Below are 288,358 nucleotides of genomic sequence, written 5' to 3' on the forward strand. Positions count from 1 at the left end.
GCCTGGCATTCAAAACACTCACAACAGTCACTCAGAATAAACACTCCTATCTCTTAGGGTAGCTGCACACTTGTTTCCTGGTTGTTACATCACTTCCTGCCACTCCAATATGGACATTGTGGGACATCCTGGCATCCAGGAAGTTACAAGGCATTCTAGTGTTTGGGCGTGCCTGCCTATAAAAGCCACGCCTGAAGAGCAGCTCGTGCTTCGTGTGCTTCCTGTAAGCTCGAGAGCACATGCTGCCTGGTTCCCAGTCTTCAGCCTTCCCGATTCGATTCTTTCCGACGACCGGAGTCAGCGCTCGCTTCATTAACCCTGCAACAAGAAGAAGGAGAGAAATAAAACAGTTAGCTCACAGTGAGTTACACGTGCCTGCAGATCGCTGCGCAGCATGCTCTAAAGCAGAACGTTTACACTTACCGCGAACATTGCTTGCAGCAGAAACCGCTGTTCTTCATTTCGCGCATTTACTGCCCGCCTCGGGTATCCTGCAAAGAAAGAGAAAAGACATTTGTATTCCTTCGCCATCTCCGCTACCCGTGTTGCTGCAGTCCAGTGCTGTGAACTGGCACATAGCACCACGTCAGATCGGAAACATCAGATTTGCCCAGTGAGGTAACTGGGCAGTTACGAACATTGACACTCTACTTACCTGAACTTACCTGGGAACTTACCTGAACTGATGTCCCAGTGCAGTAACTGGGTAACACAAACCCTTTGAGCTAAAGCAGTGAACTTGACAGAAACTCCAGAGCAACTCCCAAGAAATAGCGCCCCTGCATGAGCAGGATGGAGGGCGCACCAAATTAAACACACAGGTGAGACACGCATTAAGGTGCTTAGATATCTAGGTGGGTAGATAGGGAGAAGGAGGGTTGCTATCCCTTTCAGTTCACCCCTAACAATTCACTCTTTTGGCAGGTCATACTTCCCACTAACTGAAGGGTGGTGTAGAACCAGAGAAGGAACCAGAGGACTCCATTACTCCTGCAGAGACTTAGGTAAGCATGAAAAAAACAAGTAGTAGAGCCTCCAACCTCACAGTGGCCAGTAAAGTTTCTGTTGGGTTTGATCTTTGCAGTAGCCGGTCAGAAACCATCCCCCCAAAAGAAAGACGTCTCATCCCTACTGATCTTGTCCTTATTCCACCTCCCGGAACCTACATCAGGTTGGCACCCAAATCAGGACTTGCTTTGAAGTTTGACATCCATGCCCTGGCAGGGTTAATCGACCCTGATTTATTTTAGAGGGAATGTGAAAGTATTACTCCATAATCACTGGGAAGAGGACTTTCAGATCCAGGCAGGAGATACAATAGCACAGGGGATACTTGAAAGGATGATACTACCTGTCCTCAAAAAAGAGGCTGAGAAGGATACCACTGAGAGAGGTACTGTAGGCTTTGGGGAAGCTGTTGTCCACCTAGATCTATCCAACCTCCACCCATCAGTGACGAACGTTCTGACATACTTCCCGATTTGGCCTTTGCTCAGCTAAACAATCCCTTACTCACTGAAGCCCTCTTGCAAGTTGTACCTAAGTCTGTGGGTCGGAAGGGAGGGAGGCCATTTTTCTTTTTAAAGAGAGGACTCCTGTCAAGAGAGTCATGCTTCGGGGCACGGGGGCGGGAAGCCTGGGGGTGCTGGACGTCGCCAGATACTGTCTTGCAGCACAACTCTCACAGGCCTTCGCATGGCAGGCAACCACTAACCAGCCCTGTTGGAAGCAAATAGAGGAAGCATGGAGACCAGCTCCGCTTACAACTCTACCACATATCGCAATGCCTCGGGGGACCCCAGACACTGGCCTGTTAAAAACATCCACCAAAAACAGGGTTAAGTGCTGGAGTAGGGCGGCTCATAAATGGGGCAATAGAGGCTCACTGGGACTCCTGACCCCGATATTGAACAACCCTGATTTCACCCCCGGGACCAACCCAGTGGGTTTTAATAAATGGAGGGAGGGGGACTAAATCAAATCATGGATTTCTTCCTTAATAATAATAATAATTTTGCATTTGTATAGCGCTACGAACCCTCAGGTATGAGCGCTGCTTATTATTACCCACTGTGTGTGGCGCTCATTTATCGACCTCAGAAGGATGAAAGGCTGAGTTTGGCCCTGCCGGTATTCGAACCTGCGTTAGCAGGATCTGCACTGATGTCAAAGCGAGCGCTCTACTCGCTGTACCACTTGACCGGCTAACAGGACCCTTAACGGGCCCCATTTACATTTGTGGAATGCAAGGCAAAATTCCAGCTCCCAGAATCTGAAAGATTACGATATGCGCTGCTAAGGCACTGGATGTTACAAATCAAAACAAAAATACACGGAGGCAGGGATCTCAGTATGCTAGAGCGCACCCTAACATCAGCGGCCACAAAACCGATCCTACCAAGAAGGAAAACTACATGCTTAAAAGGGAAAGGGACCTGGGACGAGAACTAGGGCTGGAAGACTGGGGTCGCATCTGGTCCCGGATGCATAAGAGCTCTAAGTGTATTATAAATAAGGAGGGGTGGTGAAGGTATGTTATAGGTGGTACATTACCCCAGAAATCCTAAACAAAAGTAACCCAGCAATACCGCCACAATGTTGGAGGGGCTGTCAAACAACGTGCTCAATACAACATCTCTTATGGACATTCCCGAAGTCAACCCGATTCTGGAGAGAGATTCTTGAACAGATCCGACTAATCACAGGACTGACAATACCATGGGACCTGAGAATCGTACTGCTGGGAGACACGGGCGATGGGGCGTTCCCAATGACAGGGCACTTGGCAGACCTAATCACTCACTTGCTCACAGCAGCCAAAATCATCATAGCCTGTCCATGGAAGCAATCTGAGAGTCCGGTGCTCTCTATGTAGTGGATGAAATGCCGGGACACAGCAGTCGCAGATAAAATAACTGCCACTCGCTTGGGAAACATGGGGAGATTCTACAGTACTTGGTCACCCTTCCTGGACTATGCTGATCAATTCCCAGGAATGGCCAGCCAACCACCTGCTCTCCGGTGGAGCACGAATACTGATCCGACCCCCCAGAACGCCCCTCTAGCCCCCCTAATCCCTTCCCCGCCACTACTACCCCCCTCCAGAGGCAATGACCGCGTGAGTCACAACCATGCCACAAACCCCAGACCCACGAATAGGCCTCTACTCCCGCTGTCACACCAAGCCCAGAAATGGTCACTAAAACTCGTCAACAACAGATCACCATCGATACCTGCCAATGAAATGATATAACAAATGTACTGGGCACAACGCTGTCTCTACTCTAATTACTGTTTCAATGTCTGCTGCTATGCCTCACTGAAATGGCCCTCTTTGTTTTGTTTTGTTATAATTGTTGGGCTTAATCTTGCTGTAAAAACTCAATAAAATGATATTTTGAAGAAAAAAAAAGGACTTCTGTATACTGTATAGAGGGGAGGTTACTTGGAACGGATACCAAAAACACAGCTAGAGGTACCCCAAAGTCACAAACAGATGGTGCTCAAGATCACACATTACAGGAGGACATCTGGGCCAGGCCAAAACTCAGGCTCACCTAGCCAGCAAATTCTACTGGCCAATGAACATGTTGACATGGAAAATGTCATCCAGACTTGTGAAATACGTCAGCGTACCAGCACTCACCACCACCAGCCCCTTTAAATCCCTTACCCATCATCGAAGTACCATTCTGGAGGATTGGGATGGACATTATTGGGCCCCTTGAAAAATCTAAGTTAGGGTACAAATACATGCTACTAATACTTGACAATGCCAACCGATACCTGGAGGCATTTCCCCAGCGCAATAATACCACCCAGCAGATACTAAAACATTTACTTCCCTTCTTCTCTCGAGTGGGCTTCCCTAAAGAAATTCTAACGGACCAGGGTACCACCTTCATGAGTAAACTCATGGGGGAGGTAAAAGAGCTACTTCATATAACCACCCTGAGGACGTCCGTTTACCAAGGAAATTTATTGATATGGATGGAACCAACTGGGATCAGATGATTCAGTGGGCCTTGTTTTCCATAAGAAAAACACTTCAAGCATCCACTGGTTTGTCACCCTTCGAATTACTGTATGGGTGAGAAGCCAGCAATGCTTTAGACATGCTTCGAGAAACACAGGAAGAAAGGAAAGGAGCTCCAATACCACTCTCCCAGACAGCCTCTCAGTTAAAAGAACATAAAACGGCTGTTCGATCCCTGGTACAAGACCACCTAGGTAGAGCCCAAAGCCAACAAAACACGTCTTATGACAAGAAATCTCCCTTAGGCCATGCTCCATCGGGCAAAATGTCCCTGTACTTCTCCCTGCCCCAGATAACAAGCTTATTTCTAAATGGCATGGCCATATGAGGTATTGGACAAGACAGGACCGTATAATTATATCATCGCCCAATCAGACTGTCGCCAGAAGACGCAGCTCTACCATGTAAACTTGTTGAGAGAGTGGGAGGAGAACATCTCTGAGTCTAATGCCACAGTGTTCTCTTGTTTGATACTGGAAGAGGTGAATAATAACACTCTAATTCCCTCTGATATTACGAACACTCAACAACAAGATCTCCTTGACTTGCTAGAACAATTCCAAGATGTTTCCGTGAAGAGCCTGTCAGTGTGAAAGCAATATACCATCATATCTGCACCCCTGCAGGAAAGGTAGTACATCTTAAACCATATCGACTACCTGAGGCTCGTAGAAATATTGTCATCAAAGAGTTAGAGCAAATGCTTCAGGCCAACATAATTGAACTATATACCAGTCCCTGGTCCTCTCCGATTGGAAAAACCAGACACAAGTTGGAGGTTGAAAGGTGAACAACATCTCAGCCTTCGACGCCTACCCAATGCCTCGCATTGAGTATCTTATTGATAAATTGGGTAGTGCCGTCTATTTGTCCACCCTAGACTTAACCAAGGTATATTGGCAAGTCCCACTACACGGATCAGATAAATAATAGACCGCCTTTGCCACCCCAATAGGTCTATCTGTTTTGGCCCCAGCAACTTTCCAAAGGTTGATGGATAAGATTTTCCCGCCTTATTCGGAAGTTTGCGTGGCATACATTGACGACATTGTAATCCACAGTCCAACCTGGGAAGACCATTTGTACCATCTATACACTGTAGTAAGAGCCTTAAGAAAGGCAGGATTAACAGCCAACCCAAGAAAATGCAAGTTGGCCCAACCTGTCGTTAAATACCTAGGGTTTTTTGTTAGAAATGGCAGCGTTCAACCTCATGAGGAAAAGGTGGAGCTGTCTTAGAATCCCCTACTCCCAAAACTAAAAAGGATTTAAGATCTTGCCTAGGGTTAATTGGGTATTATCGGAGATTCATACCTAACTTTTCCAGTAAAACTGCCAGACTGACCGACAAACTACGAAACGCAGAACCCCAGAAACTTAAATGGGATGAAGAGGATGAAGTATACTGTCTGGACCTCAAACGAACACTACGTCAAAGCCCTATTCTCAAGGTAGCAAACTTTTCTAAAGACTTCATATTACAGACTGACGCTTCTTTAACTGGTTTAGGTGCCTTATTATCTCAGAACCATGATTGGCTAGAACTTCCCATTCTATATGCTAGTCGAAAACAGTTTCCCAGGGAAAATAACTATCCAGTGATCAAATTAGAAGCTTTAGGGATCAAGTGGGCCATTATACATCTCCAATATTACTTATTAGGCCGAAAGTTTAGATTGCTCACCGACCACTCCCCCCTAATATGGATCAGTCAAAGGAAAGTGTCTAACCCAAGGGTTATGCAGTGGTTCTTGGACTTGCAACCCTATTGCTTCTCAGTGGAACATCGAAAGGGCCAAGAACAAGGAAATGTAGATTTCCTTTCGAGGTTCCCCTGTGAAGCAATTCAGTCCAAACTGCATAGGCGAAGGGTCTGTCTTCTTGACGGTACTCTCCCACCTACTCCCCTGGGATCTTACATTCAGAGGCCAGGGAAGGCCATCACTTTTGCATCCCAACCCTGGGGGTGGACAAGCGAGGAAAGATCAACTGAGTGGAGGGTCACGGAGCATTCGGAGGAGAATATCCAAGGGTGAGACATGGTATTCCCTCTTTCACAATTATACACCAACCTACTCTCCCTCAGCCTTAATGGGGTATTTCCAATCAAACCTCATCTCCCCCTCCCCATTCCCAATAAGGGACGAGGAAGAGGCGGTTGGGAGCAATGAGGATTGCCCATAGAAACAACATAGGGATACAAAGTGAGGCCTACCATCTAACACCTTTGAATTGTCCCACTAATAGAGTGAGGCAAGGTCAGGCACGTTTCCCCAACTGTGCACACCTGACTCCAATTGACTCTCGCCTGCAGGATAAAAAGGGTGACTCTGCCAGAATCAGGGAGCGAGCTAGGGTTGCTGACTGGACCAGAGGAGCCAAGGAGCAGGGAGCTGCAGGAAGAGAAGCCTGGAGGGTCTGAAGGAGCACAGCATGCCGAGACGCTGGCCCGGTGTTAGTGAGGGGCTGCAGTGTGGCTAGGGAGCCGTGTCTCCAGGCACCCGGAGCGAGGCAGCCTGTATCCTGCCAGTGGTGTTTAGGGAAATGCTTGTTCCCTTGGGACGTGTGCCATCCCAAGGTTGTCTGAGGGGCAGGTGATAAGACTCTGACCTCGACCCAAACCCATTTGTATTGCTCACCGGTGCTGCGCTACTATGGGTGAGTTTCATGAGACAGAGAGAGACTCAGTAGCGTGCCGGTGGCTGGAGCAGGAGCGTTGTTGAAAGAAGAGCCCGGTGAGCGAAAGTGGAAAAAAAGAAAGCAAAGCAAAGAAATCGAAAGCTGGAAAGCGGTGAAAGAAAGCAAAGGGGAATGACAGAAGAGGTGCGCTAGAGGGGCAGACGTAATAAAAGACAGCAAAGTGCGCTGGCGATACGGAAACAGCCAAGAGTGGGTGCAAGAGACCGGAAAGTAAGGAGAGGGGTTCAAGCATCCCGAAACCGAGAGAGACAGCAAAGAGACCGTGAGAAGGAAAATGGACAGTCAGGAGAGGGTGCAAGCAACCCGAAAGTGAGAAAGAGGGTGCAAGTGACCCGAAAGAAATACAGAGAGTGCAAGAGGCACATTAAAGGGCACATGAAGCAGAAGGAGAGCATGGTGAGAAAATGAAGGTGCAAGAGAGCACAGTGAAAAGTAAGGAGACATGTGCCAGAGGCACAGAAAGGTGGAAAGAAGGTGCACGTGTGCATGATAGAAAAAGAAGGTGTGCAGGAAGCGCAGTAAAGTGGAAAAGGACAGAGTGAAAGCGGCACAGAAGAGGAAATGGTGCCAGAGAATAAGGAGAGGGGATAGAGGTCAGAGTGGCCTGGGAGGAGCAAAGAACCCAGCGTTCTCAAAAGTCTCTGATAACTACCCCATTAAAGAACTGTACAGTGAAAGGTACATCCTGACAAGAGGAACTTTTTGTATCCTGACAAGATTAACTTTTTGTTTGTTTGTTGAACTTCGTAAAGAGGGGCCTCGATTTGGGGGAAGAGAACCCTAAGAGGCCCACTAAAGACATTGTTGAACTTTGTAAAGAGAGGCTTAGAATTGTGGAAGGGAACCCTGAGAGGCCTTACAGGAACTGTGTATTTTTGTTTGGAACTTGAAGGATCAAAGCTTGGGGAAGGGAACCCCAAGAGACCCAGAAACATTGTGAACTCTATTGACTTACAGCAAGAGCCCTGTGTGGAAGGTTCCAAGAGCAACCCTTTTGAGTTTAACTATTTCGAACTACACCTATTGGTACGACACCTGAAAACAGCTGTGGTTTACAGCTCCTTTTTTTTGTGTGACCATTTTTCCTTTAAGAGAATCCCTATCACATTTGGTCTAAGAGTGAGGGCAAGCATAGGTTTGGGCACAGACAAACTTTGGTTTTGGATTTATGGACATCAGCGGCCCTTAGAAGCATCCGTTAAGGGAGCAATCCCCTTAGAGTTAGGGCCAGGTAGGCATTACACCAACCCCACAATGTTTGATAATAAAGGTTTTCAAACTGTGACTTTTGAGTCTGTGTCTCTCTTGATACCATGCCTGTCTCTCAATACTTTTGTTGTTCTTAACACTGCTGCTGCTTTTCTAAATATTGCCGTTTAGACTGCCCGTAAGCATGTATCACACTACTTGCTCAGTGTACTTATACTCAAGCATAACCTCATTTCTGAGGCTTCTGGATCTGCTTAGAATCACATGCTATGCATTGTCCGACGTCTAGTGGTAGTAGCAGAGTATTGCATGACTTATTTTAAAAAGTTCCAAAAAGGATGTCGACTGGGGGTGTTTGTAATACTATCCCTTGTGTGACATGTATTGTACCCATGGTGTTTCAAGGGTTGAGGCCCCTCAGATTGTTTTTTCCACCATTGTAGTCAGTCGCTATTTGCGAAGTTTCCTGGCTAACGCCATTTGTAATAAACAATTATATAATTATATTAGCCGTTTTACGCCTTCGCTTGCTTATCGTTTCAACGACCATTTTTTAGCGGCTTTCGGCGAACGGCTCCAGTTCTCAACCTTCGGCGGGAGATCATCGCCTAGCGATAACCGTTGGCTTCGGCCTACACCAAGCCCCGGCCTGTTACAGTAGGGAGAGTGGAGGTGATCCTCTACTCTTGCACACAGAGATTGTGTTTTAGTTTTTCTCCATTTTCCATTTATCGTCGCGCTGCCTTTTACATTAATAATGGAAAACACACCATTTCTATGTTGCCCGTCCTGCAACAGTAAATACCCCTGGAAGGTCACGCACTGTGTGCAATCATTGCCTTCCTAGAGATCACCCCGAGAAACACTGCAAATTGTGTAAACTCTGTAAATTCAAAACATTGAAGGACCAGCGTACTAAACGTTGGGCAACACACCACGCCATGCAGGGCAAAGCATCCATTGATGTGCCAACAGCCTTTGAAGAGTCCGAAGACGAACAAGGCAGCTACAGCGCGCATAGTGATGCCGAAGATGATATGGGTTCATCAAAATCCCAAGTGCCAGTCCCTGCTTCTGATAAGCAGGCCAGCGGTCCTTTGATGGAGACCATACTCAGCGACAGTGGCACACATGCCCATCACACTAAACACACAACCCTTAGCCATTCGTCGACTAAATAGTCAGACAAACAGCCAAGTGGTGTGAAAAGTAAGCGAGAAAGCCCTTTCTATCTCGAAGCGTCCTTTGTCCTCTGGGTCCTCGCCTTTGCGATCGCCGCATGACACATTATCTAAACAGATGCCGAGCAAAGCAACAACAGACACTGCGCCTAAAAAATCGTTGCTTTGGAGTGCCGCAAAACAAGCGCTAAAACATACACTCGGTGGATGTCCATGGTACGTTGAAACTTAAACAAATGTACGTTTTAAAACACGTGTCGAAAACATTTTTAAAACCAACTCCAATAAAATCAATGGATCTTTCCACGCCCATTGATATCGCGTGGAAAGATGCACATTACACTCCTTCATCTTCTACCTTGACAGAAGCTCTACACTCTCAGGGCAAGGATCCCACAGATCCTTTTCAGTTTCAAGATGTCCCCAGCTCTAGTTAGTGAACATGGGAAATGTTTGAAAGGACCATGAAACAAATGTCATACTTTGTAGACTTTATGGACATGCCAATTTACAGACCCACAGGTGGGAGGAGAACCTCCTGCTAGAACACAAAGGTCACACTCATTACACCCCCCTGACACATCTTCGACTCAGACTGCCCCTACACATGGCCAGGACACATTAGATGATTTATACATCATTGATAACCAAGATCAGGGAGACCAATATTCTCAAGATGACCAATTCACACAGGATCAATATTATGAAGATGATGGCCCGGGCATTTATGTCTTACCTTCACCAGAAGACCAAGACCCACCCATTGCTGATTCCCCGATAGATAATCAGCTACAATATAATGAGCTGCTTATTAAAGCAGCCGAACATTTTAAGATGGACACTCAAGAAGCACTACAGGGCACTCAGACTTTGTGGATGACATTTTATGGGATAGAAAGTCAGTCACACAGTTTATCCCTTTACTTCAATCGGTACAAAGACATATTCAACCGCCTTTGCTGTCTCCATCATTAACCAGAGCCCTTAACCCTAGACTCGAAAACACATTAAAGCCTACTCCTACAGCTCCCCTCTACATTAGAGCACAACTCAAACCTGAGTCCTTGGTTGTGACAACCACAAGAAAAAGAGCAGGTACCCCACTAGCATACGCAGAGGCACCCCTGGAAAAGGCAGTAAAAAATGACACACATTAGGCAGGAAAGTGGCTACATCGGCAGCGTACCAGACGCACATTGCCAACAGTATCACCTTATTGGCAAGCTATACCTGCCACCTATGGGACACTGTGCAACAACAACTGGATACAGTTCCTGAGCCCCCGAAATCCCAGATTTTAAAATCAGTGTCTGAGGGCAAGCAAGTTGCTAACTGCATTCTCAAGAACAACTTAGATGCAGCAGGCAATGCTGGCTGCATTATTGCAAAAGGTGCACTTTTAAAGAATCATTCTTGGCTACACCAATCAGGGTTCAAACTAGAAACACAAGCTACCTTGTTAAATATGCCCATTAAACCCAATGTTCTCTTTTCGGCAAAGCTGTTGATGTTGCACTTAAAAGTGCAAAGGAAGAATGTGAAACTCTAAAATCATTAGGTCAAATAACGAACAATGTACAACAAAGGGGTGTTTAACCCACAGCGTTCCTATCCTGGCCTCTAAGCAATGACATTCCCGTCCAGGTTCCCCCCCATGCCTCTCCAGTAGGAGGCCGCATTTCTCAATTCACCGTCGCATGGGAGGGAATTGCATCAGATCAGTGGGTGTTATCTAAAGTGGCGTGGGGATGGTTGCTCAATCGTGTTTCTGGAGAAGCCCCAGCCTTATCCACCAAGACACAGGAAGATGTCTCCACAGCATGAAAATATCCTACAAGAAGAAATCAAGTCTCTTCTTCATAAGGCGCAATAGAGCTAGTTCCAGCTCACGAGGTAAATAAGGGCATCTATTCAGTGTACTTCCTAGTGCCATCTATTCAGTGTACTTCCTAGTGCCAAAGAAAGATCCAGCTCACGAGGTAAACAAGGGCATCTATTCAGTGTACTTCCTAGTGCCAAAGAAAGATCCAGCTCACGAGGTAAACAAGGACATCTATTCAGTGTACTTCCTAGTGCCAAAGAAAGATCCAGCTCACGAGGTAAACAAGGGTATGTATTCAGTGTACTTCCAAGTGCCAAAGAAAGATCCAGTTCACGAGGTAACCAAGGGCATCTATTCAGTGTACTTCCTGGTGTCAAAGGATCCAGCTCACGAGGTAAACAAGGGCATCTATTCAGTGTACTTCCTAGTGCCAAAGAAAGATCCAGTTCACGAGGTAAGCAAGGGCATCTATTCAGTGTACTTCCTAGTGCCAAAGAAAGATCTAACTATGTGCCCTGTGTTAGACCTGCGTCCAGCAAACACATATGTGAACCCACAAAAGTTTCACATGACAACACTGCAAGAAGTAATTCCCCTCTCAGGACAGGGGGATTACATGACAACATTGGACATGAAAGATGCATACTTTCATATTTCAATGCTGCCAGCACACCGAAAGTACTTGCTTCAGTTCAAGGTGCCCCCCTTTGGCATTTCATCAGCGCCAAGGGTGTTCACCAAAGTACTAGCAGTGGTAGCAGCACACATGCCAAGGCAATCCATCCCAGTGTAGCCTTATCTAGACGAATGGCTCATAACAGGAGAAACACCACAAATATGTCAAAAGAACACTCCTTGGGGCGGGCTCATTATGTGGCCGGTCATCAGATATCCATGCGCAAGGCAATGCGCCTGCTCGGGATGATGGCTTCTTGCATATATCTAGTCCCACGCGCGCGTCTGTGCATGCACCCGTTGCAAGATTGGCTAGCGAAACAATGGTCTCAGGCAAGCGGTTAGTGGGACGATCCAGTGTTTTGCAAACCTTGGTACAGGCTCTACTCTGGTGGTCAAAAGAGAATTTGTGAAAAGGGAAACCCTTTCGCAACCCACCAGACAAGGCCACTCTCACAACAGACGCCTCACTCTCAGGGTGGGGAACACATTACCTTCATCACACTGCAAACGGCATGTGGACACAGTTAAACAGAAAAAAATCACATCAACCCATTAGAATTGCTAGCAGTCTTCAAAGCCATTCAAGCTTTTCAACAATACTTAGCAGGGCACACCGTTCTAGTCCTCACAGATAGTACCACTGCCATGTTCTATCTACACAAACAGGGTGGAACACACTCCCCTAAGTCTGTCCAGGTTAGCCCAGAAGATTTGGAAATGGTCTCTCAAACGCAACATGTTCCTAGTTTCACAACATGTTCCAGGGGAACACAATTCACCAGCAGACACTTTAAGCAGAATTCTGCAGCGCCCTGCAGAACACGAGTGTCAAATTCACACACATATTTTACACAATATCGTTGCACAACGGGGGCATCCATAGCTAGACCTATTTGCAACACAGCATAATGCACAATGCCCAGACTTAGCATCCAGGTTTCCCCAACCAAAGTCCAAGGGGAACGACGTGTGGATGAGCTGGTCACGGAAATGTGCTTATGCTTTTCCACCGACTCCTCTCCTCAACAAGATAGTGCACAAGATGCACCAGGAACAAGTCACTCTAATCCTAATAGCTCCAATGTGGGCTCGACAACCATGGTTTCCACACCTATTCAAACTAGCGTTGTGCAAAAGAATCAAACTTCCATGCCCATACAACATGCTGTCCCAGCACAAGGGGACAACAGTCCATCTATACCCTCAAACTCTGACTTTGGAAGCCTTGTTCCAGAAGTCAAAGAGTTTGGACATTTAAACCTGCCACAAAGGTGTATGGACATCCTTAAAGAGGCACGCAAACCTAACACATGACACTGCTATTTTAACAAATGGAAGAGGGTTGTCATTTGGTCCAGATCATGCAACATCAATCCAATTAACTCTTCCCCTTCGCATATAGTACACAATATGCTTTACCTTCTAGACTCTGGTCTATTCCCTCAAAGTGCATCTAGCAGCACTCTCTGCTTACACATCACAAAACAAAGTGTCATGGTGGAAAGTTCCATTAATCAAAGATTTCATGGAAGGAGTTAAAAGACTTTACCCTCCAGTTTCAAATCCACCTCCTGGGTGAGACCTTAATGTTGTACTCGCAAAACTCATGGGTCCACCTTTTGAACCAATGCACAAAGCTAGTCTTAAACATCTAAATTATAAAACTGCTTTTCTTGTGGCAATCACATCAATAAGAAGGGTCAGTGAGTGTTAGGCAGAATCATCTGCAGTACTCTTAGGGAACACTACAGGTGATTAAGTCTACAAGTGGCAGTACAATTTCACCTTTGGTACAAGCCTGTACTACACAGCTATGGTGGTAGCAGTAGCGGAGCAGCCAGACTTATCTCAAGAGCAAATGAGCAGTAATAGGAATTACACAAAGGACTACAATTACTGTGACTCAAGCAAACACTGACTCAAGGTTTCTGGCTAAAAAATATAAGTACATTTATTTTTAAACCATCTGTTCACAAAACACTTAACTTCTATTAAACAAAACCACACTTGTAAATATACTACACACAGCCAATTCCTTTGGTTTAGGGCAATTCAAGGTAAGTACCTTAGGATTTGACAGACCAGTGTTGTGAAATAAAAGACGTTAACGGGAGTTAAGAAACGCTCACTTTTTGACAGTAATGACAGTTCGGTCTTATGAAAGAAAAGCGTACCCGCGGGAAGAAATGCAACCGTAGTAAAACACACTTAGCACATTGAATAAAAACCAAGGAAAAGGGGATAAAAATCATAGGCAATACTTTTGTCAAGGCACTAGAACCAGAGGACGTGTTCAAAAATACAGATAAAGTCAATAGGCCTGCGCCAGAGTCAAATGGAGCAGGGCTCTGTTGTCGAGGATCACACAATTAGAACAGTTCGAGATTATCGATGCCAGGAGTACTTGGATATTGTCAAAGGGAGGCAAAAGTTATAAGAGGGAAGGAAGAAAGGACAAGCCTTCGGTAAGAAAAAAGGGTTCACCCTGATTCCTCAATTATGGACATAGCAAACGACCAAATGTGCACAGTGGTTTATGGTCATAATACCGAATTTCGAAATCTCGAAGAAAAAAAATGTAGAAAAAAAATGTAGAAAAAAAATGTCGAATTTCTTTTTTATAACGTTTTTTTTTCGAAATAGGGGGGTTCCCCCCAACCCTCCTTTTTTTTTATTTTACCCCTTTTTTTTACTTACCTGACCTCAAAAACACATATAAATAAATAAACAAATAATTCGATATTTTTTTTTTCGTGATTTTTTTTTCGAGATTTTTGTAATTCGATATTTTTGTTTTCGCCCTTTTGACTGACCACCGTGCACAGTACCTTATTCGAATGAAGAAAGCTGGTGCCACGGCAGTTGTTCCTGGTAGTTCCTGCAGACTCACGGTTCCTGAAGCTTCAGTCGTGGGGACAAGAAGGAGGACGCCTGGAGCGATCTGCACTACCCAGGGATGAGGCCAGCAGCAGCAAAAGGAACGGTGGATAAAAGGTGCGCTCCTTTAAAACAGGAGAGGGCTCTTCTGATGGCTCTCCGGACCACTACAGCTTTGTGCAGCGATTTCGACCCAGAAGAGGATTCTCTGGCTGTAGAAAGGTGAGCTGGTTGATCCCACCAGGCTCAAGGGAAGAAGACTCCTGACTGGATCTTCTCTGTCGTTGAAGGGTAGATAGCTCAGGACTGCAGCAGGGCTTCACCTTGACTCGGGAGTTGCAGCAGCCGTCTTCTTCTCCGCTTCTCTTGGGTTCTTGTAGTTCCAGTGGCGACTCTGACTTCCAGCCCAAGAATCTTGTCTCTTATGAGAAAATCCCCCATTCACACAGCCTGGCTGTCAATTACACAGCAGGGGGGTTGTCCAGCCCGGACAACCACTCCAGCCAATGGACACAAAGTGCGACATTGGTCTCCAGGGAGACCCTGTGCAGGGGGTTACTAAAGCCCTCCCTCACATTCAGCCCACCTAGACACCCAGACGCCAAAGGAGGGCTTCTGGACAGAAGCCCGCCAAAGGTCAGCGAACAAAGAAGGCAAACCTGGTTTGCTACGCAAAGTAAAACACAAGAAGGATATTAACACAAAGAAATGGCGACTAAACCCGACCGGAGCGAAAAGAAAGAGTATTTGGTCAAGCGGGTTAATGTTCGAGGCTAATATAATAGCCTAAAACAGTACCACGTTTATATAGTATAATCACGGTAGAAAAGAAAGTTTAGATACCACTGCCACCAGCCAAGTCTTAGGGCCTCATTACACGGATGGCGGTAAGGATTTACCGGTACCGGTAAAATACCGGTACCGGTAAATCCTTACCGCCTTACTACGAGGTCCCTTTGCGGGTTGGGGAATTTAACGCCTGCTTTTTGCAGGCGTTAAAAACCAACCCGCAAAGGGACCCAGGGAGCTAATTACGGTACCGCAATTTGCAGTACCGTAATTAGCGCCTTCCCCATTGAGCCCTATGGGCCAAAAATGGGATTGGGAAGGGCAATGGTGGAAGGGGGAATTACCGCCCCGCCAACCTTGGAATGGGGCGGTAATTCCCCTTTCCGCCAAGGCGGTGCCGGTATTTTACCGGCATGAACCATGGCGCTAATAGCGCCATGGTTCTCTGCCATCCGTGTAATGAGGCCCTTAGTGTTAAAGGAGCAAAACAAAGCTCCAAGAGGCGCAGACAAGGAGTAGGAATTAACCCTTTCCAATACTCCATGTAAAATGGGGTGTATTGGGTCTGCAGTTTAAATGACTACATACAGTAAATGGCAACTTTACCTGTTTCTGGGGGACAGAAGTCAGCCCCAGAAAAATGGAGTCAGTGGGAAGTCTTAGCGACAACCCTGTGTCACTGCACTGAAGGTGCTGTGTAACACACACAAAAAGTTGGGCTCATGGAGTGGTGTGGCTCCAGAGCCCAAGATCACACAAATAGTAGAAATACACATGGCAAAACACATGTAAGAGTGGGAAAAAGGTTCACACTCTTACCAGGTGGAAAAAATAAACCCCAGAAATCCAGCAAAGCTGCTGAGGGACTCACTGTTAGGCAGAAACCTGTGCAGTTCCCTCTGGGACCACTGCAAAAGATTTAAGACTACAGGTGTTTGGCAGTAAACCCACTTGGTAGCAGTCTGTACCAAACAGATTCACTTGGTAGCTGTGGCTGAGCAGTCAGACTTCCCTCAAGAAAAGTTAGGCCGTATTTGGAGTATACAAGATAGGGCAATTTACACAGTAGAACAAGCAGACACTGATCAGAGCTTGCGTGTAAAGATATATAATTATTTATTTAAAAACACATCTATGGAAAACACACTGGCACTAATACGGCAAACAACTTCAATCACAATTACTATAAGTATATATCAATCCCATAACAATATTTCGACAAGTCTAGGTTCAACGGCACCACTTATTTGCAGACAGAGGTGAATGCTTTAACCTAGATGGCACTCTAGTATTCGTTAGGACGGGAGAGAAAAAGGCGGGGTATGAAACCAACTCAGTACCAACACTTTTACGAAACAAACGCAAGGCGAGCAAGGCAGGGTCGACTGTAAATCACAAAGTTCAGAGGCCAGGCCCACTCAGAGAGAAGCAAGGCTGTATGTCCCAAAAAGTATCACAGTGGAAATGCACTTCAAGTCTTTGTAGCAAAATGTGACACAAAGGTTGGACCAGTTTAGAACAAACATTTAAGAAGGTCTGGAGGTGACCCAATGGAAAGGTAAGGATTTAAGACACCTCACGCTAACCGTTTCAAGGGAAGCCAGGCGGACACAGTACCTTGTAAGTGAAGAGCCAGCTCCAGCGGGGGCAGTTGTTCCTGGTGGTGGATGCAAGTCGGGGCTTTGCCAGAAGAAGAGAGGATCTCGTCGTCGAGGAAAGTTGAAGATCGTTGCACCACCAGGGAAGAGACCAGCCGCGGAGTGCTCAGTCACAAGGCACCACCTTTTGGTCGCGGTACAGTGGTCAGTGGCTATCCGGTTGCCGGGGTGCTCAGCACGGGCAATTCGACCACTGGACGTCCTGGAAGCGAAGAAAAAGCAAGGAACTGGTTGTTCCCACCAGTCAGGGGAAGAAGACTCTCCAGCAGGGAGATCTCCTCTGTCGTTGGGAAGTGGTGAGTCGGTTCAGCAGGGCTCCACCGGAGGTGTCGTCGTTGCAAGTCGGCTCAGCTTTACCCTTGTCGGATTCTTAGGTCCTGTGGCGACTTCTGACGATCCAGTCCCAAAAGCCCTGCTTTTATGCAGAAAACCCCCATTCATTCAGCCTAGCTGTCAATCAAACATGCTAAGTGGCGAGCGGGGCGGCTCACCACTTGGGCCAATCACACAAGAGTGCGACTTGAGTTGGCAAGGCAACTCAGTCCAGGGTGCCTAAACCCCCTCCCACACCCCCTGTGGTACCCAGACAGAATGGCACCACTCTGGAGGCCTTCTGTGCAGAAGCCCGCCAAAAGTGGAACAAAGGGCTCAACCTTTGGTTTCGGAGTTACAGAGGCGAACACATATGCCATTTTAAAAACCGAGTTCTGGCAGAAAATACCAACCGGTGGATTTATTTAAGACAAATAAACCAGTGGTATGTTAGAGACTAATGTGAAAAAGTATTAGCCTCCAACAATGGGAAGAATCCCATAGGAATATATTCGCGGTCGAATATAAAAAGTAGTATCCACTGCCACCAGCCAAAACTCGACGAGGGGGACGGGACAGTGCCCCCTCGAACAACAGACCCAGGGGTAATCGAATTACCCCTACCAGTACGCCCACAATAGGATGGTTTGTACTAGTTCTGTTAGTAAATTTAGGTCTAGTAAAGCCAATGGTGACTTTACATGCCCTGGGAGACAGTAGTCAGTCCCAGGGTATGGAGTCTATGGTGGGGATCCTCTAGGACACCCCAGTGTTACGGCACGGAGGGTGCGGTGTAACACACATAGCAAAACACATGATGCCCTATGGAGTAAAAGACCCCATAGCCCATAGAACACATTGACATTCAAAGAAATCAACCACATTCATGTCCAAGAGTGGGAGGAAAAGAGTCTCACTCTTGGCAGGATGAAAAAAACAAACTCCAGAAATCCAGCAAAGCTGCTGGGGGACTCACTTGGTTAGGAAATTCAGCCTAAACAGAGAATTCTCCCTAACACTCACTAGGTAAGGGAAATTAGCCATAAATGAGAATTCTCCCTAACAAGCCCTCTCAGTTCAAGATCCCTTCATCACTATTCAAAAGGACAGGTGGATCTCAGGACCCATCCTTATGTTTCAACAAAATTCATCTCTAAGTTCCATGTTAACCAATCCATTGAACTTCCAGCTTTTTTTCAAAACCCAACTAATTAAGTGGAAAGAAGTCTCCATACCCTAGATGTAGGGAGAGCAGTCATGTACTACCTAAACAAAACAAAACCTCTAAGATCAGCTCTTTGTTTCCATAGCAGATGCCAGTTCATGTCTCTAAGTCCGCTATCTTAAAATGGATAGTCAAATGCATACAGGTTTGCTACTGTGAGGATGACATGGAATCAAGAATAGACAGACACAAGTGATCACAGTTCAAGGGTGTTTATTAAACTGTTTATGCAGGTTGGAAAAACGCCTAATCTGAACCTAAATCTAAGATGGGAGCAAGCTAGGATCATCAAATAATAATAATTCAGTCCCAGTGGCGTTGTGTCAAATAAAAAGGCCTATACTAAGAAAAACCTATTGCCAATGCTTACATTAAAATACAGAAGAGTGTGAGAAAGGGTCCCCAAGAAAGAAGTGTTCACAAATGATATGTCAGGATGTGTTAGCCCGGCGTCTCCCTTCCCCATGTTTTGAGCACAGGACGTGGCGGGACTCCTGAGCACAGCACACTCTCAAGCTTTCCCAGCACGAGACAGCAGTTCCACTTCACGTATCAGGACCTTCAGTGGTTAAGTCTCTTTTCTACAAAAAGTCTCTTACCCCCAAGGACCTGATGGCTTCCAAAAATAACAAACAAAAGAAGTTCTGTTCCAATTGTACATTGGGTGATGGTTTCACCCCTGGGTCCCCCTCTTCCGGGCACAGACACCTCAAACAGTCCTTATCAGTATCAGGATCTTCGGAGGTTGTCTCTCCTGCTTCTGAGGATCTGATAAATTCAAATAACAAACAAGTAAAAGTTCTTTCGGATTCCACTTGAGGTGATGATTCTTCACTCCTGGGTCCCCCTCTTCCGGTCGCAGGCCCCTCTCGAATATCATCCTCCCGTCGGGTTCACTCAGGGCATTTCTAAAGATTTCTTATTCTTGTCTTCGTATATTGGTGGGATGATTGTTTTGCACCCCATGGATCCTCCTCTGCCGGGCTCAGATCCTTCTCGAATATTGGCCTCCCTCCGTCTGGTTCACTCGGGCTCTCATTCGCAGACTTTCTTCTTTTGCTTTCACAGTTCTTTCGGTGACAGTTTTTCACCCTTGGTGTCACGCGCCCATGCTGGCGCTTATGGAAGAGGTGGGGGGTGGTTCTGCCATTAACAGGCCACTACGTTCCGTCCTTACAGCTCGTAGCAGTCTAGCCTCTTCCTCTTTCACACACAGGCACCGGAAACTATTAGTCCTCCCTTTCCGGCAGCCTGTTGCGTTGCAACCCAATTAGCCTTTGTTTGGTTTGCGCTTCGCTAGTTTTCCTGCCTACCCGTTCGGCTTTCCGAACGCCTTCCTGCCTTTCTCGTGCCTTCTGCCGGGTCTCTCCTTCGCTCCCCGCTTTCAGCCTGACTCTCTCACAGAGCGGCCCTCCTGCTTCGTTTCTGTCTCTGTTCTCAGCCTTTTTTCCCCGGACTCCCTTCTGCGGTTTCCGCTGGGCTCTCTCCTGCTCTCTCCCGCTCTCCTCCTTCGGGAGATTCACTCGTCTCTGATTCTGGTTCTCTTATCGGTTCTCTCTGGAATCTGCCTCTCTGCCTTCCGTACACTTCCCTTGCTTTTTTTTGGCATTACTCACATCCTCCGCACACCCAGTTTGTGTCCTTGTCCATCAGAGCACTTTCTACTGGTACTTACATGGAAGACAGCATCAGAACTTCACTCCTACCAGACTTACGTGTCTCTGCCCACTATCAAGAGGAGCACGGACACTTGCCATTCTACTGTTGTTTTTTTTTATGCCAAGCCTGTCTTTTTCCCCTTGTTTGGCTGCTCCGGTCAGGAAGCCACTTGCCTTGCGTTCTTATCTCAGGCATAGTGGCTTATCTCCGTGGCAGGCCCTATTTCTATAAAAGGGATATCACAAAAAAGGACGATGAAAGGAACCTGGTAACAGCAACAGTTCTTCAGGTGAGGAGGAGGCTTTTGCATCAGAATTGGAGGAAGAGCTTGAAGTGGCTGACACTTGGGTCTCCCTCTTCTGGGCGTGTACCCTTTTAAAACGTTTGCTTCCCTCCATCGTGTTCACTCTGGCTTTTGCAAAGATATTTTCTCCTTGGCGTTCGCAAACTCTTAATGTCTTTTTAAACAGTTGTCCGTGGACACCCCTCTCCCGAGTTCACTTTTGTCAACACACTGTTTCTTGGGACTTTAGACTTCACCCCTCTTTATTGGCATCCCTCCACCAGGTTCACTCTTGCCATTTCACAATTCCCTTTACTTTCTTCTGATGCGGGATTCACTTACTTTGCGTTCTCGATTGTCGGTCAAAGACTTTCGGTTGTACAGGGATTTTGCAAGACCCCTGTAAGACCACTTTGACCTAACTTTGCGGCTCCTCTAGGGCCTTCTGGTATGAGTAGTTTCTTTCAAACACGGGATCAACCAGAGTCTCTCGAGACAACACCCCTGGTGCCGGACCCCTATGCAGCTGGTCTTCCCTTAACAATGTACAGTTCTTTCAACTTTTCTCAATGTACCACTTTGTGACTTTCATTCAACACAGTTCGGTTTCTTTATCGGTTCCCCTGTGACTCACTGGCTGTGATGACCCAACCACTTGGCTTTTCACTCTATCTGGAGTCAAGGCCAGTACCACGGTAGCAGGCGTCTCCCTCTGTCCTGCTTATCAGCGTAGGCACAATCTGTGTACCATTGACATCTGCTGCAACACACCTGGGCTATTGTTCGCAGTCTTATGTTTCCTTTTCCGGAGAATTCACGGGTCTGGGTCGGAAAGGGGAAGGTCGCTCCTCTCCTTGTCGTCCCTTCGATATTCACCGGCTTTCTCCTCCTCTTGAACTGCCGTGCTTGGATAGCTCTCTCGCGCGTGCGGCCTGCCTTCCTCGTACTGTGCTCTCGTGCTCCACCTTTTATCTCTGAGGTGTAAGGAACTCATGGTGACAACAAGTAAGACAGACACAAATGATCACTGTTCAAGGGTGTTTATTTAACAATGAAAGGTGTATGCAGGTTGGAAAAATGCTGAATCTAAACCTAAATCTAAGATGGGAGCAAGCGTCGACCACCAAATGAAAAGAAGTCAGTCCTAGTGGTGTTGTGTCAAACAAAAAGGCCTATACTAAGAAAACATATTGTCAATTCCTTACACTAGATACAAAAGGGTGTGGGATAAGTTTTAAGAAAGAAAGAAGTGTTGTTCTCAAATGATAAGTCAGGATACAGTGGCTTGGGTCTCCCTTCCCCGCGTTTTTGGCACCGTCGATGGCCAAGTCTCGTTTCATTTGAAAGTCTCTTGCTTTCAGCCTGAGGTTTTCAAACAACAAAACAAAAGTCCCTTTAACGTAATGAAAGTTCTCTAGGGCGATGACGATTCACCCCTTGGGTCCCCCTCTTCTGGGCTGACCCTTTTCAATTTTAATCCACAGTTCAGATAGGGTGATGGCTGCACCCCTGGGTCCCCCGCTTCTGGGCTGACCCAAGACGTAGCTCAGCTCTTTTTCTTATTTAAAGTTTGGATGATAGCTTCACCCCCTGGATTTCCCTCGGCCGGTTTCGGACCCCTCTTGACAGCTAGTACTTGGGTGAGAGCTTAATCTCTGGCATCCCTCCTTTGGGTTCACTCTTGCCTCTTCTTTTATGTCGGGGGTAACAACCTTTCGCCCTTAGATCCCCCTCTGCCGGGCTCCGACACTTTTCGATTCGTAGCCTCTCCTCACTGTATATTCTGTGGCTCTCGAGCAGGTTCACCCCTTTCGATTCGTAGCCTCTCCTCACTGTATATTCTGTGGCTCTCGAGCAGGTTCACCCCTTTTTACTTGTACTCTTTACTTTCTACACATTTCAATGGTTGCGGGATTCACTTCCCTTGCTTTCACAGTACTCTTGGATCAAAGTCTTTCGTTTGTACAGGTATTTTGCTCTGCCCTCACGTATGACAACTCTGATTCCCTTAGTGGCCGTCCTACGGCCTTGTTTTCACTCGGATGGGGATCTCGACCAGAGTCTCTTGAGTTCAGCACCTACGTGGTGCCAGTCTCCCTCAGTAGCTGCTGTTCCCTTTACATACATGCCAACATTCTGTGACCAAAAATCTGTAGGAATCTTAAAGTTTCAAAAATAGTCAGGCGAGGAGGTTAGGATAGGGATAGGGCGTGTCAGCAGCCCATTGTCATTGAATGAGCCCGCCGCCGTGGCTGCATTCAATGACAATGAGGCGCCTGCCACGCCTTCTGCCACCACGCCAGCTCGGGGGAGCCCTTGAAAGACTCCCCCGAATTGGCGTGGTGGGGGGCTAATGGCGCCTTTTGTGAAAGGCACCTGCGGCGGAGGGGCGCCCTTAGCCCACCGCCGTGGGCGCCTTTAACATCAAAAGCCTGCATGCTGTGCCTTCTCCCACTACACCAGCTCGGGGGAGCCCTTGAAAGACTCCCCCGAGCTGGCGTGGTGGGGTGCTAATGGCACCTTTTGTCAAAGGCACCCACGGCGGAGAGGTGCATTTAGCCCACCGCCATGGGCGCCTTTTACATCAAAAGCCTGCATGCTGCGCCTTCTCCTGCTACGCCAGCTCGGGGAACCCTTTGAAAGACTCCCCCGAGCTGGCGTGGTGGGGGCCTAATGGCGCCTTTTGTCAAAGGCACCCGCAGCGGAGGGGCGCATTTAGCCCACCGCCGTGGGCGCCTTTAACATCAAAAGCATGCATGCCGTGCCTTCTCCCACTACGCCAGCTTGGGGGAGCCCTTGAAAGACTCCCCCGAGCTGGCGTGGTGGGGTGCTAATGGCGCCTTTTGTCAAAGGCACCCACGGCGGAGGGGCGCATTTAGCCCACCGCCATGGGTGCCTTTTACATCAAAAGCCTGCATGCTGCGCCTTCTCCCGCTACGCCAGCTCAGGGAAGTCCTTGAAAGACTCCCCCGAGCTGGCGTGGTGGGGGGCTAATGGCGCCTTTTGTCAAAGGCACCCATGGCGGAGGGGCACATTTAGCCCACCGCCATGGGCGCCTTTTACATCAAAAGCCTTGATGCAGTGCCTTCTCCCGCTACGCCAGCTCGGGGAAGCCCTTGAAAGACTCCCCCGAGCTGGCGTGGTGGGGGGCTAATGGTGCCTTTAGTCAAAGGCACCCGTGGCGTAGGGGCGCATTTAGCCCACCGCCGTGGGTTCCTTTGACACCAAAAGCCTGCATGCTGCGCCTTCTCCCGCTAAGCCAGCCTGGGGAACTCTTGAAAGACTCCCCCGAGCTGGCGTGGGCAAAAAAATAAAAAATGTAAAAAGAAAATAAAAAATTGTTTTTTTTTAACAAAAAAAATCGGTATTTGGTGCCAATAAATCGGTAGGCGGTAGGACTGCTTAAAAAGCGGTATCCTACCGCCTAAATCGGTAGGGTTGGCAAGTATGCCTTTAACACCTTACAGTTCACTCTAAATCCGTCTGCTTTGATTCAGAAACTTGCCACTTTGTGATTCTCTCTCACCACAGACCGGCTCTTATCGGTCCTCCCCTCAACTCACCAGCTGTGATGAACCGCTTGGCTTTTGGCTTCTTTGGAGTCAAGGCCGGTACCGCGGGCGCAGGAGCTTCCCTTGCTCCTGCTTATCGACATTAGCTTACCCCCTGTACCGCTCACATCTGTTGCAGGACACTTGTGCTATTGTTCGTGGTCTTAGGGTCTCTTCCACAAAGGTTCTGTGGGTATGGGACGAAAAAAGGGCAAGGTCACTTTCGGCCTTGCCACCCTCTCACTTCCTGCCACCTTTCTCCGTCTCTTGAACTGCTGCTTGGTAGCCGTCTCGTTGTGATGTCTGCTATGCTCGCCTTTCTCGTACTGCACTCTCCTGCTCCACCTTTTATGCCTGCGGGAAAAAGAAAGGGCCATCAGATGTGTGTGATTTGACTCAATTGCCTGACTTGGCCTGACCCTCGGGTTGGGACATGTCGGGTATACAGATTTAACCTTAGTCCATTGTCTGTCCCAATGTGAGGAAGTGTTTAGGGTGGAAAGGGAGGGTGGTAGAGTTCCTGAGTGTCCTACATAGTAGGATGGAAAAAAAGTATCGTCATATTGTCCTACGGGATATGATGGGAAAGGTTTGCAAAATGGACGAGAGTAACCGGGATGTAGCACAGAACATAGAGGATTGTGGGAATGGTAGTACTCTGTCCCCATAGATTGAGATCTCGGAAAATGAGAATCGGGGGAATGGGATTGTGGGGATGAACGCATAGGATTCTAGGATCGGTAGTGTTTCGCCAAGATAAGCTGAATGTTCAGAAAAGAATAATCAGAAGGATGGGGAGAAGAAGGGTTGAAAGTTGTCGGATCAAAAGCAGCGGGAAAGCAAGGTTTCTGGGAGATGGGGTTTTCCGATCTGATAGGGTTTTGTATTGTGTTGCTATGTGATTCATCAGATGTTTTTTTTTGGTAGATTGTGGTACAAGAGACTTTATAGGAGAAAGGGGGCCAGATGTGACATAGCCTACAAAGATCTCAGGGATGTCACCCGCCTCGCCTTCTTCCACCGTAACATACTGCGCCTCCCATTGGGCACTCCCCCTAGCATAACCTCGGGTCCCTTATCCAGGTGATCCTCCCCCACTAGTCCACCCCCAGGAACTGGATCCAACAGCGATGGCTGTGTCCTGGCCACCTGAATAAGGGATTCTCGAGGTATCACTGGGAGAATGCCCTCAGGTTTCTCACAGTGGGGAAAGGAAAGGGTCATCAGGTGTGTGTGATTCTGGTCAATTGCCTGACTCTGCCTGACCCTTGTCTCGGGACATGTCAGGAAAACAGCTCTAGAGTCAGTCTGCTGTCTTCCACTGGGTAAGAAAGTGTTTGTGTCAAGCGGGGGGTTTGTCATGAGAAATTATATTCTTCGTCCTAGGGGGGTTGGTAATTTCAGACGAGTGAGATTGGTAAAGTCTGTGAAGTAAACGGGAATGACCAGGATTACTATCTTGAAATAAACAAGGTGGATTGTGGGAACGGTAGTGTTTTGTCAGAATAGACTGGGTGTTTGGAAAAGAATAATCCTAGGGACGTGGAGAAGAATGGTTGGAAGTATTCGGGTTGGGACCAGGAAAATGGGGATTCTGGGCGATGTAGTTTATGAATGCAACAAGGTTTGAGAACCAAGGGGATTTGGTGTAGATGGATGGGTTGTTGGATTTAGGCAAGGGAGATTCCATGTGAGAAAGGGAGGCAGATGTGGTACAGCCTACAAAGGCCTCAGGGACTCTTTCCTCCTCACTTTCTTTGCCGGTATAATATTGCGTCTCACCTGGGGCATTTTCCCGAGCAAAACCCTGGGCTCCCCTACCAAGGTGATCCTCCCTCGCTCGTCCACCTCCTGGCCACCTGAATAAGGGATTCTCGAGGTCTACTTGGGAGAATATCCACGGGTTTCTCACACTACTCACTATCTAAAAATCCTTACCTTTCACACCGAGAGCCCACTCTACTCTAGGAACAGGGGCTATTCTAGCTTTCATTGCATATGTTCCATTAGATGCAATTTGCAAGCTGCTACTTGGAGTTCCAAATAACACATTCACACAACACTACTGCTTAGACACAAACTCTAAAGCAGATTCACAGCTGGCTCAAGCGGTATTAAGACATCTATTTGCCGCTGTACCTTCACACAACCTACCTCCTTCTCCATGTACTGCTTGCCAATCTATGCATAGTATGTGATTCTAAGCAGTTCCACATGCCTCAGAAGGCCTACATTACTTACCAAAATCGTATTTCCGATGTTTTTTTAAAAATTATATTTGTTTTATTGATTTTTTAGAGATGCAGAAGTACAAATATTACACAACATATTCATATTCAATAACACATTATAAAATGTCCTAACCTCTGCCCCAACACCCCCCAACCTATTCCCTCCACCCCCGCCTCCCAATCTTGCCTGCCTCGCAACTATATTATGAACGCACTACCTCCCAAACAGTTTGGAGCACCTTGTGCTCTTATTAGGGTCAACCCACCTCCTCCTCAGCGGTTGTTTTGGTGTACAGGGTTTGTAGCAAGACCTCCCATTCCATGATTCCTGCCATGGCCTCCTCTTGATTACCCTGTGCCGCCCCTTTGCATGCCGCAGTTTCTGCCACCGCCCACCTATACAGGTGCCGCCACCAGTCCTCCACTTCAGGGCCTTTGACCGACTTTCATGCCATAGCAATTCTGTGTTTGGCTAGGATACACGCCAGATCCTTCATCTTAATAACATGTTTCAGGCCTTTTGGGCATGAAAAATGGCACAGCAGGCATCCCCGGGGAGAGCGCATCTAATTTCACCCCCCCTCCCTTTTTGTAGTCTGTTCGCCACCTCCTGCCAGTATAACCCCACCACTGCACAGGCCCAGAACATATTATATGAAGCATCCCAAGGTCTGTCGCCTTGCACTTGGGGCATCCCTGTGCTGCTGCACCTGGAAACCTTGAAATCTTCAGAGGCGGCATATACGCCCTGTACGTCACTAGTAGTTGTCTAAGCTGCAGTTGCACATTTTGTGACACCTTCTTGTGTTATCCCAGTATCCCTGCCATTGTGCTTCTGTAAAAGTTACCCCTAGATCCTCTTCCCACTTGCCCCTTACCACCAGAGGGGCAGCCGACCCATTGGACAGTAGGAGGTCAAATATTTGCGATATGGTATGCCCACCTTCCACTATGTCGTATAGGACATCCACTAGCGAATGTTTCTCCATTAATTCGCTAAATGCAGGCCACCTACATATGATCTCTCTCTTTATAGTACTATGTAGTAAATATTGGCCTGTGTGTATGCCCGTCTGGTTTGCCAGCTCTAAGAAGGGTATAAAAGCAGTATTTTGCAATAAATCCCTTATGGTCGCCACCCCACAGGCTTCCCCGCCTGAGTCGAAGACGACACTATCGAGACCAAAGGAATCTGTGCCGAAATTTGATCTGTTGGCCCTATCACTGCCAGGGGCCCTGTCCCATACTTTCACCCCAAGGGACACTAGATACTACCATTGGCCTCCCCAAGGCTTCCTGAACCACAATAGTTCCTTTAGGTAATAACACAGCCCAGTGGGTTGCAACATCAGTGTGTCCAGGGTAGGGTCGTCTGCAAACCAATCTACTACGAATTGCAGCTGCGGGACCCTGATGCCACCTTCTGCGTACGGCCTGTGTAGCGATAATGCTATCCTATTCCGCCCATTCTGCCACAGAAAGCTTCTACAGATGCCATCCAGGCTCTTAAAAAAGGTCTAGATATGTAAAATGCAACATTGACAAAGAAGAGTAGCAGTCTGGGCCATTCCACCTTCTTTAGCAAGGCCGCCCTCCCCATTAGTGAGAGGGGCAGTTTAGTCCAGAACTTCATAGAGCCCTTAATGCCCTCTAGGGCACTTAGCGTGTTGTGAATGTATTCTTCCTCTGAGTCGTGATACACATTAACCCACAAATAACTGAAAGTGTGCACTTTCCACTGTAAGGCCAGCACAGGCAGTGCTCCTCGCTCTATCTTGCGCAGTCCCGCTATTGGGAACAATGCTGATTTATCCAGGCTAATTGTGATCCCTGACAATTTCACAAAGTGCCATAGCTTCCAATAGCAGCTCCAGATTATCCTCCGGGTTCTGAAGATATAATAGCGTATTGTCAGCTTATAGAGATAGCATATTTGTATCCCCATCTATTTCGATGCCTGCCTCCATGTATTCCGCCCTGAGGTACTGGTCAATTGGTTCAATGGAAAAGATATAAAGCAGCGGGGACAGTGGGCAGCCTTGCCTTGTTCCCTTTTCCAATTCCCATGCCTCCAAAATGCTTCTACCCGTTTTAACCCTTGCCATCATTCTAGTGTACACTAGTTGTATCGACTTGATATACGTCTGCCCAAAACCAAATCTGCCCAGAGTGATATAGAGCCAGTCCCATCTCACTGAATCAAAAGCTTTTACTGTGTCTAGTGTGGCTATGGCACACAGCGTTTCCCAAGATGCTGTCCTATCTATCACATGATGTAATCTCCTCAAGTTCCAGGTCATACTACGGCCTGGCACATAGCTCGTCTGGTTCGACTGCACTAACTTGTGTATCACTTTTTTCATTCTAATTCCTAATAGGGACGTCAGTATCTTATTATCTTGATTTAGCATTGAGAGGGGCCTATAAAATGAGTTTTATGGAGTTTAAGGAGTGGTATAATCATGGATTCTCTCAAGCTAAGAGGGAAGACCCCTGCCTCATAAGGGTCATTGAAGGCAATGAGCAAATGGGGGGCCAATTTGTGTGCGTATTCCTAATAGAATTCCCTAGTATCCCATCTGAACCTGGTGTCTTCCCTGTCGGCAAACTCCGAATTGTGTATTGTATGTCTTCCAAGGTGATTGGCACCTCGAGGCTATCCTTCTCCTGATGGCTCAGTTCTCGTAGCTCAATCCCCCCTAACACTTCTGCAAGGTGGGTGCTAGGAATCGGGGGTCCCTCACGGTGCAGATGTTGATAGAAATCTTGAAACGCATCATTAACACCACTTTGGGTGTGGCATAAGTCCTCTTGTTTGGTATTTATCGAGTGTATGGGGCCCTGTTTCGCCTCATTCTTATATAACCATGCCAGCAATTGACTAGGCTTATTCCCCTCTATATGCTGCCTCTCCGTGTATTTAGCAAAACTATGTTTGCCCAGCCTCTCCCAGCAATCCATGCATTTCTTTTTGAGTTCCCTAACCTTTGCTCTTTTGTCTGAATGTTGCTCTCGAGACTGCTCCAGCATCCTTAATCGGTCCTCAGCAGAGCACAATTCCATATTAATGTTTGCTTGGACACTGCTGGACCCTGCTATGGTGGCCCCCCTGACCACCACTTTCAATGCCTCCCAGAAGGTTCCAGCACTGGATACGCTGGCCAGATTATGTGAGACGTATTCGGTGATGCTGTCTTTAATGCAGTCGCGAAATGGGGGATCTTTCATCGATTCGCTCCGAAGCCTCCACGTGGGTATCAGGGCGCTGGGATGCGCATACTGCCATTGTAGACTTAGCGGGCCGTGATATGATAAGACCCTACCTTTGTACTGTGCATGCATGATGTGATGTACCAGTACGCGCCCCACAAAATAATAATCTATCCTTGGATGTTCTGCATGTGGCGCTGAGAAGTGTGAATAGTGCCTGGTTTCCGGGTGGCGGGCTCGCCAGGCATCTTCCAAAACAAAAGAATCCAGGAGCGTCTGTAATGTCCTGGCAGGCAGAGCTAGTTTAGTGTATTTGGCGTCTGATCTATCCAGGATTGGGTTTAGTGTGCAATTAAAGTCCCCTCCCCATGTCATGTTACTATCCCTATAGGGGCCTAACCGGGTATAGATTCTGAAAGAAATTAGCAGCACTGTGATTGGGAGCATACGTATTGACCAGAAATGTATCCACTTGTTCAAGGAGGCCTTGCACCAGCACCATTCTGCCTTCATTGTCCGTTTTAACGCGGGTAACGCTAAAGGGCACTGAGGGCGGAACACGTGGAACCAAACGTCTGCCCTCTCCATTTACCTGCTATTAATGTTTGTTTTTCAGCCGTGAGATGTGTTTCCTGTAGCATTGCAATGTCTACTTTACATCTCTTGAGGTACGAGTATACTCTATTTCTCTTTACATAAGAATTCAAACCCCTTACATTCCAAGTAAGCACGTGTACAGTTCTAGCCATTTGCATCTTTCTTCTACTGATCGTCTGACTGCCTCTGACACAGCGGCTGGCTTCCCCCTCCCCACGTGCGGTGATCCAAACCGGAATGCTGTGCTACTATTCTCCATAAACATACATGCAAGCAAACCCTTCCCCATCAAACATTCCCCAATTATAAACAACTGCCAAGCTTTGTTACCCTTGCTCAGGCATGTCCGCTTCCTGCAATCGCCCCAGACGGTCCTATCTGAGGCTGGTGCACAGCGGATGGGCACAAAAACAAGTGCCCTTGAAAAATAGAACTTGGGGGGGTGGCGGTTTCAGCCGTAAGGATGGTCTCCTCTTCGTTGTTGTAAAGCATTGACCAGTAATGAGCCCCGCCATGTTAATTAGGGTCTTATTTTTGTATATGACTTTTAGTCGTGCTGAATAGATCAGCATGTATTTAAGTCCGCCTGACTGGAACCTGGCCTAGGCTGCTGAAAATTGTGCCCGACTCTTCTGCACTTGGAACGTATAATCAGAGTAGACAGCCAAATCTCTCTTCAGTTCCCATCCTTGCCTGGAAAAGGCCAATATACTCTACCTGTCTTTATAGTTCAGGACTTTAGCAATAATCGGTCTCGGGGGCGCCCCTGGGGGGGGCACTTAGTTAGCGCCAGTATGCCCTCCCAATTGTAAAACCCTGTGTGAGGTTTCCGGGCCCAATTTCCTGGAGAAGAATGTTTTCTATATACGTTGTCGGGTCTGCACCTTCTTCTTCCTCAGGCAGGCCTACTATGCGAATATTATTTCTCTGGGCCCGTCCTTCTGCCTCCTCCACTCTGTTCTCCAGGAAGCTGACCTTCTGCTGCAGGACGTGGACATCCGCATGCGTGTCCCAGAGCGCTCCTGAATTCTCCTTCACTTGTGTCTCCAGCATAGTGGTGCGCAATGCCAAGTTGCGCACATCTTGGCACAACAATCCAACATCCATTTGCACCGCTAGGATATGTGTCCCCAAAGAGGCCTTTATGTCCGCTACTGCTAGCATCACTTGGTTGTGCAGTTCCATGGCACCACCTTCCTTCTCCTGCGCAGGTTCCATGCCTCCTCCGAGTGCCTGCTGCTTGGTCCTGGCAAAGCTGTCCAGAGTTGGTTGGTTTGCCTTAGTTTTGGCCAACTTGGGAGACATTCAGTCAGTTTACCCTCTCTCTGGTTGACCTCAATTGCTTTCTGCCAGATTAACGCTTCTATGAGAGCCCACAATTATATATCATTCAAGGCGCTGCCCATGTGAGTTCAGGCAATGTTATAAGGGACCCGGTTGTGGCTGTCCCAACAGGTGTGAGTTCCCGCAAGGGGGGCAGTCCTAGGCCTCGGGCCCCTGAGACTTCCCAGTACCTAGTGCTTTTGTGCTCTCAAACTGCACACCCTACTTGTATGTCACCGGGCCTTATTTCTCGGATCTTTGCCAGGTGTGTTAATGTTAATGATAAAGATATTGTATATTTTTGTGGCCACCTTCAGCGTGAAGCTTGTCCCAAATTACTCTGGACCACTCGTACTGAGTGCAGCAGAGGCCTTTCCTTCACATACCTCACTTCATCCGAGGTTCCCGTATTTACCCCACTTCTCCAGCATGGGGTCTGGCATGGATTCACATGCTCATGAATATTCCCTGTTGTCAGGCCGAGAATCCTCAGTAAAAGAAAAAAAAGTTATACTTTTACTTATAAAGTGTCTTTCTCCTATAAACCAATCACTGAGCTCTGGGTCATACTGCCCCCAGCCAATGACTGCCCTCTTCCGAAGCCCCTCCTCTGGCAGCCATCTTCAGATTTTTACTGCACGTCCAAGTGTTGGGAGTCCTCCTGTTTCGCTCTTAGGGCTTTCTATGTTTTTCACGCTTCTTTTCTAGAAAATTCCTATTTTTGGTCGATCGAGCCCGTGTGCTCTATCGTTTCTACATTCGACTAACGGGGGGTCTGTTTGTTGGCATCTTTCATCGTTCCTCAAGGGCAGAATCATCAAGTGTTTTTTCTTTGAAGATTCCAGAAGGCCATCGGGCCTACACCGCACACCGGACCATGTTGGAGGAGAAGAAGGACAGGGGTTCCCTCTTCAAGCTCTGCACCAGCTGCGGTCTGAGGAAACACGACTAGCGGTGTGGCTCAAAGCCAAGGCCTCTATCCCGTGTGGTTCACAGGGGCATGCCTCACCCGAATCCAGCCAGTCGGAGCGGGCTTCTAAGTCCATTGAGGGCGCTCTATCCGTGGGGGTCCAAGACAAGGCCAAGCACTGCAAGTCCGTTTCCGTCGGGGTCGGCGCGCAAGCGGGTCCCGCGACGAGCAGGGCGTACTCATCTTCTCCATTGGCCTCAGTGTCCAGTCACCGCTCCAGTTCTTCATTGAAGAGGAAGTCCGCTACCCAGGGGAATCTGCGGGAGAGACCGGAGAAGGCCAAGCCCCAGGATAAGGTGGCCGACCTGCCCGTGAAGGCCAGGTGGTCCAGGCTAAATCGTCATCTACTATCGCGTTGGTTGCCGCCGCCCTTTCAGAGGAGAAAGGGACTGACCCGGCCCAGGGTGCCCCGACAGCAGCCAGAGTGGCTCTTCCTCCCAGGCGGGTTGCTTCGGCCAAGCCAGTGAAAAAGACCCCAGAAAAGAGGAAGCCCGAGACCGATCTCTCAGGACACAAAAAAGGGGGCGGAGGGGTGTGGAGGTTCTCCAGGGCATGGATGTTGCTTCTTCTGACGAGGAGGACATGGTTTCTGTCCACACGGTCCAGGAAGATGTTGGTGACGACGAGGACGTGAATGTCGAGAAGGTGGTTGCTGCCGCAGGGGGCGACAACAACGACGCCGGCTGGGACGACGACGTAGGAGCTTGGCCCAGCTGACCTAATCCCCCGACACCACCCAGAGACTTGTTACAAGACATTGTTTCGACTCTCCACACGCTGGTGTCAGAGATACAGAATAGGATGCTGACGGCACCACCGGCACCGGCCCCTTTGACACCGTGTCCAACACCGCCGAACAAGAGGAAGCGGCACCCTACACCGCCTTTCCAGCCACCGCATACGCACCGTCAGCCCCTAGGGATACTGGGATGGATACGGCGATGACAGACACCGACGACGGCGACATCTGTCCGCCTCCAAGGGCTTCGCCGCCGGATGAAGCGGGCTCATTCCACTCCATGGTCGCCCGCGCATCGGAACTCATCCAGGTCAATGCCGGTAGGCAAAAAAGGAAGGCCATTCTGGCGGTGCCTCTCCTGGACGGCGTCTGGGATGAGGGCCTGGCACTGCTGAAAAACCCTGCCCCCGCGAAAAGAGATCGGCTGAATCGGCAAATACTGGGTGCTCGAAGTCTGCACCCAAGTGTCTGCGGTCACAGCACAGCCATCACCGGACTCAGGGGTCTCGGCGGCGACACAGAAGAAGTCATCCAACCTGTCGTCCTCAGCCTCCGTTCCTCTGGACAGCCAGGGGAAGAAGTTGGACGCCATTGGTAGAAAGGTCATCTACTCTGCTGCTGCGACGTTAAAGGCGGCAAACGCTTTAGCGATCCTGGCCAGGTACGAATGGGAGTTATGGTACAAGATGGCCCCGCTACTGGATTTCCTCCTCAAGGACAAATGGGTCGCGGCGATGGAGATCCTTCAGGAGGTTGAGGTGGCGTCAGAACACACCATCACCGTTGCCCTGGACATTGCGGACATTGGTTTCCGCCAGATGGGAAACGGGGTCTGCCTCAGTCGTTGTGGCTGGGTGAAGGCCACTAACTTTAGGCAGGAAGTTCAGACGAGCGCCCTGGACATGTGTTCGACAGTGACAGTCTATTTGGAAAGGACATCGATGAGTCTCTTCAGGCCATCAAGACCACCACACAGACGGCTCGTGCCCTGGGCACGGTGCAACAGCACCATCCGTCCTTTCGTTCCTCAGGAGGAAAGTCGGGCAGATCATCGAAAGGTTTTCGGCACAGGATCTTCCTCTTACCGCCAACCCTCCCATTCCACGACCCAGGAAGCTTAAAGGGGTAATTCCAAGACCTTCAGGGGTGGCCGCCTTCGTCATCAAGGCTCCCAAGGCAGCGCGCCGGCCTCCAAGCAGGACTGAACCGGCCACGACGTCGGGCCTCCACCCGTGCACCCTGGGTTCCCACAGGGGCGTCGATCGGACCCGGACAGCTGCGGTCTCCACCAACGTGATGCGTAGTGAAGAGATGACAGTCTGGACTGGCCCACCTAATCTTGTCTGCTGGACTCATAGAAGTATTCTCCTGCAAGTGGAGAAAGGGATTTAGCCACCCGTGGACTTTAGTGATGGCCCCCCTCAACTGTTCTCGTTCTCCCCACTAATCACTGCCGATACCCCCTCTTGGTAACCTCACCTTATGTTTTTAAATTATGAGCTCTCCATCCTGCATGGCAAGCAGGGCGCGTAGATACCAGTTACTTCACTGGTTTGAAGGTACTGGAGGAGTTCCGGAGGAATATTGACTCCAGTGTCTATAAAGTTCAAAGAGTTCAATATGTCCGATGTTCACTCTTGTTCCATTCCCTCGTTAGGTTGCAGCTGGGTCCAAAAGAATATTGCCTGGAGGCAGCTGATGGCGTTCAGGTAAGAGTCTTTATTACCAAACACTGTCCGGTAAAAGTTGCATGAGTTTAACTTGCTGTTTTCTCTCCCTTTATAGGTGCGGCATAGAAAGATGCAGCGAATTAAAGGATAATACCTCCGGTGGTAAAGCAGGTAAGCCTATGGTGACAAAGAGATTGTCTTTGTCGGTTTTCTCGGCTCACCTTGTTATTCCTTTTGTTTTCCCCCCAGGTGCTGGGTTTCGACGAAGAAAATGATGGAGGCAGCGCCGTGTTGAAAGATGCGGTGGACTGGTGAGTATACCGCGGCGCTGCTGCTGGCGAAGCTACGCGTGCTGAAATAATGTCCTTTCCAGGCTCGGAGATGTGCTGGGTCCGAAATCAGGTAAGGAATCAAATAATGACCGTGATCTAACCTCTTCTCCTTTCTTTTCCTTTTGTCTAGGAGCTCCGGATTCAAGGCGGGCGTGGCAGAAGACTGGATGCTGACTTGCAGACACAGTGAGCGTTATGCTGCTGGATGCAGAATAACACGAAGCATGAGCTGCTGTTCGGGCGTGGTTTAAATAGCCTGCAAAGTAGTCCCAGGTAAGAAGTTACCCAGAACCACACCCGAGTAAAAAATAGTCCCTGTAATAAAATAGTCCCATCCAGGCCTCACGTTGGCTTGGACTCATTTTCAGAATGGGCTGCATAAGGTAAGTAAAGTCTATGAGCCTGGCGCCAGGACTGAATCCAAACAGCCCCCAGCCCGGGCTGTTGGGGATTTAATGAGTATCTGGATGCCTGCTCCCGAGGCTGATGGACTCGATCCGGATGCCCGGGGGTAGGCATCATGACAGCACTCCCCCCCCCAAGGCCCCTCCTAAAATTGTTCTTCCCCTTGGCCCTGGCTTGTCTGGGAAGTCCCGATGGAATTTTTTCACCAATCGAGGAGCATGAACGTGGTCACTAGGTTCCCATGACCTTTCTTCTGGTCCGTAACCCTTCCAGTCGATTAAATAAAAAAGTCTTGATTTAACCATTTTAGAGTCCAGGATGTTTTTTACCTCGAATTCAGGTTCTCCATCTATTAGGATGGGGTCAGGTGGTTTGGTTAATCTTGTCCCGGGTTGAACTGGTTTTAGAAGTGAAACATGAAAGACAGGATGAATCCGCATATTAGAGGGTAATTCTAATTTGACGGCCACCGGGTTGATAATGGCCTTAATGGTGTAAGGTCCCAAATATTTAGGATTAAAAGTCTGAGTTCCTTTCAGAGGTATATGTCTTGTAGCCAGCCAAACTTGGTCTCCGATTCGATATGGTGGGGTCTCACTTCTATGTTGATCAGCATTTTTCTTGTATTTCTCTTTTGCTTGTTTCAAATGTTTTGTTGCCTCTATAAAACCTTGTGTAATAGTAGAATGCAGATGAGTTACTGCCGGCATTTCTAAATGCTGGGGCGAATCGAGTTCTGAGGTTCGAGGATGATGTCCATATATGGTATAAAAGGGGCTTTGTCCGGTTCCTGAATGTACAGAGATATTGTATGCGTTTTCAGAAATCCATAAAATGTCCTTCCAATTAATTTCGGGTTGGTGGAGCATACAACGTAGGTATTATTCAAGAGTCTGGTTGGTTCTCTCTGTCTGACCATCGGTTTGGGGATGGTGACTGGTTGATAACCTTACGTCGATTTGTGCCAATTGACAACACTTCTGCCAAAATTGCTAAATTAACTGACTACCTCGGTCAGAGATCAATACGGAAAGAAATCCATGTATTCGAATAATATTTTCGAGAAATTCCTTGGCCAAGATTGAAGCAGAAGGTAATCCTTTTAAAGGAATAAAGTGGGCCATCTTGGAAAAAAGATCCACAATAACTAGAATGGTGTTGAATCCATTACATGGCGGTAGATCTGTAATAAAGTCTAAAGACAAAGTGTGCCATGGTGTGGGTGGAATATCTAAAGGTTGTAAAAGACCAGCTGGTTTCTTCTTTTGACTTTTGTTCTGGGCGCAGATGCCACAAGACAGTACAAATGACTTTACATCTTTTTGCCAGGTGGGCCACCAGAATTGTCTTTTAATTTTAGCTTCAGTTGTTGCAATACCTGGGTGCCCTTCCATCAGAGCTTCATGGTAATTGGAGATGACTTGTTCTTGTAGTTCCTTGTGTGGTAGAAATAGACGCCCTTGATAGTAAGGTAGGTCATTGACAACTGAATAATCTGGGCCCTTTTTAACCCAGTCCTGCAGGGCTGCTGAATCGAAAAGTTGTTGGATCTTTAAATGAATATCTTCTAAAGTCTGTAGATTAGTTATCCCAATAATTCTTTGTTCAGGAATTATAGGCACCGGTTCCGGGTTCGAATGTGCTTCTCCCATCCCAATTCGGGATAAAGCTTCTGCCTTACCATTCTTACAACCTGGTCGATAAGTGATCACGAAATCGAATTCGGCAAGGAATAAGGCCCATCGAAGTTGACGTGATGATTGGGCCTTGGCTGTTTTTAAATACTGCAAGTTCCTGTGATCGGTGATTACAGTAATGGTATGCCTGGCACCGAGAAGATAATGCCGCCAAGCCTTGAAGGCGGATTTGATGGCTAACAACTCTTTATCGGTAACCGCATAGTTTAATTCGGGGGCCGAGAATTTTGTGGACAAAATGCTACTGGATGAAGTTGACCGGTTTCCGGATCCTTCTGGGACAGGACAGCCCCCATGGCTAAACTGGATGCATCGGTTTCAACTATGTATGGGAGCTCGGGCGTGGATGCTTTAAGACAGGTGCCGACGTGAATTTCAATTTCAGTTCTTGGAAGGCTTTTTCAGCCTCTTCGGTCCACAAGAAGCGTTTGTTTTTTCGCAAAAGTGCTGTGATGGGGTGTACAACATATGAGAAGTCAGGAATAAATCTGCGGTAGAAATTAGCAAATCCAAGCATGCTTTGCACCCCTTTAACTGAAATGGGTGATGGCCACTTGAGAATTGCGTCCACCTTTCGAGAGTCCATTCAGACTCCTTTTGGAGTCAGGATAAATCCAAGGAATTAAACTTCTGTAGCATGAAAAAAAACATTTTTCCAATTTTGCATATAACTTGTGGTGGCGTAGTTTCTCAAGGACTGCACGAACGTGCTTAACATGGTCTGATTCTGAGGAGGAGTACACTAGAATATCGTCTATGTATACAACAACACAGACGTCAATGAGTTCACGAAGGACATCATTCATAAAATACTGGAAGGCTGCTGGTGCATTGCACAACCCGAAGGGCATCACCTGATATTCGAATAATCCGTACTTGGTGCGAAAAGCGGTCTTCCAATTGTCGCCCTTCTTCACACGTACCAGATGATATGCCCCTCAGAGATCTAATTTAGTGTAGATGCAAGCATCCTTTACTTGGTCTAGTAGTTCGGGGATCAGAGGCAATGGATATCGGTTCTTCACCATGATCTGGTTTAATGCGCGGTAGTCTATGCACGTTCTGAGGTCACCTTCCTTTTTTGGGCACGAAGAATAAAGCTGAAGATGCGGGGGACTTAGATGGACGAATGAAGCCATTAGCAAGGTATTGGTCCAAGTATTGTCGTAGGTGACCATTTTCGGGTTCCGTAAGGGCGTAGATCCTACTGCATGGAGGTTGGGCACCGGGTATGAGGTCGATTTGACAATCGTATGATCTATGAGGTGGTAAGGTGTTTGTCTGTTCTTTTTGGAAAACATCCTGGAATTCTTGATATACCTGAGGTAACTGCATGACTGGATTAGTGACTGTGGCCAGGCTGTTGTTCAAGGTTTTTTCCGGGTAACGGGTGTGTGCACACTCCGGGAAGGTTACTTTCTTCTCTCGCCAATCAATACAAGGATTATGTGTTTCCAACCCAGTATTATGTGGAACTGCGGGGCTTTGATTAAGTCAAACACAATAGTCTCTCGATGCCCATCTGTGATGGTTTAGGTGCCTGATTTCCCTTTTCTCCCCCTTCTGTCCAGCTCTCCTCACCTGAACTGCCGGAATTACTGCTGGGATCCTGTAGCCGCCGTCGAGTAAGATAGTCCTTCTCCTTTTTTCGATGTGCCTGCTTGTCACGGAGGGAGGCCACCTTGACTGCTGCTGGGAACAGCTGGCCGGGGACCTCCCTTCCGGGACTAAGCCGAAAATAGGGGAAAAAACCCCGGATGGGGAAAAAACCCTGGGACTCCTCAGGTTGTCAGCAAGGTAGTATTGTACGTGGCCGTGCAGGTGAGCAGGAGAAAGCAATAAGCAGGATCCGCGTTGGTTGCAGGAACAGCAAAGCAGCAGGGGGGTCCTACTGAGTGGAAGAATCCCCGAAACCCCTGCCAGCCAAGCAACTAGCGGGGCGAGGACCAGGAATGGGAGGAGGTCAGGAAAAAAGCACCGGCAAGGCACCGGCAAGGCAGTCCAGAGAGAAAGCAGAGGAACGAAGGAAAAAGGGGCGGAGCCTATCCGCAAGGACGGAACCGCAGAGAACTGAAACAAAAGTCGCCGAGGCACGGCGACTACAGGGAAAACTGGAGGAGAGAGAGGTAAGAGAAAAAACGTACGCCGTGAAGGGGCGCGAGAGCAGAGCAGAGCAGAGCAGAGCAGAGCAGACGGAAGCTGAACGGGGTAGGAGCGAAGAACCAGGAAGCAACGAGGGCTTCCACTGGACAGTTGCAACGCAGGGACCGCTGGGCCGGGAAGGTAATTATACTCCCAGCGGCCCCGCGTCGTGAGGAAGAAGCGTGATGGACACAAAGGAGGGACTAGTGCCTTGCATACCTGTGTCCTAATTTCCAACGCGGGAGAAGCCGCCAAGCGGAACGCCTGCGGGTGACAGTATGCCCCCTTCCAGACCGTATCACCCCCGGCTTCCCTGGGTGCAGGCGGTGAAATCTAGCGAGCAAGCGAGGCGCATGCACCTGAGAAGCAGGTTCCCAAGAGTCCTCCGACTCCGGATAACCCTTCCAGGACAAAAGGTATTCCAACCTGCCTTGATAGAACCTAGAGTCCCTAATGTTGGAGACTTCATATTCTGCTTGAGTGGGGGTCTGTGATGGAGCAAGTCTGGGCACTGGTCTGTGATGGGAATCGAAATAGAAGTCTTTAAGGAGAGAGGAATGAAAGACTGGGTGAATGCGACTTAGAGAAGGCGGCAGCCGAAGACGGTAAGCCACAGGATTGATTTTGAGAAGAATGGGAAAAGGACCCAGATAACGAGGGGACAGTTTAGAGGGTCTTGTCCATTTGGGTAGAAACCGGGTGGACAGCCACACCTTGTCGCCTGGCTTCCAGTCCGGACATTCTTTGCGATGTTTATCCACTCCCATCTTAGATCGTCTCCTGCTGTTCTCCAAACTCTGTAATGCTGTGTCATGGGCATCCTTGATCTGATCTAACACCTCTTCGGCCGTCGGGGAATTGGTGAAACTGGGAACTTCAGGGAGAAAGGACTTAGGGTGAACCCCATAAGTACAAAAGAAAGGTGAAAGACCTATGGCAGAGTGTTTGGTATTGTTATACGAGAATTCTGCAGTAGGGAGTAGGGAAACCCAATTCTCCTGGTGTTGAGTGACGTAACATCTCAGATATAGTTCGAGAGTGGCATTAAGTCGTTCCGTCATCCCGTTGGACTGGGGATGAAAACCCGAAGAGAGTGCTCTCTCAATTCCTAAACGGGTACACAGGGCTGTCCAGAATCTCGAAGTGTACTGGCTTCCCCGGTCCGAGATGATCTTGTCGGGTAGACCGTGTAGCCTGAAAATGTCTCGTGCAAACACTTCAGCCATCTTGGTGGCTGTGGGAACCCCAGAAAGAGGGGAGAAGTGTGCCATCTTGGAGAATGCATCTACCGTGACCATGATGCAGGTACATGATCCAGATTCCGGGAGGTCTACAATGAAATCCGTAGAAACCAACCCCCAAGGGCGAGTAGGCATTTCAACATGGGTAAGTAATCCCAACGGTTTCCCCGTCGGATATCTTGTCGGACTCAGGGGTCTCGGCGGCGACACAGAAGAAGTCATCCAACCTGTCGTCCTCAGCCTCCGTTCCTCTGGACAGCCAGGGGAAGAAGTTGGACGCCATTGGTAGAAAGGTCATCTACTCTGCTGCTGCGACGTTAAAGGCGGCAAACGCTTTAGCGATCCTGGCCAGGTACGAATGGGAGTTATGGTACAAGATGGCCCCGCTACTGGATTTCCTCCTCAAGGACAAATGGGTCGCGGCGATGGAGATCCTTCAGGAGGTTGAGGTGGCGTCAGAACACACCATCACCGTTGCCCTGGGCATTGCGGACATTGGTTTCCGCCAGATGGGAAACGGGGTCTGCCTCAGTCGTTGTGGCTGGGTGAAGGCCACTAACTTTAGGCAGGAAGTTCAGACGAGCGCCCTGGACATGTGTTCGACAGTGACAGTCTATTTGGAAAGGACATCGATGAGTCTCTTCAGGCCATCAAGACCACCACACAGACGGCTCGTGCCCTGGGCACGGTGCAACAGCACCATCCGTCCTTTCGTTCCTCAGGAGGAAAGTCGGGCAGATCATCGAAAGGTTTTCGGCACAGGATCTTCCTCTTACCGCCAACCCTCCCATTCCACGACCCAGGAAGCTTAAAGGGGTAATTCCAAGACCTTCAGGGGTGGCCGCCTTCGTCATCAAGGCTCCCAAGGCAGCGCGCCGGCCTCCAAGCAGGACTGAACCGGCCACGACGTCGGGCCTCCACCCGTGCACCCTGGGTTCCCACAGGGGCGTCGATCGGACCCGGACAGCTGCGGTCTCCACCAACGTGATGCGTAGTGAAGAGATGACAGTCTGGACTGGCCCACCTAATCTTGTCTGCTGGACTCATAGAAGTATTCTCCTGCAAGTGGAGAAAGGGATTTAGCCACCCGTGGACTTTAGTGATGGCCCCCCTCAACTGTTCTCGTTCTCCCCACTAATCACTGCCGATACCCCCTCTTGGTAACCTCACCTTATGTTTTTAAATTATGAGCTCTCCATCCTGCATGGCAAGCAGGGCGCGTAGATACCAGTTACTTCACTGGTTTGAAGGTACTGGAGGAGTTCCGGAGGAATATTGACTCCAGTGTCTATAAAGTTCAAAGAGTTCAATATGTCCGATGTTCACTCTTGTTCCATTCCCTCGTTAGGTTGCAGCTGGGTCCAAAAGAATATTGCCTGGAGGCAGCTGATGGCGTTCAGGTAAGAGTCTTTATTACCAAACACTGTCCGGTAAAAGTTGCATGAGTTTAACTTGCTGTTTTCTCTCCCTTTATAGGTGCGGCATAGAAAGATGCAGCGAATTAAAGGATAATACCTCCGGTGGTAAAGCAGGTAAGCCTATGGTGACAAAGAGATTGTCTTTGTCGGTTTTCTCGGCTCACCTTGTTATTCCTTTTGTTTTCCCCCCAGGTGCTGGGTTTCGACGAAGAAAATGATGGAGGCAGCGCCGTGTTGAAAGATGCGGTGGACTGGTGAGTATACCGCGGCGCTGCTGCTGGCGAAGCTACGCGTGCTGAAATAATGTCCTTTCCAGGCTCGGAGATGTGCTGGGTCCGAAATCAGGTAAGGAATCAAATAATGACCGTGATCTAACCTCTTCTCCTTTCTTTTCCTTTTGTCTAGGAGCTCCGGATTCAAGGCGGGCGTGGCAGAAGACTGGATGCTGACTTGCAGACACAGTGAGCGTTATGCTGCTGGATGCAGAATAACACGAAGCATGAGCTGCTGTTCGGGCGTGGTTTAAATAGCCTGCAAAGTAGTCCCAGGTAAGAAGTTACCCAGAACCACACCCGAGTAAAAAATAGTCCCTGTAATAAAATAGTCCCATCCAGGCCTCACGTTGGCTTGGACTCATTTTCAGAATGGGCTGCATAAGGTAAGTAAAGTCTATGAGCCTGGCGCCAGGACTGAATCCAAACAGCCCCCAGCCGGGGCTGTTGGGGATTTAATGAGTATCTGGATGCCTGCTCCCGAGGCTGATGGACTCGATCCGGATGCCCGGGGGTAGGCATCATGACAGCACTCCCCCCCCCAAGGCCCCTCCTAAAATTGTTCTTCCCCTTGGCCCTGGCTTGTCTGGGAAGTCCCGATGGAATTTTTTCACCAATCGAGGAGCATGAACGTGGTCACTAGGTTCCCATGACCTTTCTTCTGGTCCGTAACCCTTCCAGTCGATTAAATAAAAAAGTCTTGATTTAACCATTTTAGAGTCCAGGATGTTTTTTACCTCGAATTCAGGTTCTCCATCTATTAGGATGGGGTCAGGTGGTTTGGTTAATCTTGTCCCGGGTTGAACTGGTTTTAGAAGTGAAACATGAAAGACAGGATGAATCCGCATATTAGAGGGTAATTCTAATTTGACGGCCACCGGGTTGATAATGGCCTTAATGGTGTAAGGTCCCAAATATTTAGGATTAAAAGTCTGAGTTCCTTTCAGAGGTATATGTCTTGTAGCCAGCCAAACTTGGTCTCCGATTCGATATGGTGGGGTCTCACTTCTATGTTGATCAGCATTTTTCTTGTATTTCTCTTTTGCTTGTTTCAAATGTTTTGTTGCCTCTATAAAACCTTGTGTAATAGTAGAATGCAGATGAGTTACTGCCGGCATTTCTAAATGCTGGGGCGAATCGAGTTCTGAGGTTCGAGGATGATGTCCATATATGGTATAAAAGGGGCTTTGTCCGGTTCCTGAATGTACAGAGATATTGTATGCGTTTTCAGAAATCCATAAAATGTCCTTCCAATTAATTTCGGGTTGGTGGAGCATACAACGTAGGTATTATTCAAGAGTCTGGTTGGTTCTCTCTGTCTGACCATCGGTTTGGGGATGGTGACTGGTTGATAACCTTACGTCGATTTGTGCCAATTGACAACACTTCTGCCAAAATTGCTAAATTAACTGACTACCTCGGTCAGAGATCAATACGGAAAGAAATCCATGTATTCGAATAATATTTTCGAGAAATTCCTTGGCCAAGATTGAAGCAGAAGGTAATCCTTTTAAAGGAATAAAGTGGGCCATCTTGGAAAAAAGATCCACAATAACTAGAATGGTGTTGAATCCATTACATGGCGGTAGATCTGTAATAAAGTCTAAAGACAAAGTGTGCCATGGTGTGGGTGGAATATCTAAAGGTTGTAAAAGACCAGCTGGTTTCTTCTTTTGACTTTTGTTCTGGGCGCAGATGCCACAAGACAGTACAAATGACTTTACATCTTTTTGCCAGGTGGGCCACCAGAATTGTCTTTTAATTTTAGCTTCAGTTGTTGCAATACCTGGGTGCCCTTCCATCAGAGCTTCATGGTAATTGGAGATGACTTGTTCTTGTAGTTCCTTGTGTGGTAGAAATAGACGCCCTTGATAGTAAGGTAGGTCATTGACAACTGAATAATCTGGGCCCTTTTTAACCCAGTCCTGCAGGGCTGCTGAATCGAAAAGTTGTTGGATCTTTAAATGAATATCTTCTAAAGTCTGTAGATTAGTTATCCCAATAATTCTTTGTTCAGGAATTATAGGCACCGGTTCCGGGTTCGAATGTGCTTCTCCCATCCCAATTCGGGATAAAGCTTCTGCCTTACCATTCTTACAACCTGGTCGATAAGTGATCACGAAATCGAATTCGGCAAGGAATAAGGCCCATCGAAGTTGACGTGATGATTGGGCCTTGGCTGTTTTTAAATACTGCAAGTTCCTGTGATCGGTGATTACAGTAATGGTATGCCTGGCACCGAGAAGATAATGCCGCCAAGCCTTGAAGGCGGATTTGATGGCTAACAACTCTTTATCGGTAACCGCATAGTTTAATTCGGGGGCCGAGAATTTTGTGGACAAAATGCTACTGGATGAAGTTGACCGGTTTCCGGATCCTTCTGGGACAGGACAGCCCCCATGGCTAAACTGGATGCATCGGTTTCAACTATGTATGGGAGCTCGGGCGTGGATGCTTTAAGACAGGTGCCGACGTGAATTTCAATTTCAGTTCTTGGAAGGCTTTTTCAGCCTCTTCGGTCCACAAGAAGCGTTTGTTTTTTCGCAAAAGTGCTGTGATGGGGTGTACAACATATGAGAAGTCAGGAATAAATCTGCGGTAGAAATTAGCAAATCCAAGCATGCTTTGCACCCCTTTAACTGAAATGGGTGATGGCCACTTGAGAATTGCGTCCACCTTTCGAGAGTCCATTCAGACTCCTTTTGGAGTCAGGATAAATCCAAGGAATTAAACTTCTGTAGCATGAAAAAAAACATTTTTCCAATTTTGCATATAACTTGTGGTGGCGTAGTTTCTCAAGGACTGCACGAACGTGCTTAACATGGTCTGATTCTGAGGAGGAGTACACTAGAATATCGTCTATGTATACAACAACACAGACGTCAATGAGTTCACGAAGGACATCATTCATAAAATACTGGAAGGCTGCTGGTGCATTGCACAACCCGAAGGGCATCACCTGATATTCGAATAATCCGTACTTGGTGCGAAAAGCGGTCTTCCAATTGTCGCCCTTCTTCACACGTACCAGATGATATGCCCCTCAGAGATCTAATTTAGTGTAGATGCAAGCATCCTTTACTTGGTCTAGTAGTTCGGGGATCAGAGGCAATGGATATCGGTTCTTCACCATGATCTGGTTTAATGCGCGGTAGTCTATGCACGTTCTGAGGTCACCTTCCTTTTTTGGGCACGAAGAATAAAGCTGAAGATGCGGGGGACTTAGATGGACGAATGAAGCCATTAGCAAGGTATTGGTCCAAGTATTGTCGTAGGTGACCGTTTTCGGGTTCCGTAAGGGCGTAGATCCTACTGCATGGAGGTTGGGCACCGGGTATGAGGTCGATTTGACAATCGTATGATCTATGAGGTGGTAAGGTGTTTGTCTGTTCTTTTTGGAAAACATCCTGGAATTCTTGATATACCTGAGGTAACTGCATGACTGGATTAGTGACTGTGGCCAGGCTGTTGTTCAAGGTTTTTTCCGGGTAACGGGTGTGTGCACACTCCGGGAAGGTTACTTTCTTCTCTCGCCAATCAATACAAGGATTATGTGTTTCCAACCCAGTATTATGTGGAACTGCGGGGCTTTGATTAAGTCAAACACAATAGTCTCTCGATGCCCATCTGTGATGGTTTAGGTGCCTGATTTCCCTTTTCTCCCCCTTCTGTCCAGCTCTCCTCACCTGAACTGCCGGAATTACTGCTGGGATCCTGTAGCCGCCGTCGAGTAAGATAGTCCTTCTCCTTTTTTCGATGTGCCTGCTTGTCACGGAGGGAGGCCACCTTGACTGCTGCTGGGAACAGCTGGCCGGGGACCTCCCTTCCGGGACTAAGCCGAAAATAGGGGAAAAAACCCCGGATGGGGAAAAAACCCTGGGACTCCTCAGGTTGTCAGCAAGGTAGTATTGTACGTGGCCGTGCAGGTGAGCAGGAGAAAGCAATAAGCAGGATCCGCGTTGGTTGCAGGAACAGCAAAGCAGCAGGGGGGTCCTACTGAGTGGAAGAATCCCCGAAACCCCTGCCAGCCAAGCAACTAGCGGGGCGAGGACCAGGAATGGGAGGAGGTCAGGAAAAAAGCACCGGCAAGGCACCGGCAAGGCAGTCCAGAGAGAAAGCAGAGGAACGAAGGAAAAAGGGGCGGAGCCTATCCGCGAGGACGGAACCGCAGAGAACTGAAACAAAAGTCGCCGAGGCACGGCGACTACAGGGAAAACTGGAGGAGAGAGAGGTAAGAGAAAAAACGTACGCCGTGAAGGGGCGCGAGAGCAGAGCAGAGCAGAGCAGAGCAGAGCAGAGCAGACGGAAGCTGAACGGGGTAGGAGCGAAGAACCAGGAAGCAACGAGGGCTTCCACTGGACAGTTGCAACGCAGGGACCGCTGGGCCGGGAAGGTAATTATACTCCCAGCGGCCCCGCGTCGTGAGGAAGAAGCGTGATGGACACAAAGGAGGGACTAGTGCCTTGCATACCTGTGTCCTAATTTCCAACGCGGGAGAAGCCGCCAAGCGGAACGCCTGCGGGTGACAGTATGCCCCCTTCCAGACCGTATCACCCCCGGCTTCCCTGGGTGCAGGCGGTGAAATCTAGCGAGCAAGCGAGGCGCATGCACCTGAGAAGCAGGTTCCCAAGAGTCCTCCGACTCCGGATAACCCTTCCAGGACAAAAGGTATTCCAACCTGCCTCGATAGAACCTAGAGTCCCTAATGTTGGAGACTTCATATTCTGCTTGAGTGGGGGTCTGTGATGGAGCAAGTCTGGGCACTGGTCTGTGATGGGAATCGAAATAGAAGTCTTTAAGGAGAGAGGAATGAAAGACTGGGTGAATGCGACTTAGAGAAGGCGGCAGCCGAAGACGGTAAGCCACAGGATTGATTTTGAGAAGAATGGGAAAAGGACCCAGATAACGAGGGGACAGTTTAGAGGGTCTTGTCCATTTGGGTAGAAACCGGGTGGACAGCCACACCTTGTCGCCTGGCTTCCAGTCCGGACATTCTTTGCGATGTTTATCCACTCCCATCTTAGATCGTCTCCTGCTGTTCTCCAAACTCTGTAATGCTGTGTCATGGGCATCCTTGATCTGATCTAACACCTCTTCGGCCGTCGGGGAATTGGTGAAACTGGGAACTTCAGGGAGAAAGGACTTAGGGTGAACCCCATAAGTACAAAAGAAAGGTGAAAGACCTATGGCAGAGTGTTTGGTATTGTTATACGAGAATTCTGCAGTAGGGAGTAGGGAAACCCAATTCTCCTGGTGTTGAGTGACGTAACATCTCAGATATAGTTCGAGAGTGGCATTAAGTCGTTCCGTCATCCCGTTGGACTGGGGATGAAAACCCGAAGAGAGTGCTCTCTCAATTCCTAAACGGGTACACAGGGCTGTCCAGAATCTCGAAGTGTACTGGCTTCCCCGGTCCGAGATGATCTTGTCGGGTAGACCGTGTAGCCTGAAAATGTCTCGTGCAAACACTTCAGCCATCTTGGTGGCTGTGGGAACCCCAGAAAGAGGGGAGAAGTGTGCCATCTTGGAGAATGCATCTACCGTGACCATGATGCAGGTACATGATCCAGATTCCGGGAGGTCTACAATGAAATCCGTAGAAACCAACCCCCAAGGGCGAGTAGGCATTTCAACTTGGGTAAGTAATCCCAACGGTTTCCCCGTCGGATATTTTGATCGGGCACAAATAGGACAGGTCTTCACAAAGTCTAGGGTGTCTCTCCTCACGGTGGGCCAGGAAAAGGTTCTCGAGATGAGCTCCAGAGTGTTGATTCCCCCGCGATGACCCGCAAGGCGGGATGTGTGACACCAATCCAGAATCTTCTTCCGCAGCGGGCCTTCCGGAATGTATAGACGTTTCTTGAAGAACAGCCAGCCGTCTTTCTCTTGATAAGGAGAAGTGGGGTGCAACGCAATTCGAGGAAGCTCTTGACTCACGGCGGTCTTAACCCCTTGTAGGAAAGTACTGACCTGGGCCAATATCCGATTGTGATGAGACATGGGTTCAGTGTCTAGTGAAGCCCTTTCCTTGCTGGAGTCTTTGCGAGATAGAGCGTCTGCCAGACGGTTAAGCGAACCGGGAATGTAAGAGATCTGAAAATCATATTGTGAGAAAAGATAGGCCCAACGAGCTTGCCTGGAATTTGAGCACTCCATTTCTTGGAGGGCTTTCAGGTTTTTGTGGTCAGTCCTGATGAGGAATGGATGCCTGGCCCCCATGAGTAAATGGCGCCATTCGTCACAAGCCAATTTCATAGCCAACAACTCCTTTTCTAGGACAGAATAATTCAATTGGCTAGGTGAGAGAGTCTTGGATAAGTAGGCTACTGGATGCTCCACACCGTTGACAGTCTGAAGTAGAACCGCTCCAATCGCGATTGCAGAAGCGTCAGTCTCCAGGATGAAGGGCAAAGTCTGATCTGGGTGGTGGAGGATCGGAGCCGAGCAGAAAAGATGTTTGAGTAGTCTGAAACTGTTTTCGGTATCGGGCGACCAGTAGAACGGAGAGGCCTCTTTCTTGAGTAGGCGAGTGATGGGATATACTACTTCAGAGAAGTTGGGGATGAATCTTCTGTAATAATTGGAAAGTCCCAGAAACCTTTGCACCTCCCGGACAGATGTGGGTGCGGGCTATTCGAGGATGGCCTGAACCTTCCTCTGATCCATATCTATACCCTCTTCGGACAGCTGATAGCCCAGATACTGCACGGAAGGGACCGCGAATTTACACTTCTCAGCCTTCACTAACAGCTCGTTCTTTTGTAGACGTTCCAGGACTTGAGTGACATGCCCGATATGTTCTTGTAGGTTGGGGGAGTAGATAAGGATATCATCCAAATAGATGATGACGGAAGTAGAGAGCATGTCAGAAAACATTCTGTCCATAAATCTTTGGAACACAGCCGGGGCGTTAACTAGCCCGAATGGCATCACCTTATACTCATATAGGCCGAATGGAGTGCGGAATGCCGTCTTCCATTCGTCACCCTGGGAGATTCTGAGCAGATGATAAGCGTTTCTGAGGTCAAGTTTTGTAAATATTCTGGCCCCTTGTACCGCCTCGATGATGTCGGAGATAAGTGGCATAGGATAACGATCACGGATCGTCACCTTGTTGAGACCTCTGTAATCGATACAGGGTCTCAGATCAGTAGAGTCTCTTTTTTTTATGAAAAACAGAGGAGCCCCTGCTGGGGATTTTGAAGGCTGAATCAACCCGTTCTTCATATTAGTGTCCAGATAGTGTCGTAACACAAGTTTCTCGGCCAGAGTAAGGGAGAACATTCTGCCAAAGGGAACTAGGGCATTGGGTACCAGATCTATGGTACAGTCTTCGGGCCGATGAGGTGGCAGTATGGAGTGAAGGTTCTCCCGGAACACCTCAGAGTATTTTGAACAATAGTTGGGCAACGCAAACACTCTCACACAGTCCGAGGTATAGGCCGTAACGGATTCAGGGCCCTTCTGGCTCTTCGGAGGAAGACAATGTTCGGTGCAGTATGAAGAACCAAAGCTCAGCTGGTTCTTAGTCCAATCGATCTGGGGATTGTGTTTGCGAAGCCATGTGATTCCCAGTATGATTGGGAAATGAGCAGCCCGGATAATGTCGAATCTTACCACTTCTGAATGATGAAAAACTGTTAAGGACAGATCTTCAGTGGTATGGGTGATGAGTCCGGATGATAAGGGAGAGCCGTCGACTCCTTCTATCTTCTGTCCTTCCTTCCGGGGTATCCTGCGTAGACCGACCTGGTCTGCCCACAGGGTATCAACAAAGTTTCCGGCTGCTCCGCAGTCCAGTAACGCGAGAGTCTCCACCTTCTCGCCTTTTACCGTAAGAGTGGCAGTAACTACCATGAGTCTGGTATCTTCCTTGGGTTCAGAAGAAGAAACTGTAAGCGAAACATAGGGACGAGTAGAGAGAACTGGAAACCCCCGGACACTAGTCCCTATTGATGCCGAGGGTGCTCGTTTCCCTGCCTCTTGCTAGGCAATTCAGAACAATCCTTAAGAAGGTGTTGGTCTGACCCACAATAGGCACAAAGTCCCTTTTCCCTTCTTCGCCGTCTTTCGGCAGCAGTCAAAGGTGCTCTTGTGGCGCCTATCTGCATGGGTTCTTCTGACGCGGCAGTGGAAGAGCGACGAGGAGGAGAGCATGCCCGAACATCCAGGGGGAATCCTGAGCCTCGTTGTCTGCGTCTTTCTGTCTTCCTTTCTTGTAGACGATACTCGATATGCAGTGCAGCCGTTAGTAGGTCCGAAAAAGTAGGCGAGCGAGTAGACCTGGCTAACTCGTCCTTAATTTCCTCTTTGAGACCCCTCCTGAAAATGGCATACTGTGCAGGTTCTGGCCAGCCGGCGCCAGAAGCTACTGTCTTAAAGGCCGAAATATAGGACAGGACATCCAAGGAACCCTGCTTGACATCCAACAATTCTTCAGAAGCAGTGAATGATAATTCTGGGCGTTCGAATGTCTGTCTCAGAGAATTCTGAAATGCTGAGTAGTCTTGAAGTATGGCATTGTTGCTTATGACTAGGGGAGTAGCCCAAGTCAAAGCATTGCCGGTCATATTCGAGATTAGGAAGCCGACTTTAGCTTGATCCGTAGAGAAAGTGCGGGGTCGGAAAGTAAAGTAGACAGTACATGCCTCTAGGAATTCCTTCACCTTCTTGGGGGCACCGTCAAACTTTCCCGAGGATAGTATCGTAGGCGGTAGTTCTGGAGGAGGGGGTTCCCTGGCGGAAACCATTTGTCTAAGGAGGGCGTTCTCCGCCTTGACTCCCTGGAGTTCTTGAGACATAGCTTGGATCGCCTTCCAAAGCTCTTGCACTTGTCCCTCAGCGGACATCGTGTCTTTACTTGGCGTTGCAATCTGTGATGGTTTAGGTGCCTGATTTCCCTTTTCTCCCCCTTCTGTCCAGCTCTCCTCACCTGAACTGCCGGAATTACTGCTGGGATCCTGTAGCCGCCGTCGAGTAAGATAGTCCTTCTCCTTTTTTCGATGTGCCTGCTTGTCACGGAGGGAGGCCACCTTGACTGCTGCTGGGAACAGCTGGCCGGGGACCTCCCTTCCGGGACTAAGCCGAAAATAGGGGAAAAAACCCCGGATGGGGAAAAAACCCTGGGACTCCTCAGGTTGTCAGCAAGGTAGTATTGTACGTGGACGTGCAGGTGAGCAGGAGAAAGCAATAAGCAGGATCCGCGTTGGTTGCAGGAACAGCAAAGCAGCAGGGGGGTCCTACTGAGTGGAAGAATCCCCGAAACCCCTGCCAGCCAAGCAACTAGCGGGGCGAGGACCAGGAATGGGAGGAGGTCAGGAAAAAAGCACCGGCAAGGCACCGGCAAGGCAGTCCAGAGAGAAAGCAGAGGAACGAAGGAAAAAGGGGCGGAGCCTATCCGCGAGGACGGAACCGCAGAGAACTGAAACAAAAGTCGCCGAGGCACGGCGACTACAGGGAAAACTGGAGGAGAGAGAGGTAAGAGAAAAAACGTACGCCGTGAAGGGGCGCGAGAGCAGAGCAGAGCAGAGCAGAGCAGAGCAGACGGAAGCTGAACGGGGTAGGAGCGAAGAACCAGGAAGCAACGAGGGCTTCCACTGGACAGTTGCAACGCAGGGACCGCTGGGCCGGGAAGGTAATTATACTCCCAGCGGCCCCGCGTCGTGAGGAAGAAGCGTGATGGACACAAAGGAGGGACTAGTGCCTTGCATACCTGTGTCCTAATTTCCAACGCGGGAGAAGCCGCCAAGCGGAACGCCTGCGGGTGACACCATCTTGACCCAACAGTGTCATCTCTGTGGTGGAATGAGCTACAGGCCCAGAGGCAATTTCAGTTCCATCGACTGTGGTGATAACATCCGAAGTGGTCTTTTTGCAGAGAGGTAGATTCATCCTAGAAGCCAATTCGTGGTCCACATAGTTTCCTACGGCCCCGCTATCAATGTATGTCCTAACTGCGTGCATACGTGATGGCTGCCTTGGATCAATAAGGACGATTGGTATGATTAGGTGCAAGGTCTGAGTGTCCTTCTTCAAGCTCGGCAAGCGGACCTCTACGCTTGTCGGGCGTGGTCGTTTCCCAAATCAGGCTCTCTTTGATTTCTATCAGTAACTCCGACTACTTTCTTGGATGGTTTTATAGGGCAATCCCGTAGAAAATGTCCTGAGGCCCCACAGTACCGACACAACTGCATCTGTCGTCTCCTTTCTCTTTCTTTTTGAGTTAAGGGTCCCTTAACCCCCCGATCTGCATTGGTTCTGATGCATCTGTTCCTTTGGGAGTAACATTGGGTTTAACGAATACCCGATTCTCGAACTTAGCTCGATCAGCTTTTCTATTCTGAAGTCAGTGGTCTAGCTGGACCACTAAGTCTATATATTCTGCGCAATCCTGAGGTGAGTTCACAACTTGGGCCAAAACATCTTTGAGTTCACCCCGAAGTCCACGATGAAATAATGTAATTCGCTTTACCTCTAGCCATCCGGTTTCCACCACCAACCTATTGAAGGTTGCAATATAAGTTAGCAGGTCCTGGTTTCCTTGTCGTAAGGATAGAAGTTTGTTATCCAGGGCCTGTCCCTGTGAATGTCTGGCGAATAATCTTTCCATGCTCAATTGAAAACCCTGAAAATCCAGAAGAAGAGGGTCATCCTGGTTGACTAATGGAATTGACCAATACGCTGCGCTGCCACTAAGGTATGACAGTACAAAGGCTACTTTGGCTTGGGTTTGGAAAAGCTCCTGGTCTGCATAAAAAGTGCAAGCGGCATTGGTTCATGAACACGGCGAACCTTTTCGGGTCCCCAGCAAAGCGTTCGGGTGGAGCTAAAGGAATGCTCGCTGGTAGAACCACTTGCACAGGGCTGCTCGATGAAACGGGGGTTGAATTCCCCCCAAGTCCAGGTAGTGGTGTTTGCCCGGCTTGGTTTTGCAGCAGTTGTCTGGCAAGATCATCAGTGTGCTCCTTTGACACAATCAGTTCTCTCCTGAGGGCATTAGTTTCTTGGCGCGCGGAGTGCACTTCTGCCCTATGTTCTCCTAACAATTGGGCTAGTTGGTCGGTTTCTGAGGTCTCCATTACGCCCGGGTGGGGATTTGTAGATAGGCTTCGTGTTCTGTTACGCTCACCTGGTTCCCACAGGGGCGTCGATCAGACCTGGACAGCTGCGGTCTCCACCAACGTGATGCGTAGTGAAGAGATGACAGTCTGGACTGGCCCGCCTAATCTTCTCTGCTGGACTCGTAGAAGTATTCTCCTGCAAGTGGAGAAAGGGATTTAGCCACCCGTGGACTTTAGTGATGGCCCCCCTCAACTGTTCTTGTTCTCCCCACTAATCACCTCCGATATCCCCTCTTGGTAACCTCACCTTATGTTTTTAAATGATGACCTCTCCATCCTGCATGGCAAGCAGGAGCGCGTTGATACCAGTCACTTCACTGGTTTGAAGGTACTGGAGGAGTTCCGGAGGAATATTGACTCCAGTGTCTATAAAGTTCAAAGAGTTCAATATGTCCGATGTTCACTCTTGTTCCATTCCCTCGTTAGGTTGCAGCTGGGTCCAAAAGAATATTGCCTGGAGGCAGCTGATGGCATTCAGGTAAGAGTCTGTATTACCAAACACTGTCCGGTAAAAGTTGCATGAGTTTAACTTGCTGTTTTCTCTCCCTTTATAGGTGCAGCATAGAAAGATCCAGCAAATTAAAGGATAATACCTCCGGTGGTAAAGCAGGTAAGCCTATGGTGGCAAAGAGATTGTCTTTGTCGGTTTTCTCGGCTCACCTTGTTATTCCTTTTGTTTTCCCCCAGGTGCTGGGTTTCGACGAAGAAAATGATGGAGGCAGCGCCGAGTTGAAAGATGCGGTGGACTGGTGAGTATAACGCGGCGCTGCTGCTGGCGAAGCGACGCGTGCTGAAATAATGTCCTTTCCAGGCTCGGAGATGTGCTGGGTCCGGAATCAGGTAAGGAATCAAATAATGTCCGTGATCTAACCTCTTCTCCTTTCTTTTCCTTTTGTCTAGGAGCTCCGGATTCGAGGCGGGCGTGGCAGAAGACTTGATGCTGACTTGCAGACACGGTGAGCGTTACGCTGATGGATGCAGAATAACACGAAGCATGAGCTGCTATTCGGGCGTGGTTTAAATTGCCTGCAAAGTAGTCCTAGGTAAGAAGTTCCCCAGAGCCACACCCGAGTAAAAAATAGTCCCTGTAATAAAATAGTCCCACTGCAGAAAAAGGGGTTGGACTCTGGCTGCCTCTTCCTCTGAGACACTAACAGGTGTCGCGCTAGCATACATGAGACCAAGTCTACACTGGTAAGACTTGTAATTAAGCATGCGCGGTGCACGTTCAGCGACACAGCTCACTTCGGGAGCTCTTCCCAGTACGAGAAGTAGATGCCTCTTCTGCAACTCAAGAGAACAATCTCTACTTGGTCTGGCACACTCGGATTCGCCATTCCCCACGCATCATCCTGCCCTGAGACAAAATACTGTTGAAGACAGTTTGTTCTGAGCAACACACGAAAGACTACCCGATTTTACAGTCCTGAGGAAAGCTATAGAACAACCCACCATCAACACCGGCGTTGTTACATAGCTGGAAACACATTTGAGTGTCGACTCCCTTTCAGTGCATGAGCAATAATAATGCACTTGATAATCTTGTTGTATTAACAATCATGTGTTGTTGACATTATATGCCGATACAATATAATGAAAATGCAATTTGTGACAATGGACTTTTAGTTTGTCTATATATTTAAAAAAAAACATTTTTTTGGGGTGTGTGGTAAATAAAGAAGTTTTAGCACCCGTGAAAAATTGCTGTTTGGTTCTACTACAAAAAATTACAAGTCTTACCAGTGTAGACTTGGTCTCATGTATGCTAGCGCGACACCTGTTAGTGTCTCAGAGGAAGAGCCAGCCAGAGTCCAACCCCTTTTTCTGCAGTGCAAATTCGTCCTCCAGACTCAGGCCCCTCTATAAAACACAAAGAGGATCTCCCCTTTCCCTTTCTTATAAACCATAAAATAGTCCCATCCAGGCCTCACGTTGGCTTGGACTCATTTTCAGAATGGGAGCCAGGACTGATTTCTATGATGAATCTGGCGCCTAAGGCACCAGGACTGAATCCAAACAGCCCCCAGCCGCGGCTGTTGGGGTTTTAATGAGTATCTGGATGCCTGCTCCCGGGGCTGATGGACTCGATCCGGATGCCCGGGGGTAGGCATCATGACAGCGACCGGGGGCTGGAGGCCCATTCTCGATCTACAGCGACTCAACAAGTACATCAAGTCCCAAAAATTTAGGATGGTCACGTTGCAGCACGTGCTCGAACAACTGGAGGAGGGAGACTTCCTGTCGTCGGTGAATCTAGAGGATGCGTATTTCCACGTCCCCATTCACAAAAAACATCGCAAGTTCCTGCACTTCGTCGTACAGGGGGAACACTACCAGTTCAGCGCTCTCCCCTCGGACTGAAGTCGGCGCCCAGAGTCTTTACGAAGTGCCTGGCTCCAGTGGCGGCCCATCTGCGCCTACAGGGAATTTATGTGTACCCATACCTCGATGACTGGCTCATCCGGGCCAAGTCAAGGGACATTGCTGTAAATCACACGGAGAGGACCGTCCGGCTGCTGGCAGATCTGGGGTTCTCAGTGATCTATCAAAAGTCCTGCTTGATTCCATGGCAGGATGCGCTGTTCCTGGGGTCCAGGCTCAACACGGTTTCCTGCCTGGCGGCCCCCTCAGAAGAGAGAATAGCAGCCATTTTGGGCAAGGTGCAACGGCTGTTAGCACTGAAGATCGCCATGGTGAGGACCATCATGTCGCTGCTCGGCATGATGTCACCGTGTATCTACCTGATCAGGCTCTGCAGGTTGCGGATGCGACCGTTCCAGGAATTCCTGGACGCCCACTGGATCCAGGTGTCCAGAAGCTTCAAGGACAGGATTGTGCTTGACGAGGAGTTCTATCGGGCAATAAGGGGGTGGGGCGTGCGCTCCAAAATCGGCTGGGGCACAGACGTCCAGAGCCCCCGTACCAGGAGATGGTCACCACGGATGCTTCCCTGGATGGCTGGGGGGCCCACAAGAGACGTCTCCATGGCAGAGGCCTGTGGCTGCCGGATGAGAAGGAGCTACACATCAACATCCTGGAGCTGTGAGCAATGTTTTGGGCCATCAAGTCATTCCTTCCGTCCCTCAAGTGCAATGTGGTGAGGGTCTTCATGGACAATACCACCACAATGTTTTACATCAGGAGGCAGGGGGCACCAGATCCCGGCACTCTCCAGAGAGGCGCAGAAGTTGTGGCACTGGGCCGTCGCCCAGGGGATGTTTGTCATTCCGTTTCACCTGGCAGGAGTCAAAAACACTGTTGCTGACTCACACAGCAGGGAGCTGCGCTCTTGCGACGAGTGGGAACTTCGGCAGGATCAAGTCGACAACCAGTTCCTCAGGTGGGGCAGACCCCAGATCGATCTATTTCCGACAGCGGTGAACACCAAGTGCCAGAGATTCGCCAGCAGGTTCCAGCAGCCGGGGAGAATGGGGAACGCGTTCTTCTTCACGTGGGAAGGTCGGTTCCTGTACGTGTTCCCACCGTTGCCTCTGCTACTACGTGTAATCAGTCAACTCAAACGGTGCCGGTGCAAGATGATCCTTGTCGCCCAGGCATGGCCGAGGCAGATTTGGTACCCAGACCTTCTCAGCCTGTCGATGTCACCTCCAATCAATCTACCAGTGGTCGCGGATCTGCTCTCCAGAGAAGGAGGCGCAATCCTGCAACACGACCCAGGATCGCTGAACCTGAAGGCCTGGCTCCTGCAGCCTTAGTTTAGTTTAGTTTATTACTTATATAGCGCACCTAAACCCGGGGTAACTGGGTGCTTGTACTTGAATACATAGTAGGTTACATGATAGAATACAATTGGTAATGATATTTACAGTTACAGAGTTTCAGTGTCACACCACAATGGATAGAGTATTTACATATAGGTAAAGTCAGGCAGGTTCTGTCTGACTCTAGCAGAAGAGTATTTACAGATAAGTTAAGTCAGGCAGGTTCTGATTGACTTTAGCAAGAGAGATTGCAGATAACCCAGGTACTTGTAGGAAAGCGGTAGCTGGGGTACATAATCATAAACACGATTTTCCGTTTGTGTGCAGTATATACAGTATACAGTGTGGGAGCTAGTCTAGTGTGCTAGTTAGTTTGGGAAAGAGCCAGGATTTGGTCTTGGCTCTGAAGGTCCAGAATGACGTTTCAGATCTAATGGCTGGCGGGAGTGAGCTCCAGCACCTGGCAGCGAGCACTAGGAAGCTGGATCCTCCAGCTGTTTTTAGTTTGTAGTGAGGGATGGTGAGTTGGTTCAGGTACCTGAATCTAGTGGGTCTGACAGACTGGGTTCTAGAGAATTTGTCCGTAAGTTATTTCGATGCTGTGTTCGAGTTCGAGAGGCATTTGTGTGTGATGACTAGAGATCGTAATGTAATTCTGTCACGTACGGGTAGCCAGAGTGCATCCTTCCTAAAGGAGGAGATGTGGCTGGAGCGTGGAATGTTTAGAGCTGATCTTAAGCCGTTATTCTGCAGGACTTGGAGTTTGTTTAAGTTCCGTGTGGAGGAGCCGAGGAATAAGGTGTTACAATAGTCCAGCTTCGAGAGGATCAGTGCTCTGGCTAGTGTTAAGCGGCTATTGGTGGATAAGTAATGTTTACAGGCATTTATAAGTTTGTTGGTGTAGGCTGTAGTGGAAGCTGTGTAGTTCACTTGTTTTTTAAGGGATAAGGTGGAGTCCAAGTAAACCCCAAGCGTTTTTACTTCACTGGATACTTTTATAGTGTTTCCGTCAATGATGAAGGCAGAGTAACGTTTGTCTAGTTGGTTAAGTCGGGCTTGGGAGCCGATGATTAGGAGTTCAGTCTTGCCATCGTTTAAACAGAGACTGTGGGTGGCCATCCATGCTTGGATCTCTAAGTAGATGTTGATCATTTTAGTGTCATTTATATAGCAACCTGTGAGCGTGATGAGGATCTGGGTATCGTCCGCATAATTAGTGTAGGTTACACCCAGATTGTCAAGACGAACAAAGAGATGCTTGGTAAATATATTGTAGAGTGTGGGGGAGTCGCAGGATCTTTGCGGAACTCCACAGTTGATGGGCTCTGGTGGAGCAGATGCTAAGGGTGAGAAGACCCTAGAGGTTCTGTTTGAAAGGAAGGATTGTATCCAGCCAGCAGCGTTTGGTGAGAAGGCTGCTGCTGAGGTTAGGTGCTTAGTCAGGATTTTATGGTCCACAAGGTCGAAGGCAGCTGAGAGATCCAAGAGTAAGAGGATGGCTAGTTTGCCCTTGTCCTTAGATTCATCCATCTGTATCTTTAGATCTAAGAGAGCTGTCTCAATGCCGTGTCTCGGTCTGAAGCCAGACTGACGTAGTCCTAATAAATCATTATCTTCCAAGTGTTTCTGAATTTGGAGATATGCTGCACAGTCTGAAATGTTTAGAGTTCGGTGGGTACGTGCTGCTGGCGGGCTGCAGGGAAGTCCTTGCCAGGGCCAGAGCGTCATCGACTCTTAAGGGCTACGGGCACAAGTGGAAACGGTTTGCGACTTGGTGCCAGTCGCAGAAGATCAACCCGCTGAGGGCCACAGCCCCTCAGATCCTTTTGTACTTGTTGTCTTGAGTCAAGGCAGGACTGGCGCACGCCTCCTTCAAAGTGCATCTGGCGGCTATCTCCCGCTACACCAGGTCTCCGGGACAGTCGTCTCTTTGGTCACACCGTCTAGTCAAGGAGTTCCTTAAAGGACTATTTCGATCGTTCCCGCCGGTGAAGGCGCCCGCCCCGGCGTGGGAACTCAATGTGGTTCTGACAAGGCTCATGGGGGGCCCCCTTCGGGCCTATGCATCAAGCCCCTCTCAAATACCTTTTGTGAAAGAAGGCTTTACTCGTGGCTATCACCTCTGCCAGGAGAGTAGGTGAGATCCAGGCCCTGTCCTGCAAGCAGCCTTATCTGACTTTCCACAATACGAGGGTGGTTCTGCAAAAGCACCCCTCCTTCATGCCGAAGGTTCTGTCGGAACTCCATCTCAATTAACCTTTGGTGTTGCCTGTGTTTTTTCTGATGCCTTTGTTGCCGGCTGAAAGGACTCTGCACTCGCTGGATGTGGCGCGTGCTCCGAAGTTCTATGTGGCCCGCACAAAGAGTTTCCGGAAGACATCTCAGCTTTTTGTGAACTTTGGTCTTGTGAACCCTGGGAAGGTCTTGTCCAAGGCTTCCATCACCAGGTAGCTCTTCGGCTGCATCTCTCATTGTCACCGGTTGGCAAACCAACTGCTGCCTGGCCATCCGAGAGCCCATTCGACTAGAGCGATGCTGCAACGATGGCGTTCCTGTCTGGTGTGCCCATGCTGGACATCTGACGGGCTGCTACGTGGAGGTCTACGCACACCTTCACGAAATTCTACTGCGTTGACAGGGATTCCAGAGAGGAGTCCAGAGTCGGCGAAGCAGTGCTGCGCAAACCTGTTTGCTTGAAAGTGAGCCTGGTGAGGAGGTAAGAGTAATTGCTTCTATTGCGTCTTGCCACTTCTTGTGGTTGTGTATGTATATGCTGCTATGTATTCTTACTCCGCCTGGGTTCTTCGGGCTGTCGCAGGCCTCCCAGCCTTTTGCCTACACCGCAGTGTTCCTCACTGTGTGAGCGCTATCTTTGATCCAGGCACCGCCGGTGGACCCTTTGTCCCTCACTCCATTTCTCGCCGACAGCCAAGCCTCCACACCCCGCCTTCAGCCTAGGCACTCCAGAGAGGTTCACCTGTGTTCTTACTCCTTCCATGGCTGTATTTCCTCCTTGAAACTTGCAATTTTATCGGATCTTCCAGGACAGGCAAGAGTGGTTTCTGAAGCTCCATTGGCTGCAAACCACGCCTCTGTATTTCTGATGCTTGTATCTGCTTAGATTCACAAGCGCCCACTCTTCCTTCCCTCCTGGAGTGGGAGGTGCATAGATGTATTTCACCTTGATCTTTTTTACTTTTACTTTCTTATACTTATGCAAACACTTCAGGCTCCCTAATTTTAGAAACAAAACAATCCGAGGGATCTCGATGTGTGAAGGATCATGGGTACAGTACATGTCGCACAAGGGATAGTATTACAAACACACCCAGTCGACATCCCTTTTTGAATTTAAAAAAACAATTCATGCACACTGGCTACCTGTTAAAGAGCGCATTACATTCAAAATACTTACCACCGCACACAAATGTATTAACCTGTCTGCACCTTCATACCTGTCCGACACGCTAGTCAGATCTCACTCCAATAGACCAATGAGACAATGCCACACCAACCAACTTAGGGTCCCACGCATCAAGCGAGCTAAAGCAGGTGGAATAAGCTTCCCCTACATCGCACCTAAACTATGGAACGCATTACCTAGCACGCTCAGAGCAGAAACCTCTCTCACTGCCTTCCGAAAAAAACTGAAAACCACCTTGTTCAACTAACTCCTCCAACTTTTGTCTTCTGACCCTCTCCTCTCTTCTCCTCCTCTCCTATAGCTACTACTTTTCTCTTGCAACTAAGTTATGACTTTTCTGTATGTATAACAAGTCATGTTCATATCTGTAACGAGCGCCACGATGCCCTATGGGCTGCCTGTGTGCTTAACAAATGCGAATAAATAAATAAATAAATAAATAAATAAATAAATGCAATACTATGCGACTACCACTAGAAGTCTAAAATCTAAGCAGATACAAGCATCAGAAATACGATTACGGTAAGTAATGTATGCCACATTCTTACAGGATACAATATAAGAACATCACTTGCTTATCCCCTTGAAGGCACTATATTTTACTTGCACTTTGAAAGCTAATGCGTGTTCTACTATTATGAAGGGATATTCTGAAATGAGAGTGTGTCTTACCTGTTGCTCCTGCCCCGCAGGGCAGAATGGGGTGAAATACCATGGCACCTTCACTCAATTGACAAATATCCGCCTGCAACTCTGTCTTTTAAATGAGAAAAATGCCATGGGCAGCTCTTACCAAGTACAGGCGGCCAGGCTGTGAACTCAAGCTGATTTCTGGCCTTCCACGATAAACTGAAAATATTCTCTCCTCCTCAAACCGGGGGTCAGGTTAGCAAGTACTTTGAGCCTGAGTGTAGCTGTTAGCGCTCTACAAATCACACACATAACATAATCCATCAAGAAAGAGAGGGGGAGAGAAAGAGGGACAAGGGAAAGAGAGAGGGGGCAGAGAGAAAGGGGGAATAGAGGTAGAGGGACAGAGGGGGACGAGGTCAGATGGGGAAGGACCGAGGTAAAGGGGGATGGAGGGAGTGTTAGGGAGGGACATAAATGGACTGGTAGAGAAGGATGCAGGGAGTGGAAGTGACAGGGAAGCAGACGGATGGAGGGACACAGAGACAGAAGGAGAGAGAGAGAACTAGACCGCAATGACACTGAGAGAGTGCAAACCAGACTACACTAGTGCTATCTTGCAGGTTCTGTTCTCTAACCGAGGGATAAACCACACTGACAGAGAGAACCAGAGTGAGCACACCACACTGTCCAGACAGAGAGAACCAAGAGAGTGCACTTTACAATACACCTCAGAGAGAGAGGGAGAGGATGAAAGACCGCAATCGCCCACTGGCACACCACCCTGCAGAGATCGGGCACACCCACAGAGCTGGACAGGGAAAGAGAAAGAGAGAGAGCACCACACCCACAGAGCTGGCAATGGACAGAGAGCAAGATACGGCAATAGGGCCAGGAGAGAAAGAGAGAGGGAATGATAGGAGGAGGCAGAGAGAGACACACAGAGCAAGGGAGAGCGATGTGGAATGGGGTGAGAGAAAAACAGACTGCACTGATGGAGAGAGAGAGCAAGAGAGGGAGAGAGAAAACCTGTACCATACAAGAGATCTAGAGAGAAATTGTGGGAGAGACAGCGCACAGAGAGATATCGCTAGGTCGCTGAATGCTGCACTGTGACAGCTAGTCTACTCCAAATGCCCAGTAATGCCCTCTGATGCTGAGTGCAGTATGTGCAGTCTCACATTTGTGCAGTTGTTGCCATCATATGTAAAGTGCAGCTTCAAACTCCTCTAATGCCAGTTAGTGCCTGGCATGCCTGTAAAGTCACTGTATGTCATGTTCATTCCCATGTGTGTAGGTGCTGCAGATGCAAAGTACCACCTCAGCACCTCTCAGTAATGCCATCTAATCGCAGTTAATGCCTTGTATGTATGACAAAGTCACTACATGCAAGTGCAACCTCAAATACCCCAGTAATGTCAGGCTCTGGGCCGCTTGTCCGAGCCAGATGCCCCCCCCCCCACCCCCACCCCCACCTTTCATTCACAGTGGCTCTAGTTCCCAGCACAAACAATGCAGCTATGCAGCTATGGCTCTGGCACCAACAATGTGATCGCCAGGTATGGATGCCGCGCTTTCGTTGAAGGGTACTACTCTGCTTCCCAGACACCATGTTGGCGACATCAAGGTGATATATGTCTTGGGCCTTGTGTCTTCTCTAGAACTTCAGCAACCATTAGAAACAGGGACAAACAGCATGACTCCTTGTGCATCTCTATGACCTACACACACACACCCACACGCAAACACACACACGCACGCATTGAGCATCTACCTTCCTAAACATGCACACTTGCGAACCTGCAATGCACACTACACTGAGTACAGGCAACCATGCCCAAGCTGGCAAAGTGTGTCAACAAAACCAGCAGCTCAGAAGAAACTGTTAAGAAACCCCAGGATATGGCTTTAAAGCGAGAGGACTGTAGGTCACCTTCAAGGTGTTGGGTGACGTTTTGCTGCCATTACTCAGAAACACTGGATAGGGGGTGGGTCAGTGTCTGTTTTTGTGACATGCAACTTGGCATTGTCTGACCAGAAACTTTCCAGAAGGCTCAACTGATTCCTAGACTAGATAATGCAGCAACCTAACTCTTTCCTTCACTCACAGCTCTGGGTCTCTGTAAAATCGAAATCAACGTTTAGAACAATGTGGGATGACTATTTATCTTGTCCTCTTTCTCTTTCTCTCTCTAGGATGTGAAGAGTGTCTTGAGCAGGTATGTATCCTCTTGCCTTGATGTGCCCTCAATGTGGACTCACTTTTATCCCGGTGGATGTCCTCTGTTCCTCACATTTATTACACACTACAGACCCCGGCTCCATCTTAACTCCTGGGAGATTTAGCATTTCTATATGTGATTTAAAAATAGAGACTCTGGGTTTTACATTACCCTTTGCAAGCCTCTCACTCTCTCTCACAGTGCAGGGCCCCTCCTTCTGCATAACCCTATATACCCCATTTAGACTCTGTACTATTACCCCTTACAAGCCTGGCAACCCTCTCTCAAACTCACAGTGCAGGGCCCTTCCTTCAGTTTAACCCTATATACCCCATATAGACTCTGTACTATTCCCCCTTGCAAGCCTCTCACTCTTCTCTCTAAGCTCACAGTGCAGGGCCCTTCCTTCAGTTTAACCCTATATACCCCATATAGACTCTGTACTATTCCCCCTTGCAAGCCTCTCACTCTTCTCTCTAAGCTCACAGTGCAGGGCCCTTCCTTCAGTTTAACCCTATATACCCCATATAGACTCTGTACTATTCCCCCTTGCAAGCCTCTCACTCTTCTCTCTAAGCTCACAGTGCAGGGCCCTTCCTTCAGGCTAACCCTATTTACCCCATATATTTTTATTTATTGCATTTGTTACACGTGCAGACCCTTGGGTATCACGGCGAGGTTACAGACATCTTAATAATGCATACATTGAAGGGAGCCATTGTGGCGCAGTTATATTAGCAGAAAAAGTACAAACTTAAGGAAAAGAGTTGCAGAACACGGTTATTTACAGAGCAGATAAATATACGTAGATACAGAGCTATTTATAAAGTATTGTGATGGCTGTTGTTAATGGTATAGGTTGAATAGCCATGTTTTTAGGAGTTTTTTTAAGCCCATGAGAGTTTGCTCATTTTTGATGGTGAGCGGGAGAGCGTTCCAGTGTTTAGGGGCTAGGTATTGTAAACTAGTGCCCCCTGCTCTAGTGTTTTTATAGCGGGGTATTGCCAATAGTGAGTGGTTATTAGATCTTAGGGATCTGGTGAATTCTTTTTTGGTAATCGCATGATTTAAGTAGATGGGAGCATTTTTATGGAGGCATTTAAAGGTAATGCACTGGGCTTTGAAAATGACTCTAGCTTTGATGGGAAGCCAAAGGTGCTCTCTTCTGGTTTCGGAGATATGGGGCCTCATTACAACCCTGGCGTTAAGGGGTTAACGGCGCCGTAAAAGGCTGCTGCATCGTTAAACCCTTAACGCCAGATTCACACTTTAACGCCTGCTTTTTGCATGCGTTAAAGTCCAAGGCGCTAAGCGACCTTGGTGCTAATTACGGCACTGTAATTTACGGTGCCGTAATTAGCGCCTTCCCCATCCCCATTGAGCCCTATGGGGCAAAAATGGGAATGGGGAAGGGGCAATGGTGAATGGGGATTTACCGCCCCGCCAACCTTGGAATGGGGCGGTAAATCCGCCATCCACCATGGCGGAATCCGGCATGGACCATGGTGTAAACCCAAGACACATTCTCTCTTTTCTTAAAATCCCTGAACCTTTTAAGGTATTGGGTAGGTGTCTTGCCAAACTTGGCAATCAAAGCAGATTTCATACACTCATACTGACCCCTTTCTTCCACACTCAGCTTCAGAATACAGTCATATCCAGTTTGAGGCACTCTGCTTAGCAAACACTTAGCCCAATCTCTTTTGTCAACATCATGAATTGCACAAGCCATTTCAAACGCTTCAATCCATTGGAGGATATCAGAACCCTCCACAAACACACCAACCAAATCCTTCATAAATTTAGTTGCTGGGTACCTGACACTCTCACTGGGTTTCGCTGAAGTCTCCACTCGAGCTTTCTCTAGCTGGATTCTCTGACATTCAGCGTCCTTGTCTTTGAGTTCAAGATCCCTATTCTTGAGTTCAACTTGTTGAGCCAGCTCCTCTTTCTTAAGCTCAGCATCTATTTCCAACTTGCGATATTCAAAGGCCAATTTCATCCTTAATAACTCAAGCTCCAAGGAATTGCTGGGGTTCGGAACAGAGGCAACAGGAATGGCAGCATTCCCAGAAACAGATTCGGTAGAAACCCCAGGGGCAGAGTCCTCACTGTTTGCATTCCCCTCTTCATCAAGAGTTTCATCATCGGTCTGGTAGTCCACCAGGGCAGCTATCAGCTCAGCCCTAGACTTATCCACAAAGTCTAACTCCCTGGCTTCACAAGCACTCTGGAGAGCCTCTAAGCTCATCCAAGTCAATTTACCATTTGCAATAGACTCCATTGCTTGTAATGCAGTTATTTTGTACACACCCAAACCTTAATCTAATAAAGTGCAGATATTTTGTAAGTGGCACGGTTATACACTGATTCTTAAAACCATAAGCATCCCACCGCTGCCACCAGTGTAAAGACTGGTAGGGGGTGTCTGTACTTCCGCTCTCTATATGGTAGAGGAGAGACACAGAGGATCCCAGCCAAGATTCTCTATTATTGGTAACATAGTCGAGCAATCAATGCCTAGCTTCTCAGGAGGTGATGCAGGCTGGCTCTTAAGTACAGTGTAGTCCCCGAACCCCCCACAAAGGAATGTCCACACACTGTATTACTGAAAACACAGTCTTTATATAATTAATATTCAAAGGTATGCACACGATCACAATAACGCACTTTGTACTCGGAAGTCAAAATGATAAATATATACAATTCTAAAGTGGTACCACCAAAGTTATCGAATCTCATTAAAGTGCATCAACTGTACGGTTAAAATGTCACACAGATCAATAACGAGGAAACCAGCAATAGAGATAGGAAGGAATGCAAGATGGTTGAAACAGTAGGCAGAATGCTGACCCCTACCACTAGGCACAGTTCTGTGTCGAGATCCCCCCACCTGGGCAACCTGTAAATAAAGATATATAGCACAAGCCCAGTCCATATAATGTTCAATAGTCTTACTTCCTCCTATTAAGGTTTTACCCCCCCAATGTACCTGGTGGAGTAGAGTTCTCCGACGATGCATCGACCGATCCTTCTTGAGTGACTCCCCTTTCAGGCAGGAGCCACGGATCGTCGAGAGGTGTCGAGGAACTCGGCGTTCGGTATCAGGGAATCGACGACCCTTCTTGAGTGCCCCTTAAGGCAGGAGTCACGGGTCGTCGAACGTCCGACGGCGAACAGGTTGAACTACGGCAGTGAAGTGGCAGCTTCGTTCCTAGCGTTGCTCGTCGATGACAGAGCGTTGGCGTCCTGCAAGGAAGAGGCGTGCGGGGCACCTCGGTGACGATAGTTCTGGACCACAAAGAGATGATGAAGAACTGTGGCCCAGCAAGGGCGTCGAGTCGTCGGCGTCTCTGTGGTCTTTAGGTGGCTGGAAAGCCACCGGCGGATGCTCCTCGGTGCGTCAACGGTCGGGCCTTCTCCAGCGGGATAAAGCGGGAGACGATGCAGACGAGAGCGTCCGATGATCAAATGAAGTTCTTAGGCAAACAGGAGCACGGCGGCTCCGGTCGGCGACGGCGGTCGTCGACAGTGGCGGGCAACAGTCCGAGTGCTTCTCTTTGAGATTCCGCGGCAGTCCCCGTCTCGGGTCGGCAGCCTGTCGAAGGTCTGTCTACCAGGGAGCTTTGGCAAAGATCAGCTGTGCACGATGGTCCCTCGTAGCTCGGGAAGAGGGCGCCTTACCAGGTCCTCTCTGGGTCAGTCCTTGGAGGCACAGCAGCTTTCAGATTGCGAAGGAGAGCAACAGCAATTCTTCTCGTCCAGCAGGGCTTCAAGGTCAAGCTTCAGTTACTCCAGTTACTCGTCGTAGTGGACTTCAGCTTCTGAACACGATTCCTAGCAGTGAGAGGTCCCCAGATATACTGTTAATCTCCCATTCATTCTGCTGGGTCACACTCAAGCATCCAATCACGACTAAGGGCATTCATGCAGGCAGGCAGCCAATCAGGCACACGAGGTATTCAGGCCATTCACTTCTCTCCAGACACTCACAACAAGTTATGTGTATTGGGACAAGTACCGAGCCATTCAACACTCCAAGCTGCATTCATACCGGTTTCGGGCAGGGCTGTCTCAGTCATTCGGTCAACCCACAGATACTAGACATCCACAACACAGAATGCATATTCGTACCACACTCTATTCACCCAGGTCCCACCCACAGGAGGTACCCACAACATAAATCACCAAGAAGGCTCCAGCTAGTCTGGCCGGGCCTTCACAACAACACCATATATGGCACTTCCATCCAACAGCCAGTCAGGGGGAAGGGACAGAGTCAGGGATTCCCAGGACTTTGGGAAAACAAGGTAATGGGTAATAGAAAGCAAGAGGCCACAGGGGCCATCTTGTTTTCCATCAGGAATCAACTGATCCCAATGGCAGGGCCAGGGTCCCCCCAAAATGGAGGATACTCTGCGCACCTGTCAACTTCAACATGGAGCTGCCACCAGCCCATACCCTGCTCTGTGGGCCACCCACAGGTGCCCAAAAACATACACTAGGGGCACAGGGTTGTACCCCCCACCCATGAGTGCCATAAGGGTATCCCACGGGTCCGTTCACCAAACCAAAAGAGAGAGAGCTGCACCACCAGGAGTCCCACATGAACTCCTGCATGGAAAACACGACAGAACACACGATAAAAAGCAGTAAAGGACAAGGATTCGGAGGCACTGTCCCTCCGATGCATTTCCAGCATCACAGTGTGTGGGCATATGATTTGACTATTTTAGCTGGGACAGAGTCTCCCTTGCAGTTAGATGCTTTGAGCTTAGATATAGTGTTAAGCACTAGTTTTTGTGAGACCTGAGTGAACTGGAAGATGGGTTTGGTATTCTCATTAAAGGTAGGTAAATGATTATCAGTAGCAGGTTTGTCTGCTAGAAGTTGTTTTTTTGTTAAGATCTTATTTTGGGGTAAGTTAATCTTGGCCGCTAGAGCGTCTTGGATTGTGGTACACCACTCTTTGCTAGAGTTGGTGCAGTTAGTGGCTGGGGCTGGGTTTTCCAATTCTTCTAGGATTGAATACTTATTTTGAGTCAGTTGCCGTTAAAGGCATTAGCTTTATGGTTGATAATAGCTTTTTTGTAGGTTCTGTTTGCCTCCTGGTAGGCTATTTCGGTCTCTAAAGTAGGATGTTTTCTGTAAGTGTGTTCACAGGCACGTTTAGTTTTCCTGAGGGTGACAAGTTCATCATTGAACCAAAAGCATGATCGTTTGTCTGAGCGTTTAGATTTAGTAATGAGGGGGGCTACTGCGTTAATGGTGGATGTGAGGCAGTTGTGATAAACATCTGCTTGTGTGTTGGGGTTGTCATTAGAAATAGACAGTGTGTCTAGCACTTTGGAGAGCAATGGTTCTAGGTTTTCTGGTGTGAGTTTGCGAAGGTTTCTTGTTTCATAAGAGTTAGTGATTTTGGGAGTGGTTACGAGGGGTTCAATGGTATTGATAGTGAACATAATATTATGATGGTCTGTCCAATCTAATGGCGATATGGGGTCAATGGAGATATCCGTGTTGAGCGAAAGGATCCAATCAAGGGTTCTTCCTTTGATGTGGGTAGGGGTGTTTACTCGTTGTATGAAGCTCATATCCTTCATGGAGGAGTGTAGTGCTTCTGCTTTGTGGTCATGGCTATCATTAAATCCTAAATTCAAGTCTGCCAAGAAGATACATTTGGTGTTGGGCTTGATGAGAGGAGCTAATAGCAAAGGAATGTCTGTCTCGGGCTGACTGCTGGAATTGGGGGCTCTGTAGATCACTACTATGTTGATAGTTGTTTTACCATTCATGGGAAGTTTTGCTAGCAGTATTTTGTAACCTGCAGAGCTTTCAATTGGGCATGATCTTAGTTGGAGCTTAGTCTTTGCAATGATGGCCACATACCGCCTCCATGCAAATGTGTCCTATCAGTTCTGAGGATAGTATAGTTTGGAGGGATGGCTATGGGTAGGAGCGGGCCAGAGGCTTGGTGAAGCCATGATTCTGTGACAACTAGTATGTCGATTTGTGACTCTGTGATTAGGTTGTGTACTTCGAAGGCATGGGCTCCTAGAGAGCGGGCGTATATGTGGGCGCATTGAAGGATGGACAGAGGTTTCAGCATAGATGTTGCATCTATTTTGGTGGTCATAGGTCTAGGGGTAGTATTTTGTTTGGTGTTAGTTTTGGGCATAGAGTGATAGACACATGGAGGTGATTTGATGGGTGTGGTGGTCACTAGATGTGGAGCAGTTGGCCTGATGCTGGGTACGTGACCTTAGGCGAGAACGTCTTACTTTGCCTAAGACAGGTATGGACTGGATTTCTTCAAAGTTATTATGCTTCTGGGTGGGCTGTAAGTTTATGGTGGTGGAGATGTAATAAGTAGAGGCTTGGGTGTTGGTCTTGGGTTTGGTGGTAGTTGCGTGATTAGTTGCAAATGGGAACAGTGATAATGTGGGCAAGAAGGGTATGGGGCAAAGGATGGGGTGGTGCCTAAGGCAGGTTGGTTTGTAGAGGCCATTTTTTTTGTATGTTATAGTGGCTCCCCGTGCAGGGAGTGTAGTTCGGAATGAGACAGAAAGGGAACATGATGATAGTTAACCAACCTAACATTGACCGGTGCGGCTGTGTGGTTGTAGGGTGGGTGGTTAATTTAATACAGTACTAAGTCTATGCAAATAGGCTAGTCAAACAGTTGTGCACATGGGCTATTTAACATTTAGGCATGTAGGTTAGTCAAAACAGTTGTGCACATGGGCTATTTAACATTTAGGCTAGTTGGTTAGTCAAAACAGTTGTGCACATGGGCTATCTAGCATTTACGCAAATAGGCTAGTCTGACAATGGGACAAGTGTGCAGGGTTAGCTGTTAGCGTTGACAGGCTCCACATGGGACTAAGCAGTGGCTTTTATGAGTGCTACAATAGGCTAGTCCGACATGGTAGGGGTCGACTTGCGTATTTATAACGCTCTTAAACACCCAGAGGTTTCTAAGCGCGCACCCAGGGATCGAACCTGTGTTGCTTTGTGCCGTCTTGCTTCCAAGGTGTCCAAGGCGTGCACGTTGCCGCTGAGCTATCCTCCCGGGACACATGAGAGCATGATTGGTGTAGTTATGCTTGAGCACTTCATGCATTAGCACTTAGCTAATTTCATCATCACTGATCTAAGGAACTAGCAAAGATGGCTGACTTGTGGGTTTCTCACAGAGTTAACCACAGTGATCAGGGGACAGGTTAGGCAGGCCAACATTCTCCCTTCTTATAGGGTCTCAAAGTAGAAGTGGGTAAACCCCTTGTGAGTGTGTCCAAAAAGCAGGATGGCACCAGTAACCCAAAGGTGAGTGGTGGTAATTCAGTAATTCCCAGACTCCACAGCACCTGCTGGCACTGTGGAAAAACGGACCATCCCAGAGGTCAGCCTAGCTGCCCTAAAAAGACTGCTGAGCAGAGTGCCTAAAGCATGGCCTCTGGGCAATGGGAGACTTGCACTTGTGCAGACATCCCAGAGATGTCTTCAGCTTTGATCAATGTGGGAGGGTCAAGCCCCAGAAAGGGGACAGGGAGAGGGGTATTTCCCTCCAATACTTAGCAGTATGTCCATTCCATTGTAGTGCACAGCCACCCTACCACTGGAATCAGAGACACTACTTCCTGTAAAACTGTTATTGACATCACTTTCTGTGGGCCAGAGGTTCTAACAAATAGTCCTCTGCAGGCCACTAAGTTATCTAGTGCCCCCTTAAGACTTTCCCTGTCGCTAACATTTCCCTTCGGATAGTTATGGGAAGTTAGCTCTCCCTGTTAGTGTCCATGGAAATGTCCCTGGCAGTTTTTTTTCCTGGGAATGACTTGGAAGAGAGAGGTATCTTTAAAGGCCCTGCTCTCATCCCAGGAATTGTGAAGTTAAATTCCACCCTGTGGGTTCTATGGGTTTTTACCATTTTTCATCACTAATTTGATTTTGACTGTAAAGGATGGGTGGAGGCCCATTAATATCCCTGTTCCCGCAGCCCTCCACCCCCTCCCCTACCAACCCCCACCTCAGTGAAAAATCATCAGTAACCAAATACAATGAAAAGTATATGGCAAAAAGTGATCTATGTCTTTTAATCACCTACTAAAATCGCACCGGTCCTAAAAGTCATCTTTACCCCAATTCTATCAGAATGTAGATATCCCTGAGCCCACGCTCTCCTCCCCGGCGTCTCCCATTCAGAATGAATCTGAAAGTAGAGATTCCCGAGTCCCCTCCTCTCCTCCCCGGGGGTCTCTCCTTCAAAATGTATCAGAATGTAGAGATTCCCCAGCCCACACTCTGCTCTCCGGGGGTCTCCCAGTCAGAATGTAGAGATTCCCCAGTGGTCTCTCATTCATAGTGTAGAGATTCCCCAGCCCACCCTCTCCTCCCCGGGGGTCTCTCATTCAGAATGTGCCTCCCAGTAGTGGCTCCTTTGTCCTTCCTCACTCGCCTGCCGGTCTCTTGTTTCTCATTTATCACACGTGTGGTGCTGTCTACCCCTCTGTTTTACGGGGGATATACCTGCCCTGCCTTTCGTGCCTGTTGATTCAGAGCATTCCTTTCCCATATTTAGGAATGGGGTCTCTTTTTCCTCCCCCTTATCTCACCGTTTAGACCCCCTTACTCTTACTTGTCTCTGGAGGCCGAGGGTTATCTACAGCATCTTTCTATAATTCTCAGGTGCAGTGAAGTGAAGGCTCTGAAGCCCCAGGAAGATGCCCCTGGAATGGAGACGACGCTGCTGAGAATCAGTTGCCATGCCCAGCTGCTTGCAGAATTAAAAGGTAGATATGAGTCCAGGCCCACCCAAGAGGTGATGCTGATCGGGAAGGCTTTTCCAACCATCTCAACACACTTATTTAATTGAAATACATGTAAATATGCACAGCTCAATGAAAAACCAATATGTCGGCATTCTTGTACTTGTATCGGGCACAGGTAGATAGCAAGCAATGGAGAGCGTCGCAATGGTTGAGTCCAGGTGAGGCCAAGAGCCGCATACCCTGAATGCTATTACCTGGTGCACTGAGTGTTTAGAGAAATTCCTTATATAGCAAAGTCTTTGGTTTTAAACTGGCTTTTGGTCATTTATTTATTTCCAGTCTTTCCACGTTGTGGCATCTGGAATTCCTCTGGCTTCTTAATGTGACCAGTTCCTTGGCTAGCTACATGTGTAACTGGGTTACCACAGCCTTGTATGTAATGTAGGTTATTTTAAAGATTATTTGGGCCGTTAGAAAGGTTGGGGGAAATGCAGTCAAACTGTTTGATGCCGATGATTCGTGTGGCGCGAGGGTTGAGGGGGACGGTCAGAGCGGAGTAGGTTTCCACTTCCAGGTGGCCTAGAACTGGGGACTACTGCAACCCTGAAACTCGAGGCTGGCCAGAAAGATTTGATTGTGTGCAGTCCTGCTAGTTGCTACCAAGCCGTCGGGGCATTTTTGTCACTTGGGGATAGCTTCGGCATTAACACTTTGAGGTCCATGCCAGTTAGCCATGATTGGATGAGTGTTTGATTGGATGAGCCATGATTGGATGAGTGTTTGATTGGATGAGTGTTTGATTGGATGAGTGATTGATTGGATGAGTGATTGATTGGATGAGTGTTTGATTGGATGAGTGTTTGATTGGATGAGTGTTTGATTGGATGAGCCATGATTGGATGAGTGATTGATTGGATGAGTGATTGACTGGATGAGTGTTTGATTGGATGATTGTTTGATTGGATGAGTATTTGATTGGTGGGGTTCCCGAGAGGTAAAAACATGTTTTTTGAGGGGTCGATTATAAGAAATTAACCGGTCATCCATGACTGGATGAACACACTAAATGCATGTACATTTCATTGATAATGCACTCGTTGAGTTGTACATAAAACTCATCAAATCTAGCAAAATATATAGTGGTGTGAAAACAGATTAATTGGAAAATTAAATTATAAATATGAATTTAGTTAGTCAAAATAAAAAAGGATAAATGGAAGGACTGACACAAATCATTAAAGAAGGGGAGGGGGAGAAGTTAGAAGGGGACAATAAAAGGCTAACCAGTCTTTTACCATTTTACTTTAGAGAAGGGAGGAATACAACTTATTATAATGCATAAAAAGTAGACGTGCCAAAAGCCTTTTTTCCGTAAGAAAAATGTGTTGTAAAAAGAAAGAGTTTTTATTTCGGCCAGAAGTATTGTGGTGGAAAGACCGATCTGGTAGAATATGTGCGGCTTGGACCCTCCCCTTCCTGCAGTGGAAACTGAGCGGTTCTGCAGGAGCGGCTGCAAGGGCTGTTGCCGTCTTATACCATGTGTTGGAGGTCGTAATGACGCATGTACATATGTTGATAGTGTACGGTTAGTGGTTTTGCTTACCTGTGATTTTCATTGATAAGAGTTGGTTCAAGACCTAGTACATATGAGTGCATTTGTATACATTCTGTCTCACTTGAGTTATTAGAGTGCTCTGTGTGTGCTTAATTGAACCCATCACCACCCACACTCTCCCAAGTCTAGGCCTTACTGCCCAGTCACACTACCTTGATAGAATTTGGCTAGACATTAGTGTCGTCCTGGTCACCAGAGTAGGGGGGCCTTTCAGAATCTATCCATAGGGCTGATTCTGAAGATCCATCTTTACCACCTCAGTGAACAGCCTCAGTAGACCATGTTTCCTGATTAGAGAACCCCAAAAGGCCAATAAAGACATTATTTATATCCTGAGAGCGGTGCATCAGGGACCCCTAGGCCTCTGAATAGTAGGTCATACTGTACTCGTGACACAACAGTCTGGCCAACAATGTCTCAGGCATATCGGTTTCCCAGACTTCTGGACTTGGACCGGCTCAGATGATAATTTAGCTTCCCGGTCGGCTAGAGCCTGAAACTTAGCATTGACGCCTTTAGGTCTTGTGGTGTTGGGGTCATAGGGTATGTGTGTTCCAATGCATGAAGGTACTCTCCCAATGCAGTCAATTGCAATAGTCCAGATTTGAGAGATGCACAGGTAGGGGGTAATGCCATACCTCGGGGGTCACTTTTAAATCCCCCCGAAGTATTGCTTGCAAGGACAGTGAGCCAGAATTGGGTTCTAAACAGGAGGTCCTTTTATCAGATATAGTGGCATGATCTGCCTGATCCAATAAAGAGGCTACATTATCTGTGATCTTAATGCCCTTTTCCCTGGTCCTTTACTGTGTGCTGAGAATGTTAAGCTCTGAGTGAGATCTGTGGGTGTGTGACCTCCCCTATGGGGTCCCGGGGAGGAAAAGCCAAAACATGACATTTGGACACCCAAGGTGGCGGGGTTGCAGTAGTGGGAACTGGAGGGGAGTCATTAGGGGAAGGACAGGGACTGGGGTGCAGTGGTGGGAGCTGGAGGGGGAGAGATTAGGGGAAGGGCAGGGAGTGGGGGTGCAGTGGTGGGAGCTAGAGGGAAGGCATTAGAGGAAGGGCAGGGAGTGGGGGTGCAGTGGTGGGAGCTGGAGGGGAGGCATTGGGTTAAGGGCAGGGAGTGGGGGTGCAGTGGTGGGAGCGGGAGGGGAGGCATTGGGGGTAGGGCAGGGAGTGGGGGTGCAGTGGTGGGAGCTGGAGGGGAGGCATTGGGGGAAGGGCAGGGAGTGGGGGTGCAGTGATGGGAGCTGGAGGGAGGCATTGGGGGAAGGTCAGGGAGTGGGGGTGCAGTGGTGGGAGCTAGAGGAGAGGCATTAGGGGAAGGGCAGGGAGTGGGGGTGCAGTGGTGGGAGCTGGAGGGGAGGCATTAGGGGAAGGGCAGGGAGTGGGGGTGCAGTGGTGGGAGGGGGAGGGGAGGCATTAGGGGAAGGGCAGGGAGTGGGGGGTGCAGTGGTGGGAGGTGGAGGGGAGGCATTGGGGGAAGGGCAGGGAGTGGGGGTGCAGTGATGGGAGCTGGAGGGAGGCATTGGGGGAAGGTCAGGGAGTACGGGTGCAGTGGTGGGAGCTGGAGGTGATACATTAGGGGAAGAGCAGGGAGTGGGGGTGCAGTGGGGGGAGCTAGAGGGGAGGCATTAGGGGAAGGGCAGGGAGTGCTGGGTTATGTTTTACAGTAAAAGAGTTTGGGATTTAATACATCACTGGTTTTTCTTTTACTACAGAAACATTTCCTGCAGAAACGGGTAAGTTTAATTAATGGTAATAGATATATTTAGCATACTTCAATGTCTCGCTGGTTTGTCTGATTTCACAAACCCTTAATTTTCTTCTTACTTTCAGATTGGAGATGCATGAAATCCTGTGAACGTGAGTACTTGTGATTTACAAATCCCAAACCCTAACCCTCCATGAGTCCTCCTGGATCTCAGGAGTCACTGTTAGGTGAGGCAGCTCCAGTGCCCTGCACTAGGTCATAGGAAAGGAACATGAGTCACAGAGAGTCACCAGTAGGTGAGGTGGCATGAGTCCCCTGCAGCGACACTCGGTCATAGGAAAGGAACATGAGTCGCAGAGAGTCACCAGTAGGTGAGGTGGCATGAGTCCCCTGCAGTGACACTCGGTCATAGGAAAGGAACATGAGTCACAGAGAGTCACCAGTAGGTGAGGAAGCATGAGTCCCCTGCAGTGACACTCGGTCATAGGAAAGGAACATGAGTCACAGAGAGTCACCAGTTAACAGATGCTTTCAACGACTGGGTAGCGGACCTACAGGTGCCGAAAGTGAACTCTGCCTCCCATACACACTGGCCTTCTAGTGCTGATGTTTTGCTAGAGGCAGCGAGGGTAAATACTGCCAGTCAAACTCTTACACAAAGGGGAAATGACAGATCAAGCCACTCAAACTGACCCCTGCATTAAGGAATCTCTGAGCTCTATCGGGCCAATCTTGGCATGCAAGGAAAAGGCAAAAATCCCTAGTGTAGACTCATTACAGGAAATTGTTCCTTCCTTATCTTTACATGAGCCGAGTGCTGGCCATAAAGAGGTTAAACAGCCCACAGTCATGAACGCCAAATTGAAAAAGATATCCTTACAAAACTTACAACAACAAAAATCACAAATGCCAATGATAATGGACTCGAATTCCCACGACTTTGTAATGGACCAGAGAAATGTCACCATAACTAACATTCAGAAAACCAAAGAAAAGCAGCCTAAAGAAGCCCTGCCCAACAAGGTTCTTGCCTGGTTGCGCAGAGAACTGGTCCAGGAGTAGTCCGATTCAATGACTTCATGATTATTCGGAGGATAGATCTGAGTGACTGGTGTCTGCTCCCCAATTGTGACTGTATTTTAGTGGGCTGTGGGGCTGGCACCCTACCTGCTTTTCTCAGACAATGCTAATATTTACCCAAAGGGACCTGGAACTGTAATGTTATTCTTTGAGTTTAGATCTTCAGAGAGTTATTCCTATGGTTCTTTTTCCTCTTGATTATTTTGAACCTGTTTACTCTGATTATTCAATATCTGAACTGTAGTTACTAAGTGCAGGGGTATTGTTATGCCTTTGCCCCTTTTGTTCTTATCTTGTTATAGACTCTTACATGTATTTATGTTGTTTGTCTTGTCTGCGCCCTCACGCCTCTGGGATTTTAGGTGCGCGATACAAATTCAATAAAGTAAAAGTAAAGTAAAGAGCACCTCTGTTCAAAATGCACAAAGAAAAGACACATTTCCACAGCACAGAAAGTGTCGTCAGCTTGAAGAGTCTCTGCAGCACTTTCTGTAACGCAGAAAATGTGGCGCTGACAGCTTGAAAAGAAAACTTCTTTCAGACAGGCCTAGAAAAGCTAACACTTTGTAAGGAATGCCGCCTCTTTTCATAACGAACGACACCTCCAGGGTGCTGTTAATTAACGCCTCTTCAGGCTGGTGCAGAAAGGGTGCTCTAACCTTCAGAATACAGTCCTAGCCAGCCCCTTACTTTGGGGGGTTGGCAAGGCTGTTGCTATGCCGTAAATCCCGGCTTTGCAGGAGTGGCGGCCAGCCCCTTACATGTGAGGTGGTTAGCAAGGCTGTTGCTATGCCGTAAATCCTGACTTTGCAGGAGTGGCAGACTTGGTATATTGCTGCCACTCTCGGATTACATCAGAATCCATTTCCTCATGGAAAAGTGTCATTCTACTGAGACACGGCACTTTTCCATTTTAACATGCACCTCTGAATCAGGCCCAGAGACACATCACCTTTCCATTTTAACATGCACCTCTGAATCAGGCCCTGAGACACATCACCTTTCCATTTTAACATGCACCTCTGAATCAGGCCCACTTCTGCAATGTAACTAGCAGGAAAGCGATGCTGCGGTTGATTAAGGCCTCTGCACTGCAAGTGGCTTGTGAATCTAATTCGAGATCAGTGATCAAGCAAACGGCCTTATCAATATTACCTGGATTCCAACTCACCCTTGGTTTATAGTAAGTTGCTGATGGGGTCACTATCATGAGCCGGCTCAGTGTAATTTATATAGGAGAAGAGGGGAAAGTGGTCACTTTCTGTTCTTGTTAAGACCTTCAAATTTGGGTACATGTTGATGTTTACAAAGACATACTCGATAATTGATGCACTATTGTCAGTCACTCTGGTATATCACTCTGGCGATACACCTGGGCAAAGACCGTTTAGCATGATAAAGCCTCGGGAGTAAATCATAAATGTTGATGATTAATAGAGAAGTTGTAGGGCCACACTTCGGGGCCCAAATAATAATAGTAGCAAGCACTGAGTCACCTGACGTGCTGATCTTGGTGATTTGGTAAGTGTTATCAACACTAATGATCAGTCCTCCTTTTGGTCGCCCTTGAGTCCCCTTGTGGCCATAGTTTGAATGGAATGGCGGCCGCTGATTTCCAAGTTATCCTGGAGCCAGGTTTCCTGTAATGCCAACACACAAAAATTGGGGATGTTCTCTAATAAACCATCAGGTTCAGTGAAGTGGGAGAAGCCTCGGGTGTTCCAGGACAAAATGGTAAAAGTGCGGCTAGGATCTACGTGGATTTTGTGGTTGTAGAATTGAAGGTAACCACTGTCAGCTGGTAGCAGCCAACCCTGCTTTCTCTTCCAAGGAAGAGTGAACATCAACATGTCTTAACCCAAGAGCATCAATGGCGACAGAAATAGCGTCGCCTTGTGAGCTGGGACATAGTGTTGATTGATTAAGGTTGACTCCCATAGGGTGGATGTAGAGGGTCTAGTTGAAAGCAAAGGAACAGGTCTCCTAGATTTCAGTACCTCTTTACCCCCTATCTAGATTGAGGTCACACTTTCTAGATGGAGCTTTAACAATAGAACAGTCATAACCTAATTTTCCCAAAATCTGCATCATGTGACGTGACACAATCTAGTACAGCAGGATTGTGAAAATAAACTATCGCGCTAGCATAGTACGAGTCTTCTAGGAGGTCAACAATCACGATGTCCTCCGTTTGTAGACAACGCAGAGGAATGATGTAATGGACTAAATGGAAGATTGTTGTTCGATTTGGATAATAGTCCCGACTAACATAAAAAAGGCTCTGTACTTTGAGGGCCAAGCAGTCAGCATCCGAATTAGAATGAGGGTGGTAGAGGCCGTTCTTCCCATTTACTGATTTAGCGCCTCCATTTTCCTCATGGACGGATAGTAGGTGGAGTCGTTAGGGTGCGTGTCCGAAGCAATGGCGTTAGATGTTATCCCATGGTTGTCCTCTTGAAAAGGGTTTCCCAAAACTTCCAGAATGTGGGAATCTTCCGGGAATGTTTGGCACTTAATAGTTCCTGTAGTCTGTATAAATGGGCCAGTGCTTTTAGGGTGCACAGGAGTTCCTGCCGATGTGGTCTTTATTTCTGGAGGCACCTCTAGTAGAAAGAGTATTAGACTCAGCAGCTGGAAGCCTTTTGATGTAGTTTTGTTTTTAGTAGGATGTTAAGCAGAGACTTTGGTCTTATTCCCTTCTAATGGTAGGGTGTCATATGAACCCTTATCATTGATCACAAGGGTAGTAACTCTGGAGCTGGAATTAATCAAGCCAGGCGTGTTGCTCAGGCTGGATTGCTGCTAAGATCAGCCTGTTTAGTATGAGCCTTTTTCTTGTGCGCCTTCGTTTTGCTCTCTTTACCATTCTTTATTTATTTGTTAGCAGGTTCATTAGTGATTGAGCCCTCCTTTGACTCATTGTTGTCGATGATCACACAGTTATCCAAGCTTAAGGACCAAGCCCAGTCACCTCCCACATTGAACGATTGCAGGAGTCATTGACCATGAGCTTCTGTGGAATCCTCCTGCATTTATCAGGTGTAAATAGCAGGCAGAGTCCATAGGGCATCCATTGGTTTAATGCCAGCATGAAATTTGTGCTGGTGTTAGACCATGGGCTGTTTTGGGATGGAGCTCCCTGTCTCTCATCTCTGCTTGTTTCTCCCGCCGCCCTGTCTCTCATCTCTACTTGCTTCTCCTGGTATCTCTGTCCCTCATCTCTACTTGTTTCTCCCTGTCTCTAATCTATGCTTGTTTCTCCCAGTCTCTCTGTCTCTCATCTCTGCTTGTTTCTCCCGGTCTCTCTGTCGCTCATCTCTGCTTGTTCCTCCCGGTCTCTCTGTCTCTGATATCTACTTGTTTCTCCCTGTCTCTCATCTCTGCTTGTTCCTGCCGGTCTCTCTATCACAAATCTCTGTTTGTTTTTCCGGGTCTCTCTGTTTATCATCTATGCTTGTTTCTCCCAGTCTCTCATCTCTACTTGTTTCTCCCTGTCCCTCATCTCTGCTTGTTTTTCCCAGTCTCTCAACTCTGCTTGCTTCTGCCGGTCTCTCTGTCTCTCATCTTTGCTTGTTGCTCCTGCTCTCTCTGTCTCTCATCTCTACGTGTTTCTCCCTGTCTCTCATCTCTGCTTGTTTCTCCTGGTCTCTGTCTCTCAGCTCTGCTTGTTTCCCCTGGTCATTCTCTCTCTCACCGCTGCTTGTTTCTCCCTGTCTCTAATCTCTGCTTGTTTCTCCTGGTCTCTCTGTCACTCATCTTTACTTGTTTCTCCCAGTCTCTCTGTCTCTCATCTCTGCTTGTTTCTCCCAGTCTCTCTCTTTCTTATTGCTGCTTATTTCTCCCTGTCTCTCATCTTTGCTTGTTTCTCCCGATCTCTCTGTCACTCATCTCTACTTGTTTCTCCCAGTCTGTCATCTCTGCTTGTTTCTCCCAGTCTATCTGGCTCTCATCTCTGCTTGTTTCTCCCAGTCTCTCTCTTTCTTATTGCTGCTTATTTCTCCCAGGCTCTCATCTCTGCTTGTTTCTCCCGATCTCTCTGTCACTCATCTCTACTTGTTTCTCCCTGTCTCTCATCTCTGTTTGTTTCTCCCAGTCTCTCTGGCTCTCATCTCTGCTTGTTTCTCCTGGTCTCTCATCTCTACTTGTTTCTCCCTGTCTCTCTGTTTCTCATCTCTACTTGTTTCTTCCTGTCTCTCATCTCTGCTTGTTTCTCCTGGTCTCTATGTCTCTCATCTCTGCTTGTTTCTCCCGGTCTCTCTCTCTCTCTATCTCTCTCTCTCTCTCTCTCTCTCTCTCTCTCTCTCTCCCATTGCTGCTTATTTCTCCCTGCCTCTCATCTCTGCTTGTTTCTCCCAGTCTCTCATCTCTGCTTGTTTCTCCTGGTCTCTCTGTCACTCATCTCTGCTTGTTTCTCCCTGTCTCTCATCTCTGCTTCTTTCTCCCGGTCTCTTTGTCACTCATCTCTGCTTGCTTCTCCCTGTCTCTCATCTCTGCTTCTTTCTCCCGGTCTCTCTGTTCATCTGTTTGCTCCCTGTCTTTCTTTCTTGCTGTGCTTATCTCTGCCTCTTTATTTCTTGCTGTGTTTCCCTCTTTGCATCTCTCCCTTTCTTTCTTGCTGTGTTTCCCTTTGCATCTCTCCCTTTCTTTCTTACTGTGTTTCTCTTTGCCTGTGTTTCATTATTGCTGTTTTTCTCTCTGCCTGTCTTTGATTATTGCTGTGTTTCTCTTTGCCTGTCTTTTATTATTGCTGTGTTTCTCTCTGCCCGTCTTTGATTATTGCAGTGTTTCTCTCTGTCTGTCTTTCATTATTGCGGTGTTTCTCTCTGTCTGTCTTTGATTATTGCTGTGTTTATCTCTGCCTGTCTTTCATTATTGCTGTGTTTCTCTCTGCCTGTCTTTCATTATTGCTGTGTTTCTCTCTGCCTGTCTTTCATTATCGCTGTGTTTCTCTCTGCCTGTCTTTGATTATTGCTGTGTTTCTCTCTGCCTGTCTTTCATTATTGCTTTGTTTCTCTCTGCCTGTCTTTCATTATCGCTGTGTTTCTCCATGCCTGCCTCTCTTTCATTATCGCTATGTTTCTCCATGCCTGCCTCTCTTTCATTATTGCTGTGTTTCTCCCTGCCTGCCTCTTTCTTGCATTAAAAACACGAGAGAAGCGCCTCTCTTCCCTCTAAACGAGTGCATGGGGGGGGAGCACCCCTGCCTTTATTTCTGCATTTCTCTCCCTGCTCTTTAGTTTTCTGTCTCCTTCCCTCTCTCCTCCCTGCCTCTCTCCCTCTGCTGGGATTTCCATCTCCCTTGCTGTCTGCCTATTGTCACCGGCTCCTCTATTTCCTCTGCATGTCCTTTTCTCTGCCCCCTCTATCTTCATCTCCCACTCACCTTCTCTCCATCTCTTATGTCTCTTCTTCTCTTGTGTCCATGTTCTCTGTTCTGTCGCCCCCTCTGTCTTTTCCTAGTATCTCTCCCCTTTGCAGGCTTGCATTCTCTCCCCTGTCACCGTCTGTCTGTCTGTCTCTCTCTCTCTCTCCTGTATGCCTGTCTCTGTCTTTCCATTTGTGTCTTCCTATTTAAGTTTCTGTCCATGCTCTTCTGTCACTCACCCGGTCTCCCTCTGTCGCTCTCTTCTTGTCGCCTCTTTCTCTTTGCCTGTATTTCTCTGGCCTCCTCTGTTAGTTTCCCGCCCTTTTCTCTCTTGGTCTCCCGTCACTACATGTCTCTTTCTCTGCTATTTCTTTCTTTTTCCCGTTTCTCCTCTGTGGGTTAGTTTGTCTTTGTCTTTCTTGCTTGGGTTCTCTTCCTTCTATCTCTCTTTTCCCCTCCCACTTCTGTGCCTCGTTGTCCTCTTCACTCTGCTTATCGCCCTCACTCTCTCTCCTCTAGTCTTTATCGTTCCTGTTGTTTCTGTGTGTTATTCTGCCTCTCCTGTTATTTCTCTGTGTTAGTCTGTCATTCCCTCTCCTGTTTCTCTGTGTTAGTCTGTCTCTCTCTCCTGTTTCTCTGTGCAAGTCTGTCTCCTTCCTCTTGTTTCTGTGTTAGTCTGTCTCTTTCCTGTTGTTTCTCTGTGTTAGTCTGTTTCCCTTTCCTGTTGTTTCTTTGTGTTACTCTGTCTCTGTCTTTCCTGTTGTTTCTCTCTGTTAGTCTGTCTCTCTTTCCTGTTGTTATTCTGGGTAAGTCTGTCTCCATCTTTCCTGTTGTTTGTCTGTGTTAGACTGTCTCTCTCCTGTTGTTTCTCTGTGTTAGCCTGTCTCCATATTTCCTGTTGCTTCTCTGTGTTAGTCTGTCTCTATCTTTCCTATTGTTTCTCTCTCTCGCATCTCTGCTTGGGCTCTTCCCTCCCTTCTGATCTCTCTTTCTTCTCTGCCTGTCCCCACTCTGTCTTTTTCTCCCAGTCTCTACCTCTCGCTGTCTCTGATCTCTGCCAGTCTCTGTGCTCTCTCTTCACCCCTTCACTCCCTTTGTTCGGCAGAGCTGCAGGGCACTCTCTGGCCTGGAGTGAGGTGTGTAAAGATGTCAGAAGAGAAGGGGGTTTGGGGAAGAGGGGATTTCCCAGGAGTTCACTCTGTTGTATCACGAGGCTGCCTGGGGGGTGCGGGGAGGGTGGGGGGGGGGGGTGTCTGAATAATATGAGAGGGATTATAAGTGTCTCTCTCTGTTCCACCGCCTCTGTCTCCAGTTCACTGTCTCTCCTCTCTTCCTCTGGCTGCTTCTCATCATGTCCATGTTGCTCTCTCCCTCTTCACGTGTCTCTCTCTTCCACTCTTCCTTTCCTCCATGTTCCGCTCTCTCTGCATCTTCGGCGGTTCCCCTCTCCTGTCTCTCACTCTGTCATTATTGCTCTCTCTTTTCTGTCTTTAATCTGCAATATTTCTTTATTTCTATCCGACATTCACAGCAGTCTCCTCTCTGCATGTTGTTCAGTCTACCTTTCCGAGTCTCTCTCTACTGTTCTGTTAGGGTATCTTCTCTGCTTCTCTTCTTTGCTGTCTGGTCTCTGTCTCTCCCTCTCTTCTCTGCTGTCTCGTCTCCCCCTCTCTTCTCACTCTCTCCTCTCTGCCTGCCTCTCTTCTGTGTCCCTCTCCCTCCCCCTCCCTCTCAGCTTCTCTTCTCTGCTGTCTCGTCTCTGGGGAGGGGGGCGAGCTCTCCCCATTATCTCTATCATTTGGGGGTCATTGAAGAATGGAGGAACAGCCGCACTCCCCCTGGGCTGTGGGCGGGGTCTGCAGGTGTTTGGGAGAGGAGGCTGTGATTGGCTGAGCTCTCGCTGTTGGTGTGATTGACAGGCTGTTGGCGCCCTGTGATTGGCTGGTTTCTGAGCCGGGCTTCTCTCTTGCAGGTGAGGTGACTCTGCATTCTGGCACCGCTTATCCCCGGCTCATCGTGTCCGCGGACGGGAGAAGAGTGAGACGCGGAGCCCGAGACCAGGACCTGCCCGACACCCCCCAGAGATTCACTAACACCTTCTGTGTCCTGGGCAGGGAGCGTCTGAGCTCCGGGAGGTATTACTGGGAGGTGGAGGTGGGGGGCAGCACGGGCTGGACCCTGGGGGTGTGTGATGAATCTGTGCCCAGGAAGGAGCAGCTCACACTATCAACTGAGGGGGGATTCTGGACAGTGCGGCTCCGGGATGGTAAATACTGGGCTCACACCTCCCCTTCCACCCCCCTGCGCTCCCCCCAGGGTCCTGGGCCTCTTCCTGAACTATGAGGCGGGCAGGCTCTCGGTCTACGATGCTCAGGACCGGGCTCTGCTCTTCACCTTCCCCAGGGGCCCCCTTCCCCCGCACCCTGCGGCCCTTCTTCGAGACAGTGAGCACCGAGGGGGGGCTGCGGATCCTCCCGGGGGCAGGAGGGGACTGAGAGCAGCGGAGCCCGGCAGCAGGTAAGAGGGGGCTGTGTCTGAGAGGGCAACAAAGGGGGGCTGCAGGTCAAAGGGTGCGTTGTGTCTGGGGGGCTGCAGGTTGGGGGGCTGTGTTTGCGAGAGGGGGCATGCAGGTAAGGGGAGCTGTGTCTGTGAGGGGAGCTGCAGGTAAGGGGGGCTGTGTCTATGAGGGGGGCTGTGTCTGTGTGAAAGGCTATGTCTATGAGGGGGGCACCAGGTAAGGGGGGCTGTGTCTGGGGGGCTGCAGGTAAGGGGGGCTACATCTATGAGGGGGGCTGCAGGTAAGGGGGGCTGTGTCTGTTGGGTAATGATGGGATTGGTAAACCCTCGGCGAAAGGTGAGTTACTGCTGTTGTGCTGTGTGGGGAAGAGGAGCAGAAGCGGAGTCCTGTGTCCTTCAAACAGTACAACATATCTGTTTATACCTGAACGTTAATCTACAGAGGTGTGTGTGCCTTTAAAGAGACGGGTCAGCTGACTCACTACAGCTGAATACATTAAGGCCGACTCTAGGCCCTTGCAGCGTTTTCGTGGTTTGCGGAGTGGTCGGACTGCTACTACTGTTGATCGCTGAAAGCCACAGAAATGAGTTGCCGCCCTGAGATGCCTGCCGCCCTCCTGCCGAAACTTCTGAAGACTCGAGCCCAAACTAGGAAAGTGAGGCTGTCGGAAGCCCTTCGAGACGTCCTGAATGCACTCCCAGCGCGATATGGAGCCGCGTCAGAACAAGTAAGTTCTTCATACCCTTATTGTTGGGGGTTACTGGTGCCCCCCCCAGCGCTGCCCGTAAGCCCCGGACCCCAAGGACTCACACACACACGTCCTCTCGGTTTGGGCTTCCCGGTCGCTCTGACGCAGCTGGGAAACGCCCCGTTTATTTATGCTGCACGCGGCGGCGTGCAACGTCACGCCGCCACGTGCACGCCCCGTCATCGGGCAGCGCCACACTCCTCCTTTTTCGGGAGGACAAACAACAAACATTCAAGAACTATACACTGCAAACCAAAACACACTACACCTATAAAATTTCACATGTCCCGTTCTGAAATGCCCCTTTATTAACATCCACCCGGGTCCCCTTACTTAACAATTCTCATCATCAGGATGATCAGACAACTGTCCCAAAACGTAGTCGCTGAGGTGAGCAGGTTTCCCTCGGCCAGCACCTCTGGGGGTACCTCCTACTCACCTCCGGCACGGGTGATCGGTTCATAGGGCATTCCCCGGGCCGGGGACTCAGGCAGACATGGTGTTTCTCCTTCGTCCTCAGGGACGACCTCTAAGTCCGGATCAGGGGGCGGATCAGTCCTTGGATCCTGCAACTTCTTAAAGAAGCTCACGTTGCGAGTTACCGCAGACCGGCCGTCCGATGCAGTCACCATGGATCCCTTGACTGCAACGACGTCCAGCGGCTCCGGCTCATACGGTAGGGAGAGCTTTCCATGGGGGTGTCTATTCCGAATGAGGACCTCATCACCCGGCTCCAGCCGCTACGGGCGAATCCCCCTCCGGAGTTTCTCCTGCTCAATCCTTGTTCGCCGGTCTGTCTCGACCTGTTGGTTGTCGATCACCCCTGGTTCTTTCTCTATTACCTCCGGTAACAGCCCTCGAGGGCACCGTTTGATTAACGCTTCTGCCGGGGCCACTCCGGGAGATCTCTGGAGGGACTGTCCTTGGCCCTGGGCAATTTGAAAGGTCTTATTTAGAGTCCTCATCAAGCGTTCAGCTTCACCATTTGCCCTTGGCCAGAGAGGCGTGATCTTCCTGTGCAACACCCTGTAGCTCTCCATCAGTTCCGAGAACCGTTCACTCTGGAACGGCACCCCGTTGTCCAAGCACAGCTTGTGTGGGAAACCATGGGCCGATGTTAGGGAGAATTCTCTGTAAAGGCTAATTTCCCAAACCTAGTGAGTCCCCAGCAGCTTTGGTGGATTTTTGGGGTTTATTTTTTTCTCCTGCTAAGAGTGAGACTCTTTTCCTCCCACTCTTAGACATGATCTGAGGTGTTCCTTTGACTTTGTATGTTTTTTATGGGCTATGGGGTCCTTTACCCATAGGGCTTCATGTGTTTTTGGTATATGGGTTACACAGCCCCCTCCGTGCCGTAACCCAGGGGTGTCATAGCGACCCCCAAACATAGACTCCATACCCTGGGACTGACTACTGTCTCCCAGGGCATGTAAAGTCACCATTGGCTTTACTAGTCTCAAATTGTGAACAGAACCAGTACAAACCATCCTATTGTGGACGTACTGGTCAGAGTAATTCAATTTCCCTGGGGTCTGTTGTTCGAGGGGGCACCGTACAGTCCCCCCGACCGAGTTTTGGCTGGTGGCAGTGGATACTACTTTTTATATTCGACCGCGAATATATTCCTATGGGATTTTCCCATTGTTCGAGGCTACCACTTTTTAAAATAGCCTCGAGCATACCACTGGTTTATTAAATTAATATAAATTCACCGGTTGGTATTTTTTGCCGAAACTTGGTTCCAAAATGGCGTTTGTGTTCGCTTCTGTGACTCCAACCCAAGTCGAGCCCTTTGTTCCACTTTTTGGCGGGCTCCTCCACAGAAGCCTCCAAAAGTGGTGCCACTCTGTCTGGGTACCACAGGGAGTGTGGGAGGGGGTTTAGGCACCCTAGACTGAGTTGCCCCGGCAACTCAAGTCGCACTCTTGTGTGATTGGCCCAAGTGGTGAGCCGCCCGGCTCACCACTTAGTATGTTTGAGTGACAGCTAGGCTGAATGAATGGGGGTTTTCTGGATAAAAGCAGGGCTTTGGGGACTGGAACTTCAGAAGTCGCCACAGGACCTAAAGAATCCGAGGAGGGAGAAGCCGAGCCGACCTGCAACAACGACACCACCGGTGGAGCCCTGCTGAACCGTCTCACCACTTTTCCCGATGACAGAGGAGATCTCCAGTCCGGAGAGTCTTCTTCCTTTGACTGGTGGGGATAACCAGTTTGCCCGTCTTTTCGCCTTCCTGGACCCTCTCATGGCCGCCTTGCCCGTGCCAAGCACCCCGGCAACCGGAATACCACGGTTTACCACTACCGCGAAGAAAAGGGTAGTACCTTGTAACCGGGAAACTCCGCGGCAGGTTTCTTCCCTGGCAGCGCAACGACCTTCAGCTTTCCTCCACGTCGAGACCTCCTCTTCCTCTGGATGCAACACCGACTTGCACCCGCTACCAGGAACAACTGCCCCCGCTGGAGCGTTCTTCCCACTTTCAGGTACTGTGTCCCGCCTGGCTTCCCTTGCGACAGATCGTTCGGGGTGACAGTAGATCATCGACTTTCTAACCTGGGTTAGCCTGGGACCTGTTAACTAACTTTTCCTGACTTGATCTCCATCTTTTTGTGAACTAATTACAAAGACTCTTTGGGCATAACCCCACTGTGTGATCCTGGACATATTTCGCTTGCTCTCTCTAAGAGTGGGCCTGGCATTTGAACTTCCTTACTCTCCAGTAGACTTTGCCTAACCTGCCTCACTGTGGTTCTTTGAAAAGTATTGAAATTTGTGTGCTTTCATAACTCTGCCTTTTTCCCTCCCTTTTTAATAACGTATTAGAGTGCCATCTTATGTTAAGCGCTCACCTCTGTCTGAAAATAAGTGGTGTTTCTCCTTAAGACTTGTCTAATAAGTAATTAGGGTTGTATATATATATAATAGTGACTGTGTGTTGAATTTATTTACCTCTCTTTGTGCTAGTGTAATTTACAAGTGTGTCTTTAAATAAATAATTATATACTTTTACACCAACGCTCTGGTCAGTGTTTGCTTGTGCCACTGTATCTCTGTACCTATTGTGTATACTCTATATACTGCCTAACTCATCTTGAGAGAAGTCTGACTGCTCAGCCACAGCTACCAGGTAAATCTGGGTGGTACGGACTGCTACCAATTGGGTTTACTGCCAACCACCTGTAGTCCTATATCTTTTGCAGTGGTCCTGAAGGGAACTGCACAGGTTTCTGCCTAACAGCCGCAAACACCTTTTCCACGGCCACCACGACATGCTCAAACGCCACTTACTCGACGAACTCCACCTCGGGGTACCTTGAGTACTCGTCAACCAGCACGAGGAAGTGGGTGCCCATCGTGGTGGAGCCGAATTCCGCATGAACGACTTCCCACGGACGCGTCCCTGAGGCATCGCCTCTATGACAGGCTCACGCTGCAGGGGAGATGCCGCCTGACACCAAACACAGGCCGCCACAAAGTCGTCCACCTTCCGCTCCAGTTCCGGGAACCACACTTTCAGCCTTAAGCGTGCCTTGGTCTTGGCAGCGCCCTGGTGACCACGATGTGCAAGGGCGATCACATCCCCCACCTTCGACTGGGGCACAACAATTCGATCTCCCCGTAGTAGAAGGCCTGATGTTGAAAACGATAGTTCCTCCCGGACCTTCCATAACTGCTCAAGTCCAGTTCTGACCTCCTGAGTGCGCCCCGCCAGGGCCTCCAGCACCGACTTCCAGGATCCCCGTTGCATGGAGTTCCTTGAGATCTTGAAACACTCATTATCCGCTGCAGCTGTCTCAAGTTCCCCTAAGGGCATGGCATTCGGCGTGGCCGCCTCCACCACCACCCGGACATGCTCTTCGGCCTCCTCCACACAGATGTCATAGTCATCCACTCCTGGCGCCCCTGGGTGTCTGGAGAGATAGTCTGCCACGTTGTTCGCCCCCGGCTGATACACCAGGGTGACTCCATATTACAGGAGGGCGAGCATCCACCTCTCAATTCTTGCTGGCGGCTTGGATGACGACCCCGCCGGGATGGAAAGCAGCGGCTTGTGATCCGTCACCACCGTCACTGGGCGTCCAAGATCGTAGAGCCGGAAGTGCCTGCAGCCCCAGAGCACGGCCAGTGCCTCGCGCTCGATCTGCGAGTACCATTGCTCCGCCTCTGTTGCTGGCGTAGGCCACCGGGCAGACACCCCCATCATTGTCGATCTGCGTCAGCACGGCGCCCAGGCCAAACGGGCTGGCGGCAACAATGATCTTTAATTGTAACGCAGGATCAAAGAAAGCCATGGTGTCTTCTGCTGCCAGGGCACCCCTGATATCATCAAAGGCCGCTTGTTCAAGCGGGCCCCAGTTCCAGGTGGTATCTTTTCTTGTCAGTGCTCTGAGCGGTTCCGACCTGGAGGCAAGATTCTGGATGAATCGTCCACAGTATGTAACCATACCCAGAAAGCTCTGCACATCCGGCACAGATTCTGGAGGCTGCGCCCTTCTAATGCCCTGTACCTTCTTGGGATCAGGTGACACCCCCCCTTCTTTAAACACGAAGCCAAAGAACTCTATTGATGGTCGCAGAAATTTGCATTTCTCCTTGTGGAGGGTGAGGCCCAGGGACTGCAGCCTCTCAAACGTCTTCGCCAGGCGTCTCAGGTGGTCTACCTCTGTTCTGGCAAACACCAGGATATCATCACTGATATTCAGGACGCCCTCTAGATCTGCTAGGGCGCCCGGATGATGTTTTGGAACACCTTCGCCGCCGAGGACACACCGAAACTCAGACTCTTATAACGGTACAGACTTCGGTGAGTAGTAAAGGTGGTGATATACCTCGACTCAGGGTGGAGGACAACCTGGTGGTAGCCCGCTCAGAGGTCCAGCTTTGAAAAGAAGCGAGCGCCCTGTTCCTCGTCAATGATGTCATCTATCGTCGGGGTGAGGTGTCTCTCTCTCTTAATTGCTTTGTTCGGCAACCTCATGTCCACACAGATTCTGACAGCATCCGGTTGTTTAGGCTTTCGTGCCACCACAATTGGGGACACCCAGGGAGTCAGACCTTCCACCTTCTCTATGATGTCGAGATCGACCAAGTTGTCCAGCTCCTTGTCGACATGTTCACAAAGGTGAAAAGGTACCCTGCGATGCTTCAGGGCGATGGGCTGCATGGATTCGTCAATGTGTAACCTCACTGGGTCACCAGCCATCTGTCCAACCCCTTTAAATAGTGCGGCATACTTCTCAAGCAGATCGTTGATGTCTTCAAGATAGACAGAGTATGCGAATCTGACGATGCCAAGGGCCTCCGCCGCTGCACAGCACAGCATGAAATTGATGGTCGCAGAAATTTGCATTTCTCCTTGTGGAGGGTGAGGCCCAGGGACTGCAGCCTCTCAAACGTCCTCGCCAGGCATCTCAGGTGGTCTACCTCCGTTCTGGCAAACACCAGGATATCATCACTGATATTCAGGACGCCCTCTAGATCTGCTAGGGCGCCCGGATGATGTTTTGGAACACCTTTGCCGCCGAGGACACACCGAAACTCAGACTCTTATAACGGTACAGACTTCGGTGAGTAGTAAAGGTGGTGATATACCTCGACTCAGGGTGGAGGACAACCTGGTGGTAGCCCGCTCGGAGGTCCAGCTTTGAAAAGAAGCGAGCGCCCTTTACCTCGTCAATGATGTCATCTATCGTCGGGGTGAGGTGTCTCTCTCTCTTAATTGCTTTGTTCGGCAACCTCATGTCCACACAGATTCTGACAGCATCCGGTTGTTTAGGCTTTCGTGCCACCACAATTGGGGACACCCAGGGAGTCAGACCTTCCACCTTCTCTATGATGTCGAGATCGACCAAGTTGTCCAGCTCCTTGTCGACATGTTCACAAAGGTGAAAAGGTACCCTGCGATGCTTCAGGGCGATGGGCTGCATGGATTCGTCAATGTGTAACCTCACTGGGTCACCAGCCATCTGTCCAACCCCTTTAAATAGTGCGGCATACTTCTCAAGCAGATCGTTGATGTCTTCAAGATAGACAGAGTATGCGAATCTGACGATGCCAAGGGCCTCCGCCGCTGCACAGCACAGCAAGGTATTGGTGCTCACCGGTGTCACATAGAATCGTGCAGTGATTTTGGGAACCATTGTGCTCCACCTTCGCCACAAAAACACCGTCCAATTGGATAGGGTCCAGACCACCAAACGCGAAAATGCAGGCCCTGGGTGCAACGAACTTGGGAGGCCGGTTCATGGCGTCATAGTGTCCACGGGCCATTACATTGACGGACGTCCCCATGTCTACCAAGACTGGGACTGGAGAATGGTTTACTTCCACCACACATCTTGGCTGTCTCCTGTTCTTTCCTTTCAGGACCTCCACACTTGAGATAAAGAAAATGTTCTCTTCCTCCTCCTCATCAGCTTCTTCTGCTTGGGCATCCTCTTCACCTTGGTCCACTTGAGCGACGTTTGGGCGGTCGACCCTGGCGAATGGAAATGGGCTGGGCCGGGCATTGCGTCACCAACACTGGCATCGCCGCCTTGCACACTCTCGAGAAGTGGTCCGGCAGCCCACACCGTCCACAAGTCTTTCCGGCCGCAGGGTATTCCGTTGGATGGGGCAGGTCATATCCACACTTCTGGCAATACTCCCCTGCCCTCCCGGCTCTGTCCCGGGGACCGCCACCAGGTCTTCTGGTGCCCCTGCCACCGCGCCACATCGCACATACCTCCTCGGTCTTGATGGAGCGCGGCCCAGCCTCCATTCTCGCTGCCCTCGCCTCGGACACCTCATGGCATCTCCCCAGTTCAAGGATGCGTGGGAGTGTGATTCCGGACTCCCTTAACACTTGGCGCCTAAGCTTTCCTGAAGAGCACGCCTGTATGAGCATAGTCCTGATCATATCTTCTGCATCACCCCAAGCGCAGGCCAGCGACAGGCGCCTCAGGCGCCCATAGAAAGTGTTCAAAGTCTCGTCCTCTTTCTGTTTGGTGGACAGCATCACAAAACGTTCATAGTCCGCGTTGGCCAAAGGCAGAAAATTAGCTTGAAGGGCGGCCTTCGCCTGACCGTAGGATCCATCACCCGGCGGAAATTATTAAAAAATCTCCTGAACTGAGGGCCCTGCCAAGTATAACATGGTTGCCAGCCTGGAGTCATCATCAGCCACTTGGGCGGCTTGAAAGTATATGTCCAGGCGGTCGACCCACCTCTTCTATCTGGGCCCCAAGCTGGAAGGTGGGCCCAATACATTAAACTCTGGGATGGGCTGCAGGGCCGCGTGCGCACATGCCTGGGCCACTGCAGGAGGAATTGGCTGGACAGCCGGTACTACCGCCAGCTGCACGGGAGGCAACGGGCCTGGAGGACCTGCTTGCACAGCTGGAGGCTGCTGCACCGGCTGCACTGGAGGCAATGGGCCTGGAAGCACCACTTGAGCACGTGGAAGCTGCTGCACCGCTGCTGGTTGTGTATTGAACCTCGGTATCACTCATGAGCTTGAGCGCACAGGCACCCCCAGTATGGAAAATAGGGTCCGCAACTCACACTCGGAGCCACCTCCAGGCAGGAGAAAAGTCACTGCAACACACCTCTATGATGATGAAGAGGATGCAAAAGGGTAGGGCCACCAGCATACAAACAGAAGAAGATCACTGCAACACACCTCTGTGATGATGAAGAGGATGAAGAACAGTAGGTCCACCAGTCTGATGATGAAGAGGATGAAGAAAGGCCTCAGCCTTTGACTGTTCCAAAAATTTTGACAAGAAAGAGCAATGGGCTATGCATGCCCAGCCATTGTAGCCCTCCTCCTTGCTTGCACTCGACGTAGGAGGCCCAAGAAAACAAAAAAATCACAATTTGGACACATATATATGCAGGTATAGCTGCCTGCTGACAGGATTTCCAAAAATTAGGTCTGGATGCACTTCAGAGCTCGAACCGGTCCTATGTGAAGTTCCACGGCCTGATAGGTAAAATGGCCGCCAGCCGCGTGGGTGACGCACTGCCTGCGGCTCGAAACAAAGTCTTAACCCGACCTCATTTCAGTGAGAAAAATTGTAGAAATGTTCACCGCCGGGCCCAGGCATCGTCCATCCCACGGAGCGGCTTTTGCTGCAGGATGCACTGGGTATTGCTTTGCTTACATGCCACTTTCTAGAATTGCGAATGTTCATAATACGGGGACAAGAGAAAATGTGTCGATGGAATATGTGTGATTTGGCCCAGTACTTCTATATCCGTTGGGGAATGAAAGTTATGGTTGTCCTTTAAGCAACACGTTGACAACAGCACAGAAGAAGTTCATCTCGGCAATACATCGTGTGCCACCTTAGAGCTTCTAAATTGAAGACGGACCTATTTCTCACAAACATTTATCAATTTTGGCACAAAGGAAACCCACTTTCAAGTCTTGAAATCAAAAAACTACAATTATTTTTCTAAAAAAGTGAACAACACAAAAGGAATCTCTCCTGAGGAACCACGGCTAAAAGCTGTGGTGAAACACGTGTTGGGAGAATAAAAGTGTTTTCATGTAAACTTAGATGACTGGAACGTATGAAACTAACACATGAAGAATAAAACCATTTATGATTTAAAAAACTAAGAGTCTATCGTATCACATCCGGTGCAGGAGTCGCACAAATTACAAGTGACAACATAGGAGGAAAAATATCGTCTTTCCCACCTTCGTCGCCCCCCCAGTGCTGCCCGTAAGCCCCGGACCCCAAGGACTCACACACACACGTCCTCTTGGTTCGGGCTTCCCGGTCGCTCTGACGCAGCCGGGAAACGCCCCGTTTATTTATGCTGCACGCGGCGGTGTGCAACGTCACGCCGCCGCGTGCACGCCCCGTCATCGGGCAGCACCACACTTAGGAGTCAGACAATGCGGAAGACTCAGTACCTGGCACAGATGCTGATGCTAACAGCTGGGTGCCTCGTGCTGACACAGCTCCTAACAGCCAACGGAAAGTGTAAACGCAAACGGGAAAAATGTGCCGTCTGCAGAGGAAAACAGGCTGCAGTCTTCAATAGAGCGGTCTTTGGAAGCGGCGTCATGTGAGGCGAACCAAGTAAGTGCTTCTGCACCAAATGGAGCAGAAGGTGTTAAGGTAATGTGTGATCTCGCACAAGACTTTGTTTTGCCACCCCTTTCAGCTCTGAGCTCCTTATCGCCGTCTGAGGTTAGTTTTTTCAGCGACTTTGCAAAAAGACGTACCGTTTGCTGCAGCCACTGTGTCTGGCTTGGAAACTGCGGGTAGCTCCATTAACATTGTTAAATGTGGCCAGCATGGACCTGTGATTGGTAATTTGATGTGCTTATGTCCGTCCCAGTTCTCCCAGTTACGGGAGTTGGCTTGGTTATGCTTCAAAACATTAGCAGGCAAGGTCGGCGACCAAAGCAAAGTCCATGCAACCCAGCCCCGTTTATGGGCCAGAGCCTTGTTTAATCATGGGTCCCAATACTGTTTCCTTGCAGCCGCGCCTTCAACAGGTGTAGATGGAAAGAGATCCATGTATTATAGCGCCATTGACGCCCCTAACAAACACTTTGCAATGTGCAGGGCGGCTGGTTTTTGTTCTGTAACTGCCTTAGAAGAGGAAGTGTTCACACAATCCACCAATGTGCTGTGTGGAAACGCACCACCACTGAATAAGTCAATAGACGCCAAACACAACCTGTTTAAGGACTTCCATCAAAATCAATGCACAAATGCGAATCAACGCAATTTCCTTGATGTGGTAAACAGGTTATTGTCTGATTTAACTTGGCTCGACAAGGCTCGGGCCTCGAAGCTTGGTACAAATGAGGCTCTGTTAACCAACTCGCTGTCTGCAAATAACAAAACCAATGACGAATCTATGTGTGAAGAGTGCCCATTATTAAATACAACTCAACGAATGGCTCTCATAAAACGCAGAAGAACGGAGGTAAGCAGCTCGCTTAGTCCACGATTCTCACAGAGAAAAAAACCTAAATGGGACTGCATCTCCAAACAGTCCGTCCCCTTAAAGGAAAGGTTAACGGAAAATTTTAACCAGAGTCAGAAACATACTACTCAAGAAATGACTCCTTCCTTGTCATCTACCGACTATTCATCGGAAGGGTCCTCGTTAATGGAGCGACCATATCCAAAGGTCCGAAAAGTTCAAAATCCTACGTGTGAAAGGAAGGCACAGGTTAGGAAGGTCAAAACCCCTGCCAATCATGATAACTGGCTAAGTGAGATACAGTCGACCATAACATCCTCCATGGCCATCACTTTGCCCCATTTACAAAGCTGTATGAACATTTAAATGAGAACACTAAAGATCTCTCCACTTTAGTGGCAATACTGAATACAAAATTTGTCGACCGTAAGAAGAACTGCAATCTACTCAAAGATGCGCAACAGGAACTATCTCTCAAGCATGATCTTATGTCGAATACAATAATTACTCAGCTAAAAAATAATAATATGGATAAATTCTTAGTAGAAGTAGCAAAGGAGGCGCTGAGTCTTTTCAAACATAAAAACATCCATGAGGAGGTGGTGCAAATGCCCTCTATGATAAGTACGGCCTGCCAAGGGGACTCATTGGTGATTGAGACTTCAATTAAACCTAGTGGTAATTTATCCAAGATTAACGATGACATTCTAGTCCCAGCACACAGTCAAGTCTGTACTGTGGGCTTGAAAAATCAAGCGGTGAGAGTTGGCAAAGTGGAGAGGGAAACTTTGGACACTGAAGCTACTCCTGGTTGTAGTGAGGCAAGCAATCACTTAAAGAACACAGAATCTAGTTTGTTTGCCGAGGTACTGAAGAATAGTCTGTTGACTGTGAATTTGGCTCTTATCAACCCTCAGGTAGCCTCCTCTTCGACCAACACAAAGGAGGTGCAGCAGACTTTTGCCAGAGCTACAGGCTTGGTGAACATCGTGGTCGTTTCTCAATCAGTTGCCCCTAATCTTTTAGCTGCTTCAATCGCAGCTAACCGAAATGTGACACCACGAGTGTAACTGGCACCCAATTCTTTTTGACATCTTAAAGAGTGCCCCTGGACTCTTGATTTCTAAATCTGTGAAGCCTGTCTCAAATAGCACTATGACAAAAAAATCAAAAAACCAACCATTGAAAAAAATGAGACAAGGAAACAATTTGAGAAAATGTTTGCGCAATATAAAAACAGTAAATGTAACAGTGAATACAAATAGCTGGAAAGGGCAAGCTCAAGTTGCAAAAAAAAACTGTTCAAGCGACGAAGTACCAGAAAAGGAAGCGGAAGATGAGTCAATTGATCTGACCAATTTATCTACGTACGATGACGAGGAGTTAATGGAAGCAAAAGAATCTACTGTTGCTGATCAGATAAATAATGTGAGAGCTGAGGAAGACTCTCCAAAAAAGATTGTAATTGACAATCCAAATGTAGCGACAATGGCCAAAGGTCAACGAACATGTACGCTGATTAAAAACCCGGTTTCTGTCATGGAAGAAGTGTCTAGTTCACCTATATTTTTGACAATGGAGGACAAACGGAAGCAGTTACTTAGAATTTGTGCGACTGTTAACTCTACTTAATCCATGAACGCAATTCCTTCTTCTACATCTCTGAGTGGCACAAATCTTTGAGAGAACAATCAACATGCAGGCAACAAAAATAAGCCGAAGGAAGTGTCGAAACTGGAAATCCAGACCTTAGTAAAGGCCAACAACCAGGTAACTAGTCGCAATACGCAGTGTCCCCTGCGGATTCTAAAGAATGCCCCCAAGACTGTCACCAATAAAACGCAGATGGAGAATCTTCACAAGGTGACACTAGAAAGAATTGACAATGCAGATTATCTGATCTTAAATCGTCATAACGTGTTACGGTTATATCAACTAATTCCGACTTTAAGAGCGATTGTCTCAGAAGATCTGAGAATTGTGGAATTCTGTGATGAAAAAAGAGATGATAAACTCACCTTGCACACATACTCCAAAATAATACATGACATCTTACTAGAAGCTAGTCCTGTTTTGCTATCCCTTGGGTTTGACATCTACAAGAGCGTAGACAGGTGCTTGGAAGTGGAGTCCCGCCCGAATTCTATCGACCACAAGTTTGTGTGCAACAGTCTCACCACTGAACCACCGAGCTTAACTGACGCTCCAGAACGTGCACTGAAAGAAGTGCTCGCCACTAAACGGAATTGAGACATTTCGCCTACATTTGGGGATCAAATAAAAATAACTATCGATGGGCTGTCCTCCTTACCAAGTGACTCTGTAGCTGAGCTGGAAAGTTCCAATCAGAGAAATGATTGGGTTTGGATTGCATCTGCGTTAAACTGCAACTCGACCCAATAATGCCAGGTGTCCGGAGAAAGGACTACACTCAAGTTGGGTTCATGGAACACAAGAGGTTTTGGCCATCTATTTCAAACACCCTGGCTTCAAGATGTGGATCTGGTTTGTTTACAAGAAACATGGTTATCTGGCTGCCCTATCTTACAAGACTTTGAAACGGCTCTAAATCCTGCCATAAAACAATCCAAAGGAAGACCAATGGCAGGCTTGATCATCGCGGCAAGGAAATCGATTGGCCTCAGAATTGAATCTTCCACCAAGGTTTCCCCATTCATTCAGACAGCAAGGGTCCTGACATCAAGTGAAACAAATGGGGTACTTGATGTCCTTAACATCATTAACGTTTACTGGAATCATTCAGTGACAGGAACGACATCATTTATTGATCAAATAACTAAAATAATAGATGCCCTATTTGAAGATGGTGAATCTCCAAGCTTGATCATCTGCGGAGACCTTAATACAGATTGCCTGAAGCACGTAAACTTGAAACATGATCGGAAAGGAGTAACCCTTACTTGTAAAGAAGCTGCTGTTAAATGGTGTCAGGAAATGGAAGCTAGAAGTCTGTCTATGCTAAATGGCAACGTGGCAGGAGCCATCCCTGCAAATCCAACATGGAGAAGATCGAATCAACACTCAGTCTTGGACTATATGTTTGTAACAGACGTAGTGCACATATGAGCAACTCGGTTTGAGGTCAAACCGATGGCTCATAGCGACCACGATATGGTGATAATGAGCCTTAATATATCAAGCTCGTTAGCTCTTCCATCCTGGCCTCATGCTGTGTCTGTTCATTCAAGCAGAATATGTCTCGAACTCGGAGACGGAGATGTAAATAAAATTGTTGCTAACTTAAATCAAGCACACAATGAGGTTGAATGCTGTCATCTACTAACTGAGTTTACTGAGCACAAACAAGGCTTGAAACATAAAAAATGTGTTCATAAGCATAGATTTGACTTGCAAGTACAACAGCGCAAAAGACTAATGCGACAAGAACTGAGAAATCTATCGAAGGAAAACAACGAGGTTTCTTTTTCAAAGAAAAAAACAGTCAGACAAGCCTATAGGAATTGGTGTAAGTCCCACAAAGCCATTCTTTTGCAGAATGATTTGGAGGTAATGATGTCTAAAATGACGAATAAGATGTCATCAGAATTCTGGAAAATCATTAACAACAAATTTGCGCCACAAGATTCATTGCAAGCAAATAAAATCTCTGATGCGATATGGATCTCCTTCTACATTGACATGTTCAGCAAAGAGGGTTGTGTGGAGGAACGCTACTCTTTGAAACTGGCTCACTGGGACTTGAAGTTTGATCGACAAGACATCTTAAGTACGATACAAAGAATCAATGCGTCCAGAGCCCCAGGTCCTAATGGATTTACGAATGATACCATTAAGCGCAATCCAGAAGCCTGGACTGACTTCTGTACGACATTATCCGAACGAATATTAGGTAAACGAGCTTCCTCGACATCTTGGAAAAGCGCCATTGGAGTCCCGATCTTTAAGAAGGGCAATAGGGAAAACCCAAAGGATTATAGACCTATTGCCCTTGATGTTATAGGAAAGATCTATGCGACTCAATTGCAACAGATGCTTCTAAAGTGGGCAAATGAATGTAACCATGTGGATCCATGACAAGCTGGATTTGTGAAGGGAGTGGGCTTTGGTCTCAACCTCCTATTACTGAATCTTTTCAAGATGGAAGCCATAAGAACAAATACAAAAATACATCTGCCACTCATAGACTTCTCTCATGCTTTTGATAGCGTTGATCTTGGAATACTGTGGAAAAAACTAAAGGCATGGAACTGTCCTTCGAGTCTCATGGAAGCAATTAGAGAACTTTATTCTAATACAAACATCAGAATCCGGTTAGACCGAAATGGGACTCTTTCCAAGCCTATAGAAACGTTTAAAGGCGTTAAACAGGGCTGTCCACTGGCCGCTATCATCTTCAACCTGTTTCTATCCGATGTTGGCGAAGTCTTCAGTGAAATATCTTCCTTTCCACCTAAGATGAACGGTACCCACATGAGTTGGCTTGTGTATGCCGACGATTTAATACTTCTAGACATGACATCTATCGGATTGCAACGCAAACTTGATGCTCTAGAAATTTACGTGCGTAAGAATGGCTTGCACATTAACAAACAAAAGTGCGAGATACTGACATTGCAAAATCTACGGACGGTGAAGAAAAACCAGAAGAAACAAGTGTGGTTTCTTGAAAAGACTAAGTTAAACACTCTACGCGACACAGGATATTTGGGCATGAGAATAAGCTCAAACATAGACGACGCTCCATGGGCAGAACTAGCGAAATCCAAATGCCGGCAACTGGCGTGCCAAGCCTTCATAATTAATAGGCAGTATGGGAAATTTTCGCTAAAACCAACTATAGCATTTTACAAAAAGCTGTTCCGGCCATAATCTATGGTGCTGAACATGCACTTGGATGTTCACATAACCTTTGGAACTCACTGGAAAATATTGTCGGGGTGAGAGTGTTACATTTGCCAAGAGGAACTGCAACTGTTTGTATCTGATATGAATTGGGGCTAACCTCAATGCATGCTAGAGTGAGTTGGAACTTACTATGTTTTTTCAGGAAAATCAAAATATCAACACCTGTCTTGCAGTTTGAGATACTAAAAGCAAGGAAGGAGTCTGATTGTACTGCCCTATCAATGTGGAACAATTACTGCATGGAGGTTTTGGAAGTGCATAATATTAAGTTATCAATGTTGCTCGAAAACTCAGATCTAGCAACAAAAAAAACTGTGGAGCTCGGACTGGCATTTAACATGCGAACAAAGACGCAATACAAGACTACTGTCTGAAGTACCAAGTGAGGCAAGAGCATGCGGGAATCTTCAAGCTTATTTGACTCAATTTGCGGATCAAAAATCGAAAACACTGTATATGTGGTTTAGACTGAACTTAATGGACACTAAAGAACGATTAAGTCTATGTAAACTAAATACAGATTTGTCTTGCCGTTTCTGTGAATCTTGTAAAGAGACTCTTAAACATTTAACTCTTTTTTGTCCAAATCTACTACACTGAGATCTCGTACTCTTGGCCCTGTAATCTTGAAACAGCAGGCAATGTGTGCTGCTGACTGGTAGGAACGGATGTTTGATGGATCAAACCGTAAACTTATGTTTTCTCTAGTAATATTTCTTGATGAACTGAAAAAAATGTTTGAAAGACAGTAAAATCGATAAGGAACCAGCTGTTATCGAACACTGCGTGTAAGGATTACTTTAGTCCCTTACTCAGTCTGGATTGTTGAGGAGTTATGAGACATAATAAGTGGCACGAACGGTTTAGACTGAGATGTAGAGGAGGGGTATTAATGTGTGTTTGTTTGTTTTCTTTTTAAAGGTCTGTGTAAACCATATAAAATAAAAAATTAAAAAATATAAAAATTGGGTCCCTGACTAGTGGTGTATAAAGGTAAGGGGAATATGTGGGGGCAGTGGCTCCTCTTTGTTGGGTGAGGGGTGGGTGGGGGCACTATTTTGATGGAGGTTATATATATATATATATATATATATTCAAGAATGTCAGGTAAAGGTGCAAGTGAGCAGATACAACTGACTTCAACTCCAGCCAAAGATTGCCCAAGCACTCACGACCAATTACTGAGTTCTAAAATTACTTTATTTCATCACAAGTAGTGCAAAACATCATTAAAAGCATACAAAATAGTTCCTGGGCAAACCAGGTGTACAGCTAACTCTAACTCTACGCTTCATGCCCGTAGTCACCACCCCGTAGCTCTTAAAAAATCTATACCTTATGGAGAATTCCTGAGGGCGAGAAGAGTGTGCAGCAAAGAGTTAGATTTCCAGAAAGAAGCAAAAAAACATTGGCAATAGATTTGTAGACAGACGATATTCAAAAAGTATGGTGACAGAATGCTTCAACAAAGCAGAGAAACTATCCAGAAGAGATTTATTCAAACCCAACTCCAAACCTAAAAATGAAACAATAAGGTTTATAACAGGCTATAATCAACAAGCCAAATAAATCAAAGCTACCATGCACAGACACTGGAACATACTAACAACAGACAGAGATCTGTGCAAAGTATTGGAGTCAAGACCAAGTGTAACTTTTCACAAAGCCCCAACACTGAAAAACATCCTTGCACCAAGCGCAGTGAGAACCAATGTTGCATCATCTAGCTGGTTTTCAGGAAACTGTGAAAATGTGGGTTTTAAGAAATGTGTCAAATGCAAAATGTGCAATCATATTTCCAAAGATTCACCGATTAGTAATGCCAATGGGAAACAATGGAAATATAAGAAGAAAATAACGTGCCTCACTAAATTTGTAGTTTACGCAATCACATGCAGTAGTGGGTTACACTATATAGGATCTACAATTGGCCCACTCAAATTGCGTATCCTACAACATTACAGAGCCATAAAAAATGGAGATCAAACATACCCACTGGCGCTACACTTTGGTGAAAAGCACAATAAAAATACATCAGAGATGAGTTTTGTGGGTCTAGCACACATACCACAACACAAGAGGCTGGGTAACAGAGAACTGAAGCTATGTCAATTAGAAGCAAAGCTAATCTGTAAATTAGACCCCCTAAAGCCAAACGGCTTGAATGTAGACTCAGAGCTATATGTCTTCCTATATGATTAAGAACATAGCAAAAGAGTGATAGCCACTTGAATTACAAACATAAGATAAAGGAACAGCCTCTTCTTTCTCTGTACCCCCCCCTTTTTTTAGCCATTTTGCCATATTTGCACTTTAAACCTATGAAGCATCTGATTGGCACCAACATACTCAAGATGCAACAAGTCTTTATGATAGTCTCTGTTTTAAATCCTGACACATTTTGTATTGATCTCTTGTCAACCAATATGCACTGACTACATCATTTTCATCATTTTATCATGGGTTATTATATACATGTAGCACTTTGCACTTTAAGATTAAAACTTACTGCACGTGTCACTTTACACTGCAGTATCGAGTGTGCATTGGAACATGCAATTCCTAGAGTGGATCTACTAGGAACATGCTGCCAATTTTCAGCATGCTTGTTTAGCGATGCGAGAAGAGTGGGAGATATGACACAAAGTCGCACTAGCACTTTATTCAGTAGGCGTACTCTGTACATCATCTCCTTTAGGATACAGTACTTTCAGATGAGTATAGATCTATAGCGAGGGGTATATGTTGGCATTTGCCAGACTACACCCTCTGCGGTGGCCATACCATGCACAAGCACTTTATAGATGCACTGAGATCTTGTTAACTATTAGTACTAGATAACCTTTCTGGTAAGATAGGCACTTGCAATTTCTTTCAAACATGCACTAGCACTTTATGGTGAGTTGGGTATTTTACGGGTACCATACACACTCTCGCATCGCAGAGACGAGTACTGTTGGAATCGGGCTGCAGTTGCTGCATCTGTTCCTTAGTGCTCACCCCTTCTTGCTGATTGCTTGCCACACTGTGGAGAATTGTCTCACACAGTGAGGCAACAAATATTACATATGCGCACTGGCGCGACATCTCGTAAATAATTTTGCACATGTTGTCCTCATAGCGGAACGGAGTGGTTAATTCCCCTCCAACCTGTTTAGTGTGCGCATAAGCCTACAATATAGTTGGCCCATTGCTGTTCTAGTCTGAACATTCACATCACTAGACCATATAGACACTCCAAGATGGCGGATTTACCGCTACATTGAACCATAGAGTTCTCCCCAGCGAATACAGGCTGGTAATCATGTGACGCGCGTCTTGCAGGTGGGAGGGGGCTATCACTCGGTCCGCAAGGTGATATATACACGAGAAAACGTGAGTTTGGAACGATAACAAGCCTGAGGAAGCTCACGAGTCCAGCGGAACACGTGGCGTTTTTCCACCCGTTCGGGTGAGTGCTGCTGTATACCTGGTTTGCCCAGGAACTGTTTTGTATGCTTTTAATGATGTTTTGCACTACTTGTGATGAAATAAAGTAATTTTAGAACTTAGTAATTGGTCGTGAGTGCTTGGGCAATCTTTGGCTGGAGTTGAAGTCAGTTTTATCTGCTCAGTTGCACCTTTATCTGACATTTTTGAATATTTAGAGCGTAGCCTGCTCTAGCCCTTTAGCACCAGCCCAATAATGAGGCAGAGTGCAGTCAAGGGGCTAACAACTGTTTTCTCTTGAGATAAATATATATATATTTCTGAGGCTTGTGGAATCTGCTTAGATCACATGCTGTGCATAGGCCGACATCTAGTGGAAGCTGCGGAGTATTACAGTTTGTTTTTCGAAACTCGAAAATGGGCGTCGACACAGGCGTGCCAGTAATACTATCCCTAGTGTGACGTCCACTGTACCCAAGATCCCTCACGCGTCTAGGATCCTCAGATTGTTTTTTTCCGCCATACTGGTCGGAAGCATCTTGCGGAGTCCCCTGGCCTTAGCCATACTTTTGCTAATAATTGTAATTTATATTCTTTATTGACATCCTTCCCCACCCCGAACGTCGACCCTCGACACTCGACGACGGCTGGAGAAGACATCGACCGTCGGCTGCTGCACGACGGATCTGGGCCTCGGCCCGGGCCTGGTAGGCCGCTGGCCTCGGCCCTGCAAGTAGGGAGAGTGGGGGGTGGTACATACTCTTCACTCTTGGTATATAGGTACACCTTATATATTTCCTACACTTACCAGCCCGCTGCCTCAAGGTGCGTATGGAGGGTACCCCTTTCCAATTCTGCCCCAAGTGCAACCGCAAATACCCTTGGGTCGACAGGCACGCCACGTGCAATCTCTGCTTGCCGAGGGACCACCCCGAAGCGAACTGCAGAGCGTGTAGTAGGTTTAAACCTAAGACACTTAAGGACCGTTCGACAAAGCGTTGGGCCCACCACGCCAGGCAGGCGGCCATGGCAGCGGAGGGCGCCTTCAGCGATGGCAGCGACGCCGTACTTTCGGACGGCGAGGGCATTACGGCGTCGAAAGACAGCCGAGCGCAGGTCCCCGACCTCGGAAGGTCGTCCGGCAAGGCGGCTATGGGGAAGACCCCCGGCAACGCAAGCGCTACACACCCTACACACCCTACACACACTAAGCACACAAAGTCCAACTGAACCTCGACGACGTCGACTTCTCGGAAAGAGGCACAGATAGAACGGTCCGACTCGGTGTCCTCTGGGCGCTCTCGATCGAGATCGCCTCATGACGCAAGGCAATCATCCACTCTTGCCAAGAGTCCCTCGCTCCCTAGACTAACGGAAGTTCGATCGTCGGAGGACGAAGACGACTTCCACCCCCAGGCCGCGCTCCAAGAGACGGAGCCCGCAGTTAACACCAGCGAGGCCCCACGCCCGAAAAACACAGATACCTCTCCCGATCCTCGACACCAGGCGTCGAAAGTCTCCGGGGCCTCCAAGGGACAGGGAAAACATTTTTCCACGCACGGGGAAGGGGGGAAACAGCGGAAAGCACATTCCTCCACTCCTGTAAGACCATCCTTCCCCCCTAAGCAGACAGACAAATACAAGTCTACTGAGAGATCAACATCCAGCAAGGGTACCCTTGATAAGTCCCCTAAATTGCCTACTAAAGTCATCCCCTGTTCCAAAGAATGGTCCAGTGAAGACATAGACAGGGTCATGTCAAGGATGTCTTCCTTGGCTGATTTTTACGACAAGAACCCAGAGCATTTCCTCTCGTATGACCCTCAGGGGGCCACACCCTCAGGTTCCACTGATCCTATCCCCCTAAGTAAAAAGGCCCGGTTCGAAAGGCCTGAACCCTTCGAGGTGCAGCCTTACTCTACTCCATACTCTACTCCACACCCCAGGTACCAAGGAGAGCCTTTCCCTGAGGGGGACCAAGAGTTTGAAATTATGGAGGAACAAACCGGGACGGATTACTATGCGGATGATGAGGACCAGGAGGAGGGAGTAGATGATCAGGAAATTTACAGAGTAGATTCCCCGGTAGAGAACGAAGCCCCAGTTACCGACTCGCCAGTCGATAACCAGCCCCTCCTTAATGAGGTTCTCGCTCGCGCGGCTGAACATTTTCACATCGACACCCACGGTGTACAGGAGGAAAGGGACTTCGCAGAAGAGTTGGTGGGAGAGAGGAGACCGGTCGCTCAGACCATCCCTATCCTTAAATCCATCCAACGAAGAATAGATCCGTCCCTGGTGAACCCAAACCTCACCAGAGCAGTCAACCCCAGGGTCAAAAAACTTTTCCGGGCAGCCCAGTCTGACCCTCTCTATATAAGAGGACATCTTAAACCAGACTCCCTAGTTGTTACCAACACTCGGAAGAGGGCTGGAACACCCTTATCTTCGTCAGAAGCTCCTCCCGACAAGGAGAGCAAGAAACTTTACGGGTTTGGCAGGAAGGTAGCCTCAACGTCCGCCTACCAAGCAAGGATTGCTAACTCCACCACCCTGTTGGCCAGCTACAACTGCCATCAATGGGAAGAGGTCGCGGCACTCATAGCCTCTGCTCCTGAACCGTTAAAGGGCCAATTGGCTCAGATCTCGGCAGAAGGGAGAGCCGTGTCTGGTTGCATATTGAAAGCAACGTTCGACGCCGCGGTCAACGCAGGGAGATTGATAGCAGAAGGTACTGTTATCAAAAGACATGCGTGGTTACGGCAGTCGGGGTTCAAAACAGAAACTCAGGCTTCTTTAATAGACAAGCCAGTGGAACCCGATCTATTGTTTGGGAAAGCGGTCGAAGACGCACTGAAAAACGCCAAGGACGAATACGAAACACTGAAATCCCTTGGCCAACTAACCAACAAACCCCCTAACCAGAGGGGGAATAGTAATTTTCATCGCCCACGCGGCCAAAATTCACAAAGAGGCAACTATGCCCAAGGACAGGGTACACAGTGGAACAACAGCTAGCAGTCTACCCAAACTTACGGCAGGGGTAACAAAAGAGGTCGTGGAAGAGGCAGAGGCAGCCCCAACAAGGGAGGTGGCATGCCTCCACCAAAGCAGTGACGCTCAGTTCAGGGTCCCTTCTCACGCAACCCCAGTAGGGGGACGCATTTCCAACTTCACCCAGGCTTGGGAAGGGATCACCTCAGACAGATGGGTGCTGTCAACAGTGTCCACAGGATATTGTATAGAATTACTGCAGCGTCCCCGGAACCATCCTCCACGACAAAGAGTACACTCCTTAGAACATCAGAAGATCCTTCTCGAGGAGATCGCCATTCTGCTAGAAAAGGACGCGATAGAACTCGTCCCAGGACACCAGGTAAACAAGGGTATCTATTCAACTTACTTCCTTGTGCCAAAGAAAGATTTGACAATGCTCCCAGTTTTGGACTTGCGGCCTGCCAACAAGTATGTCAAGCCCCAAAAAAAAATTCCGTATGACCACGCTACAAGAGGTAATCCCCCTCCTAAAAAAGGGGGATTATATGTCAACCTTGGATATGAAAGATGCTTATTTTCATATTTCCATGCTCCCGGCGCACAGAAAGTACTTGCGCTTCAAGGCGGACAGTCGCCACTACCAATTCAAGGTACTGCCCTTCGGGATAGCTTCAGCACCAAGGGTATTCACCAAGGTACTGGCGGTGGCAGCTGCACACCTACGCAGGGAGGCAATCCCAGTGTACCCTTATCTGGACGACTGGCTCATAACGGGGGAAACCCCAGGAATTTGCAGGACAAACATTCAAAGGACTATCGACCTCCTCCACGAATTAGGCTTCTCAATCAACCAGAAGAAGTCAAGCCTAGTGCCAAGCACCTCAAAACAGTTCCTAGGAGCAATCCTAGATACTTAGAAAGGGTTGACCTTCCCTTCGGAAAAAAGAATTCGGAATATACTACTGCAAATTCCACATTATCAGTCCGGTCAACAAATAACGGTACGCAAGGCAATGCGGTTACTGGGCATGATGGCGTCATGCATTTACCTGGTCCCCCACGCGCGACTGCGCATGCGTCCCATGCAGGAATGGTTGGCGAAACAGTGGTCTCAGGCAAATGGTCAGTGGGACGATCTAGTGGTCCTTTCGCCAACACTTGTACAGAGCCTACACTGGTGGACAAGAGAGAATCTCGCAAGGGGAAAACCCTTTTACGATCCCGAAGTACAGGCAGTGGTGACTACAGATGCATGCCTGACTGGGTGGGGAGCTCACCATCTCCACCACACAGCTCACAGTCTCTGGTCTCACTCAGTAGCCAAGAACCACATCAACCTGCTAGAGCTTCTAGCAGTATTCAGAGCGCTTCGGGCGTTCGAGCCCCATCTACTAAACTTGTCAGTGCAGATCCGGACGGACAGCACGACAGCCATGTTCTATCTGAACAAGCAAGGAGGGACTCGTTCGCCAAATCTGTCCAAGCTTGCCCAGAAAATCTGGATATGGGCACTCAAGACGGAACATCTTCCTGTCATCACAACATGTTCCAGGGGAGCTCAATTCCCTAGCGGATGCTCTAAGCAGAAACTCCCTCCCAGAAGAACACGAATGGGTCCTTCACAGAGAGATCGTAGAAGATCTCTTCTCTCAGTGGGGTTTCCCCACTATAGACTTATTCGCCACAAGCGAAAACAAACAATGCCCAGGATTTGCATCCAGGTTCCCCCAGCCAGACTCCCAAGGGAACGCCCTGTGGATGAACTGGTCAGGGATGTTTGCGTACGCTTTTCCACTAACTCCTCTCATCAGGAAGGTGGTGTACAAGATGAACAAGGAATCGATGACCCTCATCCTAGTTGCTCCCATGTGGGCGAGACAACCATGGTTTCCACACCTACGCAGGATGGCAGTGTGCGAGCCCATCAAACTTCCAGCCTGGTACAACCTACTGTCCCAGCAACAAGGTCTAACAGTGCACCAGCAACCCAACTCAATGAACCTGGCAGCATGGCTTCTGAGGTCATAGAGTTTGGACATCTCAATTTACCACAGAGGTGTATGGACATCCTAAAAGAATCCAGGAAACCAAACACAAGGCACTGTTACTTTGACAAGTGGAAGAGATTCGTTATTTGGTGCCAGAATAAACAAATCAACCCTGTTGATTGCACTCCTTCCAACATTGTGACATACATGCTCCACCTGCTGGATGCAGGATTGGTTTTTAACTCTCTGAAAGTACACCTGGCAGCCCTCTCGGCTTACACCACATCCCATAACAAGGTGTCGTGGTGGAAAGTACCAGTAGTTAAAACCTTCATGGAAGGAGTAAAGAGACTTCACCCTCCTATTTCTAACCCACCGCCAGGATGGGACCTTAATGTGGTGCTAGCTAAGCTCATGGGGCCCCCTTTCGAACCCATGCATAAAAGTAGCCTCAAACACCTGACTTATAAAACGGCCTTCTTAGTAGCCATTACCTCTATAAGAAGGGTCAGTGAAATTCAGGCTCTGTCAGTGCAGGATCCTTTCTTTACTATCCACAAAGACAAACTGGTTTTACGCACACACCCTAGGTTCTCACCTAAATTTATATCAAAATTCCATGTAAACCAGTCCGTCGAGCTGCCGGCTTTCTTCCAGACCCCGCAAAGCTCAGCTGAGGTGAAACTACACACCCTAGATGTGCGTATGGCGGTCCTCTACTATGTAAATAAAACCAGACCGCTAAGGAAAACAGATCAACTGTTTGTCTCCGTAGCTACAGGCAGAGAGGGAGATCGCGTCTCTAAAGGCGCTATCTCGAAGTGGATTATCAACTGTATACAGCTGTGTTACTCTCTTTCTGAAAAAACTCTGCCTTTTACGCCAAGAGCCCACTCTACTAGAGGCATTGGGGCCACTCTGGCTTTCATTGCAAATGTTCCCCTCGACACCATTTGCAAAGCAGCTACTTGGAGCTCTATTCACACTTTTACTCAGCATTACTGCATTGACACTCATTCCAAGACAGATACACAAGTGGGACAAGCGGTTCTAAGACACCTGTTTGCTCATGACCCTTCTCACATCCCACCTCCTTCTTCTGGTACTGCTCGCTAATCTATGCACAGCATGTGATCTAAGCAGATTCCACAAGCCTCAGAAGGGATACATTACTCACCGTAATCGTATTTCTGATGCTTGTATCTGCTTAGATTCACATGCGACCCACCCTTCCTCCCCTCCGAGAGAAGGCGCATGATTGCTTGTAGTCTTACCTTCTGTCTATCTGCTTGGATTTCTGTACTCACGCTACTCCTCATGCTTCCTCATGTCAGAAAAAATACAATCTGAGGATCCCAGACGCGTGAGGGATCTTGGGTACAGTGGACGTCACACTAGGGATAGTATTACTGGCACGCCTGTGTCGACACCCATTTTCGAGTTTCGAAAAACAAACTGTAATACTCCGCAGCTTCCACTAGATGTCGGCCTATGCACAGCATGTGAATCTAAGCAGATACAAGCATCAGAAATACGATTACGGTGAGTAATGTATCCCATATATATATATATATATTATATATTGGGCGGGTGCCTCGTTCGAGAGCAGCTCCTGTGGTTTTGCAGATCTCATTTGGGGTCTACACGGGCGGGGGGGGGCACTGTGCGGTCTTTTATTAATGAATTGTTTTAGAATTCTATTGTGCCGCCCCCGCCCCAAATTTACATTGCAAAACTGTAGCAACTTTGCTCATCTGTCACCCGCTTCCGCACACGAAGGGCTTTTCAATGTTAGTTTTATGTGCAATATTTATTATATAATGTCCTGCTATAGGCGCTTGGTGTGGAGTCATTTCTTCAGTGATGTTTCCTGTCCTTTGGAGTTTCACTTATATTTTACGGCTCATCTCTGTGGCAGGAAAGCCACTTTACTTGGTTATGAATCACCATCTTTCTCGGTAACTTCTAGTCTCCCATTCCCTAGCCAACACTGGCCCCTAGTGGCACATTTAGGAAGGGTTTACACCCTCTTTTGGTGCCGCCGTTTCGCTGCAGGCCGCTTCGGCGCAGCGGCGGATTTGGCGCGCCCATTTTGGCACAGGAGCCTTTCTGGCGCGGCTGATTCGGCGCAAGGGACGTTTGGGCGTGGTTAACATTGCAGCCACGTCCAAACTCCTGCCAAATTCGAAATCATAATTCCTTGCATGTATGTCTAATGATAGCTCGGCGGGTCAATGTCACGGATGAACATGTTTATTGTGAGATAGCTCAGCGAGCTAATCAATGGCGTGAAACCAGCAATGTAGGGAGTACTCGCTCCTTTATCCCTCTAAGGTCCAATTATTTAGCGATGTTGGCACTAATGTTACAGTGCTTAGAAGCAGTTGAGCCGGGCATGTATGCTGGTGTTTTGTTTTTAAAGAGGCGGCTCTAAGTGCCTAGAAATAGGACTGGCAGAGATAGGCACGTTTCTGCTGATATATGACTTGCATTATTTGGGGAGGCTGGGCCTGATGAACATGGCTCACTCCCACTGGAAAACTCCTTGCACGTCAGGCCCAAGTGTCACAAAGCGCTGTCAGGAGGCAGTCATTATCAGAGTGCTTCCTCACAAGGAATAATGGGAAACCCACTCCTATGAAATGTCAAGAAAGCTCTGCTTTAGTTTAAGGTCACCAGCAGGACATGTTCCTTCTTTTGCTTAAACAGTCTTGTTTACTTTATGAAAGCTATTCTACAATCTCTACATAGCACGTCACACACACATGCAAACACATGTACCATATACATGCGAGAAATGCCCTGTGCGTATTGATGGTAAATTACAACACGTTGTGATTTCCGCATTAAATCCCACCTGGTCCAATAACATGGCGGCCCCCTATGACGCCCCTCCTTATTCTATGGCCTCCACATCTTGTGCGTTGTGCCTTTGTCCGTCCTCGGTGTGTCAGGACTTAGCAGACACAAAGGAATCGCTCAGACACACCCCAGACACGGCCAATTGGGGACGTGGCTTCACGCAGCCCTGGAACTCTTTCCCTTCCATCATTTGCCCGATTTCAATTCTCTGTGCAATAAGGGGCGGGGGGCAGGCTCCCTGGTGCCGCCATCTCCCCGCCGTTAGGATTTCCCAGACAACCCAGACACACCACAGACATCATACGCAGGCCCACTGACACTCAGAAACCCTGAACTCATCACGTACATATATTGCACAACCACTTGTGCATTGAACATACACATCCTCCTGGCCGTCTGCCATTATTGTTCCAATCTTCAAAAGGGGTGATCGGTCGGTTGCTAACAACTACAGGCCCATCTCTCTTTTGGATGCCCCTGGCAAGTTGTTTGCTAAATTTATATTAAGAGACTTTAATAAATGGTCTCGCGCTGAAGGCATATCCCTTCCAAACAGGTTTTATTTCTGGGATGGGCACTTGTGTTAATCTTTTGACTCTATCATCTATCATTCACAGTCATCAAACCAGAAAACAAGCGTTGTACATGGTATTTATAGATTTGAAAGCAGCTTTCAATCCATCCCCAGAGAACTGCTCCACATAAACTATTGCAACCAAGTTGTCCACGTTATATAGTTTCCCTCATTAAAGACCTTCATGATAACAACACAATGCAGGTCAGATTATCTGCTGATGGTAAACTCTCAGCTCCAATCAACGTTCATCGTGGAGTTAGACAGGGAGGTACCCTGGCACCCGCCATTTTCAATTTCTTTCATTTCTGATGTAGGTAAGGCTTTTCAAAACATACTAACTGATCCTCCGAAGTTGGCTCTGAAAAAAATACCATTCTTAGTGTATGCGGATGACTTGGTCATTATATCTAAAACACCAAGTGGACTCCAAAATACACTGGATGCGCTTGCTGCATACACTCAAGATAATTTCTTAACCATCAATCTTGACAAATCTAAGATCCTGGTATTCAATGCACCAGGGAAGTGCAGACTTAAGGGTAAAACGTGGACTCTCAGAGAGCAAAGCTTGCAAGTAGTTCACCTCTACACCTATTTGGGTGTCCAAATAGTAGTCGAGGAGCAACCAAATTCTATAAACAGCTTCTGATTGATAAAGTCAATACAGCCAATTATCAAACAAATATCATCCAAAGGAGATACAGCAAATTCTCAGCCATGCTTGCATTGACCTATTATCAACAGAAAGCTAATCCCAGACCCATCTTGACTAAGGAGTTTTGGTCTCTGTTAGAAGGGAAATTTTGGCGAGGAGTTTTAAACTTGCCTAATTGTACACCGCTTCCTCTAATACGATACGAACTGGGTCTAATCTCATTGTCCAGCAGATACACCTGGCACGTGATTACTTTATTTAGAAAGTGCCTTATGGCCATTGAAAGTAACTCAGTTTGGGGATTTTCGGCTGCATATGTGTTTATGTTAAGTAAATGGCGACTTCATGTGGTTCAGGCTATGGCTGGAATAGATGCATCTCTAACAACTTTGCTCCAAAATCCTATGCAAGTTAAAAGTAGATTGTGTGCTATGGACTGGGCTAATAATTGCGAGCAGTGCGCAAAATATTGCGACTGTGATCCAGAAAGTTATCTATTTTTCAGCTATAACAGTAAAAAAATAAAGATAAATAAATAAACATACACACCATGCATACTCTCACTTACACCTCCCTCACACATCTCCACTGCACACGCTCATACCACGCACTCACCCGTCAGACCTATCACACACATCTCACACGCCACTGGCACACGTCTTTCTAACCAGTCCACGTGTCTCTGGTGCACAGTCGCACACAGACTCACCCACAAACCCAGAATCTTTGTGGACTGCTGGTGCTGCAGGAGATGACTGCAGGGCTGGTTGTCTGCTGGCAGTGCAGGTGCTGCAGGAGATGACTGCAGGGCTGGTTGTCTGCTGGGAGTGCAGGTGCTGCAGGAGATGACTGCAGGGCTGGTTGTCTGCTGGGAGTGCAGGTGCTGCAGGAGATGACAGCAGGGCTGGTTGTCTGCTGGGAGTGCAGGTGCTGCAGGTGATGACCGCAGGGCTGGTTGTCTGCTGGGAGTGCAGGTGCTGCAGGAGATGACCGCAGGGCTGGTTGTCTGCTGGGAGTGCAGGTGCTGCAGGAGATGACCGCATGGCTGGTTGTCTGCTGGGAGTGCAGGTGCTGCAGGAGATGACCGCAGGGTTGGTTGTCTGCTGGGAGTGCAGGTGCTGCAGGTGATGACCGCAGGGCTGGTTGTCTGCTGGGAGTGCAGGTGCTGCAGGAGATGACCGCAGGGCTGGTTGTCTAATGGGAGTGCAGTTGCTGCTGGAGATGACCGCAGGGCTGGTTGTCTGCTGGGAGTGCAGGTGCTGCAGGAGATGACTGCAGGGCTCGTTGTCTGCTGGGAGTGCAGGTGCTGCAGGTTGTCTGCTGGGAGTGCAGGTGCTGCAGGAGATGCTGCCGGTGCTGGCAGGCCAGTGTGTGCAGCGTGTTTACAATGAGGGTGGCCTCCGAACATCACAATCAATGGCTCACAATGCAGCCAATACCCGAGCCAAAACATCCTGTCGCCAGAACATCTCGGTGGCGAACTGGCCGGGCCGAAATGGGCGCGCCAAAACGGCCTCTGCGGCCAATCGGCCGTGCCGAAATGGCAGCGCCAAATCGTCCTGCTCCGCTCGGTAACTGCTCGTCTTCCATTCCCTAGCCAACACTGACCCCTAGTGGCACATTTAGGAAGGGGTTATTTACATCCATTGGTAGGCCTTAATGCATGTTAGTATTTATTTCAAAACTGTTTTATGGTTTTCTTTTTGCTGTTCTCTTTCTTGGTGACATCTTTCCAAACCAAATGGTCTCCAGCTCTATATTTGTTTTATTTTATCCCTTTACACAGCTGCACTAACTACATACACATGCATGTGTGCAATGATATGTTCCTTTCTATGTTTGGATTGTACTTATGTCTCACTATTGACTCTTGGCAACTATCAAATCATCATTATTTTATTTTCTGAGATAGTTTTACTAACTACTGTACTGGCGCTTAGCTCTGACCATCTCCCCTTCTCTAAACATGTGCACAAAACTTGGAGACTGTTTCTCTCTGCTCCATTTACCGCCTTACTTACTCCTTATGATATGATATGGTATTTAATTTATAACGCGCCTATACACAAGTGTTTCAAGGCGTGACGAGGCAAGGGGGCGGGAACAAGGGAGGACAAGACAACAATCTTACTAGGCCAAGTGACATTGAGATCACGCAAGTGCAGTGAGAGGGAAGGAGAAAAGTGCAGGGGGACATGGGATCAAGACAGGAAAAAAAGTGCAGCCAACAGGTGGCGGTGCAGGGTTGCAGGGGTTAAGTGCAGACAACAGGTGTTAGATACCTGCAAGTGGGGGGACTTTAGGGATGCAGAATACAACCCCCGAGTGCAGGTTGCCAGGAGGCAGTGCAAGTATGCAACTGGGAGGGCAAGGACCTGGGTCCGAGATTCAGAGGGTAGCCAAGAACCAGTGCATTTTCAGGCAAGAGATCAGCAGGGAAGTGGAAGAAGGAAGGCAGAAGCAAAGAGAACGCTCTTGAGCTGCTTCCAGAACCGGAGATGGTTCTGCTCAAGTTTGAGAGGAGCAGGGAGGCTGTTCCAGAGGGAGGAACAGCCTCTAAAACAGATGCTTGGAACATCTCCAATGTATCACATTATCAGTGTGCGGGATATATTAAGTGAAGAAAACATTAAAGGGACGTTATGGTTGCAGCACAAAATCAGCAAACCAAAGAAATTCACCAGTTATCGTAAGATATGCAACCATAACCCGCGCCCCCACCATGCACTGCTCAGAAGAATGCCCAGAACATCAAGGATGTAATCAAAAAATAGGCATCCCCAACCACATGAACCCAGGGGAGAACCAAAGCAATGTGCACCAAGAGGAGAGAGGGGTTCACATGTATTAAACCAGAGAACAAATCAACGGAATAAACTGCATTAAGTACAAGAGTCAAGTAAGGGGATAGATCAGGTCAAGGAGACTAAAAATTCATCAATCTTTAATAAACACATATTCAATTACATCATACATAGTGTTGAAATTACAATTAAAAACAGCATAAAAACATACCATCAATACTCCACATTTCCTATTAAAGTGCATATTAGTTTAATAGCGTTGCTAACATATTAAAGTGAGTACACTGTGCAAGATTAGATAGAACTGCATGTTTGCATCAGAGCACGGCTTGGATCACAATAGGATGTTAAATCTATATCCAAATTCAACCTTGTGTAACCAAAAGCAAGGGAAACATCAAAAAAAGGGAAATGGTTTTTATTTTTATAAATGGGCAAATTGTAATGATGATATGAAATTAAATTAATATAAAAGGAAATAAGCAAAAGAATGCAAAAAGGAAAAAGGAAAAAACAAAAAGGAAAACCGAAAAGAAAAGGACACCCACCCTAGCAAGACAAAACACTCGGTGTTTCCTGCGGGGTGAACAAGGTAGTCCCCTGATCAAACCAATAAATTGTTATAGAAAACGGACAAGTGAAATTGCATCATGACTTGCTAGAACAGAAGCAATACTTGTCTCCAATCTGACCATAATAGTCAACAACCAGTACCTCGTACAGCGGCCAACCGTCTCATGGGCTGTACTGGTATCTAACACAGGTGTTTTCGACGACTAATTAACACTGTCTAAGCAGTCTATCTCCTGACCTAGCGAGAGAGAGAAAACCTGACAGTCGTCTTCCTCAGGACAGGACAGATAGGATAATTAATTGTACAATATAGACATGTCATTTCTCCACATATCTCAAGACACAAAGCACTTGGTTACAAGCAATGTGAAAATGGTTTTAAAATTCTTCCGTGCAGCCATTTTTCTTCATGTGGTTCTTCCGTAATTCACAGAGATGATCAATATACTCCATCTTAGTTGTACTCAGAACTTCAGTTCGAGGGGGAACTCCTCTTGGATATATCCAAGGAAAAGGATAGGTCTTGACAATGCAACCTCAAGTTCTAAACAGGGTGCAGTACACAGTCCACTCAAACGAAGAGAGATAGGACCACCTAGAGACCTTGTAAGGTCCGTATCCTGCCGGCAGCCGAAGCCATTGGAGGAACTTACGTACTCGGCAGCAATCAGTCGAGTCTGGCCTGCGCAGCAGCTATAGATTCCCAGCAGGGGAGGACCACGCCGCAGGCAGGATACGGACCTTACAAGGTCTCTAGGTGGTCCTATCTCTCTTCGTTTGAGTGGTCTGTGTACTGCACCCTGTTTAGAACTTGAGGTTGCATTGTCAAGACCTATCCTTTTCCTTGGATATATCCAAGAGGAGTTCCCCCTCGAACTGAAGTTCTGAGTACAACTAAGATGGAGTATATTGATCATCTCTGTGAATTACGGAAGAACCACATGAAGAAAAATGGCTGCACGGAAGAATTTTAAAACCATTTTCACATTGCTTGTAACCAAGTGCTTTGTGTCTTGAGATATGTGGAGAAATGACATGTCTATATTGTACAATTAATTATCCTATCTGTCCTGTCCTGAGGAAGACGACTGTCAGGTTTTCTCTCTCTCGCTAGGTCAGGAGATAGACTGCTTAGACAGTGTTAATTAGTCGTCGAAACCACCTGTGTTAGATACCAGTACAGCCCATGAGACGGTTGGCCGCTGTACGAGGTACTGGTTGTTGACTATTATGGTCAGATTGGAGACAAGTATTGCTTCTGTTCTAGCAAGTCATGATGCAATTTCACTTGTCCGTTTTCTATAACAATTTATTGGTTTGATCAGGGGACTACCTTGTTCACCCCGCAGGAAACACCGAGTGTTTTGTCTTGCTAGGGTGGGTGTCCTTTTCTTTTCGGTTTTCCTTTTTGTTTTTTCCTTTTTACTTTTTGCATTCTTTTGCTTATTTCCTTTTATATTAATTTAATTTCATATCATCATTACAATTTGCCCATTTATAAAAATAAAAACCATTTCCCTTTTTTTGATGTTTACCTTGCTTTTGGTTACACAAGGTTTAATTTGGATATAGATTTAACATCCTATTGTGATCCAAGCCGTGCTCTGATGCAAACATGCAGTTCTATCTAATCTTGCACAGTGTACTCACTTTAATATGTTAGGAACGCTATTAAACTAATATGCACTTTAATAGGAAATGTGGAGTATTGATGGTATGTTTTTATGCTGTTTTTATTGTAATTTCAGCACTATGTATGATGTAATTGAATATGTGTTTATTAAAGATTGATGAATTTTTAGTCTCCTTGACCTGATCTATCCCCTTACTTGACTCTTGTACTTAATGCAGTTTATTCCGTTGATTTGTTCTCTGGTTTAATACATGTGAACCCCTCTCTCCTCTTGGTGCACATTGCAGAACATCAAGGATGACATCACAAATGGCATCTCTGATGACACCACATTTCCTGGAAAGTTCTTTTTGTTCAGTGACAGTAAGCAGTTAAAGCATTACCTGGATGTACCGCATTGAAGCAGGACACTCCTACTTTGAAGGGGCTATATGTGTAAGCCTTCACCTTGCAGCATGTTCCAAAGTTAATTTCCTTGGGGTTTGGCCTGAGCACATGATGCACATACATGGAACAATAACAGCACCCAGACAGATAATACAGTTTGTATCCTTTTTATGTGTGATGACTGACACTAATCTTAGATTCATTCGCTGGCTGTAGTATTGGTTTCCCACTTACTAGATGCTACCTGCCTGTGCGCATCCACCCACGTGTCTAGTAATTCCTGTATACTCAGCCCTTGGCTCCTAGTGTAATGTCACCTAGGTTCCTGATCGGCTTGGACTTCTAATCCACCAGATCTGGATCTATTCGTCTAGTCCATGCTGGACCCATTGCCTATATTCATGGATTGTTAGATTGCTATATTATCCACCCACATGTCTAGTAATTCTTGTATACTCTGCCATTGGCTCCAAGTGTAACGTCACTCAAGGTCCTGATAGGCTTTGACTTCTAATCCACCAGATCTGGATCTACTCTTCTAGTCCATGCTGGACCCATTGCCTATAGTCATGGATTGTTAGATTGCTGTATTATCCACCCACGTGTCTAGTAATTCCTGTATACTCAGCCCTTGGCTCCAAGTGTGATGTCACTCAAGGTCCTGATAGGCTTGGGCTTCTAATCCACTGGATCTGGATCTACTCTACTTGTCTAGTCCATGCTGGAGCCAGTGCCTATATTCATGGATTGTTATATTGCTATATTATCCACCCACGTGTCTAGTAATTCTTGTATACTCAGCCCTTGCCTCCAAGTGCAACGTCACTCAAGGTCCTGATAAGCTTGGACTTCTAATCCACCAGATCTGGATCTACTGTACTCGTCTAGTCCATGCTGGACCCATTGCCTATATTCATGGATTGTTAGATTGCTATATTATCCACCCACGCATCTGGTAATTCTTGTATACTCAGCCCTTGGCTCCAAGTGTAACGTCACTCAAGGTCCTCATAGACGTGGGCTTCTTATCCACCAGATCTGGATCTACTGTACTCGTCTAGTCCATGCTGGAGCCAATGCCTATATTCATGGATTGTTAGATTGCTGTATTATCCACCCACGTGTCTAGTAATCCCTGTATACTCGGCTCTTGGCTCCAAGTACAACGTCACTCAAGGTCCTGATAGGCTTGGACTTCTAATCCACCAGATCTGGATCTACTGTACTCGTCTAGTCCATGCTGGACCCATTGCCTATATTCATGGATTGTTAGATTGCTATATTATCCACCCACGAGTCTAGTAATTCTTGTATACTCAGCCCTTGGCTCCAAGTGTAGTGTAACGTCACTCAAGGTCCTGATAGGCTTGGACTTCTAATCCACCAGATCTGGATCTACTCTTCTAGTCCATGCTGGACCCATTGCCTTTATACATGGATTGTTAGATTGCTATATTATCCACCCACGTGTCTAGTAATTCTTGTATACTCAGCCCTTGGCTCCAAGTGTAACGTCAACAGGGTCCTGATAGGCTTGGGCTTCTAATCCACCAGATCTGGATCTACTCTACTTGTCTAGTCCATACTGGAGCCATTGCCTATATTCATGGATTGTTAGATTGCTATATTATCCACCCACGTGTCTAGTAAATCCTGTATACTCAGCACTTGGCTCCAAGTGTAATGTCACTCAAGGTCCTGATAGGCTTGGGCTTCTAATCCACCAGATCTGGATCTACTCGTCTAGTCCATGCTGGAGCCATTGCCTATATACATGGATTGTTAGATTGCTATATTATCCATCCACGTGTCTTGTAATTCTGGTATACTCAGCCCTTGGCTCCAAGTGTAACGTCACTCAAGGTCCTGATAGGCTTGGGCTTCTAATCCACCAGATCTGGATTTACTCGTCTAGTCCATGCTGGAGCCATTACCTATATACATGGATTGTTAGATTGCTATATTATCCACCCACGTGTCTAGTAATTCCTGTATACTCAGCCCTTGGCTCCAAGTGTAATGTCACTCAAGGTCCTGATAGGCTTGGGCTTCTAATCCACCAGATCTGGATCTACTCGTCTAGTCCATGCTGGACCCATTGCCTATATACATGGATTGTTAGATTGCTATATTATCCATCCACGTGTCTAGTAAATCCTGTATACTCAGCCCTTGGCTCCAAGTCTAATGTCACTCAAGGTCCTGATAGGCTTGGACTTCTAATCCACCAGATCTGGATTTACTGTACTCGTCTAGTCCATGCTGGACCCATTGCCTATATTCATGGATTGTTAGATTGCTATACTATCCATCCACGTGTCTAGTAATTCTTGTATACTCGGCCCTTGGCTCCAAGTGTAACGTTGCTCAAGGTCCTGATAGGCTTGGACTTCTAATCCACCAGATCTGGATCTACTCATATAGTCCATGCTGGAGCCATTGCCTATATACATGGATTGTTAGATTGCTATATTATCCATCCACGTGTCTAGTAATTCCTGTATACTCAGCCCTTGGCTCCAAGTGTAATGTCACTCAAGGCCCTGATAGGCTTGGGCTTCTAATCCACCAGATCTGGATCTACTCGTCTAGTCCATGCTGGAGCCATTGCCTATATACGTGGATTTATTAGATTGCTATATTATCCATCCACGTGTATAGTAATTCCTGTATACTCAGCCCTTGGCTCCAAGTGTAATGTCACTCAAGGTCCTGATAGGCTTGGACTTCTAATCCACCAGATCTGGATCTACTCTACTCGTCTAGTCCATGCTGGACCCAGTGCCTATATTCATGGATTGTTAGATTGCTCTATTTTCCACCCACGTGTCTAGGAATTCCTGTATACTCAGCCCTTGGCTCCAAGTGTAATGTCACTGAAGGTCCTGATAGTCTTGGGCTTCTAATCCACCAGATCTGGATCTACTCGTCTAGTCCATGCTGGAGCCATTGCCTGTATTCATGGATAGTTAGATTGCTATATTATCCATCCACGTGTCTAGTAATTCTTGTATACTCAGCCCTTGGCTCCAAGTGTAACGTCGCTCAAGGTCCTGATAGGCTTGGGCTTCTAATCCACCAGATCTGGATCTACTCTTCTCATCTAGTCCATGCTGGAGCCATTGCCTATATTCATGGATTGTTAGATTGCTATATTATCCATCCACGTGTCTAGTAATTCCTGTATACTCAGCCCTTGGCTCGAAGTGTAACGTTACTCAAGGTCCTCATAGGCTTGGACTTCTAATCCACCAGATCTGGATCTACTCTACTCGTCTAGTCCATGCTGGAGCCATTGCCTATATTCATGGATTGTTAGATTGCTGTATTATCCACCCACACGTCTAGTAATTCTTGTATACTCAGCCCTTGGCTCCAAGTGTAACGTCACTCAAGGTCCTGATAGGCCTGGACTTCTAATCCACCAGATCTGGATCTACTTGTCTAGTCCATGCTGGACCCATTGCCTATATTCATGGATTGTTAGATTGCTATATTTTCCACCCACGTGTCTAGGAATTCCTGTAAACTCAGCCCTTGGCTCCAAGTGTAATGTCACTCAAGGTCCTGATAGGCTTGGGCTTCTAATCCACCAGATCTGGATCTACTCGTCTAGTCCATGCTGGAGCCATTGCCTATATTCATGGATTGTTAGATTGCTATACTATCCATCCACGTGTCTAGTAATTCTTGTATACTCGGCCCTTGGCTCCAAGTGTAACGTTGCTCAAGGTCCTGATAGGCTTGGACTTCTAATCCACCAGATCTGGATCTACTCATATAGTCCATGCTGGAGCCATTGCCTATATACATGGATTGTTAGATTGCTATATTATCCATCCACGTGTCTAGTAATTCCTGTATACTCAGCCCTTGGCTCCAAGTGTAATGTCACTCAAGGCCCTGATAGGCTTGGGCTTCTAATCCACCAGATCTGGATCTACTTGTCTAGTCCATGCTGGAGCCATTGCCTCTATACATGGATTTATTAGATTGCTATATTATCCATCCACGTGTATAGTAATTCCTGTATACTCAGCCCTTGGCTCCAAGTGTAATGTCACTCAAGGTCCTGATAGGCTTGGACTTCTAATCCACCAGATCTGGATCTACTCTACTCGTCTAGTCCATGCTGGACCCAGTGCCTATATTCATGGATTGTTAGATTGCTCTATTTTCCACCCACGTGTCTAGGAATTCCTGTATACTCAGCCCTTGGCTCCAAGTGTAATGTCACTCAAGGTCCTGATAGTCTTGGGCTTCTAATCCACCAGATCTGGATCTACTCGTCTAGTCCATGCTGGAGCCATTGCCTATATTCATGGATAGTTAGATTGCTATATTATCCATCCACGTGTCTAGTAATTCTTGTATACTCAGCCCTTGGCTCCAAGTGTAACGTCGCTCAAGGTCCTGATAGGCTTGGGCTTCTAATCCACCAGATCTGGATCTACTCTTCTCATCTAGTCCATGCTGGAGCCATTGCCTATATTCATGGATTGTTAGATTGCTATATTATCCATCCACGTGTCTAGTAATTCCTGTATACTCAGCCCTTGGCTCGAAGTGTAACGTTACTCAAGGTCCTCATAGGCTTGGACTTCTAATCCACCAGATCTGGATCTACTCTACTCGTCTAGTCCATGCTGGAGCCATTGCCTATATTCATGGATTGTTAGATTGCTATATTTTCCATCCACGTGTCTAGTAATTCCTGTATACTCAGCCCTTGGCTCCAAGTGTAACGTCACTCAAGGTCCTGATAGACTTGAACTTCTAATCCACCAGATCTGGCTCTACTCGTCTAGTCCATGCTGGAGCCATTGCCTATATACATGGATTTATTAGATTGCTATATTATCCATCCACGTGTATAGTAATTCCTGTATACTCAGCCCTTGGCTCCAAGTGTAATGTCACTCAAGGTCCTGATAGGCTTGGACTTCTAATCCACCAGATCTGGATCTACTCTACTCGTCTAGTCCATGCTGGACCCAGTGCCTATATTCATGGATTGTTAGATTGCTCTATTTTCCACCCACGTGTCTAGGAATTCCTGTATACTCAGCCCTTGGCTCCAAGTGTAATGTCACTCAAGGTCCTGATAGTCTTGGGCTTCTAATCCACCAGATCTGGATCTACTCGTCTAGTCCATGCTGGAGCCATTGCCTATATTCATGGATAGTTAGATTGCTATATTATCCATCCACGTGTCTAGTAATTCTTGTATACTCAGCCCTTGGCTCCAAGTGTAACGTCGCTCAAGGTCCTGATAGGCTTGGGCTTCTAATCCACCAGATCTGGATCTACTCTTCTCATCTAGTCCATGCTGGAGCCATTGCCTATATTCATGGATTGTTAGATTGCTATATTATCCATCCACGTGTCTAGTAATTCCTGTATACTCAGCCCTTGGCTCGAAGTGTAACGTTACTCAAGGTCCTCATAGGCTTGGACTTCTAATCCACCAGATCTGGATCTACTCTACTTGTCTAGTCCATGCTGGAGCCATTGCCTATATTCATGGATTGTTAGATTGCTATATTTTCCATCCACGTGTCTAGTAATTCCTGTATACTCAGCCCTTGGCTCCAAGTGTAACGTCACTCAAGGTCCTGATAGACTTGAACTTCTAATCCACCAGATCTGGCTCTACTCGTCTAGTCCATGCTGGACCCATTGCCTATATTCATGGATTGTTAGATTGCTATTTTATCCACCCACGTGTCTAGTAATTCCTGTATACTCAGCCCTTGGCTCCAAGTGTAACATCACTCAAGGTCCTGATAGGCTTGGAATTCTAATCCACCAGATCTGGATCTACTCGTCTAGTCCATGCTGGAGCCAGTGCCTATATTTATGGATTGTTAGATTGCTGTATTATCCACCCACGTGTCTAGTAATTCCTGTATACTCAGCCCTTGGCTCCAAGTGTAATGTCACTCAAGGTCCTGATAGTCTTGGACTTCTAATCCACCATATCTGGATCTACTCTACTCGTCTAGTCCATGCTGGACCCATTGCCTATATTCATGGATTGTTAGATTGCTGTATTATCCATCCACGTGTCTAGTAATTCCTGTATACTCAGCCCTTGGCTCCAAGTGTAACATCGCTCAAGGTCCTGATAGGCTTGGGCTTCTAATCCACCAGATCTGGATCTACTCTTCTCATCGAGTCCATGCTGGAGCCATTGCCTATATTCATGGATTGTTAGATTGCTATATTATCCACCCACGTATCTAGTAATTCCTGTATACTCAGCCCTTGGCTCCAAGTGTAACGTCACTCAAGGTCCTGATAGGCTTGGACTTCTAATCCACCAGATCTGGATCTAATCGTCTAGTCCATGCTGGAGCCATTGCCTATATTCATGGATTGTTAGATTGCTATATTAACCACCCACATGTCCAGTAATTCTTGTATACTCAGCCCTTGGCTCCAAGTGTAACGTCACTCAGGTTCCTGATAGGCTTGGGCTTCTAATCCACCAGATCTGGATCTGCTCGACTCGTCTAGTCCATGCTGGAGCCATTGCCTATATTCATGGATTGTTAGATTGCTATGTTATCCACCCACATGTCTAGTAATTCCTGTATACTCAGCCCTTGGCTCCAAGTGTAACGTCACTCAAGGTCCTGATAGGCTTGGACTTCTAATCCACCAGATCTGGATCTACTCGTCTAGTCCATGCTGGAGCCATTGCCTATATTCATGGATTGTTAGATTGCTATGTTATCCACCCACATGTCTAGTAATTCCTGTATACTCAGCCCTTGGCTCCAAGTGTAACGTCACTGAAGGTCCTGATAGGCTTGGGCTTCTAATCCACCAGATCTGGATCTACTCGTCTAGTCCATGCTGGACCCATTGCCTATATACATGGATTGTTAGATTGCTATATTACCCACCCATGTGTCTAGTAACTCTTGTATACTCAGCCCCTGGCTCCAAGTGTAACGTCACTCAAGGTCCTGATAGGCTTGGGCTTCTAATCCACCAGATCTGGATCTACTCTTCTCATCTAGTCCATGCTGGAGCCATTGCCTATATACATGGATTGTTAGATTGCTATATTATCCACCCATGTGTCTAGTAACTCTTGTATACTCAGCCCCTGGCTCCAATTGTAACGTCACTCAAGGTCCTAATAGGCTTGGGCTTCTAATCCACCAGATCTGGATCTACTCCTCTCATCTAGTCCATGCTGGAGCCATTGCCTATATACATGGATTGTTAGTTTGCTATATTATCCACCCACGTGTCTAGTAATTCGTGTATACTCAGCCCTTGGCTCCAAGTGTAACATCACTCAAGGTCCTGATAGGCTTGGACGTCTCATCCACCAGATCTGGATCTACTCGTCTAGTCCATGCTGGAGCCATTGCCTATATCCATGGATTGTTAGATTCCTATATTATCCACCCACGTGTCTAGTAATTCCTGTATACTCAGCCCTTGGCTCCAAGTGTAATGTCACTCAAGGTCCTGTAGGCTTGGACTTCTAATCCACCAGATCTGGATCTACTCGTCTAGTCCATGCTGGAGCCATTGCCTATATTCATGGATTGTTAGATTGCTATATTATCCACCCACGTGTCTAGTAATTCCTGTATACTCAGCCCTTGGCTCCTAGTGTAATGTCACTCAAGGTCCTGATAGGCTTGGACTTCTAATCCACCAGATCTGGATCTACTCGTCTAGTCCATGCTGGAGCCATTGCCTATATTCATGGTTTGTTAGATTGCTATATTATCCACCTACGTGTCTAGTAATTCCTGTATACTCAGCCCTTGGCTCCAAGTGTAACGTCACTCAAGGTCCTGTAGGCTTGGACTTCTAATCCACCAGATCTGGATCTACTCGTCTAGTCCATGCTGGAGCCATTGCCTATATACATGGATTGTTAGATTGCTATATTATCCACCCACGTGTCTAGTAATTCCTGTATACTCAGCCCTTGGCTCCAAGTGTAATGTCACCTAGGTTCCTGATCGGCTTGGACTTCTAATCCACCAGATCTGGATCTATTCGTCTAGTCCATGCTGGACCCATTGCCTATATTCATGGATTGTTAGATTGCTATATTATCCACCCACATGTCTAGTAATTCTTGTATACTCTGCCATTGGCTCCAAGTGTAACGTCACTCAAGGTCCTGATAGGCTTTGACTTCTAATCCACCAGATCTGGATCTACTCTTCTAGTCCATGCTGGACCCATTGCCTATAGTCATGGATTGTTAGATTGCTGTATTATCCACCCACGTGTCTAGTAATTCCTGTATACTCAGCCCTTGGCTCCAAGTGTAATGTCACTCAAGGTCCTGATAGGCTTGGGCTTCTAATCCACTGGATCTGGATCTACTCTACTTGTCTAGTCCATGCTGGAGCCAGTGCCTATATTCATGGATTGTTATATTGCTATATTATCCACCCACGTGTCTAGTAATTCTTGTATACTCAGCCCTTGCCTCCAAGTGCAACGTCACTCAAGGTCCTGATAAGCTTGGACTTCTAATCCACCAGATCTGGATCTACTGTACTCGTCTAGTCCATGCTGGACCCATTGCCTATATTCATGGATTGTTAGATTGCTATATTATCCACCCACGCATCTGGTAATTCTTGTATACTCAGCCCTTGGCTCCAAGTGTAACGTCACTCAAGGTCCTCATAGACGTGGGCTTCTTATCCACCAGATCTGGATCTACTGTACTCGTCTAGTCCATGCTGGAGCCAATGCCTATATTCATGGATTGTTAGATTGCTGTATTATCCACCCACGTGTCTAGTAATCCCTGTATACTCGGCTCTTGGCTCCAAGTACAACGTCACTCAAGGTCCTGATAGGCTTGGACTTCTAATCCACCAGATCTGGATCTACTGTACTCGTCTAGTCCATGCTGGACCCATTGCCTATATTCATGGATTGTTAGATTGCTATATTATCCACCCACGTGTCTAGTAATTCTTGTATACTCAGCCCTTGGCTCCAAGTGTAGTGTAACGTCACTCAAGGTCCTGATAGGCTTGGACTTCTAATCCACCAGATCTGGATCTACTCTTCTAGTCCATGCTGGACCCATTGCCTTTATACATGGATTGTTAGATTGCTATATTATCCACCCACGTGTCTAGTAATTCTTGTATACTCAGCCCTTGGCTCCAAGTGTAACGTCAACAGGGTCCTGATAGGCTTGGGCTTCTAATCCACCAGATCTGGATCTACTCTACTTGTCTAGTCCATGCTGGAGCCATTGCCTATATTCATGGATTGTTAGATTGCTATATTATCCACCCACGTGTCTAGTAAATCCTGTATACTCAGCACTTGGCTCCAAGTGTAATGTCACTCAAGGTCCTGATAGGCTTGGGCTTCTAATCCACCAGATCTGGATCTACTCGTCTAGTCCATGCTGGAGCCATTGCCTATATACATGGATTGTTAGATTGCTATATTATCCATCCACGTGTCTTGTAATTCTGGTATACTCAGCCCTTGGCTCCAAGTGTAACGTCACTCAAGGTCCTGATAGGCTTGGGCTTCTAATCCACCAGATCTGGATTTACTCGTCTAGTCCATGCTGGAGCCATTACCTATATACATGGATTGTTAGATTGCTATATTATCCACCCACGTGTCTAGTAATTCCTGTATACTCAGCCCTTGGCTCCAAGTGTAATGTCACTCAAGGTCCTGATAGGCTTGGGCTTCTAATCCACCAGATCTGGATCTACTCGTCTAGTCCATGCTGGACCCATTGCCTATATACATGGATTGTTAGATTGCTATATTATCCATCCACGTGTCTAGTAAATCCTGTATACTCAGCCCTTGGCTCCAAGTCTAATGTCACTCAAGGTCCTGATAGGCTTGGACTTCTAATCCACCAGATCTGGATTTACTGTACTCGTCTAGTCCATGCTGGACCCATTGCCTATATTCATGGATTGTTAGATTGCTATACTATCCATCCACGTGTCTAGTAATTCTTGTATACTCGGCCCTTGGCTCCAAGTGTAACGTTGCTCAAGGTCCTGATAGGCTTGGACTTCTAATCCACCAGATCTGGATCTACTCATATAGTCCATGCTGGAGCCATTGCCTATATACATGGATTGTTAGATTGCTATATTATCCATCCACGTGTCTAGTAATTCCTGTATACTCAGCCCTTGGCTCCAAGTGTAATGTCACTCAAGGCCCTGATAGGCTTGGGCTTCTAATCCACCAGATCTGGATCTACTCGTCTAGTCCATGCTGGAGCCATTGCCTATATACGTGGATTTATTAGATTGCTATATTATCCATCCACGTGTATAGTAATTCCTGTATACTCAGCCCTTGGCTCCAAGTGTAATGTCACTCAAGGTCCTGATAGGCTTGGACTTCTAATCCACCAGATCTGGATCTACTCTACTCGTCTAGTCCATGCTGGACCCAGTGCCTATATTCATGGATTGTTAGATTGCTCTATTTTCCACCCACGTGTCTAGGAATTCCTGTATACTCAGCCCTTGGCTCCAAGTGTAATGTCACTGAAGGTCCTGATAGTCTTGGGCTTCTAATCCACCAGATCTGGATCTACTTGTCTAGTCCATGCTGGAGCCATTGGCTATATTCATGGATAGTTAGATTGCTATATTATCCATCCACGTGTCTAGTAATTCTTGTATACTCAGCCCTTGGCTCCAAGTGTAACGTCGCTCAAGGTCCTGATAGGCTTGGGCTTCTAATCCACCAGATCTGGATCTACTCTTCTCATCTAGTCCATGCTGGAGCCATTGCCTATATTCATGGATTGTTAGATTGCTATATTATCCATCCACGTGTCTAGTAATTCCTGTATACTCAGCCCTTGGCTCGAAGTGTAACGTTACTCAAGGTCCTCATAGGCTTGGACTTCTAATCCACCAGATCTGGATCTACTCTACTCGTCTAGTCCATGCTGGAGCCATTGCCTATATTCATGGATTGTTAGATTGCTGTATTATCCACCCACACGTCTAGTAATTCTTGTATACTCAGCCCTTGGCTCCAAGTGTAACGTCACTCAAGGTCCTGATAGGCCTGGACTTCTAATCCACCAGATCTGGATCTACTTGTCTAGTCCATGCTGGACCCATTGCCTATATTCATGGATTGTTAGATTGCTATATTTTCCACCCACGTGTCTAGGAATTCCTGTAAACTCAGCCCTTGGCTCCAAGTGTAATGTCACTCAAGGTCCTGATAGGCTTGGGCTTCTAATCCACCAGATCTGGATCTACTCGTCTAGTCCATGCTGGAGCCATTGCCTATATTCATGGATTGTTAGATTGCTATACTATCCATCCACGTGTCTAGTAATTCTTGTATACTCGGCCCTTGGCTCCAAGTGTAACGTTGCTCAAGGTCCTGATAGGCTTGGACTTCTAATCCACCAGATCTGGATCTACTCATATAGTCCATGCTGGAGCCATTGCCTATATACATGGATTGTTAGATTGCTATATTATCCATCCACGTGTCTAGTAATTCCTGTATACTCAGCCCTTGGCTCCAAGTGTAATGTCACTCAAGGCCCTGAAAGGCTTGGGCTTCTAATCCACCAGATCTGGATCTACTCGTCTAGTCCATGCTGGAGCCATTGCCTCTATACATGGATTTATTAGATTGCTATATTATCCATCCACGTGTATAGTAATTCCTGTATACTCAGCCCTTGGCTCCAAGTGTAATGTCACTCAAGGTCCTGATAGGCTTGGACTTCTAATCCACCAGATCTGGATCTACTCTACTCGTCTAGTCCATGCTGGACCCAGTGCCTATATTCATGGATTGTTAGATTGCTCTATTTTCCACCCACGTGTCTAGGAATTCCTGTATACTCAGCCCTTGGCTCCAAGTGTAATGTCACTCAAGGTCCTGATAGTCTTGGGCTTCTAATCCACCAGATCTGGATCTACTCGTCTAGTCCATGGTGGAGCCATTGCCTATATTCATGGATAGTTAGATTGCTATATTATCCATCCACGTGTCTAGTAATTCTTGTATACTCAGCCCTTGGCTCCAAGTGTAACGTCGCTCAAGGTCCTGATAGGCTTGGGCTTCTAATCCACCAGATCTGGATCTACTCTTCTCATCTAGTCCATGCTGGAGCCATTGCCTATATTCATGGATTGTTAGATTGCTATATTATCCATCCACGTGTCTAGTAATTCCTGTATACTCAGCCCTTGGCTCGAAGTGTAACATTACTCAAGGTCCTCATAGGCTTGGACTTCTAATCCACCAGATCTGGATCTACTCTACTCGTCTAGTCCATGCTGGAGCCATTGCCTATATTCATGGATTGTTAGATTGCTATATTTTCCATCCACGTGTCTAGTAATTCCTGTATACTCAGCCCTTGGCTCCAAGTGTAACGTCACTCAAGGTCCTGATAGACTTGAACTTCTAATCCACCAGATCTGGCTCTACTCGTCTAGTCCATGCTGGACCCATTGCCTATATTCATGGATTGTTAGATTGCTATTTTATCCACCCACGTGTCTAGTAATTCCTGTATACTCAGCCCTTGGCTCCAAGTGTAATGTCACTCAAGGCCCTGATAGGCTTGGGCTTCTAATCCACCAGATCTGGATCTACTCGTCTAGTCCATGCTGGAGCCATTGCCTATATACATGGATTTATTAGATTGCTATATTATCCATCCACGTGTATAGTAATTCCTGTATACTCAGCCCTTGGCTCCAAGTGTAATGTCACTCAAGGTCCTGATAGGCTTGGACTTCTAATCCACCAGATCTGGATCTACTCTACTCGTCTAGTCCATGCTGGACCCAGTGCCTATATTCATGGATTGTTAGATTGCTCTATTTTCCACCCACGTGTCTAGGAATTCCTGTATACTCAGCCCTTGGCTCCAAGTGTAATGTCACTCAAGGTCCTGATAGTCTTGGGCTTCTAATCCACCAGATCTGGATCTACTCGTCTAGTCCATGCTGGAGCCATTGCCTATATTCATGGATAGTTAGATTGCTATATTATCCATCCACGTGTCTAGTAATTCTTGTATACTCAGCCCTTGGCTCCAAGTGTAACGTCGCTCAAGGACCTGATAGGCTTGGGCTTCTAATCCACCAGATCTGGATCTACTCTTCTCATCTAGTCCATGCTGGAGCCATTGCCTATATTCATGGATTGTTAGATTGCTATATTATCCATCCACGTGTCTATTAATTCCTGTATACTCAGCCCTTGGCTCGAAGTGTAACGTTACTCAAGGTCCTCATAGGCTTGGACTTCTAATCCACCAGATCTGGATCTACTCTACTTGTCTAGTCCATGCTGGAGCCATTGCCTATATTCATGGATTGTTAGATTGCTATATTTTCCATCCACGTGTCTAGTAATTCCTGTATACTCAGCCCTTGGCTCCAAGTGTAACGTCACTCAAGGTCCTGATAGACTTGAACTTCTAATCCACCAGATCTGGCTCTACTCGTCTAGTCCATGCTGGACCCATTGCCTATATTCATGGATTGTTAGATTGCTATTTTATCCACCCACGTGTCTAGTAATTCCTGTATACTCAGCCCTTGGCTCCAAGTGTAACATCACTCAAGGTCCTGATAGGCTTGGAATTCTAATCCACCAGATCTGGATCTACTCTTCTAGTCCATGCTGGAGCCAGTGCCTATATTTATGGATTGTTAGATTGCTGTATTATCCACCCACGTGTCTAGTAATTCCTGTATACTCAGCCCTTGGCTCCAAGTGTAATGTCACTCAAGGTCCTGATAGTCTTGGACTTCTAATCCACCATATCTGGATCTACTCTACTCGTCTAGTCCATGCTGGACCCATTGCCTATATTCATGGATTGTTAGATTGCTGTATTATCCATCCACGTGTCTAGTAATTCCTGTATACTCAGCCCTTGGCTCCAAGTGTAACATCGCTCAAGGTCCTGATAGGCTTGGGCTTCTAATCCACCAGATCTGGATCTACTCTTCTCATCGAGTCCATGCTGGAGCCATTGCCTATATTCATGGATTGTTAGATTGCTATATTATCCACCCACGTATCTAGTAATTCCTGTATACTCAGCCCTTGGCTCCAAGTGTAACGTCACTCAAGGTCCTGATAGGCTTGGACTTCTAATCCACCAGATCTGGATCTAATCGTCTAGTCCATGCTGGAGCCATTGCCTATATTCATGGATTGTTAGATTGCTATATTAACCACCCACATGTCCAGTAATTCTTGTATACTCAGCCCTTGGCTCCAAGTGTAACGTCACTCAGGTTCCTGATAGGCTTGGGCTTCTAATCCACCAGATCTGGATCTGCTCGACTCGTCTAGTCCATGCTGGAGCCATTGCCTATATTCATGGATTGTTAGATTGCTATGTTATCCACCCACATGTCTAGTAATTCCTGTATACTCAGCCCTTGGCTCCAAGTGTAACGTCACTCAAGGTCCTGATAGGCTTGGACTTCTAATCCACCAGATCTGGATCTACTCGTCTAGTCCATGCTGGAGCCATTGCCTATATTCATGGATTGTTAGATTGCTATGTTATCCACCCACATGTCTAGTAATTCCTGTATACTCAGCCCTTGGCTCCAAGTGTAACGTCACTGAAGGTCCTGATAGGCTTGGGCTTCTAATCCACCAGATCTGGATCTACTCGTCTAGTCCATGCTGGACCCATTGCCTATATACATGGATTGTTAGATTGCTATATTACCCACCCATGTGTCTAGTAACTCTTGTATACTCAGCCCCTGGCTCCAAGTGTAACGTCACTCAAGGTCCTGATAGGCTTGGGCTTCTAATCCACCAGATCTGGATCTACTCTTCTCATCTAGTCCATGCTGGAGCCATTGCCTATATACATGGATTGTTAGATTGCTATATTATCCACCCATGTGTCTAGTAACTCTTGTATACTCAGCCCCTGGCTCCAATTGTAACGTCACTCAAGGTCCTAATAGGCTTGGGCTTCTAATCCACCAGATCTGGATCTACTCTTCTCATCTAGTCCATGCTGGAGCCATTGCCTATATACATGGATTGTTAGATTGCTATATTATCCACCCACGTGTCTAGTAATTCGTGTATACTCAGCCCTTGGCTCCAAGTGTAACATCACTCAAGGTCCTGATAGGCTTGGACGTCTCATCCACCAGATCTGGATCTACTCGTCTAGTCCATGCTGGAGCCATTGCCTATATCCATGGATTGTTAGATTCCTATATTATCCACCCACGTGTCTAGTAATTCCTGTATACTCAGCCCTTGGCTCCAAGTGTAATGTCACTCAAGGTCCTGTAGGCTTGGACTTCTAATCCACCAGATCTGGATCTACTCGTCTAGTCCATGCTGGAGCCATTGCCTATATTCATGGATTGTTAGATTGCTATATTATCCACCCACGTGTCTAGTAATTCCTGTATACTCAGCCCTTGGCTCCTAGTGTAATGTCACTCAAGGTCCTGATAGGCTTGGACTTCTAATCCACCAGATCTGGATCTACTCGTCTAGTCCATGCTGGAGCCATTGCCTATATTCATGGTTTGTTAGATTGCTATATTATCCACCTACGTGTCTAGTAATTCCTGTATACTCAGCCCTTGGCTCCAAGTGTAACGTCACTCAAGGTCCTGTAGGCTTGGACTTCTAATCCACCAGATCTGGATCTACTCGTCTAGTCCATGCTGGAGCCATTGCCTATATACATGGATTGTTAGATTGCTATATTATCCACCCACGTGTCTAGTAATTCCTGTATACTCAGCCCTTGGCTCCAAGTGTAATGTCACTCAAGGTCCTGATAGGCTTGGATTTCTAATCCACCAGATCTGGATCTACTTGTCTAGTCAGTACTGGACCCATTGCCTATATTCATGGATTGTTAGATTGCTGTATTATCCACCCACGTGTCTAGTAATTCCTGTATACTCAGCCCTTGGCTCGAAGTGTAACGTTACTCAAGGTCCTCTTAGGCTTGGACTTCTAATCCACCAGATCTGGATCTACTCTACTCGTCTAGTCCATGCTGGAGCCATTGCCTATATTCATGGATTGTTAGATTGCTGTATTATCCACCCACGTGTCTAGTAATTCTTGTATACTCAGCTCTTGGCTCCAAGTGTAACGTCATTCAAGGTCCTGATAGGCTTGGGCTTCTAATCCTCCAGATCTGGATCTACTCATCTAGTCAGTACTGGACCCATTGCCTATATTCATGGATTGTTAGATTGCTATGTTATCCAGAGGCAGTGGCTGTTTGAATAAGTACATTTTGTGATACATGGACTATGCATGTGAAACCGTCCTATCACCCTTCATATATTGGCGGTAAGACCCTAAACACACCCATGTGCCGGGACTTTGTCTAGATTGTTAGAAATGAGTGATGTCATTGATGATGGCATGTGTGATGTCATCTTTGGCCTGGGTGTTGGTGTGAGCAGTTATGGTTGCATAGGTGGTTACCATAGAATATCTTAAATGCGGGCATTTGTGTACGTCCTATTATTGCGCTTTATCAATCTTTGAATTCATATAATTTTGAATTGTACCCAATGCAAAACTTTACAGCATATCCAATTACCAAGGCCTGCTGCCTGCCCTGCCTTCAAACACAGACTCTAACATGAAGGGAATTCAGGAATAATGCACGAAAATTAAAGATGTGCATTTATATTTCCTGTTCTAACGTACATGTACTTGTGGCATCGACTGAAGTAAAATCACAGAAATGAAAATGACCCGTAGCTTCTCCAAGGATAGTTATAGCTTCCTTGGTTCCGCTACTTGCATCATTTGTTGTAAGTCAATAGCTCATTAGTGTTCATATCAAGCTGTCACTTAATGATACCACACATTAATCTCCGCCTACACGTACTTCACCACATGGGACATGAGTCAGGTTTCCTGTGGTGAGCTTCTTCAGGGCTATTTCTTTATTTACAAGATCAGTTCATTAAAGAAAATATTGATATATATTTTGCCTAGAAATAAAATTACATAGACCTGTATAAGCGGGTGGGGGAAATACAGGAAGACATTAGTATAATTATGTGGTTTTGAGTGTGTAAAACTCTAATAGTTCTCCAAATAATATACAATATATTGACTTTTGCTAATTCCTCTAGTAAAGGTTCTACCTGTACTGCATGATGCATCTAATGTTTGTCTACATTCTCACCATATCTCTCGTGACCTGTAAGCAATTCATTTCATAAGAATATGTTCATGATTGGTCTGAACCCATTCTATTCGTCCTGCTGGATATTTACTTACTGGAATCTATAGTCGCTCTTCTCTGGATTCCTGGTCAGTTTCTTGCACTCAGAGTCATTTGTAAGTCCTTGGCTTGCTCAGGTTCTTTCCCTGTATAAGTATCTGTAAATGCATAATGATCTGTGCTGTCTATTCTATACGGCACATCTGTGTATACAAGCTCCTGATCTGTTTACTAGTTGCCTACTTCTTACCTGGTTAGATACTGGGGGTCTCATCTCTCCTGCAGCCTGGTAACCATGGTTACGATACCCTAAACGTAAGCTTTGGAACAGCAGTTTCTCCCCTGGACATTTCCCACTGTTTCTTTATGCTTTAGTCAGCAGCATCTCCAGCACTGCTCAGTGTCTGTCTGGGTTTGATGCAGCAGTGTTTCATGCACTGCTAAGTGCATCTCAAGGTGTGGTACAGCTGTTTCTACCCTGGGCAATGCACACTGTTTCTTTATGCTTGATAAAGCAGCGTCTCCAGCACTGCTCAGTGTCTGGGCTTGGTACAGCAGTGTTTCATGCACTGCTAAGTGCATCTCAAGGTGTGGTACAGCTGTTTCTACCCTGGGCAATGCACACTGTTTCTTTATGCTTTAGTCAGCAGCGACTCCAGCACTGCTCAGTGTCTGAGCTTGATACAGCAGTGTTTCATGCACTGTTAAGGGTATCTCAAGGTGTGATACAGCAGTGTCTCCCCTGGACATTACCCTCTATTTCTTTATGCTTTAGTCAGCAGCCTCTCCAGCACTGCTCAGTGTCTGGGCTTGATACAGCAGTGTTTCATGCACTGCTAGGTGTATCTCAAGGTGTGGTACAGCAGTGTCTCTCCTGGACATTGCCTACTGTTACTTTATGCTTGGGACAGCAGCATCTCCATCACTGCTCAGCGTCTGTCTAGGCTTGATACAGCAGTCTTTCATGCACTGCTAAGTGTATCTCAAGATGTGGTACAGCAGTGTCTCTCCTGGACATTACCCACTGTTTCTTTATGCTTTAGTCAGCAGCCTCTCCAGCACTGCTCAGTGTCTGGGCTTGGTACATCAGTATTTCATGCACTGCTAAGTGTATCTCAAGGTGTGGTACAGCAGCGTCTTCCCTGGACAATGGGCCTCATTACACGGACGGCGGTAAGGGGTAACGGTCACCGTTAATGGCAACGGTGACCGTTAACCCTTACCGCCGTACTACGAGGTCCCTTTGCGGGTTGGAGGATTTAACGCCTGCTTCTTGCAGGCGTTAAAATCCAACCCGCTAAGGGACCTCGGAGCTAATTACGGCACCGCAAAATTGCGGTGGCGTAATTAGCGCCTTCCCCATTTCCATAGAGCCCTATGGGGCAGAAATGGGAATGGGGAAGGGCAATGGCGGAAAGGGGATTTACCGCCCCTCCAACCTTGGAATGGGGCGGTAAATCCCCTTTCCGCCAAGGCGGTGCCGGTATTTTACCGGCATGAGCCATGGCGCTAATAGCGCCATGGCTCACCGCCTACCGTGTAATGAGGCCCAATGCCCGGTGTCTCTCTGCTCTGGGTTTGGGACACCAGTGCCCAGTCTCTCGCTCGCTCTGTGCCTGCCACAGCAGTCTTTCCTGCAATGCTCATGCTCTCTGCTCTGAGCTTGACACAGCAGTACCCAGTCTCTCTGTGCCTTGGACAGCAGTGTTTCCTTCACACTATTCAGTGTCTTGGTCTTGCAGCAGCGCAGGGGTCACATGCATTGTTTCTCTAACTACAGAATGATGATTCAGCGGAGCATGTTTGCTGAGTCACTGTTGCAAACAGTTCCTGCCCTGTTCCTGTGTTCAGCAATATACAAAGAATGTATTGGAAAGATAGTGGAATTTAATACACCCAGCCATTGAGTCTTTTTAAAATCGGTAGTTCTGTCCAGCATCATACAGTCTCCGTGATCATGCTATGGTGCAAGGTAGTGTTAGCGAGAATTCCCATAAATGTGCTAATTCCCTTCACCTTAGAGACCCCCAGCAACTTTGCTGGATTTTGAGGACTTGATTTTTTTACCTGGAGAGAGTGTGAGCCTTTTTCCCCACTCTCTCATGTATTTTGAATTTGTTTTACTCTTGTGTTCTTTGATTATGGAGTTTTAGACAACTCCATAGGCATCATCTTTTCATGTGTGTCACACAGCACCCTCAGTACAGTGACACAGGAAGCCTTTTAGGCTGTCCCAAGGTTTAAATACCTTCTCTGGGATAAATCACTGCTTCCCAGAGAAAGCAAAGTGAAATTGACTTTACTAGTCTTTTCAAATTCCTAAACCCAGCACACACTATTTTACCATAGAGTGCTGGAGGGGTTACTTAGTATCCCCTATGTCAAGAAACTCATGTATCAGTCAAATGCTACCCTTTCCTCTCGAAATGACTGGTGGCAGTGGTTTTACAACTAACTACCATGACTTTTCCCGACCGCAAACATCGGTAGCGTTAAATCACGGGAGCCATGTTTTTCAAGATGGCGTCTGAGCCCCCTTTGTTTAAACAGGTCCCGGTCTTCTTTTTTCACCATTTCTTTTTGGAACGGTCCTTCTAGAGTTTGTCTCTGCGCGCCAAACCAGGTTTGGTCCCTTTGTTCCTACTCCTTTGGCGGGCTTCAGGACTGAAGACCGCCTCTGGCGCCCGAGTGTCTGGGTGGGCAGGAAGTGAGGGAGGTGCCCGAAACTCCCTGTGCTTAGTCTCCTAGGAGACCCAAATGCACTCTGGCGTGATTGGCTGGCTGTCCGGCAAGGCCAGCCACCTTGCTGGATGAGTGGCAGCCAGGCTGGAATGAATGGGAGGAAACTGGATAAAAGGCGAGTCTCTTGGCTTGGAAGGCAGAGTCGACCACTGGAACAAAAGAACCGAAGACGAGCTGGCAGAGGACAGTTGCTGCAACTCCTGGACCGTTGGTTTGCCCGGTGAAGCGCTGCTGCAGGTCCGAATCGCCAAGTTCATCTTGTCAGAGAAGCCCTTCAAGGATGACTTCTCCCTTTGAGTTGGTGGGACCAATCAACTCGTCCCGTAAGCCACCAGGATATCATTCTCAGAGCTGGTTGTATTTTCCTCAGAGTGCTGCAGGAAACTGAACAACCAGGGAGAGGGACACCAGTTTGTGTGCTTGTCTACAGCTACCGGGATTGAAGATTTGTCTTTGCCAGCTTTTTGACCAGTCCCAGTGCAGTGCAGGAGTCCCCGGACGTCCTCCCTCTTGTCCGTACGACGGCTCAGGAACAGCGAGATCTGCATGAACTGCCAGGAACAGACGTCTTCAGCTGCATCTTTTTCTTCATTGTAAGGTACTGAGGATGAGGCAGCACTGGGAGTGCTGGAGCACAGAGCATGCATGCCTTCCCTGGGTGAGTGCTGGAGGACAGAGCATGCATGCCTTCCGTGGGCGAGTGCTGGAGCACAGAGTATGCAAGCCTTCCCTGGGTGAGTGCTGGAGCACAGAGCATGCATGCCTTCCCTGGGTGAGTGCTGGAGCACAGAGTATCCATGTCTTCCCTCGCTGAGTGGTGGAGCACAGAGTATCCATGCCTTTCTGTGGGTGAGTGCTGGGGCACAGAGTATCCATGCCTTCCCTGGGTGAGTGCAGGGGCACAGAGTACCCATGTCTTCCCTGGGTGAGTGCTGGGGCACAGAGTATCAATGCCTTCCCTGGGTGAGTGCTGGAGCACAGAGTATCCATGCCTTCCCTGGGTGATTGCTGGAGCACAGAATATCCATGCCTTCCCTGGGTGAGTCCTGGAGCACAGAGTAACCATACCTTCCCTGTGTGAGTGCTGGAGCACAGAGTATCCATGCCTTCCCTGGGTGAGTGCTAGAGCACAGAGTATCCAAGCCTTCCCAGGCTCACTCTCCTTTAGGTATGGTTCATAAACTGTTCTCCATCCCTCCTGAACACTGCAGGTTCGCAGAACCCGTGCTTTTCTCAATGACATGCCTGTTGCTTCAGTCCCCGGGCTGTGGGCGCCCATTGCAAGGCTTTTTGGTACTTGTAGTTCAGCTGTCCTACATCCCACAATGTAACCCCTAATGTTGTATATCTGCACCTCTGGGTGGGCAGCGAGCTGGTAGGACCCCTCCACATTAACCCTCTGGGCGGCACATTAGGCAGCAGCCAGGTCAGTACAGTCCTTGGTGACTCGTTCCTGCACATATAAAGATGGGGGGTTCAGACAGCTCACCTCATTTGTTAAAGTGCCCCGAGTGGCAACTGGGAGAGTGCCATCCTATATGTTTTTGTTAAAGTGCAGCATATCTCATTAGGGGCCTCATTAAAGTTCCACTAATCATACAAAGGCACAGCTCATTTGATCAAGGACACAAGGCTCTCTGTCCAGGTTTAGTGTGTGTCCCAGGTATGATCTAGATAACTATGGGGTCTGAGTGAAGCTGGTTAAAAGGAGGAGCAGGTGCAGTTTAAAGCTGCACAGAACTGTAGGATTAGGAGGGAGAGAAGGGGTCCTCGGGCGGCTTCTGATCTTCAGTGTCAGCCTCCACTTCAGATCATTCCATTCTGTGCTGTTGGTGGGATTTTCATCATAATTCATTTTTCACCCTTAGGCTATTGAGGAGAGTCTGAGTTAGGGGAAGTAGTTCACTGTTTCCAGGACTGTGCTGTGTGTGCAGGATGTTGGCCCCTTGCCTTCCTGGCTCATTTCTGGGATCATCATTTGCTTAGCCTTGTTAAAACCTTTCAGTTCTCCCCACCCCCCTCCTCCCATCTCCAGGGGTACCAAAACAAAAAAGCTTTGCCTGGCTGTCTGAGATGTAAGGGTAAACCGGGACAGACAGTCTGCGCAGGTGTGCTGCCGGCACTGCCAGGACCTTTGTAAACACCCTTGGTGCTGAGGCGGTCCCCAAGGGGAGTACTTTGAATTGGCGATGCCTGTCCTCCATCATTAACCTTAGATATTTCCTGTCCACTGGCAACATTGAAATATGAAAGTATGCATCTTTCATGTCCAATGTTGCCATGTGGTCCCCCTGTTTCAACAGCGGGATCACCTCCTGTAGTGTTACCATACAAAACTTCTGGGGTTTTATAAATTTGTTCGCTGGGCGCAGGTCTAGAACAGGGTGCATGGTGAGATCCTTTTTGGGTAAAAGGAAGTACACTGAATAAATACCATTGTTTACCTAAAGAATAGGGACGGCTTTTATGGCGTCCGTTCCCAGCAGCGCTTCGACATCTTGATTAAGGATCTGGAGATTGTCCGGTGAGAGGTGCCGTGAGCGTGGTGGTCTGAACTGTGGTGGCCGGGCGAATTCCACGCAGTACCCGTGGGCGACCGTCTTTATAACCCACTGGTCTGAAGTTACCCCCTCCCATGCCATGAGGAAAGATGTTAAATGCCCCGCGACCGGGGTGACATGGCAGGGGACCTGGATCTGATGGTCATTTCTGATCAGAGGCTGCGGCTCCTCTGGGATTGGGGCCTCTACCTCTGCCTTTGCCACATCGCTGACCCCTTGGTGGGTAGTAGGCGGGGCTTCCTGATGTTTGTCCAGAGTTATAGTTTCCCGTGCTGTAGTTGTTCTGACTTGCACAGGACTGCTCTCGAAAGGGCCGACGGGAACCAAGGTTTTTGAGTTATCTGTTGTAGGGACTTAAGAGTCTCATGCTCTTTTTTTGCCTTTTTCCAGGGCATCGTCGACCGTTTTCCCAAAGAGATTGGTCTCTTCTATGGGTTTGTTGATAAGAGCGGCCTGTGTTTCAGGCTTCAAAACCGAGTTACGAAGCCAAGCGTGCCGCTTGAGTAACGTGCCCTGGGCCAGAGACCTGCCTGCTGTCTCAGCAGTGTCCAGAGTGTTGTTTATTATATTCTTGTTTACCTACCTTCCTTCGGCCACGGGTGAGGACCTAACGGGTTCAGGAACCTACTGGAGACCATCCTGTACCTGTACCAGGTTCCATTGCGCGTCTGCATAAATGGCCAGCAGTGTGGTGTTATTTGCTATGCGTGTGGTGTATGCAACTGCCGAGGTAACACGCTTACCTAGGGTGTACAACCTCTTGGATTCCTTATCCGGAGGTGCCTCCTCCGTAGCAAGGGGTACTCCTGCCCGTTTCCGGGTTGTAGTCACTACCAAGGAGTCGAGGGAGCTGGTCGAAATAGCTTTTCCACTCTTGGGTTCACTGCCCGGGTCTGAGCTGGCGACACCAGGGAGGGAGCCAATCTTCTTTTAACAGAATTAAGGAGGGGAATGGCTTGGCTTGAGGGGGGGTTCTCCTTGAGAATGTCCTCCACAAAGTCTTGTTCGGGTACCGCCTCTTGAGTAGTGATCTGAAAATGATCTGCTGCCTTCCTTAAGATGGCATTGAAGGCCATTTGGTCGTCTACAGGCGAGGCCTGGCGAGCCGGGTGGATGGAGGAGAATACAGGCATAGAACATCAGTGTCCTGATCTTGGTGGGGGGCGTCCATGGCTCCATTTCCACTTGCTGGGTTTCCTCCCAGTTGTCCATGGCATCTGCCTGGTCCTCATTGTAGACCAACAAAAAATGGTGGGAACCTCCCACATCTGGCACCTGGAGGTAAAGCAATACATATAGAACAGGTGGTGGTACCAGAATCAAGAGAGCAACTGAAGGATAAGGCAAGAGGTATCACATTAAATCATCAATTTCTTTTTATTATAAATTGAAGTAAAAAAGTCATTTTATACATCTTTAATTAATTCATTTTTATAAAAAGCATCCTAAATCACATGCATTCATACATTCATTCAGCTAATACAACTCTAAAAATAATGCATTTGAGTTATCTTAAAGAAATGTGAGACAATGCAACAACAATCCCAAAAGTGAAAATAAAAGGATTATTTCGTTCATTCAAAAAGACAATTAATATTGTCTAAAGCATTCGATTTGTATTTTTACGGATATAATTCATATGTAAAAGAGAATACAAATACATTTCCCGTATTAAATGGTTCACTCCAGACAGAAAATATCAACTATTAGTGCCCAGACTATTAGTGCCCATAAACATGAGTCTTCTTAATTGAACAGGCTTCTTATTAAATAGTTTCGACTTGATTGGTAATCTGTCTTCATCAGGATAGGGATGAACCTAACAACACTTCTAGAAGAAAAATAGGATAAAATAAAACAATTAAAATATAACAAAAATGCACAAATACCTAAATACCTTCATTCTCTCAGTTGCTCTCTTTTAATAACAATAGTCCAAATGAGGGGAGAGAACAAATAAAATCTCACTCTACAACCCATTCAAAATTTGGCTAAATGAAGGGAGCAGACTCCTATTCATTTTAGCTCTGCTGCCAGAGAAGCCGTATAGAGCCCGCAGGCCTTACATGCACTCCGGACCTCCATCTCCCTCCAAGCATAAAAGGAAGATAGAAACAGTTCGCTACACTGGAAAAGAACAATCATTTTCCAAAAGTGGAACACTATAATTTCGTGCCACTGTGTTTCACCCAATCTAACAATCCACTCCCTCCATGTCTGCATTTAGGTATTGACTAGAATCATACCTGGAACCCATATAGAAAAAGGTTAGAAATAGTTGGATGGTCCTCAATCGACCAGCGTCTCTTCTGAATTCAAGGTACTGGGTCAGAAAGAGGATCGCGTCATAACGCAGCACGTTCCTATATGCATAGACGATTTCTACAAAACAAAAACAGAAATGAGAATAAATATAAAATGCCCATATAGCCACTAGGTCAGCCTCTGGCTTTAAATATATTAGGCTGTGATGGAAAAGATGCCACGGCCGGTGCCTTGAGAAACTATTGCCAGAGTTACCTTAGTGTCGAACAGATACGTTTCCTTGGCTTTGTTTACACAGATTATGCAGATTAAAAACACCATCTGTCTCTAGTTGCGGTCACCAGGTTTGTCATCAATTTCATAAACCTCAGGCAATAGACTCGCTCTTTCTCTGAAAGACAGATATAAGGAAGTATATCACTTTAAGTGCCTTTTCTATTAGAAGAATGGCTATAGTTGTGCCCCAAAGGGAAAGAATTAGAGATGAAACAAAAGAAAAGAAAAGAAAGGAAAAGGCCGTTATATGAGGACGAGACCGGATCTTCTTACCCCGTATGAATATCTTCAGCTCTTCAAGATATCATCCGTGTACACCGTTTAGACAGACTGACGGCATCCCGCGGGTCATGTCGCCTTCAATACGACCGTTACTATTCTATATGCGTGGCTATATTCCTAGAAGAGTCAAAGTCAACCAAGTAATACTAATGTTACTCCGGAAAGCAATTCCATGCGTACCACCATGACCATGTCACAATGAAATAATCTCTGCCCGCAAAATGCTTACCTCGCACAAACTAGACAGAACGGACGCCGCCCGCGATGACTTCCGGCTGGTAGAGGAGACCAAGCGTGATACGCTAGTGCCTCTTTTGTTTTGGAAGTCTCAAAGACACAAACGAAGGACCAATGCCACAAGCCTAACTCAAATGACACAAACAACGGACAAATGTCACGTATACGGCCAGGAACTAAAGAAAAAGAGAGAATCAAAAGGTCAATTCCTCCCTCATTTGATCTGCATGTAACTACTGGTTACTTTTGATTTTCCGCATTCTTAGTAAAAATGGCAAACACAATGCGAAGATCGAAAAAAAAAAAAAATATAAAGAATATATATATGTGAGAATGAAAAAAACGAAAAAGCCCAATGCGAAAAAATGCAGAAGAACAAATGAATATTATGAAAAAATGGTGAGAAATATTAGGGAGGCACATGTGTCCTATACCCTAACGGAAATATGAAAACGGGGGCATTTCACATTTTAGGGCAAAGCGAATACTGGAATAGAAATATATATCCTATAGCCCATTCAAAGGGCTCCCGAAGCAGTTGTATATATAAGAATCCGACACTTCCCATAGCCATTCACGACTTGTGGGGTCTAAAAAATAGAGTGATCAAGCACGAGGAAACAGCGATGAAAAAAATGGAATAATGATGGATTTAACTCCATTCCTCCTGCTGGTTCAGTCCTATCGTAAGACTATTAGTGTGGTATATCCACCACTGTTCTTTTTGCGTAAGACGAGCCGCCACATTAGCCCTATCTGTGCCAACTACTTTTTCTACCCCCCACCATTGCAGATCTTCAAAGCTATGGTTGAGTTCCAGAAAGTGTGTGGTCAGAGGGGCATTGTGTTGTTTTGTTCTAATCTTAGAACGATGTTCCCCTATATGTAATTTAACTGCTCCAGTGGTCTTACCTATGTACGCCTTTTTACAAGGGAAAATTATAACGTAAATTATATTGGTACTGAGACACGTGGTGTGTTGTCCAAGTTTCCAGTCCCTCCCGTGAATGTTCACAATAGAGGTGGCTGAGGTACTAGAACAATTACAGCAATTACCACATGGAAAATGCCCAACAATTGGGGGCATACCCCAAGATGTCGTGATAGAAGTTTGAGTCTCTTGTAGATGATTCCTATCTGCTTTGGATACCCAGTTTTTGATATTCTTGCCTTTCTTAAAGGCATAAATTGTTCTGGGTAAATCATGCATATTTAATTGAAGTAAATGCCAATGGCTGGAAATAATTTTCTTGATTTGATTATGCTGGGTATTAAATGTAAGTGCACAAACTATTTGGTCATCCTTCAACTTTTTGTCTTCTTTTGTGTCTTTTTCCAAAAGGGTTTCTCTGTGCTGGTGGCGTGCTCGTTTTTTACAGCGTCTAAGGAGTTGTTTGGGGTATCCTCTTTCCAATAGTCTCCCTTCTATAATGGTGGCTTGCTTGGTATAATCTTCTATTTTGGTACAATTCCTTCGGGCTCTAAGGAACTGCCCGTAGGGGATATTAGATTTCAGAGACTGGGAGTGAAAACTCTGATGGTGCAGTATCATATTCCTATCGGAATCCTTTCTGTGCAGGTCCACTGCCAATCTCCTATCGTCCACCTTTATCAACAAATCCAAGAACGCAATCTCTTGGTTACTAGTCTGAATCGTAAATTTCAAATTGGGATTTAAATTGTTAATCCAGTCGAAAAAGGCGTTATAATCCCCTCTCGAACAGTCCCAAATGATGAGAATGTCATCAACATACCTCTTATAGAGTTTCAGAGCCGATTTGAATGGATTGGATTCTGTGAGGATAATAGATTCTTCAAAGTCCCACATATATAGGGTGGCATAATTTGGGCCAAAGGATGCCCCCATTGCAGTCCCCTTTATTTGCATGTAAAATGTGTTTTTTGTAAATCTGAAAAAATTCTTGGTAAGGGCAATTTCCAAAAGTTCTACCAGAAACTCACTAGGCACAGAGATAATATCCGTCCTGGTTTGAAGGAATCTCTTCATGATCCCAAGGGAATCCCCTTGTAGGATATTGGAGTACAATGACTCAACATCTAATGTGATCAGTATGTCATTGTCCTTACTAAAAGGGAAGGACTCTACCATCCTTATGACATCCGTTGAGTCCGAAAGATAAGTAGGGGTGATCTTTGCCAAAGGTTTCAAGAAAAAGTCTAAGTATTGGCCGATAGGTTCCAAAATGGAACCGCTCAAGGACACAATGGGTCGGCCTGGAGGCACGCTCATGCTTTTATGTATCTTAGGTAACATACAGATAAGGGGGGTCCGAGTGTTAGTGGGTAATAGGAAATTAAATTCTTTTTGAGTGATAATCCCTCTTTCCAATGCGTCTTTACTCAATATTTCAATTTCCTTCCGGATCTTAAGCGAGGGATCTCCTTGTAGTTTAACATAGACCTCTTTATTTTCAAGCTGTCGCATAACTTCTTGGTCATATTTCATGGCATCCCAGACTACGACTCCTCCGCCCTTATCGGCTTTTTTATCACAATCGTTCTATCTGACTGTAATTGCTTAAGTACTGCCCAATCTTGTTTGGTAAAATTGAAGCACTTTTTAGCCGGCTTATTCGTATCCTTGCTCTCATAAATAGCATGAAAATCTCTGAGCACCGCTTTCTCAAAGGTGGCTGTTTCTTTTGAAATCATATTCAATGGCGGAGTGAATTTGGAAGGAGATTTAAAAGGTGTATTGGGACTAGGTTCCAAAAGAGGAATCTGGATGTTACCAAAGAAGTCTTTAAGCCTAATCTTGCGGAACAGGCTCCTTAATTCAACTTCTACTTCCATTTTGCTGGGATCTTTCATTGGAATGAAAGAAAAACCTTTTTCTAGTATAGAAACTTCGTTGGGTGTTAGAATCTTATCCGACAAATTATATACAGCAGAAGGAGGGCTTATCTTCTGTACGCCCTCCTTCTTGTCTCGAAAAAGTTTCCCAACAGTGGAGGGCCTGTCTGAGGTGGAGGAAAAGGGAGTTCTGGGGGTTGATAAGGCTGCATCTGCCCCTGAGGGGCAAACCCTTGCGGGTAAAAATAGGGAGGGTATTGAAAAAAGATATTTTGTCTTCCTCTCCTTCCTCCCCTTTGCATGCCTCTGCCCCGTTGTCTCTGATTTTGCTGAGTACCTCTCCTATCTTTTTGATATCCGTCTCCCTCATCCGAGGAGGTATCTGAAAAAGTAACCTTCTTACGAGGGGGTATGCCTCCTATGTTACTATCGGGGTTCCTCCAATTGGCCGGGCCCTGGTAGTCTGTACTAAGGTATGGATATGCAGTTTCTTTGGAAAACTGTTTTACATCTTTAATAAGTTTTTCCATTTTTTTCGCTGTAGTGGTTTTGATGAAGTCAGTAACTAGATTTTCAATAGTCTCTAGTTTTTCTTTTATATTCATAATGGTAGTATCAGCCTTAAAGGCTGCTTCTGCCTTTTCAATCTCTTCTCCAACTGATGTACTTTTTTTCAAGGCTGTATTTATAGTGAGCAGCATCCAGTCCCTGCTGCACTTAGTGCCTATTCCAGAGAAGGCCTTTTTATATTCCACATCGTCTACAAACAGACAACGCTCATTACGCACCAATAGTCCTGTGGGAAAAATATTCTTCTTTAAATATTCCGTAAGAAGGTGACTGTGCATTTCCGTTCTAAACTTCTTTTTCTTGAGACGTAAAATGCTGTCACTAGAAAAATTGAGAAAATCACCTGTGACGTTATCTAACTGTAATTTGTCAAAGAAAGATGGGACCCTAGTGATCTCCGCCAATTGTTCTTCACTAAAAGAGACAGAATCCAATGCAGACATGGTGGAGCTTCAATATAAGATCAGTGGAAAAAAAGCAATGGAGCAACTGTACTCCACTGCCCAAGGGGAAAGACTGCTAAGTATCGCAAGAATACTGAGACAAGACTCTACCTAAACTAATGTTTCCCACACAGCAAAGTGCTGCACCTAGTAAACCAACAAAAAATGGTGGGAACCTCCCACATCTGGCACCTGGAGGTAAAGCAATACATATAGAACAGGTGGTGGTACCAGAATCAAGAGAGCAACTGAAGGATAAGGCAAGAGGTATCACATTAAATCATCAATTTCTTTTTATTATAAATTGAAGTAAAAAAGTCATTTTATACATCTTTAATTAATTCATTTTTATAAAAAGCATCCTAAATCACATGCATTCATACATTCATTCAGCTAATACAACTCTAAAAATAATGCATTTGCGTTATCTTAAGGAAATGTGAGACAATGCAACAACAATCCCAAAAGTGAAAATAAAAGGATTATTTCGTTCATTCAAAAAGACAATTAATATTGTCTAAAGCATTCGATTTGTATTTTTACGGATATAATTCATATGTAAAAGAGAATACAAATACATTTCCCGTATTAAATGGTTCACTCCAGACAGAAAATATCAACTATTAGTGCCCAGACTATTAGTGCCCATAAACATGAGTCTTCTTAATTGAACAGGCTTCTTATTAAATAGTTTCGACTTGATTGGTAATCTATGTCTTCATCAGGATAGGGATGAACCTAACAACACTTCTAGAAGAAAAATAGGATAAAATAAAACAATTAAAATATAATAAAAATGCACAAATACCTAAATACCTTCATTCTCTCGGTTGCTCTCTTTTAATAACAATAGTCCAAATGAGGGGAGAGAACAAATAAAATCTCACTCTACAACCCATTCAAAATTTGGCTAAATGAAGGGAGCAGACTCCTATTCATTTTAGCTCTGCTGCCAGAGAAGCCGTATAGAGCCCGCAGGCCTTACATGCACTCCGGACCTCCATCTCCCTCCAAGCATAAAAGGAAGATAGAAACAGTTCGCTACACTGGAAAAGAACAATCATTTTCCAAAAGTGGAACACTATAATTTCGTGCCACTGTGTTTCACCCAATCTAACAATCCACTCCCTCCATATCTGCATTTAGGTATTGACTAGAATCATACCTGGAACCCATATAGAAAAAGGTTATAAATAGTTGGATGGTCCTCAATCGACCAGCGACTCTTCTGAATTCAAGGTACTGGGTCAGAAAGAGGATCGCGTCATAACGCAGCACGTTCCTATATGCATAGACGATTTCTACAAAACAAAAACAGAAATGAGAATAAATATAAAATGCCCATATAGCCACTAGGTCAGCCTCTGGCTTTAAATATATTAGGCTGTGATGGAAAAGATGCCACGGCCGGTGCCGCGAGAAACTATTGCCAGAGTTACCTTAGTGTCGAACAGATACGTTTCCTTGGCTTTGTTTACACAGATTATACAGATTAAAAACACCATCTGTCTCTAGTTGCGGTCACCAGGTTTGTCATCAATTTCATAAACCTCAGGCAATAGACTCGCTCTTTCTCTGAAAGACAGATATAAGGAAGTATATCACTTTAAGTGCCTTTTCTATTAGAAGAATGGCTATAGTTGTGCCCCAAAGGGAAAGAATTAGAGATGAAACAAAAGAAAAGAAAAGAAAGGAAAAGGCCGTTATATGAGGACGAGACTGGATCTTCTTACCCCGTATGAATATCTTCAGCTCTTCAAGATATCATCCGTGTACACCGTTTAGACAGACTGACGATGACGTCCTCATTGTAGGCCTGCAGGAAGGAAGGGTCTTCTTCTTCGCTGTAGATGTCCTGATAAGTGTCCATCTGGATGACTTCTTCATGATGGACAGGGACCGAGGGCTGAGAGTCCAGATTTTCTTGGATACGTGAAGCCGATTTAAAAATAGGTCCTCCACGAGATCTCTTAGGGGAAGGATGTTCAGAAAAAGAAATCATTTTTTCAAGATGATTCATGCACCCTTCAAATTTTTCCCTTGTCCACTTAAAGGAACCAGAAGGGCCTACGGGTGGAAAAACATCATCTTCCGCCCTTTGGCATCGATATTTGTCTCCAAAGGTATTGGAAGGAGGCTCCTGACTGAATCGGGGCACCATGGCGCATCTCTAGTCTTGTCCGCGGCCTGCCCCATGCATTTCGACGGGGTAGGTACCAGCCCAACCGCCAAAGTAATTCTCGCGATACTGTCTTCAATCCCCGCCAAATTGACGTGAGTTAATGGGTCCGAAGGTCTATCGGTAGCTTTACCGCCTACTGCAGTGTTAGAGGGCCTAGCGGTAGATTTTTCACCTGGAGGCCTAGTAGTAGGTTTTGGGCATACCGGGCCTTTAGGGACCGTCAGAGCGTCGAATGCCCACGCTTCGACGTGTAAACCTGATTTAGGGGTAGCGCCCTTGTTTTTGGAATGCCCAGTCGCAAGACGCTGCTGCGGATGCGGGGAAGGCTGCTGATCTGCACGATCAGAGGAATCCGCCAAAATTTCCGACAGCCCTGTTTGCGCTTTCACCTTTTTCGACGTACCCGTCGAAATCAGTGGCGCGGTTGTGTGCTTAGTGTGATGTGGTCTTTGTACGCCCCTATCGCCGGGTGTTGTCTCTGAAGCGAGACTTGCATCAGGCCTTGAAGGGTCGGGAACGAGCGTGGCGGACTTAGAATCTGCTTAGAATCACATGCTGTGCAGATAGTCCGACATATAGTGTTAATCGTCGAGTATTGCTTCTTTCTTTCAAGGATCGAAAGGGGACATTGACATGGGCGCGACTGTAAGACTATCCCTAACATGACGTGTAGTGTACCCAAAATCCATCACGCGTCAGGGTCCCTAAGATTGTTTTTTCCACCCAACTAGTTGGTCGCCTTATGCAGAGCTTGCAAGATATTGCAAAATAGTTATTTAGTTGTCCCACGACCGATGGTCATCTAGTCTCGACTAATTCTCTACGATGACTGTTTCGTGGACGTCTATGCCAAAGACACCCACTGCTGTTCGGCGACTGGTGCATCGACCGACGGCCAGGCCCTTAGAGTAGGGAGAGTGGGGCCCTGGGTTGATACTTTCTGAGAATGCATTTCCTTTTCCCCTCTCTTACCCTTTCTGGTCTGGCTGCCGCCTTTTACCTCTTCTATGGAGAGGACCCCATTTAAAATGTGTCTGTCGTGCAACGGAAAATACCCCTGGAAAGACACCCATCGCAAATGCAATAGGTGCTTACCTCGTGATCACGACGAGCGTTCTTGTAAGGCACTCACCTACAAGAACGCCTTCCTGGTGGTGATCACATCAATGAGAGTTAATTCACAAGGATAAGGTGGTCCTGTGCACTCACCCACAATTTGCACCTACATTTATTTCTAAGTTCCATGTGAACCAGTACGTAGAACTACCCACCTTTTATCAGAACCCCACTAACGTGGCAAAAAGAAGCCTCCACAGACTAGATGTGAGGGGAGCAGTGATCTATAACCTGGAAAAAAAAGAAACCACTAAGAAAGACACACCAGTTTTTCGTTTCAGTGGCAGCTGGTAGAGAAGGGGTCTAAATCAGCTATTTCATAGTGGATCGTAAACTGCATCACTCTGTACTACACTCTTGCCAAGAGAGATCTGCACTTCACGCCTAGAGCACGCTCTACTCGGGGCACAGGGGCTACCATAGCATTCATTGCAAATGTTCCTCTTGAGTCCATTTGTAAAGCAGCAACCTGGAGTGCTGTACACTCCTTTACACAACACTACTGCCTAGATACACACTCTAAGTCTGATTCTCAGGTGGGACAAGCTGTGCTAAAACATCTCTTTGCTACTGTTCCTTCTCACATACCACAACCATATCTGGGTACTGCTTGCTAGTCTATGCACAGCATGTGATTCTAAACAGATTAACAAACATCAGAAGACATGCATTACTCACCGTAATAGCATTTCTGATGATTGTATCTGCTTAGATTCATATGCGCTCACCAATCCTCCCCTCATGGAGTAGAAGGACCATAGACATCTTACACCTTCTCTCTTCTGTACTCACTCACGCTGACTATAAGGCTCCCTCACGGCAGAAAAAACACAATCGGAGGGACCTCGATATGTGAGGGATTTTGGGTACACTACACGTCACGTTAGGGATAGTGTTACAGTCACGCCCATGTCGACGTCCCCTTTCAATCCTCGAAAGAAAGAAGCAATACTCTGCGATTCCCACTAGATGTCGGACTATATGCACAGCATGTGCATCTAAGCAGATACAATCATCAGAAATGCTATTATGGTGATAAATGCATGTCATATATTTCTGAGGCTTGTGGATCTGCTTAGAATCACATGCTTTGCGTAGGCCGCCATCTAGTGGTCAGTGCAGAGTATTGCATGACCTGTTTTCAAAAGTCGAAAAGGGACGTCGACTGGGTGTGTCAGTAATGCTATCCCTAGTGTGACATCCGTAGTACCCATGGTCCTTCACACGTAGAAATCCCTCTGATTGTTTTTTTCTCCATCACAGTGGACGGTCACAAGTTGCAAAGCTTGTGACTTGTAGCCTTTATTACTTGCCCCCTGATCGACTGCCATCGCTGCTTCGACCTACCTCAGGCCTTTGGCCTACACAATAGGGAGAGAGGGGGGTTGTCACATTCCACATATCTCTTAGAGAATGTCTACCTTTTCCCATCCCCCTCTTTTCTACCTACACTTTTACAAGTATTCTTCATCATGGAGAACACTCCCTTTAAATGCTGTCCCTCCTGTCATAAGAAGTATCCCTGGAAGGAGACCCATAAGGTGCGTAATCGGTGCCTTCCACGGGATCACTCTGAAAAATGCGGTGCTGCCTGCCAGCTTTTTCGACCTAAGACTCTAAACGATTGGCGCACTAAACGTTGGGCGGTCCATGCCCTGCAGGCCAAGTCTTCCATTGAGGCACCAGCTAGAGTCGGAGGAGGAATTCAGCGAACAGCAGCTTCCCAAGTGCCAGTCCCCCCCAAAAGGCATGCTGGCGGCATCGCTATGGAGACCACACCCGGCGACAGTGGCACACACGGCCATACACGGCCACACACGGCCATAAAAAACATGGAGAAACTTACGCTCACTCAAGAGATAAACAAACAACCCTAAGTCATTCGTCGAAACACTTATTCGAAACATGGCCCCACGGAACAGAGATGCTCCTCCAGCGGATCTACCTTTACGCAGTCCTCTGCGCCCACATCTCGTGCATGCCATGACAGTCCAAAGAGACAAACGTCGACCGAAAAACATCCGCGCATGTAAAACATGGGCCACAAGTTTCAAATGCGCACTCAACTAAACATGCGCCAAAACAGACGCCCATTCCCACTTATGCTTACACCACCGAGCGTACTGCTCACACCACCAAGCGTACTTCAAAAGACAAACAGCTGTCGAAACGCATGCATTCCCAGATTTTGGTGCAAGCCCATGCGACTCAGAAAACATCACATTACACTGAAGCCTCTTCTCCTTTGTCCCAGGCTTTGGGTTATAGCCCATATCATAACCCTGAGGATGCTACATTCCCTTTCAGAGAAACACCTACTTCAGGTTCTTGGACAAGGGAAAAATTCCAACAAACTATGGACAAAGTCTCTTCCTTTGTATCCTTTATGGTAAAATACCCACGGCAAAAGGTGCTGCTGTCTGTGCTGGCGTGCCCCTGTGCCCAGTTTCCATTGCAACCCGGAGGCCATGCCCCCTTTTTGCCACGAAAACCAGAAGGAGAACGGTTAAAACCCACTTGAATTCACCCTTGCGGCGAAGCCTGCCACAGGAAAGGGTGACGCTGTCCTTGCTTGGCCCGCTGGGGGTCTTGCTTTAAAGGCAAAATCTGCAAGGAGCAGTCCCGCGCAGTCAGCGCAGGGCTGAGGGCTGAGGGCGTATCCTTGGACCCGGGTCTTCAACACTCAATACTCAAGCTTGTCCTGGAAGAAGAAGGCCTGAAGGTGGAATCTGGACCACTGGACTCTGCTCCTCGATGGGTGAGTGTCCATAGGTCGTGTACTCCCCACGCCGCAGCTAAAAGTCAATGCGAAACCCCCTGACAGCCACTTGTGTGAATGAGGTGTGGAGTCGGATGTTGATCTGGCATCCGGTATCCCGTGCGCAGCTAGATACTGCATAGCAAGGGTGACGGCAATTGCAACTACAGGCTGACGTCATCGGTTCTTAATTCTCCCCTATCGTCGTCGCCTTGTTAAAAACCTGTTAAAAACCTGATAACCTATCTGCATTCTTTCATCTGTCTGCACTCGGTCCCAGATCCTACGCCCGTCCCATATTGGATTCCTAATTGGACCCGAACATTTTGCACATTTGCGTATTTGCACGCCTGCATATTTTGGTAAAACCACTTGCACATCGAGACTATTGGTGATGTGGGGGGTGGAGGGGGGGGAGCTGGACTAAGGCAGCTTCTTAAGCTGTCGGTGTTCCCTGCCTACCAACAATAGCTAACTGGATTAAGTGCCTAGGGTAAAAGGGTGTCCCATGTACATTGGGGCACTGCACTTGGAGGGTCCCCTACCTGTGGCAGTTTACAGTTCCAGACTGATAGGCTCCCCCGCCCCCGTTAGTGGGCTCATTGAGAGCTGCGAGCGTGCTCAGGGTTACTTCTGAATTAGGTTCCCCAATGGTAACCCTTGTGGCCTAGGGAACTGGGGACCCGGACTTACTCGAACACTTGGAACATGGCCAAATACGAGTACACCAAGGAAGGAAGAGCCGGCCCAAATCCCCTCACCTTACCTCCGGTCAAAGGATCAAAGTAGTTGGACTGTCCTATAAATTTGGCGCAAGGTGTATTTTTATAATTAGGAATTGTATGCGTCATCATCAACCTTTCAGCCAACTCTTAATCACTGTCTTTTGCACATTGTACATTGCACAGGGTGCTTTTCTTGGTCTTCATACTGACCGAAATAAGTTCAATTTTGATTTTATGAATTCAGAGTTTAGGACTTTATGAATTGTACCTATTATTATACATTTTTAAGCTTACAAAAATTGTACTTAGTATTAACTTGCACTCTCTACATTCAATCTGTATTTTATTTTCCCACGCAACCCCACGTGTACATTAATTTCGTAAATCAAGGCTACTCTGGGGGTGTAAAGGAATAAAGGAATATAACTGTGTGTGGGACATTACGGGCACTAACCATGGTGAAACACAAGGCATCGACCAGCCTCCTTGCCCCGCAGAGTTAGAAGAAAGTCAGAAAGTTTAAAGAAAAATCTCCATTGATGGAGAAAACAGTGGCATCGGAGGGTGTGTCTGGGGTCGCGCTAGGCATGAAAGGGGAGGAGGGGACTTTGGACTGCTACCTCCAAAAAGTAATTCGCCTGGATGAGGAGATTAGGGTGGCTGAGCTGGAAATTAGCTCCACAGATAGACGGGCCACCCTGCGTAAATCTGCCCTTGCATACAAACAAGGGGCAATAAATACAGCTCAGGGGGAGAGTGTTAACCTACCCCTAGGCCAATGCATGGTATGTTGCCCAATGTGGACAGGGTTCCCACGGCTCAAACATTGCCCACAGTAATGGGTGCCCAGGACCAGGCTGATCAGCACAATGGTCCCTAGGAGGGGTTTAGCACGGCCCACCCAGGGGTAATGGAATTATTAAGCACCCAAGGTGTGAGGGGTGTGGAGGGCCTAAATAATGATTCACTGTCATTAGTTATGAATTTCATTAAAGAAAGAGGTGGGTGAAAGAGGTGAGCAATAAGGTTAAGCAAGGTTTGGCCAGTAATTGCCCCGGGAGGAGGAGTAATCACAGGGGAAGCCTTGGAAAGAAATGGTGGACTAAATGGGGAACAGCCAGGGGTAAATGACCTGTGGTCCCTCTGGAGATGCATGCCCAGTAGGCCATCCTCCAAGCCAACTTATCCCTCCTCAGAGGTCAGAGTGCTCCCAGCCATTAATGGTGTGCTTGAAACCCCCAACTCAGGCTGTGGACAAATAACAACTAGAATAACTGTGGCACAGGACAAGGCGGACCCAAAGCAATATTCCCTGCAGTTGCCCCCGAAGCATTACCACATTCTTACCTCCCGTCCCCTTTCCTCCATACTGCATGGGCGTCCCTTCCAAGGAACGGGAGACCGAACTTTTTTCACCAGAAAAAACCCTCTTCCCCTTTAAATTTAGAGGTGCGCGGGGGGCGCAGATAGGGTGCATGCGCTTCCCTGACTCCGCCCTCCGGTGCCACACCTCAGTCCCCTTTTCCGCATCGACGGGAACGGGCCGAATTCATCAGCGCTCCTGGGTTTGGCTTCGTCCATGTAATTCCACGCACAGATACTTCTTCTCTTTGTCTTTTTTGTCATTCAGGTACTCGGTCCTCAGGCGTCACGCTCCTCCCCGGGGCATGTCGACTTCTGCAGGGTTCAGCAGGTGTCCATCCTGCAATGGGCTTTTTCCAACTTCAGACCCCCACGCCCTCTGCCTACGTTGCTTTGGCCCACACCACGGCTGGAAATCATGTCCAGCGTGTGACTCGCTGTCCCCGAAGGTGCTGAAGAACAGACTAGCCAGGTGGAGGGAGCTCTTCCAGAAGTCACCTCCAGAGGATCTCAAGAACTTCGTGAAACATCATCCCAGGTCCAAGGTAAGGCCGATATTTTCCACTGCACCCCGCAAGGGAGACTCCTTCACAGGGACTCTCCCACGCGGGAGGGATTGGCCAGGTCCTTCTACCGGCACGTGCAACGAGGCTGCTTCAGCTTCCAGCCTTCGGGTCGAGGGGTCCTCCGATCCTCCCAGACGCAGTTTCGAGGGACCGGAAGGCTCTTGTACCGGGTCTGCACCCGAGGGGCTACGCCCTTTTGCCGGCGCAATGGCCAAAGGATTGCGCCCTGACACCGGCAGGACGTCCGAGGGGCTACACCCTAACACTGGCAATACGTCTGAGGGGGCGCCTATATGCAGCTCTACCGACCCCCGGGTCGAGGGTGTCACACCTACTGGGCCGAGACCTGAGGAGCAGGGTAGGTCTCGTGATCCACACTCGAGAGTCCTGGTCGAGGCCGAACCCAGCGGGTCGAGCAAAATGTCGCAGGCACGTGTCAGGCAGCTCGACAAGATGGCTGACGTGCCAGAAAGGAACACCCGTCCGACGCCATTCCACGAATTTGGCGAAAAACGAGCATCAAGGTGGGACTGGTCGCAACCAGGTACGTGGCCTACAGCCTACCCTTCATATGCACAGGGCAGCTTTCCCATGCATCCATACGGACTGGGTATGCAGCGGCTCCAGCAGCCCTCCGCTACCCCGTCGGTACCTCCTCCCACCTCTTTGGCCAGTGAGGAAGTGGTCTTCGAGAAGTTTCTCGGCCTCACAAGGTCTCCTCAGATGGGGGTTATCATCAAAGACGCAGTCAGGGAAATCCTCCCGGCCATGCTACAGGCACCACAGACGCCTTCATCGGGCCCTCAGGCCTCGGTGCAGATGCCTCCTCCGGCTCCACAGCCAACTCCGCAGCCGCCGCCTCCTCAGCCTCCGGCTGCGGTCTCTGTACCCCAGCCTCCGGCGCCATCTACTCCTCCTCCTCCAGATCAGCAGGATATGGACGAGGAGGAGGATCCAGACACGCCATCCTCAGCCAGGGCCTTCCATGAATGTCTTGCTGGCCTGGCGGAATACCTGGGCCTCCCCCAACCCGAGGTCGAACAGCCGGCAGAGGGGGTTCTGGCTGGAGTCCTCACAAGACGCCCCGCTGCCAACACAGGGATTCCACTGCAAACTGATGTAGTCTCCCTGGCCAAAAAGGGTTGTCTTAAGCCCCACTCGGTCCAGCCGTCAATCGACACCTGGATGCCAAATTCAGGCAGATGGAGGGGGATACACTCTTGCTCTCGACCCATCCTCAGCCACACTCCTCGGTGATCGCTGCAGCATCACTATACTCCAAGCCTCAGTCGTCCTCAGCCTCCTCCTCTGCGGCACTGCTAGGCAAGGAGGAGAAGATTTTGGAGGCTTACGGTAAGATGATCTACTCCAACGCCTCCATGCACCTGCGTCAGGCCAGCGCAGATGCCATGCTGGCTGCTGCCAACCAATGGTTATGGTGCAAAATTGCAGACTTCCTCCCGGAACTCCCCTCTCAAAGCCAATCGAGCCTCAAGGCGGGGCTAGCGGAGGCCAAGCTTGTGGCGCATGACCTCATGGAATACACGGTGGCTCTTATCGATACCTCGGGCTGAGCCATCTGCATTGCCACTGACATGAGGCGCACTGCCTGGCTCCGGGTGTCGAAGTTCAACCCGGACGTCCAGGAGAGCATTCTAGATTTACCGTTCGAGGGTGGGGGGACCTCTTCCACTCCTCCACGGATGAAGAGCTGGACAAGAAGAACAGCTCACAAACGGCAGAATCTTTGTCCATTCTTACAAAGACCACACCCAAATCTTACACCCAATCTCAGCAGCGCTCAGAGAAGGGTCGTACATATGGAGGGTTCTGCGGCTTCCAGGAATGTCGATCCAGGCAGCCGGACCACTCGCCGTCTCAGAACCGGCGCAAACAACAAAAGGGGGGTGGGGGTAAGGGCTTTTTTCAGTCCCCCTCCTCACCCTCAGCCACCGAGGGAAAGAAGGCATGACACGCCCCTTCGGGTCCACGTGTCTCCAGTGGTGGGCAGGCTTGCTCTCCATGCAAATTTCTGGTGCTAGAACTTCGTGGACCCCTGGATCCTCTCCGTAGTATCCACGGGGTACTGCCTACCCATCCCAGCCTCTCCTCCCTCCTCCCCTCCACAGGTTGGGACAGCAACTCTTTTGGCGGAGATCCGGTCGCTCGTAGAGAGCCAGGCAGTGGAGGAAGTTCCAGCCTTCCAGCGAGGCTTTGGCTTCTACTCCAGGATTTTCGCCATTCAGAAGAAGAACCAGACGGGCCTGAGAGTTGTGCTGGACCTTTCCACCCTCAACCTCTCCTTACCCCTGCAAAAGTTCAAGATGATTACGCCAGCTTTTATAGCAGAGACATTGGACCGGGGAGACTGGATTTGCTCCCTAGACCTGAAGGACACATACCTACACGTCCCGATTTGGCAGCCCCATCCTTCTTTCCTAAGGTTCAGGATCATGGGTTACCATTTCCAATACAAGGTCCTCCCGTTTGGCCTCAACTGGGCCCCCAGGGTCGTTACCAAACTCATGAATGCAGTGGCGGCCCTCCTCAGAGACCAGGGCCTCCCCATCTATCCATACCTCGACGACTGGCTCGTCAGGGCTACATCTCTGGAGGCGGTCCTCCACTCCTCCCATGCCCTTATGAACACACTGCACGACCAGGGCTTCTCGCTCAACCTCAAGAAGTCACAGCTGCTGCCTACGCAGACTCTGATGTTCCTGGGACTCATTTGGGACACGTGCTCCGAGAGGGTCTTCCCGACGGAAGACAAGATCTCGGCCATCAAGAGGGCCACCTCCCACTTCCTCAGCAGAGAGGTGACCTTGGCATGGTGGTATCAACATATTCTCGGTCTGCTAGCGGCTGTGCTGCTAGCTGTCCCGCACATGAGACTAAGGATGAGAAGGATTCAGCTGCACTTCGCAGCCTCATGGTGTCAGGAGCGGGGCTCTCAATCCGAAATGATCAACGGTCCTCCATCTCTCCACCCAGACCTAACTTGGTGGTCCAGGGACTGCAACCTACGGACGGGCAAGCCCTTCCGGCTGCCTTTTCCACAGGCCACCATCACCACAGACTCCTCGCTCGAGGGCTGGAGAGCCACCGTGGATGACCTCTCGGTCCACGGCACCTGGACCCGACAGGAGCAGGAATACCATATCAATTGGTTGGAGCTCAATGCCATCTGGCTAGCGCTCAGAGCATTCCTACCACTTCTCAGGGGCAAGGTTGTCCTCATCCAGACAGACAACTCGACCAGCATGTACTACGTCAACAAGGAGGGAGGCACCAGATCTCCTCCTATGCACAGACTGGCGATCAGCATGTGGGAATGGGCCTTGGAAAATGAAATTTTCATCGCTGCAGTCCACCTCCCGGGGGAATCCAATCTGGAAGCGGACAGGCTCAGCAGGCTGGGAGACGACAATTACGAGTGGCAGATAAACAACCTTGTTATTCAGGAGATCTTCGACAGGTGGGATCACCACCACGTGGATCTCTTTGCCACCTGGCACAACAAGAAGTGCCCCCTGTTCGCATCCTGGCAAGGACAGGGCCCCGGCTCTCTGGGTGACCCATTTCACCTTCAGTGGACCGTCATGAAAGCCTACGCCTTTCCGCCCACTCCCCTGATCCACAGGATAATTCGCAAGATCAAGGAGTCCCACCGACTCCTCATCATCCTGATTGCTCCATGGTGGCCGGCCAGACCATGGTTTTCGGAGCTACTCAGCCTCTCGGAGGTGCCCCCGATACACCTCCCGACGGGCCCAGCACATCTTCTGGCGCAACAGGGGAGCACGATCATCCACCCTGCGCCAGGGAAATTAGCCCTCACAGCGTGGTACCTGAGCAGGTAACGCTTCGGCACCTTAGCCTTTCACAGGCCAATCTGGAGATCATACAGGGCGCCAGGAGCAAAGCTACCAGGGCCCAGTACAAAAGCAAATGGACCAGATTCTGCCACTGGACAGACTCCAAGGGAATTGACCCCTTGGCCTGCACCTTGGACGACGTGTTCTCCTTTTCAGTGCACCTGGCTCACTCAGGCGTGCAGGTGGATACCTGCCGCACATACCTTGCAGCCATCGGACCTACAGGAACTCAGAGGAGGGCATTTTATCCTCCTAAAACCTATAGTCAAAAAACATCTGATGGTCTTGCTAGGCTCTACCCACCTGTCAAGAGATCGCACCCGGTGTGGGACCTCAACATAGTCTTGGGCGCACTGGCACACAAACCATTCGAACCAATGGTGTCCGTGGACATCAGGTTGGTCACCGTCAAGACGGCCTTACTAGTCGGCCTTACCTCTGCCGTAAAGTCAGTGAGATCCAGGCGCTGGTCCTCTCGGAACCATATACCACCTTTCACAAGGACAAGGTAGTCATGCAGACGCACCTGGCTTTTCTGCCCAAGGTTCCATCTGCGTTCCAACTTAACGAGGAAATAGTCCTTCCTACATTCTTTCCCGATCGTAAGGATGAAGCACAAAGGGTGCTGCACTGCCTGGATGTCAGGCGTGCCCTGAAATTCTACTTGGACAGGACCAAGCACTTCCGCAAGTCGGATGCCCTGTTTGTCACCTTTGGAGGATCAAGACCAGGCTATCAGGCTTCTAAAGCCTCCATATCCCGCTGGATGGTCTCTGCCATCAAAGAAGCGTACGAGGGCCAGCACAAGCCACTTCCGGCCAACATGCATGCCCACGCACTCAGGGCCAAGGCAACGGCCATCGCATTCCAACGCCATGCCCCTTTGCAAGTCATAAGCAGGGCAGCCACTTGGGCCTCTCCCTCGGCTTCTTGCAAGCATTACTGTTTGGATGCCGGCTCTAGATCGGATGCAGCTTTCGGACAGGCGGTTCTCAGGAACCTATTTGCTTAAGGAGGGTCTTCTCTCCACCCTGGAGCTGCAATCAGTTGTAATCGTCCATGCATTATGGAGGAAAGGGGATGGGATGTAAGAGTTATTATGTTACTCACCGTAGTGGCTAACGTACTCTTAGTCCATAGTTCCCTTTCCTCCATACGTCCCACCAACCCCCCCCTAATAATACTGGTGTCTTTAGGCAATGTTAAATCTATTGTTGACACATCAATGGGGACTGGGGTGTGGCGCCAGAGGGCCGAGTCAGGGCAGCGCATGCTCCTTCGGCCGCACCCCCGCGCGCCTCTAAATTTAGAGGGGAAGATGATTTTTTCTGGTGAAAAAGGTTCAGTCTCTGGTCCCTTGGAAGGGACGCCCATGCAGTATGGAAGAAAGGGGACTATGGACTAAGAGTATGTTAGTCACTACGGTGAGTAACTTATAATTTAGTGGGTGCAATACTAAATGTACCCACTCTGGGAACAGGGTGCTCCGAAGACTGTGGGGCCTTGATCAATAAATCAGTGCAGTGGGTTAACTCACCTATTGAGGGCGATCTCATAGACCCTGAATTATCATAATGGCTCGTAGAACTCCCTGGGTGGGCTCCAAGGACAAGTCAATAGCGAGTGACTGTGTAGTGCTAACCTTTAAAAATACACAGGTGACCAAGTATCTGGTTGAGTCTAATTTGAGTACCTCCAGTCATAATTGCAGGGCTTGGTTGGTCCCGTACATTTTTTCTTTCCCCAAGACTGGGAGAATTGAGGGATAATATCTAGGGCCATGAGCCGTGTTCATTTAAATAGCTCTGGTCGGACCCTGCACCAAGTGGTCCAATCCTCATTCTCATATGGTGTGGCCCAAAGCATGAGGGGGGCGACCGGACTAGGTGGTAGAGCGCCTGGCCCGGCACTATCCCAGAATGAATTTGCCTGTCTCACTGACATGAAAGACATCAAATGATGCCAGTCCCCAAGGGCTGCTCCTGGGCTCCTTGTATCTCCACAAGCAGACCTTGTAGTAGTTAATTTCTACAATAGCTCCCACAAGCAATATGAAAAAAAAAGTTTGGGTGTCTTAAACCTTCTGCTGGATGAACTATCTGCAAGGTTCCCTCTGGGGAAGGTGTGCTGGATTGTGGGTGGTGATTTTAATGCAAAATTCGGGAGTGGTCCGATATACCAGCTCTATGATACCACAGACGATGCTTTGGCCGGGATATCTCCGCCCACCATGATGGATACCAGGCTTTGTGCAGAAGGTTTGCGCCTCTGGCACTATCTTCATGAGTGGGGACTATGGACCACAAATGGGCGGTATCTTCATGAGTGGGGACTATGGACCACAAATGGGCGGTATCTTCATGAGTGGGGACTACGGGGCAGAGCTACCTTCTCTTCTGCATTAGGTAGCTCCACCATAGATTATTCGTGTGTTCTGGCAGTGCACTGGGGACTCATAAGGGGGTTTGAGGTACTCTGTGATATCTGCACTGATCATTTCCCCATTAATTGTGTATTAAGTCAACTGTGGGGGGGTGGCATGTCGAGCCAGGTATATACGCTGGAAATATTGCTTGATACATCCAGGGGCAGGCCTAAATGGAGGGATGATAGGAAGGAGGAATGATTAAAAAAGGCAGTAGTGTGCAGTTCGAGTGAACTTGATATCCTGCTGTCGGGGAACAGGGAGAGCAGGGTCATACTGGAGGAGTTTGGAAGTATGTGTATGCATCTCTCTCGGGTGTTCTCCTGCCCTCCAGGTAAACAAGGAGGTAAGAGCAGAGGGGGTTGGTTTGATTCTGCCTGCACTAAAGCCAAGAAGAACTTACAGGAGGTTTTGGGTAGTAATAATGTTCCTAATACCTCCAATATAAGCACCAGATCCTGCTATAAGAAAGCTCTGGCCACCAGGAAACGAGAAATAGAGGAAGAAGCATGGGAAGCCTGGGTGGCAGCCACAAAGGAGAATGACTCAAAACTATTCTGGGAAATTGCCCAGAAGGGTCCACAGGATAAATTCACTATGGAGACCCCGTCCAATAATGTTCCAGATGAGGCATGGCTGGAACATTTCTCCTCACTCTGTAGTGTGGGGAGTAGGGTGGCGGGCGATGTACACGCAGAAAGGGGTAGACCAGAGCGCAGCAATGAGACGGGCACAGAGGCTAGCATTGTGTTTACAGTGGAGGAAATAAAGAAGGCCATTGGTTGCCAGCGATGCAGTCGAGCTCTTCTGCGAATTCATAAAATTTCGCAGAAAAGTGTTGCAAGCGGCTGGCGCAGAGTGTCCGCGTGCGATTGTCTGCGCCAGGCGCGTGCACCAAAACCGATTTCCGCGCACAGCGTATTCATGGATTTTAGGCTCCCAAACCAGCCGTGGCGCAGAGTATCGCAGCGACCCTGCAGCAGCGCCAGTAACGCCCCCAAGAACGCCCTCGCGCAAGGAAAAGCCATCAAAATCGCTAAATCATCGCAAAGGGCTGCGCTAACCCTGGACCAGTTTACAGGGCTGCCAAACAAGGAACGCAAAGAAAGTGCGTGAAGTTTAACATGCGATTAGCCAGGGTACGTGTATTACAGGGGTACGCGGGAATAATCACACGCGATTTGGCTGGGTACGTGTATTACAGGGGTGTGCGGGAATAATCACACGCGATTAGGCTGGGTGGGTCCTCACAGGTGTTCCCTGTACACCCTCCACGGCCCCTGCAGGCAGCCCACAAAACAGGGCACTACCCTGCACACCTGCTCATGTCTCCCACCCCCCACGCCCCCCAGCAGTGCAGGGGCACCTTCCACCAGGCCCCCACTCATGTCTCCCACCCCCACCCCCCCAGCCACCATGGGCAGCCCCCATCAGGCTCCCACCCATGTCTACCACCCCCCCACCCCCCAGCCACCATGGGCATCCCCCACCAGGCCCCCACTCATGTCCCCTATCACCCCCACCCCCCAGCAGTGCAGGGGCAGCCTCCACCAGGCCCCCACTCATGTCTCCCACCACCCCCACCCCCACCCCCCAGCCACCATGGGCAGCCTCCACCAGGCCCCCACTCAAGTCCCCTATCACCCCCACCCCCCAGCCACCATGGGCAGCCCCCACCAGGCCCCCACTCATGTCCCATATCACCCCCACCCCCCAGCAGTGCAGGGGCAGCCTCCACCAGGCCCCCACTCATGTCTCCCACCACCCCACCCCCCAGCCACCATGGGCAGCCTCCACCAGGCCCCCACTCATGTCCCCTATCACCCCCACCCCCCAGCCACCATGGGCAGCCCCCACCAGGCCCCCACTCATGTCCCCTACCACCCCCACCCCCCAGCAGTGCCGGGGCAGCCTCCACCAGGCCCCCACTCATGTCTCCCACCACACCCACCCCCCAGCCACCATGGGCAGCCTCCACCAGGCCCCCACTCATGTCCCCTATCAACCCCACCCCCCAGCCACCATGGGCAGCCCCCACCAGGCCCCCACTCATGTCTCCCACCCACCCCCACCCCCCAGCCACCATGGGCAGCCTCCACCAGGCCCCCACTCATGTCTCCCACCACCCCCACCCCCCAGCAGTGTGGGGCACCCTCCACCAGGCCCCCACCCATGTCTCCTACCACCCCCACCCCCCAGCCACCATGGGCAGCCCCCACCAGGCCCCCACTCATGTCTCCCACCCACCCCCACCCCCAGCCACCATGGGCAGCCCCCACCAGGCCCCCACTCATGTCTAAAACCAACACCCGGCAGCCACAATGGGCAGCCCCCACCAGGCTCCCACCCATGTCTCCCACCACCCCCACCCCCCAGCCACCATGGGCAGCCTCCACCAGGCCCCCACTCATGTCTCCCACCACCCCCACCCCCCCAGCAGTGTGGGGCACCCTCCACCAGGCCCCCACCCATGTCTCCCAACACCCCCACCCCCCAGCCACCATGGGCAGCCCCCACCCATGTCTCCCACCACCCCCACCCCCCAGCCACCATGGGCAGCCCCCACCAGGCCACCACTCATGTCTCCCACCCCCCAGCCACCATGGGCAGCCCCCACCAGGCCCCCACTCATGTCTCCCACCCACCCCCACCCCCCAGCCACCATGGGCAGCCTCCACCAGGGCCCCACTCATGTCTCCCACCACCCCCACCCCCCCAGCAGTGTGGGGCACCCTCCACCAGGCCCCCACCCATGTCTCCCACCACCCCCACCCCCCAGCAGTGTGGGGCACCCTCCACGAGGCCCCCACCCATGTCTCCCACCACCCCCACCCCCCAGCCACCATGGGCAGCCCCCACCAGGCCCCCACTCATGTCCCCCTGCCCACAGGCCCTGACAATCCTCAAGCATGGGCCTCATGGCCAGCCACCACAGCCCAAAGACACAACCAAGTATTACATGCGCCCATGATACTACTCCAATGGAAACAATGTAAATCAACACATGTGTCTCACACACACACAATGGTTGCAAGTGAACCTGAAAACCCATATCATGACATGCATGAAAACAATGAGATGAAACCACACATTGAAGAATGAAAAAATCCAAATAATGTATTAATAACAACAGTAATGGCAATCAAAATTAAACAAAATACACAAGTAAAAAGAAAACAAAATTAAGCTGGCTGTCCCTTTTCAAATTAAAATCAATAAATGATAATCCAAAAAAATTTCTTCCAAAGTTCAAGTCCATAAAAAGGAAATGAAGGGAAAAAAGAAATAGAAAAACATTGCTCCATGGGAAAAAATATTCATAGTAAAAAAAATGTCCAAATCCAAAGTCCAACTATGTACAAAATGGAACTATATACAAAAGGTGGAGCAGTGTCCGTCGACTCCAAATAAAAATAAACTATAAAGGAAACCTATCACTAAATAACTATATACAATGGCGGCGGGCCAGTCCAGCGGCTCACTTAGTGGTGTTCCGGGCCAGGGCATCACCGAACTCCTCGTCTATGTCCCGGAGGCGGTCCTGTTCCATGGCCCCGAGGGTCCGCAGGGACGCCAACATGTTCACCTCCAACTCCCTGCGGATTGCCCCGAGGCACTCGGCCCGCCTCAGGGCCCTCCGCATGGAGTTCTCCGCCCTGACCATCGTGAGCCGCACCGCTTCCGCCCGCTGCCGCTCCGCATCTATGGCGTGGCCCAACCGCTGCCACACGGAAGACACTTCCCGTCCAGGGTCCTCCTGCCCTCCGGCCGATGCCTGCCCCTCCGATGTTGAAGGCCCCGAGCTATCGTGGCTCCCACCTACAGCCTGCTGCTGCTGCAGCTGCTGCTGTCCAATTGCCCTGTCCGATGGTGCCTGCACATCCTCCTCCAGCTGGGGTGCAGTCGTTGATGTGGCCACCCCTGCTGGACGTCCGACTCCCGACTGTGGCAGGGATCTGTTGTCCACCAGCCTGGCTGCACGGTCGGAGGCAGCTCCACAGGGCACCCAGGTGACACATGGGTGGGAAGATGGCATGGAGGACGACTGGGGCATAGAGGGTTCCGTGGAGGAGGGGGTCGGAACAAGGTCCAGGAAACGGAGGAATCCAGCCCTGGTGAGCTGTCCCAGTGGGTCAACGCAGTCAACGAGCCATGCAAGAAGACATGCAGACTCATCATGAAAAGACTGCAGGTCAGCTCGCATGGCCCGTTGACGCAACGCCACCCACCCTGGACAGGCTCAACCTGGTGCAGGATAGCCACATCCGCAGGGAGAGGAAGGCCAGGTGTTGTAAGCCAATCCCCTCCCTGAGAACGGGTCTGGAGGTAGGCATCCCCGCTGGTGCAAGATGATGCAGTGACAGGAGCAGGGACAGGATTGCACACAGGCACCTCCGCGGCGGCCTGTGCTGCCTCCTGTCCCAGATCCTGCACTGCACCACTAGCACCAGTGGAATCCCCACCTCCAGACCCCGCCTCTGTCGCTTGCACGGCCTCCTCCTCCTCCAAACCCCCCACCAACCTGGATGACTCCGTGCCATCTTCCTCCGTTGGGCCCTGTGGGGTCCCAGCTACCCCTTCTGCTGCCGAGGAGTCCAACTCCAACCTCCACCTCTTGGACCTCCCCTCGGCAGCTGCGGCCTGGGACACGGCACCGGACTCCTCACTCCCCGACGAGATCAGAGCCTGGGAGGGGATCCGGGCCTTGCGTCTCCGGCTGGTGGTGCGACCCCTGCCGCTGTGCTCCGCAGCACCTTCTCCGCCCTCTTCATCAGTTGACGCTGCAGACAGGGAGAAAGAAAACACAGGCATCAGGGCACTGTCCAATGGACTCATACACACATGACAGTCATACATGAGTGGCATTGGTAAACCTCAGACATGGCATCACAATCCCCAACACACATGTCATTTCAACTTGCACACATGAGCCATAGCACAGCCATATTGCAGCAGCCAGCACCATCCATTCACATACAACAGCATGAGCAGCCAAAGGTCATCCACACATCACATGCAACATAGGGAGTACACTACACATGCACACACACCACCAAACTTGCATGCATGTGTACACCTCCGCCAACTGTCGCAGTGTTCCGATCGACATCCATGTCACACCTGACAATCATTCCTCCACATCCTGTGCCATGCAAGCCCACACACACAAGCACCATCCATGTGTCACACATGAGACCCCTCGCATTTGTCACCCTCACGGCCCTGTACACCCCCCCTACTTGCCCACATAAAAATACATGTTCAACCTGCACACTCCTGGCACACCACAGGCACAGCTTACAATCAGTAAGCATGTACACTTACCGCTCGACTCCAGACGGGTCTGCCTCTCAAGGACCTGGACGTGGAGCGCTGGGGATATGCGTTCCAGGACCCTCATCTGATCTTCCGACAAGTGGCCCCGGCGCCCCTTAGCATCCGCTGCCTTCAGGAGGCGCCGGGCCTTGTTGAGGGTCCTGGACCTGAAGTCCTCCCAGCGCTTCCTGACACGTTTGTAGTCGCGGACTGCCACCTCCTCTGCGTTGATGGCAGTCACGATGTCCATCCAGATCCGAGTCCGTCCTTCCTTGTCGGCGCGCAACCTTCCGAAGAGGGCATCATACTGCTCCAGGACATGCTCCACCAGGACACCAACTTGGGTGGCAGTGAAGCTGGTGCCCCTCTGCCTCCTTGGCCGGGGGTTGCCACTGGTGCCATATGTTGCAGTGCCCGACATGGCAACCCCAGAGGCAGGAGTGGGCAACTGGGTCCTGGGGCTGGGCTGTGGGGCGATGGAAAAGCAGTCGGGAGTCTTCGGTTCCAGCAGGGGTGGTCACAGCAACAGCACCCTTGGCTGATGTGCAGGCAGCAAATGGCAGGGCACGTGGGCAGCAGGCAGTCAGGCAGCAGCAGATGGCAGGTGGGAGCGTGCTCAGGGCTCTGGGGGGCAGTAATTCGGCCTTCTGGGCAGGAGCGTGGTCTTCCGTGTGTGAACGCGTGGCCAGCTTGATACAGAGTGATTTTGCACGTGAACATCCAGCACGTCTGCGTGTAATTCGAGGAAAGGCCCTTAGTGTGTTAGCGCGTCAGCACATGTCTGTACATTCATTGGCCCAAAGGCCACCAGCGTATGCGCGTCTATGAAGTCACGTGCACGTTGAATATGGCACACGTTTGAAATGTTGCGTGTTAAAACAATGAAAGACACGTCCGAGTGTCAAAGCGTGTAATTGGTGGAAATGGCCTTAGCGCGTACACGCGGAAGTGACAAAGCGTGTAATTGGTGGAAATGGCCCTACACGCGGAAGTGACAAAGCGTGTAATTGGTGGAAATGGCCCTAGCGCGTACACGCGGAAGTGACGCTGGACGTGTGGGCCTGCATAAAAGGTACGTGTAGAACACCATTTCCTTGTACGTGCTTTTCGTGGAGAGCGAGTGGGTGAAATCTGTACTTCTTGTCGTTTCACACGCAATTTACTTCACAGCGTTTCAAGTTCGTACTCCCTGTTACCTCTGACAGCTTTTTCTCTTTTTTCTCTTTTTCTGGTTTTCCTGGGCCTGTTCCCTCAAACAGCGTTCCCTTCTCCTGTTGTCCTGTCTCCTCAGACAGCGTACAATTCTTCTTTTGGCAGGGGTTTTGCCAACGCACAAACGCGCTTCTTTTTCACGCTCTTTTTCCTGGCAGACGGTGAGTCACGCACGTATCTAACATCTGTGCTTGCCCCGTGTGTAGCCTACCCCTTCAGAGGTCATTCTAGGCTGCGTGTGACACGCATACGTTCATTCTTGTGTTACTGGGTGCCACAGCGTAGTGCAGGTTTTTTTTTCCGCACACGTGGTCTAGGAGGGGTTGCGTGCACGTCATCTCCCTTTTTTGGGCTTCCTGTGCGTTGCGTGACCCGTCATCTTTCCCCAGGGGTCACATTCAGCCTTGCTAGAGCACTAGGGTACAATTACCATCTGGTACCCAACCCCTTTGACCCCCAATTGCCCAGGACAATAGTTTACAGCCACTCCCATACGCACATTAACATCAGTGCCATGGTTGGGAGGCGAGGAATCCGTAAGGGTGGCAAAGGTGGACGAGCCACAAGTGGTGGCCGTGGTGGATCCGGTAGGGGACGTGGTCGTTACTTGCAGGGTGACCCTGTCCCCCCATGTGTGGAGGACCAGTCAAGGGCACCCATAATCCCCCCCGCCCCCCTGGTTGAGGCTGATGTGGCTGACACCATCCATGCTCAGCCCTTGTTGGACCAACCCATTGTGGCACCAGACCTGGCTGACTCCATGGCTGACTTCCAGGTCAGCAGGCCTATGACACGTGCGCTGGTGCACGTTGATGTCATCAGGCCACGTGGATCAGGGGCAGCAAGGTCATCTGCTGCCCCAAGTAGGCAGGGTGGAGAGGCTGCAGGGGCAGCTGCGGCTCCATCCACCCCAGCTCTCACACACCCAGCCAGGACAGTGTCGGTCCTAGTCCATCCTGCTGACATTCCCCCTGACACCATTACACTTGAGCCAATGCCTGCACCAACTCCCATGCTGAGTGTGCAATCCCACACTCCTGATACAGAGTCCACCAGGGCTCCTGCCCCTAGTATCCAGAGCGGCGTACGACACTCAGGATCACCACCACCTTCCAAGCGGAAGAGGAAGAGTGCTCGTCCGGCACAGGCTGATGCCCCAGACACGGCTACACAGTCCGGCCCGTCGAGGAAGCCCAGCTTCACGGATGCCGAACTGAATGCACTTGTCAAGTATGTGTCCGCACATGATAACGAAATGGTCATTGTTGCAGGATCCAAGACCACACCTGCACAACGCCAGGCACACTGGCAGACCGTTGCGGACATCGTAAGTGCCCTTGGAATCGTGAGGCGCATAGCCAATGATTGCTATAAGCGCTGGAATGACCTAAAGCGCAGGGCAACGAATAAGCTGGCCTCAAGTCATGCCGCAACTCTAGTGACTGGAGGTGGGTCTCCAGTAGAAGACATGGAACTCACTCCACATGAGTCAGTCGCTGGGACCTACGTCACGGAGGAACAGATCCAAGGCGTGGAAGATCTGCCTGATTATGAGGCATTGTCCGGTGAGTGCACATGCATGTGTGTGTCATCCATGTGCATGGTGTGTGTGTGAGGGCTTCTGTTTGTGTGCCAGGTGAAGGTGTGTGCGCCTGAGTCGTTTGGGTCACCCATGTGCTTCATGCAATACATTCTGTGCAGCAGCATTTGGCCATAGCAGTATCCCTCCTGCCAACAGTAGACATCTAGCCCAACAGCACGCCAGTTGCCCTTGAAGTGTCACCTTGCCACAACATTGTTGCTTATTTTTCTCTGTTCATTCAGGCAGATTGTTTGCATTCCACCACTTTTACTAGGCATTTCTCAGTCCTCTAGTCACATGTCTGACATGGCTATGGTAAAGTGGAGTGACTTTGTTACCTGGATATCATTTGTTTAGACATGTCCCTGTGCAATCGGACCATTTTGGACTGGCAGCTCCAGGTGAAAAATCAGGCCTGTTTGAATTAGAAAAGCTATTACATGAGGGAACTGGACTGAATGAATAAGTGCTGCCCTCCTCTCCATCTTCACTCAATAGCAATGGCACATGCCATCTGTGTGATGGCATGTGTATTTCACCTGGCAATCACAGGCCAATGTGTGATGCCACTGCCAGGCAGCATGCAGAAAATGTGTTCATCTTCCATCTTGGTGTCATCAGTGTGTGCCATTTGCCTACCCTTCATACGCAGTGAGGGTGCATGCATGGGAGGGTTTTAGTCATGTGGGACATGTGTCAATCAAGTACTGGTTCTGTTGCTTCTCAGCCCTCATTGTGTGCCATGGTGCTAATGCCTATTTCCATTTGTTTGCTTTTATGTCTTTGCAGGGGAAGACGCACCTGATACTGCTGGGGTTGTGGAGATGGTGCAGACCCAGGAGGGGTCCGAGGGCCGACCCACCACCAGTGAGGGACGTGGTGTGGTGGTGGGTAAGAACCCACAACTGCTGCAGGTCGTGCTCTCAAGGGATGTCTCTGGCTGCACCTCCCCCGAGCTGTACTCAGGTGTTGATTCGGATGATGAGACCTATGTGCCGTCGCAGGTGAGTGTTCCTGGGAGGGATTCTGTTCTGTCCCACCCACCTGCACCAGGGTCAGAACCCTCAATGGGGATGTTAGTGTTGGCAGCTACGCCTTTGGTGGTTACGGATGCAGGGTCACACTCCGCGACATCTGATCCTGTTCCTGGGCCAGCAGATCAGAGGGGGAATGCAGTCCTGCAGCCTCAGGCAGTGCCGGCACAGCAAGGCGCAGTTCGCCTTGCCCCAGACAGGTGTGGTGCCCGCCGACGTGGTGGCCGTACGCCACCTGGCAATACCGCATGGGAGCAATCCATTTACGGTATGGCAACCCAACAGGCAGCATCATCAGAGATGATGGCTCAGGCCATGGATAGGGTGGCCACTTCCATTGTCCCCCCGAAAGGCTGATGGAGAGACTACAGCAGGCAACCGACTCCATCTGCCAGTCACACAGGGAGGACATGTTGGCGTCCAACAGGGACAGGCGGGCGGCACTGGCGACTCTGCAGGAAGCCATCTCCATAGAGTCCCAGGGCCACAGGGAAGCCCTGAGGCTAGAACTCCTTCACCTCAGGACGACTCTTGTTGAACTTGAGGCTTCAACAAACCGAAGGACAGAACAGCAGCTGGAGCGTCTCACCCGTACGCTCTCAGCTGAGATGCAGGCAACTAGGGCGGAGGTCCGGGCTTTCCATGAGTTGTTGCATGGGGACCTCCGCACACTCATCCTCCAGAACGAGACCTACCACACCCGCATGCTTGCAGCCATGGAGGAACAGACTAGGGCCTTGCGTGGGCTGCCTCCCATAGTGCCACCACCTCCGGATGCAGCTGCACAGGGTGATAATAGCGACAGCAGTGATACTCCCACAATAGCTCAACGGCAACGTGCTTGCCTTGGAAGCAAGATGACACGGAGCAACATGGGTTCGATCCCCGGGTCCGCGCTTAGAAACCTCTGGGTATTAAGCGCGTTATAAATAACCTATCATATCATATCAATAGGGTAGCCGTGTGGGCCATGAGCCCATGGAGGTGTTTTTCTTCCGCAAGATCCACACAGGTGGGTTTTGGTGTGCACCCTGTCCTCGGACCTCCTGGGTGGCCTCCCCAACCCCCCGGGCCCATTAATGGCCATTTTTTTTTTTTTTTTTTTTGGGACAGTGTGTTGCCTTGTGTGGCTCCCGTGGGCATACGCTGCATTGTGGCTGGGCACATGCAGGCTTGTCATGTATTTGGTTCAGATGCTTGGGTTTTTGTCACACACACCCCTCCTGCTTCCCGTTTCCATGGGCTTGCAAAGGGTGTTCCCAAGTGACATTGACGTATATGGTGACATTGGACTCCCACTACATGTGTGGGTAGTCTAGTCAATACTGTGTATACATTCCTAGTGCATATTGCTGTTGTGTTGTACACTGCATGTTGCATTGATGTGTAACTCATCATCCGTGTCTACCTCCTAATTTGCAGGTCCTTTCCTCATGTCTACACAAGGCCCTCTACTTTGGAGATGGGGTCCATGTTGGCAGCAGTGCACCTACAACTCTACATGGCGGCAACACTGTACAGTTGGAAGTGGTGGGAGTGCAGGCATTTCCAGGTGGTGAGACTACTAATTCCTTACATTCGTAATGTCATGTTAATGGTAGTTTTGAGGGTCAGTAGCTGATAAGTGTTATTGCTAAATACCTGCTCAAGTGTGTTGTTGGTCCTGCATTACTGTGAGCATTTCAGGTGTCGCGAGTTTCAATTAGGGACACTGTACTTTGTGACACTTGTGTCATGTTGTGGGGATTACTTTGTTTACCTGCACATAGCATGGCATGGCACGGTGTGTCGTGTGGCGGTGCTGGGGATGGGTTGGGTGACATGGCACTGTCCTCATGTTGCATTTTGCAGGTGGGTATTCATTTTAGCTGCATGAATGTGTTTTTTCACGAAACTGCATTGGTGGTGTCTGTGTAGGTAGGGATGCACACATTGTAACACTTCCAGGTGAACAATCTCAGGCTGATATGGTTTTGACGGTTGATTCTCCAGACATTCAGGATCAGTGTCAGGTTGAGTCATCATTGATTGTCAGATGGTACGTGCCAGGGCAGTGTGCACTCCACAGGGGTGTGATTTCTATGTGAAGTAATTAGCCACTAGCTGTGTACAGGCTGCCTCCCCCCGTGCCCTTTCCCCTCCCATGCGCAGCGGGCGTGCATGTGGTTGGGGATGTGGGGGCACCACCATGTCCACGGCCAGGCCCCGGCGTGTTGCAACGTTGTGCAGGACACATGCTGCCACTATGATCCTGCACACTACTGGGGGAGCGTATAACAGCTGCCCGCCAGAACGGTCAAGGGAGCGAAAGCGTGACTTAAGCACTCCGAATGTGCGCTCCACTATGCCCCGGGTTGCAATGTGGGCTGTGTTATATCTTACCTCTGGTGGCGTGGTGGGGTTCCGAATTGGCGTCATCATGTGGGGGCTGAGAGGGTAGGCACTTTCCCCTGTGGAGGTGGTGATGGGTATCATTGGTGGGGTTGTGACCTTGCTCAGTATCTGACATGCATGCATGTGCAGTGGCATTCATACTCACCAAGCAGCCATGTATCGCCATGCCGCCCAGCTTCTAGGTCCCGGCTTAGGGTGGACATTCGGTAATTGAAGCTGTCGTGGGTGGACCCGGGATAGTTGGCATATACTGAGGTGATGATTCCCTTGGCATTACATACTACCTGCACGTTGATGGAATGCCAGTGCTTGCGGTTCCTATAGATGTGCTCAGATGCCCTGGGGGGACGTAGAGCCACATGGGTGCAGTCGATGGCACCTAGCACTTTGGGGAATCATGCCACACCGTAAAAATCCAGGGCAGCAGCATGCCTTTCTGCAGGTGTTCTGGGCAGGTATATGTGCCTGCGGACTGATGGGCATGCAGTGATGATGTTCAAGAACTGGTGTAGGCAGCGTGACTGCGTGGCCTGTGACACCCCACCCACTATGGCACTTGTCCGCTGAAATGATCCAGTGGCTAAGAAGTGCAGTACATTGAGGACCTTCTCCAGGGGGCTGAGTGCTTGGGAGCACAGGGTGGGTGATGTGAGGTCATCCTCCCACTCACTCACCAGGTCCAGTATTATGTGTGGTGGAAACCTGTACCTCCCATACACCTGGTCATCAGGCATCCCGAAAAGGCTGGTTCTGGGTGTGAATATTCTGGCCCTGACTATCCTCCTCCTCCTCCTTTGGTAGCCCACGGCCACTGCTGCTAGGAACGGTATATTCATCCTGGCGTCTGAGCTTGTTAGTTTTTTGCGCGCAAATTTATGCGTCGCGGGTCGACGTATGCCTGCTTCCTACTGGCGTGCGTGTTTCTTTGCGCGTGTTGTAGGCGAGCGTGTGAAACTTCCCGCGCACCCCTGAAATCCAGTACCCAGGCCAATAGCGTCTGGAAATTCCCGCGCACCCCGGAATACACGTGCGCTGATGTACTTGCGTGTGTAAGTGCCTGCGCACCCCTGAAATACACGTACATAGGCCAATCGCGTGTACGCGCACTTTTGTCCAATTACACGCGATGACACTCTGACGTGCAGTCTTTCCACGTGTGCTCTGTCATCACGTGCTATGAGGGAAACACCCGTGCGGGTCACGTCACAGACACGCTTACGCGCTGAGGGCCTTTGGTCCAATAGAATCGCGTATGCGTGCTGACGTGCTTACGCGCTAAGGGCCTTTCCTCGAATTTCACGCTGACGTGCAGGATTTTCACGTGCCAAATCACTCCGTATCAAGCTGGCCACGCGAAAACACACGGAAGACCACGCTCCTGCCCAGAAGGCCGAATTACTGCCCCCCAGTGCCCCGAGCAGCCTCCCACGTGCCATCTGATGCTGCCTGCCTGCCTGTCTGCCTGCTGCCACCGTGCCCTGCCATTTGGTGCCTGCACATCAGCCATCTGCAGGGGTCCAGTTGCAGTGTCCACCCCTGCTGGAACAGAAGACTCCCGACTGGGATAACATCGCTCCATAGCCCAGCCCCAGGACCCAGTTGCCCACCCACTCCTGCCTCTGGGGTTGCCATGTCGGGCACTTCGACATCTGGCACCAGTGGCAACCCCAGGCCAGAAGGGCAGAGGGGCACCAGCTTCACTGCCACCCAAGTTGGTGTCCTGGTGGAGCATGTCCTGGGGCAGTATGATGCCCTCTTTGGATCGTCCCGCGCCAGCAAGGAAGGACGGGAGAGGATCTGGGCCGACTGTGTGGTTGCCATCAACGCGGAGGGGGTGGCAACCCGCGACGTCCAGAAGATCAAGAAGCGCTGGGAGGACTTGAGGTCCCGGACCCTCATGAAGGCCCGGCGCCTCGTGGAGGGGGGCCGGGGCCGCATGAGTTCCATCCAGATGAGGGTCCTGGAACGCGTACGCCCAGCGCTCCACGCCCAGATCCTTGAGAGGGAGACCCGTCTGGAGTTGAGCGATAAGTGGCCAAGCATTGCTGTGTGAGACAGGGCATGTTGCGGTGTGCTGGTTGTCTGATACTTGCCTGTATGTGTGACATAGGCCATGTATGCATGTATGTGTGCAGGGTCATCATGGTAATGCATGTGCGACCAGTGATGTGTGAACCACATGGTTGTTGCATGTGTTTAAATGCGACATGGGGAGCCCTATGCAGATTTTACACATGAGAGCATGCCAGTCTCTGTTCCTGGACATGGGTGGGGGTGAGGGATGGGTGCTGATGCCAGGGGTGCTGATGCCAGGTACATATATGGTAGCCATGTCTGTGTGCCTGACCTGCGGGTCTGTGACTTGTGAATGCCATGGATGCATGACACATGTGTGTGACAATGCACAGATTCACTGATGCAGCCTAGTTATCCTTGTATCTGCTGTGTTTGGGGTGTATGAGGCCAGATGGATGTGACTGAGGTGAAGTGTGTGCATGTGATAGGCATGACCCATGATGCATGTGAGTTCCATTTCATTGTATGTTTCAAGAGTCCATTGGACATGTATGGAAATGTCCATGGCATGCACCATGCCTGTTACTGTGTGTGTTTTGCCTGGACTGACCCATGTGTTGTGGAGGGACATGATGGAAGTGTACTTTGACAGTGGTACTCATCTGCTATTGCTTCCTGTCTAGGGGACCATTGTACAGTACCCTGATGCTTGTGTTCTATGTCTCCCTCTACGCAACGGCTAGTGAAGAAGAGGGCGGAGACGGCGCTGTGGAGCAAGGCGGCGGGGATGCCCCCATGGCTGCAGCGGAAGGGGTGGGTGAGCCCCCACAGGGGCCTGCTACGGCGGAAGACGGTGAGGAGCCATCCAGGTTGGTGGTTTCCGCAGCGGAGGAGGAGGCCGCCACTGAGGCACACATGGGGCCTGGTGGGGGCATCCCTGCTGGTGCAAGTGGTGCAGTCCAGGGGCAGGGGCAGGAGGCAGCACAGGTCACCGTGGAGGGGCCTGTGCATGTCGCTGTCCCTGACCCTGTGAGTGCACCACCATGCACCAGCAGGGATGCCCCGTCCCAGGCCCGTCCGCAGGTAGAGGGGATGTCCATGTCACCTGACTCCCCTCCACCTGTGGACGAGGGGACCCGTGGCCGTATGGAGAAGGTCCTGATTGGGGTCGCGATGCGCACGGGTGCAATTCGTGATGACGTGCGTGCTTCCCGGGAGGAGCACGCACGTCGTCACGAAGAGCACCCTGCCGACGTGGCCCAATTGGGATCTTCCATGTTCGGGGGTTTCCTGCATGTGTCGGCCAATCTGGCGGCCCTCTCCTCCTCTGTGGAGGCTATACGCCGGTCGTTCTCCTTTCCGTCTTCCGGCCCAGATGCCACCAGGGGCCCCTGTGGACCTGCCCTGACCAATGCAGCCAGCTCGGTGGGGATCCTATCCCTGCCACAGTCGCGAGTCGGATGTCCAGCAGGGGTGGACACCACAGCAACTGTACCCCAGCAGATGGAGGTTGTGCCGGCATCATCAGGCAGGGCACGTGCACGACAGCGTCGGTGGATTCCATCAGCCTGGATGCCGTCGTGCTGGCAGAGGCAGTTGCGTCGGAGGCAGCAGCAGAGTCAACGTGGGAGGCATCATGGCTCGGGGCCATCAACATCGGAGGGGCAGGCATCAGCCGGAGGGCAGGAGGACCCAGGACGGGAAGTGTCTTCCGTGTGGCTGCGGTTGGGCCAGCAGATAGGTGCGGAGCGGCGGCGGGCGGAATAGGCGCGGCTCACGATGGTCAGGGCGGAGAACTCCATGCGGAGGGCCCTGAGGCGGGCCGAGTGCCTCGAGGCAATCCGCAGGGGGTTGGAGGAGCAGATGGCGTCGTCCCTGTGGACCCTCGGGGCCATGGAACAGGACCGCCTCCGGGACATAGATGAGGAGTTTGATGATGCCCTGGCCCGGAACACCACGGAGTCAGCCGCTGGACTTGCCCGCCGCCTTTGTATATAGTTCTTTAGTTTTAGGTTTCCTTTGTTTCTTCTTATGATTTGGAGTCGACGGACACTGCTCCACTTTTTGTATATAGTTGCATTTTAGTTAGGGTTTTTTGTAGGTTTCCTTTGTTCAGTTGGGCTCATGGACCCTTGGATGTTTTGTACATAGTTCTTCATTGGATTGTTTTTTTTAATTTTTTTATTTATTCACCATGGAGCAATGGTCTTTGCATTTATTTTTCTCTCTCGGATTGATTTGATTTTTAATGTGACTTTGGACAACATTTTTTTGGATTTGGATTTGTAGTTTTGATTTTTTTGGACGGACATGCAGCTTATCTTTTTTTCATTGCCATTGTAGTTTGTTTCATTTCATTTGCATTCAATTTTTTTTAATACAATTTTGTTTTCATACTTCACTGTGTGGTATCATCTCATTGGTTTCATGCATGTCATCTTGGGTGTTTTCCCATTCAATTGCAACCATTGTGTGTGACGGACATGGGTTCATTTGCTTTATGAACATTGGGGGTGTAACATGTAATTTCCATTTCCATGTGGGTGAATGGGTTACTTGGTAGGGCCTTTTGGCTGTGGAGGCTGACCATAACACACATGATTGGGGATTGTGAGGACCTGGGTGCAGGGGGACATAAGTGGGGGCCTGGTGGAGGGTGCCCCACACTGCTGGGGGGTGGGGGTGGTGGGAGACATGAGTTGGACATGAGTGGGGGCCTGGTGGAGGGTGCCCTGCACTGCTGGGGGGTGGGGGTGATAGGGGCCATGAGTGGGGGCCTGGTGGAGGGTGCCTCTGCACTGCTGGGGGGTGGGGGTGGTGGGAGACATGAGTTGGACATGAGTGGGGGCCTGGTGGAGGGTGCCTCTGGATGCTGGGGGGTGGGGGTGCAGGGGGACATGAGTGGGGGCCTGGTGGAGGGTGCCCCTGGATGCTGGGGGGTGGGGGTGATAGGGGACATGAGTGGGGGCCTGGTGGAGGGTGCCCCACACTGCTGGGGGGTGGGGGTGATAGGGGACATGAGTGGGGGCCTGGTGGAGGGTGCCCCTGGATGCTGGGGGGTAGGGGTGATAGGGGATATGAGTGGGGGCCTGGTGGAGGGTGCCCCACACTGCTGGGGGGTGGGGGTGGTGGGAGACATGAGTTGGACATGAGTGGGGGCCTGGTGGAGGGTGCCCCTGGATGCTGGGGGGTGGGGTGATAGGGGACATGAGTGGGGGCCTGGTGGAGGGTGCCCCACACTGCTGGGGGGTGGGGGTGGTGGGAGACATGAGTTGGACATGAGTGAGGGCCTGGTGGAGGGTGCCCCTGGATGCTGGGGGGTGGGGGTGATAGGGGACATGAGTGGGGGCCTGGTGGAGGGTGCCCCGGGATGCTGGGGGGTGGGGGTGCAGGGGGACATGTGTGGGGGCCTGGTGGAGGGTGCCCCTAGATGCTGGGGGGTGGGGGTGATAGGGGACATGAGTGGGGGCCTGGTGGAGGGTGCCCTGCACTGCTGGGGGGTGGGGGTGCAGGGGGCCATGAGTGGGGGCCTGGTGGAGGGTGCCCCTGGATGCTGGGGGGTGGGGGTGATAGGGGCCATGAGTGGGGGCCTGGTGGAGGGTGCCCCTGGATGCTGGGGGGTGGGGGTGCAGGGGGACATGAGTTGGACATGAGTGGGTGCCTGGTGGAGGGTGCCCTGCACTGCTGGGGGGTGGGGGTGCAGGGGGCCATGAGTGGGGGCCTGGTGGAGGGTACCCCTGGATGCTGGGGGGTGGGGGTGATAGGGGACATGAGTGGGGGCCTGGTGGAGGGTGCCCCACACTGCTGGGGGGTGGGGGTGCTGGGTGACATGAGCAGGTGTGCAGGGTAGTCCCCTGTGGTGTCGGCTGCCTGCAGGGGCCGTGGAGGGTGTACAGGGAATACCTGGGAGCACACAGCCAAATCGCGTGTAGAATTTCCCACGTACCCCTGAAATACACGTACCCAGCCAAATCCCGTGTGGGACTTCCCGCAAACCCCTGAAATCCACATACCATGCCAAATCGCGTGTGCAACTTCCCGCGCACCCCTGAGATCCACGTACCCAGCCAAGTTGCGTGTGGACATTCCCACGCACGTACCCGGCCAAATCGCGTGTGGAACTTCCCGCGCACCCCCTGAAATCCACGTACCCTTCCAAATCGCGTGTGAGACTTCCCGCGCACCCCTGAGATCCACGTACCCAGCCAAATCGCGTGTGGAAATTCCCGCGCACGTACCCGGCCAAATCGCGTGTGGATCTTCCTGCGCACCCCTGAAATCCACGTACCCTGCCAAATCGCGTGTGGGACTTCCCGCGCACCCCTGAGATCCACGTACCCAGCCAAGTCGCATGTGGAAATTCCTGCGCACGTACCCGGCCAAATCGCGTGTGGAACTTCCCGCGCACCCCTGAAATGCACGTACCCTGCCAAATCACGTGTGAGACTTCCCGCGCACCCCTGAGATCCACGTACCCAGCCAAATCGCGTGTGGAAATTCCTGCGCACGTACCCGGCCAAATCGCGTGTGGAACTTCCCGCGCACCCCTGAAATCCACGTACCCTGCCAAATCGCGTGTGAAAGTTCCCGCGCACCCCGGAATACACACACACGTTATTTTTCAGTCAGCGGGTGTCCGTGTTTGTGGGTACCCCATTGCACGTCATTTGTCCTGGAGGGCCACAGTATAGGACATTCATCATAGCTGTATATAGGTGCTATTTGTTGGTGCACCTTTTGGCGCACATTTATTACAGGCGCAGAGACGCTACCGCCTGCTTTCTTGTGGCGGTCGTGTTTGTGCCTGTGCGCTGGTTTGACCGTGCGCTTTTTTGCCCTATTCGATTCCATGAATACGTGTTGTAGGCGAGCGTGTGGGCGTTCCGCGCACTTGCACCCTGTACTTCCCCCGTGACGCCCACATTTTGGCAAGTTGTTCCCCATTCCGAGTGTTACGCCCCGTGTTCCGCCTACTTTTGTTGTGTGCGCCGCGCTATGTGCGATTTTCGCTGTGGCCTGTGCGATTTTCGCTGTGACCTGGCGCACGCCGTTAGATGGCCTTTGCGCCAACGTGCGCCGCGCACTTTTTTAGCGCACATCAGATGACTTTCTCGCGCACGGCCTTCCATGGATCGATGTGCGCTGCTTTTCGTGCGATTTTCGCACTTGCACTGCGATTTTCGCTATTCCACTGCGAATCGCATGTTTTTGGCCACTTGCGCCGCGCTAATTATTCCATGAATCGGCCTGTTTATCTCTAACTGGTACTGTCTCACTCATTCATCTCTACCTGGTACTGGTCCACTCACTCATCTCTACCTGGTACTGGCTCACTCACTCATCTCTGCCTGGTACTGGCTCACTCACTCATATCTACCTGGTACTGGCTCACTCAATCATCTATACCTGGTACTGGCTCACTCACTCATCTCTACCTGGTACTGGCTCACTCACTCATCTCTACCTGGCCCTGGCTCACTCACTCATCTCCAACTGGCACTGGCTCACTCAATCATCTCTACCTGGCACTGGCTCACTCACTCATCTCTACCTGGTACTGGCTCACTCACTCATCTGTACCTGGTACTGGCTCACTCAATCATCTCTACCTGGTACTGGCTCACTCACTCATCTCTACCTGGTACTGGCTCACTCACTCATCTCTACCTGATGTTGGCTCACTCACTCATCTCTACCTGGTGCTGGCTCACTCACTCATCTGTACCTGGCCCTGGCTCACTCACTCATCTCTACCTGGTACTGGCTCACTCACTCATCTCTACCTGGCACTGGCTCACTCAATCATCTATACCTGGTACTGGCTCTCTCACTCATCTCTACCTGGCACTGGCTCACTCACTCATCTCTACCTGGTACTGGCTCGCTCACTCATCTCTACCTGGTACTGGCTCGCTCACTCATCTCTACCTGGCACTGGCTCGCTCACTCATCTCTACCTGGTACTGGCTCGCTCACTCATCTCTACCTGGCACTGGCTCGCTCACTCATCTCTACCTGGTACTGGCTCGCTCACTCATCTCTACCTGGCACTGGCTCACTCACTCATCTCTACCTGGTACTGGCTCACTCACTCATCTCTACCTGGTACTGGCTCACTCACTCATCTCTACCTGGTACTGGCTCACTCACTCATCTCTACCTGGCCCTGGCTCACTCACTCATCTCCAACTGGTACTGGCCCACTCAATCATCTCTACCTGGCACTGGCTCACTCACTCATCTCTACCTGGCGCTGGCTCACTCACTCATCTCTACCTGGTACTGGCTCACTCACTCATCTCTAACTGGCACTGGCTCACTCACTCATCTCTACCTGGTACTGGCTCACTCACTCATCTGTACCTGGTACTGGCTCACTCACTCATCTCTACCTGGTGCTGGCTCACTCACTCATCTGTACCTGGTACTGGCTCACTCAATCATCTCTACCTGGTACTGGCTCACTCACTCATCTCTACCTGGTGCTGGCTCACTCACTCATCTCTACCTGGTACTGGCTCACTCACTCATCTGTACCTGGCCCTGGCTCGCTCACTCATCTCTACCTGGTACTGGCTCACTCACTCATCTCTACCTGGTACTGGCTCGCTCACTCATCTCTACCTGGTACTGGCTCGCTCACTCATCTCTACCTGGTACTGTCTCACTCACTCATCTCTACATGGTACTGGCTCACTCAATCATCTCTACCTGGTACTGGCTCACTCAATCATCTCTACCTGGTACTGGCTCACTCAATCATCTCTACCTGGTACTGGCTCACTCACAGCACTGGCTCGCTCACTCATCTCTACCTGGTACTGGCTCACTCACTCATCTCTACCTGGTACTGGCTCACTCACTCATCTCTACCTGGCCCACTCGCTCATCTCTACCTGGCGCTGGCTCACTCACTCATCTCTACCTGGCGCTGGCTCACTCACTGATCTCTACCTGGTGCTGGCTCACTCACTCACTCATCTCTAGCTGGCACTGGCTCACTCACTCATGTCTATCTGGCGCTGGCTCACTCACTCATCTCTACCTGGTGCTGGCTCACTCACTCATCTCTTGCTGGCACTGGCTCACTCACTCATCTCTACCTGGCGCTGGCTCACTCACTCACCTCTACCTGGTACTAGCTCACTCACTCATCTCTACCTGGTACTGGCTCACTCACTCATCTCTACCTGGTACTGGCTCATCTCTACCTGGTACTGGCTCACTCACTTATCTCTACCTAGCACTGGCTCACTCACTCATCTCTACCTGGCACTGGCTCACTCACCCATCTCTACGTGGCACTGGCTCACTTACTCACCTGTACCTGGCTCTGGCTCACTCACTCATCTCTACCTGGCACTGGCTCACTCACTCATCTCTACCTGGCACTGGCTCACTCACTCATCTCTACCTGGCCCTGGCTCACTCACTCATCTCTACCTTGCACTGGCTCACTCACTCATCTCTAACTGGCACTGGCTCACTCACTCATCTCTACCTGGTACTGGCTCACTCACTCATCTCTACCTGGCACTGGCTCACTCACTCATCTCTACCTGGCACTGACTCACTCACTCATCTCTACCTGGCCCTGGCTCACTCACTCATCTCTACCTGGTACTGGCTCACTCACTCATAACTGGTACTGGCTCACTCACTCATCTCTACCTGGTACTGGCTCGCTCACTCACACATCTCTACCTGGTACTGGCTCACTCACTCATAACTGGTACTGGCTCACTCACACATCTCTACCTGGTACTGGCTCACTCACTCATGGTTCCATGTAATAATGTCCTCTCAAAAATATCGCCATGCAAAAACATGGCCGTTTTTTGTGGGGACATTATTACATGGAACATGCGTGGGACACCCCTGCAACCCCCAAACCCGTTTCTTTTCTTCATGGGGAGCGGGGGACACCCTCGCAACCCCTGCTGCCCCTGTCCCTATATATATGGTCACCCATATAATTTCGCCACAACCTTTTCCCGGCGATATTATATACGGCAACCATATATATGGGGATAATATTACCTGATACCTCACTCATCTCTACCTGGTACTGGCTCACTCACTCATCTCTACCTGGCATTGGCTCACTCACTCATCTCTACCTGGTACTGGCTCACTCACTCACTCACTCACTCATCTCTACCTGGCACTGGCTCACTCACTCATCTCTACCTGGTACTGGCTCACTCACTCATCTCTACCTGGCATTGGCTCACTCACTCATCTCTACCTGGTACTGGCTCACTCACTCATCTCTACCTGGTACTGGCTCACTCACTCTATCTGAAGGAGGAGCCCATATATTTGGCATTCACAGACCTGAGCACAGTGTTTGACAAAGTCAACCGCACAAAGCTGTGGGATATTCTCCGGTCGATGGACTGCCCGGGGGCACAGGTGGACTTTTTGGCGAGGTTGCATGGTAACACTCAAGCCTGTGTGAGGAGCAGCGTTGGTGGGCGCTGCACAAGCTCCTTCAAAGTTGAATTGGGGGTGCGCCAGGGATGTGTGCTGGCGCCCCTCCTGTTCTATTTGTATATAAATGGTCTCTATAAGCATATTTTGGGGTCAACCCCTGATGTCCCAAGGCTGGGTAACCGGCCCTTACCTGTTTTGGTGTATGCGGACGATTCCGTTCTGATGGCCCATACACCAGGGGCTCTGCAGGCCCTCTTAACAGAATACGCCACCTTCATGGAGGGCCTGGATCTGGTGGTGAATGCAGCCAAGTCAGCGGTGATGTCATGCTGGAAGGGGAGACGGAGGATCAACTTCAGGGCCATGCTTTGTAGGTTTCCTGTGATCCCCAGGTTGGACCAATTTGATTATTTGGGTGTCAGATTTTCTGCCTGCATGGACCCCTCAGCTCATGTGAATAAACAAGCTTTGCAGTTTAAGCGGCTCTGGGTGGGGTCTCAAGGGCAATGTCTTTGTTTAAGGCAAAACCGATAACCCCCATGCTCCAGCTGTACAAGGGAAAAGTGGTTTCGGTAGCCAAATTTGGGATGGAGCTGTGGGGTCGTTCCGGTGTAAATGTTATCCAGACCCTAGAGAATCAATTTATGAAAAACCTCCTAGTGCTGCCAAGTTCTGCACCTAATTTTGGAGTTTGGACAGAATTGGGCTGCACATCAATTAGTGACATGATGTCCGTGCAGCCGGTATTACACTGGCTCAGGCTATGGGGAAATGGCAGCCGGTATTACACTGGCTCAGGCTATAGGGAAATGGCAGCCGGTATTACACTGGCTCAGGCTATGGGGAAATGGCAGCCGGTATTACACTGGCTCAGGCTATGGGGAAATGGCAGCCAGTATTACACTGGCTCAGGCTATGGGGAAATGGCAGCTGGTATTACACTGGCTCGGGCTATGGGGAAATGGCGGGGCGACACTGACTCAAGAATTGATCACCTATCTGATAATCAAGGACCAGGGTGCCAAGATCCCGTGGTTGGCTCACATCAGGAAACAGCTGGCTGGGTTAAATTGTACACACCTGTATCCACCCAGCAGTGTGCTCTCCATGGGAGAATGGGAGAAATACATCATTGGACTGTCTGCTTTCGAGAGTCTGTACACCGAGATAGGGAAAGCAGGGAAACTATGAAGCCAATACATCGTGGCTTGATGACTATTATGTCCCCGGGTGTACAGCATTATCTACTATGGGCAGAGTCTCCTAGGGACAGGGTCCTCGTGACAAGGGCGAGGTTTAACTGCATCCCCCTAAAGGCTGTGGCGGCAGCATGAGCCGGGGGGGGGGTGCAGATAGATCCTGTCCAATCTGCAAAGCATCATATGAGGACCTGGCGCACCTGATTCTGTTTTGCCCTGAATATGTTAAAGCAGGAAGCCTGCTTATACAACCTTTACTAAGGGACCTCGGAGTTGTGCAATACCAGCCTGCCCTAACTTATTTGTTATGGGCAAGCTCACCCCAAGTGGGCTGGTCGCTACTTACGTACCTACGGTCACAGGAAACGACTGCTTGATACATTGCCCCAACTAAGAAATACCCTCTAATGCACCCACCAAGGACGTCATTTAGCTACTTTTTCTGCTCTTTGGACCCCTTGTGATGCCCAATGCTGTGCTTTTATGGTGTAGTATTTGTATGTTTTTTGTCATGGTTTTATGGATTTTTTTACATGCAACTCCGAATAAACTTGATGATGATGAAATACCCAATTACAGAGAAACAAATAGAATGAATGCAAGGAGAGCCTCCCTCAGAGTCCTCCAGGTACACATGAAATGAATGCAAGGAGAGCCTCCCCCTGAGTCCTCCAGGTACAAATAGAATGAATGCAAGGAGAGCCTCCCTCTGAGTCCTCCAGGTGCAAATAGAATTAATGCAAGGAGAGCCTCCCCCTGAGTCCTCCAGGTGCAAATAGAATGATTGCAAGGAGAGCCTCCCTCCGAGTCCTCCGGGTGCAAATAGAATGATTGCAAGGAGAGCCTCCCTCTGAGCCCTCCAGGTGGCAGGTGGAGGCTCTTTTTTACAGCCCCATGTTACTACTTCTACACATGACAAAGTCATTGACGTAGATCAAGGCAATAATGACTCTGATGATGATCAATATTGTGATGAGGATGATTATGCTGCTGATGACCAATGCTTAATCCCCTCCCCTCCAGATGCAGATCAGCCAGTACCTGATTCTCCTGTGCATGGTCAAGTCTTGTACAATGATCTGCTCAAAAGGGCAGCAGATCACTTTAGGATACAAACACAAGACGTCCCCCAAGATTAAGACTTGGTAGACGAGATGCTCGAAGAGAAATCTGCAGTAGGTCAATGTATACCTTTACTAGTCACTAAATAAAAGGATACAGCCCTCTCTAGTTACACCATCTCTTACCAGGGCTCGTAATCCCAGAATTGGAAAGACTTTTCGGCCTGCACCTTCTGAGCCTTTGTACACCAAGGGCCATCTCAAACCTGACTCCTTAGTGGTTACCACCACCCACAAAAGAGCAGGGACACCATTAGCTTCTGCTGAAGCGCCCCCAGAAAAAGAGAGCAAAAAGCTTTACGCATTAGGGAAAAAGGTAGCAACGTCAGCCACATACCAGGTGCAAATTTCTAACGCAACCCTGCTCTCCAGTTACAATAGGTCCCTTTGGGATAAAGTACAAACTCAACTAGATTCTTTCCCAGACCCTATTCATACAGAAATTCTAAAAACTGTCTATGAAGGCAGACAGGTAGCAAATAATATTCCACTCAGGGGGGTCTACAACCAGGTTTTAGCTTACTACACTCCTCACAGAGGATACATGTCCAATTGCATATCAGTCTGGCCCCACCCACAAGGGCAGTGCAGCACCGGAATGCTAGGCAATTCTCCTCTGAACAAGAGTAACCATCAGAGTGAACACCCCATTCTCGTGTGAATGTGCTGTGAGAAACTCATGGTGACCGAAAGTAAGACAGACACAAGTGAGTACAGTTCATGGTTGTTTATTGAACAATAAAAATGGTATGCGGGTTGAAAAAACTCCTAATCTAAACCTAAATCTAAGATGGGACAGGCGTCGACCATCAAATGGAAAATAAGGCCGTCCCAGTGATGTCAAGTCAAATAAAAAAGGCCTATACTAAGAAACCTATTGCCAAACCTTACAACTATGACAAAAGGGGGTGTGGGATAGTCTTCCAGAAAAGAAAGACGTGTTCTCCAAATAATAAATCAGGCTGCGATAGCTTGGGTCTCCCTTCCCCACGTTTCTATCACGGGGTTAAGGTGGGAGCTTGAAGCACAGCACAGTCTCAGGCCTCACCAGCACGAGACAGCAGTTCCAAGGGCGGTTCTCAAGACGTCTAGGCCGAGTCTCGATTCCTCAGAAAGACTCTTGCCTTTGGGTCTGAAGTGTTCAAACAATGAAACCAAAAAAGTTAATTTCTCAAATTTTGTTTCCAAATCTCGATCCGGGTGAAGGTTTCACCCCTGGGTCCTCCTCGTCTGGGCGGATCCCCTTTTGTATTATCGCTTTGTTACAGTTCATATGTTCATGGGATTCACGTCCCTTTCTTTTATTCACCGGGTGGGATTCCCTTCCCCTACTTTTAGCCAACTTGCGGATCAAAGTCCTTCGATTTTACAGGGCTTTTGCTCGACCCTCATGTATGACCACTTTGCTTCCTTTGGCAGCCTTCCTATGGCCTTCTGGTTTCTGTAGTTTCTCAATATGGGGCTCGACCAGAGTCTTTTTAGTTGACACCCAAGTGGTGTCAGTCTCCCTCTGCAGCTGGTTTTCCCCTTTATACTTTCAACAGTTCAATCATTGTTCATTACTTCTGCTTCATAAAGGTGCCCTTTTGCGATTTTCACTCAACACAACCCAGCTTTTATCGATTCTTCCCTTGACTCATCGATTGTGCTTAATTGCTGGGCTTTTAGCTTCTTTGGAGTCAAGGTCAGTACCACAGGCCTGGGAGTCTCCTCGCCTCCACCTTATCTGCATAGGCTCGCCCTGTGTACCGTTGACATCTGCAACAGGACACTTTGGCTATTGTTTGCGGTCTCAAATTTTCCTCCAAAAAGGGCAAGGTCACTTCTCTCCTCACCACCCTCTCGCTTCCCGTCACTTTTCTCCTTCTTTTGAACTGCTGTGTTGTAGCTGTCTCGATATGCTGTCTGCCATGTTTGTCTCTCTCGTACTGTGCATCCCTGTGGGGAAGGTAAAGGGCCGTCAGGTGTGTGTGGTTTTGAACAATTGCCAGACTTTGCCTGACCCTGGTATTGGGACATGTCAGGTAAACGGCTCTTGTGTTAGTCCATTGTGCGTTATGTTGTGCAAGAGTGTTCGCAGTAAAAAGGGGTGGGGGGCAGTGGTTTGGAATGTCCTTAGTGAGAGGATGGGGAAAAGGTGTTAAATGAAGGGGGATACCGCGTTTCACCCGTCAGTGTCCCACTCGCCGAGGACCCCTCCATCCAGGTGATCCTCCTTCGCTGGTCCACCCCCAAGAACTGGATCCAGAGGCGATGGCCGTGTCCTGGCCACCTGGATGACGAATCCCGGGGACTAGCGAGGGAGACACCTTCAGGTTTCTCAGTGCTCATTGCATCTCGTGCTACAAGTAACAATATCTGCATCACTGTTCCTCATGTCAATCCACGTCCCTCTTTCTCTTTCCATCGTTCCACCGTGCGCAATTCTGTGACGCTCATGAAATGAACGTTTCCTGTGGCAATTTCAATGTCTGAGCCCCTACACTAGAGCGGGCAAGCTGGATTCCAGATAGGCTGAAGAGGTCACATGATATTCTCAGACTTCTTTTATGTCTATGTCTCAATAGACAGTTAGCTGAAGTTCCCATATTATGTTATAAAACCATGCAAATGATCATGCAGAATCGTCAGAGGAAGCAGTTTGCAAGAATTTTCCTCATGTTGATTTATAATACAGTCCTTGTTCTGGATATCTGTAGGTTCATCGTTCCAAAGAAGCTAGGGACGTCATCTCTGTTATCCAGGTGGCCAATGAGATTTGATTATCAAAGTATCTTATAAAATCTTGGATATACTGATGTTGCAGGAAATACATTTGCAATACATTTTGCCTAGAATGGATTGGAACGCAATTCCATAGTGCGCATAATCAAAGTATTAGAGCACGGACTATCCTCATTCACAAGAAACATACATTTATATTTTTAAGGCAATGCTCTTCTTAACGTGCATAACTAGAAGTGAACTATTCTAAAAGAAGGCAAGAAAGTATAAGGATGTGTTCTTTCCACTGCTTCACTGATCCTAAAATGGGTGCATTTTGTCTTTGATATTCCTCTGCAGAGAACAAGGCCTCCAGGATGAGGAAACTTGGCGTCCATGGTGACAGAGGTGCGTGCCCCACCCCGGGAGAACATGCCTTACCATTCCGCGAGAGGAGGTTCTCCATCAAAGTGAAAACATGGCGTCCTGATCAAATCTATTCTCCAAGACATTTACTTCACATGTTCCCTCTTCAGGGAGACCAGACTTTCCATTTCATAGAGAATTATTTGGGGGCAATGAATAAAAGATCACAATAATTGAGAGAGGGAAGCCTGCAGTATACAAGAAGCTGGTGATGACGAATTCAGCATCTTCTAACTATTATTCTACCCTGGTATATACAATTATTAAAAATGATTAATGTTTCCCTGCTTTCCTATGTTAGATGTTTAATGCCAATATGTGAAATTGAAACAAACCAATTAACAGCCAATAAATAAATACTCTTTTGATTGGACATAAGCGATCACATGGTTTCATCCATTTTATATAATATTGAAAGCTATAAGCAGCAACAGGGACATGTTTTGAATGGGGTGAAAGAAGCAATGTCTAAAATGGCCGACATCTTTCTGAGCCTGATTATATGTTTATGTTTATTGTGTTTATATAGCGCTTTACACCAAAGCGCTTTACATAATAACAACAACAATACAATAACAGTAGAAGCAATTACAAAATATGAGTCAAACCAGTAATACAGCAACTAGAACAATTTGCCAGTGAAGATAAATGAGGGAAGAGGGGGTGGAGAGGGGAAGAGAGTGGGGAACAGGAAGTGAGATAAGCTGAATACATACAGTGAGTATTGTCGCTGCAGTGTCCTCTCAATGTTGCATAGTTACATTTCAGTTGTGATGTCATTTCCTCATGGGAAATTCTCTTTTCTGCCTCTTTTATTTGTGAAGCCACCAGAGGAGGGGGCATTTAGGGGCCGAATTCTTCTTTTGGGTGTGGGAGGGGTTTCTGGGTGTGTATTGGATTTCTAGTTCTTAGAGATCAGCACTCCTCTAACCCGGATACATACATACATACAGACATGATTGTGGTTTTGTTTCTTGTCAAAGGCAGTGTTTTTTTCAGGAATCAAAAAGCTGATTAAGGCTTGATTCACCACTGCTCCTTTCTCACTGTTGCTGGTGAGATGGTACTCACATATTGCTCACTTTTACTTGATCTCTCAAAGGTTACACACTTGGGCTCATCACCAGCCTCCTCACACCTGCCTCTGTAGCACTTTCTCAGGTTTACAGGACTAGAGAATACCCCGGGCAGTGTATACAACAAATAATGTTACCTTGGAATAAAACAAGAAATAAGGCACTTCCCATGACCCTTGAGCTTCTGATGGCAAGAAATTCCTTTGTTTGTAAACTGCACCATTGCTTTGTGCCGTTGTTTCTTTTTTTAATGAGCGAGTGTGTGTGTGTGTGTGCACGTGCTTGTGTGTGTTCCTGTCTCTCCATGTCTGTTTCGGTCTACGTTTGTGTTGCTCTTTTGTGTCTCTCTCTCTCTCTCTCTCTCTCTCTCTCTCTCTCTCTCTCTCTCTCTCTCTCTCTCTCTCTCTCTCTCTCTCTCTCTCTCTCTATATATATATATATATATATATATATATATATATATATATATATATCCTTATCTCTCTTTACCGCTTTGTCGTTTCTCTCTGAGACTGTCCTTTTGTCTCACGCTCCCTCCCTGTCTATTTATCCACCCCCTCTCTCTCAGGGGCCACGCTGTATGTAGTATGCAATGTGTTTTCTCTTTCCTCTCTCACCCTCTCTTCCCTTCTCCCTTTTGAGTCTGTGCAATGAGTCGGCGTCTCTTTCGCTCTTTCTCAAGTCCTCTCTCACCTTCTCCCTCTTGAGCCTCTCCACTGAGTCGAGGTCCCTCCCCCTAGGCTCTCTCTCATCCGCCTCCCAAGATTACTCTTACTTGGGGTGACCAGATTCCCGGGTTTTGTTGGGACTGTCCTGGAATTGGGGGTTCTGTACCCGCCCTCATCCTGAGAGTACTTTATATTTGTAAACTCCGTCCTGGTTTTTGGGAGAGATCAAGAGGGCTTTCAGTAGCTGCCAGCCGGTAAGAATGCACAATCTCGCAAATAATACTGGGTTGCAACGCGCTCGCAAGTCAAGATAGTATTTTGCGTTCCAATAAATGTTATAATTGACTTTACAGGTTGTCCTCAAACCACCAATCTTATAGTCAACAGTTGTAGCGCTGTTGAGTTTCATGCTGTCACCTGTCGGGAGATCCTGGATGTGTGAGGAGGTGGGGGTGAACCATGTCTCTGTGATAAAATGTGCATCTAAGTTGGGTGGGGATGAGGTCAGCAATGTCTACTGCATTTGGTACCACAGAATGAGCATTGATGAGCATGAGGTTGCATGTGTGTTTTGGAGGTGGCATGTGGGTGGTGATGAGGGCTGTGGTTGAGCTTCTGTGAGTTGGACGTGCATGGGTGCAGGGTGTGGACTGAGTGTTTTCATGTTAGAATTGGATGGTAAGGGGTGAGTGAGATGTGATGCACCTGCTGCTTGTTTACCTGGGACTGCGTAGAGCAGAGGATCCATCCCTTTCCAGGCCCTAACAGGACCAAAAGGGGAGATGGGCTCCCCAGAGGGTGTGGGGAATAAGCATCAGAGGGAGAGGACAAGGCGTTGGACAGGATCCCCAGAGTAGCAGATTTGGGACCCTCACACCTGTAATTATTGTAAGCAGGAGGGTCACTGGAAAAATGAGTGCCGTACCAGGACCCAAAGGAACTTTTCACCCCCTACTCCTAAATCCACCTGATTCTCTAATACGGATGTGCCATGATTTACCCCGAGCAAGGTATGGCCTGCTGCCCCAGATGAAGATCAGAATATGGACAGCCCAAGAGAAAACCTCACCATGAATCCATTGATACCTTTAGATCAGGAAAGTACATATGTAAAGTGTAAAATTGAACGGCAAACCATTTAATGTGTGGTAGATACGGGATAGTAAGTCTGCCTTATGATCTGATTGTTTTCCAGTCGGACCCCTGTCATGTACTATGATTAATACAGTGGGTATTTCCAACACTCCAGTCCCACACCCTGTTACTGAACCTGTATCAATTACCTTAGGTCATATCACTGATAAGCATGCTTCCTTGATAAGTCCTTCTCCAACGGTCGGCTTTTCAGGCATAGACCTCCTTTGCAAACTGAAATATGCTATCTATTACACCTGGACATCTCTGACAGTATCATCAAGGCTGTGTTAGGTTCACTTCAGGGTGTCCAGTCCCAAGATTCAGACTCAAAGGAAGGTATGTCTCTAAATCTCACTGCATCACTATCCCGGGTCCCTTACTGCTTATGGTCAGTGCACAATAACGAAGTCGGATGTATTCAGGATGCAGAGCCCACCTAAATCGGAGTTGACCAGTCCAAACTACTACCCAGAATTCACCAAGATCAGTTGCGCCACAAAGCAGGAACAGGAATTGCCACTCTTACCCAGTCACTCCTGAAACAGGGAATTATAATCCAGACCAGTATCCCTTGTAACAATCCAATACTCCCAGATGGAAGCCACAAAAGGATACCAAATGCTTTCTGTAAGATATCTGTGCTGTAAACTCTCTAGTGCTATCCTTATTTCTGCTAGAATCAAATCCAGCTACTATACTGTCATGTATCTAACAGACAGTGACACACTTAACATTTGTAAATCTCTGCTCTACATTTTTCCTCTATGCAACAATCCACCCAGACAGCAGATCCATGTTTGCATTTTGTTGTCATGCCACCCAGTATACCTGGACCCGCCTTCCTTAGGGCAACACTCAATCTCTGACCTTGTTCTCTCAAAGGCTGAAGAAAGACCTTGTTAAAAGATTCTCAGGCCACTCTATTAATTCAGCATGTGGATGAACTAATTCTAGCATCACGCTCCTACAGCACTTGTAAGCAAGATACCGTAGTATTGTTTACTACATTAGTTAGTTTGGGCCAAAAGCATCCAAACCGAAGTTGCAGCTATGTAGAGAAACAGTACATTATTTAGGACACAACATCATAGGGTATTGAATGTTAACATCAACGTGCACTAAATCCGCTCTTAAAGGACTCAAGCCAATGACGATTACTCGGATGCAGGCTTTCCTGGGCATGGCAGGGCACTGTAGACAATGGATCTCAGGCTATGCAGAGGCTCTTCAACTGTTGCTGTGGGTGGGGCACCAAAGAAGTTAGATATCCACCACCCGTCACATATTACATCAATAGCTGGAAACAATTGCAACATAGAACCTCCCATTGTTCTTAAAGGGGGTGGACTGGCTATACGCAGGGGGGTCACTGACAGATACATCTGGGCTTCTTCATTGCACCTGTCCACCAGATGGCGATGACTGAGCAGATGCCACCTTTTGGGGCTGATTGGGTTCCTAATCGCGTGCAAGATTTAATACAGCCGGATTGTATAGATTGAGGATATTCTTTCAGTGGGGATTCTGTGATGAATTGCCATCTGGAATGAATGGTGTGGACGCCCTTGCCTTTTTTATATTTATATAACATTATGCAGGTCATTCGGTTTCTGAAAGGGAGGTTATGCTCCATGCCAAAATTATAGTGCATTAACGTTGTTGGGTCAGCAGCTTGGCGGCCTCACTAGTAGCACCATTCCTGCAGTGGCACATGGGCATACCTGACAGCTGCTGTAATACAAAGTTCCTGCAGGCAGAGATGGCTTTTTAATCTTCTGCATCTATTTTTCCAAACTTCATTATTGTATGCTTTAGTCAGTCTGGTAGCATGTGAATCTTTAATTATAAGCTATGTATGGTTAGGGCATGGTGACTACTAAAAGCACAGACTTATACAGCCGTAGCAATTTTATATCACACTTGTGTATGAACGGACTGGTGTCTGGTCTGACTGCCATATGAAACAATGGACAGGATGGTCTCTTTTAATCCTCCTGCAGGAAGGGCTACACCTGACTATGTGTTCAAGGATCCTCATCAGGAGATCTCCTAGGAATAATTACTTCAAATGCATCACTGACATAAAGCCACACTACCACCAGGGTGTTGACCACTGATGTGCCTTTGAAATAAGTAGACCTGTGAAGGAGTGGAGTTAAAGTAGCCAGAAGGGAGAGGTGGCTGAGAAAGGAGGTCCACCATCTACATTTCTGTTAGGGCTCTCTACAACTGCCCCTCCAAATTTCTGGAAGGCAAGGCATTCTGGGTACGATATCAGAAGGCAAGTGTCACTTGTTGCAACAGGGATTGGGCACCTTGCAGCAGGCTTGCTTTAGACCAATCCCCTGTGACATGTTGCCTTTTAAAAGGAGCGGGACACCCCCTCATTATTTGATTCAGATTTGGACCCTGAAAGAAGGATTTAGCCTGACCTCTGTTGGGGATACAGTCTTTTACAAAGTCCTCTGCCATAGAGTTGAAGACAGGAGGGTCCAAGGAAGAGGAACGCTGTTCTCCTTACCCTTTCCAAAAGCACATTATGAGTGAACTGCTATGTGGGAAAGGCCTACTGCAACTGAGGCACTGGTACCCAGCAGCTCTGCAAATGCCACCTCTACAAACCTTCCTGGCTGGGAGGTGCAGAAGAAAGGCTTCACCTTGCCCCTGGAGACCTTGTACTGAATCTCCCAGAAGTCACAGAACAGCCCTGGGCCCTCATTCCCATCTCTATCCAATTGTGAGCTACACTGACAATGCCTGCCTGTCCCAAGTTTCTTTGTGCCACCTGCCTGTTGCCGCTTTGACAGCGCCACATGTTGGACCCAGCCAACCTGCTCAATGCTGAATAGCCACCTCAGGAAGCTCCTAGAAGCTTGGCTCAATAATGTACAGCCCCCAAAGGCAGCAGAATAAGGTATTTGAAGAGGCCCTTTCCCCCTGGGGCACCTTAAAGGACCTCAGTGACTTTTAAGCCCCCTTTTACTTTTTTTCTACAAAAAATGTATCCTTAAACATTGGCATTTATAAAACTCCTTGTCTGAACACTCCTGCTTATCAATTCGGGGTGCCCTTTTCACATAAATTTCTACTTTCTGTGTTTTTTCTTTCATGGGGCGTTTTTATTGTTTTTAATTAGATTTTTTGCATTTTGTCTTATTTTTATAAGAACCTTGATTGGACATTATTTTATTTTGGAACTATTGAACTGAAGCTGTTTGGGTTGCTACTGCCATCAGCCCGGACCCCTCCTGAAGAGATAGCCTGTCTTCAGCCCACGTTACCAAAGAGGAGAAGGAGGTGCACCGTTCAGGCTGTGCCTCTTTCACCATTATCATTGGTATCGCTGCTGGTTTAATAGTAGTGTGGGCTGAGTTGGAGGTTAAGCCACTACCCATCACTGTACTCCTGGAGAACAGTAGTCCTTTCATCACAGATACCCCTGGAGTGCAGATAAAGTCAACTGGAGTCTGCTCTACTTTTAGGGACTGGCCCATTTTTCTTGTTCTGCTTTTAACTCTTTCAGCTGTCCTTGGAGATTCCCTTGGGCATCCTTCAGGCCTCTGATCTTTCATTTGGGGGAAGTCTTTTGGTAGCCTCTCAACATTCCACTGTCTTTGATGGACTTTCAATCCCAGGGACTCTAGAGCTCTCCTGAGTTGGACAATCTTATCAAGATGGAATGTACCTTCTTCTGCAATTGCGTTGCGATGTCACCTTGTGAAGACTAGTGCCATTGGTCCAGAAAAGTCCAAATCGTGGGTGAATAACTTCTGTACATAAAATAATCTGGACTTCCTTTAGGCGGGAGGGGCACTTGCTTCTACTGACTTGTTTCCATTCCCCCAGGGTTAAGACAAGGACTGGCTCATGAGGAAGCATGTGCTTGCAATGCCCCGTGCTATAGTGGCGAGACGCTGCCTAACCCAACACCAGCTCATGACTCCTGCTCATGTACCATGCCCCATGCAATTGTGTCGAGACATGGTCTATGTTGGGAAGGAGACGAGGGTTACACTCACATAAGGGCAAAAAATAGATCAGCCGAATCAGATCCCATTGAACAGAAATCGAAAAAAACATAGTAAAAGGACAAGTGTCTTTCACTAGGGTCTCCTTTACAAAAGCCACTGGAACTGGGGCAACTCAAATAAGTGTCCCTGTCACTGGCGCCTTCACCAGAGAACACTGAAATGGACGTGACTCAGCAGAAATGGAAATAAAGTGTTCACCAAAGTCGCATATGTCAATGCAGCCGGACTATGGCTGCATATATGAATTGGGTTTGGGAAGTGCAGATGGGCAGAGAACAAGCTCTTTCACACTGGTCACCTTTTGGCACCTGTATGATATTCGATGCTGCCTGCCTATTAGACAACCTATTCCCAGTTATAATGTTTGGGGAGACTTGCAGGACAGGTGTGAGGCTGTCCAGATGTTCTGAATTATGTATGGACATCTTTTTATTTTTACATTTAACCAAGAAACATTCCTACAAGAATACTGACTTGCAACACTACGAAAACCCCTTTTAGACTATAGTGTATGGCTGCAAGTGCTTAATACTCCTGACAGTCAACTGTCCCTGCCCAAGTGGGGTTCTAAGAGTGCTCTTCCCGAGAGACCCAGAATAACTATTCCCAGAGACAGACACAATAAAGCAAATAAAGACAAACCTGAACCGTCCGATGAAGAAAACGGGCTCATTCTTCAGTTGACCAAAGGCTGCCTGAACCACGGTCGTTCCCTTCTGCGAGATGCCCATTAAGGCAAATCGTACTGCCTTCTCTCACGGAAGGGCTCACCTGCGATTCCTCTGGGGCACCTATCAGCCAAATCTGAGAATAAAGGCACCAACATTGTTGCGGAAAACAGATGTGGGACTCGATCTCTGGTGAGGTTGTTTGGTCAAATCTTTAAAGGCAGCACTGCAGGGTGAACATAGACCAGAACACACAGGTCCACAATGCCATCACAGACTGTTACCCTGCCCCCAAATGTACTACCCCTTATATATTTTCCAGTACATTGGTCTGAATGCAACGAAAGGCAGATTTTATGACCTCACCATGGAGGATTTCAGTCTTCCCCAAGTAACTGAATAGCCACCTCGTAGAGCCAGGCAAACTCAGACAATCCGGGTCAGTTCTGAGTCTTCAGAAGATAACCAGCACAGATGCATACCATAAGTAGAATTAAGGCTTAATATTCTTACAATGGCATATGTTTGAAGTAACTATTTCAACGTCTCCCAATATATGTGTGGCAGTGTAAGCTTGCCTTTAAATAAGGTTTGCTAATGCATCAAATTATAAGCATACGAGTAAATTCATTGTTGGTTGCTGAGCTACTTTTTGTTATTCTTCCTACAGGAACACATTTTCAAAATGGATTCTTTCTTCAGGGCCTAATATTAGTATTCATCAAATAAACATGCTCTTTATAAATACATAACATTTACCATCAACATTCTTGAAGTATGCATTTGGAATGCTCTGAAAGGTGAAAGTGTTGCTCAAACAGTCTTTCGGGTTTGCATCTCTTTCGTGTTGGTGGTGTGATGATGCTTTGCTTCCATCTAGTGGTAAACATGGGAAAAGACATCCTAAGCTTTTTTTAAATGTAGGATAGGATAGGATAGGATTAATAATCGCCGAGATGCAAAGTTGAATGAAATCAATGGAAAAAGCATACGGCATCTAGATGCCACTGACATTTGACTAACTGATGGCCATTGTGTAGTATTCCAATTTTTAAAAAAGCTATTCGTACTGTGAGAAACCTTAGGGCTTTCTCACTTATAGACCCCGGGATTCTTTGTTCAGGTGTCCAGGGCACGGCCATCACCTTTGAAACCAGACCCTGGGGTGGACTAGTGTGGGAGGATCACCTGAGCAGGAATACCCTTGGGAGAGATGCAGTATTCCCCCCTTTCTAACAAAGCCCTACCCGATAGTTCCTCCACCTTTATAGGTTGTTATGAATCCTGCCCGATTGCCCCTCCCCCAATTCCAACAGGTACTAACATTAAAGGGAGGCGTAGGAGAGAAATATATCCCTATCTGACATCTCCACAGTCACTAAAACCTATTCACCTACAATCACACACCTGTCCCCTTCACCCTGACAAACACCTACAGAAGTTTCCCTCCATCATTAGAGAAAACTACAACTCCCATACTTCCTCCCCATTGTCTTCTTGCAAAACCACTGGGACGAAGAAGAAGAGAAATAGAGCTAAGAAGATTGCCCATAGGAACCAATGTACCATGGATTCCTATGGGCAGCCTCCATCTTGTCCCATTAACGAGGACGGGCAGAGTCGGGCCTCCCTTTTTAAGCACCCACACAGGACTCCAATTAACATTCCCTGTCAGTATAAACGGTGGAGCACTGAGACACACTTTGAGCGAGCTGGAGATGCAGTGGGGACCAGAGGAGCTGAAGAGCAGAGGAGAGTGCTGAAAGAACCCTGAAAGAGCAGATCATATCTACTGACTCCGTCCACAGAAGTACTTTTTTCCCCTGGGCATATGAAGGGAAGCCCAGGTACCTGAGGGGCAGGTGGGAGGACCCTGACCTTGACCCAGAGAGCTCCAGAGAAGTTGTTCACCAGAGCCGCGCTAACCGGGTGAGTCTCAAGGCAAGAGAGGAAATCCCAGTGAGCGTGTGTGTGGCGGGAGTGGAAACCTGAGCATTGATTTTGAGAAAAAAGCAGGAAATAAAAAGGCCCATGAAAGGCAATATGGGACTTGAAGTTCTGTTTGAAATGAAGTGAAATTGAACTGTAAAATAAAGTAACAGAGTGGTCTGGTGAAAAACAAAAGTACACCCATTCGAAAGACTCATGCACTGTGAAAGGGGTCCGAGCCCGAATGAGGGAGACCCAGAAATTGTGCCTGAAACTTTGCTGGTCATAGCTTGCTCCCATCTTTAGATTTAGGTTTAGATAGGCATTTAACCAACTCATTTGAAGTTCAATAAACACCCTTGAACTGTGATCACTTGTGTCTGTCATCACTGTTTATACCATGCCTTCCTTACAGTACCCTCGATATCTGTAGTGTCTGCGAGGTTCCTGAAGGATGTCTCTTGGGAATCCGAAGGATATGTCACAATTACTAAAACAAGTGAGTCCCCCTCCTGTATGAGAGAGAACAGGGAATAGGGATGGCTCGGTCTGTCTGGCAGGATCGACTGATGTTATTTGCCCCTGATAACAATTGAAGCAGCTCTCTTGTCCATAGTTTACCTGCTTTTTAGTGTAGTTTGTTTTCTGAACCACGTGTTTGCAGTAATGTCTTGTCTTGTGTGTTACCACTGCACTGAGTTTCTTGAACCATGTATTCACTGAGTAAACTGGGAGGAAAGATAGCTAGGGGCCTGTTTATTCATGCATTTGTAAGTCAGGGCAAGAGATTTTAGTGAGATCCTTTGGGAGACTGACAACCAGTGAAGGTTCTTCCTAGTTTCAGAGATGTGGGCTGATCTAGGGGTGTTGAGGTCTGCTCTGATAGCGTTATTTTGTGTAATCTGGAGTTTGTCAAGGTTACATTGGTTGGTGCCTTGGTACAGAGCATTGCAGTAGTCAAGTTTGGACATGACCAAAGTCCTAGCAAGAGTAGTGCAGTTTTGAGAGGAGAGAAAAGGGCGGCATGCTGTGATCAGCTTGCATGTGTAGGGAGAGTCGGCTACTACTGAATTTGTTTGCCTGTGAAGGGAAAGAGTGGAATCGAGGTAAATTCCGAGGGTTTTAGTATCTTTAGAAACATTTATGAAATTTCCGTCAATGTTGAAGGTGCTGAACATAGGATTCAACTAGTTGAGTCTTTGCTGTGTCCCTAGTATGAGGAGCTCTGTCTTGTCGTCATTAAGACAGAGCTCATGTTGTGCCATCGAGGTTTGAATGACATGGTATATGTCATTCAAAGCTTTCGAGTCTACCGTATAGTCACCCGTGATGGGGTTGAGTATCTGGGTGTCATCGGCATAATTGGTGTAGGTGACACCCAGATAATCAAGCACATCAAACAGGGGTTTAGTGAGGACATTGTAGAGGGTAGGGGATACGCACGATCCTTGAGGAACCCTGCAAGGGACTGGGGCAGGGTCAGCAGAGGAGGTGGGGGAGAATACCCTTATATGTCTATTGTCCAAGAAATATTTTATCCAGTTAGTGGCATTGTCAGAAAAGTGGGCTGCAGTTTTTAGGTGATGACAGAGGATTTGGTGGTTGACCAAGTCAAAGGCAGCGTACAAATCTAGTAGTAGTAGCAGGGCTAGTTTACCTTTGTCTTTGAGATCCTCAATTTGGGTTTTGAGGTCTAAGAGGGCTGTCTCTGTACCGTGCTTAGGTCTGAAGCCGGATTGTCTGGTGCCTAGAAGGTTGTTGGTTTCCAGGTAGTTCTGTATCTGTAGATACGCTGCTCGGTCTAAGATTTTCAGAAGGAATGGGACCGTCGTGATGGGCCTATAGTTGGTTGGGACCTCGGGATCCAGGGTTGTTTTATTTTAGTAGAGGGATAACCCAGGCATCCTTCAAGTTGTTAGGGACCACTCCCGATTGAAATGAGGAGTTGATAAAGGTTGTAATGAAGGGCGCAAGGTCATGGGCGGATTCCTTAATGATAGGAGCTGGACAGGCGTCCTCTTGGCAGTTGGAGGGTTTTAAGTTGCAGATGATTTTTTCAACCTCGAGGGTGGTGAGCGGCATGAAGCTGAAAGGCACGGGAGAGTCTAGAGTGGTAGTTTTAGGTGGCATGGATTTGCTTAAGAGGGGCGTGTGGAGAGAGTTTTGTTTATCATTAATTTTACATTGCAGAGTGGTTATTTTATTGAGAAGCGCATTTTGTATATTGTTGCACCAAGTGCTGTCTTTAGTGCACAAATCTGGGGCAGGTGATGGTGATTCTAATTCTTTGAGAATTTTGAAAAGTTCTCTTGTGTTAGATTCTGCTTGGGATATGCGTAGGTTATACGTCTCTTTCTTGGCTTGAAGGATGGCTTCCTTATAGTTAAGTGAGGTGATCAGGAGGGAGGCTTTATTAGTCGCACTAGGATGACTTTTCCAAAGTGCTTCGGCCTTACGCTTTACTTTGCGTAGATCGTTAAGCTTCGGGGTGAACCAAGAGTTCAAGTGGGACTGTTGTTTGGCTTTGCACATTTTTAACGGGGCTATGGTCTCAATAGCTTTGAGCAGAGTGCTGTTGAAAGTGTCTACTAAGACGGTGGGGTCCTTGTGCAGCAAGGCACAGGTGTTCAGAATAGGAAGGATGAGAGGAAGCAGTTTCTCCCTGGTAATGTCCTTTCTATTTCTAGTGGGTATAGCCGGGGCTAGGGTAGAAGTGGGCTGGGGGCTGGTGGCTGGCATGAGGAAGGTAATGACGTGATGGTCAGACCAAGCGCAGGCCGTGTTAGAACTGACAGTGGTATTGCAATTAATGTCTGCTATCCAGTCTAGCGTTCTACCCTTGTTGTGGGTAGGGTCACAAATGCGCTGCGGGAACCCCAAGTTGGTGAGGGTAATGGCAACTTCGGTGGCCATGTGGTCCTTGCGATTGGAAAGGCCAAGATTGAGGTCCCCTAAAAAAAGTACATGAGAATTAGGCTTTGTGTTGGCAGACAAGGTGGATGTGACATCATCAGTGAAAGATCCACGTGGTCCTGGAGGTCTGTATATGAGGTGGAGTGTTGCTGTGTTGGTGGGTGAGAGTGATAGCTTCACTGATAGAGATTCAGCAGAGCTGAATTGGGCATTGGCAATAGTTCTCATAGTGATCTTACCACTGTGTATGAATGCGACTCCTCCTCCTTTAGACAAGTTGGATTGTCGATCATTTCTAATAATGGCTTAACCCTTAGATATGGATATTGCAAGGAGTGGGCCAGAGGCATCATGTAGCCAAGTTTCAGTAATGGCTAATAAGTCAAGGTTTTGGACAGTGATTAGGTCTGCGATGTCAAGGGCGTGAGCAGTGATGGATCTGGCATTGATAAGGGCTCCCTTGAGTGTTGAGGTAGGTGTGGTGGAGGACGGTGAGTTTGAGGGCGAGGGTGGGCTGAGCTGTGAGAGGGCGGTGTGGTTGCACTGAGTGCAATGTGGTCGGGGTAGTCTAGATCTAAGTCTAGTGTTCCTATATTGTACAGTGCATGGAAGGTTAGGTGAAGGTTTGGTGGCAAAGTGTTTGAGCCACAGGGCTGGGTCGTTAAGGTAGGTATTTGAAGGAGGGGCAGATCAGTGGAGCATGGTGGAGGGCAGGGTGTACATGTGGTGTGACTTGGGGGGTACTGGCAGGGTGTGTGTGTAGCATGAAGGATAAGGATCCTAGAATGGCTATAAAGGTCAAGTAGAGGCTAGTAAAGGGCAGTGGCCACATGTCGTGACCTGATATGTATGGTAAGGTGGCACAGGGAGGGATTACAGTTAAGGAGGCAGTGACCGAGTGACTGAGGCACAGTTAGACTCAGTGGGGAGGGGGTGATATCTAGATTCGAAATATTACTTGTGGACTACAAGTCAGCAAATCAAAAGGCAGTTGGGCACAGTGCAAACATAGCAGCATCTAGATTTGAAATGTTGCATTTGGGCAGCAAGTCAGCAATTCTAAAGCAATTGGGCTACAAATCAACACATCAAGGCAGTTGGGCACAATGCAATTATAGCAGCATCTAGATTCGAAATGTTGCATTTGGGCAGCAAATCAGCAATTCTAAGGCGGTTGGGCTACAAATCAGCAAATCAGTAGGGCAGTTGGCCACAATGCACACTGTGCAGGGGACACTGTGCACGTTGGTGGAGCAGGGGGTGCAGTTTTGTTATGCATGCATGGGGTTGATGAAGGAGGAGTTTTTTAGCATGGAGATGCGGCCGCAGCCATGTACTTGGCTTGCGTCAGGGTATCATGTATTGCAATACAATGGCAGAATGCAAGGGCAGGTACGCGGCAGTAATGTGGGGTAAGGCAGTTGCGTGTACATATGTCTTTGAAAAGTGACAGTAGCTGCCGGTCGCGAGCATAAGATGGAGGATCAGAATAGTTAATTTCGAGGTGGTGGAGTTCAATAGCTTACCGGGTAGCTCACTTGGACACACGTGGTGCAGCACCGAAGGTTGGTGATGAGGTTGGGCAGAGGTCCGGGCTTTGGGCTCTGCAGGCAGTGTCTCACACAAACTGAAACCAGACACCAACAACACAGAATGTGGTTTGACTTCACACTCCATTCATACAGGTCCCACCCCAAGGGTGCTCCCACAACACACAGCCTTTGGGAAGGCTTCAGTCAGTTGGACAGGAGGCAGGAGGTTCCTTTATTCCTCCTACGCTCTACAACATTTTCACCAAGCCTCTATTCGACATCCTAGACTCCCTCTGCATAGCAGAGTCCAACTATGCTGATGATACCCAAGTCCTCCTCCCACTCTGGAAACTATGAAACTGACACCAAGGCCCTCAGTACAGTCTACTCCACCATTCAGGCCTGGATGGCAGCCAACAGTCTCTGCCTCAATGGAGAAAATACGGAAATCCTCCTAGTAGGTTCAAGTGAAACCCTTAAGAAGCTTCCTAGCCAATAGACCGCCTTCAAACATTATGCTTATTATTTATTGAACTTGCACTTTGTCTTGGCTGCATTCAAACAAACTTCGGGTATTTTCTGTTTTATCAATCCTACTCCATTCAAGCGCCGGTTGGTGCACTTGTCTGAATGCCCCGGGGTCCCCTGCTGCTCTGGGCAGACTCACCAGCCTCTTTCAGCATCTCTGATCCTGCTCGTGCCTCTGTGGTGTGTTTCCTTCACCGCTTTGCACGTTGGAGGGTGTGGACATTCTTTCAGCTTTCTGCACGGCTCTGCGAACCCACGCCAACTTTCCCTCTTGGCTCGGACTGGAGAACGCTGTCCCTTCGAACAGGAATTACTCAGCTGTGCTCAAACAGGAATTACTTTCAACAAAGCTGGAGTTAAAAACCATGTGGGCTGGGTCCAGGATGGGGCATCATCACAATGTGACAGGGCCGCAAGATTCTCTCCCATTGGACGACACTCCGCTGTCCCAATCAACACTTGAAGAATTTATAAGGTTGGCCCAATCTGGGGAAGCCATCACAGCAACGCCTAAAAAGATTTCAGATGTAGTGGGGTCAAATTTACCTGATGATTTGGGACAAGGATTCAACCCAGACCCCCCTCCTTCGGCTTTCTCCCCACGGCCCAACCCACTACAGGATGTTCTAACAGTTAGTGAAGAAGAAGGGTGGGGGACAGCAAAGTGAGGAAGGGAAAAAGAAGGAAAACAAAGGCTGGTCAACTAACTAAAGAAATCCCCAAGAAAGTGTCTCTACCCCAGGCACAGAAATCTAAGAACATCAAACAGTCAAAGCAAAAGAACTTGGGGAAAAGGAACTTCTTTTATGCCCTGAATAAAGCCTCCAGCAGGACCGTAACAGACACACCTAACCAACCTTTTTCCCAGCAGGTGGACATGAATGAAGATCCTGTAAATTCAGGTGGTGATGCTGGAAGTGGATCATTCTCAAAGCAAAAAATAAACCACCCTGCACTTACAATCACTAAAATCAGTCTGGGTCTACAAACCGCTAATCCAAATGAAGTAAAGAAGGCTCCTTTACGTCTGGCCCCAATCTTTCTGAAAGAGACAGACAAAACCCATACAAGAGAGGAGAAGTACGGACAAAATCAGACTGGATTCAAATGCTTCTGCCGCTGAGTTAGGCTCCACCAAGGGGAAAGACGATGGCGAGGCCAGGTCTGGGAAGGAAGACAACACGCATACTCAGGGGGCACCGGTTATGCCCTCGTAGAAAGTTCCCCAGGCCGAAGGTTCAGATCAACATCTCATGAAGGACCCGAGTCCATTTGCTAGTCCTCGAATTTGGCTAAAATTAATTGACACACTTCAGGGCCATGCTAGTCTGAATAGGGGCAATATTCTGGCCATAACTAGACAAATTCCAGACCCATTTCTACTGGCCTCGCATGACATTGACCGTATACGCTTTCCATATGGCTAGATCACTAATGTAGTAGAGGTAGTTATGAAATCCCAACTGGGAGCAAGGGCATGTTGAATTCAGGTAAAGAATTCAAAAATGTAGGCCTGCAAGTGTCAGTTACATTGTTCCACATCCCTGCTAACCAAAGGTCACGGTCTTTAAACCCCAAATTGGAGGGAACATCTGAATCCCTAGACAGAGAAAGTCTGGGGGGTTGGTAGAGAAGCCATGAAGGGGTTGGCTGATGGAGGTGGGAGGAAGGAACAGGGGGGGCGATAAAAACAATGTGGTTACTGCTACCGGGAATCCTTACTGAGCTCTTCCAGAAGCTGAATTGTGTGGAAGAGTAGCTTTAGCAGACGGCAGATTGAAACTTGTGTGCTGGAATACTCCGGGCTCCAGCTCCTTTATAACTGAAAAAATTAGGAAAATATCTTTCAAGACCATGATGTGATGCTCCTCTTACAGGAGACATGGCTAAAGGAGGCGTTTAAATTGGATGGCTTTACAATCCTAAATCAGTTTCCAACCAACATGATTGGCGGCAGGCCCTCGGGGGGGGGGCTAGTGGTTGCTGTTCGAAACACCCTGGCAAGGTCTATAAAACAACTTCCCTCTAAAATATTAGGCATCTTGCCAGTTAGGAGCTGTTTCTCTGACCAATTTACGTGTAAATCCATGGAATTGATCAATTTATACTGGAGCCCGCCCACTCCAATTCAGAGGTTTTTCTTGATGATTTATCAGATATACTTCTGACTATAAATTCCACTTTTCCGGATGACAATGTGCTAGTGGCAGGTGTCTTAAACTCTAGTTGTGTGAGGGTTAGAGGGGTCAGACAAGGTTTGTGGTGGTACTTCAGGGCTGAATGGTCATATATGGTGTATTTGTTTGAGGAAAGGAATCTCTGCATGGCAAACGGTTGTATCCCCGGTGATATTCTGCCGGCTAAAACATGGAGAAGTGGAGCGCTTGCGTCCACTAGCGACTATATAGTAATGTCTGAGCACCTCTTCAGGGAATGTTTGGAGTTGCGGGCTGTTGACATTGGCACAAGCGATCATATTCCGCTGTCCGCAGTCTTTGGCCAATATAAATGTAGTCGCCCTAACTCAAAATTCATCCCTCTTTGGTAAATCAGGGTGGGAACCGATTAGTTGCAGTTAGGCAAAGAGGGGTTAATCTTTATTTATTTATTCACATTTATAGAGCGCACATCAGCCCTTGGGCATCGTGGCACTGGTTACAAGAAGGTGGGCAAGGCTTAGTTACAGTAGCAGCATATATACATTTTGACAAAGACAATTGTGATAATATACACAAATTAAGGGAAGGTGATGGTGGAGGGTATGATGTGAGTGTGGAGTGTTAGTTGAAAAGTGCTGTTTTCAGATTTCTCCGAAAAGTAGGGAGCGAAGTTTCAGCTCTAAGAGTGGTGGGGAGTGAGTTCCAGAGCTTCGGTGCTATGTAGGGGAAGGCTAAGCCTCCTGCTTTAGCTCTGTTGATGTGTGGGTTAGTGAGTTGATTGGTGTAGGGTGTTCTGGTAGGTCTAGCTGAAGTGGTTCTGTTCAGAGTTTCTGATAGATAGGAAGGTGCCGTGGAGTTGATGCATTTGTGGATTGTGGTGAGAATTTTAAACGTAATGCGGTCTTTGACTGGGAGCCAGTGGACAGACTGTCTGGCTTGAGTGATGTGGTCTCTTCTTGGAATGCTGAGTGCAGCTCTTAGCGCATTGTTTTGGGTGATTTGGAGTCTGTTTAAGTTGCTTATGGAGGTGCCTGCTAGGAGGGCGTTGCAATAATCTAGCTTGGCACCTATGGTGGCTCTGGCTATTGAGAGGCAGTTGGACTTCGTTAGGAACGGTTTAATGGCATTGATGAGCTTGGTGCTTAAGGCAGACGCCAAGGCTATAGCATTGACTTGCTTATTCATGGAAAGCGTAGCATCAATGTGAACCCCTAGTGTCTTGACAGTTGCGAGGACGGGAATGACGGAGTTGTCAATGTTGAAATTGGAGTAGAGACAGTCTTATTTGTTTAGAGTGTTTTTTTGCCTCAGGATGAGAATCTCTGTCTTGTCCCCATTGAGTCATAGACCGTTTTCCGCCATCCAAGCCTGGATGGTGGCGTAGATTTGGCTTAGAGTGGCCGCATCTTGCTCGTATGTGCCGGTTAGTGGTAGGAGAACTTGGGTATCGTCCGCATAATTGGTATATGACCGGAAAATTGATTCATGGGCTCCAGGCTCCTAGAGGAATTTTTGAACCTAAATCCTTTGTTGACCTTCTTTGGGATATTGATAGGCTTCTTATTATTAAACAAGGTCTTATAATGAAAATTCACTCCCATTCTTATGATTTAAAGACTGTGGAGCGCAAAAGAGTTCTGCATAGTAACATCAGGAGATTGGCAAGGGAGGGTGTTGATCTAGGGACATTCCGGTGAGAGAAAAAGAACACTCTATAACCAATACAGAAATTGGTCGAGAAGTAAAAAGTTTGAGAGAGGGCAAATGAACGGACTGTCCATGCTAAAAGCAGTATCAGAAGGCAACTTGTGGAATTTCTGGGGCATTATAAATCAGAAACCTCAGTTCCAAATTTCGCATTTTGGAATCGACCTGGACAGAATATTTGACTGGAATATTTGAGGAAACCAATCCATGTCATTGTGGACTTACCTCTAAATTGAAGTGGGAACTCGAAATTATGGGAAGCGAGGTTGATGGCCTTATACGGACTCATTGAGATCGAGGGCTGCCGGGTCAAATGGCCTCACAAACGATATGTTACGATCTGTAGTGGGACTTTGCACCTCTATCATTCTTAACCTGTTTAACAATATAATATAAACAGGTGAGTCATGGCACTCAGCAATAATAATCCTCATCTATAAGAAAGGGGATCGTAGGAACTCAGCTAACTATTGCCCCATAGCCTTACTGGACATAGAGAGCAAAATATTTGCACAAATTATTTTAAAGCACTTGATGAAATAGGTGGACCAGGCAAACATAATCTCAAAGTTCCAGACCGGTTTTCGTAAGGGACTGTCTACGACATGAATGGCCTGTTTGTTAATATCCTAAACACTAAGCAAAACAAAGATTTACATCTCCATGGGGCCTGGATAGAGTTGTCTAGTGCTTTTGACACTAAAAATCGAGGGAAACTATGGTGCAAACTAAAAGAATGGGGAATCCCTGCTGGTCTTTTGGCTATTCTAATTTACATTTACATACATAATAAAACTACGATACAGGTAAGATTGAATTTTAAGGTGACCTGTCCTCTCCCATCCCTACTGCTAAAGGCTTAAGACAGGGATGCATTGTTGCACCCTGCCTTTTTAACCTTTTCCTGGCCGACCTGTGGAATTAACTTGCACCACATTTGATGGCACCGCCTAGAATTAGTGACCTTAAGGTAACTTGTCTGGCCTAAGCAGACAATGTGGTAGATCATACCCCGATAGGCCCACAGTATCTAATCGTAGCCTTTGAAAATTATGCCAGTCAGAATGACCTTATCATAAATCCAACTAAAACTTTCGTCATGACCTATAATCATTCAAAGAAGAAAAGAACAGGTTGAGTCAAATGGAAGATGGCAGACCAGACCCTACCTTTAGTAAAGGAAATAAAATACTTTTATGATAACATCAAATCCCTCAACTATAGCTTTAGAAGCGGATAGAGGGACCAAGGTTAATCAACTTGCTTGTAAAATGAAAACAATCCTCTGTGATTATTGCAGATTCACCCTCTTACCCTTAATTAAGTTCTATACGGGTAAGGTCATTCCTATTCTCATGTATGGAATTGAAATCGAGAAATCAGCCCTTAAGAACATTTGGGTTCGAATAGAGGGTTCAATTTGGAAACAAGTACTTTACTTAATGCGATCGCTTCCTATGGCTAGGTTAAGGTACGAGTTGGGTCTGCAATCCAAATGTTATGCAGATTGGAGAAGGATCATGCTATACAGCTCCTTCATAACCCCTGTTAAAAATTCTCTTTATGAGGACATCACTGGTCTAATGATAAGAAATACCAATGTCTGCCTATGTGAATTGAAGCATGACGCATTAGGCATAATCACGAAATGTCATTCCTCAGAAATAGAACTGATGGACAATCCATTGAAGCTAAAAACATCTGTGTCAAATTGACTGGATTGTAACAAGGGCATCATTCATAAACATGAAATGTTTTGAGAATTTCTCAGTACATGACAAACCCTTAGGTTATTTGTTGCCCTACTTAAGAAGGTTCCCGAATCCAAGATGGAGGGCTAATCTTCTAAGGTTTTGCCTATTTATACACTGCAAGAGTCCTATTGAACATCAGGAAGGGCCCATTGAAGGATAGTGTTTGCAATCTCTGTGGCACATGTGCCCAACAGAATGTAAAACATCTCTTAATAACATGTGTTGGACTTAATAAACAAAGGATTGACCACTTCTCACGTTTTGTTCATAATGTTGTCTGGTTGTACTCAGACGAATTTTGGAACTGAATGTCATCTGGCAAAGAAACCTTTTTATCGTTAGAAGTTCTTAGATTTCTGGAGAAAATCGAGTCATTGATTAAGGTCTAACATTAACTCACCATTGTTGAATAGGTTGGGATACTGCTTTTTGCTTCCTACTTTTATTTTACTTTCTTCTTTCTTCCCTTTTTTTTCTTTTTTTTCCTCCTTTTAAATTAAGATGAATGGATTGTAAATGTGTATTTTAATTACTATGTATGATGGATTTGATTATTTGAATATTTTAATGTCTTCTTTTTATATTGTGAAAAGTCACATGTTAACTAAACACAAATACAAAAAATACAAAAAAGAATGCTGTCCCTTCAAACGGCCAAACGTCCAGGAGAGCCTGTGCCACTCCCAGGGTCTCTACAGCTCCTCTTGTTCAAAAGCTATGTTTCTCCTCCTGTTCCGTCTCAGATGTTCAGGTGCTACGCCCTTGTGAGCCTCTATGTGGGGTTCAATGTGCTCTCCTGCACTGCCCTCCTCGCTCTTCTCTCTCTTCTCCTTGGTGTGGTTGCCATTTTTAAATGCCACTCACACTGAAGACTTGACAAAACAATTAGCTTTCATGTTGAACTTTGAGTTCCTATCACAAACTCCCTCATCCTCATCCTCTTCCTTGTCTGTACCTGGGTAGTTATGGGAGTTGGAGTCCACAGATGTCATGGGGCTTTTAACTCTTTAACTGGTTTTTCTCTGAGATTTCACATAAAGATATATCAGAACCAAAAGGAGTTATATGTGAGTTGTGAATGTTTGGGTTATAGGTGGAAGCCTGATCAGAATGACAGCAGGCCATTATGAATCCAGGTATTAGAGGGTCTTCATCATGAGAGGGGGACAAACACTGCATCTTGTCCAATGAAGTTAAAACCTCCCCCCGTTATTTGTCTCCTCCCATGTGATCCTCCCTCATAGATCCACCCCCAGGGTCAGGATAAGGCAGCGGCTGCTGTCCCCTGGCCACATGGGAGGAGTCCACCGCCAGGGAATACATGATGACTCCATTGGATTCATCACATACCCTTCCTCTCATGTCACTGGTTCTCTCCGCATCTATTGGAAAACTGGAACGGAAGTCCACATTACCCTGTTCCTTTCCTGTGCTCCACGGAAAAACACTAGGAATGTATATCTAAGAACCAGAGCATGCCTCTTGCATTAGTGTCTTTGCAGAGGCTCATCCATGCTAATGGGGCATGGTCTGTGACCAGTTTAAATGTCCTGCCTGTCAGATAGTATTTAAGGTAGGATATGGGCCACTTAATTGCCAAGGCTTCTAGTTCCAGAGTCGCATAGTTTGTCTCTCTTGGGAAAAATGTTCTACTTCTATAGACAATGGCCCCACAATGATTACTCCACCAATGATTGCACTCCCCATTGATGAATTACCCTGTGATTGCTACTATGTTGTTTGTTCCCACATTTATTGCCTCTTCCATTGATTGTTTCTCCCATTCATTGTTCCTCCCATCATCCGAAGTACCCCAATAATCGCCCCAATGATTTTCTGCTGATTATGAAATGAGCACCACTGCTTGGCTACAATTGTGACTGGAGCAGCGAGCAGTACAGTTTGTTCCAATATCAATACTGCATCTCCTCCATTCCTTCGAGTAGTCATATTGATCCGCAACATCTCAGTGCTGCAATGTTTCAGCTCTAGCCTGTGTCACCCAGGGATCATGGCCTGGTGAATGCAGGGTTGGTGCAGACAAGAGCCATTTGGTGCCGACTGTGCAGGTTTCTGCTACCTGACCGTCTATGAGGTTTGGATAACTTGACCTCAATAACCTTGGAGCACTCAAAGCCCGACCTGCTGAAGTTGCCTGTTAGCAGCTCGGCTCCTGCTGTCTAATGCTTGCTATAGCTGGTTGCAGAATGTTTGCTGAGGATCCGCTGAGGGCCAGAGAAACAGCTGGCTGTATGAAGATTGCATGTGGGCTGTGTGGGCCATATAGGAGCCATGAAGGGCTTACAGAAGAACAAGGGAGGAGTAAGGGAGAGGAGTGCTGGAGTAAAAGGGCCTGGTTTCAAATTGGAAAGGGCCCCTGCAAGACAGAGTATTAGGAGGGGTTTCCTTTCCATAATTACATTTTCTGCGTTACTTGCAATGCACTTTTGTGGTGTCGTGCCTAACGTGTATTGTTATTAGACGTCGAGGGAAAAAATAAGGGTTAGCATGTGCACAATTGAGAAACCTGCATGTAAGGGCAGCACTTATTTATGCATTATTTAGATGTTATGTAAAATCTTTACTTGCTGGGTGTAGAGTAACCTCTCGACAACCACACCAAAAGAAAACACCCGTATTGTGAAACAGTTTTTATGGATGTTCCATACCTCTGGGTATTAAGCGCATTATAAATAACCTATCATATCATATCACTTCTTGTCCGAACCCTGACAATCCCCCTGTCGCACAGCTCACCACTGCCTTTTCCCATCTGTTTGACATGAACAAAACTACATCCAATTTTAGCATGGGTCGTGGCTTACACTGAGGGGGTGCTATCTTCATTGGCACATTTCTCTTCATCCTTGTCCATTAGTACAACTTGTACCTTTTGCCCCTGGAACAGACTGTGAACCTGACACAGTGCGAGATTAACTAAACACTGGCCTCCCAAGAACAACATTTTCTGGGGCACTAGCATTTTGAGCACCCCTGATGCGTGGGGGATGAGGGAGCAGACATAACAGCTTCCGTTGTACCTCTGTTTCGCCACAGAGCTCATGTGGCTGTACCACATGTTACTAAATTCTGGATGGTGCACATCAGACATTGGGCCTCATTACAACCTTGGCATTAAGGGGTTAACTCGCCGTAAAAGGCTGCGGCGCCGTTAAACCCTTAACGCCAGATTCACACTTTAACGCCTGCTTTTTGCAGGCGTTAAAGTCCAAGGCGCTAAGCGACCTTGGTGCTAATTACGGCACCGTAATTTACGGTGCCGTAATTAGCGCCTTCCCCATCCCCATTGAGCCCTATGGGGCAAAAATGGGAATGGCGAAGGGGCAATGGTGAATGGGGATTTACCGCCCCGCCAACCTTGGAATGGGGCGGTAAATCCGCCATCCACCATGGCGGAATCCGGCATGGACCATGGTGCTAATAGCACCATGGTCCAACGCCAGGGTTGTAATGAGGCCCATTGTATCAAGAACTACTCCTTTATACTGAGTATACTCATTCTCTTCATCAAATCCCATTTTAAAACACAATTTCAATTGCCATAATACTGTATCTTGTGTATGTGTTCTTCTAAAGTTCACTGCAGTAGTCATAAAGTCATCAGTATGTGTTGTAACATCAACAAATACTCTATTTCCACATCCCCCTACACTACGCCCCCACACTCCCTTTGTATGACTTAACCATATAAACTTACTTGATAAATACAAGAATATTCCAAATAGAGGTCCACATTCCAGATAAAGAAGAACTGTGACATAACAAGATCTAAAAAACAACTGAAGTGCGTGGAAAACAGGACAATTAAATTGTGTACTATCAATAGAAAAAGTCATCTTTACATTAAATGAAAAACAATTACCAAAGAAGAAATAACAAAGTATTGCAGAAAAGAAGAAGGTGTTAATATCACACTACACATATATATATATATATATATAGATACAAATTGAATGAACAGCTCAGTAATAGAGGAGTAGAAACCCAACTGTAGCAATGAAAAGGTGGTCATAAATCTTAAGTCCTCGTATTTGTATTCCTATAGTGCACCAGACACTCAAATGCCCGTTACAGTAACAGGCATTTGAATACAACTAGAACATTGGTAATTAAGACCCATTAAAGACACACTTAATCAAACTATAGATACCAATTACACTACGAAAACCCCTTTTAGACTATAGTGTATGGCTGCAAGTGCTTAATACTCCTGACAGTCAACTGTCCCTGCCCAAGTGGGGTTCTAAGAGTGCTCTTCCCGAGAGACCCAGAATAACTATTCCCAGAGACAGACACAATAAAGCAAATAAAGACAAACCTGAACCGTCCGATGAAGAAAACGGGCTCATTCTTCAGTTGACCAAAGGCTGCCTGAACCACGGTCGTTCCCTTCTGCGAGATGCCCATTAAGGCAAATCGTACTGCCTTCTCTCACGGAAGGGCTCACCTGCGATTCCTCTGGGGCACCTATCAGCCAAATCTGAGAATAAAGGCACCAACATTGTTGCGGAAAACAGATGTGGGACTCGATCTCTGGTGAGGTTGTTTGGTCAAATCTTTAAAGGCAGCACTGCAGGGTGAACATAGACCAGAACACACAGGTCCACAATGCCATCACAGACTGTTACCCTGCCCCCAAATGTACTACCCCTTATATATTTTCCAGTACATTGGTCTGAATGCAACGAAAGGCAGATTTTATGACCTCACCATGGAGGATTTCAGTCTTCCCCAAGTAACTGAATAGCCACCTCGTAGAGCCAGGCAAACTCAGACAATCCGGGTCAGTTCTGAGTCTTCAGAAGATAACCAGCACAGATGCATACCATAAGTAGAATTAAGGCTTAATATTCTTACAATGGCATATGTTTGAAGTAACTATTTCAACGTCTCCCAATATATGTGTGGCAGTGTAAGCTTGCCTTTAAATAAGGTTTGCTAATGCATCAAATTATAAGCATACGAGTAAATTCATTGTTGGTTGCTGAGCTACTTTTTGTTATTCTTCCTACAGGAACACATTTTCAAAATGGATTCTTTCTTCAGGGCCTAATATTAGTATTCATCAAATAAACATGCTCTTTATAAATACATAACATTTACCATCAACATTCTTGAAGTATGCATTTAGAATGCTCTGAAAGGTGAAAGTGTTGCTCAAACAGTCTTTCGGGTTTGCATCTCTTTCGTGTTGGTGGTGTGATGATGCTTTGCTTCCATCTAGTGGTAAACATGGGAAAAGACATCCTAAGCTTTTTTTAAATGTAGGATAGGATAGGATAGGATTAATAATCGCCGAGATGCAAAGTTGAATGAAATCAATGGAAAAAGCATACGGCATCTAGATGCCACTGACATTTGACTAACTGATGGCCATTGTGTAGTATTCCAATTTTTAAAAAAGCTATTCGTACTGTGAGAAACCTTAGGGCTTTCTCACTTATAGACCCCGGGATTCTTTGTTCAGGTGTCCAGGGCACGGCCATCACCTTTGAAACCAGACCCTGGGGTGGACTAGTGTGGGAGGATCACCTGAGCAGGAATACCCTTGGGAGAGATGCAGTATTCCCCCCTTTCTAACAAAGCCCTACCCGATAGTTCCTCCACCTTTATAGGTTGTTATGAATCCTGCCCGATTGCCCCTCCCCCAATTCCAACAGGTACTAACATTAAAGGGAGGCGTAGGAGAGAAATATATCCCTATCTGACATCTCCACAGTCACTAAAACCTATTCACCTACAATCACACACCTGTCCCCTTCACCCTGACAAACACCTACAGAAGTTTCCCTCCATCATTAGAGAAAACTACAACTCCCATACTTCCTCCCCATTGTCTTCTTGCAAAACCACTGGGACGAAGAAGAAGAGAAATAGAGCTAAGAAGATTGCCCATAGGAACCAATGTACCATGGATTCCTATGGGCAGCCTCCATCTTGTCCCATTAACGAGGACGGGCAGAGTCGGGCCTCCCTTTTTAAGCACCCACACAGGACTCCAATTAACATTCCCTGTCAGTATAAACGGTGGAGCACTGAGACACACTTTGAGCGAGCTGGAGATGCAGTGGGGACCAGAGGAGCTGAAGAGCAGAGGAGAGTGCTGAAAGAACCCTGAAAGAGCAGATCATATCTACTGACTCCGTCCACAGAAGTACTTTTTTCCCCTGGGCATATGAAGGGAAGCCCAGGTACCTGAGGGGCAGGTGGGAGGACCCTGACCTTGACCCAGAGAGCTCCAGAGAAGTTGTTCACCAGAGCCGCGCTAACCGGGTGAGTCTCAAGGCAAGAGAGGAAATCCCAGTGAGCGTGTGTGTGGCGGGAGTGGAAACCTGAGCATTGATTTTGAGAAAAAAGCAGGAAATAAAAAGGCCCATGAAAGGCAATATGGGACTTGAAGTTCTGTTTGAAATGAAGTGAAATTGAACTGTAAAATAAAGTAACAGAGTGGTCTGGTGAAAAACAAAAGTACACCCATTCGAAAGACTCATGCACTGTGAAAGGGGTCCGAGCCCGAATGAGGGAGACCCAGAAATTGTGCCTGAAACTTTGCTGGTCATAGCTTGCTCCCATCTTTAGATTTAGGTTTAGATAGGCATTTAACCAACTCATTTGAAGTTCAATAAACACCCTTGAACTGTGATCACTTGTGTCTGTCATCACTGTTTATACCATGCCTTCCTTACAGTACCCTCGATATCTGTAGTGTCTGCGAGGTTCCTGAAGGATGTCTCTTGGGAATCCGAAGGATATGTCACAATTACTAAAACAAGTGAGTCCCCCTCCTGTATGAGAGAGAACAGGGAATAGGGATGGCTCGGTCTGTCTGGCAGGATCGACTGATGTTATTTGCCCCTGATAACAATTGAAGCAGCTCTCTTGTCCATAGTTTACCTGCTTTTTAGTGTAGTTTGTTTTCTGAACCACGTGTTTGCAGTAATGTCTTGTCTTGTGTGTTACCACTGCACTGAGTTTCTTGAACCATGTATTCACTGAGTAAACTGGGAGGAAAGATAGCTAGGGGCCTGTTTATTCATGCATTTGTAAGTCAGGGCAAGAGATTTTAGTGAGATCCTTTGGGAGACTGACAACCAGTGAAGGTTCTTCCTAGTTTCAGAGATGTGGGCTGATCTAGGGGTGTTGAGGTCTGCTCTGATAGCGTTATTTTGTGTAATCTGGAGTTTGTCAAGGTTACATTGGTTGGTGCCTTGGTACAGAGCATTGCAGTAGTCAAGTTTGGACATGACCAAAGTCCTAGCAAGAGTAGTGCAGTTTTGAGAGGAGAGAAAAGGGCGGCATGCTGTGATCAGCTTGCATGTGTAGGGAGAGTCGGCTACTACTGAATTTGTTTGCCTGTGAAGGGAAAGAGTGGAATCGAGGTAAATTCCGAGGGTTTTAGTATCTTTAGAAACATTTATGGAATTTCCGTCAATGTTGAAGGTGCTGAACATAGGATTCAACTAGTTGAGTCTTTGCTGTGTCCCTAGTATGAGGAGCTCTGTCTTGTCGTCATTAAGACAGAGCTCATGTTGTGCCATCGAGGTTTGAATGACATGGTATATGTCATTCAAAGCTTTCGAGTCTACCGTATAGTCACCCGTGATGGGGTTGAGTATCTGGGTGTCATCGGCATAATTGGTGTAGGTGACACCCAGATAATCAAGCACATCAAACAGGGGTTTAGTGAGGACATTGTAGAGGGTAGGGGATACGCACGATCCTTGAGGAACCCTGCAAGGGACTGGGGCAGGGTCAGCAGAGGAGGTGGGGGAGAATACCCTTATATGTCTATTGTCCAAGAAATATTTTATCCAGTTAGTGGCATTGTCAGAAAAGTGGGCTGCAGTTTTTAGGTGATGACAGAGGATTTGGTGGTTGACCAAGTCAAAGGCAGCGTACAAATCTAGTAGTAGTAGCAGGGCTAGTTTACCTTTGTCTTTGAGATCCTCAATTTGGGTTTTGAGGTCTAAGAGGGCTGTCTCTGTACCGTGCTTAGGTCTGAAGCCGGATTGTCTGGTGCCTAGAAGGTTGTTGGTTTCCAGGTAGTTCTGTATCTGTAGATACGCTGCTCGGTCTAAGATTTTCAGAAGGAATGGGACCGTCGTGATGGGCCTATAGTTGGTTGGGACCTCGGGATCCAGGGTTGTTTTATTTTAGTAGAGGGATAACCCAGGCATCCTTCAAGTTGTTAGGGACCACTCCCGATTGAAATGAGGAGTTGATAAAGGTTGTAATGAAGGGCGCAAGGTCATGGGCGGATTCCTTAATGATAGGAGCTGGACAGGCGTCCTCTTGGCAGTTGGAGGGTTTTAAGTTGCAGATGATTTTTTCAACCTCGAGGGTGGTGAGCGGCATGAAGCTGAAAGGCACGGGAGAGTCTAGAGTGGTAGTTTTAGGTGGCATGGATTTGCTTAAGAGGGGCGTGTGGAGAGAGTTTTGTTTATCATTAATTTTACATTGCAGAGTGGTTATTTTATTGAGAAGCGCATTTTGTATATTGTTGCACCAAGTGCTGTCTTTAGTGCACAAATCTGGGGCAGGTGATGGTGATTCTAATTCTTTGAGAATTTTGAAAAGTTCTCTTGTGTTAGATTCTGCTTGGGATATGCGTAGGTTATACGTCTCTTTCTTGGCTTGAAGGATGGCTTCCTTATAGTTAAGTGAGGTGATCAGGAGGGAGGCTTTATTAGTCGCACTACGATGACTTTTCCAAAGTGCTTCGGCCTTACGCTTTACTTTGCGTAGATCGTTAAGCTTCGGGGTGAACCAAGAGTTCAAGTGGGACTGTTGTTTGGCTTTGCACATTTTTAACGGGGCTATGGTCTCAATAGCTTTGAGCAGAGTTCTGTTGAAAGTGTCTACTAAGACGGTGGGGTCCTTGTGCAGCAAGGCACAGGTGTTCAGAATAGGAAGGATGAGAGGAAGCAGTTTCTCCCTGGTAATGTCCTTTCTATTTCTAGTGGGTATAGCCGGGGCTAGGGTAGAAGTTGGCTGGGGGCTGGTGGCTGGCATGAGGAAGGTAATGACGTGATGGTCAGACCAAGCGCAGGCCGTGTTAGAACTGACAGTGGTATTGCAATTAATGTCTGCTATCCAGTCTAGCGTTCTACCCTTGTTGTGGGTAGGGTCACAAATGCGCTGCGGGAACCCCAAGTTGGTGAGGGTAATGGCAACTTCGGTGGCCATGTGGTCCTTGCGATTGGAAAGGCCAAGATTGAGGTCCCCTAAAAAAAGTACATGAGAATTAGGCTTTGTGTTGGCAGACAAGGTGGATGTGACATCATCAGTGAAAGATCCACGTGGTCCTGGAGGTCTGTATATGAGGTGGAGTGTTGCTGTGTTGGTGGGTGAGAGTGATAGCTTCACTGATAGAGATTCAGCAGAGCTGAATTGGGCATTGGCAATAGTTCTCATAGTGATCTTACCACTGTGTATGAATGCGACTCCTCCTCCTTTAGACAAGTTGGATTGTCGATCATTTCTAATAATGGCTTAACCCTTAGATATGGATATTGCAAGGAGTGGGCCAGAGGCATCATGTAGCCAAGTTTCAGTAATGGCTAATAAGTCAAGGTTTTGGACAGTGATTAGGTCTGCGATGTCAAGGGCGTGAGCAGTGATGGATCTGGCATTGATAAGGGCTCCCTTGAGTGTTGAGGTAGGTGTGGTGGAGGACGGTGAGTTTGAGGGCGAGGGTGGGCTGAGCTGTGAGAGGGCGGTGTGGTTGCACTGAGTGCAATGTGGTCGGGGTAGTCTAGATCTAAGTCTAGTGTTCCTATATTGTACAGTGCATGGAAGGTTAGGTGAAGGTTTGGTGGCAAAGTGTTTGAGCCACAGGGCTGGGTCGTTAAGGTAGGTATTTGAAGGAGGGGCAGATCAGTGGAGCATGGTGGAGGGCAGGGTGTACATGTGGTGTGACTTGGGGGGTACTGGCAGGGTGTGTGTGTAGCATGAAGGATAAGGATCCTAGAATGGCTATATAGGTCAAGTAGAGGCTAGTAAAGGGCAGTGGCCACATGTCGTGACCTGATATGTATGGTAAGGTGGCACAGGGAGGGATTACAGTTAAGGAGGCAGTGACCGAGTGACTGAGGCACAGTTAGACTCAGTGGGGAGGGGGTGATATCTAGATTCGAAATATTACTTGTGGACTACAAGTCAGCAAATCAAAAGGCAGTTGGGCACAGTGCAAACATAGCAGCATCTAGATTTGAAATGTTGCATTTGGGCAGCAAGTCAGCAATTCTAAAGCAATTGGGCTACAAATCAACACATCAAGGCAGTTGGGCACAATGCAATTATAGCAGCATCTAGATTCGAAATGTTGCATTTGGGCAGCAAATCAGCAATTCTAAGGCGGTTGGGCTACAAATCAGCAAATCAGTAGGGCAGTTGGCCACAATGCACACTGTGCAGGGGACACTGTGCACGTTGGTGGAGCAGGGGGTGCAGTTTTGTTATGCATGCATGGGGTTGATGAAGGAGGAGTTTTTTAGCATGGAGATGCGGCCGCAGCCATGTACTTGGCTTGCGTCAGGGTATCATGTATTGCAATACAATGGCAGAATGCAAGGGCAGGTACGCGGCAGTAATGTGGGGTAAGGCAGTTGCGTGTACATATGTCTTTGAAAAGTGACAGTAGCTGCCGGTCGCGAGCATAAGATGGAGGATCAGAATAGTTAATTTCGAGGTGGTGGAGTTCAATAGCTTACCGGGTAGCTCACTTGGACACACGTGGTGCAGCACCGAAGGTTGGTGATGAGGTTGGGCAGAGGTCCGGGCTTTGGGCTCTGCAGGCAGTGTCTCACACAAACTGAAACCAGACACCAACAACACAGAATGTGGTTTGACTTCACACTCCATTCATACAGGTCCCACCCCAAGGGTGCTCCCACAACACACAGCCTTTGGGAAGGCTTCAGTCAGTTGGACAGGAGGCAGGAGGTTCCTTTATTCCTCCTACGCTCTACAACATTTTCACCAAGCCTCTATTCGACATCCTAGACTCCCTCTGCATAGCAGAGTCCAACTATGCTGATGATACCCAAGTCCTCCTCCCACTCTGGAAACTATGAAACTGACACCAAGGCCCTCAGTACAGTCTACTCCACCATTCAGGCCTGGATGGCAGCCAACAGTCTCTGCCTCAATGGAGAAAATACGGAAATCCTCCTAGTAGGTTCAAGTGAAACCCTTAAGAAGCTTCCTAGCCAATAGACCGCCTTCAAACATTATGCTTATTATTTATTGAACTTGCACTTTGTCTTGGCTGCATTCAAACAAACTTCGGGTATTTTCTGTTTTATCAATCCTACTCCATTCAAGCGCCGGTTGGTGCACTTGTCTGAATGCCCCGGGGTCCCCTGCTGCTCTGGGCAGACTCACCAGCCTCTTTCAGCATCTCTGATCCTGCTCGTGCCTCTGTGGTGTGTTTCCTTCACCGCTTTGCACGTTGGAGGGTGTGGACATTCTTTCAGCTTTCTGCACGGCTCTGCGAACCCACGCCAACTTTCCCTCTTGGCTCGGACTGGAGAACGCTGTCCCTTCGAACAGGAATTACTCAGCTGTGCTCAAACAGGAATTACTTTCAACAAAGCTGGAGTTAAAAACCATGTGGGCTGGGTCCAGGATGGGGCATCATCACAATGTGACAGGGCCGCAAGATTCTCTCCCATTGGACGACACTCCGCTGTCCCAATCAACACTTGAAGAATTTATAAGGTTGGCCCAATCTGGGGAAGCCATCACAGCAACGCCTAAAAAGATTTCAGATGTAGTGGGGTCAAATTTACCTGATGATTTGGGACAAGGATTCAACCCAGACCCCCCTCCTTCGGCTTTCTCCCCACGGCCCAACCCACTACAGGATGTTCTAACAGTTAGTGAAGAAGAAGGGTGGGGGACAGCAAAGTGAGGAAGGGAAAAAGAAGGAAAACAAAGGCTGGTCAACTAACTAAAGAAATCCCCAAGAAAGTGTCTCTACCCCAGGCACAGAAATCTAAGAACATCAAACAGTCAAAGCAAAAGAACTTGGGGAAAAGGAACTTCTTTTATGCCCTGAATAAAGCCTCCAGCAGGACCGTAACAGACACACCTAACCAACCTTTTTCCCAGCAGGTGGACATGAATGAAGATCCTGTAAATTCAGGTGGTGATGCTGGAAGTGGATCATTCTCAAAGCAAAAAATAAACCACCCTGCACTTACAATCACTAAAATCAGTCTGGGTCTACAAACCGCTAATCCAAATGAAGTAAAGAAGGCTCCTTTACGTCTGGCCCCAATCTTTCTGAAAGAGACAGACAAAACCCATACAAGAGAGGAGAAGTACGGACAAAATCAGACTGGATTCAAATGCTTCTGCCGCTGAGTTAGGCTCCACCAAGGGGAAAGACGATGGCGAGGCCAGGTCTGGGAAGGAAGACAACACGCATACTCAGGGGGCACCGGTTATGCCCTCGTAGAAAGTTCCCCAGGCCGAAGGTTCAGATCAACATCTCATGAAGGACCCGAGTCCATTTGCTAGTCCTCGAATTTGGCTAAAATTAATTGACACACTTCAGGGCCATGCTAGTCTGAATAGGGGCAATATTCTGGCCATAACTAGACAAATTCCAGACCCATTTCTACTGGCCTCGCATGACATTGACCGTATACGCTTTCCATATGGCTAGATCACTAATGTAGTAGAGGTAGTTATGAAATCCCAACTGGGAGCAAGGGCATGTTGAATTCAGGTAAAGAATTCAAAAATGTAGGCCTGCAAGTGTCAGTTACATTGTTCCACATCCCTGCTAACCAAAGGTCACGGTCTTTAAACCCCAAATTGGAGGGAACATCTGAATCCCTAGACAGAGAAAGTCTGGGGGGTTGGTAGAGAAGCCATGAAGGGGTTGGCTGATGGAGGTGGGAGGAAGGAACAGGGGGGGCGATAAAAACAATGTGGTTACTGCTACCGGGAATCCTTACTGAGCTCTTCCAGAAGCTGAATTGTGTGGAAGAGTAGCTTTAGCAGACGGCAGATTGAAACTTGTGTGCTGGAATACTCCGGGCTCCAGCTCCTTTATAACTGAAAAAATTAGGAAAATATCTTTCAAGACCATGATGTGATGCTCCTCTTACAGGAGACATGGCTAAAGGAGGCGTTTAAATTGGATGGCTTTACAATCCTAAATCAGTTTCCAACCAACATGATTGGCGGCAGGCCCTCGGGGGGGGGGCTAGTGGTTGCTGTTCGAAACACCCTGGCAAGGTCTATAAAACAACTTCCCTCTAAAATATTAGGCATCTTGCCAGTTAGGAGCTGTTTCTCTGACCAATTTACGTGTAAATCCATGGAATTGATCAATTTATACTGGAGCCCGCCCACTCCAATTCAGAGGTTTTTCTTGATGATTTATCAGATATACTTCTGACTATAAATTCCACTTTTCCGGATGACAATGTGCTAGTGGCAGGTGTCTTAAACTCTAGTTGTGTGAGGGTTAGAGGGGTCAGACAAGGTTTGTGGTGGTACTTCAGGGCTGAATGGTCATATATGGTGTATTTGTTTGAGGAAAGCAATCTCTGCATGGCAAACGGTTGTATCCCCGGTGATATTCTGCCGGCTAAAACATGGAGAAGTGGAGCGCTTGCGTCCACTAGCGACTATATAGTAATGTCTGAGCACCTCTTCAGGGAATGTTTGGAGTTGCGGGCTGTTGACATTGGCACAAGCGATCATATTCCGCTGTCCGCAGTCTTTGGCCAATATAAATGTAGTCGCCCTAACTCAAAATTCATCCCTCTTTGGTAAATCAGGGTGGGAACCGATTAGTTGCAGTTAGGCAAAGAGGGGTTAATCTTTATTTATTTATTCACATTTATAGAGCGCACATCAGCCCTTGGGCATCGTGGCACTGGTTACAAGAAGGTGGGCAAGGCTTAGTTACAGTAGCAGCATATATACATTTTGACAAAGACAATTGTGATAATATACACAAATTAAGGGAAGGTGATGGTGGAGGGTATGATGTGAGTGTGGAGTGTTAGTTGAAAAGTGCTGTTTTCAGATTTCTCCGAAAAGTAGGGAGCGAAGTTTCAGCTCTAAGAGTGGTGGGGAGTGAGTTCCAGAGCTTCGGTGCTATGTAGGGGAAGGCTAAGCCTCCTGCTTTAGCTCTGTTGATGTGTGGGTTAGTGAGTTGATTGGTGTAGGGTGTTCTGGTAGGTCTAGCTGAAGTGGTTCTGTTCAGAGTTTCTGATAGATAGGAAGGTGCCGTGGAGTTGATGCATTTGTGGATTGTGGTGAGAATTTTAAACGTAATGCGGTCTTTGACTGGGAGCCAGTGGACAGACTGTCTGGCTTGAGTGATGTGGTCTCTTCTTGGAATGCTGAGTGCAGCTCTTAGCGCATTGTTTTGGGTGATTTGGAGTCTGTTTAAGTTGCTTATGGAGGTGCCTGCTAGGAGGGCGTTGCAATAATCTAGCTTGGCACCTATGGTGGCTCTGGCTATTGAGAGGCAGTTGGACTTCGTTAGGAACGGTTTAATGGCATTGATGAGCTTGGTGCTTAAGGCAGACGCCAAGGCTATAGCATTGACTTGCTTATTCATGGAAAGCGTAGCATCAATGTGAACCCCTAGTGTCTTGACAGTTGCGAGGACGGGAATGACGGAGTTGTCAATGTTGAAATTGGAGTAGAGACAGTCTTATTTGTTTAGAGTGTTTTTTTGCCTCAGGATGAGAATCTCTGTCTTGTCCCCATTGAGTCATAGACCGTTTTCCGCCATCCAAGCCTGGATGGTGGCGTAGATTTGGCTTAGAGTGGCCGCATCTTGCTCGTATGTGCCGGTTAGTGGTAGGAGAACTTGGGTATCGTCCGCATAATTGGTATATGACCGGAAAATTGATTCATGGGCTCCAGGCTCCTAGAGGAATTTTTGAACCTAAATCCTTTGTTGACCTTCTTTGGGATATTGATAGGCTTCTTATTATTAAACAAGGTCTTATAATGAAAATTCACTCCCATTCTTATGATTTAAAGACTGTGGAGCGCAAAAGAGTTCTGCATAGTAACATCAGGAGATTGGCAAGGGAGGGTGTTGATCTAGGGACATTCCGGTGAGAGAAAAAGAACACTCTATAACCAATACAGAAATTGGTCGAGAAGTAAAAAGTTTGAGAGAGGGCAAATGAACGGACTGTCCATGCTAAAAGCAGTATCAGAAGGCAACTTGTGGAATTTCTGGGGCATTATAAATCAGAAACCTCAGTTCCAAATTTCGCATTTTGGAATCGACCTGGACAGAATATTTGACTGGAATATTTGAGGAAACCAATCCATGTCATTGTGGACTTACCTCTAAATTGAAGTGGGAACTCGAAATTATGGGAAGCGAGGTTGATGGCCTTATACGGACTCATTGAGATCGAGGGCTGCCGGGTCAAATGGCCTCACAAACGATATGTTACGATCTGTAGTGGGACTTTGCACCTCTATCATTCTTAACCTGTTTAACAATATAATATAAACAGGTGAGTCATGGCACTCAGCAATAATAATCCTCATCTATAAGAAAGGGGATCGTAGGAACTCAGCTAACTATTGCCCCATAGCCTTACTGGACATAGAGAGCAAAATATTTGCACAAATTATTTTAAAGCACTTGATGAAATAGGTGGACCAGGCAAACATAATCTCAAAGTTCCAGACCGGTTTTCGTAAGGGACTGTCTACGACATGAATGGCCTGTTTGTTAATATCCTAAACACTAAGCAAAACAAAGATTTACATCTCCATGGGGCCTGGATAGAGTTGTCTAGTGCTTTTGACACTAAAAATCGAGGGAAACTATGGTGCAAACTAAAAGAATGGGGAATCCCTGCTGGTCTTTTGGCTATTCTAATTTACATTTACATACATAATAAAACTACGATACAGGTAAGATTGAATTTTAAGGTGACCTGTCCTCTCCCATCCCTACTGCTAAAGGCTTAAGACAGGGATGCATTGTTGCACCCTGCCTTTTTAACCTTTTCCTGGCCGACCTGTGGAATTAACTTGCACCACATTTGATGGCACCGCCTAGAATTAGTGACCTTAAGGTAACTTGTCTGGCCTAAGCAGACAATGTGGTAGATCATACCCCGATAGGCCCACAGTATCTAATCGTAGCCTTTGAAAATTATGCCAGTCAGAATGACCTTATCATAAATCCAACTAAAACTTTCGTCATGACCTATAATCATTCAAAGAAGAAAAGAACAGGTTGAGTCAAATGGAAGATGGCAGACCAGACCCTACCTTTAGTAAAGGAAATAAAATACTTTTATGATAACATCAAATCCCTCAACTATAGCTTTAGAAGCGGATAGAGGGACCAAGGTTAATCAACTTGCTTGTAAAATGAAAACAATCCTCTGTGATTATTGCAGATTCACCCTCTTACCCTTAATTAAGTTCTATACGGGTAAGGTCATTCCTATTCTCATGTATGGAATTGAAATCGAGAAATCAGCCCTTAAGAACATTTGGGTTCGAATAGAGGGTTCAATTTGGAAACAAGTACTTTACTTAATGCGATCGCTTCCTATGGCTAGGTTAAGGTACGAGTTGGGTCTGCAATCCAAATGTTATGCAGATTGGAGAAGGATCATGCTATACAGCTCCTTCATAACCCCTGTTAAAAATTCTCTTTATGAGGACATCACTGGTCTAATGATAAGAAATACCAATGTCTGCCTATGTGAATTGAAGCATGACGCATTAGGCATAATCACGAAATGTCATTCCTCAGAAATAGAACTGATGGACAATCCATTGAAGCTAAAAACATCTGTGTCAAATTGACTGGATTGTAACAAGGGCATCATTCATAAACATGAAATGTTTTGAGAATTTCTCAGTACATGACAAACCCTTAGGTTATTTGTTGCCCTACTTAAGAAGGTTCCCGAATCCAAGATGGAGGGCTAATCTTCTAAGGTTTTGCCTATTTATACACTGCAAGAGTCCTATTGAACATCAGGAAGGGCCCATTGAAGGATAGTGTTTGCAATCTCTGTGGCACATGTGCCCAACAGAATGTAAAACATCTCTTAATAACATGTGTTGGACTTAATAAACAAAGGATTGACCACTTCTCACGTTTTGTTCATAATGTTGTCTGGTTGTACTCAGACGAATTTTGGAACTGAATGTCATCTGGCAAAGAAACCTTTTTATCGTTAGAAGTTCTTAGATTTCTGGAGAAAATCGAGTCATTGATTAAGGTCTAACATTAACTCACCATTGTTGAATAGGTTGGGATACTGCTTTTTGCTTCCTACTTTTATTTTACTTTCTTCTTTCTTCCCTTTTTTTTCTTTTTTTTCCTCCTTTTAAATTAAGATGAATGGATTGTAAATGTGTATTTTAATTACTATGTATGATGGATTTGATTATTTGAATATTTTAATGTCTTCTTTTTATATTGTGAAAAGTCACATGTTAACTAAACACAAATACAAAAAATACAAAAAAGAATGCTGTCCCTTCAAACGGCCAAACGTCCAGGAGAGCCTGTGCCACTCCCAGGGTCTCTACAGCTCCTCTTGTTCAAAAGCTATGTTTCTCCTCCTGTTCCGTCTCAGATGTTCAGGTGCTACGCCCTTGTGAGCCTCTATGTGGGGTTCAATGTGCTCTCCTGCACTGCCCTCCTCGCTCTTCTCTCTCTTCTCCTTGGTGTGGTTGCCATTTTTAAATGCCACTCACACTGAAGACTTGACAAAACAATTAGCTTTCATGTTGAACTTTGAGTTCCTATCACAAACTCCCTCATCCTCATCCTCTTCCTTGTCTGTACCTGGGTAGTTATGGGAGTTGGAGTCCACAGATGTCATGGGGCTTTTAACTCTTTAACTGGTTTTTCTCTGAGATTTCACATAAAGATATATCAGAACCAAAAGGAGTTATATGTGAGTTGTGAATGTTTGGGTTATAGGTGGAAGCCTGATCAGAATGACAGCAGGCCATTATGAATCCAGGTATTAGAGGGTCTTCATCATGAGAGGGGGACAAACACTGCATCTTGTCCAATGAAGTTAAAACCTCCCCCCGTTATTTGTCTCCTCCCATGTGATCCTCCCTCATAGATCCACCCCCAGGGTCAGGATAAGGCAGCGGCTGCTGTCCCCTGGCCACATGGGAGGAGTCCACCGCCAGGGAATACATGATGACTCCATTGGATTCATCACATACCCTTCCTCTCATGTCACTGGTTCTCTCCGCATCTATTGGAAAACTGGAACGGAAGTCCACATTACCCTGTTCCTTTCCTGTGCTCCACGGAAAAACACTAGGAATGTATATCTAAGAACCAGAGCATGCCTCTTGCATTAGTGTCTTTGCAGAGGCTCATCCATGCTAATGGGGCATGGTCTGTGACCAGTTTAAATGTCCTGCCTGTCAGATAGTATTTAAGGTAGGATATGGGCCACTTAATTGCCAAGGCTTCTAGTTCCAGAGTCGCATAGTTTGTCTCTCTTGGGAAAAATGTTCTACTTCTATAGACAATGGCCCCACAATGATTACTCCACCAATGATTGCACTCCCCATTGATGAATTACCCTGTGATTGCTACTATGTTGTTTGTTCCCACATTTATTGCCTCTTCCATTGATTGTTTCTCCCATTCATTGTTCCTCCCATCATCCGAAGTACCCCAATAATCGCCCCAATGATTTTCTGCTGATTATGAAATGAGCACCACTGCTTGGCTACAATTGTGACTGGAGCAGCGAGCAGTACAGTTTGTTCCAATATCAATACTGCATCTCCTCCATTCCTTCGAGTAGTCATATTGATCCGCAACATCTCAGTGCTGCAATGTTTCAGCTCTAGCCTGTGTCACCCAGGGATCATGGCCTGGTGAATGCAGGGTTGGTGCAGACAAGAGCCATTTGGTGCCGACTGTGCAGGTTTCTGCTACCTGACCGTCTATGAGGTTTGGATAACTTGACCTCAATAACCTTGGAGCACTCAAAGCCCGACCTGCTGAAGTTGCCTGTTAGCAGCTCGGCTCCTGCTGTCTAATGCTTGCTATAGCTGGTTGCAGAATGTTTGCTGAGGATCCGCTGAGGGCCAGAGAAACAGCTGGCTGTATGAAGATTGCATGTGGGCTGTGTGGGCCATATAGGAGCCATGAAGGGCTTACAGAAGAACAAGGGAGGAGTAAGGGAGAGGAGTGCTGGAGTAAAAGGGCCTGGTTTCAAATTGGAAAGGGCCCCTGCAAGACAGAGTATTAGGAGGGGTTTCCTTTCCATAATTACATTTTCTGCGTTACTTGCAATGCACTTTTGTGGTGTCGTGCCTAACGTGTATTGTTATTAGACGTCGAGGGAAAAAATAAGGGTTAGCATGTGCACAATTGAGAAACCTGCATGTAAGGGCAGCACTTATTTATGCATTATTTAGATGTTATGTAAAATCTTTACTTGCTGGGTGTAGAGTAACCTCTCGACAACCACACCAAAAGAAAACACCCGTATTGTGAAACAGTTTTTATGGATGTTCCATACCTCTGGGTATTAAGCGCATTATAAATAACCTATCATATCATATCACTTCTTGTCCGAACCCTGACAATCCCCCTGTCGCACAGCTCACCACTGCCTTTTCCCATCTGTTTGACATGAACAAAACTACATCCAATTTTAGCATGGGTCGTGGCTTACACTGAGGGGGTGCTATCTTCATTGGCACATTTCTCTTCATCCTTGTCCATTAGTACAACTTGTACCTTTTGCCCCTGGAACAGACTGTGAACCTGACACAGTGCGAGATTAACTAAACACTGGCCTCCCAAGAACAACATTTTCTGGGGCACTAGCATTTTGAGCACCCCTGATGCGTGGGGGATGAGGGAGCAGACATAACAGCTTCCGTTGTACCTCTGTTTCGCCACAGAGCTCATGTGGCTGTACCACATGTTACTAAATTCTGGATGGTGCACATCAGACATTGGGCCTCATTACAACCTTGGCATTAAGGGGTTAACTCGCCGTAAAAGGCTGCGGCGCCGTTAAACCCTTAACGCCAGATTCACACTTTAACGCCTGCTTTTTGCAGGCGTTAAAGTCCAAGGCGCTAAGCGACCTTGGTGCTAATTACGGCACCGTAATTTACGGTGCCGTAATTAGCGCCTTCCCCATCCCCATTGAGCCCTATGGGGCAAAAATGGGAATGGCGAAGGGGCAATGGTGAATGGGGATTTACCGCCCCGCCAACCTTGGAATGGGGCGGTAAATCCGCCATCCACCATGGCGGAATCCGGCATGGACCATGGTGCTAATAGCACCATGGTCCAACGCCAGGGTTGTAATGAGGCCCATTGTATCAAGAACTACTCCTTTATACTGAGTATACTCATTCTCTTCATCAAATCCCATTTTAAAACACAATTTCAATTGCCATAATACTGTATCTTGTGTATGTGTTCTTCTAAAGTTCACTGCAGTAGTCATAAAGTCATCAGTATGTGTTGTAACATCAACAAATACTCTATTTCCACATCCCCCTACACTACGCCCCCACACTCCCTTTGTATGACTTAACCATATAAACTTACTTGATAAATACAAGAATATTCCAAATAGAGGTCCACATTCCAGATAAAGAAGAACTGTGACATAACAAGATCTAAAAAACAACTGAAGTGCGTGGAAAACAGGACAATTAAATTGTGTACTATCAATAGAAAAAGTCATCTTTACATTAAATGAAAAACAATTACCAAAGAAGAAATAACAAAGTATTGCAGAAAAGAAGAAGGTGTTAATATCACACTACACATATATATATATATATATATAGATACAAATTGAATGAACAGCTCAGTAATAGAGGAGTAGAAACCCAACTGTAGCAATGAAAAGGTGGTCATAAATCTTAAGTCCTCGTATTTGTATTCCTATAGTGCACCAGACACTCAAATGCCCGTTACAGTAACAGGCATTTGAATACAACTAGAACATTGGTAATTAAGACCCATTAAAGACACACTTAATCAAACTATAGATACCAATTACATGTGTTATTTGTAGTGTCTGGGGCACCATAGGAGTACAAATACGAGGTCTTATCTTTACTCTTAAGGAATGGGTATACCTTATGTTACTCTCAAGGAGTGAAGGGCACATTTTGTGGAAATCTAAAGATCTGAGGTGCAGAGAGACAGCCTTTATATCCACACTTTTTCTGGTGATAAATCTTGTTTCACTCCTTGTATCAGTATTCACAAAAAACACTCCGACAGTATACTCACAGAAGAAAGTGATGTATGGGGCACCTTCCGGATATAATAAAGGTGTACCCAATACCGCAGCTCCTTCATTTTGACTGCAAATGGAGTAGCATACATTACCATATAAGGTCCGTTCTAGTGCAGCTCACTCCATCTGCGGACAACATTTTTAACAAACACTTTATCTCACAGAAACAACAGGGGTGGTGGCGAGCTTGCAGAATCTGGTACAGCGATGTTGTCCTCTTCCGTTTACAGTTGTGCAATCTGTTGAGAAAGACATTTTATACTCTTGGTTAACTTTATCAGATATGACTGGAATTCATCCCCTTGAATTGATGCAGCCCTGTGAGCATCAGATGCACTATGCACAGGGAATAGTGGCTGGTGTATGTGTCTCCCTGTCCCTTTCTCTTGAGGGGAGAGGTGATGGTCCTTACAGGGCTGAACCCATAAACTGAAAAGGGCCAAAGGTAGACAATGGATGCAATTTTTTCTAAGTGTGACACACAATTTAGAAAACTTAGCATTCAAGAAACCATTCATCTTCTCAACAACGCTGTTGGCCTGGGGATGGTATCCATATTTAGGTATCCCAATCATGAATATACCTGTTATAAATGTCTATGAATATCCCTTAAAGAACAAGATGCTGGGGAAATGGAATGTTATCAAACAGTATATGGGTAAAAAGGGGGGATACTCCCTGGAGGGGTTCTTAGAACTTATCAAAGCAGCATTGTTCCAGGAATACTTTACACCCTAGAGACAACATAGGTGAAATATCTGTCCTGGTTCGATAGATTAGAAGGCAAAATATGGCGTTGTTCCTTAAGATCTCTGATACAGTCCCCATCGAAGCCATAAAATGTGAACTGGGTTCGATTTCTCTTAACACGCTATGTAAAATGCAGTGTTGAAAACTGTTTATAGGAATAAAAATGTCTGAACGGAATAATGAAAATTTACGTTTAATGAATATCAATCCTACGAATATGGATGGTAATACTAATGTAAATGAATTCCTAGCAGGTTTGCAAAAGAATGTGACAAAGTTCCTGTATGATATTGGTATCCCGATGCCCAGGGATCAAATTAAGGTTACCATCTTTCAAAAATATCACAAAAAGAGAGCTATGGAGTGGGAAATGTGCAATAACATAACTAAACTCAGTAGGAAGAAACGGCACATGTTGCTAATTCTTTTTATGATTAGACCCAATATGTATACCATTTATGGAGTGTTAAATCTGCTTAGCACTGTTAGTAAATGTATTGCTTAGTATTGTTTGTAAATGTATTGTTTTAATGGATTTCTCTTCTTTTTATTAATGTTTATATGTTAAGTGTATAAGGTTTGAATTAACCAATTGCACTATGAACTAAATTTTAAAAAAATGATCCACTGATTAATTGAAATCATTTTTAACATGAAGATGTGTCTGGTAGCTGATGCGAGCTGTCACCAAGGGTGCTGGAGATAGTCTTTCCACAGGTCACAGGGAGTTGTTTGGGTAAAGGAGTGTGGGGATTCACTAACTAACCAAAGCAGTGAGCATTGGTGGGGAGGCTTGAACCCTGCTCTCATGGTTGCTCTCTTTTAGCGCTTGCCTGTGATGGACCCTTTACCTGATATCTGTTTCCACTAACTAACCAAAAAGCCATGGAAAGAGCCATTACTACAGTAACACATTGGTGCTCTGAGTGCTCAGCGATGGCCTTGTATAAATGTAACTACTTGACACCATTTCACAGAAGGTCACTTTGCATTCAAGAAACTAATAAGAGAGAAAAGTTGACGCCTCATTCATAAGTTCCAGCCCAGCTCCCATTGCTGCTCCTTTTGCCTTCAAAGTCCATGACTCTGTTCCTTGTTTAAGATGTCAAATCTTATTTTGTTGAGCTGTTCATACAAGTATTTTGTGTTTTAATTGGAGGCTGATCCTCGCTTGAAGCAGTGTAAAACTGCATTCATCCGCCGGTGGGCGGAACCGCCGGTGGCCAGCACGAAGGCCACACAAAGGCCTGTTCCTGCACCTGTTACGCGCATGGGAGCGCGGCGTGGCCACCCCCCCTGCTCAATTTATACTTCCCCGACCGCCTTCCGCAAAGTCCGAGGCAAGCTTTTGGAACCAAGTATCCAAATATCTCCATTCATACAAGGAGAACCTACTGTAAGTACTTGGCCCCTGTCCTTGTTCCTATTACTGACATTGCAATGATACGACTCCCCCTCAGTCGGCTTATATCTGTACTCCATTTACTACGTGGACCGTCATTTCAAGGAGTATAATCACGCATGCCAGTACCGGGGACACTACTGTAGGCATGCACTCTGAGCCACTACTATTTGAATGTGTTTCAGGCCACCCTTGAAACTCTCGAACCTTAGCATATCATAAGTATTTTGTGCCTTTGGTCACTAGTAGACCACCTTATAACTGTATTGTGCCTTATGGTCACTAGTAGACCACCTTATAACTGTATTGTGTCCCATGGTCGCTTACAGACCATTTCAATTGTGTAGTGCCTCAAGGTCGCTTACAGACCATTTCAATTGTGTAGTGCCTCAAGGTCGCTTACAGACCATTTCAATTGTGTAGTGCCTTAAGGTCGCTTACAGACCATTTCAATTGTGTTGTGCCTTAAGGTCGCTTACAGACCATTTCAATTGTGTAGTGCCTTAAGGTCGCTTACAGACCACCTCAATTGTGTTGTACCTTAAGGTCGCTTACAGACCATTTCAATTGTGTTGTGCCTCAAGGTCGCTTACAGACCATTTCTATTGTGTAGTGCCTTAAGGTCGCTTACAGACCATTTCTATTGTGTTGTGCCTTAAGGTCGCTTACAGACCATTTCAATTGTGTAGTGCCTTAAGGTCGCTTACAGACCATTTCAATTGTGTAGTGCCTTAAGGTCGCTTACAGACCATTTCAATTGTGTTGTGCCTTAAGGTCGCCTACAGACCATCTCAATTGTAATGTACCCTATGGTAGCCCACTGACCACTTCAACGGTGTTGTGCCTTAAGGGCGCTTCAAATTGTATTGTGCCGTGCCTGACTTGGGTCACGTCTAATCTAGGTTTACCACTGCCCTGGGCGACAGCCTGTGATTACGCTAATCTAGGGCTGCCCTGACCTTTGCATTACAGCCATTGGGTTATCCCTATCTAGGTGCCCAGGCTTCCAGCCATACCATAGCATCCTCACTCCCTTCCAGTATCTCACCAGTCCCACTTAAGGAGACCCTATCTTATCCCTGTCAACAAGCTCATAGGGAACCTATTCTGGCAGCCAGCACCACCATCATGCACATCAGCGTGCGCCTTCTATTGCACTACCTCCTAACCACACACCTTGCCCTATTCACCCAACCACCCAAGTCAACCACTCCCACCTTTGAGGTTAATAACCTGGCCTGCCCTTACCTACGTGACCCAGCGTCACCCACCATGACTTTGACACCCTCAACGAGTCCTTCAGCAACCACCGTTGACGCTCCCCACCCCTGCAACCAGATTAACCAATATCTTAATGACCCAGCTCTCTGGCTCAAACACTTTGCCACAAAACCAACTCCTAACCAACCTTGCCCCCTCTCTCTCAGGAACAAGAGACTAGGCACCAGATTCCGCATTCGTCCTTCCCGCACCAACAACACTAAGCAAGCCCCACACACACCACCCAGCCCGCCCTCGCCCACCGCCACTTGCAAAACTAAGACCACAGGGGTTAAATTGCCTGTGTTCAAGGGTGCCCTCATCAATGCTAGATCCCTCACAGCACACGCTCTTGACATAGCCAACCTTATCACCACTGACGACCTTGACTTCATTGCCATATCCGAAACCTGGCTACATGCCGCCTCTGGCCCTTCTCTATCCTTGGCCTTACCGCCTGACTATGGCATCACACGCTGTGACCGCTCCTCTGCCCATACTAGAGGTGGCAGTGTGGCATTCATCCACAAAAACTCCCTTGACCTAAGAGTGGTATCCGACTCCAAACTCGAATTAGCTGAACTGCTGACAATCAAATTACTACTAACACCTAACCAAACGGCCACCCTTCACCTTATCTACAGGCCCCCAGGGCTGGCACCCACCTTTGTCAGTGAAATTTCCACTCTTCTTCTTGACAAAACAAAAAACAACTCCCAAACAATAATCTTAGGTGACTTCAATCTAGGTCGCGGCGACCCTAAGGATCCTGTAGCAACTGATCTGGAGTATGCTCTTACTGACCTTGGCCTCACCTTGTACATACACGAACTGACCCATATCAAAGGCAGGACCATCGATTGGTTAGCCGGTTCCAACTGCAACATCCAGGTCCTCAATAACTCCCCATGCTTATGGTCTGACCATCACATCATAACATTTAACATTGAAGCTACCCCGCAAGCCCCTACACCCATAGCCCCAGCCCTCCCCACCCGCAATAAAAAAAATATAACAAGAGAACAACTCCTCCCACTGTTACTCCCCTCTCTTAATGCGGCGACCAACGCCTGCTCTGATCCCACCTCCCTAGCAGACATCTACAACCAAACGATGCTCACGGCTATTGACACTATAGCACCAATTAAACCTAGAAAGGCTAAACCACGAGCACATCTCAACTCATGGTTCACTCCACAGCTAAGAATCCTCCGCAAAGCCAAACGCTGCGCGGAAAACCGGTGGAAAAGCCACCCATCTGATGAGCATAAAGACGGCTTCCTCCTCGCCTCCCTCACTTATAAAGACGCCATCATCATTGCTAAAAAAGAATCGCTTAATAATCGTATCATGCAAGCCGACTCTAATTCCAAGGAACTCTTTAGAGTCCTAAAAGAGCTCGAAACCCCAGTCTCCCCGCCAGACACTTGCACGAAAGACAGCAAATGGTGTGCTAACATTCAAGCAGCCCTCCTAAACAAAATCTCTATGCTCCAATCTAAAATAAAAGAAAAGCAGGACTGCCTGAGGCGTGACAACCGCTCATTCTCCCCTACTAGGTCCACCCTCTCCAACTCTGCCAACATCAAACCTTTCACCTTCGCACCACTCACTGTCACCGAAGTAGAAAACATCATCCTCAGGATGAAACCATCCAACTGCCAAGGTGACCCGTGCCCAGCTCCCATCATTAAGGACTCCGCCCATGACCTAGCCCCATTCATTACAGCCTTCATTAACTCATCCTTTGAAACAGGTATTGTCCCGGACAACCTTAAAGACCCCTGGGTGATCCCGCTACTAAAAAAACCTTCCCTTGACCCAAGCATTCCTACGAACTTCCGACCTATTACTACAGTACCATTTCTGCTGAAGATACTGGACCGTGCAGCTTACCTGCAGATCCAAAACTACTTTGAATCAAACAATCTGTTAGGTCTACGACAATCCGGATTTCGGCCCAGACATGGGACCGAAACGGCTCTATTAGACCTAAAAACCCAGATCGAAGTCCTGAAGGACAAGGGCAAATAAGCAATGCTATTACTCCTCGACCTTTCCGCCGCATTTGATTTGGTCAACCACCAGATCCTTTGCAGGCACCTCCACTCTGCTGCCAACTTCTCTCCCTCCGCAGCGGCCTGGATCAAATCCTTCCTGAGCAACAGATCTATGAGGGTCTTTGCACCTTCCGCTGCCGCAGTTCCCTCCCCTATTCATTGCGGTGTTCCTCAGGGTTCTTGCGTGTCACCTACTCTTTACAATATCTTTACGAAACCACTCTTTGATGTGCTTGATTATCTGGGTGTCTCCTACACCAACTATGCGGACGACACCCAGATACTCATTCCCATCTCTGGTGATTATCTTGCTGACACCAAGGCCCTCAATGACGTCTACTTGGTCATCCAAGCCTGGATGGCCCAGCACCAGCTATGTCTGAACGACGATAAGACGGAGCTACTTATCCTGGGCACATCACAACGCCTGAGCAAACTTGAGCCATCCTATCAGTCATTCATCATAGACGGCAACTCCATACAAGTCTCGAAAGACACTAAAACACTAGGCTTTTACCTGGATTCCACCTTATCCTTGTCAAGACAAACTAATGCAGTCAGGTCCACCTCTGCCTACACGTGCAAACTCATTTCAGCCTGCAGACCATTCCTCGCCACCCACAATAGCGTCACACTAGCGAGAACACTTATCATGGCAAAAATAGATTACTGCAGTGCTCTATATTTAGGCACCAGCCAAGAAAACCTGTCCAAACTCCAAACCACCCAGAACAATGCAATTCGAGCAGCCCTGAACATCCCTCGTAATCACCACATCTCAGAAGCCAGAACTAGCCTTAAGTGGTTACCCGTGAAGCAGAGAATCTCCCTAAAAACGCTTGCCCTCACGCACAAATGCCTAGCCAACAAGGCTCTGATCTATCTCTGCAGTCGGCTTTCGCGCCACTCCACTGCCCGACCACTAAGAATTGCTCAGCCTCACTGCCTTACTATCCCTAGGTTTAAGCTCCAAAAAGCGGGAGGCACTAGCTTCCCTGTCCTAGCCTCCAAACTTTGGAACACCCTCCCCGCTGCCATCAGAGCTGAAGACTCCTTCAACACCTTCAAGAATAAAACCAAATCTTGGCTCTTTGACCAGCAATAGTTGTGTTAGACATCTGTCCTACTTACCCAGCCCGCCTGTTCCCCTGCACGATTTCCGGTCTGCTACCCTCCCAACTACCTCAGGGATACTTCCTCTGCGGAGCCTAGGGACACTGTACCATGTGTAATATTTGTAATTATTAAGATTGTTATTATGCTGTATTGTATACTTTTATTGTAATCTATCTCCCTGTATGTTCTTTTCTTGCAACCCTGCACAAATTGCGCCCTGATGCCCCCGGGCCTGATGGTCTGCGCGTTATAAATAAACAAATACAAATACAAATATTATGTAACCCATTCTACATACCAGTTCTCATTTAAGATGAAATAAAAAGGTGTAGCAGATACTGAGAGTTTCCAATGAAGCTCTCTCTGCTACTCCCTTTTTGCTGAAGTCCAGTGTCTGATCCTCTGCACTGCACATTCTCTTGCTAGGAATCGGTGCAAGGGCACACATGCTGAAACACGGCACAATATGTCACAATGTGCTAGGCTCCAGCTCAGGGATAGTATTGGGTACCTGCACTGGAGGACAGCAGTTAATGCAGAATGTTGCACATGGCTAACACGTTGTGCAAGGGCAGTGTAGTGTGTGTCTAGAATCACTGTGGAGAGTGGAGATGTGCTTTCTTTCTAGTGTATCAATGATGCTGAAGAAAGAAATTTGTGGAAGGCGGTCCATCAGGAGTCAGGGCACGTCTTTTGTCAGCCAATAATACACATATCGATGACTTACTGTAGGTTGCAATGTGAGACTTGGGGACCAGGTTCTGAAAGATTTTGCTGGGGTTTTTGGGTCATCTGGGGTGCTTTAGGCGCTGGTTTTCAGGAATCCCCATTTTGCCTCATGACTCTGGGTCCGGACCCTTCTCGGCCCTCTCACAGGACATGTCTCCATTCCCCATCTTTGCATTTCTCCTTTAGTGACTATTATGTGACTGGAATCTATGTGATGTGTGTTTGGTGTTCATTCCTGGAACTGCATCATTCTCGTGTTTTCTCTTGCAGCCCAATGGCTGTGGCTGGACCATTCCTACTGTGAACGCCCGGCGCTGGCCCTCATCTGTGGGAAGTTGCTCTGGGCGCTAGTCTGCCTTTCTGGGCATCATCTTCCTTTCTGGGCTTCATCTTCCTTTAGGATTCAATAAAGGTGTGAGATCCTGCTCTAGAGGAATGGCAGAGTGGGCATCTGATGTGTTGCCAGTAGCTGGCGCCTCACTCCAGACTCATATGACACACGGGCCCTGCATCACCCTGGCATTTGCTGCTTGAAGTCATATGTAAGTCAGCAAATAGAGAGCACATGCCGGAAGTCCCGCCCATCAGAAAATGATTCTAAGACTGACGTTTTATAAGTGCAATAAAGCCTCGCCTGGCGGCGCCTGTTCTTCTTCTTGCTGATCTGCATCACAGCAGATAAGGATCCCAGCAGGATAGCGTGCCTCCTCGACCTTTGCCCCCACGAACCTTAGCGCTGCGTCAGGCATAAGTGTGCTAATCACACCCGCTGGTCACAACACGGGGAATCGAGGGGAGGGGTGCCATCTCACCTTGCCTGAGTACACATGAGCCTCACCAGGCGGTCTCGGAGCAGGCCTCGAGGCCGGTGCCCCCACTCGTCATATTCCTCCCCCAGTTGACCCACCTCCCACAGCAGCGGTTCACTCCCATCCCCCAGATCCTGGAGGAAAGAAGACGCAGGTGTGTGGGAGTGATGGAGACAACAGAACTGCACCTGCCAGAAATGAGATCGCACAGGAATGCAGCCCGTGCACTGGCAGAGCTGCCAGAGGGGCCAGTGCTGATAATAGGAGAAACCTTGCATAGCACAGGGCTGTGACTAAGTGTCCCTGCTGTCGCTCTCAGAGTGCGCTGCAGGCCAGCACTGAGGTGATGATATGATATGATATGGCATTTGTAACGCGCCTATACACAAGTGTTTCAAGGCGCGACGAGGCAGGGAGGGGGGAACAAAGGGAAGACAGACAACGATCCTACTAGGCCAGGTGTCATTCAGATCGCGCAAGTGCAAAGGGTAGAGGGAAAGGAAAAAGTGCAAGGGGGAAAGGCAGAGGGGAAAGTGCAGTGCAGGGTTAATAGCATACAGCAAACAGGATAAATAACAAGGGCCAGCTGGTGGCAAGTGCGAAGTAAGTGCAGACAAGTGCTGGGAAGGGGGGCTTTAGGGATACAGACACAGTCCCATAGTGCAGGGGTCGCCATGGAGGCAGTGCAGGGGAGAGTGACTGGGCCAAGGACCGAGAACGGTGAGTGGCCCAGTTGCAGATTCAGTGCAGTTTCAGTAGTACTAGCAGGGAAGAGGGGGAGAGAAAGCGGAGGCAAAGAGGAAGGTTTTGAGGTGCTTCCGGAACCGGAGATGGTTCTCCTCAAGTTTCGGGGAGGCAGGAAGGCTGTTCCAGAGGGTTGCCCCTGGAGGGGAGAGAGATCTGCCCCCAACTCGTTGTTTGGAGAAGCGGCTGACCCTGAGGGAGTTGGAGGCGGATGAGCGAAGAGCTCGAGAACGAAGATATTTAGGAAGAGAGAGTTGAAGGTATTTTGGCCCAAGGCCCCAGACGGCTTTGTGGACAATGCAGAGGGTTTTGAACTTGATCCTCGCAGTCACTGGGAGCCAGTGCAGTGATTTCAGTCATGGAGAGATATGTTCCCTGGGCTTGAGGCCAAGGACAAGTCTCGCAGTCCTGTTCTGGATGAGTTGCAAAGGGCGGAGAGTAGAGGCGAGCAGATTTAGATAGAGGCTATTACGAGGCTGTTACAGTAGTCCAGCTTTGAGAGAACCAGGGCTCTAGAGACAGTGAGCTTCTGGGGGAAGGAGAGAAAAGGAAGGATACCTCTAAGGAGGTGTAGCTGGTAGTGTGTCTTCTTAGAGACGTCGGATATGTGAGGAGAGAAGGAAAGTGTGGAGTCGAAGATGACACCAAGGTTTTTTGCCTTGCAGGTAGGAGCAGGAAGAGGGACAAGAGAGGCCGGCCAGAGAGCTGCTGGGAAGGAGGGAGTGGGTGTGCCGATGAGTAGAATCTCAGTCTTACTGGCATTAAGGCAGAGGTCGTTGGCGGCACACCATCCCTGGATAGCAGAAAGACAGTCAGAGATGAGGGAAGGAGAAGAGGAGGTCGAGGGTAGCCTGAAGGTGCACTGGGTGCTAGACTCTCAGAGTGCGCTGCAGGCCAGCACTGAGGTGCACTGGGTGCTAGGCTCTCAGAGTGTGCTGCAGGCCAGCGCTGTTGTGCACTGGGTGCTGGACTCTCAGAGTGTGCTTGAAGGCCAGCACTGATGTGCACTGGTTGCTAGGCTCTCAGAGTGTGCTGCAGGCCAGCACTGTTGTGGACTGGGTGCTAGACTCTCAGAGTGTGCTGCAGGCCAACACTGATGTGCACTGTGTGCTGGACTCTCAGAGTGTGCTGCAGGCCAGCACTGAGGTGCACTGGGTCCTGGACTCTCAGAGTGTGCTGCAGGGCAGCACTGATGTGCACTGGGTGCTAGACTCTCAGAGTGTGCTGCAAGCCAGCAGAGATGTGCACTGGGTGCTGGACTCTCAGAGTGCGCTGCAGGCCAGCGCTGAGGTGCACTGGGTGCTAGACTCTCAGAGTGCGCTGCAGGCCAGCGCTGAGGTGCACTGGGTGCTAGACTCTCAGAGTGTGCTGCAGGCCAGCACTGAGGTGCACTGGGTGCTGGACTCTCAGAGTGTGCTGCAGGCCAGCACTGAGGTGCACTGGGTGCTAGGCTCTCAGAGTGTGCTGCAGGCCAGCGCTGTTGTGCACTGGGTGCTGGACTCTCAGAGTGTGCTTGAAGGCCAGCACTGATGTGCACTGGTTGCTAGGCTCTCAGAGTGTGCTGCAGGCCAGCACTGTTGTGGACTGGGTGCTAGACTCTCAGAGTGTGCTGCAGGCCAACACTGATGTGCACTGTGTGCTGGACTCTCAGAGTGTGCTGCAGGCCAGCACTGAGGTGCACTGGGTCCTGGACTCTCAGAGTGTGCTGCAGGGCAGCACTGATGTGCACTGGGTGCTAGACTCTCAGAGTGTGCTGCAAGCCAGCAGAGATGTGCACTGGGTGCTGGACTCTCAGAGTGCGCTGCAGGCCAGCGCTGAGGTGCACTGGGTGCTAGACTCTCAGAGTGTGCTGCAGGCCAGCGCTGAGGTGCACTGGGTGCTAGACTCTCAGAGTGTGCTGCAGGCCAGCACTGAGGTGCACTGGGTGCTGGACTCTCAGAGTGTGCTGCAGGCCAGCACTGAGGTGTGCTGGCGCTAGACTGTCAGAGTGTGCTGCAGGCCAGCACTGAGGTGCACTGGGTGCTAGACTCTCAGAGTGTGCTGCAGGCCAGCACTGATGTGAACTGGGCGCTAGACTCTCAGAGTGTGCTGCAGGCCAGCACTGAGGTGCACTGGGTGCTAGACTCTCAGAGTGTGCTGGAGGCCATCACTGAGGTGCACAGGATGCTAGACTCTCAGAGTATGCTGCAGGCCAGCACTGGGGTGCACTGGGTGCTAGACTCTCAGAGTGTGCTGCAGGCCAGCACTGAGGTGCACTGGGTGCTAGGCTCTCAGAGTGTGCTGCAGGCCAGCGCTGTTGTGCACTGGGTGCTGGACTCTCAGAGTGTGCTTGAAGGCCAGCACTGATGTGCACTGGTTGCTAGGCTCTCAGAGTGTGCTGCAGGCCAGCACTGTTGTGGACTGGGTGCTAGACTCTCAGAGTGTGCTGCAGGCCAACACTGATGTGCACTGTGTGCTGGACTCTCAGAGTGTGCTGCAGGCCAGCACTGAGGTGCACTGGGTCCTGGACTCTCAGAGTGTGCTGCAGGGCAGCACTGATGTGCACTGGGTGCTAGACTCTCAGAGTGTGCTGCAAGCCAGCAGAGATGTGCACTGGGTGCTGGACTCTCAGAGTGCGCTGCAGGCCAGCGCTGAGGTGCACTGGGTGCTAGACTCTCAGAGTGCGCTGCAGGCCAGCGCTGAGGTGCACTGGGTGCTAGACTCTCAGAGTGTGCTGCAGGCCAGCATTGAGGTGTGCTGGCGCTAGACTGTCAGAGTGTGCTGCAGGCCAGCACTGAGGTGCACTGGGTGCTAGACTCTCAGAGTGTGCTGCAGGCCAGCACTGATGTGAACTGGGCGCTAGACTCTCAGAGTGTGCTGCAGGCCAGCACTGAGGTGCACTGGGTGCTAGACTCTCAGAGTGTGCTGGAGGCCATCACTGAGGTGCACAGGATGCTAGACTCTCAGAGTATGCTGCAGGCCAGCACTGGGGTGCTCTGGGTTGTAGACTCTCAGAGTGTGCTGCAGGCCAGCGCTGAGGTGCACTGGCTGCTAGACTCTCAGAGTGCGCTGCAGGCCAGCACTGAGGTGATGATATGATATGATATGGCATTTGTAACGCGCCTATACACAAGTGTTTCAAGGCGCGACGAGGCAGGGGGGAACAAGGGGAGACAGACAACGATCCTACTAGGCAAGGTGTCATTCAGATCGCGCAAGTGCAAAGGGTAGAGGGAAAGGAAAAAGTGCAAGGGGGAAAGGCAGAGGGGAAAGTGCAGTGCAGGGTTAATAGCATACAGCAAACAGGATAAATAACAAGGGCCAGCTGGTGGCAAGTGCGAAGTAAGTGCAGACAACTGCTGGGAAGGGGGGCTTTAGGGATACAGACACAGTCCCATAGTGCAGGGGTCGCCATGGAGGCAGTGCAGGGGAGAGTGGCTGGGCCGAGAACGGTGAGTGGCCCAGTTGCAGATTCAGTGCAGTTTCAGTAGTACTAGCAGGGAAGAGGGGGGGAGAAAGCGGAGGCAAAGAGGAAGGTTTTGAGGTGCTTCCGGAACCGGAGATGGTTCTCCTCAAGTTTCGGGGAGGCAGGAAGGCTGTTCCAGAGGGATGCCCCTGCTGTGGAGAGAGATCTACCCCCAGCTCGTTGCTTGGAGAAGCGCTGACCCTGAGGGAGTTATAGGCGGATGAGCGAAGAGCTCGAGAAGGAAGATATTTAGGAAGAGAGAGTTGAAGGTATTTTGGCCCAAGGCCCCAGACGGCTTTGTGGACAATGCAGAGGGTTTTGAACTTGATCCTCGCAGTCACTGGGAGCCAGTGCAGTGATTTCAGTCATGGAGAGATATGGTCCCTGGGCTTGAGGCCAAGGACAAGTCTCGCAGTCCTGTTCTGGATGAGTTGCAAAGGGCGGAGAGTAGAGGCGAGCAGATTTAGATAGAGGCTATTACGAGGCTGTTACAGTAGTCCAGCTTTGAGAGAACCAGGGCTCTAGAGACAGTGAGCTTCTGGGGGAAGGAGAGAAAAGGAAGGATACCTCTGAGGAGGTGTAGCTGGTAGTGTGTCTTCTTAGAGACGTCGGATATGTGAGGAGAGAAGGAGAGTGTGGAGTCGAAGATGACACCAAGGTTTTTTGCCTTGCAGGTAGGAGCAGGAAGAGGGACAAGAGAGGCCGGCCAGAGAGCTGCAGGGAAGGAGGGAGTGGGTGTGCCGATGAGTAGAATCTCAGTCTTACTGGCATTAAGGCAGAGGTCGTTGGCGGCACACCATCCCTGGATAGCAGAAAGACAGTCAGAGATGAGGGAAGGAGAAGAGGAGGTCGAGGGTAGCCTGAAGGTGCACTGGGTGCTAGACTCTCAGAGTGCGCTGCAGGCCAGCACTGAGGTGCACTGGGTGCTAGGCTCTCAGAGTGTGCTGCAGGCCAGCGCTGTTGTGCACTGGGTGCTGGACTCTCAGAGTGTGCTGCAGGCCAGCACGGATGTGGACTGGGTGCTAGACTCTCAGAGTGTGCTGCAGGCCAGCACTGTTGTGGACTGGGTGCTAGACTCTCAGAGTGTGCTGCAGGCCAACACTGATGTGCACTGTGTGCTGGACTCTCAAAGTGTGCTACAGGCCAGCACTGAGATGCACTGGGTCCTGGACTCTCAGAGTGTGTTGCAGGGCAGCACTGATGTGCACTGGGTGCTAGACTCTCAGAGTGTGCAGCAGGCCAGCACTGAGGTGCACTGGGTGCTGGACTCCCAGAGTGTGCTGCAGGCCAGCACTGAGGTGCACTGGGTGCTAGACTCTCAGAGTGTGCTGCAGGCCAGCACTGAGGTGCACTGGGTTCTGGACTCTCAGAGTGTGCTGCAGGCCAGCACTGATGTGCACTGGGTGTGGGACTCTCAGAGTGTGCTGCAGTCCAGCACTGGCTGCTAGACTCGCAGAGTGTGCTGCAGGCGAGCAGTGATGTGCACTGGGTGCTAGACTCTCATAGTGTGCTTCAGGCCAGTGCTTATGTGCACTGGGTGCTAGACTGTCAGAGTGTGCTGCAGGCCAGCACTGATCTGCACTGGGTGCTGGACTCTCAGGGTTTGCTGCAGGTCAGCAATGGTGTGCACTGGGTGCTAGACTCTCAGAGTGTGCTGCAGGCCAGCAGAGATGTGCACTGGGTGCTGGACCCTCAGAGTGTGCTGCAGGCCAGCATTGATGTGCACTGGGTGCTAGACTCTCAGAGTGTGCTGCAGGCCAGCACTGAGGTGCACTGGGTGTTAGACTCTCAGAGTATGCTGCAGGACAGCACTGAGGTGCACTGGCTGCTAGACTCTGAGAGTGTGCTGCAGGCAAGCACTGGGGCTAGACTCTGAGAGTGTGCTGCAGGCCAGCACTGATGTGCACCGGGTGCTAGACTCAGAGTGTGCTGCAGGCCAGCACTGAGGTGCACTGGGTGCTAGACTCTCAGAGTGTGTTGCAGGCCAGCATTGAGGTGCACTTGGTGTTAGACTCCTAGAGTGTGCGTAGGCCAGCACTGAGGTGCACTGGGTGCTGGACTCTGAAGTTGTGCTGCAGGCCAGCAGTGATGTTCACTTGGTGCTAGACTCTCAGAGTATGCTGCAGGCCAGTACCGAGGTGCACTCTGTGCTAGGCTCACAGGGTGTGCTGAAGGCCAGCACTGATGTGCACTGGGTGCTAGACTCTCAGAGTGTGGTGCAGGCCAGCACTGAGATGCACTGGGAGCTCAACTCTCAGAGTGTACTGCGGCCCAGCAGTGAGGTGCACTGGCTGCTAGACTCTCAGAGTGTGCTGTGGGCCAGCACTGATGTGCACTGGGAGCTAGACTCTCAGAGTGTGCTGCGGGCCAGCACTGATGTGCACTGGGCACTAGGCTCTCAGAGTGTGCTGCAGGCCAGCACTGAGGTGCACTGGGTGCTAGACTCTCGGAGTGTGCTGCAGGCCAGCACTGAGGTGCACTGGGTGCTAGACTCTCAGAGTGTGCTGCAGGCCAGCACTGATGTGCACTGGGTGCTAGATTCTCAGAGTGTGCTGCAGGCCAGCACTGATGTGCACTGGCTGAGGTGTGCGGCCCCAGGGCTGCGATCCAAGTGGCCTCGAGTCGGGATTGAGGTGCATTGGGACCCAGGCCCCTGAGGTAGGGAGGAGGGTGTTGTGGAGAAGGGCTGCAGATGTGGACAGATGAGCATCTCACAGCGATGGGTGTCTCTAGCAATGCAAGGATACCAGGCCTGGCTCGGGGAGGCGTGGCTTGTGTAGCTCTGAATGTAGAGACCCTAGTTTGCTGAACTCAATAGTTTCCCCTTTGTTAGGGACAGTTTACTTCAGCCTTGTGGTCAGGGTCTTTAGGTGTATCGTCCGGGCTGAGATATTGCGGGTTATTCCCTCACCCGCGAGGCTTTCCACGCGCTAGTAGTGGCAGAGCAACCCAGGCCTAACTTGCAGGAAGGGGAGAGGTGTGGTTAGCAGGTACAGTTAACACTTTCTCCAATGAAAGATAAGAAGGCAACAATAAGAACCACAAAGGCCTGATTTAGTGACTCAAAACACTTTGAATCCTTTGCAGTGGGGGACATGCAGAGGGGCGCCCCTTGCCTCACTCTAAATGGAGAGCTCAGTTACTGAGATTCCGATTAAATTTGCTGGAAACAAGGGAGGTATTACAAATAACCAAGCTGGAAAGGAATTGTAACCTCTGTGAAGTCTGACTGTTCAAAGCTTGCAGCATTTGCTGATAGAATGTGCAGCAACAAAGCCACTGTGGCTAAAACACTGAGCAAGATCTGTGGGGAAAGAGGAAGGTTTAGATCTGCAGGACAGGAAATCTTAGCAACAGAGGGATTCTGGGGGAGAGGATCTGTAGGACAGGAAACCTTAGCAACAGAGGGATTCTGGTGGAGAGGATCTGCAGGACATGAAACCTTAGCAACAGAGTGATTCTGGGGGAGAGGATCTGCATCAAATGAAACCTTAGTAACAGAGGGATTCTGGGGGAGAGGATCTGCAGGACATGAAACCTTAGCAACAGAGTGATTCTGTGGGAGAGGATCTGCAGCAAATGAAACCTTAGTAACAGAGGAATTCTGAGGGAGAGGATCTGCAGGACATGAAACCTTAGCAACAGAGTGATTCTGGGGGAGAGGATCTGTAGCAAATGAAACCTTAGCAACAGAGGGATGCTGGGGGAGAGGAACTGCAGGACAGGAAACCTTAGCAACAGAGGGATTGTAGGGGAGAGGATCTGCAGGACAGGAAACCTTAGCAACAGAGGGACTCTGGGGGAGAGGATCTGCAGGACATGAAACCTTAGCAACAGAGGGATTCTGGGGGAGAGGATCTGCAGGACATGAAACCTTAGCAACAGAGTGATTCTGGGGGAGAGGATCTGCAGGACAAGATCTGCAGGACATGAAACCTTAGCAACAGAGTGATTCTGGGGGAGAGGATCTGCAGGACATGTAACCTTAGCAACAGGTGGTTTCTAGGGGAGAGGAAATGCAGGACAGGAAACCTTAGCAACAGAGGGATTGTAGGGGAGAGGATCTGCAGGACAGGAAACCTTAGCAACAGAGGGACTCTGGGGGAGAGGATCTGCAGGACATGAAACCTTAGCAACAGAGGGATTCTGGGGGAGAGGATCTGCAGAACAGGAAACCTTAGCAACAGAGGGATTCTGGGGGAGAGGATCTGCAGGACAGGAAACCTTAGCAACAGAGGGATTCTGGGGGATAGGATCTGCAGGACAGGAAACCTTAGAAACAGAGGGATTCTGGGGGAAAGGATCTGCAGAACAGGAAACCTTAGCAACAGAGGGATTCTGGGAGAGAGGATCTGCAGGACAGGAAGCCTTAGCAACAGAGGGATTCTGGGGGAGAGGATCTGCAGGACAGGAAACCCTAGCAACAGAGGGATTCTGGGGGAGAGGATCTGCAGGACGGGAAACCTTAGCAACAGAGGGATTCTGGGGGGAGAGGAACTGCAGGACAGAAGCCTTAGCAACAGAGGGATTCTGGGGGAGAGGATCTGCAGCACAGGAAACCTTAGCTACAGAGGGATTCTGGGGGAGAGGATCTGCAGGACATGGAACCCTAGCAACAGAGGGATTCTGGGGGAGAGGAACTGCAGGACAGGAAACCTTAGCAACAGAGGGATTCTGGGGGAGAGGATCTGCAGGACCTGAAAGCATGGCAACAGAGAGATTCCGGGGGAGAGGATCTGCAGGAGATGAAACCTTAGCAACAGAGGGATTCTGGGGGAGAGGATCTGCAGGACATGAAACCTTAGCAACAGAGGGATTCTGGGGGAGAGGATCTACAGGACAGGAAACCTTAGCAACAGAGGGATTCTGGGGGAGAGGATCTGCAGGACAGGAAACCTAAACAACAGAGGGATTCTGGGGGAGAGGAACTGCAGGACAGGAAACCTTAGCACCAGAGAGATTCTGGGGAAGAGGATCTACAGGACATGAAACCTTAGCAACAGAGGGATTCTGGGGGAGAGGAACTGCAGGACAGGAAACCTTAGCAACAGAAGGTTTCTGGGGGGAGAGGATCTGCAGGACAGGAAACCTTAGCAACAGAGGGATTCTGGGGGAGAGGATCTGCAGGACAGGAAACCTAAGCAACAGAGGGATTTCGGGGGAGAGGATCTGCAGCAAATGAAACATTAGTAACAGAGGGATTCTGGGGGAGAGGAACTGCAGGACAGGAAACCTTAGCAAAAGAGGGATTCTGGGGGAGAGGATCTGCAGGACAGGAAACCTTAGCAACAGAGGGGCTCTGGGGGAGAGGGTCTGCAGGACATGAAACCTTAGCAACAGAGGGATTCTGGGGGAGAGGATCTGCAGGACAGGAAACCTTAGCAACAGAGGAATTCTGGGGGAGAGGATCTGCAGGACCTGAAAGCTTAGCACCAGAGGGATTCTGGGGGAGAGGATCTGCAGGACCTGAAAGCTTAGCAACAGAGAGATTCTGGGGGAGAGGATCAGATCTGCAGGACATGAAACCTTAGCACCAGAGGGATTCTGGGGGAAAGGATCTGCAGGACATGAAACCTTAGCAACAGAGGGATTCTGGGGGAGAGGATCTGCAGTACAGGAAACCTTAGCAACAGAGGGGTTCTGGGGGGAGAGGATCTGTAGGACAGGAAACCTTAGCAACAGAGGGGCTCTGGGGGAGAGGGTCTGCAGGACATGAAACCTTAGCAACAGAGGGACTCTGGGGGAGAGGGTCTGCAGGACATGAAACCTTAGCAACAGAGGAATTCTGGGGGAGAGGATCTGCAGGACCTGAAAGCTTAGCACCAGAGGGATTCTGGGGGAGAGGATCTGCAGGACCTGAAAGCTTAGCAACAGAGAGATTCTGGGGGAGAGGATCAGATCTGCAGGACATGAAACCTTAGCACCAGAGGGATTCTGGGGGAAAGGATCTGCAGGACATGAAACCTTAGCAACAGAGGGATTCTGGGGGAGAGGATCTGCAGTACAGGAAACCTTAGCAACAGAGGGGTTCTGGGGGGAGAGGATCTGTAGGACAGGAAACCTTAGCAACAGAAGGATTCTGGGGGAGAGGATCTGCAGGACAGGAAACCTTAGCAACAGAGGGGTTCTGGGGGGAGAGGATCTGCAGGACAGGAAACCTTAGCAACAGAGGAATTCTGGGGGAGAGGATCTGTAGGACAGGAAACCTTAGCAACAGAGGGATTCTGGGGGAGAGGATCTGCAGGACAGGAAACCTTAGCAACAGAGGGATTCTGGGGGAGAGGATCTGCAGGACATGTAACCTTAGCAACAGGTGGATTCTAGGGGAGAGGATCTGCAGGACAGGAAACCTTAGCAACATAGGGATTCTGGGGGAGAGGATCTGCAGGACATAAAACCTTAGCAACATAGGGATTCTGGGAGAGAGGATCTGCAGGACATGAAACCTTAGCAACAGAGGGATTCTGGGGGAGAGGATCTGCAGGACAGGAAACCTTAGCAACAGAGGGATTCTGGGGGAGAGGATCTGCAGGACATAAAACCTTAGCAACAGAGGGATTCTGGGGGAGAGGATCTGCAGGACAGGAAACCTTAGCAACAGAGGGATTCTGGGGGAGAGGATCTGAAGGACATGAAACCTTAGCAACAGAGTGATTCTGGGGGAGAGGATCTGCAGGACAGGAAACCTTAGCAACAGAGTGATTCTGGGGGAGAGGATCTGCAGCAAATGAAACCTTAGTAAGAGAGGGATTCTGGAGGAGAGGATCTGCAGGACAGGATCTGCAGGACATGAAACCTTAGCAACAGAGGGATTCTGAGGGAGAGGATCTGCAGGACAGGATCTGAAGGACATGAAACCTTAGCAATAGAGTGATTCTGGGGGAGAGGATCTGCAGCAAATGAAACCTTAGTAACAGAGGGATTCTGGGGGAGAGGATCTGTGGGACAGAAAACCTTAGCAACAGAGGGATTCTAGGGGAGAGGATCTGCAGGACAGGAAACCTTAGCAACAGAGGGACTCTGGGGGAGAGGATCTGCAGGACATGAAACCTTAGCAACAGAAGGTTTCTGGGGGGAGAGGATCTGCAGGACAGGAAACCTTAGCAACAGAGGGATTCTGGGGGAGAGGATCTGCAGGACAGGAAACCTTAGCAACAGAGGGATTCTGGGGGAGAGGATCTGCAGGACAGGAAACCTTAGAAACAGAGGGATTCTGGGGGAAAGGATCTGCAGAACAGGAAACCTTAGCAACAGAGGGATTCTGGGAGAGAGGATCTGCAGGACAGGAAGCCTTAGCAACAGAGGGATTCTGGGGGAGAGGATCTGCAGGACAGGAAACCCTAGCAACAGAGGGATTCTGGGGGAGAGGATCTGCAGGACAGGAAACCTTAGCAACAGAGGGATTCTGGGGGGAGAGGAACTGCAGGACAGAAGCCTTAGCAACAGAGGGATTCTGGGGGAGAGGATCTGCAGCACAGGAAACCTTAGCTACAGAGGGATTCTGGGGGAGAGGATCTGCAGGACATGGAACCCTAGCAACAGAGGGATTCTGGGGGAGAGGAACTGCAGCACAGGAAACCTTAGCTACAGAGGGATTCTGGGGGAGAGGATCTGCAGCAAATGAAACCTTAGTAACAGAGGGATTCTGGGGGAGAGGATCTGCAGGACAGGAAACCTAAACAACAGAGGGATTCTGGGGGAGAGGAACTGCAGGACAGGAAACCTTAGCACGAGAGAGATTCTGGGGAAGAGGATCTACAGGACATGAAACCTTAGCAACAGAGGGATTCTGGGGGAGAGGAACTGCAGGACAGGAAACCTTAGCAACAGAAGGTTTCTGGGGGGAGAGGATCTGCAGGACAGGAAACCTTAGCAACAGAGGGATTCTGGGGGAGAGGATCTGCAGGACAGGAAACCTAAGCAACAGAGGGATTTCGGGGGAGAGGATCTGCAGCAAATGAAACCTTAGTAACAGAGGGATTCTGGGGGAGAGGAACTGCAGGACAGGAAACCTTAGCAACAGAGGGATTCTGGGGGAGAGGATCTGCAGGACAGGAAACCTTAGCAACAGAGGGGCTCTGGGGGAGAGGGTCTGCAGGACATGAAACCTTAGCAACAGAGGGATTCTGGGGGAGAGGATCTGCAGGACAGGAAACCTTAGCAACAGAGGGACTCTGGGGGAGAGGGTCTGCAGGACATGAAACCTTAGCAACAGAGGAATTCTGGGGGAGAGGATCTGCAGGACCTGAAAGCTTAGCACCAGAGGGATTCTGGGGGAGAGGATCTGCAGGACCTGAAAGCTTAGCAACAGAGAGATTCTGGGGGAGAGGATCAGATCTGCAGGACATGAAACCTTAGCACCAGAGGGATTCTGGGGGAAAGGATCTGCAGGACATGAAACCTTAGCAACAGAGGGATTCTGGGGGAGAGGATCTGCAGTACAGGAAACCTTAGCAACAGTTCTGGGGGGAGAGGATCTGTAGGACAGGAAACCTTAGCAACAGAAGGATTCTGGGGGAGAGGATCTGCAGGACAGGAAACCTTAGCAACAGAGGGGTTCTGGGGGGAGAGGATCTGCAGGACAGGAAACCTTAGCAACAGAGGAATTCTGGGGGAGAGGATCTGCAGGACAGGAAACCTTAGCAACAGAGGGATTCTGGGGGAGAGGATCTGCAGGACAGGAAACCTTAGCAACAGAGGGATTCTGGGGGAGAGGATCTGCAGGACATGTAACCTTAGCAACAGGTGGATTCTAGGGGAGAGGATCTGCAGGACAGGAAACCTTAGCAACATAGGGATTCTGGGGGAGAGGATCTGCAGGACATAAAACCTTAGCAACATAGGGATTCTGGGAGAGAGGATCTGCAGGACATGAAACCTTAGCAACAGAGGGATTCTGGGGGAGAGGATCTGCAGGACAGGAAACCTTAGCAACAGAGGGATTCTGGGGGAGAGGATCTGCAGGACATAAAACCTTAGCAACAGGTGGATTCTGGGGGAGAGGATCTGCAGGACATGAAACCTTAGCAACAGAGCGATTCTGGGGGAGAGGATCTGCAGGACAGGAAACCTTAGCAACAGAGGGATTCTGGGGGATAGGATCTGAAGGACATGAAACCTTAGCAACAGAGGGATTCTGGGGGAGAGGATCTGCAGGACAGGAAACCTTAGCAACAGAGGGATTCTGGGGGAGAGGATCTGAAGGACATGAAACCTTAGCAACAGAGTGATTCTGGGGGAGAGGATCTGCAGGACAGGAAACCTTAGCAACAGAGTGATTCTGGGGGAGAGGATCTGCAGCAAATGAAACCTTAGTAACAGAGGGATTCTGGAGGAGAGGATCTGCAGGACAGGATCTGCAGGACATGAAACCTTAGCAACAGAGGGATTCTGAGGGAGAGGATCTGCAGGACAGGATCTGAAGGACATGAAACCTTAGCAATAGAGTGATTCTGGGGGAGAGGATCTGCAGCAAATGAAACCTTAGTAACAGAGGGATTCTGGGGGAGAGGATCTGCGGGACAGAAAACCTTAGCAACAGAGGGATTCTAGGGGAGAGGATCTGCAGGTCAGGAAACCTTAGCAACAGAGGGACTCTGGGGGAGAGGATCTGCATGACATGAAACCTTAGCAACAGAAGTTTTCTGGGGGGAGAGGATCTGCAGGACAGGAAACCTTAGCAACAGAGGGATTCTGGGGGAGAGGATCTGCAGGACAGGAAACCTAAGCAACAGAGGGATTTCGGGGGAGAGGATCTGCAGCAAATGAAACCTTAGTAACAGAGGGATTCTGGGGGAGAGGAACTGCAGGACAGGAAACCTTAGCAACAGAGGGATTCTGGGGGAGAGGGTCTGCAGGACATGAAACCTTAGCAACAGAGGGATTCTGGGGGAGAGGATCTGCAGGACAGGAAACCTTAGCAACAGAGGGACTCTGGGGGAGAGGGTCTGCAGGAGATGAAACCTTAGCAACAGAGGAATTCTGGGGGAGAGGATCTGCAGGACCTGAAAGCTTAGCACCAGAAGGATTCTGGGGGAGAGGATCTGCAGGACCTGAACGCTTAGCAACAGAGAGATTCTGGGGGAGAGGATCAGATCTGCAGGACATGAAACCTTAGCACCAGAGGGATTCTGGGGGAAAGGATCTGCAGGACATGAAACCTTAGCAACAGAGGGATTCTGGGGGAGAGGATCTGCAGTACAGGAAACCTTAGCAACAGAGGGGTTCTGGGGGGAGAGGATCTGCAGGACAGGAAACCTTAGCAACAGAATGATTCTGGGGGAGAGGATCTGCAGGACAGGAAACCTTAGCAACAGAGGGGTTCTGGGGGGAGAGGATCTGCAGGACAGGAAACCTTAGCAACAGAGGAATTCTGGAGGAGAGGATCTGCAGGACAGGAAACCTTAGCAACAGAGGGATTCTGGGGGAGAGGATCTGCAGGACAGGAAACCTTAGCAACAGAGGGATTCTGGGGGAGAGGATCTGCAGGACATGAAACCTTAGCAACAGAGGGATTCTGGGGGAGAGGATCTGCAGGACATGTAACCTTAGCAACAGGTGGATTCTAGGGGAGAGGATCTGCAGGACGGGAAACCTTAGCAACATAGGGATTCTGGGGGAGAGGATCTGCAGGACATAAAACCTTAGCAACATAGGGATTCTGGGAGAGAGGATCTGCAGGACATGAAACCTTAGCAACAGAGGGATTCTGGGGGAGAGGATCTGCAGGACAGGAAACCTTAGCAACAGAGGGATTCTGGGGGAGAGGATCTGCAGGACATGAAACCTTAGCAACAGAGGGATTCTGGGGGAGAGGATCTGCAGGACAGGAAACCTTAGCAACAGAGTGATTCTGGGGGAGAGGATCTACAGCAAATGAAACCTTAGTAACAGAGGGATTCTGGAGGAGAGGATCTGCAGGACAGGATCTGCAGGACATGAAACCTTAGCAACAGAGGGATTTTGAGGGAGAGGATCTGCAGGACAGGAAACCTTAGCAACAGAGTGATTCTGGGGGATAGGATCTACAGCAAATGAAACCTTAGTAACAGAGGGATTCTGGAGGAGAGGATCTGCAGGACAGGATCTGCAGGACATGAAACCTTAGCAACAGAGGGATTCTGGGGGAGAGGATCTGCAGGACAGGATCTGAAGGACATGAAACCTTAGCAATAGAGTGATTCTGGGGGAGAGGATCTGCAGCAAATGAAACCTTAGTAACAGAGGGATTCTGGGGGAGAGGATCTGCGGGACAGAAAACCTTAGCAACAGAGGGATTCTAGGGGAGAGGATCTGCAGGACTGGAAACCTTAGCAACAGAGGGACTCTGGGGGAGAGGATCTGCAGGACAGCAAACCTAAGCAACAGAGGGATTCTGGGGGAGAGGATCTGCAGGACAGGAAACCTTAGCAACAGAGGGACTCTGGGGGAGAGGATCTGCAGGACATGAAACCTTAGCAACAGAGGGATTCTGGGGGAGAGGATCTGCAGAACAGGAAACCTTAGCAACAGAGGGATTCTGGGGGAGAGGATCTGCAGGACAGGAAACCTTAGCAACAGAGGGATTCTGGGTGAGAGGATCTGCAGGACAGGAAACCTTAGCAACAGAGGGATTCTGGGGGAGAGGATCTGCAGGACAGTAAACCTTAGCAACAGAGGGATTCTGGTGGAGAGGATCTGAAGGACATGAAACCTTAGCAACAGAGGAATTCTGGGGGAGAGGATCTGCAGGACCTGAAAGCTTAGCACCAGAGGGATTCTGGGGGAGAGGATCTGCAGGACCTGAAAGCTTAGCAACAGAGAGATTCTGGGGGAGAGGATCAGATCTGCAGGACATGAAACCTTAGCACCAGTGGGATTCTTTGGGAAATGATCTGCCCGACATGAAAACTTAGCAACAGAGGAATTCTGGGGGAGAGGATCTGCAGGACCTGAAAGCTTAGCACCAGAGGGATTCTGGGGGAGAGGATCTGCAGGACCTGAAAGCTTAGCAACAGAGAGATTCTGGGGGAGAGGATCAGATCTGCAGGACATGAAACCTTAGCAACAGAGGGATTCTGGGGGAGAGGATCTGCAGAACAGGAAACCTTAGCAACAGAGGGATTCTGGGGAAGAGGATCTGCAGGACAGGAAACCTTAGCAACAGAGGGATTCTGGGGGAGAGGATCTGCAGTACAGGAAACCTTAGCAACAGAGGGGTTCTGGGGGGAGAGGATCTGCAGGACAGGAAACCTTAGCAACAGAAGGATTCTGGGGGAGAGGATCTGCAGGACAGGAAACCTTAGCAACAGAGGGGTTCTGGGGGGAGAGGATCTGCAGGACAGGAAACCTTAGCAACAGAGGAAATCTGGGGGAGAGGATCTGCAGGACAGGAAACCTTAGCAACAGAGAGATTCTGGGGGAGAGGATCTGCAGGACAGGAAACCTTAGCAACAGAGGGATTCTGGGGGAGAGGATCTGCAGGACATGAAACCTTAACAACAGAGGGATTCTGGGGGAGAGGATCTGCAGGACATGTAACCTTAGCAACAGGTGGATTCTAGGGGAGAGGATCTGCAGGACAGGAAACCTTAGCAACATAGTGATTCTGGGGGAGAGGATCTGCAGGACCTAAAACCTTAGCAACATAGGGATTCTGGGAGAGAGGATCTGCAGGACATGAAACCTTAGCAACAGAGGGATTCTGGGGGAGAGGATCTGCAGGACAGGAAACCTTAGCAACAGAGGGATTCTGGGGGAGAGGATCTGCAGGACATAAAACCTTAGCAACAGGTGGATTCTGGGGGAGAGGATCTGCAGGACATGAAACCTTAGCAACAGAGGGATTCTGGGGGAGAGGATCTGCAGGACAGGAAACCTTAGCAACAGAGGGATTCTGGGGGAAAGGATCTGAAGGACATGAAACCTTAGCAACAGAGGGATTCTTTGGGAGAGGATCTGCAGGACAGGAAGCCTTAGCAACAGAGTGATTCTGGGGGAGAGGATCTGCAGGACAGGAAACCTTAGCAACAGAGTGATTCTGGGGGAGAGGATCTGCAGGACAGGAAACCTTAGCAACAAAGTGATTCTGGGGCAGAGGATCTGCAGCAAATGAAACCTTAGTAACAGAGGGATTCTGGAGGAGAGGATCTGCAGGACAGGATCTGCAGGACATGAAACCTTAGCAACAGAGGGATTCTGAGGGAGAGGATCTGCCGGACAGGAAACCTTAGCAACAGAGGGATTCTGGGGGAGAGGATCTGCAGGACAGGATCGTAAGGACATGAAACCTTAGCAATAGAGTGATTCTGGGGGAGAGGATCTGCAGCAAATGAAACCTTAGTAACAGAGGGATTCTGGGGGAGAGGATCTGCAGAACAGGAAACCTTAGCAACAGAAGGATTCTGGGGGAGAGGATCTGCAGGACAGGAAACCTTAGCAACAGAGGGATTCTGGGGGAGAGGATCTGCAGGACAGGAAACCTTAGCAACAGAGGGATTCTGGGAGAGAGGATCTGCAGGACATGTAACCTTAGCAACAGGTGGATTCTAGGGGAGAGGATCTGCAGGACAGGAAACCTTAGCAACATAGGGATTCTGGGGGAGAGGATCTGCAGGACATAAAACCTTAGCAACATAGGGATTCTGGGAGAGAGGATCTGCAGCACATGAAACCTTAGCAACAGAGGGATTCTGGGGGAGAGGATCTGCAGGACAGGAAACCTTAGCAACAGAGGGATTCTGGGGGAGAGGATCTGCAGGACATGAAACCTTAGCAACAGAGGGATTCTGGGGGAGAGGATCTGCAGGACAGGAAACCTTAGCAACAGATGGATTCTGGGGGAGAGGATCTGAAGGACATGAAACCTTAGCAACAGAGGGATTCTGGGGGAGAGGATCTGCAGGACAGGAAACCTTAGCAACAGAGGGATTCTGGGGGAGAGGATATGAAGGACATGAAACCTTAGCAACAGAGTGATTCTGGGGGAGAGGATCTGCAGGACAGGAAACCTTAGCAACAGAGTGATTCTGGGGGAGAGGATCTACAGCAAATGAAACCTTAGTAACAGAGGGATTCTGGAGGAGAGGATCTGCAGGACAGGATCTGCAGGACATGAAACCTTAGCAACAGAGGGATTTTGAGGGAGAGGATCTGCAGGACAGGAAACCTTAGCAACAGAGGGATTCTGGGGGAGAGGATCTGTAGGACAGGATCTGAAGGACATGAAACCTTAGCAATAGAGTGATTCTGGGGGAGAGGATCTGCAGCAAATGAAACCTTAGTAACAGAGGGATTCTGGGGGAGAGGATCTGCGGGACAGAAAACCTTAGCAACAGAGGGATTCTAGGGGAGAGGATCTGCAGGACAGGAAACCTTAGCAACAGAGGGACTCTGGGGGAGAGGATCTGCAGGACAGCAAACCTAAGCAACAGAGTGATTCTGGGGGAGAGCATCTGCAGGACAGGAAACCTTAGCAACAGAGGGACTCTGGGGGAGAGGATCTGCAGGACATGAAACCTTAGCAACAGAGGGATTCTGGGGGAGAGGATCTGCAGAACAGGAAACCTTAGCAACAGAGGGATTCTGGGGGAGAGGATCTGCAGGACAGGAAACCTTAGCAACAGAGGGATTCTGGGTGAGAGGATCTGCAGGACAGGAAACCTTAGCAACAGAGGGATTCTGGGGGAGAGGATCTGCAGGACAGTAAACCTTAGCAACAGAGGGATTCTGGTGGAGAGGATCTGAAGGACATGAAACCTTAGCAACAGAGGAATTCTGGGGGAGAGGATCTGCAGGACCTGAAAGCTTAGCACCAGAGGGATTCTGGGGGAGAGGATCTGCAGGACCTGAAAGCTTAGCAACAGAGAGATTCTGGGGGAGAGGATCAGATCTGCAGGACATGAAACCTTAGCACCAGAGGGATTCTGGGGGAAAGGATCTGCCCGACATGAAAACTTAGCAACAGAGGGATTCTGGGGGAGAGGATCTGCAGTACAGGAAACCTTAGCAACAGAGGGGTTCTGGGGGGAGAGGATCTGCAGGACAGGAAACCTTAGCAACAGAAGGATTCTGGGGGAGAGGATCTGCAGTACAGGAAACCTTAGCAACAGAGGGGTTCTGGGGGGAGAGGATCTGCAGGACAGGAAACCTTAGCAACAGAGGAAATCTGGGGGAGAGGATCTGCAGGACAGGAAACCTTAGCAACAGAGAGATTCTGGGGGAGAGGATCTGCAGGACAGGAAACCTTAGCAACAGAGGGATTCTGGGGGAGAGGATCTGCAGGACATGAAACCTTAGCAACAGAGGGATTCTGGGGGAGAGGATCTGCAGGACATGTAACCTTAGCAACAGGTGGATTCTAGGGGAGAGGATCTGCAGGACAGGAAACCTTAGCAACATAGTGATTCTGGGGGAGAGGATCTGCAGGACATAAAACCTTAGCAACATAGGGATTCTGGGAGAGAGGATCTGCAGGACATGAAACCTTAGCAACAGAGGGATTCTGGGGGAGAGGATCTGCAGGACAGGAAACCTTAGCAACAGAGGGATTCTGGGGGAGAGGATCTGCAGGACATAAAACCTTAGCAACAGGTGGATTCTGGGGGAGAGGATCTGCAGGACATGAAACCTTAGCAACAGAGGGATTCTGGGGGAGAGGATCTGCAGGACAGGAAACCTTAGCAACAGAGGGATTCTGGGGGAGAGGATCTGAAGGACATGAAACCTTAGCAACAGAGGGATTCTTTGGGAGAGGATCTGCAGGACAGGAAGCCTTAGCAACAGAGTGATTCTGGGGGAGAGGATCTGCAGGACAGGAAACCTTAGCAACAGAGTGATTCTGGGGGAGAGGATCTGCAGGACAGGAAACCTTAGCAACAAAGTGATTCTGGGGCAGAGGATCTGCAGCAAATGAAACCTTAGTAACAGAGGGATTCTGGAGGAGAGGATCTGCAGGACAGGATCTGCAGGACATGAAACCTTAGCAACAGAGGGATTCTGAGGGAGAGGATCTGCCGGACAGGAAACCTTAGCAACAGAGGGATTCTGGGGGAGAGGATCTGCAGGACAGGATCTGAAGGACATGAAACCTTACCAATAGAGTGATTCTGGGGGAGAGGATCTGCAGCAAATGAAACCTTAGTAACAGAGGGATTCTGGGGGAGAGGATCTGCAGAACAGGAAACCTTAGCAACAGAAGGATTCTGGGGGAGAGGATCTGCAGGACAGGAAACCTTAGCAACAGAGGGATTCTGGGGGAGAGGATCTGCAGGACAGGAAACCTTAGCAACAGAGGGATTCTGGGAGAGAGGATCTGCAGGACAGGAAACCTTAGCAACAGAGGGATTCTGGGGGAGAGGATCTGCAGGACAGGAAACCCTAGCAACAGAGGGATTCTGGGGGAGAGGAACTGCAGGACAGGAAACCTTAGCAACAGTGGGATTCTGGGGGCGAGGGTCTGCAGGACAGGAAACCTTAGCAACAGAGGGATTCTGGGGGAGAGGATCTGAAGGACATGAAAGCTTAGCAACATAGGGATTTTGGGGGAGAGGATCTGCAGGACCTGAAAGCATAGCAACAGAGAGATTCCGGGGGAGAGGATCTGCAGGAGATGAAACCTTAGCAACAGAGGGATTCTGGGGGAGAGGATCTGCAGGACATGAAACCTTAGCAACAGAGGGTTTCTGGGGGAGAGGATCTACAGGACAGGAAACCTTAGCAACAGAGGGATTCTGGGGGAGAGGATCTGCAGGACAGGAAACCTAAACAACAGAGGGATTCTGGGGGAGAGGAACTGCAGGACAGGAAACCTTAGCACCAGAGAGATTCTGGGGAAGAGGATCTACAGGACATGAAACCTTAGCAACAGAGGGATTCTGGGGGAGAGGAACTGCAGGACAGGAAACCTTAGCAACAGAAGGTTTCTGGGGGGAGAGGATCTGCAGGACAGGAAACCTTAGCAACAGAGGGATTCTGGGGGAGAGGATCTGCAGGACAGGAAACCTAAGCAACAGAGGGATTTCGGGGGAGAGGATCTGCAGCAAATGAAACCTTAGTAACAGAGGGATTCTGGGGGAGAGGAACTGCAGGACAGGAAACCTTAGCAACAGAGGGATTCTGGGGGAGAGGATCTGCAGGACAGGAAACCTTAGCAACAGAGGGGGTCTGGGGGAGAGGGTCTGCAGGACATGAAACCTTAGCAAAAGAAGGATTCTGGGGGAGAGGATCTGCAGGACAGGAAACCTTAGCAACAGAGGGACTCTGGGGGAGAGGGTCTGCAGGACATGAAACCTTAGCAACAGAGGAATTCTGGGGGAGAGGATCTGCAGGACCTGAAAGCTTAGCACCAGAGGGATTCTGGGGTAGAGGATCTGCAGGACCTGAAAGCTTAGCAACAGAGAGATTCTGGGGGAGAGGATCAGATCTGCAGGACATGAAACCTTAGCACCAGAGGTATTCTGAGGGAAAGGATCTGCAGGACATGAAACCTTAGCAACAGAGGGATTCTGGGGGAGAGGATCTGCAGTACAGGAAACCTTAGCAACAGAGGGGTTCTGGGGGGAGAGGATCTGCAGGACAGGAAACCTTAGCAACAGAAGGATTCTGGGGGAGAGGATCTGCAGGACAGGAAACCTTAGCAACAGAGGGGTTCTGGGGGGAGAGGATCTGCAGGACAGGAAACCTTAGCAACAGAGGAATTCTGGGGGAGAGGATCTGCAGGACAGGAAACCTTGGCAACAGAGGGATTCTGGGCGAGAGGATCTGTAGGACAGGAAACCTTAGCAACAGAGGGATTCTGGGGGAGAGGATCTGCAGGACATGTAACCTTAGCAACAGGTGGATTCTAGGGGAGAGGATCTGCAGGACAGGAAACCTTAGCAACATAGGGATTCTGGGGGAAAGGATCTGCAGGACATAAAACCTTAGCAACATAGGGATTCTGGGAGAGAGGATCTGCAGGACATGAAACCTTAGCAACAGAGGGATTCTGGGGGAGAGGATCTGCAGGACAGGAAACCTTAGCAACAGAGGGATTCTGGGGGAGAGGATCTGCAGGACGTAAAACCTTAGCAACAGGTGGACTCTGGGGGAGAGGATCTGCAGGACATGAAACCTTAGCAACAGAGGGATTCTGGGGGAGAGGATCTGAAGGACATGAAACCTTAGCAACAGAGGGATTCTGGGGGAGAGGATCTGCAGAACAGGAAACCTTAGCAACAGAGGGATTCTGGGGGAGAGGATCTGCAGAACAGGAAACCTTAGCAACAGAGGGATTCTGGGGGAGAGGATCTGCAGGACAGGAAACCTTAGCAACAGAGGGATTCTGGGTGAGAGGATCTGCAGGACAGGAAACCTTAGCAACAGAGGGATTCTGGGGGAGAGGATCTGCAGGACAGTAAACCTTAGCAACAGAGGGATTCTGGTGGAGAGGATCTGAAGGACATGAAACCTTAGCAACAGAGGAATTCTGGGGGAGAGGATCTGCAGGACCTGAAAGCTTAGCACCAGAGGGATTCTGGGGGAGAGGATCTGCAGGACCTGAAAGCTTAGCAACAGAGAGATTCTGGGGGAGAGGATCAGATCTGCAGGACATGAAACCTTAGCACCAGAGGGATTCTGGGGGAAAGGATCTGCCCGACATGAAAACTTAGCAACAGAGGGATTCTGGGGGAGAGGATCTGCAGTACAGGAAACCTTAGCAACAGAGGGGTTCTGGGGGGAGAGGATCTGCAGGACAGGAAACCTTAGCAACAGAAGGATTCTGGGGGAGAGGATCTGCAGTACAGGAAACCTTAGCAACAGAGGGGTTCTGGGGGGAGAGGATCTGCAGGACAGGAAACCTTAGCAACAGAGGAAATCTGGGGGAGAGGATCTGCAGGACAGGAAACCTTAGCAACAGAGAGATTCTGGGGGAGAGGATCTGCAGGACAGGAAACCTTAGCAACAGAGGGATTCTGGGGGAGAGGATCTGCAGGACAGGAAACCTTGGCAACAGAGGGATTCTGGGCGAGAGGATCTGTAGGACAGGAAACCTTAGCAACAGAGGGATTCTGGGGGAGAGGATCTGCCTGACATGAAAACTTAGCAACAGAGGGATTCTGGGGGAGAGGATCTGCAGTACAGGAAACCTTAGCAACAGAGGGGTTCTGGGGGGAGAGGATCTGCAGGACAGGAAACCTTAGCAACAGAAGGATTCTGGGGGAGAGGATCTGCAGTACAGGAAACCTTAGCAACAGAGGGGTTCTGGGGGGAGAGGATCTGCAGGACAGGAAACCTTAGCAACAGAAGGATTCTGGGGGAGAGGATCTGCAGGACAGGAAACCTTAGCAACAGAGGGGTTCTGGGGGGAGAGGATCTGCAGGACAGGAAACCTTAGCAACAGAGGAATTCTGGGGGAGAGGATCTGCAGGACAGGAAACCTTGGCAACAGAGGGATTCTGGGCGAGAGGATCTGTGGGACAGGAAACCTTAGCAACAGAGGGATTCTGGGGGAGAGGATCTGCAGGACATGTAACCTTAGCAACAGGTGGATTCTAGGGGAGAGGATCTGCAGGACAGGAAACCTTAGCAACATAGGGATTCTGGGGGAAAGGATCTGCAGGACATAAAACCTTAGCAACATAGGGATTCTGGGAGAGAGGATCTGCAGGACATGAAACCTTAGCAACAGAGGGATTCTGGGGGAGAGGATCTGCAGGACAGGAAACCTTAGCAACAGAGGGATTCTGGGGGAGAGGATCTGCAGGACAGGAAACCTTAGCAACAGAGGGATTCTGGGAGAGAGGATCTGCAGGACATGTAACCTTAGCAACAGGTGGATTCTAGGGGAGAGGATCTGCAGGACAGGAAACCTTAGCAACATAGGGATTCTGGGGGAGAGGATCTGCAGGACATAAAACCTTAGCAACATAGGGATTCTGGGAGAGAGGATCTGCAGCACATGAAACCTTAGCAACAGAGGGATTCTGGGGGAGAGGATCTGCAGGACAGGAAACCTTAGCAACAGAGGGATTCTGGGGGAGAGGATCTGCAGGACATGAAACCTTAGCAACAGAGGGATTCTGGGGGAGAGGATCTGCAGGACAGGAAACCTTAGCAACAGATGGATTCTGGGGGAGAGGATCTGAAGGACATGAAACCTTAGCAACAGAGGGATTCTGGGGGAGAGGATCTGCAGGACAGGAAACCTTAGCAACAGAGGGATTCTGGGGGAGAGGATATGAAGGACATGAAACCTTAGCAACAGAGTGATTCTGGGGGAGAGGATCTGCAGGACAGGAAACCTTAGCAACAGAGTGATTCTGGGGGAGAGGATCTACAGCAAATGAAACCTTAGTAACAGAGGGATTCTGGAGGAGAGGATCTGCAGGACAGGATCTGCAGGACATGAAACCTTAGCAACAGAGGGATTTTGAGGGAGAGGATCTGCAGGACAGGAAACCTTAGCAACAGAGGGATTCTGGGGGAGAGGATCTGTAGGACAGGATCTGAAGGACATGAAACCTTAGCAATAGAGTGATTCTGGGGGAGAGGATCTGCAGCAAATGAAACCTTAGTAACAGAGGGATTCTGGGGGAGAGGATCTGCGGGACAGAAAACCTTAGCAACAGAGGGATTCTAGGGGAGAGGATCTGCAGGACAGGAAACCTTAGCAACAGAGGGACTCTGGGGGAGAGGATCTGCAGGACAGCAAACCTAAGCAACAGAGTGATTCTGGGGGAGAGCATCTGCAGGACAGGAAACCTTAGCAACAGAGGGACTCTGGGGGAGAGGATCTGCAGGACATGAAACCTTAGCAACAGAGGGATTCTGGGGGAGAGGATCTGCAGAACAGGAAACCTTAGCAACAGAGGGATTCTGGGGGAGAGGATCTGCAGGACAGGAAACCTTAGCAACAGAGGGATTCTGGGTGAGAGGATCTGCAGGACAGGAAACCTTAGCAACAGAGGGATTCTGGGGGAGAGGATCTGCAGGACAGTAAACCTTAGCAACAGAGGGATTCTGGTGGAGAGGATCTGAAGGACATGAAACCTTAGCAACAGAGGAATTCTGGGGGAGAGGATCTGCAGGACCTGAAAGCTTAGCACCAGAGGGATTCTGGGGGAGAGGATCTGCAGGACCTGAAAGCTTAGCAACAGAGAGATTCTGGGGGAGAGGATCAGATCTGCAGGACATGAAACCTTAGCACCAGAGGGATTCTGGGGGAAAGGATCTGCCCGACATGAAAACTTAGCAACAGAGGGATTCTGGGGGAGAGGATCTGCAGTACAGGAAACCTTAGCAACAGAGGGGTTCTGGGGGGAGAGGATCTGCAGGACAGGAAACCTTAGCAACAGAAGGATTCTGGGGGAGAGGATCTGCAGTACAGGAAACCTTAGCAACAGAGGGGTTCTGGGGGGAGAGGATCTGCAGGACAGGAAACCTTAGCAACAGAGGAAATCTGGGGGAGAGGATCTGCAGGACAGGAAACCTTAGCAACAGAGAGATTCTGGGGGAGAGGATCTGCAGGACAGGAAACCTTAGCAACAGAGGGATTCTGGGGGAGAGGATCTGCAGGACATGAAACCTTAGCAACAGAGGGATTCTGGGGGAGAGGATCTGCAGGACATGTAACCTTAGCAACAGGTGGATTCTAGGGGAGAGGATCTGCAGGACAGGAAACCTTAGCAACATAGTGATTCTGGGGGAGAGGATCTGCAGGACATAAAACCTTAGCAACATAGGGATTCTGGGAGAGAGGATCTGCAGGACATGAAACCTTAGCAACAGAGGGATTCTGGGGGAGAGGATCTGCAGGACAGGAAACCTTAGCAACAGAGGGATTCTGGGGGAGAGGATCTGCAGGACATAAAACCTTAGCAACAGGTGGATTCTGGGGGAGAGGATCTGCAGGACATGAAACCTTAGCAACAGAGGGATTCTGGGGGAGAGGATCTGCAGGACAGGAAACCTTAGCAACAGAGGGATTCTGGGGGAGAGGATCTGAAGGACATGAAACCTTAGCAACAGAGGGATTCTTTGGGAGAGGATCTGCAGGACAGGAAGCCTTAGCAACAGAGTGATTCTGGGGGAGAGGATCTGCAGGACAGGAAACCTTAGCAACAGAGTGATTCTGGGGGAGAGGATCTGCAGGACAGGAAACCTTAGCAACAAAGTGATTCTGGGGCAGAGGATCTGCAGCAAATGAAACCTTAGTAACAGAGGGATTCTGGAGGAGAGGATCTGCAGGACAGGATCTGCAGGACATGAAACCTTAGCAACAGAGGGATTCTGAGGGAGAGGATCTGCCGGACAGGAAACCTTAGCAACAGAGGGATTCTGGGGGAGAGGATCTGCAGGACAGGATCTGAAGGACATGAAACCTTACCAATAGAGTGATTCTGGGGGAGAGGATCTGCAGCAAATGAAACCTTAGTAACAGAGGGATTCTGGGGGAGAGGATCTGCAGAACAGGAAACCTTAGCAACAGAAGGATTCTGGGGGAGAGGATCTGCAGGACAGGAAACCTTAGCAACAGAGGGATTCTGGGGGAGAGGATCTGCAGGACAGGAAACCTTAGCAACAGAGGGATTCTGGGAGAGAGGATCTGCAGGACAGGAAACCTTAGCAACAGAGGGATTCTGGGGGAGAGGATCTGCAGGACAGGAAACCCTAGCAACAGAGGGATTCTGGGGGAGAGGAACTGCAGGACAGGAAACCTTAGCAACAGTGGGATTCTGGGGGCGAGGGTCTGCAGGACAGGAAACCTTAGCAACAGAGGGATTCTGGGGGAGAGGATCTGAAGGACATGAAAGCTTAGCAACATAGGGATTTTGGGGGAGAGGATCTGCAGGACCTGAAAGCATAGCAACAGAGAGATTCCGGGGGAGAGGATCTGCAGGAGATGAAACCTTAGCAACAGAGGGATTCTGGGGGAGAGGATCTGCAGGACATGAAACCTTAGCAACAGAGGGTTTCTGGGGGAGAGGATCTACAGGACAGGAAACCTTAGCAACAGAGGGATTCTGGGGGAGAGGATCTGCAGGACAGGAAACCTAAACAACAGAGGGATTCTGGGGGAGAGGAACTGCAGGACAGGAAACCTTAGCACCAGAGAGATTCTGGGGAAGAGGATCTACAGGACATGAAACCTTAGCAACAGAGGGATTCTGGGGGAGAGGAACTGCAGGACAGGAAACCTTAGCAACAGAAGGTTTCTGGGGGGAGAGGATCTGCAGGACAGGAAACCTTAGCAACAGAGGGATTCTGGGGGAGAGGATCTGCAGGACAGGAAACCTAAGCAACAGAGGGATTTCGGGGGAGAGGATCTGCAGCAAATGAAACCTTAGTAACAGAGGGATTCTGGGGGAGAGGAACTGCAGGACAGGAAACCTTAGCAACAGAGGGATTCTGGGGGAGAGGATCTGCAGGACAGGAAACCTTAGCAACAGAGGGGGTCTGGGGGAGAGGGTCTGCAGGACATGAAACCTTAGCAAAAGAAGGATTCTGGGGGAGAGGATCTGCAGGACAGGAAACCTTAGCAACAGAGGGACTCTGGGGGAGAGGGTCTGCAGGACATGAAACCTTAGCAACAGAGGAATTCTGGGGGAGAGGATCTGCAGGACCTGAAAGCTTAGCACCAGAGGGATTCTGGGGTAGAGGATCTGCAGGACCTGAAAGCTTAGCAACAGAGAGATTCTGGGGGAGAGGATCAGATCTGCAGGACATGAAACCTTAGCACCAGAGGGATTCTGAGGGAAAGGATCTGCAGGACATGAAACCTTAGCAACAGAGGGATTCTGGGGGAGAGGATCTGCAGTACAGGAAACCTTAGCAACAGAGGGGTTCTGGGGGGAGAGGATCTGCAGGACAGGAAACCTTAGCAACAGAAGGATTCTGGGGGAGAGGATCTGCAGGACAGGAAACCTTAGCAACAGAGGGGTTCTGGGGGGAGAGGATCTGCAGGACAGGAAACCTTAGCAACAGAGGAATTCTGGGGGAGAGGATCTGCAGGACAGGAAACCTTGGCAACAGAGGGATTCTGGGCGAGAGGATCTGTAGGACAGGAAACCTTAGCAACAGAGGGATTCTGGGGGAGAGGATCTGCAGGACATGTAACCTTAGCAACAGGTGGATTCTAGGGGAGAGGATCTGCAGGACAGGAAACCTTAGCAACATAGGGATTCTGGGGGAAAGGATCTGCAGGACATAAAACCTTAGCAACATAGGGATTCTGGGAGAGAGGATCTGCAGGACATGAAACCTTAGCAACAGAGGGATTCTGGGGGAGAGGATCTGCAGGACAGGAAACCTTAGCAACAGAGGGATTCTGGGGGAGAGGATCTGCAGGACATAAAACCTTAGCAACAGGTGGACTCTGGGGGAGAGGATCTGCAGGACATGAAACCTTAGCAACAGAGGGATTCTGGGGGAGAGGATCTGAAGGACATGAAACCTTAGCAACAGAGGGATTCTGGGGGAGAGGATCTGCAGAACAGGAAACCTTAGCAACAGAGGGATTCTGGGGGAGAGGATCTGCAGAACAGGAAACCTTAGCAACAGAGGGATTCTGGGGGAGAGGATCTGCAGGACAGGAAACCTTAGCAACAGAGGGATTCTGGGTGAGAGGATCTGCAGGACAGGAAACCTTAGCAACAGAGGGATTCTGGGGGAGAGGATCTGCAGGACAGTAAACCTTAGCAACAGAGGGATTCTGGTGGAGAGGATCTGAAGGACATGAAACCTTAGCAACAGAGGAATTCTGGGGGAGAGGATCTGCAGGACCTGAAAGCTTAGCACCAGAGGGATTCTGGGGGAGAGGATCTGCAGGACCTGAAAGCTTAGCAACAGAGAGATTCTGGGGGAGAGGATCAGATCTGCAGGACATGAAACCTTAGCACCAGAGGGATTCTGGGGGAAAGGATCTGCCCGACATGAAAACTTAGCAACAGAGGGATTCTGGGGGAGAGGATCTGCAGTACAGGAAACCTTAGCAACAGAGGGGTTCTGGGGGGAGAGGATCTGCAGGACAGGAAACCTTAGCAACAGAAGGATTCTGGGGGAGAGGATCTGCAGTACAGGAAACCTTAGCAACAGAGGGGTTCTGGGGGGAGAGGATCTGCAGGACAGGAAACCTTAGCAACAGAGGAAATCTGGGGGAGAGGATCTGCAGGACAGGAAACCTTAGCAACAGAGAGATTCTGGGGGAGAGGATCTGCAGGACAGGAAACCTTAGCAACAGAGGGATTCTGGGGGAGAGGATCTGCAGGACAGGAAACCTTGGCAACAGAGGGATTCTGGGCGAGAGGATCTGTAGGACAGGAAACCTTAGCAACAGAGGGATTCTGGGGGAGAGGATCTGCCTGACATGAAAACTTAGCAACAGAGGGATTCTGGGGGAGAGGATCTGCAGTACAGGAAACCTTAGCAACAGAGGGGTTCTGGGGGGAGAGGATCTGCAGGACAGGAAACCTTAGCAACAGAAGGATTCTGGGGGAGAGGATCTGCAGTACAGGAAACCTTAGCAACAGAGGGGTTCTGGGGGGAGAGGATCTGCAGGACAGGAAACCTTAGCAACAGAAGGATTCTGGGGGAGAGGATCTGCAGGACAGGAAACCTTAGCAACAGAGGGGTTCTGGGGGGAGAGGATCTGCAGGACAGGAAACCTTAGCAACAGAGGAATTCTGGGGGAGAGGATCTGCAGGACAGGAAACCTTGGCAACAGAGGGATTCTGGGCGAGAGGATCTGTGGGACAGGAAACCTTAGCAACAGAGGGATTCTGGGGGAGAGGATCTGCAGGACATGTAACCTTAGCAACAGGTGGATTCTAGGGGAGAGGATCTGCAGGACAGGAAACCTTAGCAACATAGGGATTCTGGGGGAAAGGATCTGCAGGACATAAAACCTTAGCAACATAGGGATTCTGGGAGAGAGGATCTGCAGGACATGAAACCTTAGCAACAGAGGGATTCTGGGGGAGAGGATCTGCAGGACAGGAAACCTTAGCAACAGAGGGATTCTGGGGGAGAGGATCTGCAGGACATAAAACCTTAGCAACAGGTGGACTCTGGGGGAGAGGATCTGCAGGACATGAAACCTTAGCAACAGAGGGATTCTGGGGGAGAGGATCTGAAGGACATGAAACCTTAGCAACAGAGGGATTCTGGGGGAGAGGATCTGCAGAACAGGAAACCTTAGCAACAGAGGGATTCTGGGGGAGAGGATCTGCAGAACAGGAAACCTTAGCAACAGAGGGATTCTGGGGGAGAGGATCTGCAGGACAGGAAACCTTAGCAACAGAGGGATTCTGGGTGAGAGGATCTGCAGGACAGGAAACCTTAGCAACAGAGGGATTCTGGGGGAGAGGATCTGCAGGACAGTAAACCTTAGCAACAGAGGGATTCTGGTGGAGAGGATCTGAAGGACATGAAACCTTAGCAACAGAGGAATTCTGGGGGAGAGGATCTGCAGGACCTGAAAGCTTAGCACCAGAGGGATTCTGGGGGAGAGGATCTGCAGGACCTGAAAGCTTAGCAACAGAGAGATTCTGGGGGAGAGGATCAGATCTGCAGGACATGAAACCTTAGCACCAGAGGGATTCTGGGGGAAAGGATCTGCCCGACATGAAAACTTAGCAACAGAGGGATTCTGGGGGAGAGGATCTGCAGTACAGGAAACCTTAGCAACAGAGGGGTTCTGGGGGGAGAGGATCTGCAGGACAGGAAACCTTAGCAACAGAAGGATTCTGGGGGAGAGGATCTGCAGTACAGGAAACCTTAGCAACAGAGGGGTTCTGGGGGGAGAGGATCTGCAGGACAGGAAACCTTAGCAACAGAGGAAATCTGGGGGAGAGGATCTGCAGGACAGGAAACCTTAGCAACAGAGAGATTCTGGGGGAGAGGATCTGCAGGACAGGAAACCTTAGCAACAGAGGGATTCTGGGGGAGAGGATCTGCAGGACATGAAACCTTAGCAACAGAGGGATTCTGGGGGAGAGGATCTGCAGGACATGTAACCTTAGCAACAGGTGGATTCTAGGGGAGAGGATCTGCAGGACAGGAAACCTTAGCAACATAGTGATTCTGGGGGAGAGGATCTGCAGGACATAAAACCTTAGCAACATAGGGATTCTGGGAGAGAGGATCTGCAGGACATGAAACCTTAGCAACAGAGGGATTCTGGGGGAGAGGATCTGCAGGACAGGAAACCTTAGCAACAGAGGGATTCTGGGGGAGAGGATCTGCAGGACATAAAACCTTAGCAACAGGTGGATTCTGGGGGAGAGGATCTGCAGGACATGAAACCTTAGCAACAGAGGGATTCTGGGGGAGAGGATCTGCAGGACAGGAAACCTTAGCAACAGAGGGATTCTGGGGGAGAGGATCTGAAGGACATGAAACCTTAGCAACAGAGGGATTCTTTGGGAGAGGATCTGCAGGACAGGAAGCCTTAGCAACAGAGTGATTCTGGGGGAGAGGATCTGCAGGACAGGAAACCTTAGCAACAGAGTGATTCTGGGGGAGAGGATCTGCAGGACAGGAAACCTTAGCAACAAAGTGATTCTGGGGCAGAGGATCTGCAGCAAATGAAACCTTAGTAACAGAGGGATTCTGGAGGAGAGGATCTGCAGGACAGGATCTGCAGGACATGAAACCTTAGCAACAGAGGGATTCTGAGGGAGAGGATCTGCCGGACAGGAAACCTTAGCAACAGAGGGATTCTGGGGGAGAGGATCTGCAGGACAGGATCTGAAGGACATGAAACCTTAGCAATAGAGTGATTCTGGGGGAGAGGATCTGCAGCAAATGAAACCTTAGTAACAGAGGGATTCTGGGGGAGAGGATCTGCAGAACAGGAAACCTTAGCAACAGAAGGATTCTGGGGGAGAGGATCTGCAGGACAGGAAACCTTAGCAACAGAGGGATTCTGGGGGAGAGGATCTGCAGGACAGGAAACCTTAGCAACAGAGGGATTCTGGGAGAGAGGATCTGCAGGACAGGAAACCTTAGCAACAGAGGGATTCTGGGGGAGAGGATCTGCAGGACAGGAAACCCTAGCAACAGAGGGATTCTGGGGGAGAGGAACTGCAGGACAGGAAACCTTAGCAACAGTGGGATTCTGGGGGCGAGGGTCTGCAGGACAGGAAACCTTAGCAACAGAGGGATTCTGGGGGAGAGGATCTGAAGGACATGAAAGCTTAGCAACAGAGGGATTTTGGGGGAGAGGATCTGCAGGACCTGAAAGCATAGCAACAGAGAGATTCCGGGGGAGAGGATCTGCAGGAGATGAAACATTAGCAACAGAGGGATTCTGGGGGAGAGGATCTGCAGGACAGGAAACCTTAGCAACAGAGGAATTCTGGGGGAGAGGATCTGCAGGACAGGAAACCTTAGCAACAGAGGGATTCTGGGGGAGAGGATCTGCAGGACAGGAAACCTTAGCAACAGAGGGATTCTGGGGGAGAGGATCTGCAGGACATGTAACCTTAGCAACAGGTGGATTCTAGGGGAGAGGATCTGCAGGACAGGAAACCTTAGCAACATAGGGATTCTGGGGGAGAGGATCTGCAGGACATAAAACCTTAGCAACATAGGGATTCTGGGAGAGAGGATCTGCAGGACATGAAACCTTAGCAACAGAGGGATTCTGGGGGAGAGGATCTGCAGGACAGGAAACCTTAGCAACAGAGGGATTCTGGGGGAGAGGATCTGCAGGACATAAAACCTTAGCAACAGGTGGATTCTGGGGGAGAGGATCTGCAGGACATGAAACCTTAGCAACAGAGCGATTCTGGGGGAGAGGATCTGCAGGACAGGAAACCTTAGCAACAGAGGGATTCTGGGGGATAGGATCTGAAGGACATGAAACCTTAGCAACAGAGGGATTCTGGGGGAGAGGATCTGCAGGACAGGAAACCTTAGCAACAGAGGGATTCTGGGGGAGAGGATCTGAAGGACATGAAACCTTAGCAACAGAGTGATTCTGGGGGAGAGGATCTGCAGGACAGGAAACCTTAGCAACAGAGTGATTCTGGGGGAGAGGATCTGCAGCAAATGAAACCTTAGTAACAGAGGGATTCTGGAGGAGAGGATCTGCAGGACAGGATCTGCAGGACATGAAACCTTAGCAACAGAGGGATTCTGAGGGAGAGGATCTGCAGGACAGGATCTGAAGGACATGAAACCTTAGCAATAGAGTGATTCTGGGGGAGAGGATCTGCAGCAAATGAAACCTTAGTAACAGAGGGATTCTGGGGGAGAGGATCTGCGGGACAGAAAACCTTAGCAACAGAGGGATTCTAGGGGAGAGGATCTGCAGGTCAGGAAACCTTAGCAACAGAGGGACTCTGGGGGAGAGGATCTGCATGACATGAAACCTTAGCAACAGAAGTTTTCTGGGGGGAGAGGATCTGCAGGACAGGAAACCTTAGCAACAGAGGGATTCTGGGGGAGAGGATCTGCAGGACAGGAAACCTAAGCAACAGAGGGATTTCGGGGGAGAGGATCTGCAGCAAATGAAACCTTAGTAACAGAGGGATTCTGGGGGAGAGGAACTGCAGGACAGGAAACCTTAGCAACAGAGGGATTCTGGGGGAGAGGGTCTGCAGGACATGAAACCTTAGCAACAGAGGGATTCTGGGGGAGAGGATCTGCAGGACAGGAAACCTTAGCAACAGAGGGACTCTGGGGGAGAGGGTCTGCAGGAGATGAAACCTTAGCAACAGAGGAATTCTGGGGGAGAGGATCTGCAGGACCTGAAAGCTTAGCACCAGAAGGATTCTGGGGGAGAGGATCTGCAGGACCTGAACGCTTAGCAACAGAGAGATTCTGGGGGAGAGGATCAGATCTGCAGGACATGAAACCTTAGCACCAGAGGGATTCTGGGGGAAAGGATCTGCAGGACATGAAACCTTAGCAACAGAGGGATTCTGGGGGAGAGGATCTGCAGTACAGGAAACCTTAGCAACAGAGGGGTTCTGGGGGGAGAGGATCTGCAGGACAGGAAACCTTAGCAACAGAATGATTCTGGGGGAGAGGATCTGCAGGACAGGAAACCTTAGCAACAGAGGGGTTCTGGGGGGAGAGGATCTGCAGGACAGGAAACCTTAGCAACAGAGGAATTCTGGAGGAGAGGATCTGCAGGACAGGAAACCTTAGCAACAGAGGGATTCTGGGGGAGAGGATCTGCAGGACAGGAAACCTTAGCAACAGAGGGATTCTGGGGGAGAGGATCTGCAGGACATGAAACCTTAGCAACAGAGGGATTCTGGGGGAGAGGATCTGCAGGACATGTAACCTTAGCAACAAGTGGATTCTAGGGGAGAGGATCTGCAGGACGGGAAACCTTAGCAACATAGGGATTCTGGGGGAGAGGATCTGCAGGACATAAAACCTTAGCAACATAGGGATTCTGGGAGAGAGGATCTGCAGGACATGAAACCTTAGCAACAGAGGGATTCTGGGGGAGAGGATCTGCAGGACAGGAAACCTTAGCAACAGAGGGATTCTGGGGGAGAGGATCTGCAGGACATGAAACCTTAGCAACAGAGGGATTCTGGGGGAGAGGATCTGCAGGACAGGAAACCTTAGCAACAGAGTGATTCTGGGGGAGAGGATCTACAGCAAATGAAACCTTAGTAACAGAGGGATTCTGGAGGAGAGGATCTGCAGGACAGGATCTGCAGGACATGAAACCTTAGCAACAGAGGGATTTTGAGGGAGAGGATCTGCAGGACAGGAAACCTTAGCAACAGAGTGATTCTGGGGGAGAGGATCTACAGCAAATGAAACCTTAGTAACAGAGGGATTCTGGAGGAGAGGATCTGCAGGACAGGATCTGCAGGACATGAAACCTTAGCAACAGAGGGATTCTGGGGGAGAGGATCTGCAGGACAGGATCTGAAGGACATGAAACCTTAGCAATAGAGTGATTCTGGGGGAGAGGATCTGCAGCAAATGAAACCTTAGTAACAGAGGGATTCTGGGGGAGAGGATCTGCGGGACAGAAAACCTTAGCAACAGAGGGATTCTAGGGGAGAGGATCTGCAGGACTGGAAACCTTAGCAACAGAGGGACTCTGGGGGAGAGGATCTGCAGGACAGCAAACCTAAGCAACAGAGGGATTCTGGGGGAGAGGATCTGCAGGACAGGAAACCTTAGCAACAGAGGGACTCTGGGGGAGAGGATCTGCAGGACATGAAACCTTAGCAACAGAGGGATTCTGGGGGAGAGGATCTGCAGAACAGGAAACCTTAGCAACAGAGGGATTCTGGGGGAGAGGATCTGCAGGACAGGAAACCTTAGCAACAGAGGGATTCTGGGTGAGAGGATCTGCAGGACAGGAAACCTTAGCAACAGAGGGATTCTGGGGGAGAGGATCTGCAGGACAGTAAACCTTAGCAACAGAGGGATTCTGGTGGAGAGGATCTGAAGGACATGAAACCTTAGCAACAGAGGAATTCTGGGGGAGAGGATCTGCAGGACCTGAAAGCTTAGCACCAGAGGGATTCTGGGGGAGAGGATCTGCAGGACCTGAAAGCTTAGCAACAGAGAGATTCTGGGGGAGAGGATCAGATCTGCAGGACATGAAACCTTAGCACCAGTGGGATTCTTTGGGAAATGATCTGCCCGACATGAAAACTTAGCAACAGAGGAATTCTGGGGGAGAGGATCTGCAGGACCTGAAAGCTTAGCACCAGAGGGATTCTGGGGGAGAGGATCTGCAGGACCTGAAAGCTTAGCAACAGAGAGATTCTGGGGGAGAGGATCAGATCTGCAGGACATGAAACCTTAGCAACAGAGGGATTCTGGGGGAGAGGATCTGCAGAACAGGAAACCTTAGCAACAGAGGGATTCTGGGGAAGAGGATCTGCAGGACAGGAAACCTTAGCAACAGAGGGATTCTGGGGGAGAGGATCTGCAGTACAGGAAACCTTAGCAACAGAGGGGTTCTGGGGGGAGAGGATCTGCAGGACAGGAAACCTTAGCAACAGAAGGATTCTGGGGGAGAGGATCTGCAGGACAGGAAACCTTAGCAACAGAGGGGTTCTGGGGGGAGAGGATCTGCAGGACAGGAAACCTTAGCAACAGAGGAAATCTGGGGGAGAGGATCTGCAGGACAGGAAACCTTAGCAACAGAGAGATTCTGGGGGAGAGGATCTGCAGGACAGGAAACCTTAGCAACAGAGGGATTCTGGGGGAGAGGATCTGCAGGACATGAAACCTTAACAACAGAGGGATTCTGGGGGAGAGGATCTGCAGGACATGTAACCTTAGCAACAGGTGGATTCTAGGGGAGAGGATCTGCAGGACAGGAAACCTTAGCAACATAGTGATTCTGGGGGAGAGGATCTGCAGGACCTAAAACCTTAGCAACATAGGGATTCTGGGAGAGAGGATCTGCAGGACATGAAACCTTAGCAACAGAGGGATTCTGGGGGAGAGGATCTGCAGGACAGGAAACCTTAGCAACAGAGGGATTCTGGGGGAGAGGATCTGCAGGACATAAAACCTTAGCAACAGGTGGATTCTGGGGGAGAGGATCTGCAGGACATGAAACCTTAGCAACAGAGGGATTCTGGGGGAGAGGATCTGCAGGACAGGAAACCTTAGCAACAGAGGGATTCTGGGGGAAAGGATCTGAAGGACATGAAACCTTAGCAACAGAGGGATTCTTTGGGAGAGGATCTGCAGGACAGGAAGCCTTAGCAACAGAGTGATTCTGGGGGAGAGGATCTGCAGGACAGGAAACCTTAGCAACAGAGTGATTCTGGGGGAGAGGATCTGCAGGACAGGAAACCTTAGCAACAAAGTGATTCTGGGGCAGAGGATCTGCAGCAAATGAAACCTTAGTAACAGAGGGATTCTGGAGGAGAGGATCTGCAGGACAGGATCTGCAGGACATGAAACCTTAGCAACAGAGGGATTCTGAGGGAGAGGATCTGCCGGACAGGAAACCTTAGCAACAGAGGGATTCTGGGGGAGAGGATCTGCAGGACAGGATCGTAAGGACATGAAACCTTAGCAATAGAGTGATTCTGGGGGAGAGGATCTGCAGCAAATGAAACCTTAGTAACAGAGGGATTCTGGGGGAGAGGATCTGCAGAACAGGAAACCTTAGCAACAGAAGGATTCTGGGGGAGAGGATCTGCAGGACAGGAAACCTTAGCAACAGAGGGATTCTGGGGGAGAGGATCTGCAGGACAGGAAACCTTAGCAACAGAGGGATTCTGGGAGAGAGGATCTGCAGGACATGTAACCTTAGCAACAGGTGGATTCTAGGGGAGAGGATCTGCAGGACAGGAAACCTTAGCAACATAGGGATTCTGGGGGAGAGGATCTGCAGGACATAAAACCTTAGCAACATAGGGATTCTGGGAGAGAGGATCTGCAGGACATGAAACCTTAGCAACAGAGGGATTCTGGGGGAGAGGATCTGCAGGACAGGAAACCTTAGCAACAGAGGGATTCTGGGGGAGAGGATCTGCAGGACATAAAACCTTAGCAACAGGTGGATTCTGGGGGAGAGGATCTGCAGGACATGAAACCTTAGCAACAGAGCGATTCTGGGGGAGAGGATCTGCAGGACAGGAAACCTTAGCAACAGAGGGATTCTGGGGGATAGGATCTGAAGGACATGAAACCTTAGCAACAGAGGGATTCTGGGGGAGAGGATCTGCAGGACAGGAAACCTTAGCAACAGAGGGATTCTGGGGGAGAGGATCTGAAGGACATGAAACCTTAGCAACAGAGTGATTCTGGGGGAGAGGATCTGCAGGACAGGAAACCTTAGCAACAGAGTGATTCTGGGGGAGAGGATCTGCAGCAAATGAAACCTTAGTAACAGAGGGATTCTGGAGGAGAGGATCTGCAGGACAGGATCTGCAGGACATGAAACCTTAGCAACAGAGGGATTCTGAGGGAGAGGATCTGCAGGACAGGATCTGAAGGACATGAAACCTTAGCAATAGAGTGATTCTGGGGGAGAGGATCTGCAGCAAATGAAACCTTAGTAACAGAGGGATTCTGGGGGAGAGGATCTGCGGGACAGAAAACCTTAGCAACAGAGGGATTCTAGGGGAGAGGATCTGCAGGTCAGGAAACCTTAGCAACAGAGGGACTCTGGGGGAGAGGATCTGCATGACATGAAACCTTAGCAACAGAAGTTTTCTGGGGGGAGAGGATCTGCAGGACAGGAAACCTTAGCAACAGAGGGATTCTGGGGGAGAGGATCTGCAGGACAGGAAACCTAAGCAACAGAGGGATTTCGGGGGAGAGGATCTGCAGCAAATGAAACCTTAGTAACAGAGGGATTCTGGGGGAGAGGAACTGCAGGACAGGAAACCTTAGCAACAGAGGGATTCTGGGGGAGAGGGTCTGCAGGACATGAAACCTTAGCAACAGAGGGATTCTGGGGGAGAGGATCTGCAGGACAGGAAACCTTAGCAACAGAGGGACTCTGGGGGAGAGGGTCTGCAGGAGATGAAACCTTAGCAACAGAGGAATTCTGGGGGAGAGGATCTGCAGGACCTGAAAGCTTAGCACCAGAAGGATTCTGGGGGAGAGGATCTGCAGGACCTGAACGCTTAGCAACAGAGAGATTCTGGGGGAGAGGATCAGATCTGCAGGACATGAAACCTTAGCACCAGAGGGATTCTGGGGGAAAGGATCTGCAGGACATGAAACCTTAGCAACAGAGGGATTCTGGGGGAGAGGATCTGCAGTACAGGAAACCTTAGCAACAGAGGGGTTCTGGGGGGAGAGGATCTGCAGGACAGGAAACCTTAGCAACAGAATGATTCTGGGGGAGAGGATCTGCAGGACAGGAAACCTTAGCAACAGAGGGGTTCTGGGGGGAGAGGATCTGCAGGACAGGAAACCTTAGCAACAGAGGAATTCTGGAGGAGAGGATCTGCAGGACAGGAAACCTTAGCAACAGAGGGATTCTGGGGGAGAGGATCTGCAGGACAGGAAACCTTAGCAACAGAGGGATTCTGGGGGAGAGGATCTGCAGGACATGAAACCTTAGCAACAGAGGGATTCTGGGGGAGAGGATCTGCAGGACATGTAACCTTAGCAACAAGTGGATTCTAGGGGAGAGGATCTGCAGGACGGGAAACCTTAGCAACATAGGGATTCTGGGGGAGAGGATCTGCAGGACATAAAACCTTAGCAACATAGGGATTCTGGGAGAGAGGATCTGCAGGACATGAAACCTTAGCAACAGAGGGATTCTGGGGGAGAGGATCTGCAGGACAGGAAACCTTAGCAACAGAGGGATTCTGGGGGAGAGGATCTGCAGGACATGAAACCTTAGCAACAGAGGGATTCTGGGGGAGAGGATCTGCAGGACAGGAAACCTTAGCAACAGAGTGATTCTGGGGGAGAGGATCTACAGCAAATGAAACCTTAGTAACAGAGGGATTCTGGAGGAGAGGATCTGCAGGACAGGATCTGCAGGACATGAAACCTTAGCAACAGAGGGATTTTGAGGGAGAGGATCTGCAGGACAGGAAACCTTAGCAACAGAGTGATTCTGGGGGAGAGGATCTACAGCAAATGAAACCTTAGTAACAGAGGGATTCTGGAGGAGAGGATCTGCAGGACAGGATCTGCAGGACATGAAACCTTAGCAACAGAGGGATTCTGGGGGAGAGGATCTGCAGGACAGGATCTGAAGGACATGAAACCTTAGCAATAGAGTGATTCTGGGGGAGAGGATCTGCAGCAAATGAAACCTTAGTAACAGAGGGATTCTGGGGGAGAGGATCTGCGGGACAGAAAACCTTAGCAACAGAGGGATTCTAGGGGAGAGGATCTGCAGGACTGGAAACCTTAGCAACAGAGGGACTCTGGGGGAGAGGATCTGCAGGACAGCAAACCTAAGCAACAGAGGGATTCTGGGGGAGAGGATCTGCAGGACAGGAAACCTTAGCAACAGAGGGACTCTGGGGGAGAGGATCTGCAGGACATGAAACCTTAGCAACAGAGGGATTCTGGGGGAGAGGATCTGCAGAACAGGAAACCTTAGCAACAGAGGGATTCTGGGGGAGAGGATCTGCAGGACAGGAAACCTTAGCAACAGAGGGATTCTGGGTGAGAGGATCTGCAGGACAGGAAACCTTAGCAACAGAGGGATTCTGGGGGAGAGGATCTGCAGGACAGTAAACCTTAGCAACAGAGGGATTCTGGTGGAGAGGATCTGAAGGACATGAAACCTTAGCAACAGAGGAATTCTGGGGGAGAGGATCTGCAGGACCTGAAAGCTTAGCACCAGAGGGATTCTGGGGGAGAGGATCTGCAGGACCTGAAAGCTTAGCAACAGAGAGATTCTGGGGGAGAGGATCAGATCTGCAGGACATGAAACCTTAGCACCAGTGGGATTCTTTGGGAAATGATCTGCCCGACATGAAAACTTAGCAACAGAGGAATTCTGGGGGAGAGGATCTGCAGGACCTGAAAGCTTAGCACCAGAGGGATTCTGGGGGAGAGGATCTGCAGGACCTGAAAGCTTAGCAACAGAGAGATTCTGGGGGAGAGGATCAGATCTGCAGGACATGAAACCTTAGCAACAGAGGGATTCTGGGGGAGAGGATCTGCAGAACAGGAAACCTTAGCAACAGAGGGATTCTGGGGAAGAGGATCTGCAGGACAGGAAACCTTAGCAACAGAGGGATTCTGGGGGAGAGGATCTGCAGTACAGGAAACCTTAGCAACAGAGGGGTTCTGGGGGGAGAGGATCTGCAGGACAGGAAACCTTAGCAACAGAAGGATTCTGGGGGAGAGGATCTGCAGGACAGGAAACCTTAGCAACAGAGGGGTTCTGGGGGGAGAGGATCTGCAGGACAGGAAACCTTAGCAACAGAGGAAATCTGGGGGAGAGGATCTGCAGGACAGGAAACCTTAGCAACAGAGAGATTCTGGGGGAGAGGATCTGCAGGACAGGAAACCTTAGCAACAGAGGGATTCTGGGGGAGAGGATCTGCAGGACATGAAACCTTAACAACAGAGGGATTCTGGGGGAGAGGATCTGCAGGACATGTAACCTTAGCAACAGGTGGATTCTAGGGGAGAGGATCTGCAGGACAGGAAACCTTAGCAACATAGTGATTCTGGGGGAGAGGATCTGCAGGACCTAAAACCTTAGCAACATAGGGATTCTGGGAGAGAGGATCTGCAGGACATGAAACCTTAGCAACAGAGGGATTCTGGGGGAGAGGATCTGCAGGACAGGAAACCTTAGCAACAGAGGGATTCTGGGGGAGAGGATCTGCAGGACATAAAACCTTAGCAACAGGTGGATTCTGGGGGAGAGGATCTGCAGGACATGAAACCTTAGCAACAGAGGGATTCTGGGGGAGAGGATCTGCAGGACAGGAAACCTTAGCAACAGAGGGATTCTGGGGGAAAGGATCTGAAGGACATGAAACCTTAGCAACAGAGGGATTCTTTGGGAGAGGATCTGCAGGACAGGAAGCCTTAGCAACAGAGTGATTCTGGGGGAGAGGATCTGCAGGACAGGAAACCTTAGCAACAGAGTGATTCTGGGGGAGAGGATCTGCAGGACAGGAAACCTTAGCAACAAAGTGATTCTGGGGCAGAGGATCTGCAGCAAATGAAACCTTAGTAACAGAGGGATTCTGGAGGAGAGGATCTGCAGGACAGGATCTGCAGGACATGAAACCTTAGCAACAGAGGGATTCTGAGGGAGAGGATCTGCCGGACAGGAAACCTTAGCAACAGAGGGATTCTGGGGGAGAGGATCTGCAGGACAGGATCGTAAGGACATGAAACCTTAGCAATAGAGTGATTCTGGGGGAGAGGATCTGCAGCAAATGAAACCTTAGTAACAGAGGGATTCTGGGGGAGAGGATCTGCAGAACAGGAAACCTTAGCAACAGAAGGATTCTGGGGGAGAGGATCTGCAGGACAGGAAACCTTAGCAACAGAGGGATTCTGGGGGAGAGGATCTGCAGGACAGGAAACCTTAGCAACAGAGGGATTCTGGGAGAGAGGATCTGCAGGACATGTAACCTTAGCAACAGGTGGATTCTAGGGGAGAGGATCTGCAGGACAGGAAACCTTAGCAACATAGGGATTCTGGGGGAGAGGATCTGCAGGACATAAAACCTTAGCAACATAGGGATTCTGGGAGAGAGGATCTGCAGCACATGAAACCTTAGCAACAGAGGGATTCTGGGGGAGAGGATCTGCAGGACAGGAAACCTTAGCAACAGAGGGATTCTGGGGGAGAGGATCTGCAGGACATGAAACCTTAGCAACAGAGGGATTCTGGGGGAGAGGATCTGCAGGACAGGAAACCTTAGCAACAGATGGATTCTGGGGGAGAGGATCTGAAGGACATGAAACCTTAGCAACAGAGGGATTCTGGGGGAGAGGATCTGCAGGACAGGAAACCTTAGCAACAGAGGGATTCTGGGGGAGAGGATATGAAGGACATGAAACCTTAGCAACAGAGTGATTCTGGGGGAGAGGATCTGCAGGACAGGAAACCTTAGCAACAGAGTGATTCTGGGGGAGAGGATCTACAGCAAATGAAACCTTAGTAACAGAGGGATTCTGGAGGAGAGGATCTGCAGGACAGGATCTGCAGGACATGAAACCTTAGCAACAGAGGGATTTTGAGGGAGAGGATCTGCAGGACAGGAAACCTTAGCAACAGAGGGATTCTGGGGGAGAGGATCTGTAGGACAGGATCTGAAGGACATGAAACCTTAGCAATAGAGTGATTCTGGGGGAGAGGATCTGCAGCAAATGAAACCTTAGTAACAGAGGGATTCTGGGGGAGAGGATCTGCGGGACAGAAAACCTTAGCAACAGAGGGATTCTAGGGGAGAGGATCTGCAGGACAGGAAACCTTAGCAACAGAGGGACTCTGGGGGAGAGGATCTGCAGGACAGCAAACCTAAGCAACAGAGTGATTCTGGGGGAGAGCATCTGCAGGACAGGAAACCTTAGCAACAGAGGGACTCTGGGGGAGAGGATCTGCAGGACATGAAACCTTAGCAACAGAGGGATTCTGGGGGAGAGGATCTGCAGAACAGGAAACCTTAGCAACAGAGGGATTCTGGGGGAGAGGATCTGCAGGACAGGAAACCTTAGCAACAGAGGGATTCTGGGTGAGAGGATCTGCAGGACAGGAAACCTTAGCAACAGAGGGATTCTGGGGGAGAGGATCTGCAGGACAGTAAACCTTAGCAACAGAGGGATTCTGGTGGAGAGGATCTGAAGGACATGAAACCTTAGCAACAGAGGAATTCTGGGGGAGAGGATCTGCAGGACCTGAAAGCTTAGCACCAGAGGGATTCTGGGGGAGAGGATCTGCAGGACCTGAAAGCTTAGCAACAGAGAGATTCTGGGGGAGAGGATCAGATCTGCAGGACATGAAACCTTAGCACCAGAGGGATTCTGGGGGAAAGGATCTGCCCGACATGAAAACTTAGCAACAGAGGGATTCTGGGGGAGAGGATCTGCAGTACAGGAAACCTTAGCAACAGAGGGGTTCTGGGGGGAGAGGATCTGCAGGACAGGAAACCTTAGCAACAGAAGGATTCTGGGGGAGAGGATCTGCAGTACAGGAAACCTTAGCAACAGAGGGGTTCTGGGGGGAGAGGATCTGCAGGACAGGAAACCTTAGCAACAGAGGAAATCTGGGGGAGAGGATCTGCAGGACAGGAAACCTTAGCAACAGAGAGATTCTGGGGGAGAGGATCTGCAGGACAGGAAACCTTAGCAACAGAGGGATTCTGGGGGAGAGGATCTGCAGGACATGAAACCTTAGCAACAGAGGGATTCTGGGGGAGAGGATCTGCAGGACATGTAACCTTAGCAACAGGTGGATTCTAGGGGAGAGGATCTGCAGGACAGGAAACCTTAGCAACATAGTGATTCTGGGGGAGAGGATCTGCAGGACATAAAACCTTAGCAACATAGGGATTCTGGGAGAGAGGATCTGCAGGACATGAAACCTTAGCAACAGAGGGATTCTGGGGGAGAGGATCTGCAGGACAGGAAACCTTAGCAACAGAGGGATTCTGGGGGAGAGGATCTGCGGGACATAAAACCTTAGCAACAGGTGGATTCTGGGGGAGAGGATCTGCAGGACATGAAACCTTAGCAACAGAGGGATTCTGGGGGAGAGGATCTGCAGGACAGGAAACCTTAGCAACAGAGGGATTCTGGGGGAGAGGATCTGAAGGACATGAAACCTTAGCAACAGAGGGATTCTTTGGGAGAGGATCTGCAGGACAGGAAGCCTTAGCAACAGAGTGATTCTGGGGGAGAGGATCTGCAGGACAGGAAACCTTAGCAACAGAGTGATTCTGGGGGAGAGGATCTGCAGGACAGGAAACCTTAGCAACAAAGTGATTCTGGGGCAGAGGATCTGCAGCAAATGAAACCTTAGTAACAGAGGGATTCTGGAGGAGAGGATCTGCAGGACAGGATCTGCAGGACATGAAACCTTAGCAACAGAGGGATTCTGAGGGAGAGGATCTGCCGGACAGGAAACCTTAGCAACAGAGGGATTCTGGGGGAGAGGATCTGCAGGACAGGATCTGAAGGACATGAAACCTTAGCAATAGAGTGATTCTGGGGGAGAGGATCTGCAGCAAATGAAACCTTAGTAACAGAGGGATTCTGGGGGAGAGGATCTGCAGAACAGGAAACCTTAGCAACAGAAGGATTCTGGGGGAGAGGATCTGCAGGACAGGAAACCTTAGCAACAGAGGGATTCTGGGGGAGAGGATCTGCAGGACAGGAAACCTTAGCAACAGAGGGATTCTGGGAGAGAGGATCTGCAGGACAGGAAACCTTAGCAACAGAGGGATTCTGGGGGAGAGGATCTGCAGGACAGGAAACCCTAGCAACAGAGGGATTCTGGGGGAGAGGAACTGCAGGACAGGAAACCTTAGCAACAGTGGGATTCTGGGGGCGAGGGTCTGCAGGACAGGAAACCTTAGCAACAGAGGGATTCTGGGGGAGAGGATCTGAAGGACATGAAAGCTTAGCAACATAGGGATTTTGGGGGAGAGGATCTGCAGGACCTGAAAGCATAGCAACAGAGAGATTCCGGGGGAGAGGATCTGCAGGAGATGAAACCTTAGCAACAGAGGGTTTCTGGGGGAGAGGATCTACAGGACAGGAAACCTTAGCAACAGAGGGATTCTGGGGGAGAGGATCTGCAGGACAGGAAACCTAAACAACAGAGGGATTCTGGGAGAGAGGATCTGCAGGACAGGAAACCTTAGCAACAGAGGGATTCTGGGGGAGAGGATCTGCAGGACAGGAAACCCTAGCAACAGAGGGATTCTGGGGGAGAGGAACTGCAGGACAGGAAACCTTAGCAACAGTGGGATTCTGGGGGCGAGGGTCTGCAGGACAGGAAACCTTAGCAACAGAGGGATTCTGGGGGAGAGGATCTGAAGGACATGAAAGCTTAGCAACATAGGGATTTTGGGGGAGAGGATCTGCAGGACCTGAAAGCATAGCAACAGAGAGATTCCGGGGGAGAGGATCTGCAGGAGATGAAACCTTAGCAACAGAGGGTTTCTGGGGGAGAGGATCTACAGGACATGAAAGCTTAGCAACATAGGGATTTTGGGGGAGAGGATCTGCAGGACCTGAAAGCATAGCAACAGAGAGATTCTGGGGGAGAGGATCTGCAGGACATGAAACCTTAGCAACAGAGGGTTTCTGGGGGAGAGGATCTACAGGACAGGAAACCTTAGCAACAGAGGGATTCTGGGGGAGAGGATCTGCAGGACAGGAAACCTAAACAACAGAGGGATTCTGGGGGAGAGGAACTGCAGGACAGGAAACCTTAGCACCAGAGAGATTCTGGGGAAGAGGATCTACAGGACATGAAACCTTAGCAACAGAGGGATTCTGGGGGAGAGGAACTGCAGGACAGGAAACCTTAGCAACAGAAGGTTTCTGGGGGGAGAGGATCTGCAGGACAGGAAACCTTAGCAACAGAGGGATTCTGGGGGAGAGGATCTGCAGGACAGGAAACCTAAGCAACAGAGGGATTTCGGGGGAGAGGATCTGCAGCAAATGAAACCTTAGTAACAGAGGGATTCTGGGGGAGAGGAACTGCAGGACAGGAAACCTTAGCAACAGAGGGATTCTGGGGGAGAGGATCTGCAGGACAGGAAACCTTAGCAACAGAGGGGGTCTGGGGGAGAGGGTCTGCAGGACATGAAACCTTAGCAAAAGAGGGATTCTGGGGGAGAGGATCTGCAGGACAGGAAACCTTAGCAACAGAGGGACTCTGGGGGAGAGGGTCTGCAGGACATGAAACCTTAGCAACAGAGGAATTCTGGGGGAGAGGATCTGCAGGACCTGAAAGCTTAGCACCAGAGGGATTCTGGGGTAGAGGATCTGCAGGACCTGAAAGCTTAGCAACAGAGAGATTCTGGGGGAGAGGATCAGATCTGCAGGACATGAAACCTTAGCACCAGAGGGATTCTGGGGGAAAGGATCTGCAGGACATGAAACCTTAGCAACAGAGGGATTCTGGGGGAGAGGATCTGCAGTACAGGAAACCTTAGCAACAGAGGGGTTCTGGGGGGAGAGGATCTGCAGGACAGGAAACCTTAGCAACAGAAGGATTCTGGGGGAGAGGATCTGCAGGACAGGAAACCTTAGCAACAGAGGGGTTCTGGGGGGAGAGGATCTGCAGGACAGGAAACCTTAGCAACAGAGGAATTCTGGGGGAGAGGATCTGCAGGACAGGAAACCTTGGCAACAGAGGGATTCTGGGCGAGAGGATCTGTAGGACAGGAAACCTTAGCAACAGAGGGATTCTGGGGGAGAGGATCTGCAGGACATGTAACCTTAGCAACAGGTGGATTCTAGGGGAGAGGATCTGCAGGACAGGAAACCTTAGCAACATAGGGATTCTGGGGGAAAGGATCTGCAGGACATAAAACCTTAGCAACATAGGGATTCTGGGAGAGAGGATCTGCAGGACATGAAACCTTAGCAACAGAGGGATTCTGGGGGAGAGGATCTGCAGGACAGGAAACCTTAGCAACAGAGGGATTCTGGGGGAGAGGATCTGCAGGACATAAAACCTTAGCAACAGGTGGACTCTGGGGGAGAGGATCTGCAGGACATGAAACCTTAGCAACAGAGGGATTCTGGGGGAGAGGATCTGAAGGACATGAAACCTTAGCAACAGAGGGATTCTGGGGGAGAGGATCTGCAGAACAGGAAACCTTAGCAACAGAGGGATTCTGGGGGAGAGGATCTGCAGAACAGGAAACCTTAGCAACAGAGGGATTCTGGGGGAGAGGATCTGCAGGACAGGAAACCTTAGCAACAGAGGGATTCTGGGTGAGAGGATCTGCAGGACAGGAAACCTTAGCAACAGAGGGATTCTGGGGGAGAGGATCTGCAGGACAGTAAACCTTAGCAACAGAGGGATTCTGGTGGAGAGGATCTGAAGGACATGAAACCTTAGCAACAGAGGAATTCTGGGGGAGAGGATCTGCAGGACCTGAAAGCTTAGCACCAGAGGGATTCTGGGGGAGAGGATCTGCAGGACCTGAAAGCTTAGCAACAGAGAGATTCTGGGGGAGAGGATCAGATCTGCAGGACATGAAACCTTAGCACCAGAGGGATTCTGGGGGAAAGGATCTGCCCGACATGAAAACTTAGCAACAGAGGGATTCTGGGGGAGAGGATCTGCAGTACAGGAAACCTTAGCAACAGAGGGGTTCTGGGGGGAGAGGATCTGCAGGACAGGAAACCTTAGCAACAGAAGGATTCTGGGGGAGAGGATCTGCAGTACAGGAAACCTTAGCAACAGAGGGGTTCTGGGGGGAGAGGATCTGCAGGACAGGAAACCTTAGCAACAGAGGAAATCTGGGGGAGAGGATCTGCAGGACAGGAAACCTTAGCAACAGAGAGATTCTGGGGGAGAGGATCTGCAGGACAGGAAACCTTAGCAACAGAGGGATTCTGGGGGAGAGGATCTGCAGGACAGGAAACCTTGGCAACAGAGGGATTCTGGGCGAGAGGATCTGTAGGACAGGAAACCTTAGCAACAGAGGGATTCTGGGGGAGAGGATCTGCCCGACATGAAAACTTAGCAACAGAGGGATTCTGGGGGAGAGGATCTGCAGTACAGGAAACCTTAGCAACAGAGGGGTTCTGGGGGGAGAGGATCTGCAGGACAGGAAACCTTAGCAACAGAAGGATTCTGGGGGAGAGGATCTGCAGTACAGGAAACCTTAGCAACAGAGGGGTTCTGGGGGGAGAGGATCTGCAGGACAGGAAACCTTAGCAACAGAAGGATTCTGGGGGAGAGGATCTGCAGGACAGGAAACCTTAGCAACAGAGGGGTTCTGGGGGGAGAGGATCTGCAGGACAGGAAACCTTAGCAACAGAGGAATTCTGGGGGAGAGGATCTGCAGGACAGGAAACCTTGGCAACAGAGGGATTCTGGGCGAGAGGATCTGTGGGACAGGAAACCTTAGCAACAGAGGGATTCTGGGGGAGAGGATCTGCAGGACATGTAACCTTAGCAACAGGTGGATTCTAGGGGAGAGGATCTGCAGGACAGGAAACCTTAGCAACATAGGGATTCTGGGGGAAAGGATCTGCAGGACATAAAACCTTAGCAACATAGGGATTCTGGGAGAGAGGATCTGCAGGACATGAAACCTTAGCAACAGAGGGATTCTGGGGGAGAGGATCTGCAGGACAGGAAACCTTAGCAACAGAGGGATTCTGGGGGAGAGGATCTGCAGGACATGAAACCTTAGCAACAGGTGGACTCTGGGGGAGAGGATCTGCAGGACATGAAACCTTAGCAACAGAGGGATTCTGGGGGAGAGGATCTGAAGGACATGAAACCTTAGCAACAGAGGGATTCTGGGGG

The 288,358-nt window shown here is 48.7% G+C and overlaps 1 protein-coding gene across 1 annotated transcript; it reads left to right on the top strand.

Annotated features, from left to right (window-relative positions):
* Positions 1–70,651: 70,651 nt before the first annotated feature.
* LOC138520543 (E3 ubiquitin-protein ligase TRIM11-like) lies at positions 70,652–190,142 on the top strand. Its single transcript, XM_069632887.1, has 6 exons — positions 70,652–70,671; positions 71,968–72,137; positions 75,456–75,476; positions 75,574–75,600; positions 83,866–84,028; positions 189,705–190,142. The coding sequence occupies exons 1-6, from the start codon at positions 70,652–70,654 to the stop codon at positions 189,745–189,747; spliced, it is 444 nt and encodes a 147-aa protein (XP_069488988.1). The 3' UTR covers positions 189,748–190,142.
* Positions 190,143–288,358: the final 98,216 nt, after the last annotated feature.

This window comes from Ambystoma mexicanum, chromosome 13, assembly GCF_040938575.1.
Source record: "Ambystoma mexicanum isolate Mex_15411 chromosome 13, UKY_AmexF1_1, whole genome shotgun sequence".
Lineage (NCBI taxonomy): Eukaryota > Metazoa > Chordata > Amphibia > Caudata > Ambystomatidae > Ambystoma > Ambystoma mexicanum.

Bases quoted from the DNA above. Each gene is read 5' to 3' on its own strand.
- LOC138520543 (XM_069632887.1), top strand. From the start codon at position 70,652: ATGGCACCAGTAACCCAAAG. The intron at 72,138-75,455 runs GTAGATATGAGT...CTTTTACTACAG, and splicing joins GCTGCTTGCAGAATTAAAAG to AAACATTTCCTGCAGAAACG. The intron at 84,029-189,704 runs GTATTACTGGGA...ATTCCTCTGCAG, and splicing joins GAGCGTCTGAGCTCCGGGAG to AGAACAAGGCCTCCAGGATG.